A 288,358-nucleotide genomic window follows, 5' to 3' on the forward strand; every position below is an offset into this window, starting at 1 on the left:
ATGTAAAATCAAAGCTCAAAGTCTTTCCCTTAGACTGGCTTCCTGGGCATGTGCAGATTGACATCTGCTTACCTAGAATTCCTCTGGCCATCCTGGGAAGAATTATTAGAGCACTGGCTCCAGCACCACCTCCTCCACGAGCAGCAGTATTGAGTGAATAATACCCTTCGGGCAGCATATTGTTGTGTCCTGCCTGGCAGCTTGAGGAGCGTTGTGTCTGTGGAAAGTGAAGTGTAGAAATGCTGAGCAGTGTCAGCAAGTGTGTGCAATATAATGACTCAAAGCCTTGGGGTAGAGACTGCTACAGATCCCACCTAATTGAAAATCAAGCTACGAGCTTTCATGTTCAGTCATGTGGGATTTAATAAACAAACACGATTCCACAAAACAAGAATAAATGAGTATAACAAGCAATTAATATCTTGCTTTCTTGTAGCTCCTGTAGTTCCTTTAAATGCCTCTTCTGCAGAGCTTAGAAACAGCCCTGTTCTCTGTTCCCTGGTCACACAGTTTGTTTTGGAAGCAAAGACCCCAGGGCAGCCAGCAGGTATCCACCCTGATGGCCCCTACCAAGTCACAACTGCACAAAGCAGCAGGAGTAGTGATAACTGCCTACAACTCATGTCCCATATCCCTCATATCAACAGATATCCCCTTTGCACTTAGCATTTATCCTAAAACATTTTGTATCACTTTGTGAGAAGTCCTTTTGGTTTTGGTTACACTTGCTGTGTGCTTGACAGATATAAACACCAAATTCCTGAATCTGGCAGCAGGAAACAGGAGTACATTTTCAGGGGATGTATGTATTCTCTATGTACGGAATAATCTCTGTGTACTAAGCAGAAGAGATGTATCAGTACATATGTATATGTACATTCAAAATGTTTGGGTATTGTAAACCTGGGGCATACAGAGACACTCCTCATCATACTGCTCACACACGTCCCCCTGTTTGCTTCAAAGAGATGTCTGGAATTTTTAATTTTTAATATAAAAAAAAGTTCTTGAGGGTCATTGGAAGTTTTCTTTAGAAAGTCTTTATGTCATTGTCCAAAGATAATCATCATCTAGTAACATCAGAGAGTTAAAGGGGAGTAATACATGTTGAATCTGCAAAAATTAAGAAATGTGAATCTAAATAACAAACCATTTCAATTTTGTTAAAAAATAAAAAGCATACTCCTTAATACTAGCTGTGTAATTCCAACAGAAACAGGTCTCTGAAAAACAGTTTTTAACCTGAGTTGGTTCAGAGGTTTGATTCTTTCTTAAGTTGTATAAGAGTTTAGTCTTAGAATAGCTAGTTTTTGTGAACTAATGTTCCACAAGATGGTTAGATTAATGTCAAATTACTAGAGAACCCCCAGTTCTGCTTTTTTGTGATACTGTCCTATATTTATTGCAATCCTCTGTGATATGCCAGTTGGCACAATGACTATACCTAATGTATTTGTCTATATTAAGACAGCCTTCTCATAGGTGTAGGTGTGCTATTAGAGAAATGTTATGTCACTAATATAAACACTTCAATTATCAATCTTCACACTAAAAGAAGAGTCCAGAAAATCTAAGTTTTGTTTGTAGAAATTCTCATGCCACACAAAGTCATGGCAAATGTTCATTTACAGAATCACAGAATGGTTGTGTTGGAAGGAACCTCTGGAAATCATGTAACCCAACCTCTCTGCTAAAGCAGGCTCACCTCGAGCAAGTTGCAGGATCCCATGCAGCTGGGCTTTGAGTATCTCCATGCAAGGAGACTCCACAGCCTCTCCAGGCAGTCTGCTCCAGTGCTCTATCACACTCAAACTGAAGAAGTTTCTCCTCATGTTCAGATGGAACTTCCTGGGTTTCAGTTTATTCCACTGTCTCTTGTTGTGTCACTGGGCATCATCTGGGCACCATCTGGTCTCATCTTCTTGACATTTGTCCTTAAGATAATGTATGCGTTGATAAGATCCCCTCTTGGCCATCTCCTCTCCAGGCTAACCAGGCCCAGGTCATACACAGCTCATGTACAGCCTATATTCTTCTTTATTCATGTACAGACTTTGAATAATGTTCTTAAGAACTTTGAAATCTATCAGTGGCACAAACAAATAGCTATATACATTTATAATATAAATGCATCAAACCATCTATATGGTCCTCCCAAACCCCTGAATTTTTAAATATGAAAATTTCATTTTTAAAACACTCTATATTAAATGTTTATATGTGATCAATAGTATATATACAAAATCTCCCTCCTCCCTTTCTTCTGCCTCACTAGATACCACTGCCAGATCTGAAAATCAGAAGTGACCATTCAAAGGACAACAACAAATAGGCTGCCTTGGCAAAATTAATTTATAACAATTCCAGCGTGATGCTTGCTTCAATTTCAATTATGATTACAACTTTTAATGAATCATCACTGAGTTGAAAGTTCAACTCAGAAATTACATTTAAAAATGTAACTTAATTTCTAAATAATCTTGCTGGGAATCCTGCCCCAGGTGCATTTTTGCTCCCAGTAAAGACTGAATACATGCAAAGCTATCCAGTCACTTTTAACTAAACAGCTCAAATACAAATGTTGAAATATCTTTGTTCCAAAGAGGAAAATAATTTTGAAGCGTTAAATATGAATGAGTACAGCCCCTGTATGGGGTTTCATAAGGGCAATACTTGTACATATCTCACATGTAAGCTTTCAGCAATTAAGTTATCAACTTGTTTTAACATCATATATTTTATTTTATTAATACAATTATTTTTTTGTCAACAATTCTCCTTAGTAATTCTCAGGCACTGTTGTGAACTAATGTACTTAAAGGCACCAAAATATAAAATTATATTATCTCTACTCCTTTAACTACTTACCAATGTTACCTGTTGAAAGAAATCAAAATTGCAGTATTTAGCTAAGTGTAATGAACGTGACTTTAATTCAAGTTCGACGCTGGCTAATATAAGTGCATAAATTTCTTCAATTTCTCTCTTTCTTTTTCTCCTTTTATCCCTAGTGTGCCAAATGAAAAAGATCCTGCTTTTAATAAATTCTGTACCAGCTACTAATGCATATTTACAAGCCATGAACCTAATACAGTAGCTTAGTAGCTTTTCAACTAATAATCTGCATTTTTACTTGAGAATCTATTTTAACAGGCCATAGAGCATACTATCTGAAAAATTAGCTGTTTTAATTATTCCTAACATCGTAATAAAGATATATGATCAGCAATCTGTACTTTAATGGTTATAGATTTTAATAATAACAAAATTGTTTTAACATTATGTTAATAAATAATAGTTAAAGCCCTCCAAATCTTGTAGAAGAACCAATAAGAAGGCCATATGCAAGTGGACTCCATTGCGATAATTCCATTCATTCAGTAAAAATCAACTAAAAATAATTCACAAAGCATAAAACACCCCAACCACCTTTCATATGGGCCTACGTGCTTCCAAAATATTCATCTCAGTTTATAAGTTTCCTGTCATTTAGATGAACTACAATCACAATCATAAAGTTATCATGAGCGGAACAAAATGTACACAACAATCACCGCTTAGAGGTATCTTAAAATGTTCACTTATAAATGCACATAATATGTTCATATATTTAGAAAGAGTAGGACTCCTGTGTATCTACATTTTGAAAAAATAAAATCATTGTATGAAACTGATGTCTAAGTTCAATAATTACCAGCAAACAATAATAAAATAACTGGTCAATAAAAAAAAATTTCTTATGCCAGTGATCCTCAAGGTAGAGGTGGGCCTAACTGCACCTTCAGGAGCTTTGCAGCCAACCTCACTGGCATTGTTCACTACTCAGTGGGAGGTTTGGTGAAAAGTTCCATAGGTTAACTGGAAAGATGTAGCTTTCCCACCATATATGTTCTAAATGTTTCTACCCTCTAGTATGTAGTAGGCACTGCATCTGCTGCCACTGCAGAAGTAGTTTACAAATTTCCAAGTGGTAGAAGCAATATTTATACTAATCTTGCTAATCTTGCTTGATAAGTTTTTTTTTTAATTTTATGTCTATTTAATCACAAAACAGGAGAATCACAGAAGGCAACTTATTTATTAGTAAATATGTCTTTTGTATGTCATATGCCTCGAGAACTTACAGGAATACAGGCAAACAGGTTAGGAGAATTTTGAGAAATATTAGGTATTTATGTGAGTAATAAAAGTTAGAACAGGGGACAGGCACTGACTTAGATAATAAGGGTTCAATATCTAAGGCTTACACTCTTCTTGTATAACTTCCAGAAATTAATGTATGTATGTGTCTTAGTTCCTTTCCTATGAAATGGAGATAATTCCTGATGTCAGAAGGGGCTATAGCATAAATTAATTTTGTTAGACAACAAAGCTCTAGAGATCAAGAGTGAAGAAATATTTTGTTATTCTTTGTAAAGTCCAAAGAGGCCAACCAGGCCTAGGAAGCTATTATTTCAAGCACCTTATGTTCACAGGACATGGACAATGTTCAAAAGGATCTAACATATATATGACAAGACCAATAAACAAAGATGAAATGAAAGCAATCGATTTCAGAGTGAACAAATACAATTTAAGGTAGGCAGATTTTAATAGGTGGAGAAATGAATTAAATGATACCTCAGCAACAAGTGCACTAGTGTGCTCTCAGAGCTAGTAACAAAATCTAATAATGTTCTCCCAGGACTCCTATAAACAGAGAGATTGCATTCATATGTTTTCATTCCATTTATTGCTACTGAGTCATGTGGTTTAATTGGTCAGATGAAGGGTAATCATCACTTGGAGAGAGGGGAGGTTTTGTTAAGCAAACCTCAAGTTATGATTTATTTATTTGCTAGTCTTTAAAAGCTGGAATGCCTAGAATAATTGCTCTGTTTAATAACATATGCTTGCCAAGTTGATCTTGCTTTAGAAAGTTTCTCTGTCTCTCATAGTACATGTAGCAGTTATCTGTACTAAAAATAGTACCTTTATAACTAAACTATGAAAATATAGTACACTGAGAGAAAAACATTTCAAAAAATTTACTCCAGCATGTTAAAGAAAAATAATTGTACTTTGATCTGCTTTTGGCCAAGAATGATAAGGATAGAGAACATGTAAACTGCTGCACTGAGTTGTAAAGTACAGGTACACAATGTCTCAGAGAGAAAAGATGGAAGTGAGATGTTCTTTCAAAAAACATTGTACTTATTCCTTTTCAAATCTGTATCCATCATTGGTCATGAAAAGAGACTTCAGTGTTAGCCTCAAGCAGCAAAGAAATTGCTGGCTTTAAAGTTTGAAAATATTGTAAATGTGATATAAAATAGTCCCTTCTTCAAAAGTAGATACCAAGATCAGAGAATTTTTATGTAGAAAAATTTTCAGAAATCTTTCAAATTCCAAAGCTTTTCTTTTCAGGCAGAGGTAAAATGTGGTAGCCTGCACTAATACACTTCAGATGCAAATATTTTAGATCTGAAAGAAATGTAAAAAATTCAAAGATTGTTAATGATTAATAGTCACCAAAGTAGTTTCTCTTAAAGTAACGGGAACTGGGAAGAGAATATTCTTCATGTTTACAATAACATTAAATTTCCGTTTCACTTCAATGAGTAATTTGCAAAGGTGACTCTCAGATGTTAAAGGCAAGAATAATAGGCTTTATGATTTCATAAGAACTAAACAAAGACCAATAACTTTTGATTGAGATTCATTTATATCTTTTTAAAAGATGACACATCAATAAACCACTGTTCAATCTGCAGACCTGTCTTTTGCCTGAGCAATTTCCAGATTTAGGTCTACAGTTTGAGAGTTAAGAGATTTGTGGATTAAAAAAAATACAAAAAATAAAAAGGAAGGGTTCTACATATGTGAAGCAGCTATTTCTTTGAGGCATGTAAACGACAGGCGTAGATAAGTGTCTGTTGGCCAGAACAGCTCCAAGCATTGCTCCTTAAGCTTAACATGCCATGCGCTGTGGAAACTGGAGTTTGACCTTTTGCTCCATCTCTTCTGGGCAAATGTTTTTGCATGATTTAGTAGAATGGTTATTTTTTATGCAGATGACTGTTAGCCATGCTCTAAGAGGCAAAGAGAGATTTCTGGTAGAAATGAGCTCTATCAGCATGGCTGAATAAGCAGAGAGATTCTTCCAGCTATCCTAGTTTTAGGAGACTTGAAAAAAAATCATAAAATGAGATTTATTCAATGCATATTTGTTTTCAATCCTATGGAGTTCCTATAACTACTATTAAAATGGTTAATAAAACCAGGAATAAATCATGTTTGTAGGTGTTGAATAGCTTTAGGAGATTTAGATTCAGCTATGAGAGATTTGCTAGGATCTCTTTGGATCTCTTCTGAAGTTTTCATAGAGAATTTCTTTACTTTCTCACTGTAACTGCTTGAAAGTTTGTGCCACTTTGTGAAAAATCCAGTTTGTATGGGAAAATAAAACCTTAGAAAACTCCAGAGAATCAGCAGTTAAGTCTGTTTAATTACTGTGGCACTTTATTGTGGTATATCAGAGATCTTATAATATCTTATTTTAGTTTTACTCCTCATGAAGATACAGAAAATCAAATCTCACTTTGCCCGTGAGCTTTAGCACTAAGATGTAATTGCCATATACCTACAGATTTTAGAAGTGAGGAGTAGAAGGATTAAGATTACATAATAAAAGCTTCTCTGAGTTTGTGTATATTTTTTATAATGCAACTGAAATTCATATTTATTACCAGTACACCTTTAACTAAATTTCTCCTCTACTGCAAAGAATTACATATTACTACTATTCTAAGCAATAAAGATTCATATAATTTTCAAATTTCTTGCACAAGTGTTATCTCACTTTTAATAGTACAGATGTTATTAATTCAAATTATATTTTTTCTTAGATAGCATAGATGTTCCTGTTTAGTTTATGAAGTTGAATTTATATTCAAACCTTTAATATTACATACCCCAATGAAATGATAATTTTCCAAAAAATACATTCAAAAAGTGACTTTAGAATTAGGCTTTTGAACATGAGCTTCAGCATTTTTGATCTCAAGTAGGCCTATATGCATTTATGACGTATTTCAGCATTTATACAAGGTTGTCAAAGCATATTGCAAAGGAAGATGCTGGGAGATGCGGGCACTGAGGAGGGGAGCCCGTGGAGCCGGGCCGCGCTCCAGCACCGCGGACAGCGCCGGCTGAGGGTAACACTGGCGGCACTTCGCGGGGAAGCCCTCGCAAGTGTGAGTAGCTCTGTATAAAGGAGTATTTCAAGGAAAAAGTTCCTTAAAGTCAAACTAGAGCGCATTTTTTGGTGCCAGCGGGATTTCTAAGGGATTTCAGTCCATGCTTGCACAATAGGTATTTTGAACTATTATTATCACTGCTTGCACTATTTTAGTATTTTGGAGTCCTTTCAGGGTCCGAGATCCCAAAGCAGAGCTTGAACAAGCATGAAAATGGATCATTTTCCTGGGACACTCCAAGGCTTTGGGATAACTGTGATGAGTGTTTTAAGCTGACAAAAATATCCGTCATTACTCAAATGGACTGTCTCTTCAGCTACTCCCTTGTCTTGACAACACTGATTTTTGTGATGAGTTAGATCATGGTTCCCAATTATAAGTACACAGTTTTCATCTAGATCCATTCCTAGTTAACTCTGCACTTTTTTCCTCCCCCAGGCCCCATGTTTTGGTATGATTAAATTTTCCTCCACAGCTGAGAATTGCTGAGCCAACCCCACATGCAGGTGGCTGCTAGCTGTGTGATGTGACAGAGCAGGTGTACGTGATAGAAATAGAAGATAAAAGTAGAAACAGTCAGCTACACAGCATTCCAGTGTAAGGTATCCTTTAGTAACACTAAATCCAACACTGCTATTATAGGAATTGTGGCTAGAGACAACTGGGGTGAGGCAGTCAATTTGTACATTAGTCTTTTACAACTAATAGTATCCAGAATACCAAAGATTAGTTCTAAGATGCTGTAAAATGCAATGGAACCTTGGATTAAAGTAAGTAAAACAGCTCACCCTAAACACTCTTTATTGAGCAATAATGTAATAGTTCTTGCTACATACATTCCTTTTGTCTTACTTAACAACTTTAGTTTTCTTCTGGCTTTCAATAAATATATAAATGTCATTTGTGTTTTGCAGGATCAATAATCAAAGGAAGAAAACCTGCACACTTACTTGCCACTATATCTGTAGTGGGGAGTAGTGCACAAAGAATGATTTATTTCTAAACAGAACGTGCATTAGTACATAGTAAAATAAAGATATCTGGCAGTTCCTTGAGTTTTCTGCAGTTATGTGTATACCGATGTATTCAAATATTTACCTCATTGTAAAAAAAAAAAAAAAAAAAAAAAAGAAAAAAAAGAAAAAATCGTGTTGTGTACTTTAAATGTCAAGGCAGTTGTCAGGAATTGGTAAGCACTGCTCAGTGTTGCCGTTCCTGTAGTTAAAGCTGTGTACTTCGGGGTATCGCGGTGCTCAAGCTGCGCGGGCAGGGTGTGCGGGTCCTGCCAGGAGGTGGAGCCAGCACGGAATCTGCTGCCGCTTCGTTTCCTCCCTCTCCGCTCTCCCCCCTCCTTTTTTTCCCCCACGACCAATTTTCTGATCGATGCTGGGATTCAAGGAGTGAATCTCAGAACAGGAAGCAGGCGAAGAGACTACAGAATACTGCAGAGGCTCCTTTGTTGCTTTTATGGGGAGGTTCTTTATTTCTTTCCTTTTTCATTTCAGTGAAATCAAGAGTTTACAAGCTGCTTTGCCCAGGAACCTGTACCTGCAGTAGAAGGAGCCTCTCATCATCTATCTACAAGTGTATGGATATTTCTTATGCTATGATTTTTAATCCTCCTTTAATCAGGTAAGACAACATTATATTTAATTAGAATGCTAAAAGCCAACAAATTCTAGCTGGTTTTTACCAAGATTCTTCTCTTGTGGTGCCACACCTAGTTTTCAATTAATATTAATAGAGCAAGAGGAGAGGAAATAATAGCCATCTTTGCCACTGCATGGATTTTTCATAGCATTCAATCAGGTCTTAGCACAATAATGAAAAATAATGTTGCTCTTTGCAGCTTTCTGGTCCTGTGTTTTTTAAGCGTGCATGTTCATAATAGGAATTATTTTTGAGTTTGTGGTTTTCATCTTAATTGTGGTAATTTGTTGCTGCTGTTTAAAGGTGGTCATCCACAAGTGTTTTCTTTTTCTGTGGGAGGCTATATTGGTGCTGTATTCTGAATACAAATTTGAATGTCTTTTAAAGCACACAACTGCATCTCTGGGATTGCACAATTTTGATGTGGAGATGTACTGTTGCTTCTTTATAGCATTTTCAGTGTGAGGCTATCTTTACTTCATAAATTCATATATTTTTTTTCTGTGAGGCATAAGAGATTTATAGGATTCTCCCCTCCCTCATCTCCCAAAACAGCCTCTCCCTGATGGAAGACAGAATGGAGGACTTGTCTGTGACTAAACATGGTTTTGCACTGCTGCATATACCATATGAAACACATCTGTTTTATGACTTGTTTTTTATATATAAGAATGAAATTTTTATTTTGAAACTTCATTCCATATTGCATGAGAGAGAAAAAAATATTCCTTTCATTATTTTTTTAGAAGCATGATACCCACTGGGAGAGACAGCAGAATGACTCAGGAGGTGGGAAGCTCATGCAGCACCCCCTGACTCTTCTTTCAAACCTTCTGGTCTTTTTTCTACCTTCTCTTCATTACACCAATAATGGTTTTAGTTGTTAAAAACAACACAGAAATGCCTTGACTTACAAAGTCATAGATCACAGAAGGGTCTCAATAACCAGGCTGGGAAAAATACAGAGACTGTGCAATCAGTTTTTTTTCCCTGTTGCTTTCTATTATAAGGTGGTAAGTAGCACTTCATCAAAATTTTCACACACCTGTGAAAAGGCAAACTTTTTTCTTTTTGTGGTGATTAGTGAAGCAACAGAAAATTGCCTGTTGGGATTTGAATGTTTGATGCTGTGTTGGCTTTAGATGATTCCATAGATACAAGTGAAACATTAAGAAGGTTCACACACATTCTCGCCATCTCTGCAGGTTGCCTGCTTAGCTGCATTTTTCTGATCAATGTTTTCAATATGCATTATCTGGTTATGGCTGAGCCATTGCAATGTCTGAAGGTCTCTTCACTAGATGGTGAAGGTTCCTTCATTATTGAACGGATCTGGAGAAATGATGAATGATCATGTCCAAATGATCTGCTATTTCCTCTGGTGACAAATGCATTAAATAATTATGCTCTCATATGTCTATAGGCCCCACTTCAACAACAAACAGACATGTCAATGGGATGACTCACATTCTCAATATTAGGGAAGCGGATAAATACCTGGCTCTGTTCTCTTGATTTTTAAACTGCACCAATTTTCAAAGAAAAAATATTTGTAATAACAGAAATATTGCAGTGTTCATAAAATGCAGTTAGTAGGTCAAATGGGCATGTAGCTTCAAAGGTAATCTTTAGATGAACTCTTCTGTTTAAAAAAATAAAAAGAAAATCAATTGAGTTATCATAACCCTTAAAGGAAAACATTGAAGCAAAATTCTTACAGATTTTGAATATATTTATTGTGAACATTAGGTCTTGGCACATAAATGGCTGTATCATATCAAAGCCTGACCCAGATATCTTTGACTAGGAATAAAGTTGGATATTTCTGAAGGAGTTCAAGCAAAACTTGACCCTAAGAGAAAGCTATGTTGTGTGAAACTTAAGTATAGGGGCTATTAAAACCTACTTGTTACTTTTGAATACTGAATTACTCTAAATGAAGTGTACTTTGTACTCATGTAAGCATCAGATCTCAACAGCATAGACCAGTGTACCCACCCTGCAGCAAGAGCAAGAACAGCATCAGTTATGCTGCCAGGGCTGCTTCCTTGATTTCATCTCAGACCTGGATGAATAGATTTGTGTGGTCACTACCTGCAGCCCTGCTCCACCCCCAAGAAGCCCTAAAAACTCTCCCACCCAAGGGATGGAGAGAACACTGAAATCTAATATAGTCTATCTGCTTGACTCATACCTGGTAGCAACAAGCGCAACCGTAATCCCGTTATGCTCTCAGCGGGAGCACAAGAAAATATCAAGCAAGATTTTCACTGTGTTGCTTCCAATGTTTTAAGGCCATAGACATGCTCCCACCGGCTTCTCAAAAACCACAGTGGATCCTTTGCAGCTGCAGACCCTGGTCCTGCACTCCCCCTGAGTGGAAGCAGCCTCTTGCCCATCAGAGCCTTCATGTTCCTCTCTCTTTGCCCTCGGTCCCAGCCTGCCAAGCAGGCATCAGGAATCCCAGGGCCTCCTTTCTAGAGGCTTCCTGAAGTCACTAGAATAAATTCATTTCTTGTACCTTCTCTCATTTCATGGACACCCACCATTCTTAGAAATGCTGGGTTAGAAGACATTTCTGCCAATGGTCACTTGTATCTCCTGTTCCTCTGTTACTGTCTTTGAAAGACAAATAATGTACCTCATTTCCTAGAGGTGGGAAGGAGGAGAGGCAAATGATGTTGGGAATTACTAAATGCCTTACAAATTAAAAACAAAAAAAAGCTGAGGAAATAATCATTCTGTACTTAATGCATACTTGGGAAGATATCCTGTAAAGAAGGTTTGGGACCAAAATACTGACAGAAAACAATTTAAAGAAACATTGAATAACTATATTCACACTCTTCAATTCAAATTGCAAGTTTGCAACTTTACCTCTCTTATTTTTGCTTCTGAACCTACCATTGTTTTTTTTTCTGACCCTTACCTCCAACTGAAGTTCAGCTGCTTCCTCTTTCTGCCTCTGACTGGTCTGGGACCAGTAGAAGGGCTTTGCTTCCACTCCAGCTTTCAGTGCTGGGTGCCTCAGAAGTTCTCAGTATTAACTGTGCTGAAGGGGCTGCTAATGTAGAAACACAGCCAACACATGGCAGCTCTCTAAGTATTTATTACAAGCTGTTAAGAAGCTTTTTCTGAGCATATCTAGAAATTATTTTAGAGACATGTTAAATGGCCAGATTTCAATAAATTTAAACAGGAGCAACAAGACTCAAACTCATATTGCCTGAGCAGCCTACCTGATACAATCCAGAATAAATAGATTGTAGCAAAAGCTCTCAAAAAAACTGGCTGGAAATACATTTTAATGTTGCAGTATTATCACCATGCTTATTAAATAAACACAAACCCAGTTTTTAATCTTCCTATTAAAAAACCAACAACATAGATTCATCATTCTTGCCTGTTGTTTTTTAAACTTGTAGGTTAGGGAAATAATACTGTCAAAGTTTTTCCAATAAGCAGACTAAAAATGTATTTTTTCTATTTAATGATGAAGTTTTTGTTATAAGCATTCAGATGGAAAGAGGATAGATGAATCTGCATTGTGAAGTTGATATTTACTTTCTATTTTCATTGAAGGAAATATTTCACCATTTATAGTGCCATTAAAGAAATAAATCAAGTATCAACAATCAATATTTGGCGAAGCTGAAAGCATTATGAAGTGATTCACATAATGGAAACATTAAACAAACAAAACTCTGTCAGGTTGTCCATACTATATGGAAAAAAAAATTAAAAATAAAAAAATAGCAATAACTTATTTTTAGGTCTCTCGAGATGAAGTTCAGTGATTGTTCTATGTGAAATTTTCTTAGGTTTTGTGCAATTGTGATCCTTCTTTCTGCTTGATTCTTTGCTTGGTTTCCGCTGATTTTGGCCAGATGAGTTATTGTTGTAGCTAATGCTAGTTGATCCTCACCATCTTTCTGGAGATCCTCACAGGTGGTTGCCATTATGCATTAAAAATGCAAACGTCCTTCACCAAGGAAGAGGCTTGTGTTCAATAAGATAATGATTGTTCCATGCAGGTTACAGCTACCTTACCTGCACAAACTGATGACAGACAGCATGAGCAGGCACGCATTTTGAGATGATGGATGTCCAGGTTTTGAACGTACAGCAAGGGATTTTCTGATGTGGCCTTGTCATATGAAAGGGGGTGCCTTTGTTTTATGCCATAAGGTGCTGATTGTCTGGTCTTAAATGGAGTTGTAACATACAGCTTTTGAGTAATTCAGATGCCAAACCACCTGCTCTAGCCAAAATATTGGGTAACATTCAAGACTGCAGTAAAAGCAGGGTGGCAGCAGGTCCAGCCAGCCTTTAGCTTAGCACTTTGGTTTCAAAGGCAGCATTTGTGCTGTATGGAACTGTACAAGCCTACCTGATTATTTTGGCCTGTTAACTTCTGGCTCCATCGCTTTCTGGTCACCAATACCGAGCTAACTTAGTTAAAGCTACAATGTTTCCTCATTTACTGCTGTCATTCCTCTCACATCATGATGAATGTTGTTTTAGTTGAATTATTACCAGCAGGCTTTCAGAGTGGGGCAGAAAGAGTCCTCCTATCTGAATGGGAGGTAATTATGCATCATTTTTTTTCGATACCATCTTCACCGTGTCTCACCAAGCTCAGTGTAACTGCAAAATCCTCCACAGACTTTGATCCCAATGTAGTTTTGTTTGATGATAAATGTAAATGACTCACTCTGAAATTAGAAGTCTGACTCAAGTTCTCTAAAGCAATACACTGTGTTCTAGACTCACCCGTTTGTCTCAGTAGGATAACAGATATATTAGGAGCTGGATTCCATACATGTATACAAAATGGAGACAGATACAGGCAAAAAAATTGACAGTCCGTGATCTCAAGAAAAACATTGGCCAGAGTTTCATGGATCATAAACTGTGGGGAGCAAGGTTAGAAAAAAGTGTCCTTTGCCTTTGCACTGGGATTTGCAGTTAACAATCAGTTCCATAAACAGGTGCCAGCACACGGTAAACAAACCATGTGCTTAAAGGCAAGTATATGGCAAATTTCTAGACAAGCACTATAATGAAACAAAGTCTCTGCCCAGGAGAGTTGAAATTTGACAGCCTATTTTTAAGTATGCTAGTTGTATTTTGTGTATAATTAAACATTTGTGCCACAGCCAAATGAGTGGAAAATCCTACTTCTTGGGCCACAAGGCAAGCTTTGTTAGATAAGTCTTCCCTCCTGGAAGTTTCTGGCAAAGTTATTTTAACTGGCACTGTAGCATGCAAGGTTGTATCCAAAGAGTTTAACAGGTGTATTTGTAGAGTGTGTGAGCTCCATGTGTTTTCTCCTTGCTGAAAGTCAATAATGCAACCATGGAAACTACAAGATAAGTACTGACACCAGGCAGGATGAAAAAACCTTCCGTCTGTAGTTGTGTTAACCTGAAAGCAGACATGGGGCAAACACTGCACGATTGTTTGCAGATTGAGGCTTTGGTGATGGCTGCACAAACACCCTGTGCAAATGCGTTCACACAGGTTAGATTTTTCAGTGCAGAACCTGGTTTCCATTTTGTGAAATGGGTAGCACTACAAAAGTGTTGACAGTAAACAGCATCCCAAGTACCACAATAATAGTGCTGAAAAGTTCTCCTAGTGAAGCAATGAGAATATGCTTTGAAAATGCTGGGATGCAGGTTGAGTTCTACTTTCATTTGGCTTCTGGAAAATATTAATAGATGAAATGAAAAGCACCAAATTTTACTCTCAGAAACAACGGGAAGATGGAAACCTTTCAGGAAGTCAATTTTATTAGAAAGAAATAGACAGTACATGCTACTGGGCCACACTTAAAAGAGTCACTTTGCAACAGAATAACATTTTATATCTTGCAGAATTTGCTTTTGTAGTTATGTTGGCTAAACATATGCAACAGTCATAACATTTTCAAGACTTCTTGTTCCAAAATTTTTTATGTTATTTTCAGTAATAGTTAACATTTAAAGTGCTTAATGGCCTTTATGTTTGTGACCATAAAAAGATACTTGTGCTTTTGCCAGATGAAATTTTTGGATCTTTCATGTGAAGCAAAGCTTTGGCCCTCAAAGCTAAGCTGATTTGTCCTACCAGAGAAATCCTATACTTTACTCCAGTAGTATTCTTCAGGGGAAAAAAAAATGAACGTAAGCCTCAGGGAATGATGATGGTGATGATGACCTTTAATGTTATATGGCACACTTGGGTGTTATTACTCATGCTGATATCTTGCTCTTTGGAGTGGCAGAGGCTGGGAACTCTGGAGAAGTGATCTCCATTGCTGGGAAAGGGATTATATAGCTTTTCTCAGTATTGACCTCACTTCCAAATTAATTCATGGATTCACACATTCTCAAAATAATCTGTCCTTAGTGAGAAAGATGAAGGATATGATGCAGAAATGGAGTGAGCTGGTGAGCTGGTATAAATATTGTGAGGATGGGTAAATGGCTGTGGAATTGTGGTAAGAGGAAATATCACATGGGAAACTAGAGAAGAGTGACTGATGGGCAAAACACAGTCAAATGTGGGGTGGGGGAAATAGAAATTTTAGAAGGGTATACAAATTGAGTTTATATGAAAAAAAGTTGAATACATTGCAAAGGAAATATTGACTCGTGTATCCATGTTTCTGTATGGATATAAGCAGCGTGATATGCACAGCTCCTCTGGGAAATCGTCCTTGCAGTGGTACAGCTCCAGGTTGCAGGTGATGCTGTGAGCAAGGAATACTTCTAAGAATTCTTTGGGGAGCTCCTGTATTCCCTCTAATCAGAACCTGTTTTGCTGGCTCAAACATAGTGGGAATGGAAAAACTCTCCTGAGGAAGTTTTCAGCATCTGCTCTGTTGTTTTATTCACACGTACCAACAAATGCAAATTGAGTACATAAAAAACCCCCATACATTTAGGAAATTATTCTGAACTGGAAAAAATTTATCAAACTCCACTGAAAGAATTTCAGTTTCAAATAGTCCAGTTACAATTTGCTGCAGTTTTATTTTAGCCTAGAATTTTGTAGGTTGTCCTCAGCAATCCTTCTTTTCCCCATAGTTATAAAATATTATAATGAGCAAGCCTCCACTCCTTTTTTTTTTTAATAAAGTTACCTTAAAACTGAATCTGCATTTTTTAAAAAAAGAGACTGAACTTTAAAGCTGTTAATTGTTTTCTCCCTCTTATGAAAACAATCAGGAGCTATAAAAAATTAGTTTGGGGCAGATATATGATGTAAGTATTCAGATTTCCATTTCTGGCACATTTCCATACTTCTGTAGCACTTGTTCTTTTCCTAACATCACTACCCAGGAAAGCGATGTCCGAGTATGAAACAAGGCATCCATTTCATTTCAATAGTATGTTGCCATAAGGTAACTTACTAGGGGTTTCTCATGAAGTTGGTGTGTTTCAGCTGAGACTCTTTTTAAATCAGGGGACTGGTATAATAAAAAGTGGGCAGAATATCAGAGTAAGCACTCATAACCATTCCCTCTGATCCTGCACTTATGAATCTGCATTGCTCCCTCAGGCCTTTCAAGTTTCTTGATGCAATAGTGATAGTACCTTCCTGCTCTTACTTAACTGCATGTGTCGGCCATAGGCACATTGTCCCTCAGGATAAATTGATCCATAAAGATGTTTTCATAGCGTTCAGAATATTTTCAGTTTACGTCTTGATATGACAGGTTTTGAGAACACTATAAAAGGCAAACAGAAACTGGGCCTGGCAAACTGTTTCAGGATTTTTTAAATGGCATTTCTATTTAATTGTGGGCCAATTAACTACTCTGTTTCCTTTCAGAGCAAAAAGGAAATCTTCAAAATTTAATAGAGACTTGTTTAATGCTTTTTAATGTTATATATCTGACTGAGCTTTTCATTACCCAGGGAAACAAGCATGCAGGTCACTGGGGAGTAGTGATGATATTTGCTCTCTGCCTTTGCATGGGACATGGAGGGGATGAAGGGGCAGCTCTTAAGCTTTCTAACAGTTCCTGTATGATGGTCTGGGAATCCTATATAACCATTTGGCCGAGTTCTGCACAAATCAACAACCATATTACTCATCATAGGATGTAATTTCATGCTGGTTGGTTTAATTTTTCCCTTTTGGTTGCCAAATTTTGAATATGCATCCAGTCTTATGTGTCTCCCACTGATGACATCTTCATTTAAAATACATAGTTACTCAGCTGTAGAGATGCCTGTAGTGTGAAGCTTTGGACAGTTGGCAGAACTGTAATACATAAAAACCATTAAAATTACAGTAATTAATACATATTGTTCAGTATTACAACAGGAATATACAATTTTCTCCCATCTCTGTCAATGTGTATCAGAATGCAGCCCCCATATATTTTCATATATTATTCTGGTTCCCAAAACACATGTGGTTCTGCTTCTTAAAACACAAAATGGGAGCAATGGTAATAGGCACAAAATAAGTGGCTGATATTTAGTAAGGAGGTGTAGAAGTAAAAGGATCTACTAAATATTTCACACTTAAAAAAATCAGATTAAAAGTATGCTGTGGAACACTGAATTAAGGCTGTCTTTACATTCTAGAAATCATGATTTGTAGCTACTTGTGAAAACAGCAGTTTGAATTGCCTACCATCAGGCAGTACTGAGTACTCATCTCTTGCCCCTTCTAGTCAGTCCTGACAGACAGGCACTTCTAGGGCACAACTTGCCTCATCTTAAGGTAGATATCTGAAACAGGTCAGAAGAATTGCCTTTTACAAGACCTACTTTTCTCCAGAAATATGAAAGGAGTTCAGATTGGCTTAGATGCAGATGCCAATAGACACAGGCATCCAATGCCAGAGAAGGCAAACCCTACTTGTGGCATGGCCAGTTCTCCAAAACAGCACACAGACCTTGAATGAAGGACACAGTTATCATCCTTCCTTTCCCCTTCCCACTAGTCACTTCTCCTGATGCCTGTGCAGCACCAACGAATCAAGGAATTCTCCTCCAAAACGAATCTCACTGCTTTTAAGAGCTCATCCATATTGTATACTACATCAGACAGTGAACATTGCATTACAGTATCTCCTGACAAATGCACTAAAACTAAAGCAGACCTCAGTTCTATGCTGTCATTTCAGTCCTTTTTCCTACAGTAATAGGGACTTTTTATGGGCATGTTCATACACAGTTGTAGGGAGACCATATTGATACACATATGAGTGAGTTATTGAATACATGTTTACACATACTTCACAGAGCTCCTGTCACATTTATAAACTCATTTCCACATTTTTTGTCCATCCTTCCAATTAATTCCAGTCCAGTTATCTCAGGTTTTTATTCCCTCTCTTGCCCATTCATCCCAAGCTTTTTTGCTTTCTCCTATGTCTGCTTTCTCCATTATACTGCTTCCTCCCCCTGCTTCTGCTCCCCAGCCTGGTCTCCTTTGTATTCAAATTGATCAACCTAGATGAACTTTATGATCATAGTAATCTACAAGTCTTTGAATTTTTCACGTCTCTGCAACCAGCCTGCAGGACTACTGCAGCCAATTTTGAGACAGTTGCTTTATCCAGGCAGACAGTTCTTACACGTATCATTTCCCTGGAGGTTTCTTATGCTGCCGGTCTTCAGTCTGAGATATGTCTCCCTTTTCTCCTAAATGCCCCCTTTTCCTTCTGGGTTTTTATGGGTTTTTTTTTCTTGTTTGTTTGGTTTGGTTTCTTTAATAACGAACATAAAAGTGATCTAGAAGAAAAAGATGAAAGCATTCCCACTCCTGGGTCAGCAGAGTCCACAAATACAGACTTCAGTTGAAGGAAAATGCCCTCAGATGGACAATGAAATATAAACAGAAAAATGCATTATCTCTGTAATTCACACTTTGAAATCTCTGCGGTGTTCTTTCAAATAGATGCAAACTAATTTTTCAAAAATTTTCAACTCTAGGCAATTATTATAGATACTAGTCCAAAACAAAAAGTCCCAAACTCAGAATGTGACTTATTCATGCTTTGAAAATTGGTAGCTATAAAATTTTAAGGGTAAATACATATACATGGCCTTTTTCTTAGAAATAGTCTCATTTGAGTTGAAGCTTCCCTCTAAAAATTGGTCTGAGGCAAAAATGTAAAATTTTAGCCCCAGCACTTCAAGTTTAGCATAACTGAGCAAGAGAGGCAGAAGAAAAAATAAAAGGAAAACGGATAGGTCAATGTCAAGTATCTCAGTAATAAACAGCACCATCAGCCCCATCTGCAATTAGCATGAGACATCACAACTTGTAACCAGTAGCTGGCTTGGACCCATCTGCACTCTGTCCCTAAGGATATAGTAAGAGCCGCTACCCATAAACCATCATAAGACTAAAAGAATATTTAAAAGTAAATATGGGACCTCATCTGTGACTTAATTTCCAGAATCAGTGAAACCACTTTGCTTCTAGTTTATTTGAAGTGGCACTTTACTGAAACAAAGCCAGCTCTTCCATTCCAGTGGCAAAGGGAATCTGGTGAGGACCATGAATGAGAAAGGAAGTTGTACTGTGTAGTTGTGATTTTTTGTAGATGTGGTTTTTTGTGCATGTGATTCTATCTCCTTTAGAGACCTTGATGTGTTTCCAGGTGCAGCTACATAGTAGGGGCATGAGTAGTGCTTATGAGGAAACATTTTGTGGCATCCTGCCCTTGAAGGTTGATAGATATCCAGGGAGTTAATGCTTCTTTCAAGCTGCATTAACTCCTGCAGGAGCCCCTTGGCAGCTGGTGCTGTGCAGCTGCAGGGAGCCTGTCAGCGTCAGTACAGTTCCCGGGGGAGAAATTCTCATCTGTTGTCCATGGAGATATTTGTTTCCCCCATGTGGGATGGTCCTCATGCTTTCTGTGCCTATTGTGTTTTGGGTTTGGAAGTTTCTCAACAGGCAGTTTTGTTTGTCACTAGTCAGCTATCTTTGCAAATGCAAGCCTATTTAGAAAATGCTCCGTTCAGATCCAGGTTCTCTTTAATTTGCAAAGTTACAAATAGGACAGGTACACCCTCACGTCCTCTCACATATACAAGTCAAAACTCAGGGGGTTTGCATGTAGCGGATGAGGTTAATTTTTTTATCAAAAATATACCAACAGCTTGAAAAGAGTGGAGATGATGTAAAAACTGTCCCAGCACCCCACTCCCTAGGTCCGTTTCTATGGTTTTAGTCACCGTTTCCTATTTAAAAAAGCCCCACAACACCCGCCCACCCGGAGCAGGGGAATTGGCTGGCTGCAGGCAGTAGGCAGCATGGCTGACTCTGTATCCAATACAGACGGCACGCAAATCTAACTGAAGGAGGGATGGTGGTCCGCCGGTTTCTTCCCGCCCTGATGGTAAAGCCTGAATTTGGCTCCATCGCTGCTCAGCTCGGCTCCAGGGACAGCGGGGAGGGACCTCGCCCGGCGGGGCTCCGCTCTCCCTCGCCGGTGGCTCTGGAGGGCGGGTTCCCCTCAGCAACCCCCCCACTTGTGCCTCTCCTGCCGTTATCCGCCCGAAACACCTGCTCCCTCCCGCCCCTGCTGCAGCTCCCGTGTGACCGGCCGGGCTGAGGCTGCGGGGCAGCTGTTGCCCTGGAGCAGGCCGTGTGGAGGCTTTGCGGGAGTCCCCGGGCCCGCGGGCGGCGGCGCTCCCCCCGCGCAGCGCGGTGCCGCAGCCGCCGGACCGGTTGCCTGGCAACCTCCCCTGGGCGCCGCGCCATTGCGGAGCGCGGCCGCTCCCCGCCGCCTCCCCGGCCGCCTTTTCCCTCGGCCTCGGCGCTTCCAGCGACACCGGGCTGCCCGGCTCCCCTCGCTGTGCCCGCGGCGGGGGCCGAGGCTCGGGGCGGCGGCTCGGTGCCGCACCTGCGGTGCTCGCCGGCGGGCCGGGCTGGGCGGTGGCGCCCGGCGGGCTCCGCCCTGCTCCCCCTGCCGTACTCCCCGGCGTGCTGCCCGCTGCTCCTGGCTCGCCGCAGCGCCCGCCCTGTCGGCGCTGCCGGGTTACAAGGAGAGGGTGGAAATGTTTTGCGTGGACGTGGAGGCTGCTCGCGGCAGCTCATGGCGATGGAGGGCTCGGTCCGTGCCCCTTTGTCCCTGGCTCGAGGGAAGCGTCGCCCGGCTTCCCTGTCGGAGCCTAGCCTGGGCTTACGTAAGCGATAACTGATAAGGCACAGGCTTATTCATAGGTTGTCTTTTCAACAGAATGCAGTAAGAGGCTATAAAAGTGGCATCACAGAGTATTACCCACAATAATTTGTCCCACAATGATTTATGTTGTTCATCCAAAACTTCTAGACAGATGTTTGGGGGATGTTAGAATCTCCCATCTACCTGGTGCAGTGTATCCAGAAGGATATAAATTATATATGAATTTTCTGTAGCCATGCTGTAGTTAAGTTTAATTGGAGATTTCATTCTAAACATCTTTGCATAATGCCCATACTGGGAATGCTAAATTCTGAGTTCTGGTTTGTCAGGGAAGAAATCACAGCATGTTTTATTAACAGCATAAGTAGTCAGCACATTCTCCTGGCATCTGGAAATATCTAGCTCATCCCATACATATGGCACTTCTGTTATCATTACATCTTTGAATTGTATATTCACTCTCCCCACACAAACACACTAAAAATGGATATATCTCTAGCCTGACACACAAGACTCTACTTGTGGGGATAGTTTCTCACTATGTGTATCAGGGCAAAGATTGATTTGAAGAAGAGCCCACTGCAGCTAGATAGCTGAAAGGCTGTAATCACTTAATCAGCTTCATTAGGGATTTGGTGAATACTCTTGCGTTGTCTTCCCACATTGCTGTTTGATTTGGAGACAGTATTTCTCTTTTTGTCAAGGAAAACTTGAACTGTTGTTTTGAACCTTTCTTAAGTCAGCCTTGGTTTTTTCCTGTGGTCAAGGAGCACTGGAGGAGATCATTACAGTATAGCAGAAAGCTTATCTCACTGTAGTAAATAAAAAAGTTAAGAATGGTATTTTCATCAAGTGAAAAATCCAGATTGTCTAATTGTCTAACTAGAAGGAAGGATTTAAGGGCCTCTCATCTGGAAAGACAAGTAGCTTTTTTGTTCGTGCACTGACATTTGATTGAAAAGCAGCAATTTTTCAAAGGCCATTTCTGATAAAATAGGAAAATGGTTTAACTTTAACAAATGCAAGTAATTTCCAATTATTGGTTAACAGTAATTAAAGATAACAAGTAACTGATTTTTACCAATTTTTAAAAAATAATTCTTTCAAGTACATCTTGCCAGAGACCTATGGATAGTTTCCTGAAATAAGTTTTAAAGAGAGTAAAAAAATTGATTTGAAGGACTCCCAAACTTTCCTAGTATGGATCTTTGTATATCCGTTTTCACATTATATGATCCTTGCTGCACATTTTTCTTAAAATGCTGTCCTGATGGCCATGTTGAAAGGAAACAGGTGATCCTGGTCACTTTCTGATCTTGGGAGAGCAATCCTGAGGCTGCTGTAACTCAATGGTAGCCTTAGATTTGCTAGCATTTAGGCATTTTAGTGACTCTTTTTGCCTTTTTATTCTGCTTCTACTGGGTTCTACACCAAGTAAAGGATCTGTGCCAATATTTGTTAGGGCCCTGTTCTGCTCCATTGTTCAGGCTCTGGAGATCCATTCGTTCATTTTCTGGTGCCTTAAGCCTTTTGAGGTTGCACTTAGGTGAAGCACTACGATTTGGTGGACACTGAAGGTAGCCAGCTAGTCCTTTTCACTCTAAAGTGACAGGACATCTCGAGACATTAAGACTCCTAATTCCTTTTCTGAAGTGCGATGCATCAGCTCTTTGATCTTTCTGAAATCTGCCCAGTTATTTACAGTTTTCAGTCAGACTAGTAGGCTGATCTGGCTAAAATGCAGAGGTGCAGAAAAGCTCAGGCCAACACAGTGGGAAATGAGTAGGGTAAGAGTGGGTGGAAATTGCATCTGTCCTTTCTGACAGAACTATCTCATATTGGCTTAAGGTTTCAAGTAACTGCATTTTCAAAGGTGACTTGCTAGTTATACATCCATCTAAAATGTTGGAAAATGTGTAGGAAGCTGTGTTTTTATATGGCTCTTGCAGAGCCATTTGGAAAGATTTGTTTTGAAGGAGCTGTTCAAAGTGCAGTGTTCAGTACATTGATATTGTATGAAGGGACCTCTGTCTCAGCTGTGGCTACTGAACAGACAGTGGAGCATTGTATGAGACACACAAACCTCATGCACAGGAGGACTGATGTTTATTTGCTGTCTAATTTCAGCAGTGAAGCAGTGAAAGCATAAATCTTAGCAGAGGTACTGCACCAGCTCTAAACCTTCCACCTTCCAACAGGGCAATCCCGTGTTACGCAATCTTTCATGCAGTTCCGTGGAGTGCTGACAGCTTCCTTTAGGCCTGGGAAAAAACATGACAGATGAAGCAGCACTAAACAATGAGAAACCTACAATTATTAAGACCCTAAAACAGTGGAGGCCTATTACAAGTTTCTTGATTCTCATTCTGATCAGTTTTGCTACAAAACTCACACTCACTACTGATCTTTTTCCTCTGAGGTCTAGCTTTTCTTAAAGTCCTTGAAAAATTGTCATATGTCTACTCTGTTAATTCTCTTTTTTCACTGGTAAAAAGTTTTGCTAACAAACCCTCTTGCTGCAGTTTAACACAACAACCTGTTTATCTGGATGTTAGATAAAAAAAAAAAACTAATTCCTTTGCTTCCTTGGAAAAGCTTTTTGGACATATAGAGACAGTCATTGTGTCTTAAATTGATCTTTTCAAAGTTAAGACAGAAAGAGCTCAAATCTTGCATCTCCCTGGAAGCTTTCAGGTGTAGGTCTCATGGATCCTACATTTCCTTGGATATTTTATTTCTGTGGTCTGAATTCTTTCCATATTGTCTAAGTATAAAATGTAGAACTTCAATTTCTTCAATCGCATCTCTTTTTGAGCCCATTTTGTTGTTTGTCAGGACATTTTAAATTCTAATACTATCCTCCAGTTTACTTGTAGCCCTCCCAGTTTCATGTCATCTCAAAGCTAGCAAACATGTTTTTCAGTTACCTAGATCACCATGATTAATTTAGTAGTATAGTAAGAATTGTAAGTATCATGGAGGGAAGAGGTGACAGGAGTTCTTTAGATTCAATGTATTCAATTAAATGGATACTATTTACAAGAAGAAAATGCTCCACTTAGGTCTCTTTTGCTCTTTCAATTAAAATACTATTTTATTTTAGAGCATAAAATTAATGGCATTGTGTTTTTAAGATTAAAGGTCTTAAAGTAGTATTAACATATTTTGCAAACTACAGCAAGTATCACAGTAACCTATGCTTTGGTCAAAGTTGCTTGCCACTGTTTTAATTTTGGGACAGATTTTATTTAAAGTTTAATTTATTGTTTCAGCAAAGAAATGGAAATATGCCAATGTAATTTGCTCCTATCACAAAGTTGTAAGATGTTGTCAAAGACTGAGCAAGCTATTATACAGAAAGGACTAGATGAGCTTGATGACTGGTGTTAGTGGAACAAGATGAAATTCAGAACTATAAATGAAAAGTCATGCAATTAGGGACAATCTAATATCGCACAGGGACACACAGCTGGAGAGTAAAAGGATCACAGAACCACAGAGAATGATGGCCAGTTGCCAGTTGTGCATTTTAATGCTTTTCTTTGCCATTGAACAGTTTTTTACACATTTCTGAGGAAAAAACTGGTAATCTGTTTTCCTTCTAATTTTATTAATCAGGATTGTCTGTAAATGAAGGCTCTTGGGACACCAGGAAAAGATTTGGAGGTTTCTCTTGGCTCTATTTTGTCAAAAATCATTCACCCTGATGTAGAGTTTCTTTACATATGACACTGAACACTTCTTCATCTCTACCCTCTCAGTGGGCCTTGTGTTTTACCAGATGAGTAAATGACAAGGTCCATTTCAAGCTTTCACACATGCCACGGTAGAGGGAAGATGGATACCGTCAGTGATAAAATTGTTCATAAAATGTACCCATGGTTGTAGGTGGGAAGCTAGACAGCAGTTGGAATGACTTATTACCAGAATTGCTATTCTTATTTCATGTTTATGTTTTAGGCAATTTTTTTACCATGTTCACACAATAGTTCTTAAACATAGGCTATGTTGGATTGGGTTTTCATTGATATTTTCTATTTGATTTAATAATTTTCCCTTTTATCACTAATAATTTTATCTGTTAAATTTACTATAGCTATGTGTAATATCTAATATATTTTAAGGATTGTTACAAGCTTCTCTAAATGTATTACTGTTGTCTCTTCTTTAGAAGTACGTATATTTTTCTTTTAGACTGCAAAGCTGATATTGCAGTTCCTGTGTAGTCTGTCTCTCCAAAATATTTGTTCATTTTTCCTTACAGCCTAATAAGACTGTAGACCCAAACTTTTAATGCAATGGGATACAATGTTCCCTGGCTATTTCCTTTTTGTCTTCTCTTTTTGCTGTCCTTCCTCACACTGTGCTTGTAGATTGTATAGCAGTGGTGGAATCAAAATGAGACCTCTGGTAATTTTAGACCCTTACAATAAGAAACAAATAATCAGATGCTTTCACTTACTTTACTATTAATGGAAGAATGAGGCACCTTTTCCATATTGTGTGAATTAGCCCAGCTTTTCAGATACTTGTTTTACTGTAACTTTCATACATAAGCAGTTGCCTATACATGCAAACAAATAATCAAAATGTTTTTGTAGTTAGAAGCTCTTCTACTCCTCCTGTGGATCTGTGCTGCCTCATAATCCTCTTATTCTGAGAGTTCAAAACAGCCACAAGTAAACTGTAGTCCTAATTAGAGACAGCCAGGAGTTTTCATCCCAAGCTTCTTAACCAAAAAATTGTTTTCATGGAATTATTTGTAAACTATTTGTTTATTTATTTGAATCATCTGTGAAAATAGAAACCCCTATAGAATGAAACATTTTTCTAAAAACGCTTGTAACATTATTTAATGTATTGTGTAATATTTAAATTAATCAAAACCAAATCAGTACTTTTGATGTGGTTCAATTATAGTTCTCATTTGACACATTTTGTCTTAGTTGCTGAAAATTTCAAAAATCTTATTTTGACCAAGTCAAACTCTTCATTCTGTCACCACGATTACAAAAGGAAAAAATTATCAATATTTTCTCCTCTCTTCACTGTTTTTCAAAGCCACAGTGATATTTCTTCAGCCACTGTATTAATTCCTTCTCCAACATCTCTCACTTTAGATTGACCTTTTGCTTTTTATTAGTTTTCACACCTTTTTTTTTTTCTCCTCTTTGTGGCTGAAGGAAAGGAGACAGCAGAGAGTAAATGACTGCCAGAAGGTCTGAACGTATGGATACAGCAATGTGTCTTGCTTGAAAAGTTTGGAGGAAGGAAGGAGTGTGAAATGTGTGAAAGAAGGAGGGAAGGGCAGAAGGTTGATGGTGAGGCAGGAGAGAGATAAAAACGTTTTATTGGTGCAGCAGGAGGAAAAAGTACGAAAACTGGTAGGCATGGAAAATACAGAGCAAGCAGAAGGGTGGAAAGAAGTAGGATGGTGTTTTGGTGGAGTGAGGCCCAAAGGTGGTGTTTTACTGATTTGCCACAGAGAGTGGCTTACAGTGCTCCCAACCACCTGCTGCAGCAGGGAGCAAGAATAGCTGACTTGTGTCCAGGATCTCTCTGCTGCAGGGAGCACTCAGAAGCGCCCTCCTTCCCTCCCTTTGCTGGCCAATCCGCATTCAGAAAGAATGCCCAGTGAACATATTGTATGCATTTATTTTAGAATATTTGCACTACCTGTAGTTTAAAGTAATCCAGACTGCTGATAATACAGTTTCAGCAATTGCTTAGGTTATACTCTGCCTCTGTGTAACCTCCATTTTTTGATTTTTCTTACTTCGCTATCCCTCCTACTTTCTTTCTTTCACACTTTCACAGTTTTAACAGCTATGGTCACATCAGCAGTAGCTGCTATGTACTCAAAAGAATTTTTGAGAATCTTGAGACTTGACTGGTTATATAAAATCATATATTTTAGTGCAAGAGTCTCAGTTTAAGTAAACGCAAGCATGCAAAAATTCTTTACCATTTCTAAGAATTTATGAGTATATATCAGTACCATCTACTGGCAGTAAGAGTTACAGCACTTAGTAGGCTCACACAGGAAATGCCAGACTTTACTTCAATAACCAGGATCCTTCAGCAGGAAGTTAGGTGTGGTCTGTAAAGGGAGAATTTAAAAAAAAAAAAAAAAAAAAAAAGAAGAAAGGGAAAAAAAAAAAAAAAAAAGGAAAAGGCATGATGGAATTTTAACTGCAGTCTTCCCTGGTGCCATTCCAAACCCACATAACTGCAAGATTCTTCACTGGTAATGAATTTTTAATTGTTTCCTGCAGTATTAAAACAGAATTATGCTTTTTCTTTTTTTTTTTCCCCTTCTGTAATTAGAAATAAAATCTAACAGGATCCTGCTGTAGGACCACTTTCATTTTCCTAGTGAACCTTTCTGCTGCTGGTGGTGAGTGCGGCTTCCAGCAGTAGTTTGGTACAGACCGTCCATGACAGAATGCACCAGGTGCATTTGCCTGCAGTGGAAGAGCATGCTCACAGGGAGACCTGCAGGAGTTGGGATCTGTGTGGATTGTGTAGGTGTAAGTGGCTGTGTGCATATGGTTGAAAAGGAGGAGCAAGCATCATGTTGCAGCTTATTTAACAGCCTTTAAAAATATTAATTTGTTGCGGCTGTGCCGAGGTATGTGTGCTAAGTGAGACAGTAAAATAGGATCAGGCTGATTGTATTCAAACTTTTGTATCATTTTAATCTGATTATTATTTCTGGGTATATTGTCTTACTCAGAATTTGTTATTTTATTGCATTTGCTATATTTTTAATATGCTTACTCAGAAGGATGGTTGAGAAAAATTCTTGTAGGCTGCAGCAGATAGCCTGTTTGCAATTTCAGATCAAAGTATTTGCATTGGGAATATTTTCCACCGTTCTTTTTAACTGAACTGCCTGCCTCTTCTTCATTAAGAAGAGATGACCCTGCGCTTGCTGGTTGAAATTTGTGAAATATATATACAATTGATATGATATCAGATGTAAAAGATCTAAGTGTGGGATGTAATGATTAAGAATCAGTTTTGTTTAATTCAGCAATTCTTCCAGTGCACAGTGTGTTGCCAAGCAGGGGATCTGAATACAGGTGCTTATGCCTGAACATTGTTTCCTGAGCTGGCAGTTCAGCAAAGGCAGCATATTTGTACTCAAAGAGAAGGAGCATCTTGTATTGTTTTCAACTGATCCTTCTGGCCTTACGTGGCAATAGTGGATTCTAAGAGTCATTTCTGGTCCATATAGGTAGAGGGAGGACTGGTCCAAGATATAGCTTTCAGGGTAATAAGGAGCTACCTTGTCTGGAGTCTCACTCAACGCTGAACCAAATACTTCAGAACTGTTGATTCCTCACGCTGAATGTAATGGAAAATATCTCCTACTTTATTCATGGGAATGGATTACCCTTGATAAAGGCAAAAGATGTTATTGTATTGTATGTGACTTTTTTTATCAGCCTGTAGAATTGACAATCTATTGGTGCAAGCACTAAGTGAATTTTAAACTAAATGCTTTAAGAATTGATACCTCTGAGGCAATACTAAGAGGCAAGCTGCAAAGGAAAATGGTTTGTCTTGAAATAAAAACAAATTTAAAAATTCATTTCACAGCAGCCTCGTCTTGGATGATAATTACTGAATTTAACAAGATGTCCCCCACAAAATTCTGTGATGGTATATTACTTTGCATTGTTGGTAGCTGTGTTGTTCTAAATTTTTTCTGTGTTTTTTTTTACTATTTTTTTATTTTATTTTTTTTTAGCACTTTTTTTATGAGAGAGGCTAAACAGTAATTAAGAGGTGCAGGATGAAAAGATGGCACAATCAGTGCTGGTACCACCAGGACCCGACAGCTTCCGCTACTTCACAAGAGAGTCCCTTGCAGCTATTGAACAGCGTATCAATGAAGAGAAAGCTCAAAAATCCAAACAAGAACGCAAAGATGATGATGATGAAGATGGCCCGAAGCCAAACAGTGACTTGGAGGCAGGAAAGACACTGCCATTTATTTACGGAGACATACCTCCAGGAATGGTGTCCGAGCCCTTGGAAGACCTGGACCCATATTATATCAATAAAAAGGTGAGTGTAAAAGTATTTCCATCAGACTTTAAGAAAAATAAATAATAAACAACCCTTCAAAGACATAGTATTTCTATTATTTTTGATCTAGAGCTTCCATATAATAATTCCCCCGACAGCTGATGTGATTGGCAGAAATCTCCACTCTAAGAACAGAAATTAGTAATGCTTGTGGGACCTTATAGATAAGAAGAGATGCACTTTTTTTTTTTAAATAAACCTGGGATTTTATTAAAACCTGTAACTTTCAGTGTTTTACACACAGGAGAACTGAAGTACCAGCACAGGGTTTATCATTAGAATAATTACTAATTGCTATGTTATAGTTGTGAAAGGAGCAGGTCTTCAATATGAAATCTATCTCAAAGGTAGCTACACATCCTCCTACTAGATTTCTTCACTGTTGTGAAAAGTTTAGGTTGCATTCTTATGTCACTGGGAAGGATGGGGAAGTATGTAAAGATAATTTCTCAGGATATGATGATCATCCTGATCCATTTTTACTCTGTAGAGGCATCATATATCCAAATTAGTCTGGGTGAAAAAATTTTCTTATCCAGTTCTATTTTGTACTAGGATTGTTTTCAAAGAGGAGGTGTTCTAAAGAGGGACATAAATAAAGGGGAGGTAGCAATTGCACTTGGAGTGTTGACAGAATGTTACATAATTAAAAAAATTATTTTTGTGGAGATGTTACTTAAAAAAACCCCAACAAAACAACAACAATCCACTTATTTGCTTTGATTTAAAGTAACAACAACTGCTGTGGCCAGCACAAAAGTGTTGAACTTTAGACTAGTGTCCAGATGGCCTTGGGTTTCCTCCAGATTTTCAGTCCCTTTGATTTTGGCATCATACGTATTGCAGTCTCATTATTCTACTAGTAAAGAAGAAATGGGTTTTTTCCCTTTGTTTTCATTTTTTTTTCTCCTGCTTTCTTTTCTTTCCCATGGAAACTAGCTAACTAACAAAAACAAAACCCATGAAAGTGAAGAAACTGCTTCAAAGAAAAATGAAGAAAGATTCCAAGAATTGTTATGATTCAAACTCAGACTAAGAGAAAAAATGCAAATGAAGATATTTCCTGCAGGAATTAGGGGTATGCCTCATCAGTAGTATGTTGAAATAATACCAATATAGGCATACCATGAATAACTAAGCAGAGTAGCTCAAAAAATCGATTGTGCCTTAAATGTTCATTGCAGGATTTCTAAAACTGAATTCATGTATGAAGAATCATGAGTTAAATCTGAAAACAAGGTTTTCAATAGTTATCATGTTTTGCTTCCTTTACTCAAGTGATTTACCCTGTTGAAGTCTGGAAGGCAAATAGAATTTGGGTCAAAGTACCGATTCCTTTCCTTAATTCTTTCCACATTCTGTAGTAGTAAAAATTTAAATTCAATGCCAGAAATCCTAAAGTTAGAGCATGTATCATCATGCTTTGGAAACTAGAAGAGTAATTCTGCAATTAAGTGTGGATGTGAAGTAAAATCCTGCTGAATTGCTTGTTCCTGATTGAGAAATGCATAGCAGTTGTCATGATCTTTCATGACAAGCATTGTGGTTTCCAGTAGGCAAAGCAAGACTTCAAGCTGTATGTTGCAATCATAACTTCTCCTATTATTTTTCTTAGCATTCTTTGCATATTTTGAACATCATGTTTGGGTCAGGCTCCATTTTCATTTTTTAGCATAACTTGATGAGTCAGCATAACACAAATGCTACTTCATCAGAGGTTTGGCAGAGTAAAGGGAACACAAAACATAAGAGCTCTGATTATTAGAAGTCCTGTTTTTATTAACTCCAGGACCAATAGGAAGAGAGTTGAAAAATCTCTAGTAAAGAGCATGTTACAGACTCCAATACAATAAATGATGAAAGTACAGCTTGAGAATCACTAAGTAGGGGAGAACGCAAACATGTTAAGTTTGGAACCACTGATTTTTATAATTTATAATTTATTATTTCAGGCAGAGAGAGGCATTGTGGTTTTTGCTGCTCTATTTGCCACACCTGCTCAGAAAGTAGAGCATAATCTTGACAAATGCTGCCCTCTAATTACAGTTGGGTTAGATCATGGCTGCTGGCACTGTTCCAGGTCTGCATGGTTTATGTGCCCTTTGGGCTTCCTAGGACTGCCACAATGCTATCTAGATCCATTTCCTTTCAAAAGCATGAAAGTCATCCATGTGTAGAAAGAAAACATTATGGAAATAGACAGGACTTTCCTCAGATGTGTGGGAATCAACATAATTAAAAAAAAAAAAAGTACAGGTTTTATTCTTTATCGCTTGGATTTTAAAAGCACTGTTACATTTAAAAATGTTTTTTTATATGTTGATAATATACATGAGTTATTGCTGAAACTGTGGAGAGAGTGAAAATACCTGGATACAGTGAATAGAGTGAATTCTGTATTAGGTGAAAGTAAAGTATGACAAGGAAAATAGATTGGCAGGAACAGAACTATCACAAGCAATAGTTGAAAAGGGGAGTAATACATTGCTCTCAGAGTACAGCAAAAATTGAGTACAGCAAAAATTAGTGTTTTGTTCAAAAATGGTTATTGAACCCTCTTGATTTCCATATTTTCATGATCACTTAAAACTTAGATCACTTTGAGTTACTTTTGTCTTAGTACTTTGATTTGATAATTTAAGCTGGTTATTTGATTTAGAGATTGAAGTTTTAATGGCTCTCATTTTGGTTACAGTTACACACCTCAGTGTATATATTATACAGTACAAAAAGTATGCTAATTCTCCAAATATTGCCTACATTACTTTCATACTTGTCTCTGTTTACAAGCTAGCAATATCAGGATTACTTATGATTTCTTTATCAATGCATTTAAGTGTTCATTTAATTGTATATATAGTAATTTGGCTGGATGCTACAATGTGTGAACTGGACAAGGGGATTGTGTCAATGCAAATAGAGCATATTGAACAAATATGATTAATGATGAAATGAAAATGATTCAGGGTTTGTAACTTGGTATCTTCTAAATGCATGTTTTCATTCTCTTTTTCTTTTTCCAGACCTTTATAGTATTAAATAAAGGGAAGGCAATATTCCGATTCAGTGCCACCTCTGCCCTGTACATGTTAACTCCTTTCAATCCTCTTAGAAAAATAGCTATTAAGATTTTGGTACATTCATATCCTTTTCAAGTGGTTAGTCTAAAACTGTAATGAATGAGATGTTACTTAGTATTTAAATCATTCTCTGGCACATGTCCCAGGATCAATGTGATCGGTAGTGCTTTGTCCCTCTTCTCTCTACTATTTCTGTCTTCTGTTCTTTTTCTCATTCTCCTTTTTCATTTCTGTTCATTGCTGGATCCTGATATAGTAATACCAGAAGCCAGACAACCAGTCATCGTCCTTTACAATTTCTGTATCTTCTTTCTTCCCCCACATAATTTTTCCTTCCCTCTTATTTTTTTCTGTAATCTTCACATCTTTTTTTCATCTTTCCCCTCCTCCACATTTTTCATAAACTGCAGATATATTGCTTGGAATACTTTCAGTTCTTCCCTGACACTGTATATTAAAGTCAAATCTTTGATCCCAGATCTGTGCTTGCATGAGTATTTAGTAAAAATATGGTTTCATTATTCCTTTTCATTTTCTGATTCAGATAACACTTACAGAAAGATAGATTCATAACACAGCTTAGATTTTTTTGTTTTGTTATTCATTCTCAGTCTTGTATGTATCCCACCTGTCTGTTTTATTTCTTGATCATTATTGCATTATACACTTGTAGGCCTATTGATGTTTTAATTTCAGTCTTCAAGAAGGTCATGAGATTTCCAATTGCAGGTAGAGATTTGAAAAGCTAAATTATTATAATTACTTAACTATTATTTTGCCTTTTTCTGTGTTTTAATAGCAGACTATAGTAGGCATCCCACTGGTCTGATCCCAAATACCAATATGAGCCATGAGGTCATTGACTTCAGAAAGCCAGCTTACTTGATAAGGAAAGAATACAAATGTTTGCACACTTGTATTTACAGCAGTCTAACATAAGCACACTGAAAGTAGCTTTGTGTTAGCATTGCATATAGGGATCCTAAGATTATGTAGACTAAATTTTGAAAGGACTTTTTTCAGTCTTGGTATACTGGAAGACTGACAATTACAGTGGTTGGTATCTGTTAGACATTGTTAACAATGCCTAGCCTACAAATGACTTCCAAAACAATCATGATACTACATAGCCTATTTTCAATTTTTTTGCTACAGGTGCCACTACAAATAATTATTTTTCAATTATATGACACTCTTTACCATATTCTGAAGCATTATTATATTGAGTTATGTGGAATAATAAAAGATTGTGGGACTGAGGTAGTGGTGAAGGGCTAGTCACCAAAGTCAGAATTCTAAAACATGTTGTTTAAATTTATGGTAAGGTATATTATAATTATTTTTCCACTAATGAAAGCATAGTGAGAATCTGCAACTCCAAGTGGATATTTCATCAAAAAGGATTTTGAAAGCCTATGTAAAGTACAGACTGGTGAAACACTTGTAACATGGGTTTTTTATATTTAAAAAAATATATTTATTTCTCTTTTGCACTGTTCATAGTGAATTCCATAAAGGAAAGCTGGGTTCTCATAAAGTATTTAAAATATATTCATTGCACAGAAACCCAAAGGATTGTGGAATATAATGCCACAGTTTTTTGACAGCTCAGAAGGCAGAGGTATCATTATCACTTAAAGGTTTTTTTATTAGCATAGACATGCAAAGAAAAGTTTTCGAGGGGAACCTCACAGTGCTTCTCACCCCATTGCATTTGGATTTCTATTTAGGAGCACCACATGAACCTGCAGCTGTTCTCAAACTTGAGCTTTGTCCTCTCTGTAGCTTTAGGTGTTGGTGCCATCATGTGGGCGTTTCATGGTTCATCTGCATGGTTCTCATTTTGATGGTTGTGGGTTTTTTGTGTATTAGAAGAATGTCAGCAGTTCTGAGAATAAAAGGTTGTAGATTTAGAGTGACATGGACCTGTTCTGGAATTCTATTTGGATTTATTTTTTTGAGAATCACATGTGCCTTCCCCTCCCAAAAGCATCTATATTACGAAAGTCATATATGAAATAACAGCAAGAGAATACTTTTCTGACCAAGATTTCCCTATGTTCTCTCCTACTATGTGGCAGCTAGCCTTCAGTGTATCATAGTGATAAGGAAAAATGTTGATACATGCCTAATTTTATGATAAAACATTAAAGTGAATAAAATGTATTTTTCATTTATTTGAATGCATGAAGCAGTTCAGATTTTTCTAGATAATCTAAAAGAAATACTTTTTGTGTTATTCCATGAAATTAGGAGCTAATACTTCAAAGGGTGACATTTCTGTTCAATAAGAAAAAATATTTTAGACTTGGGGTGCTTTTTAAAATACCTCTCAGATTTTCTGATTTTTAGTATATAATTGTTCTCTTGTGGCTATAAAACAGGGAATGAAAGTTTTAACATATTCAGGGCTTTTCCCTGGGTATTAAAAGAGTAGTAGAGGAATAGATAGCTCCTGATAGTGAAAATCTACCAAAGCCGTGTGTTATTTGATACTCTTTTCATGACATTTTCTGGCTTATGTTCCTTAACTCTTAGCCTACATTATTCAGCATGCTTATCATGTGCACTATTTTGACCAACTGCGTATTTATGACCATGAGTAACCCTCCAGACTGGACAAAGAATGTAGAGTAAGTTAAATGGATTTTCTCTGAATAATATCCAATAATCAGAAATAAACTGCTGCAAATTATATTAGGATGGCTTCCCCTGGCAGCAGCTACCTTGTTGGGATATCCTATCAGCAGCTGTTCTGATGCTATTTCCTTTGCTCTAACATGAAATACATATAATTTTGTCATGACAAGTTCTTTAATGTCCTTCCTCTGTTTGCAGTACTAGAAGGAAAATGTAAAAAAAGCTATTCTTATGATCATACAGAAATAGTGGATTATAAATATTTTTTACTGTGTTCTATATCACATCTGTGCAAGAATGCAGAGAAATGCAGTCTTTCATCTCTGTTGCAATAACTGTTACACATAAAGGAATTATCTTATGGATGGCTGTGTTGGTCACTGTGCAGCTTTCTCTTACCAAAACCAGTCTAACAATGGAAAACTTGTATGCAGAATGAGCCATTAAAAAAGTATTGAAATGGTTAGTTAATCATTGGTGCAAAATGATGACTGCTTGGCTAATTGGTCCAATTAGCTTCGAGGTGCCGATACACAATGACAGTTCCAAACTGCAGGCCAAGAACAATGTGAAACACAGTTCTTGGTGCTTCCTTTCTGCTGCCTCTTTCACATTCCCTACTGCTTGGGCTGATCCATACCTGTTTAATATCCAGAAATCAAAACACCATAGGGCTATTAAGGTTTCAACAAAGACATTCTCATTTTGAGTTCAGTGTAAGTCTCTGTGTATTCAGGATGCCTAGCATGTAGTAAATATTTATGATGAAAATTCGTTGCTTGAATATTTCTTCATGTCTGTATATTGTGCCAGTTAGAGTTAGAATGGATATCCTCATCTGTGGAGTAAAGTTCTGCAGGAAATAAATTTTTTAGTAATTGAATGGAAAAAAATTCATATTGGGAAATTGTTTTCAGGCTAGCTCAGTTAGAGTAAGCTTTTTGAGCAGTTTAATTTGAATTCCTTTTCATTAAAGATATAAATTAAACTAAATTTCAGGATGACATTACTTGGACACAGAAGATTGAAATTACTCAGAATGCCAGAATTAAATTACATTTCAACCACATTTTCTGGTCAAAATTTTATTTGCATTCATAAATAATTTTGGTTGTTTTTGCCCTTGTTTGATTCCAGTACTGCATCTCTCTTGCTGAAGGTAAAGTACTGGATATATCTACTCCATAGCACAGTTACAGAGCAATGAAGACTTGAGGGTTGGAACTTGCCAACTTTTGGGAGTAAGCAACATTTCAACATTAAAAAAAAACATTGAAGAAAGGAATTTTTAGCCTGAACGTAACTTCTAAAACCCTAACATAATACATCTGTGTGTTTTGTTATAACATGGATTCAGACTGCTCATAAACATGCACCAATGAAGTAAATGGGAATTTTGCATCTGTCTTATTGCATAGAATGTGAAGTTGGATTTAAGATGTGGGTTATCAGACTTTTAATCCTAATTTAATTCCTCTTTCCTTATGGTATAAATTATGCAGATGTTAAAGTTGGTTGTAACTGCCATTATTTCTTTTGCTACTTAATGAGAAGAAAATCAGAATAAAACAACTAGAGAGAATAAACTGCAAAAATAGCATGATCTATAAACTCTGTCTTGCATATTTTCCTCAGATACACATTCACTGGAATTTATACCTTTGAATCACTTATTAAAATTCTTGCAAGGGGCTTCTGTTTAGAAGATTTTACGTTTCTCCGTGACCCATGGAATTGGCTAGATTTCACTGTCATTACATTTGCGTAAGTCTTCTACTTATTTTTTTTATTAAAAATTCTTTCTGGTAGCATGAGATTAGTGACTAAAAATTGCCTCATATCTTGTCAGCCAGAATATTTGGAGCCTGGACTTCCTGCAGTTTCAATATGTTTCTTCTACTCTTTTACACATTTTAGTATTTCTAGCCAAGCATGTGCTGCGGAGGCCAGCATGGTGTGCCAGCCCATTAGGATTGTGAATGCCGTCACCCTGAACTGTTCATATCCTGTCTCCTTTCTGCATACCAGAATTAAAGGAATCCTTTTGACTTCCTGCTAATAGCTGATCAGATTAGTTTTCAAACATCGAGTCAATGTGATTTATTATGATAAAACTTAATTTAATTTTATGGCCGGAAGTATATTTATAACACAGGCAAAATGTGGTGAACGGTGAAAAGGTCTTGCTCAAAGACCCAAGCAAATAGAATAAAATCTGCCTCAATTCTGAGTAATTGTGATTTAATCCTACAGGTATGTAACAGAATTTGTAAACCTAGGCAATGTTTCAGCTCTTCGAACTTTCAGAGTATTGAGAGCTTTGAAAACTATTTCTGTAATTCCAGGTAAGAAGTAGTTGGTGTCAGGTGTTAGGCCCCTCGTATCTCCAACTGTTATTTGTGTGCTGTCATTGTGTTTGTGTGTGAACTCCCCTATTACAGATATGTGACAGAGTTTGTGGACCTGGGCAATGTCTCAGCGTTGAGAACATTCAGAGTTCTCCGAGCTTTGAAAACAATATCAGTCATTCCAGGTGAGAGCGAGGTTAAACACCGAGGCTGACTTTTGTTCTACAAAGGCTGTACTCACATTTTCAATCATAAGCCTTGTTTGCTACACATTGTCAACATACCAAAAAGCAGGAATCAAGATGTAATTTATTTAAATTGATTCATGCTTGTATTAATTGTATTTTCTTCTCAAAAAAAAAAAATCAGCCTTTGAGTTTAACAAATTCTTGCATGAGATATTTGCAGTAAACAGCCTATGTGATTTGCATCTTATGACATCAAGCTTTCCTTTATATGTTTTAAATATAAGTTAATTTTAAGCTTTCATACTGATGCAAATTTTCTCATTTATTGGAGGCACTTGATATAGCAACTTAATTCAGTTTTAAGTTATGTCAAAAAAAACACCAAACTCTAAAGGATAGCATGGGCCATGCATGGGGTATTGTTCCAAAGATGTCTTTCTTCTCCAAACCATCACCCGTCATATATTGTAACAAGATTATTATGGTATCATTTCAATGTGCACATATAATGTCTTTACAATGGGGTTACATTAATATAGAATACATTGCAAAAGTTCATAAAAGAAAGGTTTGGGCAAGAAGCATCAGCAAAGGCAAACAATGCTATTTTATGTAGGGTTGAGATATAGCATGAATAATAAAATCACTTGTTTTGGCAAAAACAATGTGTTTGGTATTATCTATTTTTTTTATATTTATACTATAAAATAAGTATAAATTTACATATTCTCAATCATCTTTCCAAATAATAGGGCTTTTCTTTAAAATTATTGTGTCACAAATTCCTAGTCTTTTTGCATGATATCTTTATCAGGAAAAAAGTCACATGATTTTTTGTGAGCGTTTATTATCTATTTAACATCATAATAAAAATCTTTTCTCTTTGCAGGCCTGAAGACCATTGTAGGAGCCCTGATTCAGTCTGTGAAGAAGCTCTCAGATGTGATGATCCTGACTGTGTTTTGTCTGAGTGTATTTGCACTGATAGGGCTGCAGCTGTTCATGGGCAACCTGAGGAATAAATGCCTGCAGTGGCCTCCAGACAATTCTACTTTTGAAACAACTGTTATTTCCATCTTTAATAGCTCTATAGGTGAAAATGGAACATTTATTAATGCAACAATGACAATATTTAACTGGGATGAATACATCGAAGACAAAAGTAAGAGTTAATTATATTATCTACTGCATTGATATTCTGGTATTGATTCAGATTAGAGAACATCAGTATCTTTCTCTTGCCTTTAAAAGTGTGTAATATGGCCAAGAGACATAAAAGCACTCATTTCTCTCTAATAAATAAAAGCACTGTCATTATATAATTTAACATTCATAACATTATATTGGGTAGCAAAATATCTTTTTCTTTCACAGAACACGACTTTTAAATTAAAATCACATTGCAGCATAAACCAGAAAATTCCATGCTAGCTTCAAGCCTCTTGAAATAGTGTGACAGTCCTAACATGGGATCTGAAATGTAACAGCTAGGTTAGTGCAAGGTAGTGCCCAGTCTCATAAGCCCACATCTGAACATCAGCTAGCCCAGGAATCCTGCCAGAGCACGTAAGTGTAGAATTAAAGGAATTGTTGTTCCTTCTGGAGTTGGGTGAGTGGCTTTGCCCCACATGCCCTTGCACAACATAGACACTCCTTTAAGAGAATGCCAGTGATTTACCCCAAGATTCTTTCTTGCAAAATAAGAACTGGATTCCAGATTGCTGTCTTTTAAGTTGTTTCTTCTCTTTGAAAAATCAAGAACTGAGCACTTTTTTTTTATTTTGTACCTCATAATACACTATTTCCACCATTTTAGGTAGTTAATGTTACTATTGTGTTAACAAAACATCTTTAAAAATTCAGATAGAATGACTCTGAAATGTTGTTAATCTCTCCCATTTATCTGTTCAGCCTCTTCTATTTATTTTAGTGTTTTTAGTATATTTAATGTATTCATAATTAGGTGTTACAGGTTTTTAATAAAGTCTGTATGTATATTTTAACTGATGACTATATCAATGAAAGTTAGGAAACCTCAGTTAAGAACTAAATGCTTTTAGATCCAAGTCTTATTGCCTCATAATCTTTTAATATACTTATCATCCCAGCATGCTCGAAATATACAAATGTCATGCAGAAATTTTGGATGATAACCTATTCTTAAAGCCATCTGAAGAACAGATTCCATTCCATTCCCCTTTAGTTGTTTCTGGTACTATGTCACACAAATAGAAAGGGTTTTTTTCTAAATATCTGACCTACATTTTCCTAATTTCTGATTGAATATATTACTACATCTGCTCTGGACTAAGATAATCACAGACTACTTTATATTAGTCTTTATACAGTTTAAAAACTCTTATTCTCTGCATTTCTGGTCTTTCCTAAGGCAAGTAATCCTATTTGCCATTTTGCATTTTCTATACCTATTTTCATTTTTTATTCTTTTTTTCAGTCTTTCCAGTTAGTCTGTTTTTTTTTTTTTTTTCTTCTTCTTCTTGTTTTTATTTTGCCTCTTTTTGTTTGCATGGGGGTTTTTTTATGAGATCCTTAAACTGGGTGCTAACTCCTCTAGCAATTACTTCTGATTTTTAACTTTACCTCATTCCATACATGCAACATTCCTGTTAGCACATTTCAAAATTAAGTAATTTTTATATCAGCACTGTATTTGTTGATTCACAAACAGTTTGTATTTTGTGACAGTTACTGCATCTTTTTGTACAGTGGTGGCTGCAGCCACATCCTGATATTTTGTATTTACCTATTTGATTTTGCCCTGTCAAATGTAGCATTTTCCACTTGTCTCTATTGGAATAAATCCAATTGCTTTTGGACTAACTTGTCAATTTGTAAAGGTCATTCTAAATTTCAAATGCCTTTTCTCCTAGCCTTATGTCTTCAGAATACTTGATGCATTATTTTTCTATTGTTTCGTGTCTTGAGTTGGTAATGAAACTTATTAGAAAACCATGTCTGGCATAGATGCCTGGGAGAGGTTCCTTAATGAATTGACATTGTATCACTGGCAATAGCTCTCTAAGAACTTTTTTCAATTGTTTTGTGATATTTCCAGCTAGAACACATTTCCTTTATTTGTATCTGGAAGTGTTATGTAGGACTTGTACCCATGACTGTTCTGTTATAAAGCTGGCAGGAGACAGGAATAGTTTTGTATATGGCATATTTTCTACAAACTCATATTTACTGTTTTTATTGATTTAGCATTATTATTTTTGTATTAAAAGAGTCTTGTTTGTTTTCCAAAGAAGCGGACTGAAAGTGGAGCTGTGCTACAAAAGAATGTGGATTAGGCCCACAGAGGGTTTTGCAAGTTCTGCTTGGAGCCTGTGGGCATTTTTAAACTTCTTTTTAAGTAGGGGTCACTCACAGGCTGTGACTCTGTGGTCACCAGAATGTCTGAAAATTCATTGATTTCTTACATGATATCTGGGACTAGAATTGCAGATATATAAATTATGGACATAATTTCTCTCTCTTTAAAATAAGCAGATTTTATGCTGCCCCTATTGTATACTGGTGGTGACAGAGTAGAAGCAGTCAGTAGGAACTGGTTGCAATTCCCTGCTTGCCTGTTTAGCATTAGCCCTCAGTTAGCTCATGCCAGCTAAGTTAGTCCATGCCAGCTGGCAGTGAATCTCACGGAACCATCTGCTTCCTGAGAACAGCCAGAACATACCTAGTTCTGGCAACTTTAGCTTAATGTGCCACCTGACTGAAAAATCTCCATTAGAGATTCCCATTTTTACTTGTGTTTAAGAATCACAAACTAGGAATTGATGGCAAAATGTGTTTCCTTTTCTGCTACAGAGGAAGAAAAATAAAATAAAAAATAAGAGCGTGTTGGGGGTTTTTAGGCCTTCTGTCACTTTAAATTATTTTTTACCTCATCTTAATAGATAGCCTAAATGTTCAAGTACAGATGTTGTACTTGAATTCAAGTACAAAATTCAAGTACAAATGTTCTGCTACAGAATTTTGTGTATTAGTTTTGTGTAAGGTACCATAAACACCTGGTTTCTCCCCCAGCTGCTCAAATCAAGATCCAATTAGAGATTTCTTGAACATGTTGTGTTACCACAGAATCAATGGGAGTGGAAAAGACCTTTGAGATCATCTAGCCCAACCTCTGACCTAACACCACCTTGTCAACTAGACCATGTCACTGAGTGCCACATCCCGTCTTCTTAAACACCTCCAGGGATGGTGACTCCACCACCTCCCTGGGCAGTCCATTCCAGTGCCCAGCCACCCTTTCTGTGAAGAAATCGTTCCTTATGTCCAACCTAAACTTCCCCTGGCACAGGTTAAGGCTGTGCCCTCTCATCCTGTCCCTGGGTGCCTGGGAGAGGAGACCGACCCCTACCTGGGTACACCCTCCTTCTAGGGAGTTGTAGAGAATGACAAGGCCCCCTGATCCTTCTGTTCTCCAGGCTGAGCACCCCGCGCTCCCTCAGCTGCTCCTCACAGCACTTGTGCTCCACAGCCTTCACCAGCTTCAGTGCCCTTCTCTGGACCTGTTCCAGCACCTCAATGTCCTTTCTAAACTGAGGCGCCCAGAACTGGACACAGTACTTGAGATGTGGCCTCACCGGTGCTGAGCACACAGAAGAAACCTCATCCCTAATAGTTCAAGTTTTTTAAAGGAATACTTGGATAAAATAATATGTAATTGATAATTATAAATGAATAGTACTAAATGTTCTATATCAAAAGGCACGAATGAGGTCCCAGAATTGTTCTCATCCTTTGCTTTATTTTCTTGGTATTTTTTTATTTGCTAGCATACACAATTTGATATTCCCCTTGTATCTTATAATTTGGTTAGATTGCCAAGAATTAACTGCATAACTAACTTTTTGTTTTCTAAAGAAAGGCTAACTTGAAGATTCTGTAGAAAGTAATTTTCCTGTCAAAACAATACTTTCCATGTTTTTTTCATTCCTAACCACTATATATTGCAGTTGAACAGTTTGTTAGCTCTGCTAGTTTCTTTCAAGTGTAAAAGTCTATATAATTGCTCAATTTTCATTAGGCATAAATATTATATTTCTCATCACCTTTTTGATTTTTTTAAAAGGTCATTTCTACTTCTTGGAAGGACAAAATGATGCACTGCTCTGTGGCAATAGCTCAGATGCAGGGTAAGAAAATGATCATCATTTTTCATTAGGCATCAAAGACAAATAATAAGCTACTTAGAATAGCTCAGGTAGTCAACTTTAATATCAACTGTAGAGTTGCAAATTATCAATGTTTTGCATTTGAAGCTATACCTAAATACAACCATCTCTGTGATTTGAATTTACACAGGCACTTCTATCAGCCTCTTGGGCTACTTTTGTAAAGGTAATCACATGAATGATCTGTGCATAAGTGTTGCTGCCAACTTGCTAACAACTGTTTATCAGCCATGCTACTTGGTGTTCTTTTGTCCTGATGGAGATGTGTTATGAAAAATTGTGGGGAAGGGTAGAATACTATTAGTTATATTACTTAGGTATTGAAATATGATTAGGAAGTAGAATTAAAAAGTAAAAATTAATAAGCTATATATTTTTATCTTAGATATGTAGAATGACGTTTTACTTGTTCATAATTTCATTAGCAACTGGTACTCCTGAACAATTTTGTTTTACTGCAGCATATCGTAATATAGAGTAGTTGTTAAAAATAGCATTTCCTCTTCTTTTGTAGTCAATGCCCAGAAGGATATATATGTGTGAAAGCTGGTAGAAACCCCAACTATGGCTACACAAGTTTTGATACATTCAGTTGGGCATTCTTGTCACTGTTTCGATTGATGACTCAGGACTTTTGGGAGAATCTTTACCAGCTGGTGAGGACTTATTAAAATAAACAGCACCATCACCAATACCATTACTACATAGTATTTGCATAGTTATTTTCATTCACTTGTCCCTAAGGCCTTTGGAACAGAAATTGTCTTTAATTTTATATATGTAAACTGTTGTCTAAAACAATAAGGCCCTTATTCGTGATTTAGGTTCCCATGTGCTTCTTAAATACATTATAGGGAATAGCTGTTATTTTATGAAGATGGTTAAGCATTATTGGTTTTTTTACCTAAATGAATACATGAATTTAAGTTGTCAAAGTTTCTTACCCATGCATGATGTAAAGAGATGCTATGTTTAATTGATTTGCAGTCTAGTAAAAATATGTTTTGTTTGAAAAAGTTACACCTTGTCCCTGAACTACAAATATCCTTACTTGAAGGACTGTAATTTTCTCCATTGTAACATTTTGTATAATGCACTATTTTTGTGGCAGTGTAGTTTGAGACTGATGAGACAGGAAGGTAAGATGCTGATCAGTGGCCCCACCTACTGTTAAATTTAAAGGCTGTAATGTAGATGTATAGATTCTTACTGGTATAAGTTCTGAGCTATTCATAATTGGATTTACCTTGACAATTGTAGACACAAAACTTTTTCATATGTATCTAGGATATAATGTTATTTCTATAAGGAAAAATTAACTGAATAATCTTGTGCTAACATAAATCAATCTTATATATCTAAAGTATAACATAGAGATTAACTTATTATACAACAGTAGTTAAAGTCTTTTTAAAGAGTGTATTATCTCTTTTTCTCCAGACACTGCGTGCTGCTGGGAAGACATACATGATATTTTTTGTTTTGGTCATTTTCCTGGGTTCTTTCTACCTAATCAACTTGATCTTGGCTGTGGTTGCCATGGCCTATGAAGAACAGAATCAAGCAACAATGGAAGAAGCAGAGCAGAAAGAGGCAGAATTTCAGCAAATGCTGGAACAACTGAAAAAGCAACAGGAAGAAGCTCAGGTATCCCTGTAAAGTAAAATTTCTTCAGTCCATGCATGACTGTTAACATGTGCTTTAGGTCCGCATATGAGAAAACTTTTATTCCCCTACTTCTAACAATATATTACTTTGCCTCATCAATTTCTTCATATTGTAAACAATCTCTGATGTTTTCCATTGCACTGGTTTTGCTGGTTTGATTGTACCTGTTAATTTTGTGACAAAAATAATAACCAAAAAGCTAAAGCACTGGGTTTTCAAATTGGAGATGGAAATTAACTTTTTATTGGAGCACTTAAAAAGTTGCCCAGAGTGCTTGTGGAGATAATCAAAAGCCATCTGGATATGGTCCTTGGGCAACCTGCTTAAGGTGACCCTGTCTGCTGGAGAGGTGGACATGATGACCTCCAGAGGTTCCTTTGCAACCTCAACCATTCTGTGATTGTCTGAAATGGAGGTGGAGATGTGGAAAAAAGATCCAAAGAGTAATTGTGCTTATATAAGTAACAGAAGCAAAACTATTGTACGTGATGGTGCTTCAGCAATTTTAGTTTTTTTTTCTACTCCCTTCAGCAATATTTGGCTTTTTTCTACTCCCTGCCCATCTCTCACAGCAGAAAGACATAATTTTAAAGAGAGTTGGGAAAAGTGGAGAAACTGAAGAAAACAGTTTGATACAAATATAATGATTACATGCCGCTTTGAAATTACGTTTCATTTTTTGAAGGCTCTCAAATCTTTAATAGAAAAATTTATATGTCTTCTCGGCATGTGGCCTCATAGAGAAGAAGTTGAACTATGTCTTCCATATAGGCACATGACTAAAGGCAGCAGTCAGTGTTTTTTGTTTCATTGATCAATTGCTATGTGTTGGGGGGAATTGGGAGATATTCTTTTTCTTGTTTTTTACCACGCCTTGTAAATAAATGTTAATGAAATGCTCCACATGTGTTGAAAATCAAACAGCAACAAGTATGTAATAGTGGATAGTTTAACACAAATCTCTGATTGTTATTTGCAAAGCTGACATATCAGCATTACACAAGATCTTCAATAGACTAGGGAGTATTCAAAACCCATCAAAATGTTATAAGAAAGTGTTGGTTCCAGTTAACAGGGATTTTACCATTTGTTTGAGCCTTGATTCTTTTTTTTTACATAGTGCTTCAGATGAAAAAATCATTGCAACATATTGCTTCAATCTGAAACAGATGTTTTTTAGCTTGTTTTTTTGACAGCACAGTTTTCCCTTGGGTTACTCTTGCTCTTGGTTTATGGAGCATTGGCAAATTATGGTTCCTGTAGTATTTCACAAATTACACTTCTTATGATATGCTGGGGTTGGTGAAGTGAAACACTGCTTTTATTTCAAAATAATAGTTTCTTTAAGAGTGGCAATAAATTTGAAATAGTGAGCAGGGTATGTATTTGTATAAATGCTGTAAATTGCACATGTGCTTGTGTGTATAGGCGGCGGCAGCAGCTGCAGCAGCTGACTCAAGAGATTATAGTGGAGTAGGTGGAATAGGTGGATTCTCCGAAAGTTCTTCTGAGGCATCAAAGCTGAGCTCAAAGAGTGCTAAAGAGAGAAGGAATAGAAGAAAGAAAAAAAAGCAGAAAGAACAGTCTGAAGGCGAGGAGAAGGATGGGGAAGAATTTCACAAATCGGAATCAGAGGACAGCATCAAAAAGAAAGGTTTCCGATTTTCCATTGAGGGGAATAGATTGACATATGAAAAGAGATTCTCTTCCCCACACCAGGTACCATAGTATTATTACCTCTTAAACACCTTTTTTGTCTACTCATCATATAAAGAAAGCACTGTATAGCAGTTTGGTTAATTCTTGCAAGATACCAGAGATTCATTAATATCCTAAATCAAAGACTAACCAAGTAAAAACTTGCAGCCAAATATGAAATAAGAATTTGAGAGATTTTGGTTTTACTCTGAATTCCTGTGTGAAAAATCAAAATTACATATACTAATTAATAGGAGCTGTATTTCAAGCTTCTTAGTTAAAATGTACCTATCTCCCCACCAAGTTGGATGTATTCAGCATGATGAGTAGCTTCAAAACAGGGTGCATACATACAAAATGTAATGTTTCAAATGAGAAGAATATTAAAATTTGGGATGCTTAATAGAAATTAATGCTCATGTGAAATTTAAGAAATTAATTGATGTGAGACCATTAATTGTGTTATCTTAAAGAAGGTGGAAATGTGTGTGGCAAAGTGTCTCTGCATGTGTTCTCTTACATTGAAACATCAGTGACTCAGAATGCCATCTGCATCTCCCATCCAGACATTTATTTCATTTGATAGTTTTGTAATGTTATCTCCTACAGTTTTCAAAGCTCCTCTTCATTTGCCCACTTCTCACTCTCCCCTTAGCACTGCAAATCCAGATCTCACATACATTCTCTCCTTTTTCCACCCCTTTTTGTGCCTCTATATGCTTCTTCCTTTTATCTCCATCTTCTCGATTTTCCCTGGTCTTCATGACTTGCTTTCTCCCTCTTTTTAGTCATTATTACTAAACTCATTCCTGCCTTTTTAATCCTTTTCTATTTCTGTCTCTAGAAAGTTTGTTTCATCCCTTAATAGGTCATGAGTGTTCGTACTCTCTTCATGTATTGTTTTCTCCAGCCTCCCATTCTCAAAAAAGCTCAGACCTCTTCAAATAGTATTTTCTTACTAAGGACTGTCATCCTTAGACCAGACTGTGGTGGGAATATAATGTTTCTGGCTTTCTATTTCTGCCAATCCTTCCACTCACTTCCTAATGTATTTCCTTTCTCAATAGTAATGTATCCTTCCCTTCCCCCCACCCCACCTCCTTGGTCTGCCACTGTTTTATGTTGTTAGCTGTCTAACTAATCTCTGTGAGGCTTCATTGCTGAATTTAGTTCATGATTCATTCTGTTCCTTATACAAATTTCCACACATGTCAATTGACTTCAACTTCATGTTGAAGATCCATCTGATCCCCTAGGTGCATATTCTTGCCTATCTCTTCATTCAAACTGCAGCCTTATTCAACTGCAGCACAATTCATCCATCTTGTAAGAAATTAAGCATTCCTCATACAAATTCTTGTTCTAACATTTTCATCTCCAAGTTCATTTACAGTTGTTTGACTATGACAGTCTAGAAATCACCTCCCCTCTGGCTTTCCAACCCTAGTTCCTTTTCAGTCTGGATTCTAACCACTAAAAAGAAATTCCACTCACCAGCTTTTAATACCATTTTCCTAGAAAAAACTCAGGCTTATATATAATCTTTGACTTTTTCCTTGGCATTTCATTTTCTTTCAATGTAAATGACCATTTTATTCCTCTTGAAATCTTATTCTTCCTAATATTCATAACTTTTTCTCCTCTCAATTCTCCTGGTTTAGTTGTGCTTTAGGAGATCCTTTTACCCCTTTGACAGTTTTCCAAAGGATTTCCACAAGGCCTTTTGCTAGATCCCTTTTCTCTCTCTTTTCTTTCTTTTTTTTTAAACCCTATTCTGGACCCACAACTGTGAATCATTTTTAACTTGGACCTCTTTACTGCTGTATTCATCAAGAATGTTGTTGCAAAGAGCACTAACCTATCCCATTGCTTTTCTCTAATCTGCTAGTAAACATATTTACCTAAAGATTTTTTTTTAATATCATAAAACATACTGTACCTAAAGTTCCTCCCAACCCACCTTGTCTACTTACAGTAAACAAGTCTCAGCTTTGACTGACCCAAAGCAGCATTCATAACCTCCTGTTAAATTTTCAAACTAGTTTCTTTGAGCTCTTTCTGGTATGCTGCCCTTCATGCTTGGAAGAAGCTCCCATGAGTTTTCACAGAACACTTCATTGCTTTCCTCAAATCCCTCTTTAAAACTCTCTTTTACCATGCTGCCTACAGAAAACTTGACAGGGAAGTGACTTCAGGTGAGCTAAGATGACTGTTTATCATACTCATCAATTTTGCTTCTGTGTATTCCCTTTCTTTTTGTATCCATCTGTTGTGTCACATTTAAATGATAAGTTCTTTGCAGAGTGCCTTTTTGTTCTGCATTTTGCAGTCCCTAATACAATGGGGCTCAGGTACACAAAGATAAGTTGCAGAAGTGAAACAAAGACACTGCTTCATTATGTATCATCTCTGCTGTTCATAGAGATCTTGGGTGAAATCAGGTGCTAATAGTTACCAATGAAGTCAAGGCAATTACTGATATGAATTAAAATTAAGAACATGTATAATTAATTGTAAGGCTAGAGCATTAATTTGACTCTAATACAGGAGATCCTCCAATAGCAGAATATTTACTCCAATGAGTAAACTGATGAAGATTAGCAAACCTATTTATATAAAATTACAAGCAAATTGTTGCATATTCAGGATAGCTAAGACTTTTAAAAAGAAGAAACCTATATTATGGTCTACTTTAATATCTGAAAAGATATGTATGTTTTTTAAACTAGGCAGTATTTGGAAGCTACTTCTGTGTGCAGACTGGGTCACAGAAATTTTGCCTAAAATTTTATTTACTCAGCCTGTCATACTAATGCCAGCCTGGGGTAAAGAGTGTCTAGATATACTTATTCAGTTTGTGAACAGTTGGTAATAACATAGGCAGAAGAGCAGAGGAAAAAATTCTGTCAAGCAGTTTCTTTTACTCTGATTAAACTGAATCCAAAGCAGTAGAATAACTGGTCTTTGTCTGTCACTTATGTGCTCTTTGTTTACTACCCAAAAGGGAGTGTATTAGCGGGGGGACTGTACCAGTTCATTTCTTTGTAGATGACCTTACCCTTTAAGACATTGTGGATTTTTCCTCTGTATGAAAATGTACTTTAAATTCTTTTCATCTGATAATAATTGTTTTTATTTGCCTGCAGTCTTTGCTGAGCATTCGTGGCTCGCTGTTTTCCCCAAGGCGCAACAGCAGAACAAGTCTTTTCAGCTTCAGAGGTCGAGCAAAGGATGTGGGATCAGAAAATGACTTTGCTGATGATGAGCACAGCACTTTTGAAGACAATGAGAGCAGAAGAGATTCTCTCTTTGTTCCTCATAGACACGGAGAACGGCGCAACAGCAACATCAGCCAGGCCAGTAGGTCATCCAGAACAGTCCCTGCACTTCCAGCAAACGGGAAGATGCACAGCACTGTGGACTGCAATGGAGTGGTGTCGTTAGTTGGGGGGCCACCAGCTTTGACATCGCCTACGGGACAGCTTCTGCCAGAGGTGATGATTGATAAAGCAGCCACTGCTAGCAATGTAAGGAAGTCTGCAATAGCTCAGGCATGATGTTCTGTCCCTGTATGATCAGTCACTGTTTCCACAAATTTAGTCACATGGCAACAATGACCTTTCTGACTAAGCTGTGAATGCTCCTCTCTCGTATTTCAGCTATAAGCTAAAGGAGAAATTAAAGTTGTCCAGCTCTCATTAATTAAATATGTGAAAATGCATGCAAACTGATTGGGAATTAACAGAATAACATAGTAAACCATTGAATAAGTTTAGTTTGTGTAGTCTTACACTCATTGATTCATTATGCTTAGACTCAACTGGATGGTTCTGTACTTGTATATCAGAAAGGATATCAAAATGGAAAAAAAATTACATTTACTTAATGGAATATTTTAAATTGGTATTTAGCTTCCTGCTGTCCATACATGAAACTTTTGATGTTACCCTGGTAGTACAACTTACAAGGGTTATCACTGTAATATAGCTAATTTTTCTATGGGTTTTTTCATGTCAGCATTACTAAATATTTTTTCATTTATCTGGAAAATGTGCTAGGAAATTCATAGTTTATTCTAAATTAAGAGTTATCTTAAGAAAATTCACTTATGCTTAGTTCCTTTACTGCTAGCTGTGTGGGCTGTGCATTTTTATGTTTAGAAAAAGACTTCACTGCCTAAATAGAAAGATATTTAGAGCAGAGCTCATTGACAAGCACTGTGAAACATTTTTTAGTCTGAAATCTGCTTTAATATCTCAGCCCTGTTTCAGCAAAATACTTAAAAACATATTCTTCAGGCACAAGAGCAATGTGCTGCAGTGTTTGACTATTTGTTCTCTGCAGAGTCAGGCATGCCTTAGTCTGCTGTGAAGCCTCAGCAGAACTGGAGCATGGTGTGGGACAGCAGTGTTCTAAACCAGTAGAGCTCTACGGTAACTCTCAGTGTTATTAAATGTACCATCAATTAGCTACTTCATCAGTGCTTTATTTTCAGGGCACTACTACGGAAACTGACTTAAGAAAGAGACATTCTAGTTCTTACCACGTTCCTATGGACTACCTAACAGACCCTAGTGCAAGGCAAAGAGCAATGAGTATAGCCAGCATGCTTACAAACACAATGGAAGGTATGTAGCACAGATATTTTTTGTATGACAGTGCCTTAAAAGTGCTATTAAATGTGTGATGCATTAAGTGGTAGTGATGTTTTAAGGCAGCTATTTCAGCCTAGACATGAAGAGATTTCTATATGGAGTTAGGGGAGGGATTTTTTGGTGTTTGTTTTTTTAATTTGGGACTGATAAATTTGGAAAAAGATAAATCTTGCAACATACTGATAGGTTGGAGGTAGAAGTAGCAAGTTTCCAATTTTAAAATGGCTATGTTTCTTGCAGTAGAACAATCCCCTTCTACCAATTCAATAGACTTGCTGTTTTACAAAGGAGGGATCATGTTCTTCTTTCTGTAAGGCTAAATACAATTACTCTGAATCATGGAATTAAGCAATTATTTGTAAGAAAGGTTGAAACATTATGTTGAGGCTTAAATGACTATGCCCAAATAGAAAATTGGAAGGTAATAAAGAGCAGTTGTGCACATGTGGACCTAAATACTTGTCTGACTTCAGGCTTGCTCTAAATGCTTATCTTTCATGAGGATATTTTAAAATCTTTTTTTGAAAGGGACTTTAAATATCATCTAGAGTTCCAATCCTCCTGCCATGGACAGGAGCACCTTTCACTGGAGCTGATTGCTCCAAGCCCCATCCAACCTGTCCTTGAACACATCCAAGGATAGGACATCTACATCTTCCCTGGACAACTTCTGCCAGGGCCTCACCACTCTCACAGTAAAGAATTTTTGCCTACTACCTAATGTAAACCTACCCTCTTTCTGTTTAAAACTGTACACCCTCATCCTCTCACTCCACTCCTAGATAAAGGCTCCCTCTCCATTTTTCCTGCAGGCCCCTTATAAGTGCTGGAAGGCTGCAATAAGGTCTCCTTGGAGCCTTCCCTTCTCTGGATAAGTAACCCCAGGTCTCTCAGCCTGTCTTCATAGGCCATGTGCTCTGGCCCCTGAATATCTTTGTGGCCTCCTCTGAAGCTGCTCTCATGCTGGGAACCCTAGAGCTGAACACAGCACTCCAGCTGGAGGAGGAGAACCCCTTTCCTCAGCCCTCTGGCCATGCTGCTTTTGATGCTGCCCAGGAGGATTTTGGCTCTCTGGGCTGTGACGGACATGGTTGGCTCACACGCAATTTTTCAGCCACCAATAACCCCAAGACTCTGTCTGCTGGGCTGCTTTCAATCCCCTCATCCCCAGCCTTATGGCAGGATTCTAAGACAAATTTCTCTTTTGCATTCTATCTAGCATTAGCTTGTGAATGGTTCTTTTATCTATTGAATCTTTAGTATAGTTGTTTTGGGGATGGATTTTGGTGTGTGGGGTTTTTTTAATAGATTATTTTAAATTTTAATTTCTTTTAACTGAAAGCAGTCTCAGTTTCAAAATATCAATACAATTTACCAACAGTACCTTGGAAAACAGCATTTAGTTTCAAAGAAATATCCAGGTGATTCTGGAATAGAGAAATATATTTGAAATTCTATTTTCATTTTCCTCTCTAGAACTGGAAGAATCCAGACAGAAATGTCCACCATGCTGGTATAAATTTGCTAACACTTGCTTGATTTGGGACTGCTGTACTCCCTGGCTGAAAGTCAAACATATTGTAAATTTGATTGTGATGGACCCATTTGTTGATCTGGCCATTACCATCTGCATCGTCCTGAACACCCTGTTCATGGCCATGGAGCACTACCCGATGACAGAACAGTTTAGTGGTGTGCTTTCAGTAGGAAACCTTGTAAGTCTTTCCTGATGTGCCATGTTTGTAAAATGCATTTTTTTTTAATTCTTTTGTGACTTATGCATATTCATGTAAAAGAAAAAGTTGACTATTTAGAGGTTTGGGATTGTTGAACTTAAATTTAAGTTGTTGACATTTGTAAATTTCACCACTCTTACTTTACAGAATCAAGATCTACTGAGTCAATATATGCGCTTTGATTTTTAAAATCTTCATCTTCTGTCATTGAAGCTCATTAAAGGAGGGTTGTTTTTATTTGATGAATAGTTACAAATCATAAGAACTTTCTGTTCCATTCCCACACCCGTTGTGTTCCTCACTAGCACCTCCTAAGGATCTGGGTGTTCAAGGAATTTTAGAGGGGAAAGACCCAGTAAGCGTGAGAGATGTAAGGAAATGATGAAATGGAATGACAATGTCTTCCACAGGTCATCCTGAAGAAGAACAGTTCTGCTCAACTGTCTGTATAACTTATTTCTTAATAAAATAAGTTTATGATAGGAACAATTATCTTTATTTCTAGAAGTCAAAAGGTGGTCCAAGGGTAAAGATGAGCTCTAAGGAGATAAAAATTAGCATTAAAATCAGATAATATTCTGTGTATTGGCATATGTGCATATTAACAGGCTAGATAAAACCCACATTTTCCCATTCTTTTTATTTGTAGCCCAAACTCTATGTAAGTTTCAAATATTAATTTTATTCCTACCCCAGTGTATGGAAATCTAGAGAAAATGTTCAGATTTAATTTCTTGCTGATAATATAACTTAGCATGTGTTGATAGCATTAGTTTTACTTTTTAAATATTTTCTTCCTAAACTGGAGTAAGAAACTGTATTTTCCTTGCAGGTGTTTACTGGAATTTTCACAGCAGAAATGTTTCTCAAGATAATTGCCATGGATCCTTATTATTATTTCCAAGAGGGCTGGAATATATTTGATGGTTTTATTGTGAGTCTTAGTTTAATGGAACTTGGCCTTGCAAATGTAGAAGGATTATCTGTCCTTCGATCGTTCCGATTGGTAAATATACTATTTAAAATACATTTCTAGATTACATTTTTGTATTTGTACATATATATTTTGTGCGTTTTTCATTTGCAAATTAAATATTTGGCTGAGACAGAAGATCTTTTCAGAACTTACAAAATGCTAAATTGCATATTCACTACATGGCATGTATATATTATATCAAGTTTGTTTTGCATATTATCATAGTAATGTCTATTTCTCCTTCAAGATATTGTCAACATCAATTCTATTCTTGTCAAAAGTATGCTTAAAGGATTAACTTTTCTAAGAGAGATATTTCTTAGAGTCTTCTCCCTAGATGATGGAGTAAAATATTCAAGAGCCACAGAGCTACATGTGACTGAAAATTAGTGAATGGCTTGGTAAATAATAAGTTAATTAATAAAAGTTGATTGACAATTTCAGCTTATAGACTTCCATTACCAATTGCCTTTGTTGGTTGGTTTTACAAGAGAGTAGTGTTAAGATTTTTCATTGTCCAGGGGCTTTTCCTTCCTACCAGGCTTCTCTGTACCATCCTCTGCAAGGGTCTCTCTGCTGTCTGACAGCTTTTCTGCTCAGAAGTCACTACAGCATTTCTGTCTGTTATTAGAGATCTCTTTCATGAACAGGAACTTGAAAAACCTTGGTTTTCTTACACACTAGGCTAGCATGCAATTCAGTGTCCAAACACTCTTCTGAAAAGACCTATACAGTGAGAGACATGAAGCTAGAGTTCCTGGTCATCAAGATCAACTTCTGCCTTAAATTAAAAAAAAAAAATTAACTTGAAATGAAAGTTAAATACATCCCCTTTAAAAAATAAGGGGTTTTAAATAAGTTTTTTCTGGTTATCTGCATAGTATTACATTGTACTTTGCCTGAAGTCTAAAATCTGTCTGGATTGACTTCTCTCTCAGTAGTAGATGCCGGTTTTAGCTCGACATTTATGTCAAGTTGTTTTTATGTCATATTTTCTTTATGAAACAAAATCATCACATGAAATAATATTTAGTTTTATCTTCAGTTTAGTATTCTTCTTTCAATTGTCTGAACAATTGCTGTATCTTTCCAAGAATTTGATTTTTGTCTGTTTTAAGTTGTACTTATTAATATAATTTCCCTTGTTTTTCTCAATGTTGCATGACAAGCTTTGTAAAACACATTACATTTATTTTAAAAGACTGAAAATATGTTGTTAAAGACACTTGCAAGTCACTTTTATGTCTGTAATTAACAACTCTAGCTTGTTTCTCTTTTTAGCAAAGCCATTTCCTCCATCTCACAGCCTGTTAAGTTGAAAGCATCCGGAAGTGACTATACACTTATGGTCCTGTTCAACTGATCACATTTCATATGTGCTCATTTATTTTTAGTAATATTTTCTCAGAGTTTACAGGAGAAAGACTGTTTTGTCCAACTTCTTTAACAAGTAAAACTTCTTTACAAATACCTAAAGTCATCCAAAGAGTCAAAGTCTGAATAGGAGTCTTTGTGATAATTTCAATGTAATTGAAACGAGCATAGAGATATTATTTTTGATTTCTAATCACTTGAATCAGGACTTACCACTGCTGATGTGTAGTATTGTACAAAGAACTTGAATCAGAAATTTTGTAACTAAAACTTGGAACGATTACAAGAGACATGATGCAGACGCATGGTAACTGACATATGCAATGTATAGCGGCAATTTCATTCTCATTAGATAACGAAGAAGTATATACCATTCTTCTGTTTTGCAGCTTCGAGTTTTCAAATTGGCAAAATCTTGGCCAACTCTAAATATGCTGATAAAGATTATTGGCAACTCAGTGGGGGCTCTGGGGAACCTGACCCTGGTGCTGGCCATCATTGTGTTCATTTTCGCTGTGGTTGGGATGCAGCTCTTTGGGAAGAGCTACAAGGAATGCGTCTGCAAGATCTCCAGTGACTGTGAATTGCCTCGCTGGCACATGCACGACTTTTTCCACTCTTTCCTGATTGTATTCCGAGTGCTGTGTGGGGAATGGATAGAAACCATGTGGGACTGCATGGAGGTTGCAGGCCAAACTATGTGCCTTACAGTCTTCATGATGGTCATGGTGATTGGAAACCTAGTGGTAAGTAATCAGTGGGGATTTTTTAAACTCCTAGGACATATCTCTTGTTTTTCATGATTTAGAAATCTAAAATGAAAACTAGAGAAGGACTTCAGGAAATCATGTATTTCACTTGCCCTTTCTGTACACCAGGTTCAAATACCCCTTGGTTATCTATGAAGAATGTTTCTCTAATTTTCTTTAAATCTCAGTAAGTCTATAACCTCTTTAATAAGGGCAGTGCTGAATTGTACTTACAGTTAAGAGTACCTTTTAAAAAGCCATCTAATTCAAATCACCTTTTACAGCCAAGTAAACTAAATTATCTCAATAGTGATGGAAAACTGCTGGTTTTTATGACAACATTTACAATACTTAAAAGCTTACTGTTTCCACTTTCAGTCATTTCTCTGGAAAACAAAACAAGCCTGACTCTTCAATTTTTTTCTCATAAGTGATGATTTGTAAATGGCTTATCCATTTTGCTACTGGCTTCTGAATTCTTCCAAAGCAACATTTTTAATAAAGACACAAGTACTGAATAATGTGGAATAATGATACTTTCATTTCTTACACTAGGGTTTCATTGTAGTACATCCCCAAAAGACACATGAAATTTCTGTACCAACATTGCTTTCCTGATGCAGCTTCTATACCCCTTTCTGCAGTGCTTCCACTTTGCCTATTTTCACACTTTCTTTGTATATACTTTTCATTTTTCTTAACAATCCTTTCCACAACAGTACTTCAGAATTAAACAAAATATTGATTTTGAATAATTTCACTAACTTGCCATAAACCATGATTATGTTATTTTTAGTTCTTTCTCCTTGAGTGCTGGCATCCTTTTTCTTTTTAGTATGATCCACAAATTTTATAAATATGCTTATCCAGAGTCATCACTACCAAGTATCACCAGAGTAATGTGAGTACTGTGGCATAACAGGAAGAACTGCAAATATAATTTAACTGATTGTTGATTAAATTCTTTTTAATCAGTTTTGCACATGGTCTTTCATAATTGCTTGCAATCTAAATTTCTCTTATATGTTTGTAAAATGTCATGCAAGAAAGTCTGAAATAGCTGCTTGAAACTGAGATTAAATAGTTTACTGAAATTGAGGTGTACCACATCTGGGGACTCTATCTCTTAGCTAGTGTTCCTGCCCAGGACCAAGATAGACTCATGTATATTTGCCAAATACAAAATTTTACTATATTCTGAATTAGAGATGGTCACTAGAGCTGTGGTCTGTTGAACTGTAGAGGACTGACATTTGCCTGCATTCCACTGTCCTATGAACACTACAGTGGACACAGCTTGCATAAATCACTGCATTATGTTGTATTCTGCCTTTTTATGTCTTTCTCCATGTTGAGGAGCAGATCTGTACTACTGCAGATTGTGGAGAAGACAGTCAAGGAACAGCTCAGATTTTCACCTGTATTAGTGCAGTTAAATCAGCTAAAAGTGCTTTTGGCAAGATAATAAAATGTTGGGGACAGGGATTATAAACTGAAAAGCATAGCAGGAAGGTGAATAGAAATAAAGCGTTACGTGTGAAATAAAAATTGTCTCATATTGAAAAACTTTTAATGACATATCTTTTATGACTTAAAAATAAGAGTAATTTTTTCCTTATTTTATTTTAGGTACTCAACCTATTTCTGGCCTTGCTGCTGAGCTCATTTAGTTCAGACAACCTTGCTGCTACAGACGATGATAATGAAATGAACAATCTCCAGATTGCTGTGGCAAGGATTCAGAAAGGCATAGATTATGTGAAGAGAAAAGTGCGTGAATTCATCCAAAAAGCCTTTGTTAGAAAACAGAAAGCTTTAGATGAAATCAAACCTCTTGAAGACCTAAACAATAAAAAAGACAGCTGTATTTCCAACCATACAATAGTAGACATAGGTAAAAACCTTGCCTATCTCAAGGACGGGAATGGAACGACCAGTGGCATAGGCAGCAGTGTGGAAAAATATGTTGTTGATGAAAGTGATTACATGTCATTCATAAACAACCCAAGTCTCACCGTGACAGTGCCCATTGCTGTTGGAGAATCAGATTTTGAAAATTTAAACACAGAGGAGTTCAGCAGTGAGTCAGACCTGGAAGAAAGCAAAGAGGTAAGCCTATTTCTAGCTTTTAAATACTCTGATGCTTTTCTTTTTTTTTTTTTTTTTTTTTTTTTTCTAAGTGTTGATTCAAATCTTTCTTTAATTCTTTTACAAAAGCATATACAAACTTGTAATGTTGTTTAAGGAAAATTGATGTAAGGTTGTGAGTTTTGAATGATGGTGATACAATATTGCACTTACAGTAACAATCAAGATACATAAGAAAAGTTTTTAGAAAATTAATATTTTTTTCTATTTTATTTAGTTAAATCCTTAACAAGCAAAGGAACCAGTTTAATAGTCCTGGATAGCAGAAGTCATATGAAGTGTGTCTGGCTGGTGGAAATTTCTCCATGCTTATTTCATTAGAGCAGTTTGTTTTTTAATCTGCTTTTTTAACAGTTCATTCTGATGTTTTAACCTTTTTTATAAAGTGAAAAATGCATCCATATACATCATAGATACATTTGAATACTGGACTAGCATCACTAAACAATGTCAAATAAATCACGTATAATCCAGCTGATGGTTGCAGAACCACTGAAGTGAAGTAATGGCCTTATGGCAAAAAAGTTACAAAGCTTAATATCCTAGTATAAGATCCTTTCATTTGATTACTCATTGTTATTTTCAAAGCTTTAAGATATTTGAATGTGTTACTTACTATGACTAATAAAATGTACCTCTTTCTGGCACAAGGTGGTGCCAAGAGGATAAATCCAATCTAGCACTGAGAGTTATAGAGGATGCCAAGGCATTATTATTGTGTGTATTATTAACCCACTGCTTTGTCCTGCACAACTGAAAGTGGTGGAGGCACATCAGCTCAAGTGGAGTAAGTCTGTGCAATGCTTAATACTGATGCTATTTCATTCAGCATTAGCATGGGTATTTTTGAGCAGTATTGCATGCTGTGGGGTAGATGTAAACTAACATAAAGGCTTTCATTAGTGATTTTTTCTTACTTGAATCTGAGAGTATAAATATGGGTAAGATTCTAGTAATTTTCTGCTGAGATCCTTTTCTGTGCCGACTGCATTACACATTTAGTCATATTTTCTTGTTTCTTATCACAAATGTCTTTATTATTCTTATAATTTTTTTTTTCAGATTGATTGTATTAATACTTATCTTTCTCTTCAAAACCAGTACTTGGGTGCAGAACAAATCAGTTGAAGTTTAACCTTCAGTTGTTCTGCTCTTTATTGCACAAGAGCACTTTGTCAGTAGGAGAGGTGGAGGATGAGCTTTACACAAACCTGTGTGCTGGTGGTTAGCAGGGCTGAGTATGACAATGGTGCATCTCTTACTTCTCTGTATCACTGGATGGTGTGACTGCTGACTGTATTCATTAGCCAAATCTTTCTTTTCTCTCCACAGAAGGACCCTCATTGGGTTCTTCTATAATATGACAGAAATATTGACTTCTTATAGGAAAAGTTTTAAAGCAGATTGTCTCACATTTGAGGCATGAACTCCAGTCATTAAGCTTCCACCATAAAAGAAAGGCTTTCTACACCACCTACCATATTTAAAAGAAAACAGTGTCTTCATTGCATTCTTGGAGGCCCTTAATGCTGTTGTGCTTCAGGAATCGTGAACAGGTGATAAGACAAAGAAATGCATATTAAGTCAGGGATGAGCTAGTGCCAAGCAGCTCCAACTGGCCAAGTTTGAAACTCTGCTGAGTATATTTGGGGCCAAAATTTCTTGCTAATGCAGATGCTGAAGGTGAAAAAATAAAGGGAATTTTTATTTGTTTCAGGAATTTTTAAGAGAGACATAGCATTAAGCAAAGATTGTGAGCATATTTCTCAGAAAAGTGCCTAAAGTTCAAGTAGATTTGAGTCACAGAAGCATGACACAAAAGCATTAAAATCTTAATCCTAGTTCCTACTCTTCACTTGATACTCTTAACTACCATGATTTATGATATAGTGGAGTGTTGGCTTATTAGTCAGATGACCAACACTCTTGTAATGAAAATGTTCCATAGGAAAAGAAGGCATTTTTTAAATTTAAAAATTGACTACAGATGGCTTTTAATAAGGTTTCCTCTTTTTTGCTATGCCATAATGTGCCTTGCATTTCTGGCCTCTCTTGTTTTCTTGTTTATACAACACTGCTGTCGCCAGGTTGATCTGCTAGTCTCTTAACTGCTTACACCACAAATGAAAAAATCTAAGTCAGGAACTGCCATCAAATTGTGTTCAATTAGCAGATTTGCAGATGAAAGGCAGCCGAGGCATCCAGGTGCTATGAGGACACTGTACAGGATAGCCAGATGCTGATGAGTGTGTGTCTGTGTGCTTCTGCTTGCTTCTGTGTCTACAACAAAGTCCATGTATTCACTGTTGTATAGGGCAATAAGCTGAATTCCAACAAAATAATTATTATTTCTTAGCAAGTTTTAATTAAGCGTGTTAATGTTTGGTGAATTCTTTATTATAGCACATGTATCTTTCCAGTAGTTTGATAGAAATGTTGACTAGATTATGCCTTTGTAGAAACAATACATAAAATGTTGTACATACTTAGTAGGTGTGAATTAACAAGGACTTTTCTAGAAAGTTACTGAAACCTAAAATAAATTTAATTATAAAAACATTATGTCCCTAAGGATGTCAGTGGGTGAATACAGTATAATAAGGAAATTAGAGAAAAAATACTAAATAAAACTTTATCATAGAAGTAGGCCATTAATAATTGTGGGAACACTGTGCTGAGTCCATTGTCCTATAAAGGTCTGTGGATCTGAGCTGCAGTACTGCTATTCAGTGTAGAAACTATGAATATATTTTTTTTCCATTTTAGGTTTTAAAGTACTATGAGGATGGTTTATATGGAAAATTTTGTAGTACCTGTATGACTGTATAATAACTAGTTAAAATAATAATAATAGTGGGTAATAATAATTAATTTATGTTAAATGTAACTTATAGGCCAATAATAACTACAAGATATACAATGACAAAATATTTTTCAATGCTTTGAAGAAAATGGGCTCTCCTAATGCTGTTGCAGAGACATTAATAATGTATATTTTACTCTAAGCAATATTCAGTGCAAAAAACCAGAGGTGCTGTGTCCTGAACTTCATTTCCTACCGTTCTTACTTCTCACAGGAGTAGAACCAAGCTGGATCAGTCAAGCGGGCAGCTCTGGTGCCTTTTAGCGAGGCAGAGCATCGTGTCACCAGTTTTACACAGGTTACCTAAGCAAGTTATACATCTCTCTATATCCTATTTAATCACCTTTTAGCCAATATTGACTGGCCTGCATGCTCTTCAGCTATGATCCTGTCCCATTCATTGCAATAAGTACCAACATGCACAGCTGCTCCCTGCTGAGCCACGGGACTCGCATCACAGCATGGGCAGGCAAGAGCGGCAGCCCCAGGATTTCTGTGGTTCTGGTCCTCTCCATAAAACTTTAATAGTATTTTGGAGTGCATGCTATCTACCTCTCCTAATCTTGATGATATAGAATTCAGGATTCTGTGTTTGAAGGGTTTTCTTTTGCTTTGAGGGAAGGCAGGATATGTAACACATATGCCACAATTCTCATCAGAAGCTTATATTTATATATAAGTTCATCCGTAAATTGTGTTGATAATGAAAACCTGCTAGCTGTTTTAGAAAACTTTCATATTATTGTCTTTTAACTTATAATGGAGGTAACCTGCAAACTCATCATAGTCATGTATTTATTTTTCACTTTTTTTTTAGAAGTGCTTTTCTTTAGTACTTGTATAAGCATTTCATTATTTTGGAGATTAATATGCAGTACTTGGAGCACCATTAAGCATGAAATTATTTAATTTCTTCAGTCAAAGCATGTGACCGTAATTTGGTTGAAAGAATTCATACAAAACTGTTATTTGGCTGGTTAAACATTCAGAGATCAGTTCTGCTCTTACTTACACTCACACTTAGGCTTAGAGTTGCAAAGAGAACACTGATTGAAAGATATGGCCCAATTCAATCTTATTATAGCTCTTTAATTTATGGTCAAAAAATTATTACCTCCCCAAATAGATAAAATTGTCTGCCTTGAGAAACTTATTCTCATCTCATCAGTAATAAACAAAGTTTAGCATTCAAGTAAATAAACTACTGAGTTTGGATCAAAATGTGCGGAAGTTCCTCAGCTTCAGTGTGATTTACATTTCACATCTTAAACTATGCCATAATATTTACAACACCACAGTTGCTGCTTTCACTTTTGTAAATCAGTGGAATTAAAACATACTTACTCCAGAGCTTTTCCTCTTATATTTTGTAAAGAATAATTATTCTGATAAGATGTATTTTGATTTAAAAATATTCATTATTTAAAATCCCTTGATACTCTGAAGCATTTAGGCTTTGTATTGTGAATTGGTAACATTGTATTAGCATATTGTGATTCACTGTGGATGATATTAAGTTGTTAATGTTAAAGTTAATGAAATTTTGCTTAATTAATATTTGCAAACAGTTGTTCCCTTACTCTCTTTCAGAAATATCCTTTCACTATTGCTTATATGAATTAAAGAGCCTTTTAAAGTAGGTACTGGTAGGAGAGCTTTTTCCCACTGGAACATATTACCACTGCTACTTAAAATGCTTTTGCTTGCATACAACTTTTTTGCAAATATTTTCATTTAATAAATTCTCATTAATAAATAGATCAAAGGAATTATGAGTATCAATAAAGTCCAGAGTGGACTATAATTTAGAGATACTGGGTTTTTTCAGTTTTTGCAACCAATAATCACCACAAAATTGTTTTGCTTTGATTTACAGTGTTCTGGATTTTTATACTTAGAGAGTTATTCTGCCTTATTTTATAAGCATTAGAAAGAGTGAAATCCAGATTCCACCTGGTTACACCAGTGGAATCACAAAGATATCTACCACTTTGAAGATTTCATAGGTGATATAGCCATACTGAAAAAGACTGGATAGTTTGGATATAATATTGCCATTTATATCATGGAACATTTCAGTTTCATACTGACATCCAGACAGCACTGAGAAAATTAAACCAATTTAATTTCCATTATTTAGCATTTTCACAGGTATTTGGGAGGAAAGGAAATTGAAAGCAAAATCAAAATGTTGGTTTCTCTTGGCGCCATCTTCCTGCTTATGTCTGTCCTGCTCTTTGCTCCTTCAATCCCTTAAATTATGATTTCAACATCTATTAGTGGCATCCTGGCCAATCATGAAATTTCAGCCTTTGTTAAAAATGTTAAGCTAAGAGCTGTCCATCTACTCTCAGATAATCATCTTTGGAACAAACAAAGAAATATTAGAAGTGGCCTGGCTGTAAGTGAAGCAGAATTGTATGAATCTATGCGATGTTGTCAAGGTTCAGAAAGTAATTATGTCAAAAACTTCCTGACCTAATCTTGGCTGCTGCTTTTTGCAATGCTTCTCTGATAGGCAAGCTGCTTTCCTATCTTGAAAGCTAAATTAAAATCTGTATCTCATATTGTTCTGTATTGCTGACTAAAGCATGTCTGGCAAGGCTGTTGGTACATGTGATGTAAAAGATATTTAAATCTCTAGGATAATCAGTATACTGCTGCTTTAGAAACATCTAACTACTTTTGTCCCCTTACTGTTTTCTTCGAAAAGGAGGTAGAGTATGTACATTTTATGGTTTCAGAAAACAGATTTCTCTGAGAATAATTTTCTTAGCATACTATTCAGAAAATTTCTTTCCTCATAACTCTCAAAGAGTGTCTAACGCTTGATCCTGATAAATCTCTTATAATCTGCATGACTGAATCCTTTTGAAATCTAGACTCATGGTATAACAAAAAGCTTAAAATGGACTTACTATTAGATCAAAGCTGATGCTTGGGTTTGGTTATTATCTCGTTTCTATAGGTTCATTTTTAAAAAAAGCTAATGTTAACTAAATAGCCTAAATTCAGTTTTTGTAATGCTGGTAAGCAGAGAGCAATTTACCAGCTACCAAGGTAACTTTCAGATATGTTTAGGTAAAGAAGTGGGATATATGCTACATACCTAACATCTCAGGGTCTGCAGTTGGGGTAGTCTAGCTAGCCAACTGGATTCCATATGTGTGAACGCTGGTAAGTCACAGTAAGTGCCAGAAAAAGTCTTCCTATGTATTAAGGCATGGACAAACATGATAGCAATAACATGATCCATTGCCAGGTCATGTTGTGTTGAATACATAGAAACCAGTAACAAGTCCCTGAGTCAGTTGCTTTATGCCAGAGCATAAGTTTGCTGTGGAAATATGTAAATGTTAATGAAAAGTTTTCCTAGCATACTGAACTTAATTGAGTTGATAAAATCTTGAGATGTTGTATCATAAAATCTTTCTAGCTGTTTCTAATGCATACGAAATTTTATAAATTTTGTACACAATGTCATACAATAAATTCAGTATTAAAAATAACAAAGAAAACTGTAAAAAGAAATTCTACTGTTGAAAATTTCTAGTTTTTGTTCTTTCCCAAATGATACTGAACTTTTACAGACAGAACTTATTGAATAACTTTTTGTAATACTTTTCTTTATATTCTGATCTGGTTGGGGCCGAATTCAGGTATAATAGAGCAGCATGCTAAGGAAATACTCTGTTACATCAGCAGAAGAGTAACTGAGTTCTCAGTGGGATGAGGCATTTAATAGTTGCATTTCAAGTATCAGCTGCTGTTAATTCAATTTAGGATTTTTCTGTTCAGTTTAACTCCTATGATTATTGTTACAGCTCTGTAAATGAAGCATAGCAGATTTTTATTGAGAAGAGACTTGAAAGATACATCTCACCATACACAGTGCCCCAGATAAACTTGTCTTTTTGATGTTCCTGATAATTTGCTATTCTATTGATCATTTTTTACCTTTCTATCTGATATTTGTGATCTCTCCTTATAGTAGCTATATCTAATCTTCCATGCTGAGTTAACTGTTAGTCTTAAGCAATTTCAGTAATAGGAATTCATTACCCTTTTTTGCTCATTAAACTAACTGCATAATATCTGAGTCACTGAACTCTTCATTTTCCTGTAAAAGAATGGACAGTAGGTCTCTCAAACTTATGGTTCAGCCAATTCATAATTTTTGTTTGCTCTGCTACTCCTACAGCATTCTGCTAGAAATGCTCTCCAGATTGGAATGATGCAAGCAACATTTTAAGAAAACACTATGTAATAAAAACAGTCATTTCTCAGTTTTAAAATAATTTACTGTATTGTATTGATAAATGGTAAATTTTAACATAATATGTAATTTTTTTTTAATGTACCTTGCATTTATGGTATTTCTGGCTTTTCCTCAAACTGATGATTGACTTCCACTGATGTTTAAATGCTGTGGTCCTTCCTTGATGACTACAGTATTTATCCCATACTTTCTAGTTTCTCCATTTTAGAGGCAGTATTCCACAATGATCAAACTGCCATGTATTATCTATAATTCAAACATATTGCAATCTGAAATTTGTCAAAAATGATCTGCAGAAATGTGTACATCCATCTCTTTGTACATTGGGCCTGACCTCAACAGATGTTTATACTCATGCAGAAATATGAGATATTAATTTCTCAGCTGGGAAATTCAAAACAGCATAGATGAAATGGGTGTGCAGATAGCACTGAAACTAGGTGCATAATACACCCTCCAATACATGTTTGCATTTGCTCAGCCTTCCTCTGAAATGTGTTCTATAGTGAACCGTGGTACACAAAAATCAAAGTTAAGCTTATGTCAGAATCACAACACAATATATTGTCAGTGTGATTCAATAGAATCAGAATGAGGGAGAAAGAAATAAATCTTCTTTTTGTTTGAAGAACAAACTGAATATTTGTTGCTATGTAAAATTCCATTAAATGTCTCAAGTTAGTTTTTGTATCCACAGACTAATACTGCTTACATTTTCTTTAGAAAAAACTGTATAGAATTTGAAGCTGCTCAGGAATGTTTTAAAGGAATAATGCCTCTAACTTCAGATTTAAGTGTCAGCAAAAATATATATCTTTAATGTTACCATAGAACATCTCTGTCTAATATTAATTCCCTATAGACTCTATTCTAAATCTGCTTACATCATTCCCTTTACAAGATTAGCTACTTATCAATGCAGCCATTTTACTGATGTTATACTCCATATAGTGATAACATTAGAAGAGTCATAGAATGCTGTAATCAAACTACTTTTACTTATTATAGTACTCATATTTGTCTGTTGCCAGCATCATATGATGGTGTAAAAAAATAATTTTTAAGGTTTGGATTATAATATTGATATGATTTATTGATGCAGGATTATTTTATTACAATATTGTTTAAAAGAATTTGTTTTAACTTTAGACATTCAAAATTTTTTGGCCTTTTATAGTAATTAGACATCTATGTGTACTGTACCAAAGTAATAAGTAGTTTCAAAATGCACAATAAATTCAGAAAATGCATTGGCAAGTGAGTATGCAAAATATCAGCTACTGCTCCTAAAGTAATGTGCTGCTCTTTTGGAAATAAAGATAATTAAATTATCCTGTAAAACTCATAATATGTGTTTTCATGTCAATAATAATGAAAACATTATGTTGAAACTTTAGATTTAGCTTTATACAGACTTGCTAGAATAATATTTACTTGAGGCATGAAAATACATCTGTGCAGCTTGCTGTTGGTTTGGTCATGATTTTGGAAATTTATTGGTATTAACACATGCTATCTAAAGTGTAACCTAAAATGCAGCCACATGATTGGAATAATTAAACAGTACAAAATGTGGAAAGCACCCATTCCTAGCTTACTGAAATTTCACTTCAAAATTCTTATGTGTGGCTTAGAATAATACTCTACTAATTTCAGCAATTCCTTGTATGAAAATATCAAAACATTTTCAATAGGGAAAATGCATGTTATGTAGTTTCTAATCTTGTGACCTCACCTGTAGTAGAGCAATTTGGCATTATAGATTGTAGATAAGAAGTTATTTTAGTATCACAGCACTGAATACATACAAAATATTTTGATATACATTTCTAACATAAATTTCTGTTCAAAATAATAAAACTGGAAAAAATAATTATGTGGGGTTTCGTTCACAGAAATTGAATGCATCCAGTTCATCAGAAGGCAGCACAGTTGATATTGGACTACCTCCAGAAGGTGAACAGCCAGAAGCAGAACCAGAAGAAGTTCTAGAGCCAGAAGCTTGTTTTACAGAAGGTAGGCAAAGCAAAATAAAGGCAAGATAAATAGACCTAGTTGTGTAGATTTGTGCAGGATTCTCTTTTTATTCAAAATCAAAAGAAGTTTAGTGATTATAGTTGTAATATCTGATAGTATTAGTAACTCTTTCAGAGTTACTGCCATAGATTTACTGCTCTTGAGTGTTCTCTCTCTTTGGAAGGTATTGCAAAAGATAAATAGATTTAAATTCAAATACTAAACAAAAATGCTCAAAGAGGAATTATAAGGATCTAATGCACCAGCTCTATGATAAGAAATAAGTCAAATTATTAACATTCATTGTGATTGTTTATGAATATTTACTTTATTCTGACATCTTAAAATTTCTTGTCACATTTAGGGTGTGTACGGAGATTCAAATGCTGTCAAGTCAGTGTAGAAGAAGGAAAGGGGAAAATCTGGTGGAATCTTAGGAAAACCTGCTATAAGATTGTTGAACACAACTGGTTTGAGACCTTCATAGTCTTCATGATTCTTCTCAGCAGCGGTGCTCTGGTAAATTAAGTGTGGAACTATTGTGACTATTGTGATTTTAAACAGCAAGCATTTAAAATTACAGTTAATCACATAGCTGCAGGTAACAAATTAGAATTTGATGTCAACTTAGTATATGTTGTAATATAAATATATATCTGCAAGATATAATTAAATGTCTTCACAATTTGCAGTGTCCTATAGGAATGGCAAGGAAAAAATTTGAATTGAAAAAATATACATGATGATAAGGCACGTATCTTTCCCTCAAGTATAACTTCAGCTTTCACTTAATACTTTTCATAAGGCTGGTTCCAAAGAGTATTCATCTTTCAGCTGAGCTGAACAGCAATACAAAAAAATTACTGTAGGACCACTCTTCAAACTTCGTTTTAATTTGTTTCCAGGCATTTGAAGATATCTACATAGAGCAACGTAAAACTATCAAGACCATGCTGGAATATGCTGACAAAGTTTTCACCTATATCTTCATTCTGGAAATGCTTTTAAAATGGGTTGCTTATGGCTTTCAAACCTATTTCACTAATGCATGGTGCTGGCTGGACTTCCTGATTGTTGATGTATGTATTCTTTTTGTATGTCCTGTACGATAGGCTTTAAAAAAAGAATATTATGTTTTCAGGAAAAGATTTCTGTTCTATTCAACAAAAACTCTATTTTAACTGGTGTGGTGGTGTGGTTTATAATTCTGTTCAGAATGGAAAAAAATTTGGATATACTTATTTCTCTAGAAATGTTTTTTTAAAATTCTCTAGTTTTATGAAGTTGTAATTCTTTCTTGAAATTATGCTTTTTCCTATCATTTTTTGATGGTATAGAAAAGATGCTGTTCAGCCTCTTCAGGTTTTTTTGTATATGGAAACAATTTTTCAAACTGTTTCTAATTTCTAATGAATTACTGTAAGTGTCCTGTCACTTACTCTGTGCAAAATGAAAGGAAAATACTGCTTGGAATTGTCAGTTCCATTGTACTATTCAGTACTCTTGCACTTTTCACTGTATCATGGGCGTGACCTCAAAGAGACAGTTCAGAGAACCATAGATAAGCCCCCCTGGAATGGGTTCCCACATGATTTTCCAAAGGCTGCACTACCACGGAGCAGCTACACATTGTCTGAAGGAGACCTAGTGAGAAGTGCATTGTAATTTCAGGTCTACATGCTCAACAATGTATGTAAAGTACTGGGTGGCATAAATGGAAGACTACAGATGTTTGACCACATCGCAGATGTTCATTTCCCTTCCATCCCCAATAGCCTGATTTACCTCTCAGCTCCACAGATGTAATTCCCATGGAATGCAAGTTAAGGGTATATCTTAAACCACCTATTTGTGCATTATGAAAAGCACAAGAATTCTGTAGAAATTGCTTAATATCTCCCTAAAACTACAGTGGAGCTCTTTATTACACAGAGCTTGGAAAATGCTATACTTTGTAAATCCAGAGCAGCATTGCAAATCCTATGATAAGACATGACTATATGCTCATATAGTATTTTATGATTGAGTCTATACCTCTGTAAAATATGTATTGGCTCAATCATCTGATGTGTAAATTGCCACGACCAGTAGAACTTGTGTTTATCAACAAATATTTAATTCTTATTTGATAATCTTTTTAGTTGAGTTTAGTTACTTCTATGACTAGCTTTATTAGCTTATTAGTTTTTCATGTCAACCTTATCTTGGTGCATTTTTTAAAATAACAAAAAATAATATCTGAGGCATTCATTTTAATCTATAGACAGGGGATTGAAATAAAAAAGCCAAAATAACAATTTGGAGATGAAGGAATTGCGAGAGCAGGAAGGATGGAAGGGAAGGGCATTAAATAGACGTAAATAGAAGGTGATATGTTTTATTTTTGATTTATTAGGGTCACTCCTTCCCAATGGCTAATAGAAATACATTTCCAAGGATTATTGATGAAAGATAATTGTATTATTTATTTTACAGCTATTCTAGTTTATTTACTCATCTGCCTGCAGACCAGACCAGCGTTATGCAAGCCAGAATTGATGAAGTGGTTAAAGGAGTCACAGGGAATGTAATGAAGTGTGGATATGCCTAACAGTGAAGCTTCTACCATTGTCTAACAAACAGTTGGTTCTCAGTCTTGATTAGTCCTGTTAAATCTGAACAGCACTGGTAGCTATGGCTGTTGAATAAGATTTTCTGGACACTAGAAACTTACATTTTGACCAAAAGCAAGGTCTGGATGTGGTTTTTGAGAGCATTTACATTCTCATCAAGTCCTGAAGATATCATGGGAAGTCCTGACCTAAATTGTCCATTCCAATTCACCCAGCTTTTGGGTGTTTTGTTTTTGCATGTGACTTCATTTTTGTTTAAATCCCACCAAATGTTGACTGGTTTATGTGACTATAGGAGGCACTTTTATACCATGCTATCAACATGATTTCATCAACAGGTACCTAGAATATCCTTTTATTCTACTTTGTCTGACATAAAATTTTTTCTGCATTATAGAGGGTTTCCTGGAGAAAGAGGTCCAGCCTTGAATCTTCTTGAGAAGTTCAGGGCACACATCATTCCCACCATATGTATCAGAAGGATATAGAGATGAATGAGCAATATTGCCTTTCTGTTTTTGTGTAGGTCTCTTTGGTTAGCTTAACAGCTAATGCCTTGGGCTACTCAGAACTTGGTGCGATTAAATCCCTTAGGACACTAAGAGCTTTGAGACCTCTGAGAGCCTTGTCGCGATTTGAAGGGATGAGGGTAAGACAACGTGAAAGAATCTGAAATAATGCATGCATCCACGGAAACAATGCATGCAGAATAATCAACGACCAATCCATGCAGAAATGCTACACTACCATCCTCTATATTTCACATTTATCACTAACATATAAGCAAAAGGCTTCATCTGCTTATATGAGTTCATGTGTTATTGCACATATTGTTACACTTAATGAGGCTCCTTGGCCTTTCCCCATTTTCATACTTTCATGGAGGGCCCAAGGATTTATCAACTGCATGGATCTATGCAATATTACTGAATTTATCCTATACAAACAAATCCTGCTATAGTCAGAACAGTTTAAAAAAGCTCCAATACTTCCTCTTAAAAGTGTGTGTGCATACATCCATGTATGCATGCACATGTGTATTTTGTACCAGTTTGGGCTATCATACATAATCTATATCCTTTAACATAGTATTGTGTATATATAAATTGGGAAAGTCTTTTAGAACTAAAAGTTTTTAAATTAATTTGTCTGTTAATAAGTAAATTAGCACTATTAAAATACCTTCTATCTTTCATATTAGAAACATTGCATTCTATTTAAGAAAACTTTTCTAGCATATCAGAGGTGGAGCTGGTTTAGTGATTTCTGGTTGCCCGTTGCTTTCCATATTGTTTGTAAAATGTTGAGTATAATCTATAGAGCACTAAGCAGCCTGAAAACATATTAGACTTTTGCTGGTATATTTGAGAAGTTCCTGACCCCAGCTGTTTGTTACCACTCTTATCAGTTACCACAGCTGAGGCCCTCAGCTGCCCAACAGGGCATGTTCAGTGTGTCTCAGGGCAAAGTCAAAGTGGTCAGTTTAAATCACTTCTTTAGTGCACTGAAATGGACAAAGACCTGGTGTACTCAGCCATGACTCAAAAGCTCTAGAAATGTTTCTCTCAAGGGTAGTAGTGAACAACCAGACATGGTAGATATTTCTAGCTCCAGCCACAGGAAGGTGTCTGGCTTACACCTTCAGGGTCCATCTGTCTCTCTTGGACATATTGCCATTGTGGGCATCAGCAGATGCACCTGAACTGGAACCCTCCCACCATAATTAAGAGGGATCCTTGTGTGAGCTCCCTCCTGCGATCACTCTTCTTTGCCACCCCAGGTGATAAGCTGATTAGCTAATTTGTAAATCAACTACAAACCGGTGAGCTTCTGAAGAAAATGTCATGCTCTGTGTGTGTGGAAAGTAAGAGAAGAGACTTCAGTAGAAAAGAAAATGGGCTTTGATGAAATGTTATAAATTCAAACAGGAAATAGCATTTCTTTGCCTCCAAAAAATTTCTGGACTTTTACTAAAACAAATTTGAAAATTTGGGATGTTTATATCAGAGGTAAGGTCTGTCTAAAGTATTACCTCATCGTATTAACTGTAGAGGTTTCTTTTATGACAATGATTAGCAAAACAAAAAACTCAAAATAAAAATATTTCAATTTTTATATAAAATTGCTTAAGTGGCAATTCATTGTGCAAGGAAAAACCCAATAACCTTGTCATGAAGGTTTAGGGGTAATTGTAAATCCCATGACTTCCATGTTGGTGTAAACTTTATCTACACGTTTGATCCTGATCTGCCAACTGTATCTCTTTGTACATTCCCAGATGAGGAGAAGATTTATGAGTTTAGCAAAAAATGCAATAAAAAGTAGTAGATGAAGTTAGATCATTTAAGACTAGAAATGTGACCTATAACTTCATTAGTTAGGCAGTTAACCATTGCAATATTCCAATGGATGTACTGAATTTTGCCTTATTTAAAGTAATTAATTCCAAGTTTAGTGTCTTTAAAGATACAGTAGCTGAAGTTGATGACTTGTATAAGACTACTTTAAGGTCTGATACATGGAAATTCAAGATGTCTGTTCATAACATAATCATTCCATTGGTATTTATCATGTATGAACTGAAAATATGACAATCCGGTACAATGCATGTACTTGCATAGACACTTAAATTGCTTCCATTGAGCACTTCCCTTATACAAGCAAGAAATTCTGTTCAGTACATGTACAGTTTTTAACACACTATGTTTCTCTGTATTTCAACTTGTGCCCATACAAACTAGTAATTAAAAGAAAAAAATTGCCCCTATGAAAAACATTATTTTTTTCCCTGCATCTTCCCACCACTGGCATTGCTAGGAAAGTTATACTTTAATTTGCACTTGGTACTTGCTCTGTCCCAAGCAGTATCACTCACTGCTATATGGTGCTAGGCACTAACACCTTTTTCTCTCAAGCAGAAAACAAGGGGTTTGATGTCTTTCTTGTGCTTCCCTTGCTTTCATTTGCTGTCAGGCCTAGCCCCCTTTCCTCACAGAGTTACTACTGGTGGAACTGGAAGGTGTTGGGATCAGTGTTTCCAGTGATGCTCAACCGTATGTTTTGAGTGTCTTCAAATGATTCGTATCACAAGCTGGTTCTCTGTAGCTTCAGGACTCAGACTAATACCAGAGAAAGTAGGTCAGCTGTAGAAATCCAGCAATTAAGGAAAGAACATGACTGGACCTGCAGCTGCAGCACAAAGAGGAACAGAATTCTTGGGTGTACTGAGACTGAAAGCTTGAGGACAAATGTTTTCACTTCATTAACTATCCCTTTATATCTCAAAAATTGTTCCCGATGATATCATTACATTTAAGAAATCTACTTACATTTTTTGAGAATTGAGATAACTTTCAATCGAAAAACCTAATATATTTGGAAAATATTCCTAAATTGGGGAAAAATGACCTTGCTATTTATTATTGCAGTCAGATTGTTGTAAAAATAAGTGAGTACATGATTTTCCAATTTAAACTAATTCAGCATAGTTATTGGACTGTTCATTTTGCTTAGGTCAAATAATATCCTATGGCCTCCTACAGTCATGTGGTTCAGTGCTGAGTACAAGCTTGTCAACATAAGACAGCACTGTTGAAATAGTCAGAAGAGATTTACCCATCAGTTAGGGAATCCTCTCAACCCAGATGCTGACTTATACAATTCTATATATGAATTTTGCTTATTAATTTATAACAGGTATTGCTAAGGAGATTTTTAGTATGATTAAGAAAATATTCTGATTTGTTTTAAATTTCCCCAACAGAAATAACCACTTATTAAAACATTTGATTTACAATATATGGAAAAAAGGTACAAACAAACAAAAAAGCATGGAAAATTAGGATTCCATGCACCATTCTGTGCTTTTATGATGGAGTTGAAAGCAACTTCATTTGATCCAGTTCCTAAATTTAAATATAACAACAATTTCACTGAAGTCCTATAGGCTCTCATATGTCCAAAGTGTGTATCACCCAAATGAGGTAGTGTTTTGACAGGATTGGGGCCCTGAAAGTACAACAGGGATCTCTTCTTTCCTTCAGCCCAATTCTCCTTTATACTACACATGATGGTGGTTCATCTCCTATCTAATAGTCAAACGGTTTATTTTCTGTTCTGTAAGAGGGCAAGGAATGAAAGCCCATCTACCTGGATCACTAATTTTATAATTCATTGATTCTAGGGATGGTATTAGTTGCAGATATAACTGTAATGCCAAAATACTTCATAGAACTTCATTACATATTTGTATTTCAAACAGAAACAATAAGTTTATTATGCTAGAGGATCTGTCCTAGTACTTACATAATATATACTAAATGAAGTATAAAAAGCCTACCAAAGTAATAGCTAGTGTTTTGAGAAAAAGCAAACTTCTTTGTTTTAAGGATCTGCTTCAGTTGTTTTGGCAAAGTTGGTGGCAAAGTGCTTTATACTTAACCAGATTTATATTCTTAGAATTATTTACAGAGAGACTTAAAATAGGAATTAATTATTTTAGCATCATTGATTCCATCATTAAATTAATAATTCTCATTCATAATGGACCTACTTTCTCCTAAATTTTATTTTCCTCTGTGTTTTGTTTTCATTCTGGCATGTTTTTAATCATTGCTCATCATCACACATGAAATCATTTTCACATTTTTCTTTCCTGAAGACTGATTTTTCTGAAAATTCAGTTGGGAATTAAATCAAATCTCTTTTTCAAGTTTTATCTGCCAGTTGCCTGAACACTAGCAGCTCTGGTGTGTTCAGATACTCAGTAGTTTTCCTGGTTTGAACATTTTCACTGTTAATTCTAAATGTAAACATCCAAAATATCATGCATTCATTACTTGGTTTTATTTTTAAAAATCTTCAAAATTAATTTCAATTAGAAATTTGCTTAGAAATAGATTTGCACTTGCTTGGATTTGTCCAGTAAACATGTAGTATTAAAAATTTGGTTTGTTCAATTCAGTCAGGGATTACAATTATCATGGTTTTGCAGATATACATTAAGTAAATCTATTCTAAAAAGCACTGGTAAATACTTCTTTTTCCTCTTTTTTTTAAAAGTTTGTTTTAATGGTTCTTATTTTACCCATTCTTTAAAGCTAACATTCGCTACTATTTGTATTTTTCCTTCTAACTAAGTTTGGCTTTTTATCTTTTCTCTGTACTGCTTTTCTGACTTGTTACTCTCAACAATTGAGTTGTAACACAGATATTAGAATTATAATTGCATGTTACATGTGAAGCATTTGTAAGATGCTGGCACCTGTGTTCTTACAGTGTCTCTCTTTGGTTTCATTTGTACTCCAGGTTGTGGTGAATGCCCTGTTAGGAGCAATTCCATCTATTATGAATGTGCTTCTTGTTTGCCTTATATTCTGGCTGATATTTAGTATCATGGGAGTAAATCTATTTGCTGGAAAGTTTTACTACTGTGTTAACACTACAACTGATGAGAGATTCGATATCAGCCAAATTAACAACTTCAGTCAGTGTGAGGAGCTCATACAAAACAACGAAACTGCCCGCTGGAAGAATGTGAAGGTCAACTTTGACAATGTAGGCCTTGGTTACCTTTCTCTGCTCCAAGTGGTAAGTCACCAGTCCTTAATTTCTGTTTATCTTTCTGTATCTCGATTGTTTACCTTCAACAGTAAAAAGTTTTTAACTTTTTTTTTTAATTTAGAAATTTTGTCTCTCAATTCTTGGTTTGAATTATGAAGTGTGAGATAAATCCATGACTCTACAGAAGAAGTAACACAAAGCCTAGAGGATATACTGACTATGAGAAAAAAAATGTAATTCAAACATAATAGCCATAGCTGCATTGAATCTGTATCAAGTAAACCTCTAATGCTCATGCACAGAAAAATAACTTCTACACCAGATATTATTCATAATAGACAAAAGAGTTCTTAATGGATGCTGCCCCTCTATAGTCAGATATTGGAATTGGCTTGCAATTCTTGTTCATGAATAAAACATGCAATAGAAAGCAAGAGTGAGCTATTAGGATTTCACTCTGCTGGTTTTCATGAGGAGTGCAAAAGACACTTAGTCTTCAGCTCCTAAAAAATGCTTCTGACAAGGCATTTTCCAGGCACAGTGTGACCTAAACACCTGTGTTCTGTTTGTAGGCTACATTTAAAGGATGGATGGATATCATGTACGCAGCTGTGGATTCTCGTAATGTAAGTATAGTCCCTTGACTCCATTTGTTTTGATTGTATGAGCTCCAAGATTTGAGAATGTAATTTGAACATCTTTCAGAAATTACAGTAAAAATGAAAGAACAAAGAGTTACTATAATTTTGTAGTTAAAGAAAATGGAAATCATGGGAAAAATACAAGAAATGAGGTAAGCAGAGGAGCAGTCCTACAGTATTCCATTTTCTCTATGGTACATTAGAATCAAAATTCCCCAATCCTACAACACACCTGTTGCCATGAAATACCTTCTCCTCCTCTCATTATGCATTGAGCCATTCTTTATATTTGGAAACAGACACCATCACAGAGAGGTTTTTGGGTTTTTTTTTGTAGTACTGATCTTATTTATAGTTAAGACTTTCATTGTGCTCTGCAAGATGCCTGACTGCTTTCTTTAGTGCTTATTTTTAATTAGACCTGTGCATTTTCTTACCCTTTGGCCTGCCCCTTGTTCCCTTGGAGCAAGTTTTCCTCTAGTTCTAAGTAGACAATTGAATAAACTATACTAGTAAAGCTCCATTTCTTTTTCTTTTTTTTTTGTAAGCTGCAGTCTCAGCAGGAGGCTTGCTGTAGTATAGTGAAGGTGCATAGCTATACCAAGAAAATATGCTTAGTCTAAACATGGCTTGGATGCCTCTCTTCCACAATCCTGTGCAGTTTCCTAAGTGCCTGTAGCAGTGAAATGTCCACAAGCAAATATTTTGTATTCACTGTTAAACTAATATGTAGTTTCTATGCCTGTTTTGCAGGTTTTGGATCAGCCCAAGTATGAAGATAACCTGTACATGTATCTTTACTTTGTCATCTTTATCATCTTTGGATCGTTTTTTACCTTGAACCTTTTTATTGGTGTCATCATAGACAATTTCAACCAGCAGAAAAAGAAGATAAGTACTTCATTATTATTCTGAAAAGAACATTAAAAAAATCTTGGTCCACTGATGACAACTTTATTAATATTTTTATGATAAATTAGTTAAAGTGCCACATAGTAAATACATTAAATTATTAAAGCTTATAATTTGGCTTGATGAGGGTTAGATGGACAAATGACAATCTATGACTCTCCATGGTTAGTGAAATACTCAATGTCATCTTTGTAAAGATGTGGATTTGAGACTGAAGGCTTAATTGACTCATAAAAAGGCTAACCACTGAAATAGCCAAATGTAGCTTTAAAAACTCTTTGCTATACTACTCTCATGTCACAAAGCTCAGCAGTATAGATTTCTGAACTTTGATAACAAACATTGTATTATCTTTATTTGTACCCTCTTTAGTCTTTGTGTTTTGTCAACACTTCCTGAAAAGGTATCAGTGTTCCAGCTGCTGAACTCAACACTTTCTGTAGCTTAATACTTAATATAAAAATCATAAAAGACGATTTTTATATCTGTCCTAAATTTTCCCACAGATGAGAATATGATCATTAGTCTTATTTATAAGTAATCAATAAAGATACATGATTGTAACCAGTTTTTGTCTCTCGGGTTTACTTTGGAGGTCAAGATATTTTCATGACAGAGGAACAGAAGAAATACTACAATGCAATGAAGAAATTGGGTTCAAAGAAACCACAAAAGCCTATACCTCGACCAGCAGTAAGAATAGAACTATTTTCTGTAATTTTTACATCTATTTAAAAATTGGATTTTTTCTATTATGCCTTAGGCTGAAATAAGCTGTAAGCAAAAAAAAAAAAAAAAAAAAAAAAAAAAAAGCCTTATTAATCTGAAATACCTTTTTTTTCTTTTTCTTCTGTTATAACAGAACAAATTCCAAGGCATGGTCTTTGATTTTGTAACCAAACAAGCATTTGATATCAGTATCATGATACTTATCTGCCTTAACATGGTCACAATGATGGTAGAAACAGATGATCAAAGTGAAGAAATGGAAAACATTTTATATTGGATTAACCTGGTGTTTATCGTACTTTTCACTGGAGAATTTGTCCTGAAACTGATTTCACTTCGTCATTACTACTTCACTATAGGTTGGAATATTTTTGATTTTGTGGTTGTCATTCTCTCCATAGTAGGTAAGAGCAACTCATTTTTATGAAATGTCTAATTCTGTAAACATAGAAATATTTTTGCCGTGTAAAATCTATTTATATTTTTGTTCAACTTTGTCACTAGAAAGTCTTATCCATAACATAACTAAAAAGTACGGTAAGAATTTTTTAGCAAGAGATTTCATACACTCCTACTTTTTTACTGGTTGAAATTAGATCTATATTCTGAAATCAGTAGAGATTCCTACACATGCATAAAAGGCAATTTTGATATAAACTTACAGTGACAGTTGCAGGTGAAAGAGTTCAGTCATCCAAAATCCAAGAGTAAAATCTGTGTGGGACTATTATGAGGGTAGGATGCCTGCCCCCCAGACAGCAGGGTAAAACCCCTTGCGTACTTCAGTTTTGTTTGATCCTGAGAGGCTTTGTGCCTGAGATAGAGTGAGCAGAGCTGAAGCAGATGTGGTAACAAATAATGACTACACTAACCTTTGCTTTATCTGGAGCAGCAAACTTGAAAGAACTTATGTAAAAATTGTGGGTTTTTAAGTACTCCTTAATATGCAAATCAGTTTTGCTATTTTTGTATCAAAAAAGTTATTTTTCTGCTTTGAGGCACATAATACAATGCTCAATTCTTTTATCCTTCCGTGAATCAAAATAAACCTTTTCATCAGTTTGTTTATGTTTGGAATTTCTGTGTCATTACTAATAAACCTGTGTTCATGTTACTTTTTGTGTGATTAAGAAGTCACAGTTCTCCTAAAATACACATATTTTTTTGAATAACTTAACTTGATTACATGGAATTTCAATTCTAATGTGCATATGATCTTTCTTCAGATTAACTGAGATTATTTTTCTTACAATTAAACAAAAGGGTATTCCTCTAATCTCAGCATTTGCTAATATACATACACTAGTTATCAGTTTGTCCTAAAAAAGTATACCAAACACAAAGGTTTTGTAAAAAAACTGAATGGCTAATCCCTAAAAATCTGTTTAAGTATCCTGCTCTTCTTAAAGTTCTACAATCCTTGTAGAATATATCTTTAGCAGTGGTTTTAAAATGTAATAATACTCTTTACTGATTTAACTTGTTTTTTCCCAGGTATGTTTTTGGCTGAGATGATTGAGAAGTACTTTGTATCTCCCACACTATTCAGAGTCATCCGGCTTGCCAGGATCGGTCGAATCCTGCGCCTCATTAAAGGCGCTAAGGGAATCCGCACTCTGCTTTTTGCTTTGATGATGTCTCTCCCTGCCTTGTTCAACATTGGGCTGCTGCTCTTCCTGGTCATGTTCATCTATGCCATATTTGGCATGTCCAACTTTGCCTACGTCAAGAGGGAAGTTGGGATTGATGACATGTTCAACTTTGAAACGTTTGGCAACAGCATGATCTGCCTGTTCCAGATCACCACGTCCGCTGGCTGGGACGGTTTGCTCGCCCCAATTCTCAACAGTGGGGAGCCAGACTGTGACCCCCATAAAGATCATCCAGGGAGCTCTGTGAAAGGTGACTGTGGCAACCCTTCTGTTGGGATTTTCTTCTTTGTCAGCTACATTATCATATCCTTTCTGGTAGTGGTGAACATGTACATTGCTGTGATTTTGGAGAACTTCAGTGTTGCTACTGAAGAAAGCGCCGAACCCTTGAGCGAGGATGACTTTGAGATGTTCTATGAAGTCTGGGAGAAGTTTGACCCCGATGCAACACAATTCATAGAGTTCAGTAAATTATCAGATTTTGCCGCTTCATTAGATCCACCTCTTCTCATAGCAAAACCCAACAAAGTCCAGCTGATTGCAATGGATCTGCCCATGGTGAGCGGTGACAGAATTCACTGCCTTGACATCTTGTTTGCTTTCACAAAGCGTGTTTTGGGGGAAAGTGGGGAGATGGACGCCCTCAGAATACAGATGGAAGATCGGTTTATGGCAGCCAATCCTTCTAAAGTCTCCTATGAACCAATTACAACCACACTGAAACGAAAGCAGGAGGAGGTGTCTGCTGTCATCATTCAGCGTGCTTACAGACGTCATCTCCTGAGGCAAAAAGTCAAAAAAGTATCATGTATATTTAGTCAGGATAAAGGTAAAGAGGAAGATGATCTGCCCATGAAAGAAGATATGATTATGGATAAACTAAATGAGAACTCCACTCCAGAAAAAACAGATATGACCCCATCGACAACCTCCCCACCTTCTTATGACAGTGTAACAAAGCCAGACAAGGATAAATATGAAAAAGACAAGTCAGAAAAAGAAGATAAAGGTAAAGACAGCAGGGAAAGTAAAAAGTAACATAGAACGCTGTTTGTAATAAACTGTTTACAGCCTGAAAAAGTATGTATTTGTGTCAACAGGACTCCTGTAGGAGGTACATGCCAAACTGTCAGTTTTTACATATATAGATATATATATAATTATATATATATATATAAGGTCAGTGCCTATAGCAAGACAGTGACCCCTCGTCATCAAACTGCAACTCTGTAAAACAGGGTAACATCTTGACAGGAGGTTGTTGTTTTTAGTACCAGCTGACACTGCTGAAGAGATGATAAAATGGCCAACCAGACTGTAGGGACCAGTTAAAAAAATAAGGTGCAAACCTATGAATCTCTGTGTTTAACATGAAACACACAGTACAAAAATTGTATCCACTGTTAGCATTTCAACAGTCACATTTGCCATATTTTTACAAAAATCAGTGTTGGTGAACTTATCATTTTTTAATTCACAGGTTGTTTACTATTATATGTGACTATTTTTGTAAATGGGTTTTATGTTGGGGAAGGGGGTATGAGGACCAGGTGTTCTACTCTCGGATTCTCTATAATGTACAAACAGAAGTGATTTGCATGAAGGCATGCTGCACTTGTAGTTCATGCATGGGAAAACATGACGTCGCACAAAGCAGCAGTCTGACTACTTCCATGTTTCAGGGTGGCTCTGTATGTTGAGGTGCTTAAAAACAGTATCCGTATCTCATCCAGACAAATCTTAATGTGCCTGTAAAGTCCCATAGAGTCTACAATAATAGAACAGATGTTTTATTTTTTCATAAGTCATTTAACAGTAGTTGAACAATCTCTGTATAAAAATTTTACCGAGGGACATAGAGTCCACTTCGAAGTATTCTTCTGCGGAAAAGAGTTTACCTGACCTTGGGAAATTGAGCTTACCAAAAACCTGCAAAACACAAGGATTATGAAGTTGTTCTGCTTCACCCTGCAGTATCATTTAGCCATCTTCTGCTCTCAGCAAGGTTGACATTGTATGTGTTGATTAAAAAAGTACCCTCTATGTAAATAGTTACTTTATCCCGTGGTGCATGTTTGAGCAAACAAATAATGACATGTGCACAATATTTATTGCATCAAATATGTACCACAGTAAGTGTAATTTGCAATCTCTCAACAGCTAATATGAAGTATTCTGTACCATTATAGACAGTTTGGAAGCTATCACTGATGCATGTTTATCTTGCCTTTGCTGCTGTAATTTTACTCCTTCCACTGTTAAGAGTCTAATATGGGAAGCCATAGCTCAGTGGTTAAGTGAAATAAATTGTTCAATTGGTCATCATTCTTTCACGACATCAAGCAATAGTTTGCAGTTATTTAAGAGCTTCTTGCTTTGCATTCTAAAATTTTAAGTGACTACTGTACGGTGCATAGTCAGACTGTACAGGATATGTTGCAAACTGCTTAATCTGTTGAAAACTACATGGATAGAATTTTCTAAGAAAATATAAATACTGTAAAAAATACCATTTTATTTTATTTTTCAGCATTTTGTACATAAAATAAGAAATGAGAATTATCTTCAGGTTGATGTTACTGTCACTTTTATTACTTTCTATCCATAGCACTTTTTAATTCAAGAACTTCACAAAATAAGAAACAAAGGAAAGAATGGGGTAGCTTTAGGTTTCTGCTTTTTTATTAGTACTGTATTTTTGCACACATTTTAATGTGAAATAAGTTTCAAACTGAGTCCAAAATGCACTTGCTTCCAAATAGATATAACTTGTAATTGAAATGTGGTGGGGAGGATTTGTTTAAGATTCTAGCACTGCCTGCATCAGAAGTTTCAAGGTAGTATTTTTATTCATGAAATCTTTACCAGTGTTTGTTTACATAGACTATTCTTATTCTTGTTGATTCATGCTGCACTAGAACTGTTCTAAATATAATATGGGATCCACAATGCTTTTTTTTTTCCACAGGAATTAAATAGCAAACTTGTATAATTGATCACATCAGGACATTTTGTGTTTCTTACACAAGCAAAAATTCGATGTTGACTCCTCCTTTTACAAAAATATTGACTTGTGTGTCGGTGAACTGCATGCAGGAAAATGCTATTACCATAAAGAACAGTAAACCACATTACAGTTGAGCCAAAAGAATAAAGACTTCATTTTTTATTGTATTGAATGGTTTTGTCTGCATTTTTTATTTTCCCACTATAAACTATTGAATATCAAGAGGTGCTATGAAAGTAAAATATAAATATATATAAAATGTTAGAAATAGGTTTGTGAAAAGTAAAAAAATTGAAGCTGTATGCTTTCTGAAAGATCTTAAACACCATTTGAACTTAAACTCTTGAGGTTATTAATCCTATTCAGGATCCCAGGATAACATCTAAGAGCTCATGATGCTTCAATCCCTTTTTCATATCAGGTGTTCTGAGACACCTGAAAAGCCAGATATTAAATAAAGTCTCTAGCTACCAAGGCTGCAATGTATGTATCATTTCAATTATATTCTACATTTGAAGTGAAGAATTAGCTTTGTTATAAAGAAAAAAATATTTATCTCATTATTTTCTAAGTAGAATTTATTATTTTATGATAACACATGAGAGCCAAATTTTTAGGTAGCAATCATATTTGAGTGCTGTTTCTAAGAACTTTTCTCTGTCTTAAATTTAAAGTAATGCCATGAAGGTTACACTGAACAAATTAAAAGCACAAACTCTAATAATCATCATAGATGTGCAGATATGCACTCTACATCAGATCCTCTGAAGAGTATTGGGAAGACCAGATGTCCCCAGGAATGTGAGTGATGTGTAACTGCGAGCTCCGGGTGTGCACCCCAGGAGAAGCACAAATGGAGCAGTCGGACGGTGCATGCCTTTTGTCCCTTCTCTCCACAGTTTTCAACCGCTGATGGTCTGTTGAGGTTGTCCGCCCTAGAAATGAGTATTGCTACTCTCAAGTAGTGAGCACTCAGGCTGCACTGTTTCAGTTAGATTTTTCACATCAGCTGTAAAAACAACTGTCAAGGCAGGGTGTAAGATAGGGAGAGATGAGAGAACCCAAAATCCAAAATGTGTAATTAAAGGACAAGTTTCACGTTGGTTTGGTTGGTTTTGGGGAGGGAAAGGTATTGAAAAAATAGCAGGTACATAAATAATAAATTTGTCTGACTTAGACTGAAAATAATCAGTATGTGTCTGAGAGGGGTTTGAGCTTACCAGAAGACGAGCACAAAGTAAGAAATTATTAAATGCCTGAAACAACAAGCAGAACAACAAGCAGCTGTGGTTGTGCTTGGGTACCCCTCCCTTGTTTGTTTGTTTAGTCAACAGCTCTGCAGCAATACTGGAAACACCTGTGACAGACCCATGGGACACGGGCGATACCCACGCGTGTCCCGCAGCATCCCGCTCGGAGCTGCCCCGGCCCCGCCCGGCTCGGCAGCGCCCGGGCCCGAGCAGCGCCCCAGGGAGGGCGGAGCGGGAGCCGCTGGGGTCACCCCGCCCCGGAGCCGGGGCAGCGCTCTGGCCGCGCTCTCTGCCGGCGATGGAGGGCGGGGGCCCGGCGTCCCTGGCGGCGGCGGCTGCCGGAGCGGGCGCGGGCCCGGCTGGCGAGCCCGGGAGGCGCCCGGCGGCGCTGGGAGCCCGGCGGCTCAGGTGAGGGCCCGCAGGCGCAGTGCGCGTCCGCCAGGCTCAGGCGGCGGCGGAGCGCGGCGCGGCCGCTGCCCGCGCAGGGGCTGGGAGATCCGGGCGAGGAGAGAGGAGAGCAAACCCCGCTGGCATCGGCGCTTGGGAGTCACCCGGAGACAGCGGCTGTCCCCAGAGCGGAGGCGATCTGGATCCTCGCCTGTAAGAGCGCCTGTCTGTCCTGGCGGTTGGCACACCTGACGCGGAAAGGGATGCGAGGTGAGGTGAGGTGGCCTGCGGCTGCCTTGGGTTAGGGCTCCTGGGGTTCTGGCCGTCCCTCGGCGCTGCCGCTGGCCCAGCACGTCCATTCCCAGCCGCGGCCCTCGGCCCGGAGCCCCTCGGGGTGTGTTTGTGAGTGTGTGCGTGTCTGTGTGTGCCTGTCTGTGTCTGTGCGTGCATGTGTGTGTGTGAGTGTGTGCGTGTCTGTGTGTGTGCGTGTGTGTGTCTGTCTGTGTGTGCGTGTGTCTGTCTGTCTGTGTGTGCGTGTGTGTGTCTGTGTGTGTGCGTGTGTGTGTCTGTCTGTGTGTGCGTGTGTGTGTCTGTGTGTGTGTGTGTCTGTGTGTCTGTGTCTGTGTGTGCGTGTGTGTGTCTGTCTGTGTGTGCGTCTGTGTGTCTGCCCCGCCGGGCTCGCTGGGCCGGGGGTGCCGGGCCGGGCCTGGCCTCGCTGCACGGAGGGCACGGACCGGGCTGCGCTGGCCCCCCTGGCCCCGGCACAGCGGAATAAATGGGAAATGTCTCAGGGGATTGATTTCTGTGTAGTCTGTGGTTCTGGATAGATCTGTGGTGCTGCAAGACTGTGCTTGTCCTGTGTGAGAAACTGTGTTCTATATCCACTCAGCACAGCAAACTCGGAAGCGATGATATACCTCCAGTTCGTTCTTTGTCTAAAACATCTTCTGCTCTCAGTAGACAGGAAAACAAACAGTTGTGAGAGGCTAGTAGAGCTAAATAATGAACAGCTCGCTGCAGGCTGCAAAACATGCTCAGTTTCCCATGTTCATTCACACTTAACGGGTAACTATACCCACCATATATTGCAGTGTTCTGAACGAGGATGTTTTACTGGGGAAAGATTGCTGGGGCAAGTCTGCCGCAAAAGACTTCTCATCCACATTACTCACCCTTACTTTATCAGTGGGCAAACTGGAGAATGGATTTTTGCATAGTGTCTGTAGAAAAAACAAAGCTCTAAGGGATTTGTAAATTTCAGTATATTTACCCTGAGAAGTGGCCACGTAAATAAACACCCAGGGACATAGGTGCTGGAGTGACATACCTTAGGGTGATTCCAGAATCACAACTTATGTGCTTTTTAGTCTTGTCAGAACAAGGCAGGCCAAAGAAATCTCTAAAATAGAGGTTTTAAATATTGACTACAAGGAAAGGTCTGCCCTTTTTGTATGTCTGGTCTTATCTGTGGCTATTGTTTCAAGATGTTATTTTCATGTTTATTATTTGAAGAGTAGTTCAGGTTAACTCAACAACATCCCTCACTAGTCACTAAAATTGTCATCATAATTTGTTTTGACAATGCAGTTAAGTGCAACAAAATGAGAAAATGTGGATAGTTTGTGACTAAGCATGCTTTATTTTAAAGTGTTCTTACACTTCATAAAGCTTTTTAGGTGTACTTAGCTTTTACTTTGAAATAAAGAGAGCTTTCTGCAATATGTGGTAGAATTTTGGTTGAACCTTGGGAAATCTGGTTGTATTTTGAGTTAGGTAGTATATATGGAATCGAAAGCAGCTGAATGTAGACTGGTTTCTTCACTCTGTGGGGACCCTTACTTGTGTAATAGTCAAAAAAGTGTTTGCAGCATGCACTGTTACCTTGCTATGAATTTATCTTTGTGATAGGTCTTGTGTCTAGTGTTTAGATTTTTGTCTTTGTGAGGTTGTTCTAATGACAATTTAAAATTATTTCCTGCCTCTGTGATTGCATTGCAATGGCTGTGGAGGGAATAAGCAATAAGCAACTGCAGGAGGTTATAATGTGTTACAACACACATTCACTATTGTAAATTGTTGTATTTTGGAAACAAATGGCCTTGTAGAGACACTGCAGATCGGCAGACAGCCTTGTTTGGCGCTTGTCACACTGGTAGCACAGCTTGCTTTAACCACAGACAGATGTTACTGCCCGGATGTACTACATCAGTCTGTTTGCTCACAGTGAAGGGGGGGAATGGGGCTGAGCTGGGGGTTGCTTTACTTTCTATGGGGGAATCTCCTACAGGTGGTTGATGGTGACTGATGGTTTTGGTTTAACCCCAGCTGGCAGCTAAATGCTGCACAGCTGTTCACTCACTCCAGCAGCAGGATGGGGGAGACAGTCAGAAGGGTAAAAGTGAGGAAACTTGTGGGTTGAGGTAAAGGCAGTTCAGTGGGTAAAGGGAAAGCTGTGCACACAAACAAAGCCAAACAAGGCATCCATCCAGCAGCTCCCATGGGCAGGCCGGTGCTCAGCCACATCCAGGACAGCCAGGGCTGCAGCACACCTAAAGGGGACTTGGGAACAAATACTGTCACTGCAAACACCTCCCCTTCCTCCTTCTTCCCCAGGTTTGTGTGCTGAGCACAGTACCCTACGGTGTGGGGTGTCCCTGTGGTCAGCTGGGGCAGCTGTCCTGGCTGTGCCCCCTCCCAGCTCCTTCTCCTCCCTGTGGGGCTGTGTGAGGGGCAGGAAGGGCTCTGACTGTGTGTGAGCACTGCTCAGCCATGACAAAATCATCCTGGAATTACCAACGCTGTGTCCAGCACAAATCCAAAACACAGCACCATACCAGCTGCTATGAAGAAATTTAACTCTCTCCAAGCCAAGCCCAGCACACTAATTTAGAGAAATGTTGAGCCAGAGAATAAGAAGGTTTGAGTGCTGTAAAGGCCCCAGGCAACTCACTTGATGAGCCATTGGAAACGTCTTACAGTTGTTCATGTACTCTACCTTAGACCCACCAGAGAAATATAGACAAGGTATTGTCAAGAGATCAAAACAACAAAAAGAACTTTATTGGCAACTTTAGAAAATCAAAGAAACTTCGAAAAGGGTTTAATGCAGCATTCAATCAACATAAAGCATTTCTCAAAGCATTAACTTGGCCCATTCAACTTAGCAAACTGTAAACCAATTCAGTTTTAAGTTCTTAAAAATTCCAAGAAGAAGGAATTAGAAGAAGAAAGGAAGGCAGAAAAGATTCAGAAAAGGACACATATCAGTACCGACTCCTGTGGTACTGAGATAAAAATTCCAAGAGGAAGTAGGGTCAAGACATCTGATTGCTTTGTGTTTGGCCTTAAATACGCCTTGGCCTTCCTGGGCCCTTCTCCCAGGTGGGCCTTGTGGTCATTTGGCCACTCAGGAGCTGGGTTAGGAGCCCCAGAGTGGGGTGTGGGGCATTGCTTGCCCTGTGCTGGGCGCTGGCAGCACAGCAGGGCTGGGGTGCAGCAGGCTCCAGGGCAAGGCCCGAGCTGCCCCTGCCCCTCTCACCTGCACTCCTGAGGTCTCTGGACATCATCTCTTCATCTCTCACAGGTATCTCTGGCAGTGAACACATCTGCCTGAGGTGTGTATGAATCTGAAAAAAATAGAACATTTGTGTCACTGGAAAAAGGATTCATCAAATAGATGCAATGTTTAGTGAAGGACTGATACATGCATGTAAAATAATCTAGAAGATTTAATATTTTTATTTTTTGCTGTTTCTAGTATGCATCATTGTAATGTATTACTCTCTTATCCCACAACCCATTTAAGGAAGCATATATTTTTGCTGATTATAAAAACTTGTCAAATGAATAATGCCACACTATTCTGAAAGTAAAATTTTATCTTTTTGAGGTTTTCTCACTGAACTGGTTCACTTTGTTGTAGATTGCTTGACTTCTTGAGTCCAGTTTAAATACTTTTGCAGACATTAATAAACATGCAGGTATCACTGCTCTCCCTCTCCTTCATCCTGTTTGCTCTATGGCTTTGACAGGTAAAAAAGTGAAGCCTGTTGCATTTCCCATTTCCCAGGCAGTGCCCTCTCCATTGGGAATGCCTTCCATTACTCTGAATAGCCTCAGTTACTTGATGATTAGTCCAAGCATTTGGCAAGACCTGCACAGTTCTGTGCCAGGGTGTGCAGGCTAGGTCAAAAAGGAGAGTGGGCATGGCCAAAATGGAGATAGCTGCTCTTATCTGCCCTCCAGGGAGGGGGGTGAAGTGAAGGTAATCCAAACTAATTGGTTTCAGTGATAATACATTCTGTATAATGTGCTGTCTGATAAGCAAGTGTTGTTAGAACAGATAAAAAAGAATGTATTTCCTAATTAATGGTTCTGCAAAGCAATCTGGAGCCATGAGGCAGTCTGCAGATAAGACTTGTACCTAGTTCCCTAGGATTCTTTTTTAATTAGTCATAATGTGATGCTTAAGTAGTTACAATGTTAAAAGGTATTCTAAACATATCCGAGACTGCTTTGGCATGTAAAAGCAGTTTTGCAGGTAACTGTTTTGCAAAACTGTTTTCTTCAGGGTTCTCCCCAACTTCATTGATGTGTCACACATCAGCATATGTGACCTAAAGGTCACATAATTTCAGTGCAGTCCTTATCATGTGGTGTTCTCAGGACGTTTTTATCATACACATATTTGGCAGGAAATAGGTCTAGTGTCTCAGTAAGATTATAATGGGGTACTGAAAGGGTTATGTTTGACAGGATGAGTTCCATGTTATTACATGGATCCTTTGATCAGCCTGTTGGGTTTTTTTATTCACACTTCTGCAAACTGTTTGTGTTCAAGTGGGAACTGCATGACTCTGGGTTTGACACTGCTTTTTCACTTTGCTTTGAAGTGCCAACAGCCTTCTCAAAAGGCATGATGTTCTGTTTTAGTAATCAAGCACTGATTTTTCTTACCTGGTGAGAACAGATACAAAGGGCAAATTGCATGTATACCTCTGAAATATTGGTTTATATAATTGCATTAGAAGTCTTCCTTTATATAGTTTCTTATGCAGTATTTTTTTGTGTTTGCTTTAGTCTTTTGTCTCTTCTGTTTCTGAGATCTGTTTGTCTCTCTACATAAAGTACAGTAAAGTAAATCACTAATGTACACTTTGTACCAAGTATATCTGCAAAGGACACATATGGAAGTAGGTATTTTTGTGCTGGATGTAGTAGATATGAAATACAAAATTACCTCATTTTATATAAGCAGTGTCTGTATTTTAGTGAAAATTTGCAATATATTTGTGGAAGGAGGATTTGGAAGAAAGATTTGAGGCAGCATTTTGTTTTCAGGTTGAAAATACTCAAGCATTTTTTATACAAAACCCTGAACTGTTGGTCATTTCACAGTAGACTTGTTTCTGTTATAGGCTTGCTATGTCACAACTGGCTTCTTTTGCAGTTCCCATGGCAACAAGGATTTTTGAGCTGCCAAGCAGGATACTGCTTTGAGGGAGTATAAATATTCTTTATTACAAAAGAAATTTTGATCATTGAAAGCTGATCAGGCACTCTGTGGTTCCTCCCCAATTGCCCATATGTTTACACCTAAATGTGAATTCTTATTTGACAAGAATACCTGTTCTAATTTTTAACATGGTATAAGAAATTATGAAAAAATTGTCAAGCCTTACTGTGGTGATAGCGTAGAAAACATGTTGTCTTCCAGATACAGTCTCAACAAGCAGGAGAGCACTCTGTATACCTAAAAATTTGTATGTTTATGTATTTGTGAACCTTGTATATGCTTATAAAAACTATTGAGGGTTTAGTTGCTTAGAATTTGCGCTGCTTCTGCTAATGTGTACTTTGGCTTGAACTTGTTTCCAAGATAAAATATTCGTAAAATATTTACTTCTTTAAGAGACTTACACTGTACTTTTTAAATTAAGGATCTCAAAATACTGCACCCAATTCACAAACTAAAATTTGTTAACAATGGCAGTAATTTTGTGTGTTTTTCAGTGTCTGTCCCTCACCTTCTCAGATGGGCAAAAGTGACATGGGGTGTTTGGGGTGTATCCTGAACCAAATAGCTATAGGATAAGCCTTGATAGAGTGACTCTGCTTGGGTCATTTTTTCAAAGTTAGATAGTTTGTCTGTGTTGTTGTTTTTCCTTCTGAGCACTCATTCCAAAATAAGAAGCCAGTTATTCAGATTTGTCAAGTCCCTGCCATAACCCCAAGTTTAGTATGGGTTGTTTTGTTTTGTAACTGGTAAAAAGGAAATGGGAATTACAAAGTTGCTGAAATAATCAACTCAGGTAAAGTAGATAATTTAATGTTGTAAAAGCCTCTGAATAGTACATCTAAGAAATTTATCCTCATAATATGTGGTAATTTAGAGATGCATTAAAAACAAATTTGGAAAGTAAAGGTAGTGGCCAGTGGCCTGCTGGTCTTCATGGTTTGGGCTGGGAGAACTCTCTTTCCCCCTGCCACTATCACCACACACTAATGTGGATTATTATGGAATCATGAAAAGGAAAAAGGACCACTGTGACCTCTGCAACTGGAGCTGCTCATTGAAAGACAAGCAGTTCTGCTGGAAAAGGGTCATACAGGAAAGAGCAACCTACTATTTAGTGATAACTTCATCCAAATATCTATTTGTTAAGGACTTTTCACTACTGCTATCACCTGTGTAGGTTATAGCTGTAACAAAATAACTTGCATATACATGAGAGAAATTGAACCTAGCACCCAGAGCCGAGCATGAATACCCTGGATACACATAATTTTTTTTCAAGTGAAGCTAGAAGTTCTGGAATTACTGATTTTGTTTTTTTCTTCCAACTAACTTCCGTTAAAGTCAATTTAGAGCTAATATTGGAAAAATGCTTACAGGCTGCAGAGGTATACAATTCATAATGCTTTATGTGATTCTGGAACATTCTGTTTGGAAATTCAAGAAACTCATGCTGTGAAAACTGGAATTTGGAACATGAGTCTGAAAAGATTTAGGGAGATGGATAGCATCTGGCAGTGTATTGCATTGCCCCTCCTCCCCTGCCTTCCAACACAACCTCAACTCACTTGTAAGAAAGAGACTGAAGGCTTATTTTGGAATTTGTTTTCTGGCTTGGCTTGTAATACTGGGCAGTGCAGTTTTTCACTGAATAATTTGTCCAGCGCTCCCTAAGAATTCGAGAGAAGAGATAATTGCTACCTTGGGTTTTAGGCTGAAGAAATGCAGAAAGTTTGGGAAAAGGGAACCCTTAAATGCAATCAAAGAATAAGAGCAGTGGAGTAAGAATGTCAGGAACTCTGTTGTTTGTGGTGAGGATGTGAGGCTGGTGATTCTGCATGGAGCCCGATGAATGGATTGAACAGCTAGCTTCTGCATCTCTGCTGAGGCACATTAGGAGTGACAATGTGATGACATAATCACTGACCCCAGATTGTTCTCGGCTATAAATCCTCTGGTTGCAGTCTCCACTGTTTCTCTGCATGTGCCGTTCACGTTTAAGGGCTTTTCAGATCATCTCCAGCACCATCTGCTGCATAATGGAAAGAAAACAATTGTGCTGTGTGTGGAGCCAGCTGACTCCCTGAGTGGATTTGGGGGGTTGCAGAAGCCATCTCGTCTGGAGGAGCTTGTCTGTCTGCTCGTTCCCGCTGCCGTGCTGAGCACTTGTCACTAGGCTGCCATTATGCACGAGAAACAGAACAACGTAGGGACTCGTTTACAGGGACATAGAGGCTTTGAGCTGGTCACATGCTCTGTGTGCCTCTTCATGCTCGGAATAACGCGCGTCCTGGTGTCCCCCCTGTCGGAACTGGGGACACGCTGTGTTTGAAGCACCTTGCGAGGAGGAGTGTGCTGGTAACACTTGTGGTGCAGGGCAGGGAGGAGGTGAGCGCAGGATTCCTTAGCTGCAAGCATTCGCTAGGTGTCAGTGCGTGATTGCAGCCAAATGATGCTCTTGCCGAGTTCTTTGATCGTGGTGCCTCCCTTATGAAGAGGGATTTTAAAGAAAATTCACACTTTTGTTTGCAGAATGCAGTGTGGGTTACATTTAAGGATAACTAATGAAGAAAAGTAATTACTTCTTTTTTGTTAGGAACAGTTTAGTCTTGTTTTTAGAAACAGTCTGATAAAAATGCTGATATTAAAATAAAATTACGACCATGTTTTGTGCTTAATGAAGAAAATTTAAAGACTTAGAGTAGCTCCTGAACTGATCACTATCAGGATTTCTTGTCAGCATCTGATATATTGCTGATGAAACACTCTACTCATACTGTTGCTGATCCTGGGTGTGAGTAGAATTCCTATTAAGATGTAGAAAAAATGTAGTTTTTATAGTGATATATTATCTGTAAAATTAATACATTCAGTTGTTATCAAAACTATTAAAGATAAAGTCTGTAAATGTCAATCAGAGAGGAGGAAAGCCCCGTGAATATAGCTAAAATTGCCTGGTTTTCTGTTCTCTTATCATATTGTATCCCTAGAGAGAAATATAGTGTTTATTAGAATATCTTGAATTGCTTGCATCTCACTATTAGATTTTTAAAAAAAGGTGGACTAAAAAAATTGATTGAAAATCCACTTTTAAAACAGATTTAAATTCATATTTAATTTAGTTTTAGTAATAAATGGTTCAGGAACCCATCTTTTCAACCTCTGTAGATCAGCATTCATCTAAAAGTTTAAATTGTTCCAAAATGGATATTTTTTGTGTTGCCTGTGAAAGTGCTTGGTGAGAACTGTACATTAGTAGGTGAAAATAGCAAAAAGAGTCATTCATGTGATATATGAAAATATTTGAAATGGCTTTCCTGTACCTTCCAGCTTATATGGAACTTTTCCTATTATGTTGTAATCCATAACATTGAGTGGATGATACCCTTTACCCTTTTATACTTAATCTATTTACAGGTGAGGGCTTTTGTAGAACTGTTCCAGGTTACCCTCGGGGAGGTGCCAATGGTCGTGCTAATAGATAAGAGCAGTTGGCTTGGTTACAAAGGCACGGTTTTGACCTGTGCTGTACACTGTCTTTCTGCATATTCAATAGGTAGCAGAGATACTGAAGGGATTGTCTGATGGCCAACCTTCAGTATTTTCCCAATTTGATGTAGCTGTAAAAGCTGTATTTGATAGCTGTGCTATCTTTGATGCCATCTTTGTTTCATCGTACCACCTACCTGTGAGACAAGAACCATCTGATCATCAAGGGCTGATTTCTTCTGCCCCAGAGTCCCTCCAGTTACATAAACACTGCATCTCTCATCATGGGACACAGCTACCTGACTGGACAGATTTTTCAGACAATTTTTGATTGAGTTTGTAAGAGATCTGTAAGGGATACAGTAGAAAGACTGTGGAGACCATTGTCTGCACCTCTCCCTTAGAGACACACTGAATATAAACATTTGTTCTAAATAAAGGAGAGCTTAAATGACTTCTCATTGCATATGACTTTTTGATTTTGTGTCTGAACACTGAAGGAAGCCTGTTCTCCAGCTTCTATCACTCATTAACTTCACCAAAAATCATGTATTCACAATGATGCAAAATAAAGCAGACTCTGTCACTGCTTTGAAAATCCTTCCTAGCCTAAGGCTTAACAGTTTGTGTAAGAAGTGAGGCTTTTTGGTTTTGATGACAACTCTGGGATTCTTCCAGAAGCTGATCTGTCTGAAAAGAGCTCTCTCTGCCCAGTGACAATGTTTTTTGTCTTTCCTTGTTTGACATGTCTTGAGAAAACTGTTTAAATTAGCTCCTGGTTGTTGCTTTTGACTATCCTGTTTTTCACTGCCAACCCTGACCTTCTGTTGGTATGGCTCCTTCAAAGTTTGTGATTCTGCTAAGCATTTTCTTGCAGGCTGCTGCTGCACTGAAGGTGATTAAAAAGGCGTTTGCAAGTCAGGAAATCCATTTGATGTCTCTCTGCAGCTACAACCTTTAAAGTAATGCTTACCCTGTTTTTAACATAGCCAGTAGAACTTGTGTCATCCAGCATTTCACTGGGGCTTCCACCCTGCTGAAATGGGCATCCCAGCACTGTAGGAATTCTGAGCTTTAGAGTACAGTCAGCTGTGTGCAGTGGAAATCCAAAGCACTGATCTCTTTTCTATGGGTGAACTCTTAATGTGATTGGATTTTCTCTTCTACCAGTGATAGCCACATACTGGTGTATTGTAGCTGGGAGCTGTTCCTAAGAAAATGAGAGACTTGGATACTGTTTTTTCTTGGCTGGAAGTGTTGAAATTGACACCTGAATCTTTCAGAGATATAAGGTAATGAACAAGCTATAAAATAATGTTGGGAGGATAGCGCTAAGCAAGGGCTGCCATTTCTCTTCGCTGATATTGGATGAAATGGGGCATAACACTCTAATGCTGGGCCACTCACTTGTGTGTAGGGATCATTTGGCTTTCTTGTTCACAAGATTGATTTGGAAATAGGAGCTAGACTCTTGTTCCCTGCCAAGTGAGTGTTCTATTCTAGAATGCTTTTGCAGATCTGTATGTGAAGACACAGGTCGATTTTTGCAGAACACTGCTTTCTTTGGTGCAGCTGAAGTTCCTGTTACTTGGGGAGTGAGGGCATTTTAATTTATCAGCAGAATTATGTACGTTTTGAATTCTGTCTTAGCTGTGATGGAGTAAAAAGTTAAATAATGACCTTTCATTTTACAAGGAGACAAATTAGGCACACTCTGAATTTCTGAAAAAGCAACTGATCTTTCATATAATTTTCCCCTCCTTTTTTTTTAACAGCTCTGCCATTTACAAGCTTTAAATTTGCTTACTATTAATTCAGTAGCTTAACTTAATGCTCTACTCATCATCTTTTGTGATTAAAGATCTTTAGTCTTTATGTGATGCATAACTTCTTATGTTTGTTTCCTGTACAATGGTGATTTTTCTTTGTTATTACAAACAAACAGGCATGAGAATGGCCCCAAGGAAGTGGTTGTATTGAAAGGCTGGTAGTACTGGTCACTCACTTGTCCTTGTGAACTGGACATGATTTCCTTGGATGCTCTTTCCTTGTCTGTTTTGGTGAGCTGTGCATCAGCAGTAGTGGGAAAAAACACTGAGTACTATCAACAGCAACAGGGCATGGCCTTTCCTAAAAATATACGTGGGGTAAAGGAGGAGCTCCTTCAGTGACTTCTGGAATTAAATTTTTTGTAAGTGTATTTAAAAATGAAGTACTTTTGTTGGTAGAAATGTAAAGCACTGTTAATTTTTTACACCAGAAATGGTTATGAAAAAAAACCTGGTTTGTCTGTATGATGTACTTGAGGACCTGATCCACCATTTGATACCTCTTTTGATCACTGGTTGGCACATGGATACGCAGCATACGGCACAAAATCCAATATCTAATACAGCAAAAATGTGATTTTAGATATTGGTGTAGCCTTGTGACCTCTCTGGTCATCTGTGTGAGCTGACTGTGGGCAGCCCCACAATCCCCAATAAAAGTAAAATGCTAAGGGCTGCTTTTAGTGACCAATGTGAATGAATATGAATATGAGCAATAGGTGAAGCTGAAGATAGGGTAGCTGTAGACTCATTAATGAAGCTGGGCAGGGGAGAGAGAGCTGAAACTTGCTAGGAAAAACCAAATTAGGAGGATTAGGACACTGTGCATGTGGTTGAAACCAGGATGATAATGCTCAGGGCAAAATTTATCTAAATCTTGTTGTTTTTTTATTTTACTCTTGAAAAAATTGAGAGATGCCCACATTTGGGGTAAGCATCAAATGTTTGGAGGAAATGTATTTAGATATTATCCCTGTTCTTAATGTTTTTCCACCTCTCCTGTTTGATTCTAAACTAATTGTGGTATAGCTGCTTAAGCTCATAATATTTGGCTTCATGCATTTATGTTTCTATATATTTTATTAACCTTAAAGGCTTAATCAAGTCAGTGCATTAGTAGAGGAGGAGGAATATAAATAAAAGAAGAAACTCTTGCTTGCAAATAAGCAGAAAAAGAACCGTCATAAATCTTTCAGGTACTCAGCTGTGTTGACTAAGTAAAATCTCATAAGGTGCCTGTGTCATAGCAGTGAAAAGCGGTGTTCCTCCCTGACCCAGCTGTCAGTCTGTCTGTGTTCCTTTCAGAAGGTAGTACCTCCTCCTTTCCCTTACTGTGCTCTGCCACCGTCACTGGAGCAGATATGGCTAAAGGCCAAGGACTTTTATTTATCACTAATAAAAACTGAGTTGTTAAACTTTTTCAGGTTTGTTTCATTTTGCCTTTCAGTCATGAAGTGTAGATTATGGTTCAAGAGGAGCTTGTTTTTGAAGTCTGATGTTTTAGGCTTTTGTATTGTTATTTAGTTATGAGAAGTCAAATCTGGGTTTTAGGAAGCGCTTACCTGACTTAGCTGGTTTGCAAATTAACAAAATTGGAAATAATTTCCATGGTAGAAAGCTGCTTTATAAGATAGTCACAGATGAGTTGATGGAAATCCATTTATACTCTGGTGCAAAAGTTCCTTGCTTACCTTTTGTCTCTTTTTGTGTCATTTGTTATACGACTTTTGCTTTGACTGAAGGCAGATGACTATACTTTTGAGCTGATTGAAGGAGTATAGACTGAATGTTGGTAAGTGGGTGGGAGTCTGAGAAACTTGAAATTTATGTAACTTGCATTCTAAGAGGTTTAAATTAGTCTGCCTTGAATATGTTTTTCAGTTTTGCCTGAGATTTGTTCTCACCTGGCACTATTTTCATGGAGGTTTCTCTGGTGTAGGTTTTCTTAGGGTTTTTTTTTTTTTTGGTTGGTTGGTTTTGTTTTTAATTTTACTTGATTTCACACAAGCTCGCTACACATATTTTAAGAAGAAAGGAACGTTTGTTTTGGTTTTCCTTGGTTTTGTTTATCAAGGAGTAAAGAAAATCTTATTTCTAACGGGTGCTGCAGTACTGTTTGTGTTAAAGCTGGGGCAGGTGTCTTTGGCCTTTAGCAGTGCAGTGGGCAGTGCAGCCCTTCCCCACTTGCCCCACTGATGAAACTTCCCAGTGTGCCCATTCCCGAGGCTCTGGCAGCTGCACTCCCAAGCTGGGAGCAGAGCCCTTCATGGCAGGCGGCCCCAGTGACGGGGCAGGCCCCGCTGGACGCCCAGCACAGCCCCTCACACAGCCAGACCGAGTCTCCTCACCACTTCCACCCCGGCTTGCCCACAGCAGAGCTTCACATGCCCATGAAGCCGGTTATTCCTGGCACAGTAACACAGAAGCAGCTGGAGCTGGTGCCTCTGAGCAGGGACCCCCAGCAAAGGCTTTGTGCCTTCACAGTCCCAGTGTGGAAAAGTCTCGAGTCTCCTCCAGGGGTCTTCAGCTCTTGCTGCCCTCCCTGTGTCCATCCACCTTCCTGGTGTCACCCAACTTCATCTCCTTTCTTATTAAAAAGTTCCTCCTGTGTCTCTCAGTGTCCATTCACCTGGCCAGCATCACCCATCTTTGTGCCTTTTGTCATCCCAAAGTTGGCAGTTCACAGCCTCTTGTCTCTCTCTGGCCTCCCACCCAGAGCTCAATCTGCATCCTCACCTGCAAGCCCAGCATCTCAGTGTAGTTTTTACAGCTCCTTTATAGTTTATTCCTCCTACTGTAACAGGAGGAATATATTCAAGTGCCAAGATCCACTGACCAGTATGATGTGCCTGATGAGAAAGGGCTTGGTTTGTTTCCATTCTGAACTGGAGCACAGTTCAACTCCTTCAGACACAGTACAGTCTTCTAGGTTCTGTTGAAGAATACAAATGTATGAATGCTGTCCTTAATGAATCCTGTTTTTTCCTGAAGCAGTTTTGATTTTCAGAATATAGGGTGATGTATTGACACTGTGCATTGCCCGTAATTATCCAACACCTTTTCCAACCTGACCTGTCTTCAGGCTTCATTGAATGCAGTCAATGGGCGTTGAAGCCAGTATAGCTTGTTATATGGATTCTGCATTTTTACTTTGCTATTTAACTGTGGAGTTGTTTTTATTTTTTGCCAACGACTCACGGAAACTGTATCACACGTATCCTGTTTGATAGCTTCCAACTACTTAAACCTCAGAATATTGGGATTCTGCCGGTATTTCTTAAGACTCGATAATGGCATTTTTCTACCATTTGTGAGAAAGAAACATCAATTTTCCATTTGCTTTCAGTCATAAATCATACATAACTTCATGTCAATGCCAGCAACTTCAAATTGGGGAAACCTTGCCCTGGGTTTCATAATCAAACATCAGTGGGTTTGAAAAAAAAACAGTTTTTTGACTATGCAGGATTTTTCTAGGTAGCTGAGTAGACACCAGTAAGTCATACGAAGTTTATTCATCACTTTCTTTTTTTCCCTCTAATGATGTTTATTTTGCTTGGGGACCATGGTGGCACATTTTGTAACAACAGCAGATATCCTGAGTTGCCACATGGAATTGGCATTGGCTGTGAAATTCATGCAGTCTTGTTGCTACCTTACAAGCCAGGTTCCTTCTGCTTCCAGTGTCATTGCACAGGCATGTGGAATGCTGAGAAACAAGGTGTTACAATGCCTGTCTGCATTCAGGAGATCCAGTAGATCTAATGTGTGGAACATGACATGCCTTCTGGGACCCTGCTAACAGAATTGTGAATAGGGGTCTGATTTCTAGACATGTGTGAGAAATCTGTTTCAACATCCAAGGAGCAATCTTTCACAGGAGGATTTTGCTGTGGAAGACCTGACCTCTTACAACAGGTCAGGTGATAGTTCTTCTGCTGCTGAGCTGGATGGTAACCACTGCTTATCTTAGGCAAATGCTGGAGCCTGCAGTCAGGAGCCTGGTGAACAGACTGGTGACTGTCTCAAAACTCTGCCTGGAGCATTATCTCTAAACATCAAGCTGTGCCTTCATGAAGGATGTTAGAGCTGCTCTCACCCTTGACAGGAGAGATCTACAGTAATTGGTTTCAGTGAAGGACTGTGTGATAAGCTATCATAAAGTTGTGTAACCAGAGTATAGCTGCTGGGATCCAGGGGCTGAGTGTGCCTGTGTGGTGTATGAAGTGGAGATCAAGAGATATTAGTTACCATTAATCAGAGTTCTTTGAGATTTGTACATCTACAAGATCATTTTGCCCTCAGCCATTGCTTACCTTCTCTCCTACTTGGAAAGATTTGCATTTCAGGAGAAACTAAGATGGTGAAGGAGGTGCTGTCCAGTACCACAGCCTGAAGGTTTTTTTAGGAGGGAGGTGATCCTGTTGAACTGTTTCATACAGGGATTTCCAAAAGAAACTTCATTCTTTGTAGAGTCAGAGAAAACAGAAGTAAATATTTTGGTAGCAATACACATAATCAGGGGAAAAAAAACCAAAGGAAGTTGTTGCAGGAATCTGCTTTCTGGTGGAGCTTTCCTTTTTTCCAAAGTAATAGCTCAGGAGAAAAAAAGATAAATGTGTGTTGTATGGAGTATCAAGTATAGGTAAGTGTAAAAAAAGGAGAAATAGCCAAACAAATACAAGTACAAAAAGTAATTCCTTGAGTCACGGCAGGGACTGGGTACAAACCTGGATTGTTTCCATTTCTCCATCTCTGTGTATATGTGGTTAATTAGTCCAATAATGGCCCTTTGGAGCTGGAAAGCATTGCTGAGATTGAGCAGGTGCTGGCTCGGGAAAGGGCCAGTCGGGTCCAGGTGCTCTGCCGGGGAGCAGCCAGGGCAGCAGGTGGCTTGGACGGAGCAGGTGAGAGGGAGGCCGGGGCAGCCCAGCCGTGCGGGGCCGGCTGTGGGCTGGGCCGGGGCCGGCTGGGGAGGCAGCTCGGGGATCCCTCGGGACACGCTCAGGGGGTGCCTGGCCGGGGCCCAGCAGGGCGATGGGAGCACAGCTCCAGCAGGGGCCAGGGCCAGGAGGCTCGACTTGAAGGAAGGGTCCTGGCAAAGGGTGGGCAGGGGCTGCTGCTGCCTTCCTCTGTCAGGGCCACCAGCTGGGCTCTCTGTAGGTTGGGCCTTTGCCCAGGCAACCTAACGCCCCCACCTGCGCAGGAGAATGTCCTCAGCACTCTGCAGAAGTGAATTTCATAGATTTAAAATGCATTTATTATGTAAACGACTTTACTCAATTCTTGATGTGCAAATTGGGGCAAGTTTCACGAGGACTGTCTGATGTTACACAGAAATCCGAGGAAATTGGCAGGGTTAGGTTTGGAGATTGCACAGATCCCACGGCTGGGGAGGCTTGTGTGTGCAGCCCTTGTGGAGTGTGGGGGAAGCAGCAGCTTACTTAAAGCTAATCAGTTTTTGAGGCAGCGCTGTTTGTGTTTTACTTTAGAAACATTGTCTGTCTGTCATATTAAGAGTCACTTCATTCTGTGCCTGTTGTAGAGCTATTGGGGTTTTTGTTGGTCATGGTCATACTCTCCTATTTTCACAGTAGATTTTGCAAGGCATTATGATTGACTTGTTAATACTGCCCATTTTTCTGACTAGCTGTTCTGATGGTGTTTGGGGGATGGCACAGTGCTGCACCTTGCATCTAAATTTAAAAAATGTTTATTAAGTCTAGTTGTGGCACTATAGTTCTGTATGTCAGCACTCAGGCTGGTTGAAAGATGAAGTGTTGGTGCTCAATTCCAAATTTATTTCTGCAGACCAAAAAGAAAATAAATTTGAAGTCTTCTGGCCAATTGCATATCAGAGCTAAATATCTGTTTAGGTGCTCCTCAGTATCCCCTATTCAGTGTTGCTTATCAGGGCCGAATGTCTGTTTAGGTGTCCCTCAGTATTCCCTTTTTTCCCACTAAAGAAAATGGTATTGATTTTTTGGATTTGAAACCTAATAGTTTTTTTAATGCTTGCAGGAAAGGATTTCCATTTCCATAGGAAGAGGTTTTATGTTAAACTGAGGTAATTTGGTTAAAAAGACACCTACTTTACTTGTAAAGACAGAATCTGAATGTTATGCACAGGATCTGCTGGCAGTTTGTTGTGATAAGACTGACAGCTAATTTTTTCAGAAGCTAAATCAGCTATTACTTTGTAGTGAAAGTATGCTAATTGGTATAGTCTTGCTGTCGTTAAAGATCAATAATTCATTGAAGAGAACAGATGCTCGTATTTAAAGGAATTCACAGTTAATTTTATTGGAAAACTATAGCTGAAGATTAAAATTTGTAAACACAAAGGTATTTGTCAGCTTCTGCTGCTTAATGTTTTTCTTTAAAGGGGAAATCCTGGAGTACAAATGCTTTGATATGGCAGTAAATGATATCTTAGCTAAGAAGATTCACGTTTGATTTTGATTTTAAATGTAATTAAACTGTCATAAACTAAATGTGATGCTGTTGTCTTCAACTGAGCTGATACCTACCTGATTTATATAGAGAGGTAGAAAATAAAAATTCTCTGATCTTGGAAAAAAAAATTCAAACTTGATTTAAGAGGCTGCAAAGAGACTGGAGTATATTACAGGCACATTAACTGAAAATTGTTCACCTAGTTATTCTCTGCATTTGAATTCTTATGTAGGTAGAAAGATTTGTGTAAAGTTCATGCAGCACACTGAACATTGGCTACTCTGTTATAAATACAGAAAAATAAATGCACATGTACCAGTTATACAGGTAGAGTTTTATGCAGCTAATATTCAGGATAAAGGTATCTACTAATTATTCTTTTTGGGGTATTTTATAAATGCTGCCTCAAACAGAAGGAAAACATATTTTGTAGGAAATTCCTGGCATCTATCTCTGAATTATTCTGATTTGCATTGAGATTTCAGATCCTTGTTTGTATAAAAGCACCACTGTTATTTTGATAATCACAAGCTTTCCTAAATACACAGCAGCACTCTTCACTGAAGATCTGGATAGCTGAGTCAGTCTCAAAGAATGTATGCAGGCAGTAACTGTGTTCCTACAGCTGTTTGCTTGTTTTTTCCTTACAAAAAGGAGTTGAAAGGGAGAATTCCTATTCAGTAGTGGAGATGAAGGCTTATAAATAGACTTTTTTTTCCTTGTCTTTAAATTTTGTCATTACCTTTTAGTACTGAGTGTCCTCACTGACTACTAAGTAGCTTATTAAAGCTGGTTTTTAGATGTGCTTTTTTGTTGTTTTCTTCATGCTGTTTTCCCATTTTGCTAGCATGCAGATGGGGGTGGGGAGTGGGAAATAAGGGAGAGAGCATGTTCCAGAGGATGCCAGGATGACTTCAGTTATTGGATGGCTGCTGTCTGATGGATGGAAAAAGGGGGAGTAAACCTTTCATTCTGCACTGACAGAGCTGAAACACAGAAACCGGATTTACAGGTAAGGGTGAAAAAAATTCCTGTTATGAATAGCTATTCTTGATCCTTGCCACAACATTTCTTGGGTATAAAAATGCATGTTCAAGCATCTTGCTTTTTTCTCACAAATGACTCTGAAGCAGCTTTTCCCATTATTATTTCTGCTGCCTTGGAGGTTTCAACGGATGTGAGATCCATAAACAGTGAAATCATAGGCATGCCTGATGCTGGCAGCTTTGTCATGTGACAGGACACGCAGTGCATCTCATTGATGCTCAAGTTGCTCAGTAAGCTGTAGGAAGAGAGGTCATTTTGTGTGATGGAAATACTCACTGTTCAAAATACAGTGTATGCTACCAACAGGAAGAGAGTGCTGCAAGATCTAAAAATGCTTCCTTTGAGTTTGCCTGGGAAAATGAACTGCTTCTGAAACTGTCTTATTTAGTGGTGAGCAAACAGTAAGAATGGCTCCTCAGTACTACGAAAGGGATTTTGTAGATTTTTTGCATTATTTTTAGGTTTGGAATGAATGTGGTTGATAACTCAGGTATAAAATTATCTTTGTTGTAAAGGAAAAAAAAGATTCATATTATTATGTGTATGAGACAGATAAATCTTGTAGTACCTACAGCATTTACATCTGAGTTCTAATAAATTGTTGAAATAGCCTGCTTCTGCAGAGTTTGTGTTAACAGCAGCTGTTAGTTCATGCAGTCTGGAGATGGCAAGCAGTGAATAAATTGCTTGGTACAGAAAGTAGATTGGTTTATCAAGTCATATTATATGAGAATATAGGACTAAAGGCAGAAGTCCTAGCCCCACTGAAACAATAGGATATTTTGATATTTGCCTCACTGGGGCAAGGATTTCAATGAGTCAGCTCTCTGTTGACTTGCCTCTACATTTTACATGTAGGAAATAGTTGTTGTACCTGTTTTGCTGGTTTGAAGCAAAAATATTAATTGATGTAAATAAATTGTGATTATAACTTATTTGAGTGTATATATATTTATGAAATATATTTATAAAGCTAAAATGGTGGAATTTAGTTTTAATAGATTTCAGAGATTAAAATCAGTAAATGCATGAATCTATTTTTATTGTATTCACTGAGAGGATTCCCTAAAAGCAGACCGACAATTACTAAAAATTTGTGCCATAAAGAAAAAATGAAACTAGCCAATAGGACTCTTATGAATGCTGAAAAGGACTGGAAGAAGCTTTGTCCACTGTCTACTTACTTATGTACCTTACCATCGGGAGTGGTGTCCTTTCCTCCTAGCTGTTTCTTCAGAAAATGGAGCCTGGTATGTTTGCTAAAAAAATCAGTAATTTGCGGCAAATATCAGTGATTAAAAAAAATTCTCTGTCTTTAGCTTAAGTTTTTTTGTTATATTGGAATGTAAAACTGGTAAATAACACTGACTGAAAAATAGTGGAGTTGTATCCTAACATTTGTTATTTGTAAATAATGGATATGTATCTCAAAGCATAAGCTCAGCTGTTAAATTACAGTCTCAAATCCATGTATTCAAATCACTTTCCCCCCATCAAATGAGAAATCTGACTCAGAAGTGCTCCAGTAACAGAGTAGTTGATGAAAACAGAGATGTAGTTCCACATGTGTTTAAATTATTCTGTCTCCTTGGAAACGCTGCTGCTGCAGATGGATTTGGCTTTTGGTGGCTAAAAATATCTGCCGCTTAATAATGACAGCATGAAAAATACTGAATAAAACTACTGTGCTGTCACTAGTTTTAAAGTTCTCTAATGATTCAGGTATTCTATGTGAACTACAGATTCACATTTTCTGTCCAGCATTCACTGTCAGCTGCTGCCAGCATTCACCAGCTCAGTGGAAATGAGATAAGCTCATTAGCCTTGGTTGGAGACCCTGCTGAGAAGGGAGCATGTGAGTGGGAGGTAGACTAGATGAAGAGTTGGAAAGCAGGTAGAAATTTGGTTAAAAAATTCATGGTGGAGATGCAGGTAAGGTGCTGTATAATATTTGAAGATACAGGCTTATTCCCAGGGAAGTCCATGATAGAAGTATGCTTAAGCACTGACTTCATAAGTTGACAACCTGCAAATGAAAGAATTTTTTTCTTTTATTTATTATATTAGCAAATACTTGCTTATCAGTTGTATGTGCAGGTGACTGAAATACCATGTAAACCATTTAAAGTAAGATATTAAATTACCTTAAGCAAAAACCAAAGCCTATATCACTACAAAACTTGTTACCAAAAAGAAATAGCATTCAATTACTTATCATTGCTAAGCAATTTCATGTTTTAAAGAATTAATTGTTTTCAGTTAAGAATGTGTAACCTGCAGCAGCTGGACTCAGTGATCTTTGTGGGTCCCTTCCAACCTGGGATATTCTATCATACTACATTATTTATTCCAGTTCTTCATTATTTATTCCTTACGCATATCATAACTTGTTTTGTTGTTAGCTGGTATTCAGTATAAATGAAAAATACCATTTTTTTCTGTTTCTGCTTCTTTTCCATTGGGTGACTTCCTGCTTGAGCCTAGAAAACAGAACAAATGACAAACATTTTCATAAATATACCCCTTGTATTCTTTTATTTTGTTAGTATATAGATGATTTATGGTAGCATATGTTAGTCAGTACGCTGATTCATTTTTCATCATTGGAAAGGGCATTTTTCCTGTTATGAAGTACTTAAAGAAAGCATTAAAATATTACGAGGCACTGTGACACATACAAATAATTAATCCTCTTCAAGTTAATACTAAAATCCATTTTTAACTGGCATCACAAGTACCAAAAGTCAGTTAAAGTGAAAGTTGAATACTTGCTTTTGATTGCTTGAAATCACAGAATCAATTAGGTTGGAAAAGATCTCTGAGATCACTGAATCCAACCTATGACCAAACACCACCATGTTAACTAGACTATGGCACTAAGTGTCAAGTCCAGTCTTTCCTTAAACACCTCCCTTTCCAGTCCTCTCCAATATCTAATCACCTTTTCTGTGAAGAAATTCTTCCTCATGTCCAGCTTGAACCTCCCGTGGCCCGGGTTAAGACTGTGACCTGTTGTTCTGTTGCTGCTTGCCTGGGGGAAGAGCCCCTCACCTGGCTGCAGCCTCCTTCCAGTGCATTGGGGGCTGGGAGATCCCTCTGAGCCTCCTCCAGGCTAAACTCCCCCAGCTCCCTCAGCCACTGTCTGCCAGCACCCCAAGCCCTTTCCCACGGGGCCACGTTCCGGCCACTCTGCCCCCAGCCTGGAGCGCTGCATGGGGCTCTTGTGGCCAATTTGTAGGACCCAGCCCTTGGTCATGTTGAGCCTCATGCTCTTGGTCTGGCCCATCCATCCAGCCTGTCCATGTCCCTCCACGGGGTCTTCCTGACCTCCAACAGATCAACACCCTGACCTAACTTTGGAAATTTGCTAGTGGTAGACTCAATCCCCTCATCAAGATCATCAGTAAAGATATTACACAGGGCTGGGCCCAGCACTGATCCCTGAGGGACATCACTCATGGCCGGACACCAGCTGGATGCAGCACCGTTGGCCATCACTCCCTGGGCCCATGCATCCAGACAGTTCTTAACCCAGCAAAATGAATGAGAGGAAAAGATACAGTATCTTTCATTTCTATATGAGATGTCAACATGTTAAGAAAACAGATAATTAGATGGATTATTGAAAATTTTGAGTTTTCTTGAGAATAATTTGTTTTCAACTGAGGCGGACAAACATGAGTTTCTTTAATTTGAAACCTCATTTTCCCGTGTATGTAATTTAAATTCTATGGAGATAATAAGTAATCCAAACCTTATTTGAGGAAGTAAAGGTATGATACATTGCTAGAAGTACATCTTTGCGTTTTATAGTGGTAGCCAAGTTTTGCCAATTTGAATCCTTTGGGTTTTGGATATAGAAGTGGAAGTTCTCATCTGGTAAAAATAGTAATGAGAAAGTTTGTTGCATATTGCCTGTGATGTCTAGGTTGTGAAAGATAGTGATGATAACATGGAGGAAGTACTGTGGCTTTTTTTTTTTTTTTCTGGTTTGGTTTGGCTTTTTTATAGCAAGTTGCAAACAGATGAGCTGAGGATTCTGCCAGGCTAGATTTTTCCAGCAATTTTCAGCATTGCTTGTTCATGTGGGAACAGAATGCTGTGCTGTACAGTTAATACCAGACCACAGGGTGAAGGCAATCTTACCACGTTTCCCACTGGGCAGAAAACCTCCAAAATACCCACTTGTCTTGTTTCTAAGCTCCTAAAGTTAGTACTTTTTTTAAATCTTATCATGTAGAAGTAGTACTATTATTGTCAAAACTTGCAGCCTGAGCAAGGTATGAAATATTTGGTCATTTTTTACCTAAAATTTACATCTACACTTTCTTCTCACCACTGTGCACACATCCCTCAGTACTTAAACATTAAACTGGAAGAGTCTGTTCCTCTATTTTTAGAAGAAAAAAAAAAAAAAAAAAAAAGAAAGAGGAATACCTAGTTCAGAGCAAGTTTTGCAAAATGCTGCAGTATAGTTTTGTGTTACTAGTTTATGCTGCTGCTCTTGGAGTTCAGAGGCTCTGAATTTGGACACATTGAGTGATTTGTGAGTTTGTTTTGTTTTGGTTGGTTGAATTTTTGAAAAGCTATTCAATGTTACATATTTCAGAGTAGAGAATGGCTACCCCCTGTGTCAGGATGCAGAGAACATGGGGCAGAAGAGGAGAGGTGGTGAATTCATGCTCCCTCTCTAGTGGCCTTGATGGTAGTGGTGAAGGGGCAGCCAGGCTGGGTGCTAATGCCGATGTAACAGGGAGCTGAGTGATGTGTGCTGGGGCTGGACAGGTGGGAAGGCCCCTTGGGCATGTGGCAGTCATGGCCATGCTGTACTTTGGCAGCAATACACAAGATTCCCTGCCATGTTGGGCAGTTCCTCTGCAGGTGTGGTGCAAGATTGACATTCCTGAAAGAACAGCATGGAAAATCAGCACTGAAATATGAAAAGGTGGTGCAGTGAGCCAATTAGTATTACTACATGGGATAAACTGGGCAAAATTTACATTAAAAGGCCCTTATTTCCAGCACTCAGGAAGTTGATAGCATTCCAGTCTTCATTATGGAGCTGAACCCTACTGTCATTCTTGCAGCTGGAAGCAGCATGATACAAAGCTGGTGTGCCAAGTACACTGCTGCCAGTCTCAGAACCTCATTCCAGTTGCTGGGAAGGTGCTAAGCAAGCCAAATGTTGTATGTTCTTTTATAAAGAGGTGCAGTAAAGATGTGTTGGCCAGACCTTTGCTGCAAGCAGTCCGGCAATACAGTCAATGCCAAGAGTAGTAAGCCTTCTCTGGGAGCATCCATACAAACCTGAAAATTTCTTCTGGGATACAGGTAGTAATTTCTGTTTTCTTAAAAAAGGATAAAAGGAAATCTTCTGCAGAGATTTTAGGTGAAGGGATTTTAAGTGATGAAATTTCATCATGAAAACTCAAAACCTTGAAGAGAAGTGCCCAATACCAGGTCTTCAGTAGTGTTACCTCAAGACTATGGAAAGGACTTTCACAGTGCTAATAGCATCCTAGATGACTTATGTGGAGGTTAGGCATTATGAACCTGAGTTTTTGACCCAGCTTCAGGATGTCTTTCTCCTGAATCTCCTGTTTTCTGCTGTGGAGGAAAGCTTGCTGTAGCGAGCTTAGAAAATTGTTAAAAATTAAATACAAAAAAAAAAGCTGTCTCAGCTTTTGTGGACAAATCTCATATTGACAGGAACTCCCTCCTTCTGAATTCCTCTGGATCTCTTTCTACCAGGTTGCACCTTCATTGCTGAACACCTGAATGCTAAGGTCCCAGCTTCCTAGTTGAATTAATATGGCTCTTACTGATTTTATTTTGTTCTCTGGGGAGCATGCTGAGAGAAAGTTTAAGAAAACTGGCATAGAACTTTCTTCTGTTGGCTGAGTTTTACAAGCATTTCATTCAACTGTTGCCATCAATTGATGTAGCTAAGAATTAGAAGGCCATTTCACTGCTGCTGTATGCAGGATTCTTGTGTTGGGTAATGAAGAGGGGGATATTTGCATGCTTGGTTCATGTAGAACCACCTGAGATCTTTTGGAAAACTAAAGGAGCCAGATCTATCAGCATCTGTACCGCTTGTAGATATGAGAGGTGAGCATATGTCAGCATCGTTTCTGCATCTTAAATTCATTGCCAGTGGAGCTAGGTGGCATGTGTTAGAGTGTACAACAATGTGTAGGCAGTCTAGAAGATTAGTGGATTAGTACTCAAGTGTGAAATCACGAGTACTGTAAAGTGATGGTATAGAAACCCTGCAAAGAGCAGACTTGGCAGGATTTGGCTTGCAATGCCAGAACGCATTCCTTGGTTGAATTGTGCAGTCTTACCCTGCAGGATTTACTTGGTGCTATGGATTTAGCTAGGCTGAAGCAAATGAGGAGAGAAAGAATTTACCTATTTAATGTTTGTTGATCACTGCTGTAAGCAAAAATATATGAGTTAGATTATACTAATGATATTCGCTGTAGCTATACTGTGTAGTCTCTTAAGTGGAATTAGCTTGCTATGTGTTTGTAAATTTTACAGATTGTAGTACTGAAACTACCAGAGCCTACCTCTGGCAACTGGTGCTTATGATTAGAGCTGCCAAATACAGCAAAACATGTATTGCAAACATTAATTTGAATTCTGAACAGCTGTTTGATTCATGTTCGTGTACCTCTGTTGTTCACTGTTTGCAAGCATTCATGCAAATGGTTTTTTGTCTGCATTAATGCAGTTCCTTATGTGAATAGTCATTTTCACAAGCAAGTAATATTCTTTGTGTGAGTGATGATGTCACTGTAGGTGCTTTTGGGTTTGACTACCCCTCCTCCCAAATTTAAAGCTGTCAGTTACACAAAGAGCAGAATAATTCAGTGCATTGTATGGAGCCAAGCAACCACCTTGATTTGTTCACAACCATCTCTGCTGCTGACATTCATTTAGCAGGTAAGAAAAATGTCTTTTAAAAAATGAAGCTTTGCAGGCTAAGAAAAAGACTTAAATTCAAAAAGAATATTAATCACAACAAATAACCCAAACATCTTGACTTGTGAGCATCAATATTCATGATTTGACTGTGGAATTATTTGCCAAGTCACCCTAGAATGTTATAGTACATGCTGACTGGCCAGTGGGTGGGAGACGTTTGTGATGAGTACTTTGCAGTAATGTTTTATGTGTAACATCTGTTTCCTGCATTTTCCTGTTCAGTTTGCAGTCATTTCCATAGAAGTTTTTTTATGTTCAAAAGTGAATCTGTATTGCTGCTACAGACTTTAGATTTTTTTGTGCTTTCAGTTGATACATTTGAGGAAAATGCAGTGTGATACATAGGACAGTTATTTATTGAATGCCCGCCTTTAATGTTTATTTTTGGGTTTATTTTCAAATAAGAATTTTTATTCAGGTAGATTTTATTTTGAAATGTGATCTGGTCTCAAGAGGAAATTAGTACAAAATAAGGCTTCATAAATAAACCAAAGAAATAAGTAGTTGGATTTCTTATACCCTGTCCCCCAGCCCCCTTCACTCCAATGCCAATGTGTTCTTGAGCTCTTTTTCCTCTTGATTTTTCCATAGCTTTAGTCAATAGCTGATTTCTATAAATCAACTTTTCTCTAAATCAGGAGGATATATAATTTGAATAGGGTTCTGTTTTATTATTTCATATCTTTTGTTAATGGTTACTGCATATGGTACATGCTTGATGTTTATTTCTCCACAGGTCTGCTCCATATTGGTTCAGTGTCCCAGATGATGTGGTATGACGTGTAGACTACAGCACTGAATTTTGGAAAACATTTATTTGAAAATTTTGGTTAATGTGAAAAAAATTGTTGGATTTTTCTTTGTGACTTGTCCTGGTTTTGCCTGGGACGGAGTTCATAATCTTCTCAGTAGCTGGGTCAGTGCTGTGTTTTTCAGATTCAGTATGAAAATGATATTGACAACACCCTGATGATTTGGTAGTTGCTAGGTGGTGCTTGCTTCAAGTCAAGGACTTCTTGGTGTCCTGCCCTCTACCAGTGAGGAGCTGCACAAGGAGCTTGGGGGGCATGGCCAGGGCAGCTGACCCAGGCTGGCCAAAGGGATGTTCTACAGCATAGAATATCATGTCCAGTATATAAACTGTCCATGGGTGTCAGTGAGACACTGAAGATGTGTCACTGACACCCATGAACAATGACACATGGGTCAGCGTATGTTACCACAGTATCATGAGAAAAATTTTTTCCTGGGAGCACAGGAATGCACTGTCACCTGTCCACTCACTCAGTAATCCTAATATCACTCTTTTTAGGCCTTTCACAGGGATTTGGGGATACCTGCTATCTAAAGAAGATATCTAAAGGTCTTCTGCAATGAGATTGTTAACCAAGATTCTCTAAAATTTCTAGCTTTTTTAGGTACTAGAGAAAGTCAAACCAGCCAGGCTTTTTATATTATTTTACTTTCTAGATTCCAGATAGTACTGTGACAGTGTGAAATATATCTCCCACATTTACATGGAATTTTTATCTTCTAGTAATACCATATTGCCTCTGAAATTTTTAAATATCGGGTGCCTGCCAGGTATCTGGCATCGTAGGAAGGCAAAGCCTGTTGCCATGGAGCTTTGAGGACTTGCTTCCCCATCAGCATACCTGCAGCTAGAGAACTGGCTAAATGATCTCATTGTAGGAGTAGTTTCATCAGGATGGAGGAAAACTAGGAAGTGAAGGAGTAACAAATGGATGGGGGTGTTTAGGAGAGATATATTATTCTCACAGCCCATAGCCACCACATGCTTCTGCTGTGTCAAGTTGTCACTTTCTTGAAGAGTCCTTGACTATGTTAGGCAATTGGTGTTTGACCTAGAGCTCATAGCAATGTGTTAGCTTATTTTCCTTGCTTTAGTACTTTTCCCTCTGCTTCAACTTTGTTTTGCCTCGCTGTGGACTAATGCCACACAAGTATGGTGAGAAGGATGGCAGAGGATGATGTATCATGTCGCTGTGCAAGGATTTTTTTGTTATGAAGGATGTATCTACAAATGGGAAAGATTCCAGTGTCTGCTTGTGCCTCTGTTGTGAATTGGAAGGATGCTGCTCCAAATCAACTGTAGCTACTAGACAGCTGTTTAGTAATTGTCTGGAAATGTCTGTTTCTAATTGAACCTTTCAAGCCAACTTTTGTCCTTTTTAACCGAATGGATAAGTTGGACATAGCAGATCTCTTCACCTGTAGCTGACAGTTACTTTTCAGACTCTGAAGGCTGAACATCATTGGTGCCTTAGGGGAAATCCAAGAATAATTGATTGACCATCCATTTGTTTTTCTTAGTCATGTGCTGTTGTATGGTTCCTATAGTCAGACATGGACTTCTGTGTACTGCATTCTATACCTATATACATTTGCTCACTCCATAATATATGTATTACTGAAGTACTTCTGTGTATTGAAGAGTATTGCCATCCTATATAATGGTAGTCTCACATACCCTAAGTGACTTGTGTTAGCAAAATTGTATTGCTCCTTGGTTACATTACCCTTTTGATTTCTCCTATCAGTTAAGGGACTTATTTATAGTTTTGCTTTCTATTCACATATTGAAAATTTTACTCGTATCAGTCTTTGGTGCCTGGTACCATTAGACTTACCTCTAGGGTCTTCTGTTCAAATCAGATTGGACTTGGATTTCTTTGGACTGAAGTTGCTTCAGTTAATTCCCCAATATCTGAATTTACCTATTCAATTGTACTTATGGTACAGGACAAAGGAAAACTCAGTTGAATTCTCTGTCCTGATTCCTTGATTGTGCACTTAGGAAGCCTTTAGTGATATCACTAACTTTGTGGCCTCACTGCTATTAGAAGTTTGACTGTTGCTTATTCTTCCACTGGGATATATCACACACTTTCATAATCACTGGGTTGTGTGTCCCATGCTTATTATGTCCTAGTTCCTGGAAATGTGGGTCTTGCTCAGGTACTGTAGGTTGCCTGTGTAAATAATAATGCTATCAGATAGAGCATGCCTTTGCACTACTGTGCAGATGTGCTTTTTTTCCGAAGTATATTGGCTTATGGAGTGGCATCTGTTTATACAGATGTTATTCTAAAGGGATCTCCTGCTGGTGCATAGTGTCTGCAAACAGCTTTAGACACTCTTTAATCTCTCTCTGTGGTAGCCCAGCTCTTGAGTAATGGTGGCATCTCCTTCCCCTATGTAACATATTCCTGGGGAGACTTGATTACAGAGAGATTAGAATCAACAGATCTCAGGAAAGTGGCAATACCTAAATTTGATCCCAACTACTTTGTCAAACAACCTTCTCAGTAACCTTCCTGGAAGAGATCAGAACAAATATCAGGCAACAGTCACACTAAATATATGTAATGGCTAGCTATGCCTTCTTTGTGTTGTGGTGATACTCAGGTTCTGCAGTATCCCTGTTACCTCCTGTACCTTCTCTTGATCAGCTAGTGATGTAGAACTAACCTATGTCATTTCCAGGAATCCTAAGACCCATTTGTTTTGGTTCATTATACAAATTATCTTAATGAAATGGCTTTGCTGCTGCTAGATTGTGGCACTTGTTGCAAATGTAGGCTATGCTAAAACCAGGCAAATTTAGAGTCCTTTGGTGTAAAAAATATTTGTTTCTCCTACTTGCTGTGAACAGTTGTGGCTGTTGACACTCTCACTATGTGCAGTGACTTTACTGATGCACAAGATACCATTTAGCCCTCCAGTTGCTGTGTGCTTTTACTGGTGGGAGACAGTGTCTGACAAAGGGGCTTTTGTCTGGAAGTCATCTCAGGGTGCGAAATGAGCTCTTGCTCTCTGACTGGCTGTGCACTCATGATGATCACAGATATTAGGTTTGCCTTGCAGTGCAGTTATGACTTATGTTCTTTGGACCTGGAACCTCATGACTCCTGTAGCCACAATTTCAATGGGTGCACACATGGATTTGACTTAGGTCTCGCTTGTATGATAAACTCTTTGTCAGCTCATTTCTCACTCTCTTCTGAGATGTTTGAATGTAAGCATTTTCTTTCTCACACTCCAGCTGCTTCTTTACCCTCTTCTACAGTCAAGCTATAATCCTGTGGATTTGATATTGCAGGCTGTTGCCATGGAAATAATGGTGATTTCACAATTTCAGTGCTGTAAGCACTGCAGGAGACAATGGAAAAGGTGGTTGGCAAGAGATATAGTGAGGATGTGGGGGACAATTCAGAGGAGTTGCCTTTAAACCTATACTTGGGGGGTGATTCTTTATAATTGTGGGGTTTTGGTGTGTGTTTAATTCTTTTATCTCTTTTTCTTTTTTGTAAATGTGTTTCTATTAGAGGTTGGTTCATAAAAATGCATGCCTACGTTTTTGCAAAGGTTATTACAAAGTGCTGCTAAACTCTCCTTTCCATGTCCTCAGAATAAAAGTACGGTGCTTTCTTTGCAGTTTATAGTAATTCATCTTTGGACAAAAGGGCAAAGGTTGAGATCTAAGCAACTTCTGTTTGAGTCATACATTTAGCCTGAAGAAATCCCTTTCAGGAAAACATTTTTTTTCATAAATAGTAAAACAAGCTGAGAACATCATGGTGAGCATATGTATTTAAATCAGTCTGTGTGAATGACTGTATGAAACCCTAATATATTTGTTATTTAATTTTTAGCGTGCTCTGCATGCAAACAAGTTTGGTGCTGAAGATCATCTTATGCAGCATCTGTTCTTAGCATTATGTCAGGATTTCCATCTATACTGAAATATTTCCTCTAAATTAGACACATCCATAAAGGTAGAGTGAAGCTTACTGGAAGAAATAACTATGTTATAAAATGAATTGAATTGGCAGCTTAACAAGCCGAAGGCAAGTGGCATCAGATGAGAATTTTTGATACTAAAAGCTTAAAAGCATCAAACATCAGCCTTTTTTTTCCCCAGCTATTTACAGCAGCATTCCACTGATTAGCATAGTCAGAGAGTAGATAGTATCTGTAACTTTTAACTTAAGATCTTAGAATTAATTTTCAGTCTGCAGTAGGAATTAATCAGTAATGAGGGTGATAGTAACCAATTTTTTAATTAAAGATAGAGAAAAAGTGTTTCAACCTATCAGATGTGTTAAAATTATCTAAAAATTGCTTTGAAAATATTTTGATCTTTTTCTGCTTGGCATTCCATAAATGGAGATACAAAGATCAGCTGTTATATATGAAAGGGAAACAATAAGGAATGTTCAACATGACTCTGGCTTTGTTGGGCAATGTGATTAGGAAGTCAGGTTCTTAAGGGTGGATCTAGTCCTTTGTTGCTTGTGTGAATGGAAATAGTCTACTTGTGTGCCAGTACTCATATCTGAATTTCAAAAATTCTAGGCAAGAAACTTCTGAGGAAATGAAAATGACAAAATGAGCCAGAACTGTTTGTGCAGGGCCTGGCCTGGAAAGATGCAAAGTGTCTCATACAGCTCTCAAATCTAATTGCAGTTGTGAGCATTTGTTAGTACTGGGAATTATATAAATCAGACCTTTAAAATAAATCAAAAGAGAGAAGGTGTTTTTTTCTGAACAATATTTATTAAAAAAACAATTTTTGTCATGTAATGTTTCTTGGTGCCAAGTAAGTTTTTAAGCCTTATATAAAGGTCTGTTTTTGATGAATTACATTGGAGTAATATGCTTGACCTAAATTTGCTGCATAACTGAATATATATGTATATATGTGTAAGATTGGCTGTAGAATTTTCTGCATAGGTAGAATACAGGTAGCATTTACCTTCTGTCTTAAAGTCAGTGTGATGATAAATATACTGATGATAGGTTGTGGGTTTTTTGATTCCTTCTTGGAAAATCTGTTTAAATCTCTTAGTTAAGGAGCCATTTAGCTGCAGGTGGTGGTATCTGACTGATAGGTGAACTCTTTAATGATAGATGAATTGGGAGACCTGCACAGAAGTTGCATGTTTCAGTGCCTCATTGCCTCTGTTCCTGTTACAGGTGCATGGTGACAGCATCGCAGCAATGAGTGGAATTTTAAAGAGGAAGTTTGAAGAAGTTGGTGGAACCTCACCCTGCTCATGTGTGTGGGAATCAGATGATGATGTTTCCAGCAGTGAAAGTGCTGACAGTGGAAGTAATGTCCATCCATCTGCTTCTAATCATTTTACCCGTAAGTACTAAAGGGGTGTGTAAGGCATGATGCTGTCTCACACAAGCTAAGAAGGGTTCACTTGACTTGTTAGAAATACAGTGAAAGCTTTCTGCTGTTTTTTTCTTAAAGTATTTTATCTGTTTTATTGCATTTAAATGCTGGCACTCTGAGGAAGTACTTATTTTTGAAAAAAATAACTATTTCCTCTGGTAATTGTTTCTGTGAAAATTTTGATGTCGGTGTGAGTTTCAGAGGAAGTTCCATGTTTGTGCTCTATCATTCACATCTACTTAGTGTGACGTGTTTTAAGCACATAGGAGAATGTCTTCCATTTTGAGTGATGATTTAGGAGAAGGGGGAATATTGGCAGTAATGTGAAATGAACGTGCCTTTTTCAGAATTAAAGATGGAAGTCTGCATGCATGCGTTCACATGCATATATGCATATATTTATAATGTGAGAAAAACATAACTATGTATGTTATGCTTTTGTGTATGTGCTTTCTCAAGTGACACGTGTACATGTGCTTGTGTTCATATGCATGTACATGTATAGTAATTTGTGCTATGACATACAGACGCCTTGAGGGATATTTTAAATGTAAAATCTGTGACAGAATGCCACAGAACTGAAGAGTGAGAAGCTACAGGGTTTTATACATATTTTTGACTAGGGTCTCAACTATGGTAACAGAAGAAATATATTTGTCTCTGTCCCACTGAGGTTTATGGACTTGTGTGAATCAGGTACTCTTCTAATAAGAACCCTGCAGTAAACAAATAAGTCATGCTGTTCTTTTTAAGGAGATTTGAATTGTGAGGTTTTTTTCCTTTTTCCATGTAAAAAAAGTTTATTATTTCACTCATGGGTTGTTTGCTGGTTATTTTACTGGAATCAGGATTTCACTTTGGTTTTAATTCCTAAACTCATGGTTAGGGAAGTTAACAGGCAAATTTTGCTGTCTCTATCTTAGGTGCAGCTGGAAAGTTTCTCTGTATATATGCCAGTGAAACTTCTGTAGGCTGCTGAAGCATGTTACACACCAAGTATGCTCACCCTCCCATTAAATGTAATCCTTAAGCAGGGTGGGAATGTGGGTGTGGTGTGAGCATCTAAAGTTGTTTAGCAGGTCTGGAAATTCCTAGATGCTATCATGATAAAACAGTTTATTTAAGGCAATTCTAGGAAAGCATAGGGAATCCAAGTACCTGTTTGCTCTCTATTCAAAATATGTGTACCTAGTTATCTGGAAAGAATAAATTAAAGGTTCAGAGGGACAATATGCTGGAGGAAACCAGCTGAAACAAAAATAACTCCCTTAAATTTCTTCATTAAACTTAATTCAAGGCTTCTGAGATGGTTATTTTAAGATCTGAGTACTTCCGCATTGCTGCTGTGTTACTTGTAGTTCAGCTAATCAGTTTGCTCACCTGCAGTGAGGCCAGTCCAGTAATATTCCTGAGTATTATGACTATTTTCTTTTCAGCAGGGTGATCTCTGCTTGAAGGGCATGATGCAGGTGGGATGCTGGCAGCAGAGCATCACTCCCTCCAGTGGCAGTGGGCAGGGACAGAGGAGGTGACCTGCATAGCAGCTGGTCAAAAGGCAGATGCCAGTGCATTTCCTGCTGCCAAAGGGTTTTCATGCCTGTGACTCCAGCAGAACAGATGAGACCTGCATGGAAAGTGTCTGTCTGGGCAGCAGCCAACCCATCCTGGCATCAGCCCTACCCTGCCGCCCAGTCTGGCAGGGAGCAGTGAGGAGGGCTCAGCCTACCTATCTGCCCCTGGGAAGCTGGGGTCAGGCTTTGGACTCTGGCCTTGAGTGGGTCTGAGCATCCCCATCCCCTCCCCACTTTCCTGGCCAGAGAGGATCCTACCTTATCTGTTACGCTTTGTTCTCCTGCTGTCTGGGCGTGGAGCAGGGCAGAGATTAGTGTGTTCAGACCTTTGGCACACACACACACACAGGCACACAATCAGCCATGCGTGCACCCACAGCCACGCTCGTGTGCACACTGCTGCACACCCAGTCCCTGTGCACGTCATCATGGCAAGTGTTTGCGGTAAGGCAGCCCTGTCAGTTAGTAATTATGAAGTGTCAAGTGGTTCCAATAAAAGGCAGGAAGAGCCCTGGAATTGAAGTTGGTATATTCTTGGTTATGGAGAGGGGAAGATTCTTGTAACCTGTTTTAGTCAGGAGTAGAGTTATATTTTACAGTTTCATGTCATAGGGAAAAAGCCTGAGATAATGTTTGGAATGGAGCTGAACTGTCTTGTGTGGGGCAGAGGTCTGCAGATAGAAGTCTTCTTCTGAACAGCATTTGTAAGAGACAAAAACTATTGGCAACATAGATTTTTAAAGTGGTTTGTGTCAGCTTAAAAATACCAAAAATGCGATCTCAGGAATGCTGAGAATATTGACCAAAAGCCCCTCTAGGCTATCTAAGATGTGTGATCAGAGAAATTCAGTTGCCTTACAGCATAAGCTTGCACTGAGTTTTTTGGGAAGACTCTGTTTGCTGTTAATGTAGCCAGTGTGTAGAGCAGGAGCAATAGCAGTAAATGCTATTACTTTCCAGACTCTGAACAGATTATTAAAAACAACAATAATGCCTATTGTTATAATATTCTTTGTTAGATTTGGAAACTTGTAGACTCCCTGGTTAAATTCATAGAAATACCTCCAGTACAAAAACCTGAGCCTGCAGACATTTTCCATTGCTCTGTTGTTATGTCATGACTGACTTCAGTTTTTACAGTTTCTATGACAACTGTGATTTTTTTTTGATTGGTAAAGAATCAAGCACTAAAGGATTTTTTGGAGCTGTGAAGTATTTTTCCATCAAAGGAGAAGAGTGAAAATATCAAGATGCTTTTCACTAATCAGTATTGAAATTGAATTGCTGTCTAAATGTAGATACCTGTTTGTGGCAGGCTCTATATACACTAATTTTTCAAACAGAACAGATGAGAAAATAGCCCTGTTGCAGTTGCTAAATAATTATCTGGAAAATTAATGATAATTTAGGCTTACAATTTAAGGCATTCATATTTTTCAAATCATGTAGGTAGTGACATTCCCAGGTTAACCCTTAGAGAAAGATACTTATCAAGACATGGTTCAAAGCAACACAACTGGATTATTTTCTGAGATTCTTAGGCAATTTTTGTGAGTCATCAGCAAAATGGTACTTGGGAACTAATGATGAAATTGCATTAGGTGGGTGCAGGAAAAGAGGAGATTAACAGAATGCACAGGTGAACAGTTTGTGGTTCCTGGGGAAATACAGAGAGGAGCTAATAATGAGCTCATCAGGGTGGGAAGAGAGCTTGTGGACTATGTCATATGTGAAGGAAAAGAGAAGGAGGTTCCCCAAGATGAGGAGCTTGACAAGCAACAGGGTGTTTTTCAGTAAGAGCAGGAAAGCAGTGGTAACAGATTTTACTTGGTAAATATGTCAGCTTGCAGAAAGGACTACAGATTGGCTGGCTCAAAACTGGGAAAAGGAGGGGGGGCTAATGAACAGAATGAGAACGAGCCAGCTTATCAAGATCAAAGGAATTTAATGCTCCAGGAGTTTGCAAATTCTTAGTCATTGAAAGTGACTCATCCTCTTTCACTACATTGATGTATATGGAACATATATCAAAAACAAATTAGAAAATTACTGGGAAGTGTTGATTTTGATTCTATGGCACATCTGTATCTGTGCTGCATGTATTAGAGAAAAGCACCTTGCACTCAGGACATATGTGTAAGGCCTGGTCTGTATTCAGGAGTGTGCACTGTCAGCAGCTCTGGAACCATCTTTTGCCAGCAATTCTTAGTTCAGAATGATGCTAACACAATGTATGGGATTCTATTTGCTGATCGAATATTGTCTGTGAGATTGGATAAAAATTAAACATGATGGTTAGATACTGTCCTTGATTTGTTCTACAGAATTAAAATTATACCAGATCATATCTTAGCCACTGGTTTTAGACTTTATAGCAGTTGCTCTCTCTAGATGCTATTACAATATGCAAAATAATTTTAATAACTTTACAGTCTCATTTATAAAGTCAAAGAATATGAAGTTTCTTTTTTCTCTCACCAGTGATGCATGTAATTTTAGAAATGCAAAATCATGATTACCATGGCTTTTTTGACAAAGAGGGATGAACACGCCTAAGCTCACAGTTTTTCAAATTATTTCCAAAGTTTGTTTTTTTCCAGCTAACTTCTAGCTTGAGCTAGTCTCAGCTAAAATCCTTCTCTACAGAAATGATAAGATTGGGAAGTAGGTGATTTTTATTTTAGTGAAGACTTGGTCCATGGTCTTTGTCAAATAAGATCAGAATTTTAAAATGTTGTTTCTAAAGGTAAAAAAGCCTGAAGATGTCTTGGGTACTAAAAGTAGCTGTCCCTTTTTCAGGTACAAGGAAGCATTATGACAACATTTGGGTACCAGTGAAAGCTGTGGGTGGCCTGGTACCATTACACTAGCTTCTGTAGGGAAATAATTGGTGAATCAAATCACAAAGAAGGGAAAAATGGATTTTTCTGTTACCAGTTTATAACTATGAATAGATTCATTTTTGTCTGAAAAAAGTTTCATGCTTGCTTTCTCCTGACTGCTGTGTCCTAATGCTCACTTTTATTACCGGTGAGAGTCCCAGTGGCCTTCAGCAGCTTTCTTTGAATTGCTTTATGTGCTCTTACAAAGCAAATGAAGCCTCAGAAAGATTACTGCTATATCCTCTCTCCTCATCTAGTGCCGTGATCAGTACATGTTCTTCATTTCTAATAGTTTAAAATGTTTCCTACTGGTCTGTGTAAAGATGTTTTTAAAGATGTTTTGAAATTTAAAGCCAAGTTAGATTCAGTGATTTGACAGAGTATGTTGTCTTACTGACCAGGTTGGATGGGGGAGACTCTGAGCAGCCTCAGCCTCATCCTCAGAATCCTGCCTGGGGGTGGGAGGTTGGAACTAGATGGTCCTTAAGGCCCCCTCCAAACCAAACCATTCTGTGATTGTCCCTTACAGTGACCTTTGTAACTAATTTCAGGCTGGAGCACCCTCAATACAGGTGCCATTGTGCAGTGTTTTCTCCTTACTGAACATTGCTCCTCTGCTCTTTGCTCTGATTTAGCCAAGCACTAACTTAGCAATAGGGATGACTGAGGGCAGTTAACTCCAACATAACAGCACAGATTCTGTTGGTAGTGGATCTTTCCTCTATCAGTTGATACAGCTGTGGCTTGTATGAACATGCTGAGCTTAAGTCTCTAGCAGTGAGCTGGGAACAGCCTTCTCTGGCATTTGGCTTGGTTGATCTTTTTGTGTTTTTTTTAAAGAGACTAGCAGTTCTGCTTGCAAAGCAGAGTTAACAAGCAGATGAACTTAGTGTTTTGTCTTGGTGCTTCATAATGAAACCATTCTAATGCTTACAAGAAAGATGCAACTGTATTTTATCTCTGTTTGCAGTCTTACCAGACTTTGGTGGTCGAGTTTTGTATTCTGATTTTTCTTATATCATTTGTATTGTACTACAACTTTTGGCTCTACTGGGGACCCGGACCTCCTTAGGATGAAAGCCTGTATCTGTATACAGAAAATACAGACTGATTTTCTCCAGTATAAGACAGTAAATGCATGTAGTTGCTGTCTTATAAACTGCAGGGAGAAATGAATCCATGGAAATTACTGACCCAAGGGCAAAGATTTCATGAATTTTGATTGAAACATTAGGAAAAAAGGAAAGTATTCTGCTTGCTGGAGACTGGATTGACTTCTTCCTTTCTTCTTCCTCTGTACACCAGCCCCATCTCCCATGTGTGTTTTAGTCTCACTGAGATGTCCTGGTGTCCAGGGCAGTCCCCTCATGTGCATTGTGTGTGAAGGTGTATTTAAGGTCCTGATCCTTACAGGAATATAAAGAAATTGAGTCTCAGTCCTCTCCCTCCTACTGTGGTGATGCAGTTGGGAGACTATAAACAAGATATAATTTCTTTGGAATTTGCCAAAACAGTTACATTAATTGTTTGATTCTAAAGCTTTCACGAGCTGTCTCTGTTCCGTAGGGGTTTGTCTGTTTGGCTTCCCAGCCGTCTTGCTGTGGTGTCCTGAGATCATCTACCTGTTCATCTGTCTGTTTTGAGCTTTCAAGAATTAAAGCAAGTGAGGGGATATGATTCTTCATAGATGGTATTCAACAAAATTGATCATCATTATTTTGTTCACTAAATGCGCAGCATTTTTGGTGTTCTGACTCTGTGACTACTGATGCTACCCTACCACAATGTGTTTCTAGTGCTAATAGCATTAAGGCATATGGGCAGCATCCAGGCCTCAAAGTTTATATTTCAGAGTTTTTATAATACACGTAGCAAAAAAAATCTCAAAAAACCCAAAACCAGCAAAAAATCCCACCAAGCAAAAAGAAAAACCCAAACCAACCAAACAAAAAAAAATCAGAGAAACCAAAGAAAAAAAAAAGGAGAGAAGATAAGCAGCTCGTTTAGTCTGAACTTACGTAATAGTGATGTGAAGGTTCTGAAGGGGAAAACCAGTGTTAGCAGTTATCAAGGACATTGGCTTGTAGTCCTGTTATTTCCCAGTTCACTATCAAAGCCAATTAAGACTCTTTTTGTAATGTGGAGTCTTTTGTATTTTACTGAATTCATCATCAACTACGTATGCCCCAGAGTAATAGTGGTGAGAAAGGGAGTTTCACCATCAAAGTGATTGAAGACTCAATGCCTTCATCCCAAGTGAGGCTTCAGCTGTTATTATCCTTGGCTCCTTGTTACATGATTCGTTTTCACTGGGTGCTTGTGTGCAAAACAATAATGTGCCAAGGCATTAACCCCCACTTGGAGTGAAGGTACTGAATATACTGTCACAGGACTTGCTGTGAAGCTTAACTTGATGTTAATGCTTGTTGAATTCCAACTAACTTGTTGAGTTACTGATGTTTAGTGAATTGCTCTGTATAAATATGTTTTGTATTTGCAGCTTATTGTAAAGTTGATTATCTCCATTTTGGAAACTCCAGGCTTTAGATACAGACAAAGAACAGATTTCTAAGTACTGAAAAGTAGGTTTTGTGTGTTGTCAGCTGGTTGAGTATTTTATTTAGACTAGGATATTAGGAGATGCTTTTGAAAATGTTTAAGCAGTGTTATTTGCAACTAAACTAATGTCAATTCCAAACTCTTTCTTGTTTTAATTGAGGTGTGACTGCTAGCAAAGAAAGCAGCCATAGGCAGTGGTCATCTGCAGAGCAATAGTTCAGCAGTGGTTACTATGGCAACCATAGGTGACCTACATTTTACCAAAAAGTGATCGTGTCTTTTTTTAATGGAGCATACCCGTTGACTTCTATTATTATTTTTCATCTTTTACACATTGTTTTACTTAAATAGTATTCTTAGTTTTGAGTGATTAGTGTGAAATGGACATAAAAAGTTTTGGAGAAGAGATACCATTTCATTGTTACACTACTATTTAAAATTAGTAGAAATTTTTACCTTTGTTTTCATGCCCAATTGAATGTTCTTAGGAGGAAGGTACCACTATTTAAGTAGTTACAATTCCATAAAAATAATGTATTATTTTTATGTCCACCAGTGTGTGGTTTATAATGGCTTGCAGTAGAAAGACTTGTTGTGAATTTATCTATTTCACTAACATCACAAGTCAGTAGGCCACGGTATGAATAAAGCTGCCCAAACTTTGGACTTTGAACAAGCATCAAAAAGGCTTTTGGCTGTAGTAAATTCATCTTGTCATTGCCTTTAAGGAAGTGAGAATTTTCTCAAAAAATGAGACTATTCTGCAGACAGACAGAAGAGCAGCTAGGAGAGATGACAAAATGTGACATTTCAGATAAAAAATTGAGTTGGCATTTTAAATATACAGTTCTCACAATGAGACTAACACAGAAGAGGAGGTGCTGGGTCAGAGCATGTGCCCAACAAAGTCATTAAATGTTGTGAATTGTCTAGAATTTTGGCTTGCAGATGAGCCAGGCCTGAATTTTCATAAATTTTTGTTAAAATGGGCTCTTCAAGAAAGGATTTACATTTTTTATTCTATTTTAGTTTTTTCTAATTGGGTTGACTTTGGTAGTGTTTAGGTAAACAAAATGTTCTACTTTGAATTGTTTATTGTGCTTTGTAGTGTGAAGAAATCTTTAGTTTCGCATAAATGAAGGACAAAGAAATTGACAATAGGCTTTTGAGACCAGATTTTATTTTTCATAACTTAATGGATCGCCTGCTAATTACTAAAACCCTGTCACCGCCATGAGAGACTATCATGGCATTTTGTGGAACTACTAAGGGCTGAGGTGAATCTATTCAGATCCATCTTTTGAAGTCCTTCCTCACTGTTCTCATGTGCAATATCATATGTATCTTGCAGCTGATAATGGAACCACCTCCCTGTGTCTCCTATATTTTCCATTTACTCTCTGCCCACGCATCTTTTGTAGCGTGTTTATTGCTTTGAAGTTTATGCAGCCCACTCAGGTTCATCCATACTGCACAGCATGCTTTGCACCAGCACTTCAGTCATGTGTTATTATATTAGCTATAGACTCATTTGTTTGCATAACTCAGAAAAGAAAATGTTTTTTGTTTGTTACCTTCTTTCCTGCTTCAGAAAGCTGGAGTTGGATGCTCTATGTCCATCTGTGTACACTCTGATACATGCAAACAGCAGCAGTAGTTGGCATTTTAAAGTAGTATTGGCAAGAAATATTAATTACTTGTGTGAAACAGCCAGTACTAAATGCTTTTGGGAGTGGATGTAGTTTGCCTTTATGATGCTGAATTTAATTATCACCTACACCTCCTGTATCATGATCAAAAACTTTTTTTCCTCAAATCATTTTGATCTTAAAAATTCTTATGCATCCCTTAAGCAGAATGTCACAATAGCAAGCATTGCAGCCCTGATTCTCAAAACCATGGCTAACACAGTTTGTAAGAGCTGTATGCCCAGAGAACTGAGGCCTGTGCTGAAGGAGGAGGTGAAAATCACCCGAGGTCTAAATGGAGTCTGTACCAAAGCTAAAAACAACTAAGTTAGGATTCCTACATTATTTTAAAGCCAGATCACAAGTGTTGGGGGCAGAATGGAAAGGCACACTGTTGGTTTCACTGTTGGTTTTGTCTGGGTTAGTTACTTTTCTGCACAGCAGCTGGTAGGGGCTGTGTTTTGGGTTGTGCTGAGCACAGGTTGATCACACAGAGAGGTTTTGTTGTTGCTGAGCAGGGCTTGCTCTGAGCCAGGGCCCTTTCTGCTCCTTGCACGGCCGCACTGCAGAGGGGGCTGGGGGTGCCTGGGAGGCACAGCTGGGACAGGGACCCAACTGACCAAAGGGACACGCCACACCTCGTGACATCATGCCCAGCATAGAAAGTGGGGGGGAAAGAGGAAAGGGGGAGGACATCTGGAGTGCTGGCATTTGTCTTCCCAAGTAACCTTTCCCTTGATGGGGTCTTGCTCTCTTGGAGGTGGCTGAGCCTGTGGGAAATGGTGAACAAATTCCTTGTTTTGCTCTGCTTGCATGTGTGGCCTTTGCTTTCCCTGTTAAACCCATGAGTTTTCCAGCTTTTCCCTTTTGATTCTCCTCACAGTCCTGCTGCTGGGGCAGCGGGCGAGTGGCTGCCCAAGGCTTGGCTGCTGGCTGGGGTTAAACCATGGCACAAACAGGCATCTCTGGTGGCAAAGCTGCTGTCCCTGCCTTGTGCCATCAGCCCCTTCTCTCTATATGATGACCACAGTTTTGCAGTATGGATTAACTGTTAGTTTGTTTTTAGTTTTGCTTTTCCAAAAACTATATCCAAAAGCGTATTTTAGAAAGATATCCAACCTCACTTTAAGGACTTCAACAGATGGCAAGTCTGTCACCTGCCATGGTAAGCAGGATTAATGTTTAATTGTCCTTGCAATTACTGAATTTTGCCCTGCTCAGTGAAATACAGGAAGGTTTTCAGACTCCCTGATGTGTCAGAGCAGAAGTACCTCATGTGTACTAGAAATCAAATGTGCATATTGGCTGTATGATCATTTATTTTTTATATATAAATATGCTCTTCTGAATTTTTTCACCCTGATATGGTAACCTGGCTTCATTGCAAACAAACACAATTTTCTCTTTATTTTGTGAGTTTGCACGTGGCATCACATAATTTTTGATAGAAATTCTAAGACTTTGTTGGTATCATTTTAACAGTAATGAGACATGAATTTCATTTTTTAAAGGACAGATTAAGGAAATGTCTACAGACTGAAAACATGATTTCAGAGGTCTAAAAATCTCCTGAGAGAAACTGGCATTCTTTGAGATCACAAGGTCAGTAGTACAGTAGCAGTTATTCATGTGCATATATCTCTACAGTTACACAAGTCCAATTTCATTTTGTACCATTTGATGGTACAAAACATGATGCTTTATTTTACATCACTGCAGGGATTTTGATTAGCACTTTTAGAAGAATGTAAGTTTAAAAAAACCCCCCAGTTTTCTAGCTGCACCTTTGTGTTTAAAAATGCTTAAAATTCATGCTGAAACCTATTGGATCAGCATACATCAGCAACTTCCAGTGAAATTAGATTTATGCAGGTAAAATGTTCCTAACTTATTGTCTGTATTTGTAAATAAATTATTATTGTATATTTACATCCTTTGTCACTTGCTTGCAAAAGTATCTGTTTTTTAAAATTTTGGAGAGGGAAACACCAAGTTATCTGAAGAGGTACTTTCAAGACTTTTGTTTTAATTGTCACATCATGGTGTGATTTATTTTTTCCAGAGACTGGAAGTAAGGGATATGATTTATTCAGCCACAAAGAGCTGGCCAACACATCTCAAGTAGTAAACGTCTTCAGAGAAGTCTGTGTAATCAGTAAAATATTTTAGTAATGCCACAAAGTAACTTTAAATGCTTGGTAGCAAGAAAACTATGATAGCAACTTCTCTTGGTTAACTAATTCATAATTTCATGTAAGCTTTACTGGGATACTGGAAATGGGTATTTATCTTTTATTTGTTTGTTATTAGAATGTTATTTTTAAATGTTGCATATACTGATGAAGAAAAAATCAGAAAGCATGACTGTAGGTAGCCCTTCTTCTGAAGGGTTTGTTTGATTTAGGAGTTAACCATGATGCAGACATCAAACCTGTCTGGTTTTTGTGGTTCTACGTGTGACAATTTGTCATATTGTTCTGATTTGAGATGTGGAGGAAGGATAGGAGTTCCCACCCCCTCCCCACTTCTCCCTCTGGTACTCAAAGTTGGGTTTCTGGTCTGTGTAGGAGATTAGTTGAAAAGGGTTTCTTTTCCTGGGATTTATTTAGTAAAGAACATAAGTAACCTATCTAATACATGAGATAATAGGAGAAATAAAATGATAAAAGAACAGGCATGGTTTCTTTTTTTGCTCACCTTTGTTTTGTGAAGAGCAATTTTGTTCTATGTGCTCTGTAAATGGCAGGTTAACTGCTGTAGCTAATTCACAGAAATAAGCATATTCCAAAACAAGGTCAAGGTGGGAAATTAATAATTTAACCTCATATAGATGAGATTCTTGAATTTCTCTTTCACTACAGGGCAGACAAATGATAGAAATGTAAGATGACAAATTAAATTTTGAAGAAACATGTTTTACCCATATCACATGTAGAGGAAGGAATTGCTAGTGGACTGCAATTCTGCTTTGATTTGGTTTTTTGTTGGGCTTTTCTTTTTGTTTATTTTAAATATCCAAAGGCAAGGTCCTTGTCCACCATTTATCTTTACACCACAATCTCCAGCTAATGACAAAGGGGATAAAAAGATTACCTCCAAAACGAAACAAACAGTCCCCCAAACAAAAAAATGAACCAAAATCCTCCTACAGGTCTTGAAATTACTCTGCATTCACAAGTTCTGAAGAGTGATGAGGATGAAAAATTTACATGTTCAAATCTCAATCCATTGTTTTAAAATGGGCAGAGTGGAGAGACGGTATAAATCACTAATCCAGTTGTGCTAGAACAGCTGCCCAGATACTGCAGCCGTGAAATCTGTGCTAGCAACCTGATTAAGTTGTTTTTTAACCACTGTGTCATCTAACTTAGCTCTGTGTAGTATGAGGGTATCTGGATCCCGTGGCTGCTTTAAGACATTTTAGCTCTTGGGGATGAAGCCTGATGAGAGTTCCTGCACAAATGCAGTGTTTGCAGCCTCTCCAGTGCTGCTGGCTTGGGGCTGGATTGTGCGCTTGGCACAGGAGAGATGTGAGACATAGAGATTTACCAAAGGCTATAAATTTCTGAAGGAGACAATCACCACTATCACAAATGCAACAGTTTTCCCATGTCAGGATCTATAAAACTGCAGGACAGCTGAACAGAGGATGTTTCAGGAACAAATGATGGCATAGTCTTATTTTTAAAAAGGACATAATTTAATTTTATGTGATGGTGCCTGCATTTTAATGCATAGCATAATAAAGCCTGAACCCTTTGGCTGAGGTCAGCCTATCTGCTAGTGTCTTCTTTTAGGAGTAGTTAAGCATATAAAGAAAAAATTCTTCTCTTCCCATAAATACTTTCCAGTGGTTAAATTCAAAAGCTTTTAGTTAGCAATTGCAATATATAGGAGCTTGGATGATTTCTGTGAGTATAAATTCTCTCATAGCACTTTTTTTCCTAGAAATTATAAATACAGAATAAAAAGATAAAAAAAGATGTGTCCTATGTTGCAATTGCTGTAAAATTTATATTGTAGTACTTGAGGTTTGTGTTATAAGTTGTGGCCTGTGGTTTCCTTTCTGAGAGTTTTGCTCAGGTGCCAGTATTAGCTAAAAATAAATATTTACTGAGGATGAAAAAATCCACTATGCAGAGAGCAAAATTAATTTGTAGATTTGTACTTCTTATGATGTAAGCTATAGAAATGCATGACTTGTCCATTTCAGGGCTGGGAGACAGTTTAAAAACCCAAAGTAATTCCACTGGAGAAGGTATGTATTATGTAAAGAATAAACACTTTGATAGTATCTCCACCCTTTTGTCTGGTAAGACACAGATTTTGTTGATAGTTTGATGTAGTGTTTGAAATGCGACAGAGGGAATTCAGAGACTTGCATTCTATCCTCTAGAGTTTCCTTCCTTTGGGAATTTGAAGAATTCATTAAATACATCTGACCAGAGAAGATTAAAGCCCTCTTTCAGCAAGGTGCTTAAGTTGGATTCATGCTTAATCAAAATAATTGTGCTGGGACCATTGGTTTCTAATATTTGTTCTCACTCAAATGGGGCCTTAAAAAATTAACCATGTAAAATGGCAGCAGAATAAGTAGTTAAGGATGCTGATGACCAATTTCCAAAAAGCATACTATTCACAATATTTTAAGAATCTCTTTCTTTCTACCTCTATTTCTTCATCACTATCCCTATTATCCTTTTGATTGTTTGAAAAGCATTATAATTCAGTGGTCTGGTTTAGTACTTAAGTAAGTCCTAGACACATTCTTGTTATTTCTAATCCATCAAGAGTACCCAACAGCTCCTTTATTTTCTTTATACCAGTCTAATGAGGTCAGCAAGGTCAGAAGAAACTAGCAAGAAAGGTCAGAGTGGCTTATGCAAGGGTCCTTTTCTGTAGGCTGATATTCAGCATGCTGGGAATGGGTCTGGCTGTAGTATTTGCAATCTGCAGTGAAATAATGACATGAGCAATTTGACAAGTAGCCTTCATTATCCTTTCCCACAAAATGTATTTCCACAACTAGAGCAATTAGTAGGGATTATCTTTGAGAGGAGAAATAAATGGCTTTTAACTGCTTCATGTGTACTAAAATACTGCTAGATGCTTTAAATTTTTCCCATGTGGGGAATTTATTTTGTCTTTTAAATCCAAGTGTCAGGATATCACCCTATATCAGAAGAAACAGTACTTTCCCATCCACTTACTGATCTAACTTAGAGATAGAATCCTGAAGTTCATATCAGACTTTAATTTCCAGACTTGACACTAAAATTTTCCTTCCCCCCCCCCACCTATTATTGCTGAAAGTGCAAAATACTTTCTTTCTGTAATTGTTTTGACTTGTTTAATGAAACAGGTTCTCTCTAACTGGTGGTCTTGAAGCAAACCCTTTACTTGTAACCACTAAAAGCACAGTTAAGGGATGGGTAACAATAAGATACTAGATTAATTTTTTAAAATGCTATTTAATTTTTCAAATGGAGACACTAGGTATGGAACAGTTAAACTGCTCAAAGTGCCACAGAAATCCTCGTTATAAATGGATTTCCGGATGCAACTGGTCATGCAAACTGATTTCACATCTCTACTGCTAGTCCAACACTAGCAGCTCAGTAGGTTCTTCTTTTTGCAATCCAGAGAAAAGGTCTGAAATACAACCATTAGTTAAAGTATTAATAACACCTGTATACTGAAAATAAGAGTAGTGTAGTGTTTAATAAGTGCTTGGCATCCTATTTGTTACCAGTTTTTTTTTGTACTGCTCAATTGTATGCAGTCTGGCTATGGCTTGAGAGTCCTCATTGGTTACCAATTGTCTAGTAAAAATTCCTCTGCATTATATTTGACATTTATTATGTGGGCATCTCAGCTTTTGGATTTATTTTCTGAAGATTTGACTTAGGCTGGTGACTGGGTTTTGGACTGGGTGTTGGCTAGAGACCATAGTGTTGGATATCACTGGCAGATTCACCTTATTTGTATGCGTGAAACAGAACAATGGATGTGCAGACAGGCAGGAATTTTCATTTCTGGTTCAGGTTGTATTTGACTCAGCTGTCAGCTTGTCTAGTGTTTGAGTTTTGGTATTTCCCACACCCATTGACAGTAGTCTGAGGTCACTGGTATATTTTCACCAAATTCTCTGCTTTTTTGTAGCAGAGTGAAACCTTTTAAATCCTGCACTTCTTGCTCAGTGCACTTTGTGAATTTTGACGCTGCGTTTGCTGGAGGGTTGGGATGCAAGGGAATTCATTTTTATTGCTTTTTCTTTTTTAATGGATAGAGTAATGTTCCTAGCACAAATTGGCCATCAGTGCTACAGTGTGGTATTTCTGGTATTCTCATTCAATTAATTTTTCTCTGTCATTCATTTACTCTACCTTATTTTTAGCACATATTTATTAGATAAAAATATATTTCTTAGATTGTAAAATAAACATTTTGGCCTCATCTTTCACAGTTCATCTTCAAGAATTTACTATATATCATCTTCTGAAATGTGGGTTTGCCTGTGCTTTTTCCCACTCTTGGTTCTTTTATTCTTTTAATTCTTTAATTCAGTTTATTTTTGAAAAGTCACTTTGTTCCTTCCATATCTTACAACTTTCTATAAAATTATATTTTTAGTGGCCTTTTCATTCCCATCTGTACTTTTTCTGGTTAATCTAAAAAAAAGAAAAAGCCTATGTATAATGTCTGTGCTAACAACATATGTATCCTTCTCAGATTTTTACTGTAAGATTGTTTTCCAGTAAGTACTTTGTCTCTCCTCCAACACAGTTGACTGAACTCAGCTATGAAGCAAGAGAAAAATCATATGCAAACTTTTTTGCCATTTCCATCTCAAGATCACAAAATCCTGACCTTAAAAAAGATGCATTCTTGGTGTATTGCTTTATCTCAGTATTTCTTTAAAAGTGATGTTACTTTGACTTGCTGATGCATCTATTTGTATTCCCATTAGCATCACTTTTTAGTGTCATAAATGTGCCTTCTTTATCTCTGCCTCTTGAAACAGAGGCAAGTTTTGGTCTTTTCCTGTCCACTTACCAGTCAGGGTTCACTAATATTGGTAACTTTAAAAATTTTTGAATCCCATGCTGTTTCAAATGTTTTGGAGCAGTTGCTGCAAATGTATTTATTGTTTTTTAAAATCTCTTTTAAAACTTGCCCTAGTCATTATGTGTATATAGTTGTCAGTTGTCGTGCAAAAATAACTGTTACAAGATGACAAGTGGTAACTCTTTGTTTTCTCTGCAATGTCTTTGAATCCTGTGCTGCTTCCTGCTTGACATTTAAGATACTTAGCTTCTAAGATTATATATCAGGCTATATATAGCTTTTAAGGCTGTAAATGCTGTCATTATTGTGGTATACTAATTTAAGGCATCAGGCGAGGTTTGTGGGGAAATTAGCATTTTTTAATTAGATTAGCTTCTACAGCTAGAAAAGTAGGCAGGCTTTTGTGTCTCTGACCCCTTTCTCATGTCCTCAAAGGGTTTGGTTTTCCTACTCATCTCAGTTTGTCTACTTCAAGATACTGCTGTTCTCTACAAACTGCCTGTGTCATTGCTTGGCACACTGAATGTCACGACAAGGCTGGCAGTTGCTGATCTGGGTCTGTTCCTGTGTGATTATCATCATAAAGCAATTTTTGAGTTGTTTGCAATTTTGCAGCTACAGAAAAGAGTAGGAAGATCAGCACAGAGCATGTACCAATTTGCTGTTGTAAGTATGTAGCAAGCTAAATGTGACAGCTTTTCAGGAATTCTCACAGTGCTGGAGATAATAAGAAAAACTGCAGGATACACACTGCACAGTTATGAACTCATTGCCATTGTAAATGACTCAGAATATGTTTCCTGAATGTAAATGGGCCACTCCTGTCTCTCAATCCAAGACATCCAGGGCAGTGAGAATATCTTTTGATCTGAAAAAGTAGAACATTTGGCACGGCAAAGCTTTGTATTTCTTGAAACCTTAAATGACTGAAGTCTGCATTTGCAATCCTGTATCCTAGAGCCTATGTAAGTGGACATAGGGCAGGAGAGCAATTCCAGGCTAGCAGCTAGAACAGTGTTAGTGTCACTGAAATCTGCCCACCCCAGAAGATGGAAAGAGAGAGCCAAGGATCTTGCCTTCCTGCTCTTCAGTCACAAAGCTAGTGAGCTCCCCTATGAGCTTGGAGCTGTTGATGTGGTAGAAGGCTGTTAACAGCAAATGACAGCTGGTGCTGTCAGCTTGCACCTTTGCTGTGACCTGGAAGGTCAAAACAGACACACTGACTACACTATTTCTAAATATCTGACAAGTCTAGTATTATCTCAACGTAATATAGCAGAAATAAACATGGTCCTCATGTTCCTGAAAGGGAAAATATTATGATGGAAACAATATTATCCTCCGTGCCTAAAGATGTTAGGCCAAAAGAATTAATCCTTTTGAGAAGTCACAATCATTGCAGGGATGCCAAAAACCACACTGAGTTGGTAATTGCTTCTTTTCTGCAACACAGGAAACTGTCAGATGATGCAACTTTGTATCAGGTGATATCAGCCATCCCTGCGGTTTTGTCTGTGCCATAAATTGATGATCCTAATGCAAAGTATTTGAATGTAATCCTGGTTGAAAGTCTAATTTATTTTTTAAGATGTTCCCAGGAAAATATGTTGAATAATGATTTTAAAAGGGGGAAAAAAAATTCCTCCTCTGCAAGTGCACCAACACAAGAGGCTGCAGTCTTTAGGGACTGTAGTCTGACATCCTCAACCCTTGGGTATTGTACTGCTGTCAGGGTGATAAGTGTGTCTACTTAATATTGTGAACAAAAAATCTAACTGAAACATTAAGTTTTCCAGCTGGTAGGTTTCAAGCAGTTTAATTAAAAAAAAAAAAAACCATGATGGTATCTGAAATGCTGAAATCTTGAAAGATATCTGAGCTATAAAAATGCTCTAATTAAAGTCATTATTTGGTTCTCTTCCCGTTTAGGTAGAAGTCTTAGATAGAACAGTCACTCCATAACTACTTCTACAAAAGAACTTCCAAACTTGATCATGTTGCAGAAATGTTGATCCTTGCACAATCTCAGGGCATGTAGCTACTACATTTAACCCTTTAAGCTCTTGGAAAATGAGACCAAAAGCACAGTGTTTTGAACTTTGAACATCAGCTGAAAACAGTGTTATCAATTTAAAAATCAGTCCATTTTGGTCTCTGAAGTTATACGAGAGCATCCTGGAACTGTCACTGATTTGCTAATATGAATGTGGATATTTAAATATTGCTATCCATCTTCTTCCTATATGAAAGAAATGCCAGTCAGTGTTCCTTAGAAAGCATATTTCTGAATTGGACTGGCTTATTTTCATAGTAAGGGTTGGAAGGGACCTTAAAGATCATCTAATTCAAAGCCCTCTGCCATGGACAGGGATGTTACCCACTTAGATTGCTCAAAGCCCTATCCAACGTGACCCTGAACACTTCCAAGGTGGGGACATCCACAAGTTCTCTGGGCAGCCTGTTCTAGTGCCTCACTACCCTCTGACTAAAGAATTTCTTCCTAATGTCTAATCTAAATCTCCCCTGTTCTAGTTTAAAACAGTCCCCCTTGCCTTGTCACTATCCAACCATGGGAAAAATGACCCTCTCTCTTTTTCAAAAGCCCCTTTTAAGTACTGGATGGTCACAATGAGATCTTCCTGAAGTCATCTCATCTCAGCCCCAGCTCCCTCAGCCTGTCCTCACAGGAGATATCCTCCAGCCCTCTGATGATCTTTGTGGCTCTTCTCAGGACTGCCCTAACAGGTCTGTGTCTTTTCCTGTGCTGAGGACCCAGAGCTGGCCTCAGTTCCACAGATGGACTCTTCTGACAGTGGAGGAGCAGAATCACCTCTTTGACCTGCTGGCCACCCCTCTTTGGGTGCACTTGGATTTCTGGGCTGTGAAAGCATACTGCTGGCTCATGTACTTTCTGAATCCTTAGAATGTTGCAATGGCATAGTAAAAACATTGCTGTAAAAGTACAGCAGTTCAGCTTTTAACTTGATGGAAATTATATATATATATGCTAGGAAAATTGTTTTGGATGCTAAAGCATATGAAAAGATCTTTCATTTAATTTCTTCAACAGTGATGTTAGGGCAAGTCAAATCATGTTTTTAGGATAGGAGAAGGGAAATTACCTGCAAAAGACTTCTACTTTATTAATGTAGGCTGCTGCCATGGAATATTTGGAGGAGGTGGGTCTGGACAGGAATTGTGTTGCGTTGTGCTGGTAGAGAAAACTCAGCAAAAGCAATAAAGTTCTCATTGCTGTGCTGATGTTATCACTGATGCTGGTAGACTAACAAAGAAGTAAATAAAAATTATTTTCAGGCTCTCCTGCATACACAAGAAATCAATGCTGGCCAAATGGAAATGGACAGAATTATTAGAGTAGAATCAGCTTCTATTCTTTAAAGGTTATTTGAAACAGCAAAAAGTACCTTACAACTCAGAATGCAGTGCTTTTTCAAGCTTTAAATGATTGTGTTGTATGTGGGATGTACAAAGGTGGGAAGAAATGTTGTAGCAGATTCGCTTCCTGTGGAATGAGATCCTAAGCTGATGTTCAGCAATTCTAGGCAGGCACATTTTATTTTAGACTTTAGATATCTTCCTGTCTGTTGAAAAGATTGAAAGTCCACTATGTAGCATTATGTATTTTATTCTAAGTAGTACGTTGAAAATGTCTTGTGCTTTAAGTTGGAATGCTTCATAAACTAACTGCTGTAAAATGTAACAACCTCTTTACATTGCTGCTTAGATATGTCTGTGTTTCTGGTGTATTTTCACATCTGTCTCCACTCAAAATACTTGTTTTTATGATAGATGGGAACAAATTTGAAGATTGTAGCAATAAAAAATACATCTTTCTGTGGAAAACAAAAACTAAAGTGCTTTCTGCTTCACTGTGGAAGCTAAGAAAACAAGGAATGAGGAACTGTTTCTGGTTTAGCAACAGTGGTGCTTTGGGAAGGTCTGTAGATGACTTGTCCAGGAAGGAAAGACAGTCTGCTTCCATCTGGATTTTTTTCCTGTTCCAACTGCATTGACTCAGTAAACTTCTTTTTGGTTCACTATGGTACATAAAATGGAACTTGAAGAACCAAACAGATGCAGACAGAAAATACTAGCTATCATGCTTTCTTCAAATGTCTCCTAATTTATTTTATTTGAAACTTTTTTTGGTCAGCAGCCAAGTGAAATTTTTGAGTTGGAAAATGATACTATGAGAAAAGGTGTGCTTAGTGACCAAGCAAGGAAAAGGGATGGAGTAAGAAGTATTTCAGTTAATTATAAACCAAAAGGCACCTTTGTTTATTCTGCTCATGTCTTACAATTTCTAACCACATCAAGTGCACTGTGCAGTTCTGAATTACTCCCTAACATGGATCGTGTTGGAATGTCTGAGGTGTCATGGAAACTGGATGGAGAAAAGCTGGCTTATGAAGCCATACCAGACAGCACAGGCAATTTCTTTTCAAGTATCTGCTGTCTTCTCTCTTTTTTTTTTTTTTTTCTGAGAGAATGGCCACTTTGCTCTTTCAAATAGAACTTACTTCATTTGGAACGATGGCTGCACCAAGCATTATATTATTTATTTGCTTTGAATATTCACATCATCTAAAGAAACAGCAGTCAAGAGATTCTTTTGCTACTTGGCTATACACCTGTCATTACAGTAGTTTTCCTGCCAAAGTTAGCATTTCTTTGGTTTTGATAGTTAACTATCAGTTTTGAGAAAGATTGTGAAAAGACAAAGAAACTCTGTGTTTATTGTAGAGGAATATTTTTGTTTGTGTACAGTAACTCTTCTAAAGCATAGTATTTTTCAGCACTGTTTTCTGAAAGGAAGTGTGCTCTCCTCTGGGATATCAGCCTAGAAGAGGTTAATTTTATCTTGGAAAAATGTATCTTATGTAAGATGTAGCAAGAATGTATAATTAAAAATAGGGTTTCCAGGACTTGTGCTAAAAATCATTGGGAAGGGATATGCTGTGCTATATGCCACAGTATGTGTAAAGGGAATTAATTTTTACTCTGTGCCAGTTTTTTACCCCGTGATTTAAAAGGCTGCCTCTGGTCAAGCAGATATTAAGAGTCAGAAAAAAAGCAAACTATAGATGGTGTCCTTTAAATTGGCATGGCAGGGTAAGGGTGCCAGAAGCAGGAGTGAAGGACAGCAATGGCAGCCTTACACTGAGGTGCCAGGAGTCACTGTATGGAGTTTGGTGATGGATTGCTAGAGTGGCAGAAATCAGACCAGCTGCTCACAGGCCTGCCCCTCACTTGTAAGCTGCTTTCTCCATCCTGTCTGTTGATCTGAGGATATCACCTTTCAAATAGATTTTGTCTATTTCCATTCATTTCACTAACTAGACTCTTATTTCAAAACATGGTTGTATTTCTTTGTTGAGAATGCCATTTATGAATGAGTAATATTTTCGTATTTATGCAGTTCAGGAACCCAAAGAATGTCATTCCTCCTGTCATGTCAGGCTATGGAAATATGTCAAGCCCTAGTATTTGGAAATGAACAGTCAATGTGACACTGCTTGAAGATTGTTTAGCTGTGATCTAGAGAAAGCTAGACATTTGGGGCCAGGGACAGGAAATTTATTTGATTAAATTACATTTGGTCTAGAAAGAAATATGTAGAATTTATACTTTAGATTATCCTACCCGAGTGTTAGTGACTGTAGCTTTACATTAATTAATATTACACTATTTTCCCTTAGGTGAGCATTTTTAGTCTGTAGAACTTCTGCAATGGCATAATTCCACGGGAAGTTTTCAGCTATGCCTTATCCCGAATTCAATTTAGAGGAGTTTGCATGGGCAAGGTTTATAGATCTTACCAAAGAAGCCACCACAAATCATCTGTTTCCATGCCTGAAAGCCAGAGCTGAGGCATTTAGAGCTGCTGTTGTTGCTGCTGTAGCTCATAAATTACAAGCCATGGCATATGAACCATGTTGTTTGTAAGAGCTGGAGTAGAGCATGCATGGTCCACTGAATACATTTTCTAAATCCTGGACTTCAAATATTTTTTTGTCACTAGAAGACTGTAAAAGTTTCAGCATAACCCTCTGTTTACTTAACTGGTATGGAAGTTAGTACATTTCTGGGGTACTTGAAGAAACCAGACCTCTTGCATTTTATTGCAAGGTACAGGATTCCAACCTTTAGAATAACAAGGCACTGAGTGGTGCATGTTGTCCCTTTTTTGTTTCATGAAATTGAGCAGTGCTCTTCCCAAAAGTTTGATTCTTATGTGATTCATCCAACCATAATACAGGATACTGAACAGCTGATTAAGTTTGATACCCAATGAAGTAAAGTAGTTGTATTAGGTGGAAATAATTTGAAGTTCAAATCATGGACTTAGTCTGGTTTGTGATACATGGCTGATTTTGGGTTATTTTGGGTCTTTGGGTTTTTGTTTGGGGTTTTTTATTTGTTTTTAAATTCTGTCCAAGATACGTATTTCATTGCATATAACCTTTATAAAAGTACTCAAGTCTAAATGCATATAGAGTAGAATAAACCAAGATTTACAAAATCATTACTTATTAATGATGGTGATTACTCAGAGTCCAAATTTCCTTAACCGGTTCACTTTTACTGTAGCTTCTGTGAAATGAGATAGCATAAGAATGTTCCTGTTAATTTTCTTACAAAGTAGATGTGGGATCTGACAGTTTACCCATATTTACAGATTGTCAGAAGGTTCTTGATTTGTTTCCATTTGGATTCACAAAGAACCTTTTATTTAAGAAAAGAGAGCCCTTGCTTACCTTGACTGCCATGGGAGATCCTGAGTGGAAGAGACTGCTAAGCATTCGTATTCTCTTACTGTTGTTTCAAGGGGAGGTGAATTTGGATTCTCCTGAAGAAATCCTGGCTGTTACAGGAGTGGTATCAGGAAGTATTGTCTCATTTGAACCTCTTCCTTCTGTGGAGTGACAAGGGAGGCCTAGGTTTTTGGCTCCTGTGAATCTCTTGGGTGATCTATAATCCCTTTTGTGGTGGCAGAAATGCCCTTCCTCAATAGTATGTCTGGGCAGAAATTCAGCAATGAGGCTGTGACAAAGACTTCCTTCTATTTAGTAACTCTGTGAGAAGAGATGACGGGATGGGATGGAATATAATTTAGCTACCTAAAAATGTCAAGTTATATTTAGGAAATTCAAAATTCCACTATGGAGGACTGAAGCTTCCCTCCCTCCCCCCACCAACCTTGAAGAAGTGATTAACCGAGGGTGCCTCTCAGCATGGAGACTGCTTGCTGCTATTGTCTCCTGCAGAAACAACTCTTTGCTGCTAACTGGTTTAACTGTATCATGTCCTTGAACATGTTTTCCTCTAACCACCTTTCAGGATTTGAGGACTGTTCCATAGTATATAACAACATACAGAGAAAAATGTGACAATAGTACTCTTTTTCTGACCAATTTTTGTTCTTTCCATCTGTCAAACATTTGAGTTTTCTTTTTTCTCCTAGTGCCACTGCAGCAAAAATGCCTGCCTTTTGTTTATGTCTTCCTACATGAGCATTGTGACATCATCAGTGGTATCGCCAGGGGAAAAAGATATGCATAGCTCTAGCTAAACCAGCTGCTCGTTAGCAATCTTTCTAGTCTGCTTTCATTTCTTCTCATTAGTGTACACACAAGAGTGTTTCCTGCCTAAGAGACATGGAAGGTTCTCAGCCACAAAACATCTGCTCAGTCCTTGTCTTTGGATAGATGAAAATGGTAGCACTTCAGAATACACTCACTCTTGATAATGGCATTTTTAAAAAACTGAAATGAATGTGAGAGTGTAGAAGATACTCATTACTGGATTTAGTTGTAGGTAATTCTGAATCCTTTGCTAACCATCTTGTATAATTCAGAGTAATCACAGAGACTGCATATCAACTGTTACAAAACCATAATAATACAAATCGAGCCAAGAACAATAAAGAAATGAGTTTTGTCATTGATTTGCATGACGACACGGTAAGGCGAATGAATCTGTTAGTCATGCTTGTCCCTTCTTCCATGCAAATCAGCAGCAAAACTTCCACTGACTTTGATAGGACCAGAATAATGCCAACCATGAGCTACAAGCTGTCATTTATTCTAATGAGAGAGATCTCAAATAGAATAAGGAGGTATTTCATTTGTGGAATGTTAATGAGAAAACAGTTTCTTTTGCTATCTCATGTTATCAAAATGCTCTGAATTATTCTAGAGATAATTGACTGTTTTGTAGAATAGCTGCATCTTTGCAATGTTAATATTATGGATAATTGTGTGTTCGGTACGAGTTTTCAGGGCGGAGGAGAGATATTCATTTATCATCACTAGCTGTTTGTAGAAAGCTAGCTTTAAATTAGAATACTCAGGGAATTCACTCTGCAGTAGGAATCAAGCTATCTCCAAATATTCCAGCATGGAACCCTGATACTGATAATGGATCAGTGAAAAATATAATTAATATTTATCTTTTTCTGTAAGGACTTTTGTAATTTGAATCTAGATATTCACTTACTCTAATATGAAATACTCAGGTAAATATTAAGTTTTTAAGCATTATAAAATGTTATTTAAACTAATAATTTTTGTTTAAAATAAATAAAAAAACCCAAGTCAACCAACCAAATGCACACATGCACACACACGTAAACAAACCCCCGAGCATCACCAACTATTACCAGGAAGAGATTAGACTTCACTGTATTACATAATTTGTCATTTGGATTTGAGAGTAATCCCTGCCCAAATGGCCAATTCTTATTCACCTGAGTAGCCTCAGTGAAGCCAGCAAAACTCATTTTAAGACCAAAGATTACACGATAATGCCCTTGACCGATGAGACAAATGTAAATTAAGGGGCTGTTTTTTAGGTATAATTTTTCATTTGGAAGCTCGTCCTCCACATAAAGGATAAACACTGGCAGATTAAGTGTTGGCAAAATATTACCTCTTCAGAATATTAATTTCAGTGTGTACTGTGTGCAGAGCGATGCAGACAATGCATGGCTTGTGCCACTCCCCGCAAGAAAAAATTACTTGTAACAAATCTCTTGAATTTCTTCTTGGACCAGCGTTACAGTGGGAATTATAATAATAATTAAAAAAAAAAAGTTCAGGGGATTTCCATAACAACTGCTGTCTTAATGAACTAAAGAAGCCTTAGAATTTGTTATTCCTTCCTCATAGTAGACCTCAGCTGATAAAAATATCCGTAGCCGGTGAAATCAGTGGCATGCCTGGCTTTCTCAGACAAAACTCCCATGTGATCACGCAGGCAGCCTCAGTGAGCCCGAAGCTGCTCAGCAAGCAGTAGGTAATGAGTCTTTGTGCAGAGTGAAGCTCTTGTGGCTGAACAATAAAGCATATGGTACCAGCAATAAAACACAGTGCTGGGAAATTTAAGAAGATTCTGCTGGAAGTGGGAAGACAGTGAATATGTCAAACGTTATAAAATGACGATCAATCTGGTTTGGGTCCTAATTAATAAAAACAGTGCATGGATTGGAAAAACAACAATTTGAACAGGTCAGTTTTCTTATAGATTCTTCACACACTTCAATGTTTTAAATATAAATGGGTTTTTTGCTATTTCTTTATTGTTAATAAAGCCAGGGGTTTTTCATTTTGTACGGCAGGATTGGAAGGATGTACATCAGTCTGATACCAAGCTAAATAAATTGTGTAAGTTCTGTGATCAAATTCATTGTAAAAATGTTTTTACCATTATTCCTATGCAATTCAAACTTCAATTGTGCATGAAAAATGGGATAGCAAGTAAAATTAAATTTATGCTAGATGGATCATTTACCAATATCATAAAATATTTAGTAACAACAATCTATTACTCTGCTATGTATTTGAGACTAATTCTTTCTCAGTAGGAGATCTGTAGTGTTTGTGTTTGGTTAAACATAATGGAACATTAGAGCACATCTTACAGTGCACTTACATGGGTTTTTTTCCTCCACATCCTCCTTGGAAATTTTTGGAACTGGTGTTTTGTCTTATTTTTAATGTAATTGTAGACATTCGGGAGTGATACATTATAACCCTCCGCATGCATTTCACTCTAATGTTAATGCGAAACATGTTATTATTTTTCGAGCAAGTAATTATTTCTCATAGTAGTTCTTGGTTAATTATTCATAATTTTTTTGATTTTTTAAAACTGCTCCTAAAGATTTCTGTGGCCTGTGTTTTTCTTAAAGAGGATAGACATGCAAATTCTTGGTGATTTCCCATAATATAAAAATTAACAATGTAAAAGTTTTATTCCTTAAATCTCTTTACAGTATTGGGTTTGGGGTTTTTTTTCTTTATTTTCTGAATGCTGAAGATCGTAAATTGGATATGCTGATTTTTGTGGAGTATTTTAGCAGGAAGGAGATGGAGCCCTTGAAAAACGATTGGGGAAATGAAGAAACAAAACTCGAAATGTAGAGAACAGTAGCTCTTTTCATGCGCACTTATGATTCCAAGGGCGAAGTGTGCTTTATAACAGCCCGTTTATGCTGTGGCTGTGGCCGTGCGGGCGGCGCAGGGCCCGGCGCGCTGCGCTCGCGGTCCGTCCGTGCCGGTTCGCTTTGTGCGGGCACGGCGGAGCCCGCGCTGCCCGCCCTCGGGAATTAAAGAAAGGGAGAGGGGAAAGGGAGCCCGGGCTGCGGCTGCGGAGCCGGGGGCGGGGGCAGCGGCTCTCCCCGGGAACCGGCGGGCGGGCGGGCGGGCGGCGCTGGCCCGGTCCGGGGCGGGGGGCGCGGGCGCTGCCGCCCGGCGCGGCGGGCCCGGGGCGGGGGGCGGGGGGCCGTGCCCAGCATGCCCCGCGGCGGGGCGGGGCCGGGCCATGCAAATGCAGGGGCGGGGCGGCGGCGCGCGGAGGGCGCGGGCAGGTACGGCGGGCGCGGGCCGGGCGGCGGAGCCGCGGCCGCTCCGGCCCCTCCGCGGCAGCGCGGCCGGACCCGGGAGCGGGCGGGGCCCCGCGGCCTCCGCCGCTGCCTGCGCTGCGGGCGGGGCCGGGACCGCGCGGCCCGCGCGCTTCGGCCGTCGGAAATGTGCTGTGGCTTACAGGGCATCATTTTCCATTGGCACATATTGCTGATACCTAAGCGAAGGTGCTTTGCAGTCCCTGCTTTAAAACGGTTCTCCTTTAAAAGGTAATTTTATATTGCAATCCTGATACAGCTTGGCATCTCAGAACGCAGGCCTGTTCGCGTTTTAGACAATAGATCAGAAAGAATATGTAAAAGTACTTTTTCACCGTACTTATGTGCAGCTATTAATTTATTTTACAGAGAACCCTGGTAATATCGCAGTAACACCTGCAGTATGTACCATGAGATTGGATGCGATAACACTGAACATGTCACTCTATGTTAATTTAAATTGAGAAAATACAGCAATATACAGTCATACAATTATCATATAATTACTATATTCGTCTAAAATGAGTATGGTGGATTTTAAATTTAAATTTAAGAGTTGGTTAGGTACTTACAGTAAGTGCATACAGAGATAAAATTAACAGTGTGCAGTAAAATAACAATAAGCGTCTCTATAGAACAACATTCCCACTGTTACAATGGAATCACAACTTTGAAATACACCTGTCTTGTCTATTTATATGGGAAAGAAACAATAAAACAAACGTTTTTTTTCTGTGGATTAGGCTCTTCATATTCTAAAACATTCCCAGTGTCAAGTTTTTTTAAGAAAGCTTAAAGAACAAATTCCTGAAGCAAAAGGTGTTCTGTGTTGCTACCAAGCTATGGTGATTTTAAGACATACTTTTCTTTACCCCATCTCTAAACTCTATTGAAAGTGTGATTATGTAAACATTTTATGCTGCGATTTGAATGGTGGCTGTTGAGTCTCTTTTAGAATCATAAATAGAACCAAATCTTTATGTACGTATCAGGCATTTGGAAGACAGAGAAGTGATTTTGATCTCTCGTTGTACTGGAGTTTTGTGTTAATTACACTGTCTTAATTTATTTCTGGATCTGAGGAGCCCAAATCTGGTGTGCAATGTTTTGGTTTGAGGATGCAGTGTTTGCTGTATATCTTAGGTTTTGGTCTACATTGTTTACCAGAAAGAGGAATTTGCATTTATTGTGAAATGTCTTGCTTTAGACAGATGCAGTAGTTGACTAAATGAAGTTTAAGTTAAATATAAATTGAAGACTTGTAAGTCATGGTTTAGAGTACACAGTGGCAAATGTTTGGAAACTTAATTCCAAAGCTTAAATATTTTCCCTGAGATAGCAACAAATGATTGTCTCATCTAAAACTTTTGCTTGCTCTTAAAATGTACTTCTAGTAACTGAACCTTGAAGTTTAGAGATGTTTTCCCTTTGAACATGCAGGTGGAAAGTCAGGCTGAAGAAAGGCAGCTGTAATATATTGCTGCATTGGTAAAGATGTCTTAAAGATAAATTTACATGCAGTCTGTCAGTATCTCTTTTTGCTTTTGCTCTGAGCCAGACATGATGCTGAGAAAAAATGGATTATGGATGTGCCCTTTCCTCAATGAAATATCCCCAAACACATCACATCTTTAGAATGCTGATACCACTTGAAGTCCTACCAGTGAGTTTTGATCACTGTTGCTTCATTGCTCTTTTGTAGGCTTTTTTGACCCTGGAACAGGGATTGAGTGTAGATAAAAGACAGATACGACTCATCTACAAATGTACAGAAGATGAAAATATTTACTAGGTTAAAACAGCTCTGAGATAAATAGCATGCCTTTAATTTCTCCATCTCTTCACAGATATGGATACAGTATCATAATGAAACTTGTGATAAATGGGAGATGTGAATAATTGATCCCCCCCCCCAAAAAAAACCCAACAAACTGGAAAATTGTGGCCTTTTTCTTTTCCCACACTTGCATTTAATTCTTTCCTACAGCTCCCCTGTCTCTACACCCACCCTGCAAAAAGAGGTTTGTATTTTTAGCACCTCTTCTTCAGTTTTCCATTACTTCAAATAATTTTTCCACAAAAAATAGGGAAGATGGGAAAAGGAGTAAAAGCTTGTACTGGCATAACAATTTGATGGAAAATTCACTTAATATATGTAACTGGACAACTTAAATATTGTAAAGTTAAGGATAAAAGGAAGAGGAGCTGCTTGACTTTTTTAAGGCTTTTCTATGCTTAAACGCAAAAATACAAGCAAGGATACTTCTTAAAAACTAGCATCCAGATGCATTGGACAATTTGCTTTCAGGCTTTCAGATGAAAAGATCCATGGCTTTTGTTTAGTACTTCATAAATAATTTCATGGAATATGTAACTTGAAGTCCTGATTGATTTTGGGGCTGGTTTGTATCCTGCTCCTTCATAAGCAGCAGGGATTTGCATATTTATTCCATTGTCTAATGTGAAGTAGGAAATGTGGGCTGCAGAGTATGGAGCCTGACCCTCATCAGTCGTTCTGAGCGATACGGGCAGGAACTACAACATCATTTACCGATGGCAGCTTCTCCTCGCCTGCTTGTTGGATTCTGATGAGGAAATGCAAGCAGCGATACCATTATGTAGTGGGAGGCTGCAGAGTAAATAAGCCTCTGTGGTATTTGTAGCTCTCATTAGCATGCTGCCCCTTCATTACATTTATTTATTCAATTCTGGCAAATCATTTCTGTGCACGCCTATACGGAGGCGATATTTTGTCCGTGCTGCCGGGGGGATGGAGGCTGCGGGCCCAGCCCGGGCTGCGGGGCCGCGCTGTGTGTGCGGCGGGGCCGGAGCGGCCCCAGGCCCTGCTGGGCACCCCAGCTCGGGAACACGGCTCCTTCTCTAACACATCTCGGGAACAGGGCTTCCCTCTCCAACACATCTCGGGAACAAGGCTTCCCTCTCCAACACATCTCGGAACAAGGCTTCCCTCTCCAACACATCTCCCCGGGCTGCTGAGAGCGGGGCCGGGCTGTGCCCACGGCCTGTCCCACCCGAGGCGCGCCTGCGGCTGCTCCTCCTGGGATGGTGGAATAGGCTGACATGGTGCTGCTGCAGGAGGAGGTCGGGTGTTTGGAATAGGGATATGATGAACTTCTTAGTGATTTAAAATTTGTTCTTTGTCACTATTGAGCAGAGTCTGCTTTAAATGTATCATGAATGTGTTAACGAGGAAGCTGGATTGCAGATGTTGTTAGTTGCACTTCCTAAGCGATAGCCATCTCTAGTAAATGCCATTTGTGTGGGGGTGATAGGGTAAACAAAAATTTTTGAAAGCCACAAAATGTGTTTGTTAATTGTTTTTAGTGTGGAAATCAAATGGTAGCGCTGCTTACTTCCAACATAGACTGTGACAGCTGAGCAGGCTATTCTCAAGCAAATATTTTGACTTTTAAATATTTTTTTTTAGGGGCAGGAAGGGAAATCCCACGACTCAGGGGGGAATTGATTCCCAGAGTTGCCATTGTTTTGCTGTCTTGTTGTACCAGCATCTTTATGGAAGAATTCACTTTCAGAGTAGCCAGAGGTTTAACTTTGTAGCTTTCAATTAAATTGCTCAGTTGTTTACTATTATGCTTCTCACCTGCTCTTGCTTCTAAACAAACATCTTTCATTAATAAAATGGAAAAGTGGAAATTGCACAGTATTAACCTTTTTGCTCCTTTGGAAAAGACAGAGTGATCAGGGATTTAATAAAGCAAAATACATCAAATAATAAAAGGAACCCACTTCAGGTAGGAAGTGTAAGCCGCATATCTTCACAGCAGTGCTTTCAGGATAGCATAGGGCAGATAATTAATTTTGTCCCTGCAGACTCCCCTGGCTGAAGTGGTGCTGAATGGTCATAAGGTGCTTACAAGTCAGGCAATGAGACGGCAGTGGGCTCACTGCTCAGCTCCTATTCATCATTGTCTCAGTGACAAGAGTGCCTTGGGAATTGCATGGGAACATGCTTGTTATTAGACCTGCAACTCTTCTGTCAGCTTTCTAAGGAAGTTTTCAGCTTTGAATTATAAAGCAAACTGAAAAGAATTCTTAGACATGTTTATTAGTATACAAGTCACTACAGGCATAAACCAAATTTTCTTTAGCATAAAAAAAAGTGAAGAGAGTCAACATTCAATTTTAACACAGCTGGGAATGTAATTTCAGGTCCGTCTTACTGTGGACTGTCATGTTGTGTTAGCACCACAGGCCCTTCCTTTGGGTGCCTTTGTGTTGATTATGTACAGGTGAGTAAGGACCTCTGGGGAATTTTTGCTGGCCACAAATTTGAAATTACTATTGGAAATTTTGCCAGTAATTGAATATATGCTTTTAAAGTAATTTTTGAGGTTTTCAGTTATTGAAAATACAGAGAAGACTACTGGCTTACAGAGAAACGTTTTACTTTATTGATAATGCTTATTTTGTCTCTCTTCATAAATAAAAAGTCTCATTCTATTGACCATGGTCACTAAATCTGAGACTTTGAAATATTAGTGTGACTGATCTTTTTGACTCATTTTGTAAGGAAATTAGGTTTGTGCAGTTATGCTTTCTCTGTGCCTGTCATATTGTTCAATACGTCTTTCATATTTTCCTAATTAGTTTTTTTAACCTGTTAGCTCATATCAGCTGAGCTTGAAGCAGAAGCAGTTAATCTTCTTCAAGTATTGTGCAAATGGGTGGTGAGATGGGAAGGAGAGATTGCTAGTTCACACCAGTAAAAAACAATTTGCACTGTGGCTAAGACTCTGATTATCAAAGTAACCACATAGAGGAAAGCTTAAACACCATGACCCTGGGGAAGAGCATCAGTGAAGCAGCCCTCATACTGTGCCTTGGGTCATCCATCCAGAAGAGACAAATCCATAAATATTAAAGGTCCATTTGTTTCTCAGATTTTTTCTTTTTTTTTTTTTTTCTTTTTTGTAAATTTGAAAATAAATTCTTCTCAGTTTTAGCTGATAGCTGAGTAACTTATTTTTACCTTGTGCCCTTCTTAGAAGATTAGGTCAATTCCTTACATATATGTCAGTGGCAGAGGAAGACTTCACGGTTGTGTTGTATGAGTTCACTGTTTCCTGCATTCAGTATTTTGTTGTGTATGTTAAGGGGTCTTTTTTTGGTGAATTTCCCTCATCAGTGTTTAATTGTGAAACAATATTATTTATAAAATTATCCAGTTTTTAAAAAAATAAATGTATTGTTTTTCAGAGTTGAATAGATACACCATGAACGGTGCAAAGTCAAAAAGCAAATCCTAGAAATAAATAGCAATTTTACATCTTCTATTTTTGTGTAATTTTTTTTCTGGACTTGAATATATACTTAGGACTGTCTTGGGTGTGCATGAAAAATGCAGATTGTAGCATTATATTTTGGTTGTACATTGTCCTTGATCTAGATAGAAAGCTTGAATTATTATAGCCATAAAGCTATTTTTGAAGATAGCAATTTCAAAACATCAGAGCCTTCCAGTAGATATTAATAATTTATATTTTCCAGTACGAATAGTTTTATTGACTTTATTCTCTAGGGAGAAAGATGCACTTAAACATATTTTTACTAATTTTGGCTCTACTTGAGGCCAAGCCTTGAATGAAGTCATGATTTTACTGTCATGCCATGGAGCTACATTCAATTCATTGGTGGCAATTGAATGTTGGCTCCTGCTGACCAATTTTTTTTTTGTTTTTAGGGGCCTGTTTTATTCTTCCTCAGATATTTCTGCTGATGAAAATAATGTGTTTCCTGGTATTTTCCTAGCTGTTTAGTTTCTACCATTTTCTTTCAGCTTTTTAGTAAAAAATAGCAACAGAGTTTTGAGCTACCAAAGAAGCCAGTCTGTAACTTTACACGACTACTAATGGCTATGCCAAATATTTACTTGGAGTCTTTAAAATATGCACAGCACAGATTTTATTAGAGAATTGGGTTAATTATGTTCTTTCTAATGTCAGCATTTATTAAAAAGATAAAAACAAGCTGTTATTGGACATTTTTATGCTTTCGATGTTTAAAAAAAAAAGAGAAGGAGAAAAAGGAAAAAAAAATTAAAAAGCCCATCAGTCAAAAGTCTTTTGATTGGTTCTTTATAAGTCATTTGATGCAAAGAACCAGGATCATACAATAAATTTCAAATGTCTTGTTGCTGAAGTCCAAAGACTATAATCTGACTGTTGAAATATTGGGGCTCCACACTGTTTTTCATGTGTTCCCTCACTGAACCTGGAAACTCCTGGAGCACCCCGATCTGTCAGTGCTGGCATTGGAACAGTAGAAGGTATTCCTGTAGCTGTGCCTTTTTTTGAGTGGATGTGACAAGGCAGAGGCATGAGGTTGGTCAAAATCATCTGCCCAGCTGGAGTTTGAGCGCTGAAGGGAGGAGAGTTGTAACAGTGTCCATTAGGGAACGTGCTGAGCATGTCTATTGTGTAACGCTGCAGCGGCACTGAAACGCAAATGGCTGCTGGCTGAGCACAGGCAGCTCCTCAGGATCACAGGATTTGCTGCATAATAAGCTGAGACCCTTTTTCATGCCACCTCTGTGGTGAATTCTTATTACCAATATTTGTTAAAGCATAGTATATACGTATTTAAATTTTACCAGTGTATGACAAAAGAACACCTATGTTAGAAGAGCAATAAAATTTGCAGTTAAATAAAGAATAATTACTAAATAGCATAATTTTTCTATCTTATGACCCTCTACTGTGTATTTATTTTGATATCCAAAGAAGTGTGTATTTACACTTCCGAGGTGCCTGTTGAATCTAAAGATGTATTTCACAGGGGTGCTGCAAATGGTCTGTGTTAGGGCAGTGTTCTGCTCCACAGATCAGTTCTGCTCAAAAGCTGTGTATATTAGTACAGCTGATCTGCTCTTGCTGATTGTGCTGCCTGTTCAAAGTGAGCTGAGCTAATGCAAAACCACCTCAGCTATATGTTCAGACACATAGCACAGATGAACACCATGAATGGTAACACTCAACTTTGAGGACACCTCTATTTTTGTATACCACCCTCTTTATAACTGGCTCCAGTGATCATGACACAGAGCATGGCTTTGCTATTCCATTTATATTTCTTTTAAATAGTGAAGGAAATTTGAAACTCAGTATTTTTGTCTGAGTCCCACTTCTGTAGGAAAGGAATCTTTTCATAACCTTTTGCTTCAATCTCTTCTCATGATCTTTTCTTTCTTCAGTTTTGCCTCTTTCATTGTGGTGTTACTCGGTTTGTATTACCATTTTCAAAACCCAACTAATGTAGACAATTTTTCATGTTTTTAGGCACATCTTTGACATTTCTCAAAACATCTCTACTAAGAATTTCAAGTCTTTTCAGTAATGTCCTTTGGAGTGAGAATGCTTTTCAACCACTGCAGTTGCAAAATTTTTAACTATTGTTGGTTTTTAACGCAGATAAAACAGTTTATCACTTTCTCCTTTTTAAATATTTTTTGCCAAGTTTAGACATGTGGAACATACATATGTAACTTGTAATGAAGATGAGAGAAAATAGGTAAAAAGTGAGAGAGTGAGAGTAAGCTTTTCATGTTCCCTCTCCAGAAAAAGCCATTTAGAGGTCAGAATAGCCAGCATAATTGATTCCTGCCAGAGGCAGTATGAATTTATATCTTTACCCTTGACTTGACTTTTAGCCTATATTTGTTTAGCCATTTAAATTGTTGTAGCCATTTCTTCCCACCATGCCCTTGGCAGTCTCATTGTTGACACTTTCACTACACTTCCTCTGCATATGAAGTCATAATGCCTGGAAATATTTTTGAAAGAAAGCAGGTAGGCTACAACTACGTACTGTGTAACTCTAATCCCAAGAGTTAAAGCTTTCTCAATTAAAGCAAGCATTGTGTAATATAAGGTGTATTTCCTCACAGGGAAGTTCCGACTAGGTATTGAAATTGTCATTTTGATGTTACGTTAGCTGGGATATGCAAGCGTAATGCTTTAAAGATGTAATTAAAGCTTTTAGAGAGAGAAGTTGATTTTAAGGAGTCCAGAAGATAAATTAAAGGAATTCAGTTGCCTTTTATTGAAGGGGGGAGAAGGGGGAAATTTATGTTCATAAACAGAATTTTGGTAATTAATAAGCTAAACTGTCATTCCCCCAGAGATCCTACTATTTAATACATCTGCTTTGTGTATCAAACATTTCTTTTTGAAGTGTTTAAGAATTGATCAGAATCCCATTGTATTTGAAGACAAGGCAGAATTACAGAGCCAGCAAAGCTGCTCTTTACTGATGCAGAGGTGCAAGGAGGAGTGTGGGGATGGCTGTGAAATTCCCTGTCCTTCCAATGGCTCTTTGAGCAGGAATTGTTTTTCTCTTGTGCTGAGGTTTGGCTGTGGTCATTGAGGACTGCAGGCCTTCTGCTTCTCAGTAAGGTTTCAGGATTAGTCTCTAAGTCACATCCACTTAATGAAGTGCACTTGGAGGTTCGATGCTGGAGAGAAATGTTTTAATCCCCGTGTCCCTATGGTCACCCTTCAGCATGGAGCCGTGCTTGTGCTGTTGGAGCTCCCTGTGCTCCACAGTCACAGTCCGGTGTTTCCTGAAGGGAGATACTCTGACCTTCCCTTTCAAGAGCAGAGCAAAGGTCACTCTTCATCTCAAAACATCATTCTTGTAAAGATCTACTGCTGAATGGGTCTCTTGTTAATTTGCAAAGCAGCACAGCTAAGAAATCTCCCAGGTGCTGGAGAGCAGAGTCTGTTGTGCAGTACCTGCTGCCCCTAAGCTTAGCTTAGTGGAGAGCATCCTAGTCCTTTGTTTAGGTGGAGACCATTTTGCTGTATAGAAAATAATGCCAAGATTCATCGTCCAAAGAGGGTGGGCACAGGTAGCAGCCAAGTACTGTAATTACCAGCCTTAGGGTATATAAACAATTGCTTATGGGTTTGGGTCTGCCCAGCTTTTCTGTCCTTTTTCCTTCTCAACATGCTTTGCACTCATAATAGATTTTCCTTTTGTTCTTGGACTCCTTACTTGGAAGAACACGAAGTTTCAGGCTCCCAGGGAGACCTCAACTGGTTCAGATATGTCAACTGTCTGTAACTTTGGGTATGTGCAGAAATGACTTTATGTTAGGGGAACTTGAAAGTGAGAGCCTGGAAAAGCTTACGTGCCTTTGAAGAAGACAATTTGGTGACAGATTGGCAGAGCCTTCTAGGAAGGGGGTTTTGGTCTGAGGGACGACCAGTGACAAGGACATTGGAGTAATTTCAAAGTTTCTGGTTACTCCAGTGAAAGCAGCTGTTGTTTTCACTGTCAGCAGGCAATAATCAGCCATTTGTATGTCCCTGTGCTCTTGCAGGGGGGACACAGCTGTAGCTGTGAGGTGTCAAAGTATACCTGTTGAGGTGGCACATCACTCCCTCTGTTCTTGTTTTCTAGCCCTAGGAAATATGGCACCAGTTCCAAGAGCAGGCACGTGTTGGCTCTATTGGGGACCAGTGCTCCCTCTACACTATTCCCATGAGCTACACCTTCTGATGGGATTCTGCATCTTGCTGTAGGGATTATTAACGCAGAATTTGAAGAATCTGAATAGTAAACAAGTGCTCAAGTGTTTCAGACCTACGTGGTTTCTTGCTCATTTTCTCTTCCTTGTTCTTGCAGATGAATGCTTTAGTTCCCACATTAAAAGAGGAGTAGTGTCAGCAAGAGGCTGTGTGGCTTTGGGGAGCTCCCCAGGGGCAGGCAGGCTGTGAAGGGTTGCACAGCTGTGAGGTTGGGAGTGTAGGCAGGAACGTTCCAGGTGCTTTCCAGCAGCTGCAGCCATTGGACAGCTGCCCCAGCTTGGGGATGCAGGACTTAATGTGCAGTTCCATTTCTGTCTCCGTTGCTGCTCCCTACCTGCACACCCCCAAATATAAAGGTGTTTCCTAATTCTGTACAGGATCAGCAGATGCCCTCTACCTCCCATGTAATGTAATCCCTGCTGAAATGGAAATACCACTGTAATACAGCAACAAGATGTCAGTGATTCTTTTCAGCTGTCCCCACTTTGTGGGGGGTACCTGTGTAGTCCTGCCTAGTACAGCATGCTGCTGGACACTGCTGCCTTCCTGCTGCTTACTGTCCAAAATATTGCAGAGATAGAAACTGCAGTGATTTCGAAGGGGGTGTGGCTATAGCTTCAGAAGATGTGTTTTGTTGTGGTTTTTTTTCTTCGCACAGAAAACTAATAAGAAACTTGTTGCCTCAGGAGACCAAGTTAAGTGAATTTCTGAGAGGCTGGGCACTGTCATGTAGCAATATTTCAAGTCTCATGCTTAGGGGAAATTGGCTGTAAGGATGAGGAAGCAGAGCTGTGTATCTGCAGTTGTTGTGGCAGGATTTTGCATCCCATTGCTTTCCATTGAAGCATTAAATAGTGACTACTGCTGGAGACAGGATATTAAACTTGGTACAATCTTATGTGTGTTTTTTAGAGCTTTTGATTCTCAAGAAGTGAATGAACTCCCTTATTATAAAACTTCTGTTCTAATCCTTGCAATTTAATAATATCATTAAAATGTTGTATAATGTATATGCAATTTCAAGTTTTGACTTACAAAGGCAAGTTCAAACCTGCTCATAAGTCCCTCCTGCTGTGCTTAGGAGCTGGCAGGCAAAGTTAAAATGCTTTGTCAGCAAAGCAAAACAAGTAATTAGAACTAAACTTCTTTGCACTGGGAAGAAACCACTGTGCTTTTGCCACCTCAACCCATGAATTTCATATAGACAGGTTTCAGTGTTTGTGGAATTATGATCTGGAATTAGTCTCACAGACTCTGTAAGATGGTGCGTCCTACTTTTTCTTTGGGTTATTTTGGTGGGTTTTTTTTAGTGGTGTTTTGGTTTTGTTTTTGTTTTTTGGGTTTTTTTTTTGGGGGGGGGGTTTGGGTTTTTTTTGTTTTACTTTTTCTCTTTTTTTTTTTTTTGTTTGTAGTTTTCATTCTCATATACCCATCTTTATCTTGCCATGACGTCATACCATGCTGAAAGGTCACAATTCTCTTCACACTGTTGCTTTGTTTTTTCCAGAAAAGAAACTGGTGTTGGGGCTTGAAGGGAGCTGTAGAATACATAGGAGACATTGAAACGACTTAGTATGGGGCCAAGTGTGAGCAAAGATAGCAGAGTACCAGCTGCTGAAGGGCTGTGTTGCAGGGTCAGAGCACAGCAGCTGAGACTGCCTCTGTACTAATTGAAAAGATAAGACAGACATGGGCTAGGGACAGCATTCTCTGGTTTCTGCTGCCAAGTGGCAGGACACAGCTCTTGTCCACAATGGTTGGGCTGTCAGGCCTCTGCCAAAACCCAGGTGCCCTCATCCAGCCTGCCTGCTGGGAATGGTTCTGGCACCTGCTTCATCCTGCATAATCCAGGAGAGCAAGAGGTGGCCGGAGCCAAAACCCTGAAATGTGCTAATTGTTAAACATTTTGGCCAGTACTGGAATCTCTGCTTTAACCTTGTCTTCTTTAGTAGCCAGTTAGCCCAGTTTATGCAAACTTCCTCACAGATATACTGGGATTTTAAACACAGAGCCGTGGAAATGTTGGTTGGAAGGGAGTTCTGGAGGGTATTCAGTTCAGCTTCCTGGAAGGAGCAAATGTGGCTGGTCCAGAATTAAGGAATCCTAAAGGTAGTTATAGAGATTTTAATAGTTCTGTTTCATGAGCAGTGTAAATGAATTTTTTATTTTTCTTGCTTTCAGTGGGATTGAGCAGACCCCTTTGTCAAATCCTAAGTGCTGGGTTGTGTGTCCCAGACAAGTACAGTGTGTCATCAATCCCAGACAAAGTTTTTGCCTGGGTAAGTGTTAGGAGCATTTGTCTTTGCAGTGCTGCAGGCAGGATGGTGGCAGCTGTGTGTCCCCTGGGCAGGCTCCAGCTGTTCTTGATCTCTCCTCAGTTAGTTAATTACATGCAATATTTCCACCTCTGCTGTGTCACGGTTTAGGGAGGCACTCCCCAGTTTAGTGTTCCCACAAACTCTCCAAACTCATTCACTCTCCCTCCCCCCCTGCCGTGGCTGGAGAGGAGAATAGGAGGCAAAAAAGGTGAAGATTGTGGGTTCAGATAAGAACAAATTACTGGAAATGAGATAAGGAAATGGACAGTAAAGGCAATGGAAACCCACAACAGATAACACCAGCTCTCTCTGCCTTGGAATTGGAGCCACTTCTACTCCCCAGAAAAGACTCCCTTCCCCTTGCCCCCAGTAATGATGTGAGGTGGTACAGAATAACCTTGTTGTCCTGGCCCTGCCCTCTTTGGACTATTAAAAAAATTAACCCTGTCCTGGCTGGAATCAGGACATGCTGCTAAATTTCTACATGAATACTTAGCTTTATAATATTCTTCTCAACCTCAGGAATATATTAGGCATTTCATTTCTTCATTTTGGTATCACAGAATAATTTAGGTCAGAAAAAAAGATCATTGAATCTAACCATTAACCTGACCAGTCCACCACTAAACAATGTACCCAATGCCACATCTACACATCTTTTAAGTACCTGCAGGGATGGTGACTTCCCTGGGCAGCCCATTCCCACGCTTGACCACCCTTGTGTTGAAGACATCTTTCCCAATACCCAATCTAAACCTCCCTGGCATAGCTTGAGACCATTTCCTCTTGTCCTGTCATTTGTTACCTGGAAGAAGAGGCCAGCCCCCAATTGGCTAAAAAGTCCTTACAGGGAGTTTTGGAGAGTGATGAGGGCCTCCCTGAGTCTCCTTTTCTCCAGACTGAACAGTCCCAGCTCTCTCAGCTGCTCCTCATGTGAGTCACTTTCTAGACCTTCACCACTTCCACTGCCCTTCTTTGGACTCATGTGCAACTTACTGTCATCTGCAACTGACTGAGGGGACGGACACTTGATCCCCTTGTCCACATCACTGATAAAGATATTTAAACAGGACTGGCCTCATCAGAGCCCTGGGAAACACCACTAGTGACCAGCCACCAACTGGATTTAATTCCATTCTCTAGCACTCTCTGGGCCACCCAGCCAGCCAGGTTTTATACCCATCCAAGATGTAAGCCCTCAGTTTCTCCATGGGGATGCTGTGGGAAACATTGTCAAAGGCTTTAGTAAAGTCCAGGTAGACAACATCCCCAGGCTTTGCCTCTGTCACTGAGCAGGTCACCCTGTAATAGGAGGAGATGAGCTTAGTCAAGGGTGACCTGCCTTTCATAGATCTGGTAGCTGGGAGAGGAGAAGGTTTGGGAGGCAGTTGGTGTCTTTAACTGGTTTGGGTAACTTCAGAAATCCAGGTGTTTATTGAGCACAAATTTATATGTGGTCTCTGTGCCTTCACTGTCTTTTACCTGTCTGTAATATTGGAATTATCAGATGAAATTCTTAAAGGCTGGTGTGAACACTGGTTACATCACTTATATTTAGCATTGGGAACTATAGTGTTCAGGATGATTTCTTCTTGATTTCATCCCTGATTGTGAGCTTTCCTTCCTCCTGTGGCAGCCAAAGGAGGGACCAGGTCCGTAATTTTTTTCTTGGTTTGAAATTTCACAGCATAACCTAGAAGAAGATAGGGATGCTGTTGACATAGTGGGGAAAATACTCCCTGAAAGCAATCTGTTACAGATTATTCTAGCGAAATAATCACCTCCATACATGTCAAGTTAGAGTAGGACTTAAAATTTTTTTTTTCTATGGCTTCACTCTCCTAATTAGTCATGTGTAATTTCATATTAAATGATTATTCAAGACTAGAAGTGGCAATTTACTGCTATTTTGAAATAAAAATTACTTTGGAGTTTATGATTGCATATTCTACAGCTGGATGTTTCAGTGCCTCATTGCCTCTGTTCCTGTTACAGGTACATGTGACAGCATTGCAGCAATGAGTGGAATTTTAAAGAGGAAGTTTGAAGAAGTTGATGGCTCCTCACCTTGTTCCTCTGTGAGGGAATCAGATGATGACATTTCCAGCAGTGAAAGTGCTGACAGTGGTGATAGTGTCAATCCATCCACTTCTAATCATTTTACCCGTAAGTACTAACTCTGTGTACCCAAAGAATTATTCCTGTTTCTCAAAATAAAATGAATTTTGTGGTTAGATAAGCATGATGATTTTTAATTAAGCAGATCATGAAACAGTCTCTCCATGATGTTCAGTTTGTGATTTGCTCAAAAATACTTAATAAAATACTATTACATTCTTTTACTTCTTGTCTATTAGTATGTTGTTGTAAAAGTCTGAAGTCTCTTGGAAGCTGCTACCTATTTGCTGTTTGAATTATGTAGCTGTTTGTAGTTAATGTTAGCAATTGTGTTCAAAATAGTTCAAACAGGTACTGTAAGGAAAGTGCTTTAGCTCAGTTTAGTTTCCTTAGCTGAATGTATTGCAGCTGTCAGCTCTCTGTAATACAGTATTGGTGAGAGTTCTTGTCTAAAAACAGTATAAGCTTTCTTTTACTTGGAACTGATGAATGTTGTGTATGGTAGACATTATTTCAATAGTTTCTATTTTTCAGGTACCAGAGGATATTTCTGTACTTTGCAATGGTTTTGTGTACAAATAAGAATTTGGTCTTAAGTTAGCCAAGCTACATTTGCAGCATATCTTTCTGGGAATGATAAATTCACAGTTCATGTTTGCAGTTGATGATACGTGTTTTAGGTGGTTATATTATTTATTAATAGTGAACTGCATCTTCTAAAAAGCAGGGGTTTGCCTCCTTCAACTCTGTTGCATTTAGATCTCCTCTATGGAGTTATTCCTTAAAACTGAGCCAAGGAGTAGGTGAGGCTCCTCATTGCTGCCCGTCCAGAGTGTGTTCCATGTAACTGAGTGGGTGGATGTGCCTAGAAATCACGTTTGTATCATGTGATATGAATGTTATAACTGCACAACCTACCAGATGCTGCTGTTCAGTTTGAGCAGGCATTTGGATGTGTGGGTCTGAATCCCATTTGCTCTGGTAGGGAATGTTCCTGTGCACAGGAGGGACAGGCACAACTTTTGAAACAGATGTACATGGAACACTCTTGAGGTGCTATATGATATTTAAGATGCAGTGCTAGTTGGAGACCTGTTTTATTGAAGTGCCACAAAGGAGTAAGGGACCCAGTAAACCTCTTTGGTAGTATTTAGAAATTTAAATTTAGATTAGTATTTAGAAAATTTTCTTGGGGACAATATTTTCTGCATGCTGCTACTTTAACATTTGCATCTGTTGAAGAAGTTAGTTGATTATTCATTGTAGACTGAAAACAGGCTTTCTGCATCAAACAGTCATTTCCACCCACACAGAAGACCACAATTTTATTGTGAATACATGCACAGGTGATACGATGAAAGGGAACAATTCAGGGGACAAACTTGGAAGTTGTAGTACATGCATGGAACAATAAGCTTTAATTGTAGTTGACATAATAAACAATTTAGTTTAAAGGAACTTCCCTTTCTGTAAGAGAAACGACAGTATTTCAGTGTTATGATTAATGATTTATCTAACTGAGATACTTGTGGCCAGAGTAATAAATGTTTATCTGTATGTGCACTCGCATACATTACATATTACATTAAAAAAATCAAAACATTTGTGTATATCCATTGGTGATACAGAAGTAGAAAGAGCAAGTAGTTTATGTGTGCATTGACCTTTTTTAAAAGTATTGTCTTTAATACAGATGCACCAGCCTAAATTCCAAGAAATCAAATACAGAACCCCTGTATTACTTAAGAGCCATTAAGTGAGATTCACCTGAAAGTTACATGCACATGTAATGTATACTAATGCAACTGTTTAACAGTGTTCATTGGAAGGTGTTTTGTTCATGCTTTAAACTCATTCATCTTCCACAATAAAAGACAAGAGATGAGCTTTTCTAAGCTGAATATTTGAATCTAAATATAAGGTTGAGTTCTGTGAGACTTTTTTCAGTGAGCAGACTGAAAAGAGCCAGTGCAGAAAAAAGGCTGTCAAGATTCCTTGCCTCTGTTACATGCCTGAATACCTCCTTGATGGGGGTTATCTTCCTAAGCTACTTCCTGACATGTTGTACCATTTTCTCTTCTGTTTAGTGGGACACTGGACACTGTCAGATCCTGTGTACTGTCTTTTTTCTGCTCTGTTTTCATATAGGTGAATATGAAGTTGACTATAAACTCTCTTTTATGGATTGGAAAAGGGGGAGAGGGTTGTGTGACCTGTAGTCAGCATCAAGATCTATAAATCAATTATTAAATGGAGAATTAAAAAAAAGCTAACACGGTCCTCCAAGTCTTATTTTTTCTTTCTAATTGATCTGACAAAGAGATAATTCTAAATTGCTTGTAACTACAATCTCTTCAGCACTTTAGGAAGCAGGCATTTTGTATATGAATCCATCTAGCACAGCTGATGCATCTCTGTATTTACACAACCCTTGATACTATATGTATTGGGTGAGATAAACAGGAGCCTAGCAAGAATTCTGCTCAATTAGTCTTACAGTCAGTTTAACCTGCCAGCTAAATGAGGAACACAGCTGCTGTGGATCATTCAGGTGGGGCAGAACTACCAGAAGATAACTTTGTTCTCAGCAATGAACCCTGTAGTGTGATGGCAGAAAACACATGACAGCGATGGCCCTAAGTGCTATTGCTTGTGACTATTACACTGGGATAATTACAGAGTTTCTTTAACAATATATCCATTTAAACAAATAAAGACAGCAACAAGAAGAAATTAATAAATCCCTAGCCTAGGCTGCAGGCAACTGAGTCAGTAAATAAAAATTACAGTCCATAAAGAATAGACAAATTTTACCATTAGCATTTTCTTTATATGGTGTGTGTATTTTTACAGATGTGCACATTTTTAAGTCTCTTAGCAAATGGTGATGGAGTGCCTTCATTACTGCTGGCAGATATAGTCCCTGTTGTGTGTTTCACTTACCTTTCTCAGTCTATTGAAGCAATTTCAGTTTGATTCAGCAGGTCATTAGTCATTGCAGATTTGCTTTAATGGGTGCCAGAGTGTATTGCTGGCTGGTCCACATACCTTTCCCATTTCACAGACCTGCCTTCATATCAGAAAGAAGGATGTTCATCTTCAAGTAGCAGTGCAAGCGTTGCACATTCAGTATTAGCCAGGACTTGAGCATACACAGAATACAGGGCTGGAGCACTCAAAATGCCATTGGAGCTCCTTTCAATTGCCCTGTTCAGTTCTGGCACCCCACTGCTGTGTTTCATCTGCTCCACAGCAAGCTGAAAAGCCTGGAATTGCTGTTAGGATGTCAGTACAACACTCTGACCATTCCTGTATTATGTGCACTGAGGAACATTGCAGCTCAGCCATTGGGGAATATTCAATACCCTTCCAAGGAAGGGTAATGGAGCTCATGAAGGGTCTGGAACATAAATCCTATGAGGAGCAGCTGAGGGAGTTGTGGGTGTTCAGTGGAGAAGAGGAGGCTCAAGGGAGACCTTATTGCTCTCTACAGTTCCATGAAAGGTTGTCGCAAGGTGGGAAGTCTCTTCTCACAGACAAGGGGAAATGACCTCAAAGTGTGCCAGGGGAGGTTTAGGTTGGATATTAGGAAAAGTTGCTTTGCTGTAAGAGAAGTTAAGCATTGGAACAGGCTCCCCAGGGAAGTGGAGAAATCGCCTTCCCTGGAAGTATTCAGAAAACAAGTAGACATGGCACTTCATTAGACACTTAAAGGGGCATGGTGGTATTCAGTCTAAAATAATTTGATGATCTTGGAGTTCTTTTCCAACATTAATAATTTGATGAATCTGTGATTCTCCCTGCTTTGGTGAAGTACCTACCTCTAAATGCTTGGTGGGTTTTTTTCTGATACAGAAGAATACCTGTATTTAACTTACAGAATTGTGTGCAATTGAAAGACCTGTGGCGACCTTGTGAAGTCCTGTCTTTTGCACTTTGGTGCTGGTAATAACTCCCCATAGCACATTAATCACAGATGCATTTCTTAAGAAACAGAAGGAGCTGCTGCTTTCCTCTGCCATTTCAATTTCAGTGTCCTGTAGCTGAAACTTCTCTTCCTTGCCTGCAGAGATGGCCTGCAGCAGCTTCTCTGATAAGGTGATTATCACCAACAGGAGGTGCTGCCATCACACAGTCTGGTTGATGTCCTCCATCAGTTCTCTATTGCCATTAACATTATCACTGTCGTGAACAGGGTTATCCATAATCACAGGTCCTGCCATTCCACTAATTAGGGTACTGTCTTTAGAGTACTTTTGGATCTACTTTGGTTCATTTGGAATTGACACTGAGGGCTCTGAGAAAGCTCTTTGGTCTCTAAGTGCTCTTGCCATCTTTTGATCTTGCAGTTAAATATAATGAGGAATTTGAAAACACAAAAGTACATCCCTGTTACAGTTCCTTCAATGTTCCCTGTAAAGCATTGTCTGAATTTTGTAGAGCTGCTAACTTACTGAGATTGCCTTACATATGTGCCCATGAATAATGTAAAAGAAGGCATGAAATCCTTAGGAAGGTGTAGCTTCTTCTGAATTATCTTCATAGAGGGATAAGTTTTATTTGGTGTAAGGTCAATAGCACAAGACTTGACATGAGCTTTGAACTTAAGCTGCATGTTTAATTGCTGGTTAATGATAGAAACTTCAACTCTGAATGAGGTAGAAGTGGTGGTGCTGGTTTACTATGGGAAAACATGTGTAACTAAATGCAGGCATTTCTTTTTTCATAGCATTTTGCAGTTATTCATGTTGCCAGCAACCAGGCTTGGAATTTCCTCGTTAATGAGGAATATGTTTTTATTGCTATTTGTTGACTCATGTTATGAAATGCTAACAGGTTGAGAGGTTCTTGTATTTGATTTTAAAATCAGTCAGTTCATCTGAGCATTAAAAAGCAAGAGATGAAAATAAATTCAGTGAAATGTAGTGCAGTGTCTTAGTTCAGACTCACACAGAATGACAGGACAGGGTATACCACGACAGCATCTCTTCATCTGGAATAAGGAATACTGTGGTGAGAAGTGTTAAAAATTGAAAAGAGAGGTTATAAAGCAGGTTCCCACTAGTTTTTGGAATGATTTGTGCAACTAATTATGTTTCCGTATTTTTAAGTAAGTTGTCTGTTTTAAATTAGTGCACTTTGTGCACAATACAACCAGAGATCGTTTTTGCATTACATGATGTTTTTGTTGGCTTAGAAAACATCAAACAAAATAAGTGTTGTCAGAAGATGCTCATGATAGGTCCATAAAATATGGTTGTAAATGCAAAGTGTCAGTCAGCTGAATGGGTAGCTGTGTTTACATGAAATGGCCATTCACAGAAGCCACAGGTGGGATGGGACGAAGGATTGCCTGTCCTGTCATAGGAGAGCTCAGCCAATGCAATTGTTATGCATGGGTGTTCCTGCAGGGATCCCTGGTAGCACTGCCCTCCTCACAAAGCTGGGGCCAAGGTCAGCAATAATCACCTATGGAACAGCAGCTGGCATTTAGAGGAAATGGTGAGGCAGAGAGCGCTTAACCATCTCCACTCCTCCCCACAGGCTGATGATATTTGCAGAATGGAGACTAGTGTGATGTATGTCACAGAAAAGCACTCTGGAGCTGAGCGTGCTGAGGAAGTAAACTTGGATCTTTCACTGAAATTTTAGTGGTCAGGTTCCAGCTTCTAGTATGTATCCTAACAATTAAACATTTCTGCAAGATTTCCAACCAAACACTTGACAGTGAGGTAAAGTGCTTAAAATACAAATTAATCCCTCTCTATTCACGTCAGACTTGTCTGTGAGCTAGTAATTTTCAAAAACCTTTTCAAATGTGACTTAAATCTGGCATTAGGCAAGCCTTCCCATGCAGCTCCTCCTGTGAGGTGAATTTAGCTTTGCTTTTACCCTAAAAGAAGCTACTAGAAGGATAGAGCAGTGAAGTGCTCTCGGTAGGTGGTGGTGTTCCACAGCATTGTCCCTCTTCTCTCAAATTTCCTCTAATTTACAACTGAGTATGCAGTTCCCTTCTAGACTTTGAGATTCAGATTTCTTCTAGAAAATAGCTCCCCTGTTCCTAGGACTACATGTTTCTTTTGGAGGGCGCATTTATGTCATTTTATATTTCCTCCTAATGTAGATTTCCAGCATTTAGGAAAAGTGTTTTATCATTCAGGGTTGGAAACTTGTAAATTGAATTGAAAGAGTATGGAGACTCTTAAAAAATACCTTTTGGAAGGGAATGGGATAGAAGGAGAGGTAAGAGAAAGAGGTAGAAGCAATTTCTGGAGACAACCTTTTCCTAAATTTTGTTTTCTGTGAGGGTTGGGAAGCAAGCTGGCTTTTATAAGCAGCATTCTGACCTGGATTACCAGGAGGGATTAGGCTTTGCTTGTCTGTGGTGTTAGCCTTGATGAAACACTGCATGGAAAGTCATGGAGCAGGTGGAAAATGGTACTAATTCTTCTTGCCATAATGGTTTGTATGACACTGAGTATGTAAAAAGCAGACAAATTGGTAGTAGAGTGTAAGAAATGTAGCATTTCCACTGGTCTAAGATAGAGTTTCAATCCAAAAGGCTGCTTCACACTGTTTTTTCCAGCCTTTTGAAATTTCACGTGCCTAAGATATTTCTGCACTGGTGACAATGCATTGCTTTGCCCTCATTGATGCAGGAGTGTGAGTAATCTGCTGGGGAGCCATATGGTTCACATTTATTTTAATGTGTCTTTGACATCAGGAGAATAGCTGAGACAGCAGAAGAAAGTGCTTATGTCTTGGAGTTCAGCCAGAACTGAGATCATTTAAGTTTTGTAATCAAAGAACTACCAGTTTTCTGGGTAAAAAATGTTAGAAAAACATGATGAGCTTAAAATGTCATTCCTATCAGGATTGTATAAAAATAGGAAGCAGATTTTGCATTTGATGGATGAGCACAGCTTCAGTGGGTGCTTTTCTTAGGGAGAGGATTGGATTCTGTTTCAGCCACTAAACATGCAGAAGGAAGGGCTGCATCTTCCATAGGTTTCTCACTGCTGTAGCTCCAGTGCCCAGCTGGGAAAATGAGGATGTTGACAGGCAAATGGATAGTGCTGATGCATAGTGCCTTGGACATATGAGAGCAAGTCAGGAAAGCTTTGCTCCAGTCTGCCAGCATGTTACTGCTCTTGCTTTCCTATTGCATTAGTTATAATTTATCCATATACAAATGAAACTTGGGTGATTCTTTTAAGCATAGGTTGGACTGCTAGTGGAAATACTGATTTTCCCCTTTAGAAAGGGGAAAATTTTTTCATGGGATTTGGGAGTTGGATGGGCCAATGATGACATCTGTTACCAAGATACAAGAAAGAAATGATGACTGAGTATAATAAAACCTGATTTTTTCAGATTTTCAGTAAATGTTGCTAGGTGTATATTCATGCTTTCTAACAGATCAGAACATACATATTTTGTGTATTCTTCTGATCTGTCTTGAGTTAAACAGTGCCCTTAGCAGTGATTCCAGCAGATTTAACATACTGTGTAAGGTACAGGGCATGCAAAATAACAAATGCCCCAGACTCTTGATAAGGTGGTAATTCTGTTTAGGTTGGTTTGAGGCAAAGGGTTTGAATCAGTTATAGAGCACTTTGTCCCTGACATTGAAAAATGTTCAACATTTCCATTCAATATGTAATAGTATTTTTGAGCTCACATCAAGGCAGCCCTCTGCTCAGGGATTTTTAGGAAGTGTAATAGAGCAGGAACACAGTGCTTTGTAGTGCTGACTGTGCTTCTTTCCGTGTCCTTGGTAGTTGAGGTGGTCACAATTCTCATGCATCCTCGCTGACATTCTAATCTGTGCTTTTGACTAATCAAATACAATCCTGTAAACTCCTGCAGCTCTTGCCAGATCTATTCTTGTAAACAAAATTCACATAAATATGAATATATTCTAACTCCTCCTGACAGCAGCATTCAGGAGATGGCTGTGGAGTTCTTCACAGGGCCTTAACTCTGCCCTTTAATGAGCTCTACCAAAAGATAGGGTGTGTTCCAGAAGAAGTAATCCCGTGTATTCTGAGGGCTCTGAATGTTTACACACGTGTTTAATTACAGACTGTTGTATAATTTGTCTGACTCAGAATTACAATGTTAATAAATAACAGCACAAACTTTAGTGGCATTTACAACATGCATGTCAGCTCTCACATTGTCTTCATATCTGTCTTCAATCTAGTGCTGAATTTACAGTGCCAGTGACACTGAAGTTACCGTGTGTCAACATTTTCATGAAGTTCATCTCAATTCTGACAGTTTTAATCGGTGATATATCAAAAGAACCCCACAAACAAACAACTTTGATGGTGTGGCATTGACAATTCAATTACTGAAACTGATAAGAACTATAAAAAATTGAAGATATGCATTAAGGGGTTGTTTAAGTCAGCCCATGACATCTGCAGTCTTAACTGAGAGATTGCTGACCGAAGTACTAGGCATAAATGTATGGCAGTGCATGAAATTCATGTTCTGAATTTTGATGCACACACATGGGCAAAAATGCACATAGTGTAAAAGCTCATTCATGGTATGTAGTTTTTATCAGAGATGACTTTTTTTTTTTTTTTTTCATCTGGAAGTAACTAGATCACATACTCTTCTGCTTAGCTTCATTTAGCTATTGATGTTAGCATGTAGTGTGTGAATAAAACCTAAGAGTCATTATTTATGTTTAGCCATTAGTATGAAAGTAGTATCTGTAACATGAAGAGATTGAGACTTGAAAAAACAGAAGTGCTTTCATTGCAGCATTTGTCATTCCTGCCAGTAAAGCAGCCCTGTCAGGAGTTCCAGAGCAAAGATCTAAACCAGATTACAATCAACACAGACCTTGTGTCATAGATACTCAGCTTTACAGATGAGAATTCAAAGGTTTGTGCGATTCTCTAACTTGTGAAATTTACAGGTGCAGTTACCTTCAATTTCTTCATGAAATGTATGTGTATCTTTTTTTTTTTCAAGAGCAACTTTCCTTTTCTTTCTTTGAGTATTTTGCAATAGTTTTATTTCTCATTTCATTTGTGACTGGTTCATTTATTTGGCAAAGAAACTGCCTGCCTTTCAGTAGCTGCCAGTATTTCTTCTGAAATAGAGGCATCATCCAGTTGAGATCCAAATGACATTGATACTGATATCAGAAATTGGATGCACCCCAGAATGGTTTAGATACCTCATTCAGCAGAAAAAGAGTTTTTTAATATGCACTTTCTTTTGTATTAGAGCTTATTGGCAGTGCAGGTTCTGATTTAGTGTATTTGCTTTTATGATACATTGAGAGAGAATGTCTCAGCATGAAAATTACCCCATCTTACAAATGCTCAGAAATTGTTTTTATTAAAGACAGTTTTGTTTTGGAACTGTGGTATGTATGAAAAAGAACAACACATTAAAACCATATTTAATATCATGCAAAATTGACACATCTCTATCAACTAGTCTGCTAATGAAATACCCTCTTCCCTCACTAAAGGCTTCCTATAAATATTTTTGACAAGTTCTGTTGATAGGAGATTTGCCTTAACTTGGATGCAAGTTAAACATGCTTGATGTAACAGAATTTCTTTTGATTTCCCTTTGTACATGCTACACCTTTTTTTTTGTAACACACTTTACTAGCATCATGTGAGTAACAGGACCTGATCATATTTATCTGTTTTATATTTATAATCCAGCACACCTGCAGGAGGTCTGTTACTTATATAGCAAACCATATACTTTACCATACTTTTAGCAGCTTATTAGTATTTAGGAGAAGTAATCCTGTTTCAGTGAGCCACAAAGTTCAGTGATAATGTCTGCAGGACACACTGTCTGTAATTAGGATACAGAACTTTATTTTCTAATGTACTTGGTTTCCCCACAGTTTGGTAGATGATTCTGGGTGTTTTGACAGTTTTACTTCATGTAGAAGTTTGTGGATTTATGTTTGTGGTGATTAACATTTCACAGCCAGTAATAGAGGCTGAACTGTGTTTTACCTGTGACAAGAAACCAGACCTGTTACTAAAACAGACCTGAAGGCCAAGTGGGTCCCATCTCTAGAAATGGTGGAATTCTAGATTATCAGTCTACATCTTGTTGTTCTTACTGCTTTTATAGAGTGATTCCAAGCAATTCAAGAGTGGTCAGGCACCCTTTAAATCATTTTACTGCCTGAATTCTGGCAATGAGGCCTCTCATTCATACCTGCACACACCTGCAGTTGTTGCCTGTAAGCTGCAAAGCAATGACCTACAAGCTGCATTCTCACCAACCTGTTGCTATTTTGCAACAAATCAAATAAATTGGACTGCTCATCTTAAAAATCGAGGAGTGTCCCTTACCTTTCTCTAAGGTTTGTGTGTCTTTTTTTATTTCTGTAAAGGCATGCAGCTATTATCAGTGAGAAGCACTAGATCAGTATCATGGGAAGGAGCTGCCAAGTGTCTGTAGAATCAAAAGAAGAAGAATATTTAATTGTTAAAATCTGGCACTTTTTTAAAACATGTTTCATATGTTACTGCATACGTTTACTAAAAAACCTGAGCACAGGTATAATGGAATCAGAAGAGAGTTAAGAAAATACTAGATTTAATTTTTTGTAAAAATTCTACACATTAGACTACATACACACACGTATTCAGAGGATAGCAGCAGAAAGATGGATGAAGGTAAGGAAAAACAAAGTGGGTCTGACTGCTAGTCAGAATTATTTCTGTATCAGTCAGTGGTGATGATGATAGTATGAATTTTTGAGACAGTATGAAATACTAAACATACTGCTTTTATAGTTTCTCCAGCATCAATTTCTCACAAATTAGGTAATTGGATATTCTAATCTTTTTTGTTAGCATGAGCCTGTGCTGTAGTGATGTGGACCTCTCCTGCCTTGTCCAACTCTGTTGGCAGGGGTTGGAGGAGGTGCAAGTCATTGGATCACCATCGGTGTGGTGACACTGAAGGAAGTTTCTTTTGCTGGGATTTGGTTGCTTTCTTGGCAAAAGGATTAAACATTTTTATGATGTGATGGGAAAGAAAAACTTTCATGGCCAAGTATTTCTCTTCTGAAGTAGACAATGGTGTTCATGAGTGTAACAGCTTGTAGTGGCTTCTATTTCTGACATTACCTTCTTGTCCTTCTCACCTGGGTATACGGAGTCTGTGTAGTCAGGTATTGTCACGTGTGCAGTTCCTTTGTCTGAACACAGCCTGACTGCAGGTCACCATTCTCCCTGAAATCTGCCTCTGTTCCAGCGTCTTCAATCCTGAAGAGGGAGAAGCGCAAGAGAGCCAAGAATGTGCACTTCAACTGTGTCACTGTGTACTACTTCACCAGAAGGCAAGGCTTCACCAGCGTCCCCAGCCAGGGCGGGAGCACGCTGGGAATGTCCACGCGGCACAACAGCGTGCGCCAGTACACCCTGGGCGAGTTTGCCATGGAGCAGGAGAGGCTCCACCGGGAGATGCTGAGAGAGCACCTGAGGGAGGAAAAACTCAATTCTCTCAAGTTAAAGGTAAAGCCTGTCTAAGACTTCTGTCTCTGCCCTCGTTTAACTGAACAGTGTCAGAGCTATAGGGGCCCAAGGTGTGTGTGTTAAACAAAACAATCACCTTCTATGAGCTCCATTTTCAGTTGGAAATAGATGTTTTCCTGGAGTTTTCTCATTTTACTGAAGATGCATTTTTGTTTGATTATACCAAGTGCTCTTGTAGTTGTCATTGCTGTGTTCCTCCAAGTGCTTACAGGGAGGTTGTTCTTCACTCCGTTTTCTGCAGAGAGGGGTGGGAGTCAGCCTTGAACAAGGTGTCCAGCAGAAATCTGGAAGTGCCAGGAAGAGAATGAGTCTTCTAATTTCTGGTTTTTTGTGTCATGGATTGCATTGCTGTATTTTTGACTCTTTTTCAGATGAATTCTGTAATTAAAAGTGAACAATATTTAGAATTGTAACTGAGCTTTTTTCAGTCTCCTAACTGTTTGGGGTTTTTTCATAACTAAATAGATTCTTAAATAAATTCATAAGGTCATAAAATTTGAACTGTCATAGAACAAACATAAAACCACTCAGGATGAAGGTGAATCACTGACAGATATTTGGACAGGTTGGAAACCAAAGGCTAGTAGAGTGCTAGTGACTTATCCCTTGATAGAGGTTATACTTGTAACATCTCACATCACAGGATTTTCAGAGCATCAAGTGTGAATTGTGCTGTGTAACTGATGACGAGCTGTAGATCCCTTGGCTGACTTCCAGGAATCAGCTCAAAGAGAGGAATCCCAGTGGAGTGAGGAAAGAATAGTCAAGCACACAAATATTTCAGTTTTCTTTCCTTAGTAAGAAAATAAATCCAGAAAAATCACAGATCTTATTTACCTTGAAAGAGAAGATGAGGCCTTTTAGCCTTTATGCACTGGAGCTTGGCTCTTCATCCTTTCCTAATCCTGCTCTTGGCTGGGATGCATCTCCTTTCTTAATTAGCTCCTTTCATTTCCACCCAGTCTGTTTTGGGGACACAGACCATACTTACTGCTTATTTTCCAAATACATGTTTTTCCATCTTCCCAGCCACTTGTTTGAGTGGATGATTATTAAGAGTGTTAAGTTTCTGCAAAAGCTCTTCATAAATATTCAGTGAATAAGGAGAGCCTTATTTGCATTCCTTATTTTTGTCTTACTGGTGTTAAATTTTTTACTAGAGTGAAATATTCCTGTTCATCTGGAGCATGTATAAAAACATTGGCAACAAAAATCTTCCTGTTTAACTAGTCCATTAACCTCAGTTTAGTTGTATCCCTGATTATGTGCTTGGGTTAAAAAGAAAAAAAAAGAAAATTTCAAACATGAAAAAAAATCCAGGACTTGCTGAATCAGTGAAGTCACTGTAAAGTACTGAGCATGTTTTGTTTGCTTAAGAAAACAGAGACTTCCTGACTTTTCATTAGAGAGATGGAAGAGCTGCTTGGTCATTCACATGGTTTCTAAATGAATAAAAAAGGAAATGTGGCATTCTAAGGTGACAGTGTTAGCAGTTATGTCAGCAAAACTATTATTCATTTAATGAAAATGTGCTAATCACAATTTGCATTAAAAAATGACATCACAGAAAAATAAAGAAAATGGAGTAGAATGAAGTTTAGTCAGAGGTTTTTCTATTTGAAAACCATGATGTAAATAGAAAGCAACATTTCTGCTGGGGTTTTTAATTTCAGTTTCTCTGGGATTTTTTTTTTTTGAATTGCATGAAAATATACAAATTGGTGGGTAGAAATTATTTGCTCCTGTAGAGCCTGTTAAAAAAATATAAAAATACAGGAATACATTGAGATTGAGTTTCCATAATATTAGATACTGTTTTTGTTGCTAAAAGCAAAAGTCCAAATAAGAAACATCTCTAAGTAAAAGCAGGTAAAGGCTGTGAAATCATCTTCAAGTCACTTTGGCTGTTTAGCACCAGCACTTTGATGAAAACACTGCTGACAGGAGCATAAACACTTATTACCAGCAGAGTGTGAAAATTCTGGATGTAAAAGCCATCTTATGAAATGAAAGGTACAAGATAATCATTTGAGAAAGCATGAGTAAGCACAAAAAATTGCCTAAGAGAGTCCTTATCGCCTACTTATAATGTCTCCTGAAATTAACATTATTAGCAAGAGGCCAGTGGTGTTAAGGCTGCCTGGTCTGTGGACACAGTAGGTTCCCTTTGTGGGAAGTTGTAAGGAATAACTTCCAACTAGGGCAAGGCAGAGATGTCCATCCTGCATTTTTCCTGTTTTACGGAGTGGGACTCAATTTCACCCAAAGGCTTCACATACTTGTTGGCCTCTGTTCTGTAGTCATGACATTACCTTTGGATTTGTGAAGAAATTTACCCATCTACTATCAAGTTTCATTCAGATGAGCAATATTAGGACAATCAAGAGAGCTTAATGTTCCCCTGAAGTTCTGGAAAATGTATTTGGTAGTTTTTTATAATCTTCCTCCCTCTGTAGTTGCCCAGTTACTTTTTTGAGAAATGTTAGACTCTTTGCTTTTATTAATTCATTTGTTCCTTTTGTGGCAAAATGGAGGAAAAAAAAAAGTTGGAGGCAACAAGAAGGAAATTATCCTGCAAAGGAGTCAGGAGCTGAGGTGCTTTGAAAAGGCAAACTGCTGTCTGGTGGGACACGTTGGATGTTCCAGCCTGCAGGGTGCACGAGGCATTCAGCACATCCCTGCAGGCCAGTCCCTGATGCTCCACTGCTGTGCAGCAAAGCAGTCAAGGTTTGCAGGAGGAGGAGAAATACGTGTCAGGATTGGAATGGTTCTGTAGGTGCCTTTGTGTGCTGGCCAGTTACAGCATTCACCTCAGGGGTAAGAGCCCTAAAAGATAATTTTTATTAAACAGTAATTGAATAAAATAGTAAATTAATTACAGGAGCAGGGATTAGAATTTTTCTCCCTCCACAGTTTCAAACTTAGATTAAATAACAGTGATCTGCTTAAGGAATGGTTTGAGCCTTGTGTATATAAAACTAGAGAAATCAGATTTCTTAGGTAGGTCATTCCCCTGTTGTATATTAAACAAACAAAGAAGTCAAACATAAATACACTCTTCTTAGTGCTACCTTGCTAATGTAAAATGAAAAGATATAACCAAGAATGCCATTCTGGACTGAAATATTCAGACTGAGTTGTGTGTATGGTGAGGTATTAGCTTCGGGCAGCTAATTCAAGACGCATTTAATCCCTGTGTGGATTTACCTCTCTCTCTGTAGAATGTACAGGAAAAAGGATGACTTATAATGTTGCTTTTCCTACTTTACTGAACTAATATGTTGAAATACCTGGTGTAAATAATCTCCCCATTGTCCCAGGGCCAGGCAGAACTGTTTAGGGAGCTATTACCTCCTCTTTTACCAGTGTAATGTGAAATTAAGAAAGTGGAGTAGTACATAAAATATACCATTTTACAAACCTGTGATGCATCATGATCTGAGCCTGTGTCAGTGGTATCATTGCTATCTCAAAAGGTGTATTTAAGAATTTCAGAGAGCTCAGAGACAGAAATCAATTAAGGTCTCAAAAATTATCTTTTGAAACAATACAGAAAAGACTAGATTTCAAAATGGCATGAGATCTAGCAGCTAATGGCAAACATTAAACTTAGGTAAATAAAGAACAGATAATTTCTTACCTTCATTACAAACTTGGTATTAAAAATGTGGTTTTAATTCGTATTCTAAATGTGAAAGAAATGCCTGGACACCCTAACTGTGATCATTTTGTGGAACTTCCTGGCAGTCATGCAGCATTTTTACATACAGCTTTTTGTTGATTGATAATGCATTTCACGTAGTGCCATCTATGACATGACGTACGTGTGAGTGTCATTTAAGGACTTCCTTAATTGTTCTGTGCAACAGATGACCAAGAATGGTACAGTGGAATCAGAGGAAGCCAATACACTGACTCTGGATGACATTTCTGATGATGATATTGATCTGGACAACACTGAAGTAGATGAGTACTTCTTTCTCCAACCCCTGCCCACAAAAAAGCGGCGGGCGCTGCTGCGAGCCTCTGGAGTGAAGAAGATCGACGTGGAGGAGAAGCACGAGCTGCGAGCCATCCGCCTGTCCAGGGAGGACTGTGGCTGTGACTGCCGCGTCTTCTGTGACCCAGAAACTTGCACCTGCAGTCTTGCAGGCATAAAATGTCAGGTAAATGTCTACATTATTGTCATCATTTAATCATGTGGGGAGGGGGAAGGTTGTGTGTCCATGCACATGTGTGTACTTTCGGTTCTTGAAGTTATAACTATTGGAAATTAAGTATTAGGCAGTAACACTTGTGGATGTCCAACCTGTTTATTAATGCCCTGTTTTAAGGCTATATAGTGGGCAATCAGTACAATCTCCCAAAATATCTTCAGTATGATTTTAGGCACATACATGGCTTAGGGGATTTTTTTGTTCTTACACAAGTATTCTGCTCCTCACACTCCTTTTAGGCCTTTATCTAAATAGGCAGATGCAGACAGCAGAAGAATAAGTAGCCTGCAGATTTCAGAAGGGATATTACCTTTTATTTTAGAAACAGTTAGCAGACGCTCCAAATGTGAATTATAGTCCAAACTCTGTGGGAAACAGTAAATGACATTCTGCGATGCTGTCCTTTATGTAACATGCATGATACTTAAAGTCTGAGCATGATAAATTTGCATGTGGGCAGTAAAAAGGTATCTGCTAATATAGCAGGTTTTTCCTCTGCAGAACTGAAGAGGAACATTTGCATAGTGTCAGCTGTACGTGTCCCACAATGTTCCCTAAAAGATATTTCTGCTAGTTCTGCTGAATTGCTGTATTGCAGCTGAGTTTGCTTCCTGAATGCATTTTTCACCATCTCATAAAGCCAAGCTAAACTTTCTCTGCTATGTAAAATAATATAGTCTCTTTTCTGTTCCTGTTTTCATCTCCACATGTGGGGAAGATGTACTGGATTGTGTCGTGTGGTTCTCCTGTGCATATTTGATGTTTAGGTGTTACAGTGCAGGTGAAAGTCACAGACCTTAGGCTGTCTAATCAAACTTGCCAACGCATGGATTTAAAATTTTAAGATATTAAGTGTAGAAGTTCTGCGCCTGGTCAGTTGACCTTAAAATATTACATATAGAATTGACTGGATTACCTTTGAAAATGCACTTGAGTTTTTGTTCCTGTTTTCTGAGATCAGGTGTCCCCATTGGTAATTTATAAAGGTTTCTGTACATCATTCATTTTGTTTCAATGGTTGTCTAGATTCCATGATTTTTACCAAATTTTAAGGTGTTTCTGGAAACACTTTTACCTGGATTTGAGCACAAAATGAGGTAAAGCTATAGCAGATCAAGAAATTGAAAAGCTACCTATTTTTGTTCCACTGTGTAATACTTTTACCTATGGAAAAGAATCAATTTTCCCTTGTCTGCAATAGTGGAGCATGTCCAGGCCCCTTACTGTTCTCTCAGTACTGCTAAACTCCAGGGCTGACTCCCTGAGTGGTTGTTAGCTTTGACTTATTCTACCAGCATTTCTCAAGGTGAATCCCACTTCACCTTTGTATTTCTCTAGGCTGTCTAGGCTCTGTCATCTCACCAGGGTTTTGCTTCCTCCTGTTAATGTGTGTTCTCTTTTTTAAAAGGTGGATCGTATGTCTTTTCCGTGTGGTTGCACTAAGGAAGGGTGTAGCAATACAGCAGGTAGAATCGAATTTAACCCTATCCGTGTTCGGACTCACTTTTTGCACACGATAATGAAACTTGAATTGGAGAAAAATAGAGAGCAGCAAGTTCCAGCACTCAATGGCTGTCACACTGAGATAAGTGCACACAGTAGCTCCATGAGTCCAGGACCCCATCCAGTCGAATATTCGATTGCAGAAAATTTTGAGATTGAAACCGAACCCCCGGCTACAGTTATGCATTCCCAGTCAGCTGAGGACTTGGACTGCCCAGGGGAAGAGGAGGAAGAGGAAGATGGGAGTAGCTTTTGTAGTGGAGTTACAGACTCTAGTACACAGAGTTTAGCCCCTAGTGAATCAGATGATGATGAAGAGGAAGAGGAAGATGAGGAGGAAGATGAGGAGGAAGAAAAAGCAGATGATTTTGTAGAAAGTATGAGCTCCCATGCTGATATGGTGCCTCTTCCTTCTGTCCTTTGCTACTCTGATGGAACTGCTGTGCATGAAAACCACTCTAAAAATGCCTCATACTATACTAACTCTTCAACTCTGTATTACCAAATAGAGAACCACGTTGCTGGCACTGCTAACCAGATTGGTGAGACTTACTCAGAAAGGGATGCTGTCAAGAACGGTAGTCTTTCTCTGGTGCCTTACAACATGACTTCAGAACAGTTTGTTGACTACACACGGCCATCAGAGGAAACTTACAGCAGCCCTCATTACCCTTCTGCAAACCCCTCAGTGATTGTTTGCTGCTCATCTTCGGAAGGGGATGGCAGCGCTCCCTGTAACAGTTTGTACACTGAGCATAGGCCGAGTCACCCGCCAGTGGAATTTCACTCATACTTGAAAGGTCCTTCTCAAGATGGCTTTGTCTCAGCTTTGAATGGTGACAGTAACGTGCAGGAACACCCTGCTGAGAATTCACTAAACCTCCCAGAGAAGAGCAGACTGCACGAAGAGTGCATCAAATCACCAGTGGTAGAGACGGTGCCTGTTTAAAATTAAATTATTCTAGGACTGACTTCCTGTGTTAAAATTCACTCCCATTGGATTTTCCTAGAAACTTACTTTTTTAAGAGGTAGACAATGCTTGGACTATAATCAATGTTCCAGACACATTTTGTTTTTTCAAGCTACACTGGCAGTGGTATTGCACAAAACCAGTTAATGTAAAGATTTAAATAAAAATAATCAAGCCCTTTTTTTGATAAAAATAAACAGATAAGTAAAAAACACACCCAACATATTTCAAAGTAGCCTACCTATGAACGTATGTGAAACCTGCCAAGCTATCTGAATCAAAACTTCATGTTTTTGACTGTCGGGCCTGTGCAAGATTGTTAAAAATGATACTTTGAAATAATCATGTTTAGAGTCCTAATTTTCAACATATCTGAAAAGATGGTAAGTTTAATGTAAAAATAACTACTGTACAAAAAAAAAAGTTTTAATTGTTCTGTACTGTTTGTATTTTATTTATGGTAGTTTAAGGTTCATGTTTTGATAAAAAATGAACAGCATGTTCATTTGAGCAGAAGATCCATAGTTACTTATGAAGAGCATGGCCACTTTTCATCTGGAGTACCTTGTATTCTTCCTTATTTTTTCCTAATACTATTTCTGATAAATCATCTTGAAACACATTTTTAGAGTGTACTATTTTTCTCTTTTTCTGTTCTTGACAAACAGAAGAGTCAGAAAGGGGGCATTTACATCTTCTAGAATAGAGAAAGGTAGACAATCCTCCATTTAAAACTAAAATCATGGCATTGCAGAACTAGCACCCCCTCCCCAAAGAAGAATGATCTTGTCTGTAATGGCAGAGCAGTAGCTTAGGCTCACAGAGCGCCTTCAGCCCAGGTTCAGACCCTCACGCACTTTGTGCCACTCTGCAGTTCTGTACGAGCTGCGGGGACTGTGACCCTCTTGGAGAAATGCCATAGCTCCACACCCTGAGGCAGTGTAAGCTCCTGAAATTCACTGTAACCAAACCTCTGCGTTTCTCCCAAGCCAGTTTATGAATATGTCAGTATGCAGTTTATAAAAGCAGAGCCTTACTGATCAAAGTTTAAATAAAGCATGGGAAAAAATGTGGAAGTGTCTAGATTGCCTAAATTTTTATGATATACAGGACTGGCTTTTGTGAACTTCTGATTGTATCTCAAATTTAGTACCATTTGGTCTTATTAGGAAACAGTACGTTCAGTGAGTAAAAAATAGCTTCAGAAATTTTGTATCTGCAAAAGTCTGCAAGCAAAAGAACATGTGCATCATATGGATATCCATTACATTGTGATCCAGTTGTTTTTAAATGGAATGGGAATGAAACTATCTTTAATTTATTAAACAACCTTGCTTTTGTTTAGAAAAGGAGGCATAGGAATCCGCTTTTCTCTGCGCTGGTAATTCTGCACTGCCTTATTTTGATTTCAAAATCTATTTCAGCATTTTTGTTCTTCTAATACTGAGATTTCATTTATTATACATCAAATAGTTGAAATGTAGGCCTGTCTTGTTTGTCAAAATACAGATCAGCATCTGAGTTTTTATCTGTGTCAAATCTAGGTGGTTAACAGTGTGCATGTAAACACAGTGTAAATTTTCTCTCTGTAACAGTGATTCTTCTGGTTAGAAGCTCTTTAAAACATCATGTACAGTACTCCAGTAGAAGAACTGCCAATGTAAAATATGCTTTTCAAAAAAAGAGCTAACTTAATTGTTTTTATATGAAATCTGGGCAAAGTGATTCCTCGTATTTATGCTAAATTAGCAAAATATTTTTACTCCGTGTAGTAGCTGGAAAGATTTTTTTATTTACTTGTTTCCACAAGAAGTCCTACATGTTTTATATGAACTGCATTGAAAAGTCTAGTTCTCTAGGGACTGGATTCCAAACTTGCAACGTATTCCATCTCCTGGGAGAGCGCACTCATGCTGGTTATCTGGCTCAGCACTTCCACAGCCTCTGTTCCTCCAGTCACAGACCACTCTAGGCTCTTTCTCTAAGGCTCAGTAGCCAGGTAAGTGCCTGTGTTCTCCAATGCCATACAGCAAATACCCGTGATTTTTAAAGAGAAATGTGCTAGTCCTTAAAGTTCTGCACTTAAGAATAAATTATTCTGTTCGAGATATTCTAAGGGCAAATGTAACAAGTCTCTGTATATATAGGGGTCTTGCTTTAACAGCAGGCTTAAATTAGGCACTCCCTTAACACCAGCAGCAAAAGCACAAATCTCTTCTGCTTGAGCTGGGACACTAGATGAGGATCAGTAGCAGCTCTTTAACTTCAGAGTGTGTTGGAGAACCACACACTTTACTGGGGTATTTCTCTCAGGGGAAAGTTAAATTAGATCTTTTGCTTTGTTATTCGTGCCCTTACTGAGCAATAAGAAATTATTTTCTTGGCCCCTGTGCTTTCACATGAAAACTATCTTTAATAATATCAGCAAGCACAGTAAGTGATCAACTTTATAAAATACTTCTCAGCTAGCTTTAAATCTTGAGGTGATGGTTATTTACGATTTCCATTGGCACAGATTTCTGATCTAGAGTAGGATGTAGGATGTAGAAATCAGGTGAGAGTCAAGTTTCCCATCACTTGTTTAAACTTTGATTTATTTTTTAGAACAAAAAAGCATACTCTTCATTTAAGGAGAAGCAGGCTTAAGTCATGGGATGGCAAATATTTTTGTGTTATTTTCTGGGCTAGTATATACACATATTAACATGCTGTGTCTCATTTCCCAGCTGGTTAAAATTCATGTTGATAACCAGTCCTTTCATTTCGGGTAGGCTGTTTTTGTGTGATAAAAGTATTATGTTACTAAATGATGTCCAGCAGTATTTGCTTCTGTATCAACACAGTGTATTATTGTGAAAATATCTGTATTACTGATAGTCTTTATCAGCTCCATTTCCAAGATATCTGGCTACTGGTAAACACTCGTAAGGAGCCCAGTATATATTAGTGATTATATTGTATTGTTCACAAAAATGAGTCATAACAAAGGCATTTCCCTCTCTTGAAACAAACTGGAATTTTCACAGAGACCATTACTGGAACAGCACCAAAAAGCAAATGGCCTTTTGCCTATAAGGTGAACTTCACCTCTCTTGGAAGAAGGTGCATTGTTAAATATATATAAAGCTTTAATTGATGTTAGACATGAAATTAGAATTTTGTTGGCACTATTACAGCAATTGCAGTTGTTGCTTAAGAGCTATGACTCATGTCCATTGAAACATCCTTAAAATTAAAAGCTGGTCAGGAGGAGCTTCTAATATTCTTTGTTGAGCTGTATGCCACTTAGATCAGAAAATTCTAGATTTGTAAAGCTTTACCATCTTTCATTTGCATAAGTTCCTGCTAGTGAATCATAATTGGAGTTGACATCTGTTTATTTTAAGGCCATTGGTCCCACTCCATAGTAACTATCACTTGCTATAGATAAGGTTCAGCTGCTCCCCTGCTCTGTTAACAGTGGGATCCTGCCTTTGGTCCAAGTGCTGCAGGACTCCTGTGTGGTATCAGTGGTGCTGTTACTCACTGGATTGCTGACTGATCCCAGGCCAGATCTGGTTTCTGACCTGATCTGGCTGTTTTATTTCAGTAAATCTGCTAATAAACTGATCATGTTGCTTTCCCTGCCTCCCAGGCAATACCTTCACAAAACACAGCTGCTTTGTTAAAGATTGTACACATATATTTGTATGCAAAACTGAGCATGTATAAAAGGTTTTATTAGTTCAGGTGTTCCTGACAGAAATGTGCTACACTGGATAGAGAGTACTGGGCTCAGACAGAGGAGACTCTGCCTTTGTCCTGTTGTGTCATCATGTTCTCTGTGCTCTAGTCAGTAATCTACTTGGAGATACTGTGATAAAACATAATTCTGTAGTATAGAACAGGTAAAAAACCATTTTATTCTCATGTTTTGGCATCATAACTGAATTTTTGTACTGCAGACAATGCCATTTTCCAAATTAAGCCCAGCCCAGCTCAGAAGTGACCAGAAATTTTTCATGAACATGAAAAACAGCTGAAATGAGCTCTCCTTTCCTTAGACTGGATTAATGAGCAGAAGTTAACAAGTAAATTTCACAGTGAAAAATTAGAATAAAAATTGTGTTGAATATACAACATCTGCCTGTCTAGTGCTTAACATTTGAGCAGCAAGATTGTAGTTTTCCTGCAACACCATACTTGGCAGCAACAAGCAGTCTTGCTCCTCTGCATGTTGTCTTCTTTTGCCAGCTGAATTGTCTCAGTTGAAAGTCCGTGTCTAGGCTGCTCCTGTAGCAATGCAGGTGTTCCTACTCAAACATAAAGCAAGACGGACCCATGACACCCTTTTAAAAGGCATTTGTTAAATAAGGGCACTGTTACAGCTCGTGAGTTTTATAAACCAGTGTTCATTGTGGCAGTTGTTTTAAGTCCTGAAACAATCAGGAACAGAAGAGGATGCTGTGGAAAATCCTAAAGCACTTGGGGATGTTTTGCTTTCCCGCTGAGACTAAAGAGTAATTCTGTCATCTGCTTTATTACGGTTGCAGGACAGTTGATGTAAAATACCTTGAAAATCTAGAATTAACTCAGAGAATATATTCTATAGAATTTATTTCTAAAATACTAAATGTGATTACTATTTTTTTAAAATGGTAGAAAGCTGTTATTTTCAAAACAGAGTCTAGTTCACTTACGTGTTCCTTGGTATGAGAAATCTCATAATTTGCCTTTTCAGTGTTTCAAAGTTTTTTTTAATATTCCTAATTTTGCTATTCTCTGTAATCATTGTCCATGTGCAAATTATTGTCCATTTTCTCCAAGAAGTGTCAAATCCAAAGTACAAATACTGTGAAGTGATGAAGTGCAATGTAGTTTTAAAGATGTCTGAGTGAACACATGCTTGAGTTCTTCACAAGTTTTTCCTTTTCACTGTCTCTTCCCTCCCCTAAATCCAAGGCACCTTTTAATTTTATGGCTAACAAGAGTATAGTTTCCACTTAAGGAGGAAAGTTGTAACATCTTTGAGGACTTTTCTGCTACCCTAATAGCTGATTTTACTTTATATGAACATCCACTTTATGAAACACTTGTTTTGCAGCCTTAGTAATTTCTTTTTAGTTCCTTCCTCCCTTTTGGTGTTTGAGAGGTCTGTTGTACAGTAAGACTTTTCATTAAAATCAAGCAAAAGGGCAACTCTGCTGTCCTTTGTGCTGAGAATGAGGTCTTGAAAAGCCAGGCTGGGTGGGGTTTTGAACAACGTGATCCAGTGGCTGGCACTAGATGGTCTTTCAGATCCCTTCCTGACCAGGGCATTCCTTGATTCTAGAGTTAAAATACTTGTTGCCCTACTGCTGTCTAAGGTTGGCAGACACCCACCCCTCAGGAAGTCCCACTGACTGGAGAACCATATTCTTGGTGCTGTGTTGCACCTTCTCAATTGAGATCATAGTCCTTCATCCAAGGCTTGGGGTGGAACAAAAAAAAAAGTCAAAAGGTAGATTTTGTACTTTATTAACACAATTATTTTAATATGGAGCTTAGCAATGACACTTCTCTTTCATGATTGAATGTCCAACAGACCCAAGTAAAACAAAGTTTGCCTCTCATGTACGTTCTTCTCTAAGTTCACTTTTCCAACACACCATGAAGATGGGATTGGCTTTTCTTGATAGGGAAAATGGTGGAAGATACAAATGTGCATCAGTGTTCTAATAAAAGGATCAAGATAATCCTTTGTCTTCAAACACTTGAGTGAGTGCAGGGAGGATAGAAAGAACAATTTAGAGGGGAAAAAAATGAAGGCAAGAGACAGATTGATAAGGATTATTTTTCCTTTTTTCCTATTAAAGGAAAAATAAAGTATATTAGGAAAAAACCAACAGAAGGAAAAAGGTGAATTACGATCTCTTCAGAGCAAGGATGGTAAAGTATATGGACATTCACTACAAGCTTGCCCATGTTAGATTGAAATATTGTTTCTGTAATTTGATATATTGTAACCAAACATGAACTCAGTGGAAATAGGAACTGGCATTTTTTCCAGACCAGAGTTATACAGGTGGCCATTAAATAAAAGACTTATCCAAATCCATGGGGTAAAAAAGTGAAAAAGCAGCACCCTAGAAGCATTGCTACTATGTCACTCTTTGCTGATGGCAGTTTCAAAGACAAGTTCAAATTCATCTTAGTTAACTCTGCTCCCAGGCAGCTGTTCTTATATACCCAGTTTCTCAGCTAGCAAGAGGTGCTGAAAGCAAAGACAAAATGTCCTTTTATCAGCATTTCATCTTGGCATTTTCAAATGAGGCTTAACATTATGGCAGGTCATTATTTTAGGTTTCTCCATCTTAAACTTCTAAAATACATTCTTAAGAATGAAATTTTGGGTTGGATTTTGGATGAAGGTTAACCTTGCTGGGGTAATGGGGGGGATCACTGTAAAGAACCATTTGTGAGTCTCAGATATAGATTCAGCACCAGTTTTCAGCTTCTTGAAAAGATCATGATGGGCACTGGCAGCTGGTTCTCTTAAAACCAGAAGCAAGCATGCTGGTTTTTTCCAAGCCATTTCACACAAATACCACTACTTCAGGTCTCACATGCCCATGTAAACAAGACACAATAACTGGGCACTTCTCTTAACTGACTTGATTGTAGGCACTTCTATGGAAATATGTCTGAAGTGTAGTTTGTGAAATATGTTTAAAATGTGTTTGATGTCAAATAAGCGCTAGACATTTAACAGTGCAAAAATAGTCAAAACCTGTAGATTACAAAACTGTTCCTAAGATCCTCAGCCTGTAATATTGTCATAGTAAAGTTGATCTTTTAAGTTCCATTGCATTCTGGTGTAATAAACTTTTACAAATAAAATTATTAATACAAATGTACTTGTTAATACCTATTAACATAAAACATGACAGCTGGTTCTTTTGATTTGTTTCAGTCTCCAACTAACAGAAATTTTGTAAAAAACACATTGCCTTTTATATGTTTAAAGTGTTTTGTTTTAACAGACTGTATTAACATTCACACTGTCTAGTCCATCCCTGTCTTTTAGCAGGTTCATCTCTCTCTGTATACATACATATATATATTTCCCTACAAGAATATAAAATTGCTTTTGAAATTTTTGTTGGCAAGTGGTAAATAGTACATACACCATGGCATAAACTCAAAAGCACTTAAGTTGATTGTCTTTTAGACAGGTAATCCATTAAAATGGGACTAGTAAAAATGTATAATTGCAGCCATTAGTTTAAAATTTCTACATTACTTCTAACATTACTAATTTCTGAGAAAAGTAATTGTTACGTACTTAACATTTTCCATTACAGATGATCTTGCATACTAAAATTATGGAGGTCTCAACAGTTAAGCAAGATATTTATTTGGACTGCTGCTTTTAAACTGTTTGAAGAAGCAAAGGGAAAGAAAGTTCATCTTAAAATCTGTATATGGAAATAATTTTAAGCTTCGTGAACTACACATTTCCTTAATTTCCTTTTTTTAAACAAGTTGTAACATCAAAGATGCCAAAGGGTAATATAAGCTACAATAATATTCAACAGAACTTAACCTAGATCTTATGTTGTAATTATTTATTCAAATTAACTGTATTCTTCTGTATTTATATTTTCCGTATTTATTATGAATGATATGAAATTTGATGTATTTATTGTGGCTTATTACTGCAGTGTATATATTACAAAAATGAGCATTTTTAAGTCTTAATATTAGTTTCTTTGTTAATTAGTGGCACTTGTATCAGCTGTATTTTTATTATATATTGTACAATATATATTGTCCATTTGTTTGCAATGAAGTAAACCAGGTTTCTACGTTACATCCTGGCTGCCAGTGCATTGTGCGTCTCATTTCTGCTCTGCAGTCACTGGAGAGCCTCTCTCAGCTGAGAGCTGGCATCAGTGCTGCACCTCCTCCCTGACACCTGCAGGGCCTCCAAAGGCACTCTGTGAAATTTCAACCATTTCTCCCATTCCTGATAGTCTGATAGCATAAGGAGAAGCAGTTTGTGTGGACTTTCTGTGTGTGTGTTCTTTTGTTTCTAAATATTTGTATGCCAATTAAATTAAATAAACAGAAATGCCTGCTTAGGTATATCCATTTGCCCTTTAATGATACTACTGCCTACAATTTTCTGTGGCCAGGGAAATACTGTACCTGATTCATAATAAGGGAATGAAACAATTGTTTTCAACAGCTGTTGGAATAAAATTTTGCAACAGCTCTCTCTGGTGGACAATTTGCAGTAATTTTACACATCAGATCATTTCAATGGCAGCATTCAAAGAATACTGCTAAATTTCTGGACAACTTTATTTTGAAAATTGATGATCAACATAGCTTCATTAAGAAAATAACTAACAATCAGCACAGTCTCTGCTATCTTTTTATTCTGATATTTATTCAAACTGTGATGCATATTTATAAAAAATAAGTTGTCCTTAAATTTGCTTATATAATATATTACATATAGCTAAATTGTTTGTATTAAAAAAAACAAACCTATAAAGATGAGAGGTTGTGCTCTAGATTATAAGAAAGTTCTCACAGGAATTAGGGTATCCCTTGGTTGTAGTCCATTGGGAGTCCCATATTTGCTATTAGACTGCTTTTGGCATTGCTGTGAACTGTGGCTGAAAGGGCTGCTCCAGGGCTTGCTAAGCCATACTGATCCAATCAAACATAAAACATCTTTCAACACTGGTTCTAATTCAAGATCCCAGGATGCCCCTTCAGCAGTAGGAAGATTTAACTCTTAAGGTTCCTTGTAGGTTGATCTGTTAATAGTACTCCCGTTATTCTATACTCATCCTAAAGCAGCAATTACTCCCACAAGTGATAAAAATAAAAAATCCTCAGGTATGGTGGGCTGGCAAATTCCCACTGCAGTGAAAGGTGTCATAACCAAGTGGAGCCACAAGCAGCCAGTAGGGACCTCTTGTTCACAGGCAGGGCACCCAGAGCCACAGGTCCTGAAGTCCCAAAAGGTTTAGGACCTGCTTTATCCTGTTGGGAGCGTGGCTCAGCTGGCCTGGCCTGAAGTCAAGCCTTCTTCAGCACTTGGATTACTCCCTGGATGTGTAAGAGAGCAGTGAGATGGAGGTTAACACTGATGCCAGCTGTTCTAGTAACCTTCAGCAGTTCATATACCCATCTGATGGAAGTACCAATTTTTACATGCTGTGTATGGAATACCATTCACCTTTGTCACCTTCATAGGGGCAGAGACAGGCATTATAACCTTACTGAAACTGGCTTAAAAAACACCAAAAGACATAAAAGACCCAGAGAATCCCCCTGCAACAAACTGCTGTTCAGCAAGCCTTTCTAATTATTTAAAACTTTTAGCCACTTTCAAGAGAACATTATCAACAGCCAGAAGATGATGCTGCTTTTTTATTAGCTAAAAAAAAATCCCCAAAATCCAACTTCGTAAACCTCTAGTCATATTTACAGATCTCTTATTGCTCTCCTAGTATTATATGATGCCTATGTATGTATGTACACACACAAATATCAGGAAGTGTAATAGTCACTGTGACCTAAAAGTTAGTTTCACATCTTCAAACAGAACAGAACAAAAAAAGTAATTTAAAATTTTCCTCTGCTTACAGATCTGCTTCCCTCTTTTCTGGCAGGTTGTAGAGAGTCCAAGTAAGACAACTACTGTACTAGGTACAGCAAAATACAGACTAAGATGTCTCAGTTTAAGGAACTATGATACTAATCCAAAATACTAATATGTATTTTGTACTAGTGACCTATGTTAGACCAGAAAAGAAGTCTCCAAAAATGAAAGGAAAATCTTTAAAAGACCATTTTTAAATCACAGAATTAATTTCCCTTTCTATATCTAGAAGTAAATACAAAATATAATAACTAGGTGAATTGCTATACCTAATCTCTGCGAAAAAACCCTACATATATTGCTACACCTGCAGGAAACCCAAAATATACAAAGTGGAGCTTCTCTACATTGCTTAGGAAGAAGTTCCTACTTCCAAGTGCAACAGAACACTCGTTTCCTTGCAATTGAAATTCTACCCTTGTTTGAAATGTTAGCTATTAAAAAAACCCCAAACAAATGGCAAAAACCCAACTGATAAATGAGCAGCTAAATGATGTTTCATATGTGCACATCCCAATATGACAAGCTTCTAAGAGAAACAGGTTGCATGAAGAAATGATCCTTTACTGATATTAAAAATAATGCATTTTCTCTATAACATGAACTGAGAACTAAAAGAACAAGTACATTTAAACTGGTATGCTCAATACCTTGTCTTCTAGAACAGGTTCCTTGGACACTGAGTTTCCATTCCATACCCAAGTTCAGCACAACACAGTTGCTCTCTGTGTAATCTCCCATCCTCCATTCATATTCAACAATTTTATCACTGACCTGTGTTACATTCTTCCTCAATTCCCCCATTTTATCAAATGTGTGTACTGGCCTTCAAATATTGGTTTGATCTGCAGAAGTAATAATGCTTTGCATTCCATTACCAAATTAAAATATTCATCAGAGGACGCAGGGAGATCTTTGTGCAGTGTTGTTCTACACAACCTTCCAGTTTTGGTGGCATAAATAACCCTTCCTGGTACAGTCTTTTCAACAATTTCTGTTCACTCTGTATCAAGTTATTTTAAGTTGTACAGCTTTAATTTCCTGGGATACTCTCAGCAGGTTGTCCAAAAGCCTTACAAAAGCTGAGACACAACTCAAAGGCATTATCAATCCTGAAAAATAAATTAGCATTAAAGCTTCTGGCAAATTGTCATTGGTCCTTGCTTATATACTTTTTTGTCTTTTAGATGACTTAGAAGTACTGAAAAGAATTTTACTTGCTTTTATTCAGAAATGGAACTAGGTACCATTAAATTACAAACAGGCTCTCTCCCCACCACAGAAGTAAAAAAAAAACTCCACATCATTATCCATTCATCCGCCAGACTTAAGTTAACATTTATCTGTAATGATATTACTTACTTACTACAACAAAAGAACAGATTTATTATTAGTGTATTTTTGTCCTATTTGGCTTTTAATACCCACTCCTTCAAATTTATTCTCAGCTTTATATTTGATCATGCAGCCAAATACTTTTGTCTTCACTTTATAAATTAAAAAAAAATATTATATATTTGATGATGCTATATTCTTTTCTATAATTAGCAGAATAGTTAGGAAGGCCAAGGTCTCACTCAGACTGATAAATCTGAGATCAGTCCTTTGTAACAGGGAAAACAAACAAGAAAAAAAATTAATATGCAAGTGTTGGCACAAGAAATTACATATGGATAGCATTAGAAACCTCTGAGGTAAATATTGCATAAAACACTAGAAGGTAGGGGCAGAAGTTTACTAGATAACATGTAATTTACAAACAGTAATGAACAGAATGCTGAAAAAAATGTGTGAATGTTAAGCAGCTCAGCAGCCTACCACAATAAAACTTTATAATAATTTTTTAAGTGCATGAAATATAAAAAAACCTATACAATAAGTTTTGGCTAAACAAAAGATTAGTATCAAAATAAGCAGATTTTCCATTAAAATAATCATAAATACATATTTTAGTGAAATTACATTTTTCTTCTAAAAAACAACTGACTTCCTAGAAGCTGAGCACAATGTGGTATCCTATTTGGCTTTGACCTGATGGTCTAATTTTTTAAGTGAAGAAACTAAAAAAATATTGAGAAAGTTTTACTAAGTAAATTATAATAAAAAATAAAGTCAGCCATTTGAGCATAAAAACATACATATAAAGTGTATTGGGTTTTAGACAGCAGACAATAATTTCTCACAACACTACAGAGAAAATTAGTCTTCTTCAGAAGTACTTACAGTATGTCAAAAAAACCCCACATATGGCCCCTAAGGTAAGAGAACGAACAGGATCCATAAATCAGTGGTCAACATATAAAGTCTTATCATAGAAATATTGTAAACAAAATATAACCAGGATCCCAATGATCTTTGGTATACCAGAGTCCCAGGGAATCTCTTATGACACATTTTATATCCAGCTTAAGAGGGAAAAGAAACTGTTTAAACATTTTGCATTTAAACGATCACAAAAAAATCCAGTATATGCATATGATCACAGTTCAGAATGGTTCTTTTCTTTTAATAAAATGCTTGTGGCCTGTAATATCAAATATTAATCATTCTGGCCAAAGATCCACTTCTGGAAGGGGTCGAATGGATTACAGGATGCCAAACTCGGATGCTCTCCATTCCCTGTAAGGCACATATGTAGTGCTTCATTGTACAGAGTTTGATCCTAAAGTGAGGAAAAAAAGGAAGAAAAGTGAACAAACAATGAACATGCTAGTTCCCCCCACAGTTCTTCCCCCAAGCTGGGTGCTAAAGAGTAAACTCATACAGGTGATGTAGAGGGGGCTAGAAAATACATAGGTAGGATGTAAGTGCCAACTTGCTTTGTTAGGAAAATTTTGTAAAATATTTTAAGAGCATCTGAACATACAGATGTACAAAATATACAAAGCATCTGAATTGACTTCTAGGTGGATGTCTAGGTGTCTAGACAAACACACTAAAAGGATATCAACTGTTTTTTAAGTGACATTCCTACTAGTGACATAAGTTTTGATCTTCAACTGACAAGCTGAAATTATGTCCATTTTCCTGCCAAAACTAAACTTACATATTTTTGGCTTCAGAGTTTTTGCTTGTTGGCGTTTTTGCTTTTATTGAAAATCCCAAATTAACTAATAGAAATGCCATTTCACTGCACAGGATATGTACCTTCTGGTGCAGCCACTGCTCCTCCCCAACAGCAAAGGTTTTCTGGCCTTTGTAAGAGCACTCTCGAAGCTGCACAGGTCCCTTGGAAGCATGCAGACAAAGCTCCTTCTGAATGTTATGGCGAATTTCGCGGTGTGCAGAATATTCAAAGTACTATTTAAATAATTTTAAAAGAAAATTTTGGTAAACAAACACAAAGAAAAGTATTAAATTAAATTAAATTAAGCCTTTCAAAGTCCCATACACAAAGTAATAAATTTCTTTCCTTATTCAAAAATTTGAGACTACAGAATAATTCCTCTGATTTGTAGCACAGACACTTCAAAAGTGTTTACAAAATGAAAAGCAGTTTTTAGTAGTAATGCAATACTAATTTATACTTGTATGTCTAAATAGGAAATAAGATTTGCTGCATGTATACTATGATGTAAAACCTTACTCCCACACAGACCATATGTAATCCAGAGACAAACTGAAGAGTTTAAGATAACTTAAATGTTGGCATTTTTAGACTAAAAATCTGTATTCACTTCTGTTGCTAGAGCTAGATTTTGGTTTTTCTTAGAGCAACCAAAAAGAAAAGTTGCCACATGAAACAATGCTGTTGCTGTATACCAACTTTTGCTGCTTGATCTAAACAATAAATGTGAACAATAGGATGCTGTTATAGCCTCTTGTGAAGTAACCATTACAAAACTATAAGCATATATTTTGTGAGAGTCATTTTACTATGATTTCCTGACAGCAGACTACTTCTAAGGTTCAGCTATAATTCTGATCCTAACAGGGATTTACTTCTAAAAGTTACAGATAGAGCTGTTTTTCTACCCCTTCAGCCCTAACCTAACATCAGGTCTCTTGCTTTTCCCCCACATTTGCCAGCAGAGTCCCTAACATTACATCTCACTGCTACTGCTTCTTGCCTCTGGATGTCAGCCACCTTCATCATATCTTTCCTTTGAATATTAAGGCCAGGCTCAGTTACCCCCCTTGGCTTTCCATTTTCCAGTGGTCAGCAATCATCTCCTCACTACCTTGGAAGCCATGGGAACAGCACTGAGGAACAAGCAGACTCTAGGACCAACATTAGTCCTCAAAACAGGTAGTGAAGGAGTGACCTGCTTGGTCATTTAGCTCTCAGACATAGTAATTTACTCTTTATCTGGTAATCTGACTTAATCTGTCCTTTTATTTTTGGAATTTCAACATCTCTGCAAGCCCTGAAAATAATGACTTGAAAGCTATGTTTAGAACTTTATTAATTCTGGATACTGAGATGGGCATGCTTCCAGCCTCCAGTATTCTAACAAGGAAGAATAATACACAACTGATACACAATTCTGAAAACTAGGTTCTCTTATATTCCCATTTCAAATATATGGATGAAGATAACAGCATGGGAAATACCAGCCTATACTGCTGAAAGTCTGATAAAGAATAGAGGAAACTGAAAACAGAGCATTGTAATGAGAAGGGTTAAGTAAGCAAATATGCATCTCTTAAGCATTATCAGCAAAATCAGTTCTCTGAAGGCTGGCATTTAAAGGGATTCAGACTGTTATTTTGTTATTTTGTAGCAGGAGGGAAAACAAAAAACATAACACTTGAAAGAATAGAATTTTAGTATAGCCCAAGATAGCTTAAGAGAACAATAGAAACATACAGCAGATCTCTTAATACAATGTCTTTCTACAGTGTTCATAAATTACTGTGACAATGTGAAAAGGCTAATAGTATTAATACACAATCAAATAAAACCCCAAATTCAATCCTGTAAGAAGCTAACATAATAGGGTAGTTCTTAATCTAGACAGCATGCCATGTCTCACAAAAAATGATTAGGAAGAAAGTATCACCTGACTAGGATTATGTGTCTCAATTTTCACAGTGCCATCAATGGATGTCTTTTAAGATTGAAAAAAAATTATTAACACCCTCCCTCGCATAAGATAGCAATTACATTTTAATAAAAACTTTTAGACCTTTGCTGACCTTTAATTATTAAGGATCACTTTTAAAAGCAACAGAGAAGTATGCATTTCTGGGCAGGGAAGGAGATGTTTTTTTTTGATAGTATTACAGTAATGATGGAATGATTCAATATCTGACATCTATGGCAAGATATATTGTAGAAGGAACAGAGCACCATGGCTGCCTCCAAGAGCTATGGACCCAAGAGAGCTCCTCTTGAACAAATGGAATCATATTATTCACTTGCATTAGCCAGCACAGGATGGGCCACTTGGACCTCACACTGTGAGGCTGCAAGCGTGCCAGGGAAGGTGCTCAGGCCTGGACACTTGGTCTCCCAGAGGCCGGATTCCAACCAACATCTTCCTTGACACTGCGAGTCCTGGTGACAGAGAAAGAAGCAATAGGAGGAAGCATAAGGAAAGGAAGAATTAAGAAGACAACACTTATAAGACAGGAGTAAGGGTGGCATGAAAAGGTTTTGCACAGAAAAGAGAAGGCAAGTGAAGCAGTGCAAGTGTGTTTGAAATCTGAATTTGTATATTGAAGTTAAAACATTAGAAACAGGACATGACATGAAGAGTGGTATGAAATTTTTCTTTAAATATCTATATAGGAATTAACTGTTAAAATAAAGGAAAAAAGAGACAAGGAGAGAGAAATTGCATATTAAAAATTAGTCAATTTCTCTAAAATTAATTTAAAGTTTTTATATGGAAAAGCTACAACAGAAGAAAGAACAAAAATCAGGTATTAAATATTTTACCTGGTTTCCTCCAAGTCCATGACAAGAATACATAATCAGCGGTTTGCCACCATGGTTATTTTCACCAACATCCAGACACATGCGGTTACCTATATTTTTTAACTGAACAAAGAGAGTTGTCAGGATAAAAAAGCTCAGTGGAGTGACAGAAACTCAAACTGTCTCAGTCAGAGACAAAAGTCGCCTTTAGTTTAACAAGAATTACAGCTGTTTGTTCATTTTTACTTTCTGCTATACTCAAATCTAAAAATCCTGTTTCCTCGGGTAATCTTTTCTAACTAAAAGCCTAGTAACTACAGTCACACATGGAGTTATTTATGTGCCCGCTCTGTACAATGTTACTGTGATTAAAATCACAGGTTGAACAGATACACATAAAATATTTAAAACAGGAGGAAGGGAAAGTTTTATTTGTAAATACACACTAAAAATTCACATTCACCTCAAGCTAAGAGCTATTACTTTATTTTAGCAATGCAATGTCTAAAGTCATTGGCAGGGAAAATGACTTTTGACATAAATGAAAAATGAAAATGACGCAGCTATTGACAAAGCTATACAAGGGATGCAGAAGAGATTCTTTGTCCAGAGTAGTGACAGAAAACCCCAGAGCAGTTAAACATAGCTAACGTCTAAAAGCTATGGCTAAGGTAGTGCGAGAAATTAGCAAACTTCCTGGACTATGAGGAATATAGGAAATATATGCAATTAAACTTACATATCCAGAAAACAAAGGATTCAGGTCTGGCACATATGCTTCTGGATAAATATTAGTGAGGTACCAGGTAAAATTTTTACACTGCAGGCGCTGCCTTAAAGCAAGTCTTTTTGATATATCTCCAAATGTTTTCTGTTAGAGGAAAGGAGGTAAAGAAGGATGGAATATAAATATATTAACATTCATTTTGCACATATAAAGCTATGATATTCTGTGTATTACTAGGCAAGTTTTAAGCTTCATTTGTTGATTTTTTTCTTGTTAATGCTGTACTACTATAGTTACTGCTGTCTTTCAGTGTCATAACACCACTGACATCCTGCCTGCACCATTTCAAAGCACTTGCAAGAAAAATACATTGCAAGATGGAAAACATAGAAGTATCTTTAGTCCCAAGAAAGTTTTAACAGAGTGCCATGAAGTGGGAAAGTGCAAGTAAGAACATACTGATTACAGCCATAAAGCCATCTGATCTCACTAAAAGTGTAAGCTGAAACAACAAACTGGATTAATAAAATAATTAGCATAATATCCAGTACAATGTAGAATCTCCCAAACAAAATTCAGTTGTTTAGGTGCTGGACATGCCTAGGAAATGTAACACCTTCAGTGATACAACAGTCACAAAAATTTATCACATTAAAGGGGAGAGACAACTTCTAAAAGAAAACTAGATTCTAGCTGGGCAGAAAACTTACAAAATAAATAACCCAACATCCAACCTCAACCCCAAATATTTATTTACTTGAAAATAACTAACTTTTTAAGCAGATAGAGACAGGATGGTTATCCATCATCAAGTAACTTTTATTCTGCTGCTAAAGAACCACAAAACCTGCTTTTTCAGTAAGAATACGAAGCAACTTGAAACTAACAAGACATTTTTCTCACTCCAGAAAATAAATTAGTTTACATTGTCTACACCATTAGTTTCTCTCACGTTCTTCTGGTAGTTCCTGTACCTGCACAATGCAAACAACCCAGGAGAATGCATGAAAAAAACCACTAATAAAAAAACCTCACCATACAAAACCAACATTCATCACCCAAACGCTTTAGGTTTTTTTCATGCTTGTTGGGGCTGCAGCATTACGCAAACTAAACAGTCTTTTCATTAAAATATCTAGAATCCTTACATACTTTGTCAATAAATAACTTTTGCTCACCAAAACTTTCACCGCAGCAAGTGTGATTTCTAATACCACCACCACCACCTACTTGTTTCACAATTTTTGCTGCCTCTGTGTTTCTTCGGTAAAATATTTCTTTATATTCATCCATCCACACTTCTGCAAGGCGAACTTGGTTACGTGTGATCACCTGAGTACCTTTTGGGAAAGTATGGGGACTCTTGCTGCGAAAGACATGGCCAACAACAGAGCAAGGCATGATCTCCAACTGTCCACCACACTGCCATACCTAATAATAACATTTAGTGTGTAAGTACACTGCAATTAGAATTCAGGGAGTGGAAAAAAATGAAAAAAATTCAGTAATACTATTGTTTGCCAGAACACATCATCAAATCACTACCAAGAGTACATATATCAGGCATACCGTCAGTGAATTTCCTAATCATATAAGCTCTGGAAACACACATTTCAGATAGCAACCCTAAAAGCATTTTAAAAAAATTAAAAGCAGTTTATTGAGCATGTTTGTATTTCATTTAATAGGTAATTAGTAATTCAATTTTCCTTGTCCTAGTTGGCTGATTGAGCAGAGGAATCAGTATCTAATACTAATTTATTCTCAAATCCCCTGTACACTGTCAGCATAGAGGCAATGGCTAATTACGGAGCTAAACTTACTCTGAAAGACATTTCTATATTTTCACCTCCCCATATTTCCATTTCTTCATCATAGCTTCCAATGTGTTCAAAGTACTCTTTTGATATTGAAAAGAGACCTCCAGCAAAAGTAGGTGTTCTGCAAAAACAAAATTTTACCGAGAAAGAACAGTTTTTTAAATTTAGATGTAAAATCATGGTGCAACTGTTCTAGGAATTTTCTATGCACTTGTTAGTATTTCACTACAGTGTGCACATTCTGGGCATAGATAATACTTCTAGCACTTAAATATGTTCACACATATTTAATTCTCATTTGACAGCTTATTGCCATTTATTAAGAACTTGTTCACGCTAAAAACTGCTGGCATAAAAGAAGGTGTCAAGAAAACAAACAAATGTTCTCTGTGTGGAGGAAATCGAGCACAAGTACAACTCCTACAGACCAGTAACCTGTCTGTGGACTAAGCAGGTACAATTATCATCAAATCACTACTGTATCAGCCTGGTATTTGGGTGCTCTGACCCTTTTTGTCATTCTTTCAAGTAAAGTGAAGGAGGCGACAGAATCATTGTTCTGTCTCTGAAAATAACTGTGTATATCCTCTTCTGCACCTCCCTCCTAGGAATATAGGTAATTTCCACTGTATATAGAAGTAGTAATGCAGAGCAATTACTATCTTGATGAGGCTACATTTTTATGAATGCTTTAAAATGTGGTTCACAAAGACAGTATTACAAAAAATATCTAAGATGCTAAGATGTCTGATTAGACTCATCAGAAGAACTAATTTATTTACAAACTATTGTTCATAAGATAAAGTATGTGAAGACAGAAGGATTTAAACAGTATTCAAATTAAATTTACCTAATTGGATAGGTTTCATCCTTTCTTCTTTTATTCTCATGTTTAGGAAGAGACTCCCATCCAAATGACAAACTCCAATCAAAATTTCCTCTGTTGTGGCTATGCCCATAAGGAGATGGTTTACTGAATTCAAAGGTATTGAGATCGATAGAAGCAATGTCAGGGCTTACAACAGCAACAGGATTCTCAGCTATTCTTGCCAATAATGGCTCTAACCAGCCATAAAAGCATTCACCTGTGGAGAAAATGGGAACACTGAATTTTTGCTTGGCTATAAAGTAGTACACATTTCAACAGGTCCAGCAAGCCAATATGGACTATTTTTAATTTCAATAAAATGAAATAGCGATAGAAAAAATGATATATTGCTAACATTTATAATTAATAAAAAGTCTGCAACATTGAACTAAAGACAACAGCATTATAAACCTGACCTGACATATGTACAGGTTACACTTACAGTGAGCATCCAGGAAGGTGAGGGTCTCTCCTGTTGCTACTGAAGCTCCCAACAACCGTGCAGTGATCAGACCTTTTCTTTCCTTCTGACGGACTACTTTAACTATCTGAAACTGTTTCACATATTCTTCTAGTTTATCATGCAGGTATTCTAGAAAGAGAAATCACTGTCAGGATATTCAGTGTATACACATGCCACTGCCCAAAATGTTACACTATTAAGTGAACAAGACAAACAACTCACAATTACCCCAGAAATTATCTCAACATCAAAGCCATAAAAGTTCCTATCTGCTGAAGGTTATTTTTAGGGGCTGAGTATTTTGGGGGTAGGGGTGTAGGAAGAGGTAACCAGCAGAGAACAGGAGATAGAACATTAAAATAATTCTGAACAAGAAAGGACAAGCTAGTACATCTCTGCTGCAGTGTTAACCATCTGAATACCAATTCCATTTTCATAGTAAATGGATCTCATACTTACATTATCTACAGCTCATACAAATTCTTTCCTTAATGATGGCACATTTGCACAGTTTTGAAAGGCTATGGTATTTACAACAGCAACAGAAGCCACATAAAAACCAATTTAAATGTTCAGATTTTGAGAAAGAAACCCGCATCTCTAATGAAACATCCCACATCACTTTTTATTCTGCCCATCCTAAGTATTAAACTGTACTAGTGAACATGCTTCACATCCAAGTGTTTCAATAGACTCAATACAGACGTGCAAAAAAGTGTAAATACATTAGTACAAGTATGTAGAAACACGTTCATCTTAAGCTAAGCATGCAAAGTTTTCTGAGCTTGCATTTGTGTTTACACTAAGAATATACAGAATTAATTTTGAGACTCAGATTTACTGTTGAAGATTAGGTTGCCATCAAATAATTTTGCATTCTAATAAAGACACTATCCTTCATATTACTGAATTTTATTTGCCTAGAGACAACCACTGTGATAAAATGCAAATTTCTACAAGTCTGGGCCAATTTATACTTGGATGTAAATTGCAATTGGTTTGAAACAAAAATTACAAAGCTACTTGTCATGCAAGCAGTTATGCAGGTAAATCAGAATTGGAAAAAACAAAAATTGGGTTTTAGTTGTTTTTTTTTTGAGCACAGGAATTTCATATTTAACTACCTTATAGGAAAAATGGTGGGGGAGGGCTATTTTATATTAAAAAAAAAAAGAAAGAAAGAAACAAAACCATTTAGAATACTGTTATACATGTCAATAGTGGTAAAGAGACCTTAGCCAATTTATCTGCAATCATAACCTTTTCAATTAAAAACAAAAGTACCATCTACACTGGCATCATCCACCAAAATAATCTCTTTCAGCAGGATGGCAGGGGATGTGTACATCACACTGTGCACAGTTCTGAGCAGAGTTGACCATGCCTCATTATGGAAAACGATGACAATGCTTGTGGTTGGCAACGGCGGGCAGCGCTTAAACTTTTGTTCAATACATCTACAAATTAGAAAGTGTCAGGGGTTACAAAATGGACAACAATATTTTACTCAAACTCTTCAACTTTTCTTTCCAGCACAAAACTTTGTAATGATGGACATTAAATAGTCCTACTTTTCTGCTTTCTATCCTAGCTTTGGAGTGCAAAGGTAGGTACTTCAACTGAAGCAGCTGTTCAGAATATTTTTTTAATATCATGACTGAGAATTGAACAACTTAGTTTTGCTTCTGTCTCACACACATTTCAGTATATTTCATATAATATCCAGGCCTTCTTCAGGAAAAAATATTATTTTATTGAGAACAGCAGGTACTGACTGAGCTAACTCAAAAGTCACTATTACTGCTGAAACCTAAGAATACAAAGAAGAATATTTATTAGAAAAAAATCAGAGTTTGTAAGGAAAATATAACCTATCTAATTCAAATTTCAAAGCTCTGTAGAAGTGTTATGTAAGGCTTAGGGCAGCATGTCCCATTCAAGGGATACACTTTAAACCCACAGTTTTTCAAGGCTGACATATCCTAAACATAACTTTAGATCCAATGGCAAGTCAAGATGACAATGCTGCATTCATAAGTTGCACACTCAATGTTTATGGCCTGTCAGCTTTGGGGCCTGGAGGACACCCCAAGGCAATAACCAGAGTCACTGCCTCACAAACACACAAGCAAAGCCTCCCCAGTTATGCTCTAGGACAGGTTAAGGTGAGCTGCACTGTGTGTACCAGCAGCAGCTCAGTAAGCTCAGCCACTTCTGGCACAGATGCCTGACAACATTTCATCTGGCACTGACAGAGACTGCCCATAACTAAAATCCACTCTCCTCAAGCCCTACAGTCTACATTTAAAAAATTCTTCAATAAATACCACAAGATTGCTGCTGAGATCTTCCATTCCCTTGCTCAACAGTTTACAAATCCGAATTTATTAAATTATGCCTAAATTCCTAATTTATTAAATTAAATGATGTAGTTTTATTAACACTGAATGCTAAAAAAATGGGGGAGTGGTGTTTTAATTGGAAAAGTGTTGAAACCACATTTTTAGTTTTATTCTAAGTAAAACTAAGCAGGCTTCCCAAAAGTTACTCAGAAATTTTAGCCTTAAAGGCAAAATCAGAACACCTTATTTAAATATGGTTACTTTGAATTCAAAACCATGAAAGAAGTGAGCTTTCTAAACATTCTTGGCTTTGGCACTGTGGATCACTATGTACAGCCAATCATTATGTATAGCTAGGAGACTTTCCTAAACTACCACCTACTGCTGAACTCAAATCACTTTGCAGCCTGCATTTCTGAGAAGTTTTTCAACTATCAGGACATACACACTTCAACTTACTCAGGAGGTCGAGTGTCTGGTCCAAGATCTCGGTGTAAAGAAATCCTATCACTTGCAAATGCATTAAAACAGTGTTTCTCTTCTCCAGCCTGTTTTTCTTTCTGTTCTTCTGAACTCAGGTTGATGGTTTTAAACGCTTTGCCAGAAGCTCCAGGAGCATTAGGATCTTGAAGAGGCCGATCCAGAAAGGGCTTCAGTTCCACTGGAGTATAGTGCCCTGGCAAGCAGTGTCTCTCTCCAGGAACCTTAGTTTGCCTAATGGGTGCTTTTATCTGCATTTTGGGCTTTGCACCTTTGATATTGTTCATAGCATTTAACACAAGACCTAATACGTGACTTTTCTTTCCAACAACTGGCTCAATCCCTGCTTCATCCTTAAAATCTTGAACACCCACTTCTCTTTGTAATAAAAATAAAAATACCAGAAAGACAAATACAATAATGCTAAACTTCCAAAGTTTCCAGTGAAAAAATGTCTTAAATAGTTTAGGTGTCTTTTTCAAGGCCATTCTAGTTTTAAAAATTTTCACACAACAGAAGTTTCTGTGAGTGTTGTTCTTCAAATATGTCGCAGCATTTCTTGAAATTATAACACCTGTAAATTAAAACAAACAGTATTAATTTAGATGTCATTAGTATATTCAACTATGTAAAGCCATAAAAAATTAATGGGAAGGAATTAATTCACAACTCCCAAAAGTCAAATGTTATGCAAGCTACATCACTTAAAGATGCATCAAACCTATCTATAAAATACCCATAATGCTCTTTCCCTGCTTTTTGCTTTGGGTTTTATTTGTTAAATACATATAGATGAACCTGAAATCAGGCATACCATCAAGAATAAAACAGTATTTCTACATAGTGCCACTACTTCAAGTTTATTTTCTTCCAAGTAGTTTGTTTAAAATTAGAATAAAGTCTTATAGAGCAAGGAATTTTAGTTAAATGATGGGACAGAAGAAGAACAGGGGGCATCAATACATTAGTTCAAGCTGCATGTCAGAAAGAGCCATGCGGAAAGTGAACTAAAATATAGGAAAGACTTTTCAATCAACTTATTTCAACAATTTTCATTATTTTTTTCACAGACAAGTAATTATTCACTTTCTTTCAAAGATGAAATTATGAAAGACATTTGAAGACTACCAAAATCCAAGTGATTTGAAATAAATTCTCTCTGCCAAACTGGCAGTTTACAAGGGGATACCTTCTGCCATCAGCTTGAATAGCTGGAATAGCTATTCAGGGAATAGCTTCATTTTTGTCTAAATTGCATGTATGTGAAACAAGAAAAGAAATAAACAGCATCTAGCTAAAAGCCACACTTCCCACTTGCTAACTACTCACCGCAAATTGCAAAAAACTACTTTTCTATTTATTCCTCTGAAAAACAAGTAGCTCTTAACTGAAGTAATATATACTCAGGAACAGACACAAGTCAGAGAAAACAAAAACCCTCACCCCTTACCTGCTTTTCTTCCAAGAATCAGCAGGAGAAACTAAGCATCTAGATTTCTTCACATTATACTGTTTTTCAAAGTTTATGTCAGCTTAATAAACCCATACATTCAAACTACAGTGTTTTTACCATGAAGTTATTGTTAAAAGAATGCAGAGGGGAAGCACATTAGATCATACTAAAAGGTACCACAACCATGCTTCTCAACTCACAGAATTTCAAAAAATCCAAACCAAACAAACCAGTCCACTTCTGTGTCACGCATTATTTTCCCATTTTTCCTTACTGATGAAACATTTGAACTACAACACTGATACCTTTATATGGAACACTACACATAAAAACTATCTTCCCAATGAAAGGATTGCAACCAAATTACCAAACTACCAGACTGAAAAATGTCTTGTTTTCTCACAGTGTCTGGTGGGTTGATCTTGACTGGCTGCCAGACACCAACCCAGCCACTCTCTTGCTTTCCATCCTCAGCATGACAGTGGGGACAAAATAAGATGGAAAATCACATGGGCTGAGCTAAGGACACTGTGATCACTTAGTAGTTACTGTCACAGAGAAAACAGACTTGTAATGATGAATTTGAATTTACTGCCAATTTAAAATAAAGTAGGATGGTGAGAAACAAAGGCTCAAGCAACCTCCCCTGGCTCAGCTTCACTCCTTCATTCGCAATTCTTCTCTCTCCTTTCTGCCTAGTGGCCAGAAGGAATGAATAATAAGGGCTGTGGTTAGCTTGTAAGAGTTGAGCACTCCTCCCTCTGCACACTTCCCCTGCTCCAGCACAGGTTCTCTCCATGCAGTACATTACTTCAGCATAAACTGCTCCAGCATGGGCCACGCACGGGTCACAGCTCCTGCCAGGACCTTGCTCCTGCATGGGCCCTCCATGGGCTGCAGAGAAATTCCTCACTACAGTGTGCTCCATGAGCTGCAGGGGGAATATCTGCTCCAGTGCCTGGAATACCTCCTCCCCTCCTTCTTCACTGACCTTGGGTTCTGCAGAGTTTCACATTTTTCTCACTCCTCTTTCTCACAGCTGCTGTGCAGTATTTTTTTACCCTTTCCTAAATACCTCATCACAGAGGCACCACCTGCTACACTGGGTGGCTCAGCTTTGGCCAACAGTGGGTCTGTTCTACAGCTGGCTGGAACCAGCTGTGTCCAGCCCTGGATGAGACTGGAGGTGGGGGGCAGCCCCATGTCTCTTAGCACAGAGGCCACCTGTGCAGCCATCCTCACCTTGTCATGGAAATGCACTACACAAGGTAAAACACCAACTGTATGTACAGATCAGCACCCAGCATTGCAGGGACTCTGCAGGTTGCTAACCAGGAATGATTTCCTAACACCATCAAAAAGAAAATCACATTACTGTTTCACAGTATACCATGTACAAGCACATAAGATACTAGTAAATCTGAAAACTTAGAAATCAATAAGCAATATATCTTCCTCAAATGGAAAGAAAACATCTTCATATATATACCTCTATCTATCAAATACATGATGCCATAAGAGGCATTAGAAACAGGAGACATGTGGAGAATGCTGCCACAACACTCGTATGAAATGTGTCTGTCCCTAGAAATGAACCTTCCCTGGAGTTAGGTGGGTTGTGGAAGACAGCAACACAACTTAACCCTTTCAATATGGAGTAGTACACTCTACCAGCAAGCCACACACAGAAACAAGTGCAAGGGATGTTTCTGTAAGAAAGGATCAAGTGACAGTCCCGGAATATTATGTGCAGGAAACACCAGGTGGACAGAGGCTTGACTGCCACAAGCATGCAGCAAAATCTTTTGATATAGACAAATGCTGAGTGTAGTTTTGTTGACAAAATATCTGATAGGGATATTGCTTGCAATAAGAGAAGAGTTCTTTGTTACACAAAAGAGTAGCAGTTTCCAGAACAGAAGCTGCATTGTCCCAAGAACTTTTGCCATGAAGGCTGTATTTTACTTAGGGTTTTTACCAGGATAATTTTGTAGTCAGAAATACAATCTTTATTCCCCACAAATGCCTCTCACATTTTCATGGCATAGCAATGTGTCAGCACACATAGACCAAGCTACTATTCAATCCTCCAGGACATGATGAAGAAATATGTGGCATGATTAAACTCCCTGAGGTGACTGTTTAGCAAAGTGTTTAATCTTCTATTCATTACTGTTATTTTCACTAATAGTAGTCTGGATTCTTACGGCACTTTGAAATAACTAGCCCTAAACATCTGAAGTTGGATTTTTATTTTTTTGGGGAGAAGAAAATAACCAGAAAACTAAAATGTACTACTAAATTCTTCTAAAAGTGCCAAAAAGCAGCTGCCACGCTGCTTCAAACCACATCACATGGGCAGTGTGAGAATTCAATGCAGTCTATGTTACACTATGCCACCCACTGGTTCTGATGTCAGACTGTCTGCAAAAACTCTCACAAGAAAGCCTTGCTAATGTAGCCAACAAGTAGAAAACTCTGATTTTTTTTTAGCTTGATCTTAACAACACTGTAGAGAATAATCTTTTATAAAAAAGTAAAAGTATCATTAACCCAAGTCAGCAGAAATTCTTTCCAGTCATGCAAGACAAAATTCATTGGGGTTAGTATCAAAGATATACTTCACCTCAGTGTTTTTTAAAAAAGTATTTTAAAATCTACTTTTCTTCTATCTGAATGTTAAACAGGTTTCAAATGTTTCCTGACAATATTGCTTACAGAACATAAAAATCTAAAAGAATAGATAAAAATACTAAAACCCAAACAAAAAAACCCTAAAAATGAGAAACAATGGTTCAGAATTATTCTAATCAAAACCACTTAACTAGATAACTTGGCTTCAACCTGATTGAATTCCTCTATAACTGGAGAAGCACAGTCTCAGAAAAAGTTTGCCTATTTCTCCTTGTTATCAAAGCATACAATCCCTTCCTCAAACCTTAAGAGTCCCCTTAATCAGAAGGTGGGTGTGAATAAAAACACTGAGCAAATACTATAGGGAAAAAACCAAACAAACTTGACAATGGCGATCAACTGCTCTCACCAAATTAGTGAAAGGCTGAGAAAGATATTCAGGATACTTTAACTGTAAGAAGTGCTACTTCCCCTACTGGCATTTCTGAATATAAAATTCTGAACAGGGCTTTTTGTTTTCTTTGTGTATCAATGTAGGTGCTACTAGAACTTTAGTTACTGAAATAATCAATTTGGTAAATGATATTTTCATCTTCTACCTCTATGGAAATTGATGCCTTTTTCGTTGGCAAATAATTAAAAAAATCACTGAACAAAACTGTTTGCACTTCCTAGAAGTTCCTCTCAGAGGAACATCCAATCACATAAGCGCCTTTGGTGACAGACTAAGAAACATCCAATTCAGAGTGAACCCTTCATAAAGGTCTAGCTTATTATGGAACATGAAGATTCTTCACAGAATAAAAACCATTCACAAGCACTTCAGAAATTTGGGATAATTAAGTTGCTTAAGTTTAGCAAACTGTGCTACTGTTTATGATAATATTAGCTCATGATTTAAATAAAGGAACAAATGATCACATGAAATGTACAGAAGTTAAAGACTAAAGACATGAAAATGAGAAACAGAATCAGCTGTTCAGTTTCTATCTCCACACTTGCTTATCTGTTTCAGTCAGTTCCTACTGAATGCACTCCTAATAGGGTACACATACCTAAAAGGAATTCACAAACCCTAGGTGCTGTTCCTCCAGGTACATTCTTTGAAGCTCAGTCAGTAGAAATGTGGCTCTATTCCTGAAAAAAAGTTGTTGGAGGAATTCTGCATGTGCTCAGCTCCTGAGCCTTCATTTTAGAAACATTAAGAGCACAGGTTATTCTAGCAAATACTGGATGTAACCTGCCTCATTGATTATGACAGAGAAAGGAGAAGCTGTACCTCTGGAGGAGATACTGAAGAAGTTCTGAGGAACAGCAGCACAGAACGGCTTGCTGAAACAAACTTGGTCAAGTATTTCCTTCAGCAGTTTCATTTAGATAAAAAAATACATGAGGAAAAACCCCAAACAAACCATCACCAAACCTCCTTCTATGCATTCTGATGGAAGGGCTTCCAACTCAATCTGTCATGTGCCCTTTCAAAATCAGTGCTACTACCACTTTCCTACAGCCCAGCACTGCATGTGACAGGCAGAGACAGACAGCTCCCTCTGACAACTGATGGCACAGTAAAAATACACAGGAACCATTATTATAAAAATATTTATGGCTTATTTTTACAGATCTGGGACATGTAAATGACACACACTTATCGCAAATTTAAATTTCACTCAACTCTGTATTTTCCCTTTCTCCTTGATCAAATTGTTTTGGGCCTTGTTAAAATTATTTTAGATTGTCCCTAAAGACACCATGATGAAAAATGAGCATGATAGCAGCTGTAAAGTGCTGTTTTAAATTAGAAGGATTACTGTCTCATTTTCATTTAAGCACCAGAAGATAATGTCTGGACCATAACTAGAGGACTTTTGTTTGTTTTCCTGATTGTAGCAACATTTCTAAGATAACAAAAACACCCAAGTATCAAGTGCAGGTCGTAAAATCACAGTTTTCTAACTGGCCTTAAACTTTTGTTGAAGTGATAAGCATAAAGCAAAGAAAGTTTCCTCATGGGAGATTTACTGGGTTACTGACTGCTAAAGTAAGCTTTGTGGGAAGCTTCCATAGCTGTCTTCACTTTCCTCCTCTTCCCACTTCAGTGTCTCTTTCCCAGACACATTTCACTGCTGAATCGTGTTAGTCCACTGTAGTTAGTCACTGATGCTAAAATTTAATTGCTGAATCACTGTCAGTGGTTATGTGATATGATCTCTGTAAGCAGAACTATTTCCTATGGTACATGATCTCAGTGAGTCTTAGGGAAAATCAGGCAAGAGTAATACAGTAAGTGAATAAATCCATGCTTTACATGACAGAAAAAAATCTAGCACTTTATAATTTAGAAACTTGAGGCACTCTCAGATCTTGAAGAGGACAGGCACAACAATGAGCAGATTAGGAGAAGAAACTCATGTTGAACATGACTCTGTACACTGATTCCAAAAGAGAGAAAACCTTGGACTAAGTAACAGCTCTTTGAACAGGCAAACCAGGCAGCAAACATGGCAAAGCAAAAAATTATCTCAAAGCAACACAGTGTCACCTGGAACCACAGACACTGGGGAAATGTCACAGAGAGGGCAATTATACCTTGTTCCTATTTTGACAGGGCTCAAGAAATCCGGGCTGCTTCTGGTATCACCCCACCCCAAAAAAGGGACAAGTTAAGCAGCAATAGCAGTTAAGAGGAGGAGGAAAACTGGTCCTCTGCTCCTTCCCACAGTGCAACAAAAATAGCAATTCAGGCTCTTCGTAACTAACTTAATTTTTACTTTGCTCTGTTATTGAGAAGCCTCAAGATGACAGCAGCAGATGCCAAACTGCCCAGGCCATTGAGCAAACCTGGCTAAAAAAGGAAACCAAACCCTGTAAGTTGGCTGCTTTGCCTCAGGCTTTAAGTCTGGCAGCTCAGAAGTGCCTTTAGTCAAGACTGAATTGATCAATAGAATTGATAATCTTTTAAACAAAGGTCTTTTTGTTACAGAAGACTAACATATACGACACTACCGAGATGCATACGTATTTGTATTTCCAGTCAGATTTTTTATTTAACCAACTAAAATTTTTATGAACAAATTCTTCTTTGTAAGGAATATTTTGCACCAAGTTTAAAAAAATTTAAAATTCATGACACAGAGGTTATTAAATTTAAAGTACACTTCTTCTGTCAGTTTCCAGACCTAAGCAAACATTGTCTAAGTATAGTCACCTGCTGTGCAGAAGACTAACACACTGCCGGAGGGGACAGACAATGCGGTAACTCTTTAAAAGCCCTCGGAGCAGAATGAAATAGCCCAGAGTTATCTGGCAGTGTACACAACTGGTACCACCCTGCCGCCCCGAATCAATGCGGTACTGTGGGCAAAGCCTTGGGCGGGATCCGTACGTGGCAGACACCTCCCTCGGTCAATACCTTCGGTTTGGACAGTGCATCCGGCCGGCACTTCCCGGAGCCCCGTGTCCGCATAGGCAGCCCGGGCTCCTCGCCCGCTGCGCGTTCCCCCGGAGCGGAGCTCGCAGGGCTGGGCTGGCCCGGCCCCGGGCAGGCCCCCGGCGGCCTCGCTGGCACCGAGGGCACCGCGCGTGGGGCGTGCGCGCCAAGCGCCGCCTGAGGGGGACCCCCCGGGCAGCCCCGGCCCAGGGCAGCCGCGGCCCCGCGCCCCCCCCAGGACCGCCCCCGGACCTCACGGCTCCTGCCCGCCTGCCGAGCCCCGCCGGGCGCGCCCGCACCCGCACGGGCTGCGGCGAGCGGAGGAGAAGCGGCACCGGACGCTGCCCCGCCGCCGACCACAGCCCTTGGAGAGGCCAAGGAGGAGCGGAACCGCGCGGTGCCTCCCGAGGCTCCCCCACTCACCTCGTCCGGCGGGAGGACGGCGAAGGCGCTGCCGAGCGAGCGGCACCGCAGCCCCGGGAGGCCGGAGCCGGGCGGGCTCTGCGGCTTCCGCCCCGCGCCCGCCAGGTGCGCGCGGCCGGCTCCGCGCCTGCGCCCGCGCGCCCGCGCCCCGCCCTCACCTGGCGCCCAGGTGCGCGAGGCGGCCCCGGGGGCGCGCCCGGCGAGCCCATCCCGGCACGCGGGGCCGGCGGTGCGCGCTCCCGGCAGCGCCGCGGGGCTCGCTCCGACCAGGCAAGGGACACCCTGTGCCAGGCGGGACTGACCCAGCGCTCCCGGCGCTGGGAAACGACACACGATCCCTCTGAGGGTGAGATCACAGGCCGCGAGAAGGGATAGCACACTGGGCGCTCTCTCTTCACGATGCAGTTTCCCAGAGAGATAAGTACAAAATCGCTTTTCCACAGAAGCATGGTTTGATGTGGGGGAGAAAAAACCCAAAGTAATATTTGCGCTCCCATAACAGAGTGTAGAGTCCCCTGCTTTGTACACTCAATAATAGCAGCACAATCACCGTCTCACTCCAGCACTTCACAACTTCTTTCTATGAGCTGCAGAACCGCAGGTATCTAAACACACTCAGCAAGCACTAGCAGAGTTGGCAGTAGTTGTACTGATTTGTGTCAAAGCAGTGCCAAAAATGGTGATGCCAGTTCTTTTAGGAATTAGTATTGCCCAGGAACACTTTAATAGAGATTCAGACTAAAATCTCTCACAATTCACAGGTTCTGTTATTTCTAGATAAAATCCTTCCTTACAACTTTGACAGCTGACGCCTAAACTGTGCTAAGCACTACAGCACCTGAGACAGGCATAGCCAGCGGTCAACCTTTGTAGCACAAAATTCTAGTAAGGCAAATTTCTAGAGTGAACTTTAAAAATATCTGCTGTTTGCCAAAATAAAGCCTGCACTAAAGGGCATACTGACTCCTTAAATAACCCAGACACCCAATCCCAACCATCAAAAGCAGTGTCAAACAAAACCCCAACTCAGAACAAGACAGACCATTCACACAGCTTCTCTTTTAGCAAGCACCACGTCACATAATTAGCAACAACTTTTAGCAGAGACAGAAGCATGAGATTTTTGCAGTAATGGTCCAATTCTTTACATTTTATGGCAGGTCAATGTTGCAAAACCAAAGAGTTCTAATTTCATTGAAAGACAAAGCAAGATGTAAAACCCCAGAGCAAATGAAGCTAGATAGCAAAACCACTGTTAACATCTTTGAGAAGTGGCATAGTCATAAGCTGATGGAAAAATACTTGCTAGCGAAATATTTTCTTATTTTCCTCTTTTCCCCCTGTTCAGCACTGTATATGGAACCCATTAAAGAGTTATCATCATCTTCTGAGGAGCCAGAATCCACTGCCACTGAGACTTTCCTGAAATGTCACCTTTCAAAGAAAATCTTCAGCAAATTGTCTAACATTATAAGCTCTGTTTCAAGTATGTTTATAAAACTACTCACTCATTTAATGAATAAAAAGATTAAATTTTAGGTTACTAAACCAGAGCTGCCTGATTTTAGGAAGTCTTCAGCCTTTCTAAAAATTGCTATAGCCATATTTGAGAAATTATTTGCAAGTGTCAAACCTAGTCCAGAAATGGGAAAAAAAAACCCCTTCAAATTTCTTCCACTCTATTTTTGTTAAGAATCTTACTAGTTTGGTTACTTTTAGCTATTTATACTAATAATTTTTGCCTAATGATACTTCCTAGACCATCTTTTTAGCATTCTACAAATCTAAAAAATGCTTACAAATTAAACCAGGAAATGGTATTTAGCACAAGGTTACCAAAAATAATTTTATTTCCTTTAGAAGATATTCTAGGCATTCTGTACCTGCAGATGAAAAGGGGGACAAGAGAGAAGAGGAAGAGACACCTATGGCTTATGTTGCTATAGCTACCAGATGCTTAGATTTTCAGTTCCAGTGAATGAATCAATAGAACCCACAGCTTCACTCTCCTCTTTTATTCATCAAAGGCAGAAGTGGAAGATGGGTTGCTAAGCAACATCACACTGAAGAGTGCAGGGCTTTGAAATTAGCATTACTGACTCCCCTCCATCCCAGAAGTCTGTTCCATTCAAATCCACTTATTAAGGAGCTAAAACACCCCACCAAACTACCAGAACATGCATTTTTAAAGTAAGAAACAGTACAAGCAGATAGGTATGACACCAAACCATTTCTTCTGCAGATAAAGTAAAAAAAAAAAAAAAAAAAAAAAAGCGCAGGAAAACTTGAACTGGCTTACATAAACCAAAAAGATATTATATTAAAGCAAGATTTTTTCTGAAAGACTACTTAGACCCTTTCTAAAAAATGTTTAAATTCAAAAGCATATCTCATTTGTACTCCTATTTTAAAAACCTCAGATATAAAAAGACACCAGTGCCTAGATGGCTAATGGGAATTCAGAAATCCTACCTGCACGGGGTATACATAAAACTTGTCACCAAATTTGAAGTCTCAGTTCAATTTCTATCAACTAATTTCTGTATCTTACCATTGTCATGACTTAATCTGTCACACCTTATGAAAGGCTAATGTCCATCTTATGAGAAAAGCAAATCAGATGCAGGTGTCTTGAAGTTTCTGAAAACATCTTGTACCTGTTTTTACTCTGAACTTCAGCTAAATGTTATTCCTATGCTATCCAGGAAGTAACAACACATGGATCTTGCATGAATAAGGCTGTGTACAAAGAAAAGTTGTTTTACTAGAAGCTGCCTCAGTACTTATTCTTTTAATAGTGAAACCGCCCCCCCAATGTTATAACCTATTTATAACATACTGACCCCCCACAGCCCACCTGTCAGAGTTCCCCCCTTCTCAGCATTCTCCAGATATTTCCATTTTCCTCATTCCACTCCAATACCATCAGTTTTTCCCTAGAACACTAAATCTTCCTCCTCTGAGCTCTGTCATGCTGCAAACTTACAGGAAAGAAGCAGGGGGCAGTCATGTACAGACTGACTGATAGTGCTCAAACAGAAAGGACAAAGCCACATTCTAAGTTTCAAGGACCCCTAGGGAAGAAGAGGCCACTTATTTAGGTCTCTTCTCCCTTCTAATATCCAGACAAATCTTGCAGAAGCGTTATAGTCCTGAGACACATCTATTCATTTCAGTTTAGCTGACCAACAGCTCCAAAGTCACTGGAATGCAGGACCTAGCAACCACCAGCAGGCAGCATCATTGTCTAAGTGATGCACCTCAATGCATTCAGAAAACAAGGCTAAAAATTCCCCAAGACACAGCACCCAGTTATTGATAAGCAAGATTAGATACAACAGCAAACAGGCTCCCTTTGGTAGCCTTAACATTGAGTTGTCCTAAAAAGAAACCCAAAAAATCAAACTGAAAGTAACTCTACACAATGTCAACAGGAAAAGCCAAAAACTTGCTTACAAAATATATAAACTTAATGACTACCATTAAGAATTCCCTTTTCTTAACAATGCACCTCTAGTAGGTAAGACAGGTTGTTGTTTTAGTGTTGCTTCAAATAAACACAACAAAATATGGAGTTTTTATAATGCCAACACTTTGTTATGATAACACTTTACAAAACACATATGGGAGTGGTATTCTATCCTGAATAAGAAAAAATATAATTTCTTTCAAAGTTGCAGATTTTTCATAAATATAATCCAGATCTCTAATATAGTTAAATTCATCATATCCACAGTATTTTTTGCTGATGTGGTCTCTGTCACTGCAGTATTTCATTCATAGTTTCCAAAGTCTGGTTAACTCCATGAGTCATGAAAAACAAATTCAGTTTCTTAGAGATGCTCGGGCCTTGTCCAGTATCTCCTTCCTGATCTTCGGATAGTTTGGATGCACTTTAAGGACCTGTTAAAAGACAATACAATCCAAAAGTTCTGAGTTGGTAATCCCCCTCATCACTGAGCTGATGCATTTTAAAACTAAAATAACAACAAGTTTGTTTTAAGAACACACAAATATTTAATTGTGGATAGAGACCACCACACATGCAAGTGAAAACCACCTCTATCAAAGACACTGCTTCATTTCCACTGTTCTTTCAGCTTGGTGCAGAAGGCATGGGGGTCATAGGCTAAAGCCTCTGGATGACTTGAAATGCATGAATCAGAAGGCACCTCTGGAGACATTTCTGAGGTTTTAAGCATTCTTTCTCTGCGATGATGAACTGCCTTTATGTTTTCATTCCCCTGGACCTTTCTTAGCATATTTTACCTACTTCATCTTCTCCCCTTCAATTCCCTCTCCTCTCTTACCCTTCCATTCATTTTGCCCATCCTAATTATCTTTATTTCTCCCAAACAGAGCAAATTTATTTTATTATTAATATGAATAATTATTAATTAATAACATTGCTTCTACTTCTTTTATAGTAGCCCTTCCTCTTACTCTGTATTCGCTCTGCTTATGTTTGGACCATACAAAGTTAAGACCTCAAATTACTTTCCAACAGTGTTTTCTGATATTAATATTTGTTTTGATCAATTTTTTCATCTATATTCTGTATGGATTCACCAAGTTGCAACAGCACAGCCAAAAGAAGGCAGTGCCATTTGAATATCCCTTCACGTATGACAGCCAGTCACTTTCATTTATCTGCTTCCATGGAGCTCAAGACAGAGCAATTATGAAGAGGATATTTAAATTTTTAGACAGGGCACTTTTCCAACATTAAGCTATGTATTTTAGAAATGTAAACTCAACGAAAAAGAAGGGTCATTATGTAAAGAATGTTGCTACAGGAGAGAGAGTAATTAACACAAACACAAGTTCTACCTTATGGCAAACATCAATTGCATCAACATATCTCTTCCCTTTCAGGTAATTGAAAGCCAGCCTGTAGCCTGTAATTAAAGAGGTGAGGGGAGAGGGGGGAGAGGAAAAGCAACAATTTCAGTTTCTGTGTTGAATAATAAAAATATCACATTTAAATTTATTTTGGATCACCATGTGTTTCTAAAGTTTTTTTTTTCCTACTGTTGACTCACATAAGCCTGGTAATGATCAAAATTTCTACTGAAAGTCACTTCAAGTAGTAAATAAAAGTCCTTTACACACTGATAGCTATGTCTGAATCAAAAGGAGACATTATTCTGGGGAGCATGTGCTACTAGACAGAATACATAATGGCTGCGTTCTTTCAATTACCATGGTATCCCACAGAGTTTCTCACTGTGGCCTGCAATACACTGTCCCTCTGTAAAGGTAATTACATTATTAAAGGAAAAAAGGGAAAAAAAAAAAAGGGACAACGAACTAGGGAATTAAAATGCTATTCAGTAGCAGTGTCAGCAGACCACTGATATAAAAAGTCACATGGAATAGCTAAGTTGCACAGCAACATGCCAGGCTGGTACTTGCAACCTAAGAGGTAAAACTCAAGCACATCAGCCTGGACAGAGACTAGGCCTGAGAAAAAAAAACATTATAAGCATGCAATTTCCAAAATTTGAAATTTTAAATATTTCATTTTTTAACTTATCCTCGCTGGCAAATACAGGATCTGATACCAGTTTTTATGGCTTTACTTGCCAAATGGAAATTTGCTGCTTTAACCATTTTTATTCTACTGCATGATAATCCTCAGAATGCTGTAATGCAAAACTAGAAACAAATGCACAAAGTACCTTCAATATCATACTCTCTTTTGTATGCAGGATAATTTGACAGTTTAATTTCACTAAGGAACTCTCCTATCTAGACATCAAAAGGTTTTGTACTTTGTTGAATTACCACTCTCCAGAGCATTTCAATATAAAAAAATGAAAAGTCTTGATCTATGTTCTGTACAAACTTAAGAAATTACAACTCTTTACTACTGAAACATCTTTCTAATACATTTAATTTGATTAACAACTGCAATATTTTAGCAAAAACCACCATGGCTCAGTCTACAACAGCAGGAATATCTAGGAAAAATCACTGCCCCCAAACTCAGACATATAAAGGTTTTTCCATTTAACCTATAGTCAGATTTCTATCAGTTATTTTTATTTCTGTTTTGATATAAGCCTTCCTCTGGTTTGACCCTCCCAATTTTTTGACTCAGTACAGATGACTCACAACATACTCAGTTTTGGTAACCCATCCAAAAAACCACAGGGGACAAAGAGAGAGCACAGATGAAAGACTAGAGGTTGTATGTATTTCCAAGGGGCAATAAACACATCCCAAAACCACTGGCCTTGGAACCTAAGGACAGATTCTAGGTGTTAAGTAAGAAAATTTAATTTAATCCTATGTATCCTTTTCACAAAGCGTTTCCTACATTGAAACTGTCTTAATATGTGACGATTTAGTACAAATTTCAATTTATTATTGAAATTGAAACTTGACTAGTGCCTCAAGTTTTCAGTTTGCCATCTTTTTTTAAATAGATATATTTAAAGACACTTAATATAAATTTTTTTAAATCCTCACTCATGTACATAAAACCTGATCCATATAGATAATTTGGACAAAAAATGAAATACAGAAATCAGTGACTTGCCACCATCATATAATATATATAATTATAAAAGACTATCTACTACAAACAGTATATAGTCGATTACTATAAATACATTATTAAAGTTAAAGCTGTACATACAGAGACAGTTGTTCAGTCAACTGAAACTGTTTCAGATCTAACCTTGTACTACAACAGTAAGCAGAAACTTCTGAAGCATCATAAAGCTGCTACCTCTTGCCATGAGGGCTCTTTCCATGTTCAGTACACCTTTAAACATTTGTGGTTTTATGTGAGGAAAACCAGTGATACTTTATTTCTATAGAAAATTAAAAGCAGTCTTTCCAGTAAAAGGCAGTTGTTTCATTCCTACCATAGTACCCAAAATCATACTTTATAGCTTGTATATACGTGCCTACTGTTGGATTCGTCTGGTTTCCATATTTCCAGGCCATCTCATAATTTATTGCTGCATCCTTATATGCCTGTTCCTTTTCCATTATGTATCCCATGTATTCATAAGCCTTGCAGCATGACTGCAAAATACAAATATTCATTCAAAATTTTATTTAAGTAAGCTTGCATATAGTAATACTGACAAATTAATTGCTAAAACACTCCAAATCCATACAACTGGAAAATAAAAGTAACACTTGTTCTCACTTTGATGACACAATAGTCTTAATTTAAAGTATCTGTGTTATAAATGAGTTTTACAGAATTATGCTCTACTCCAGATCAAAGTTCATCAGAGAGACCACTGCAATGACTCTACAAAAACAGCTATCTCTCTCAGTTAATAATAACCCCACACAGCTGCATTTCAAGTCTAGTGTTGTACCTTCCACAAACATTATTTGGATTTTTTTCTTAAGAAAGTATGTTCATAGCTTTGTTTTGGAAATGGTTTAACATTATAATTTTCCAATTAAAGCTTAAAGAGTCAAAAGTAACCTAAAAAGAAAAATCAACCATTAAGTATTTAATTTCTTATTAATCCAAGGAGTAAGTCACCAAGCATCTGAAAAGCAGGTTCTAAAAATCTATCAAGCATTCGTTGAAAATACTAGCCTTGCTTATATTATACACACATATAAATCCATCTAACTCCATAATAAAACTTAATATAAAAGATACAGTAATTCATGCAGAAATCTTACATTTAGCTCATAAAGCAGGAAAACAATTTATAAAAAACTTAACTACTGCATGCCCTTACCATGAACAGTTTATATTATCATGCTGCCAATACGTATAACATTTTCAAGAGAAAAACACAGGCAACTTTTTTACAAAGACAATGCAAAACAATACTGATATATAAATTACTTTCCATCTTGAAATTTACTACTTGCAGTTAGGCTTTCAAAATCTACTGATTAAAAACTTTCAAATCACAGCATAGTGGGATCAGCATGGGAATGCTTGAAAGTTGAGAATAAAAATATATTTCCCCTCTCAATTGTAATAAACAAACCAAAAAGTTCAAAATCAAGAGGAGCAATCAGTAAGAAGCCTCAATTTCACAGAAACAGTCTGCTCACTGGCATCTTACTAACCAATCCTAAGTCTTTCAAAAACAACAAAAAAAAATCCTTATTAAATTACACTAGGCTTTTATGAAATTTTCACTCAACATATTTACTTAAATTGTATATGTATGTCATTCAATTCTGTTAAACCAACAGAAAAACTAACAAACCACAATAACATGTTTTCTCAGTCCAATCAAGTCTTCCAATTGGAGCCTACCACATAAAATATTGTCCTGTTGATTGACAAGATATGTCAAGATGTAAACCACTCAACATCTCTTTGTATAGCACAATTCCTGCTTACCAGCTTTGCATGCAACTTGGAGAGAAGTCCCTCTCTTTCCTGTGCTGCTTTGCAGGGAGCCAGATATGCACACTTCTAATCTGCCATCCTCCTTGCTAAAAGCAGAGCCTGTTTATCTAAGTCACTCATGAGCCTCAAACATTTTAGAAGAAAATAAATTACTTGGTAGGCTATGTTTTACACTTGGTAATTTCTACAACAAAGCAGCATTCATGGGATACACCTCCTCAACAAACCATCTATTTCAAGATAAGCCTTGTTTTGGGAGATGACTCATGTTTATCCTTCACCTGTAGGGATTTTGAAATGGAACACACCCTATTTTAAAGAGGCCTCTGCAGAAGTACATAATAGCACTATACCAAGAACTGTGGTAGCTGTCAGTTTTATGTTCAAAAATCAAGTGTTCAAAAAACATCTCTCAGAAGCTGCTAAAACATGATTGAATAATGAACCTTACCTTTTATACCATTGAATTAATAAAAAAAGTATAAGCACTGTGTCCTTTTCTAAACCAAATCTGTGCTCTATAAACAGTACCCTGAACCTGCAGCACAGTGTGTATGGAACACCAGTCTACTGGACTGCCTTACATGAAGGGAAGTCAAGATATAAAAACATGATCATCTTTTTGCTGATCAAAATGAAAAATAAGCAGAAGCTAAGATCTGTGCTTATTCCCATAGTCAAAGCAGGGTATTGTGCAGTTTGCCTGCTCAGGAACCCTGAGGTAAACAACATGAGACCTTATCCCCTGATAATCTACCAGACAGTATTGCCATGGAAAAAGATTAATACCAGCATTAAAAAAATAATCCTGCACTGTAAAAGGCTTATGAACACAAATGTTTAGAAACATAAGGTATGAATATAGTATGTCAGTAAATGGAGCAAGTCTCCAAAATTTACACAGCCACATCTTTCTTCATCAGTTTTGTGAGACTGTAGAATGCATCTCTGACATTTCATAAACAATCCAAGCTTTATGAGTCCCCTCAGCTGAAACTTGTGGAAGTTGCTACAGAACACGAACAAAAATGACTAAGCAGCAGAAAGGTTCTAAGGTTACTTTCAATGTGCACTGACTTACCCTGTTATGACGAAGGCACCGTTTTAGAAGCTCACCTGCCATATCATATTTGGCAGATTGAATGTATATATCTGCAAGCAGAAGCCAACTCTTTTCAAAGTCCTCTGCATCAATGGGATTCCAGCTCATTTTTGCAATCCGTTTTAACTGATTTCTGGCTCGTGGAGTCTGTTTCAAGATCATGTAGGCTGTGGCCATTCCCAAAAGTGCTGGTATATGATCCTTCTGCAGTAAAAAGTACAATGAATGCTTGATGCTTTTTCAAATTTTGATTGTAATTTTTTTTTAAGTAAGACTTTCATCAGGTATCTAAAAACTAAACTAAAAGCTAAATCTCAGAGTGCCTAACCTTACAGACATGTTTTGCACCTAGTGCAAAACAATTATTTCTGTAATCATGATAATCACCGGGCACAAGAAATGCTAAAAAAATCCAGACATTTCATCTCACAAGAAAAAAAATCAGATACCACTAAGAGCTATACTTTTTATATACAAATAAACATCTCAGATAAAATCTGGAGTCAACAGGAAGTTACAATAAAAGTGGTATTTTTCACTTGCAGAGGTGCCTGTCAAATATTAGCGAAAGGGACTCTGATTCCTCTTATTAGGTGTGCAGCTCTTAAAAATTTGATGTCTAAACTGCGTGCATCCCAGCTTTATATAAACAAATAGGATTCTTAAAAGCCACCATTCTAGGCAAGAGCCTCAAAAGCAAGCAGTAAGAACTCCTGGCACAAATGCAATTTTTGACTTCCGTAGTAAAGGATGAGAATGGGGGTCACATCTTGCAACTGCAACTCCTACATGCAGAGAGTAGTTGTATCAGGAGGTAACTCAAATGCTTCCTTCTCCTTCTCAGTGCTCCTGACTCACTGTTGGTATTCTGCCTTTACACTTCTTTCTAAGGTTGTGCTGTAAATACACTTGTCATAGTGCATAGAAAAAAAAAAGAAACACCTTTTTCAAATTTTATATAAAATTTTTGACAGGAGAATAATCCTTAGAGCAAATAGCACTAACACGTGGCACTGCTGCTGAATGTCAATTGCGAGACTGGTTTAAAAAAAATGTAGCAAGTATGAAAGGGAAGAGTGAGGAAATGAGACAGGTTACTAACCTCAGTCTCAACTATTTCTGAGAAAGTGCTCAGTGCTTGTTCAGCGCTTGATTTTTGTCTGGTTGCCATGAGACAATGATTCTCCATGATTCGCAGCTGAATGTGACCCTGAATGGTTTGAGGCTTGAGCTCCTTCAGCAGGTTTCCTGCTGTTCTTACAGCCAACTGCACAGACTCCTGCTTCTCTGTTGAATTACTATTATCAGAAAAAAAATGTTCATAGAAGCTTAAATTTTTAATACACACCAAACTAATTAACAAGTTAGAAATGCTTCTCTGCTAAAGACATGCCATTTTTGTAGAAAAATGGCTCTGGTATACAGGCATTCTAGATTGGTTCTCTTCAACAACAGAAATGACAACCCAACAAGCTGATTGTAACACTGCCAATGACCACCATTCAGAGAAAATCTACATTTTCTGCTTGAGACTCACTTATTACAGTATAGAATGGTCTCTCACAATAACAGAAAATACTGAAAGCATGAGATGATCTTAAAGTTCTAGCAATTTAAATTAACACACATTGTGAAGGGGCAGCAGAAGAAGGAGATGACAGAATAGCCCAAGCAATATTTATTTAATTTCCCTACCCCATGTCAGTATCGAGATTTTCAAAGACTTCTCCACCCACAGTCTCATTATCTGGGTTCAAACAAATTTCAATCATGTTGTAGATTGCATTCTGTCCCCACTCGCTGTCCTTCCGAGCTTTATTAAAATGCCGCAGTGCATCGTTCGGTTCACCTGTGTACCTACACGGATAATTAAAATATTTAAAGCGGGGCAAGTAAAATTGTCTGCTCCAAATTCCACCCAAATCCCAGTAAACCCAAGTATTTAAAAACAGATGACCTATTTGCACACACTGATATTGCAAGGTTTGGAGAGCACGCATACTATTGCAAGGATCTTGTTTTCGCAAACTAAAAATAGTCTGACAAGTTATAAAATGTGAAGATAAATTCTTATAAATTATGAAGATAAACAGAATTACATTATTGAACCTGGAAGAACATACTGAGATATTCAGAGAAACTGAGAATTCCCTTAAATCCTGACATCTAATTAAATCAACATAGCACCTTTAAATGACAATGAATGACAAGAAAATTAATTTAAACCTATACTTCATAATCAAATAAATCTTTTCTTAATAATAATTGCAAGTACCAAAGATACAGTCCTTTGCAGTAGTGAAATCCAGGTTCAAGCTTTGTTCGGGAAGAATGTTTTTCAGCCATTAAAAGAAATCTTGGGACTTCTTCTAATTTCCCGGCTCTTCTTAACAGATCAATTAAGCGAGAGAGGGTGGCATAATTATCTAAATATACAAATAATTAGCAGATTGTAATTCTATTTATTTGCTATATGAATAAGATAAGAAATAATGAGCCTGCCTAATTTTTTCACATATAAAAATTTAATACATAAGGCACATTTACACAGTAAGCTCAGATACAAGAATGAAGATGTCAAGTGATACTTGTAATATCTTTATACAGATTTTATAGAAGTATATCCGTCCCTCACTTTCGAAAGCACTCAAAACCATTTGCTGCACTCTTGTGACTTCTTTTAAAGTCCACTAGAAAGCTTTACATTCATTACAGTAAAATTTTAATAGATTTTAGTAGCTTTCTCTCTGGTCCTGACCTGAAAATTGCTAAAAAAAAAAACAACTTACTGCTGTCCAAGACAAGTTTCCTTTATTAGTCTTCAAATAAAATATTACCTTTGTGCTCATGCACTTGACACTTTTAATACAAAAGAAAGTGCTTTACAGTGAAGAAGTAAATAACATCCTATTTGTATTTGGCTTAAGGTAAACTATGCACATTACATTGCAGCAAAGTAAATTACTGTATCTACAAGAAATATTTTTTATCATATTCCCTTAAACCACCTTTATGTTTTTATACATGATAATGGTCTTTGGTTTTAGTATCCATTACATTATAAATAAAACATTTCTTTTTAATCAAAGAGTTTTTATTCAGCTATTTATTCATCTCTTTCATTAGAACTATATATCAAAACAAATTAAAAGTATCACTGCTAAACATTCACCTGGCTTGCGTTCCAGGAGCTGCTGGAAATGAAAAACAGCTTGCTCATAATCTTGCTTCCTGAACATGAGATCTGCCATCATCTACAGCATTGAACAATTTTAGAGAAAACAAAACAAGATATTATAAATTGTGAAACCGTTAAACAAAAGTTACAAATAATTGTCTTGGTTTAGGGTAGATTTGGGAGGAAACACTAATGAACTGTGGTTATGTGGAGAGCTAAAACTATAGCTTTAAAGTGTTGCAGGAGCTGCACAAGAAGCAAAATCACTTGGGCTTTTTATTACTTTCTGGAAAACAAACACAGTATATAACACACATGGGTAATAATGAACCAAGTACATGAACACCTTTTCACATAAGGTGAAAATTAAAAGTTAATTAAGTAGTCTGCCATATCCTTAAAATATGGGGTTTTTACCATTGTATAGTTTTACTCCTAATTTTATTTCTAGTAACTGCAGATTATGCACATGGAAAGCAAAGTTAGTTTACAGTTAGAGAAAAAGAAAGATGATAGCTCACTTCAGCAGGGAAGGTAAAATGAGTTCTTTAATTTCAGTTTCTCTCCAGTAAAGCTAATATAGAGTAGGTTTAATAACATATTTCAAGAGTGCCATTACTTTTGTTCATGCACCATACTAGAACAAATTTCAGATGTTAGACTGCTATAAGAAAACAAATTATTCCCATCTTAAAATAACATTGCTCCTAGTGTGTTACATCAAAAGTTGCTTAGTCTATTGAGATGTCTTTTAGGCCAAGAAGTATACATGTCCTAGACAAGAACCAGCAGCTATGATTAAAACTTGTTAAGTAGAAATATGAGTAACTAAGGTTGAATGAAACTAATGAAACTATAAAATTACCTTAAATAAATAGTTCTCTTATTCTAGCACGTTAAAAAAATTGTTTTCATATTACACTGCTGGAAAAGTAGCTTCTTCCTTGAGTATTAGCCAATTATCCATAGAACATGCATTGAGCCATACTTTCTCCAATCTTACTACAACACTTTTTCCTTTACTTCTAAAGACTCATTTTATATTGAAGTAGAACAATGGCTATGACTGCTAGAAACTTCATGATGAAACACCAGCTGCTATAAACAGAAAAACATCTTGTTGCCATGGATTTTTCACTTTTTTTTTTTGAAATCACAAAGCTGTAGGCTCTTTTAAAAGTAGTGCTTTATGGATATATCATATTGCAGGCACACAAACATCAAAAAGCATTGATGCAGCATTACTATAACAGCACATACCATCGTTGCTGCTTCATTATCTTGGTCATTCTTCAGCAGTAGGGAACACTGATGTTGACAGGCATCAGTATCATCTTGTGCAAGATATAAACGTGCAAGTTCCAACATTGCCTGTATATTAAAATATTTAACTGCATGTAATTCAAAGATGAAAAAAGCTGGTTCAGTTCTGAGTATCAACCTGATATTACAGGGGTCCAGGGAAAAACTGTATCTCCACTAAAGAGAGAGCCTTTTCTGTCGTTTCCTGTGGGCTCCTGGTCAATTAATGCAATCCATTTTCATTCCCTCACCTTTTAAAAGAAACAAAACTTTTCTTCTCATGAGGGATATTCTACAGGAACATTGAAAACAGGGCTGCTCGGATAGTGTTGCTCTGAAAACACCAGTATTTTGGTATGAATAATGTTCTTGGAAAAATATAAGTGAAAGTAGTTTTAAACATATTGAAAAAAACCAAATACCTCATCAACATTCACCAGCTAATTCTGGAGTACAAGTAAGTTTCAGAGGAGACTATTTTCTTATTTGCATTTCCAACCTACGACATCAAGACTCTGTGTGAATCCAGAGAGTAAATATTGACTAACTAAAACGTACACCAGCATACATTCTTAAAGCTGAAGTCCCATCATAGACTACTCTGAATAAAATGCCACAGAAAACTTTATAAATACAAGTTACCACAGATGTAATCAAGTTTCTATTGAAGTAAACAGAAGCTTTGTTCACAAAGCAAAATTGGCAGTAGATAAACTGTAAGTCACTCCTACTTAAAAACTGTTTTGATTTTGTTTCCAAAAGGGAGACACTTATAATTGCATCATAATTCCTTTACTAGTTACACTTGTGAAAGGCACTTCTGAATCAGAATAGTGTTTTGAACATCCTGTTCAGAACATGCAGGCTTCTAGCACAGTTTTTAAACTGTTTTCTTCCTACTTCCTGTTCTGTTCACACTCAAACATATACCATGTAATTCTGAAACAGGAAGGCAGGTGGGTAAGCGCTGAAATGCTACAGGGAATGCATGCATGTCAGAACTTTAACTATGAAAGCTTTCTTTAAGCTGCTGCTCTTATGTGCACAACTCAGTGGAATACCAAAAGGCAGTCTTGGAGTCAAGGAATACTTCCTGCAGGAAGCAAAAAATAAACTGGAGTTCTACACTTGAATCTAGTGAGTGGAAGTGGTCTCTAAATTTTCAACTCCACTACAAACAATATTATGAACTTATGTGCATGATGCAATCTGCAATACCCTTCAAGTCTCCTTCAGGAAACTGCATTGCCTCTTACCTGAGCAAGGAAACAAAGGGAGGGTACTACCTACCACATTTCACTGTGTAAAACAAAACCACACAACTCCCCTGTGACATGGACTGCAATCTGTTCACATTTACCTGGATAAATGCAGTATTTCAATCCATTTGGCTAAAATACAGGAGATTTTGTTCTAACAAAACAAGGTACAGATAGTATCAAAGGAATTTCCAATATTTCAATATATAATTTTAAGGAAAGTAAACTCTGAAGGTGCCAAGAGACAGATGGACTTTTAACAGCTCAAAATAATATTTTGTAATCTAAAAGAATTCAATTCTAATCTTGCAATGCTTTTAAAAATGAAGAAAAGAAAACAAGTTCAAATCTACTGAAACTATAAAAATACATTGGAAAACTCCTTTATACTAGTTGTGGGTAACAAAATATTTTGCTTTTGTTACTCAACATGTAGGCAGGGAGTTAGTCATGAGAAACTCACACTTATTTTCTAAGATGTCACTGTATTCTGTGCTGCTAGCAAAGTAGGATTAAAGCAAAAATCTTCAGTAATATCTAACAGATATTTAGTACAGATGCCTACATCTTGTAACAATGTGAATCTCTTAGAAGTATGATTTTAGCAAGAACTGAAGGGAAATCCTATGCTGGTATTTCAGTACTGGTATGAAAGACAAAGTAAGGCTTTGATACTGACAAAAAAGCCACAGCTGTACCTGTACCATGACAGGGAGTCTCCTTGCTCTTAATGGGGAAATCACCATTGTAAGGATGTTTTTATTCCCCTCCCAATTTATTTTTCTTCTCCACATCATTCTTAGAAGATGTCTCAAATACACCGAAGTTACAGCTTTAAGAAGAACATGGATTCTTGGAACCACAACACGAGTTCAAATATTAAACTAAGTGATGTATTTAGCAGCTTGTGCACGTGACAGCTGTTCAATAACAAGCATCAAAATAAGAAGTGTTCACATATGCCTAAGGATATAACATCATTATGATAGCATATCATGGCAGATGAACAAAAATTGTATTTATTGATTTTTAATCTAGAAAAAAACCTCACTAAAGATAACACTTCATCTTTGTGCTCATTATAATTATAAATTTCTTAAGACTTCTGCTTCTCCCTCTCTTATCTCCAAAGCCCAGGGTTACAAAATTATAAGAAGGAAGAGAAGGATAAAAATAAATCTGAGTTTACCTTTATTTATCAACCTGTGGGAAAGAGACTGTGCAGAGAAGCGAGAAGCAGTACAATAACCCTGCTCAAGATCAGCAACATTTTGTGACTAAAATCAGAATTCTACCAAGCCCAGATAAAAGCAGACACAGAAAAGACAGAAATTGCCTGTATTGACCAAAATCACTGGGAGCTCATTTCAGAGGACAAGCACCAAGCAAGGTTGTTTCAATCTCCATCATTACTGGTACCTGAAGACAGGCTCACTGCGAGTGCATGCAGACACCACTTGAGTCAGGAGTTCTTGAAACAGACAGAAGTTAGCAGTGCATGCATCTATTCTATCATGATAAGCAAAGAAGGGGAGAAAGTTCAAGGTTCTATGTATATCATGAAACAGAAATAATTGCAAATTATTCTATTCTGTGGATAAGTGGAAAAATGTTTTGCTATAACTAAAAACTGAATAGAAAAACAATGCAAAATAGCCAGAGGGAGAACTGACCTTGTTATTGGTTTCACAGTGAACAAGGGCTTCTTTGTAAAATTTAATTGCTTTTTCATAGTTTCGCTGGGCTGTTGAATGTTTTGCAATCTCAGCAGAAATCTCAGCTGCTAACTGTTTCTGAGCAGGAACTGCATCCAGCTGCTCTACTTGAGCCCGTTTCAGCACTCTGCCTTGTAACTCCCGAGCCTGGGGTGGGGAAAGCAGGGAGCAGTCAAGAATTGTCAAAGGAATTAATTTCATTTATCTACTATAAAACAGTTTACTTGTCTTTTTTTTTTAACAGAAGGAAGCATTAATACTGTTCTGGTTCTTACAGCCCTGCCATTTTGCCTAGCAGGAAATTAGAACTAAAGCCCAAAATAACATCTGGGGAGAACTTCCAGCATCTCTCTGAAAACCAAGGGAAGAGACCTGTTTAAGACATTTAAGTTAGTCCTGCTGAAATCAAAATGTAGGTGTTTTTGTGTAAATGAACGTGGCATCAAAAGGAAAGAGAATTCCAAAGAGAATGAATGGGTACAAGGAAAGACAGTTTTGAGGGCAGAAGAAAAAACATCAAAAGAACCCCAAAAGGACAGAAAGTTTTCTGAAACGTGACATAGTGAGAAACCTGGAAGAAATAAAGAAGTAAAGAAGAGAGTAAGAAAAGGAGACTGCTTAGGCAGAATTTTACTGAAAGAGAAGTGGGGGAAAAAAGTCAACTTTGAGAAAGAAATAAGTACATTTTAAGTAAAAAACAAGTAAGAATTTAACAAAGAAATCTAACCAATGTTGGTATTTAAACCCTCACATACAATTACCTTTCCAACCAATCTGCAGACTTTTCTTGCTGATCAGAAGATGCTACCAAGGTTTACCATTGCTGTCACCTTCACTTTCACAGAGTGGAAGTGTACTACAACAGAAATTACTCACCACATCTCTTGCTAAACCTTTTTGTTGAGAAAGCATTTTCTAAGGGATTCAAGCTCTAGCATCCAACTTTATTCTTTCAAGCCTCAGTCTGAGGGATAATATTGAACTGCAGAATGAACAGATCTTATTACTGCTATTTAATACCAATACTGCTGTTCAGCAATACAACAAAACAACAGGTAGCCATTGAAAGCTGTTCCATTCCACTCTGTGAATGATTTTCACTGCTGAGCTAAAGATATGCCATCTAGCTGCCCTCATGGCCAATTTAATTTTCACCTGATATGCTAAAACTATGCTCCACACACAAATGAAGGCAAAGTAAGACTGCATTCTGATCTAAAATTCAGATAACATTGCTTGCAAAAAAGCTCAGACTGTGTAACACCTTTTGTACTTTACATTTCACAGCAGTCACTGGTGCTTTATCCCCAGCATACATTCATTTTCCACATTCACATGGATATTATGGTTCGAACATGGCACAAAAGTGAAACCAGAGGTAAACATGAGGATATTGCAAGTTTCACAGGTATTTTTGATTTTCCTCATTACCTGCTGTAATGAAACTAGAGCTCTGTCAATCCTCTCCATTTTGCTGTAAATTTTTGCCAGAAGTACCTGGTAACGTACATCTTCCATCAAAGAAGACAATTCATTAACTGTAAGAATGACATTAAACAAACATTATTCTTGAAGGAGCTGATCCCAGTAAAGTCAAAGGAAATAGAAACTCATCACATCCTCCAGTAAAGAGCTTACATGAAAAATTCACGGCTCCATCTTACTAATTTAGAATTGTGATCTGACTTGGTGCGTTGCGGGTGGGCAGAGTATGTTGATAAGTAAACAGGGTAAACTTTACAGACTACAAACAAAGTGAGATTTAAGGCCAAAGATACTGAAAGATGCAAACAGAATAAAAAAAAAATTGATGTCTGGTCTATTAGCATTTTCAGAGACATGACAGAAAATATTTTGATGTAAGCAGACAGGAAATAAAGCCATTCCTGACATTTCTTGTCTAAATCCTCTTAAAATTCAACAAAAAATGTCCAAATTGATATAATGTGATACTCTAGATGTAAAAAGGATGAGACTCTTCAATGAAATTTCTTGCCAGACCTCAAACTATGCATCTTTTGCTAGAGTCTGGAATAGACATGAATTCAATAAAATAAATATTACAGTATCTACTTAAAAGCAGCAGGCTGCTTTTGAATAATGGTTAAAATAAATATGCATCAATTACTATTTGAGGAATTCAAGCCTTCCCTGGCTTAAATTTATTTTACTCTACTGCCAACGCAGTATCTTGAGCACAGTTCCACATTAAAATGCAGACACCACCAAAAATTTTATCTTTATTAAAATTAAGGAGTTTCTAGAGCTATATTCTATCAGAAAACTGGTCTTTGAGGGCTGTAATTGTGACAGGCTATTTTACATCAGACATTAGAATGTGTAACTTAGACTATGTAAGATCATTCCCTTCAGTTTATTTCCTATCATTCATTTTCTTCCATAAAGGATATTCTAGCATTTCCATAAAAACTTATTACATCATTCAATAATATTCCGAATCAGCCAAAACACTTTTCCTAAACATTTTCCTCTCAAAGAATGTGTATTTATCAAAACAATAAAAAAGACATTAAAAAAAATTGCTTCATTTTAAGACAGAAGATAAGATTTTAAAGTACATAGGTCAAACTGTATTTAGTGCTAATTATTTTTCCACACTAGGAAAATCAAGCTGTCTTGAGCATGACTATTAAATTAGCCAGATCCTCAATGGCTTAACTAGGACAGGAATACAATGTTAAATCAGAGGACTTTTTCAGTAAGAAGTAGGTAAGATGGAAAACCAACATGCCCCTACAAAGCATGAAAGTGACATAGTGACATAAGAAAACCTTCTAGAATGGACTACTAATAATACTGCTTCTCTATTCAGACAGCCACAAAGGTAAATAAATGTAATTAAACCTCGGGAAAAAAGTGCCCATAAACTCATTTACTCCTTAGAGTCATGCAGAAAACACAAATAACAGTTGAAAAAATTGTATGTTTTCCTGTGAATTAATAACAGTCCTACCAGGGTCATGATCTAAAGCTTGCTGAAGTATTTTTTCTGCCTGTTCATACTGCTTCAGTTTCATTAAAAGCTCAGCCAAATCATAGCAAAGGAAGTTCTGTTGACCACTTCTCACTGCAGCCTCATAGTAACTGATTGCCTTGAAAAAAGAAGCAAAAATTTGTGTATAATTTAAAGACGACAACCTTGTTACCTAGGTATTCAATGACATGTTGCTTTACTTTTTTTTCAATGGAGAAGTAATAAAACACAGGTTTCAGGGCAGGCCCAAACCCACTGCAAGTCACCAGAACTACAATTCAACAGATTAGAATCCACTAATGTGTGGATCTACCAACTGTGCCTTTGGCCAGATGATCTGAAGGGAATTTAAGAACTTACTTTCAGGACAAAATATCTATTTTAGCACTCTGAAATGTAGTATTTTTACCCAAGCAAAGCCCACATGCCGAAACAGTACTCAACTAACCTAACACATTAATTATAGAATACCTTTGAGTAGTTATGTGTTTTGATTAGGGCTTTTCCAATTTTACTTGCTAAAGATGGATCTTTCGGATTTTTCTTCAAGGCCTGCTCGTAGGCTTCTATGGCTTCATCAGGCTGTAACAGTAAAATATAAACACATGTAAGTCAAAGATTAAGATAAAAGGAGTATGAAGAAAACAAAATCTGGTACAGCTCCAGGAACTCCAGTACTGATTCATAAGCTACAATACTTCTGAGAGAAGAGGCAGTGATGCTCTAAAAAACATTTCCTCCTTGACTTTCAGCCAGTAAGCTTTTATAAGAAATGTATTTTCAACAGTTTTAAATTTAAACAGCTACTCATAGTCAATATTTATTGTTTTATATCCTAAAGCAGTTTCTGTTTGACAAATATCAATCAATAAAAATCAGCATGCCACAATGTTTCAACTAGACAAAGTCAACAAACTACACAAATATTCCATTCATCTCTAGCAAGCACTCACCTCTTGAATATTCATGTATGCATCACCAAGAAGAAGAAAAGTATGAGCACTTGGCAGTTTTTCTACTAGGTCACTGGAAACAGAAGACAAAACATAGATTAGTATATAACATGTCAATACTGGTATCTAAACCAGAGAAGGGCACAAAAATTTTATCCTCTGCAGATTTTAGTTTTTTATTTCTTAAAATAAACCCCAAAAAATCTGAAATATCTTTTCAAAATAAGACTTCTAATTACTGTTTTAAAAGTTACTACATTTGCTCAAATGAGTTCATGCCACTAAACATTTATTTCTTGCAGTAGGAAGAAAAAATGAGTTCACCATGATATCAGTAAACATCTAGACAACTATGCATAGCACAAACTTTTACCTATAGCAGGCAGCATACAACTTCTTATCTTTCCTATACTGAAGATAAATATCTGCCATTTTTTCTTTAGCTTGTACAAAGTAAGGCTGTTCAGGTGTAATATTTCGGAGCATAGTCAAGGCATGTTTCACATCTCCTTGAGCAATTGCCAGATCTGCGTTTGCAATCACAACCCTTAGCTCCTCGGGTGTTCCAGAAAATTCATTCATGGCATCTTGGATGACTATAGCAGCTTCATGCTGCAAATAATAAAAATAATAGAATTAATTTCATTCCTGTCATTGAACAGCCAAAAATAAAGACACTATTAGCATTTATGGGTATTATGCAAACCAATCAAAAAAACCCACAAACCATAATATCCACTTGTTTCACCATAGTATTTCTGATCTTTTTAAATAAAACTCCTGTGATATGGACTACTAAAGTAAGTTTTAGTACAGAAAATTACATTTGTGTTGCATATAAACAAGTACATACTCAAAGTTCAGCTAGAGAATGCATTTAGCACCTTGCTCCAACAGGTCCTGCTTTGAGCAGGCTGGCCTCCAAACCACAGGACAGTATGGCTTCTCTTACATTCTTATACATAGGTAGTGTTCTATTGCTTATCCAGACACAGCTGATAGTAGGGCTGCTGCTACACAAAGATAGGGACATGATCCAAAACTACTGCTAAATAGCATTCTGACAACAAAACAGGGATCTACATCCCAGCAAATGAACATCAACAGTATGAAATGGTTTTTGGAGTCTCAAAATTGAACACCCGTGAACAGTTTGTTTTTCTTTGCTCTGTACAATTTAAGGTACTGAAGTTCTCAAATCAGATATTCACATGCTGGAAGTTTTACTAAGCAAATCCTCTTGGTAAAAGAAGTGTTTTTCTATTCTGAACTAATAGAATTGGGAATGGGTAGAGGGAATTGTTTTCAGGTGTGTTTTGTATTTTAGCAGGTTTGCCATCTTACCGGTTCTCCATTCAGGCGATGAGCTTCTACCAACTCTAGGAACACAGACACACGATCACTTGCATCAATTTCAATACTTTTTCCTTTTGTTTTTGAGGAAGCTATAGGTTTTCTCATTCCAGGCAAATTCCTTGCCATCTGTAAGGTTTTAATAGCTTCTGATATTTCTCCCACTTTCTTTTGGGTTTGGGCCTTAATTAAGTGATACGTAGGATGTTCTCTCACCTTAAAAAAGAACAAGATAAAGAGTTGCCAAATTTTACTTGATGTAAAGTATTCAAACCCCTTGCAAGATTGTTTTAATATTGACTTTGGAAAGAAACTTTGGTTTCTTTTTTTCCTCCAAATATACACAAATTCAATTTCAGAAATTTACTAACAAAATTATAAGAATTGTGAAGAGTACGTAAACTAGTAATTCAGTAAGTTTTTTAAGTACAAAGAAACTATTACAAGGGATGAGACTTTGGGACAGAACAACATTAATCACTGCTTTATTTTAAACTAGACTAAGTTTTAAGGTATTCTTCCACACTGTCTGCATGCACACTTCACCAGGCTATTAATTAGAGGAAATAAACAATCATTATTTGGCACAAGTCCTGCGTGCCGTTCTTCACCTTCCTAAAATATACTTCACATGAAACAAAAAGTCTGTAAGAGAAATACAGCTCTGTGAAATGGCAAGAACCTCAATTAGGCAGCTAATTAGATATAAATCTTCAGCTTTCATGTATCAATTGGAGAAAGGAACTAAGATGGGACATGCTTGCAAAGAACAGCTTCCAGCTAAGTGGTCTCAAGACACTTGGGCACAACTCAGACCTAATGAGTGGGGTGTGTATGTGCGTGTGTACTGTGTTCCCAACTCTCTGCTAATCCTACATGAGGTCAACAAATCAAAAATCCCATACTGTAATGTGTAAGACCCATGAGATGTGAGGTGTTAGTTTTGTCTTCATGGTCATTTATTTGATAAATATTCAGATATCACACTCATATAAACATGTAGATATTAAATTCGTAGCAGAAGAATTATAAAAAGTTCAGTTGAAAATTATTATATACAAAAACATAAAACTTCAGATGACTGGCTGAATAAAATTGTTTCATTCTTTTGTTACACTTACCTCAAAATTATGGCTTAGACAAAGTTCCAGGGACTGAGAACATAGCTTGATATTGTTTTGAGCCAAATACACCTGGGCCATCAGTAAATGTGCCTCTGCATAAGAGGGGTTCCTTTCCAGACAGTAATATAAATTACTATGGGCTGCTTCAATATCCCCTAGGAAGTGGGGAAAGGAAGGGAAAGTGAAAAAGCAGTTTATATATATATATATATATGTTATATACATAGCATTTTTATTTGCCTTGGTTTTTTTAATAAGTATCACCATCCAGTGAATAAGCTCATATACAAAGCATCCTAAAGTTATGACATGAAATCAAAAGCAGGTCAAAGGTATGGTATTTTCTCATTGCTCCCTCTGTAAATCATTCAATAAATTAACTTTCTGGGAAACGGTAGATAAAAAAAATACTTATTTAAAGGACTGTAAAATTAAGATACTCTCATATAAAAGGCAAAGAAATGAACAGCAAATGTTCTTCACTTAATTGTTATATAGTATTTTGCAGTGAAAGAAAAATATTCATTATTATTTACAGGTGTGAAATTAATTTTTTATATTCAATAAACTAAGGAGGTAGTTAACTACCTATTCATATAACTATTACCTGACAAGTACTTCACTTTTGCAAATAAAAAGACAGCTTGTTGAAGACCAGGCACAGTTTTTACAACAGTTTCAAGAACGGAAGCACAGTGCTTGAGAAGTGGCGAAGGAGACTGCCCAGGACCTGCAGGCTAGGAGCAAAAACACCAAGTAATAAAAAAAGAACGCCAACAAGCTAACAAAAACCAGCATTTGAGTCAACAGGGTTTAGATTTACATTTCTTTTTAAGTCTGAACTTCACTTTCAACTCCAATGAGCATTAGCAAAGCCTTGCTATTTCCTTCAGCTGTTGCTGAGAAGAAATATAAAAAACATTTGAAATTTAATGGGGCAACTTCTTGATATCAGCAGGAACACAAGACAGCCTCAGACTTCAAGGACAATGAAACACTTCAGACCTGACATACACAGAAGAGTCAGGCCAGAATCATTTGGTTACACATTCTGAATTACCAGGCCAACTCATCCAACACAGCATTACTATGAATTAAATTTCAACAAAGCTGAAGTTGGAACAAATGATGAGAAGGCTGAGAAGAAAAGGTTCTGCTCCTGTCATGCCTACCCTCATCCCACACCACAGAACATATTCATACTGCTACCAACAAACTGAAAATAGAAGCTGAAAAACAGCTGCTCCCATGCAAACTGCCAGTACAATATGCCATGTTTTAATTGCTCTTTATCAGAAATATTATTCCTGTCCCTCTATTACTTTAGCTAATTGCTGGTTTATACATAAAAAAAGGAAAAGGTAACCTAAGCATCATTCTGTTCACAAATAGTATTTTCACAGGACCCAAAACCAAAATGGAAGCCTCCACCACCTAGCTAACCCCACACTTTCAAACACCTGTGGGTCCTTTTTTTGCAATAAAGAGATAAAGGAAACTTCAGCAAAAGCCTATCTTTTCTTCTGAAAACCTTTCTATGGACAAAAATTCAGAAAAGCAGTTTTAATTCCAAATTAAAAACCATCATTGCTGTTCAGTATTTCTGGAACATATCCCAGGGAAATCTTCAGATAAGAGCAAAACCTCACAGAGTGTCACTTCCTATCAAGGCCATCTGTGACATGAAAATGTCACTGCTACTGATGTTTTAGACTTTCAAATATTGTCATTTTCTTATAGATGGTGAGACAGCTCACCACAATGGAAAACTACTTGTTTTCCTGTTAAGATTATAAAACTCTACATAAATATATTTATGGAAAGGTTCTATAATTAGGCTAGAAATAATGACAGGGTAACAGAAGTCAGCTCCCAGCTACTTCAGAAGAATACTCTGTTTAAGGAAGACACTATTTAAAGAAACTTTTAATGTGTTTCTTCTGCTTTAAAGATGTCAGGTCCCCATTCAATTTATTAAGTTCTACATGCCTTTGTTGCTAAAACTAGAGCACACAAATTCAGCCACAGAAAAATTAAGCCACCTAAGTAAGTGAGATTTTTCACTGGAATAAAAATATAAAGAGGCAGTATTCCACTGATTTTTACCAACATGCAAAAGAAAGAATTTACATCTATTGAAAAAATATCCTAAGCCAACAAAAATACTTCATGGACAGGGTGGTCAGTGTGAACAACCTAGTTTCATAATGTGATAGCTCTATTCACTGTGTCATTACAGTTTCCTAAGAGATACTAAGACAGTGCAACTACACACACAGAATGCATTAAATAAATATCCCAAGTTTCCTCAGATGTCATTACTGCCACTTGCTCACATCACAAAATGCCTATTTTTATCATTACTTTGACTAAAAAGTGGTGTAATATCCCAAAACATATTCTTACTTCAAATAAATTCACATTTTAAAAGGGAAAATTTTCTGTATTTTTGCTTCATGATTAACTGTTCTCAAAATGAAAAATTCCCATTCTTAGACAGATAAAATATAGAGGTGCTTACCTGTGCTGGACAAAAATTAAGATATTCTCTAATAATTTCTAGCAAGAAATCAGGGTTTAGTTTTTCAAAATACTCCACACCAAGAGGAAATCCATGCAAAGATGAAAAGTGAGTATCCAGAACATCATTCAATAAAGCAAAAATGTCTTCTTGTCTCTTCTGTTTTTTCATAGCTAGGACTGCATGCAGGAAAGATAATTCCTACAGAAAAGAAAAAACAAACACAAACCCTCAAACATTCTGCATATTCCAGATACATTCATCTGTTACCCATACAATACTACATAATTATTAATGTTAGCCACTTCTTCTTTATATTTAGGGATACTCTAAGACATTTAGCATGTTGTAAAGGACACTTGATGATTATTCTATCAATTCATTCCTTTAATTTGTGCAAGAACCTTTACATTTGTCTGATCAAAAAATCCTGCAAATAATTAATATTTGTCCCTCCCTGACATATCAAAATTATGTTCAGAGAAGAAACACATCTAGAAAGTGATGTTTTTGCTCTGCAAGCAAACAGCCTGGTTGCCAAGTTAAACAACACACTGACTTAAATAGAAAGAAAAACTGAAAGACTTAACAGTACTCCATTAAGAATGCTCTACTCAAGTGACTGTAATATAGAAGGTGTAACAGAAGGCCACAGTTCAGACTGTAATCAAAGTATCTCAGTAAAGAAAGATGCTTCCTACCCCAGATTTCCCAATGGACTGCTGAATTTCATTAAGAAACTCCAACTGATGCTCTGCATCTTCTAACTGCCCTTGCATTAGCTGGCAACGGATAATTCCTGCAACACATGGAAAAACTTTATTGCCAATTCATCTTCCTGGTCAAGCACATGCTTCCCTTTTCCAGAACTAACTTTTCCTCTCCTCAGTCTTTTCATAAAGCAGTGACAGGAAAAGAAAGAATGGATCAAGACTTATGGTAATGCAAATTTTACATACTCAGAAAAACCTAGGGTAGGTGATACATGATTGACACATTAATATGCTATATAGCAGTTTGAAATGGTAAATCTTCAACTGGTTCTAGACTAAGCAGAAACACAATAAAGTCTGGCTTCTAAATTCAGAACAAGTACAAGAAGGAAAACAACCTCAAGCACACACACAAACCATTCCTGCAATCTAAATTTTTAATACTGTTTAAGGCCATGGCACAGTCAAAGAGGAAAATAATACAGGGAAAAATCTGACAGGCAAATATGACATACTTACTCTCCATTTTCTTGGTACATATGAGACTTACTATAGAGTGGGAGTGTTTTGGATGCAACACATATCTAAAGTATAATGCTTTGACTTGATTATGTTTTTCAAGCTAATTTGGACAAAACAAGGACATGGGGCAGCTTGTTCCATCATGCCATTGATTTTCTTATTTTTGAGACATATTCAGTAAGGAGACACTGTTGCCACAAGGAAGAAAGCACACAACGAATCTGAGAAAACAACGCAGTGCTCCTGTTCTAACAGCTCTGGATTTTCCTAGTACCAGTAATAGGAAAATTTCACCAAAAAACACTGTTTAGTAAAAACCAAAAGGAAGTGTAAGACCTTACCAGTTAGTGCAGAAACACTCGTTTCATCAAGTGTCATAGCAGTCTTGTACCATTTTTGAGCTTCTTTCACTTTCCCTTGTAAAATCATTTGGTAGCCAAGTTCAGTAGCAAATTCTGCATTGTCAGATGCCAAATCAAATGCTCTTTGTACTAAGGTCTGTGTGTGCTGAAGGATGAGCTGGTTCCGGCCACACTAATGGTAAGAACAATCTTTGAGCCTTAAGCTTTTCTTAGTTTTTGGATTCAATTAGACAAAGACACTGAATATAGCCAGAGCAGTAGAGACAACATCATCTCATGTAAGAATAAATTAGCCTGCAGTAATTCTATGAAAACTGTGACATTAATGTGGGATGGATTCAAACATAAATATACAATACCATACAATAACTAATAGTTGCTTTGAGTGATTCTTTATAGCAACTTTTGATAAATACAGAGATTAAAGAAACCTTCACTTTCAAGTTACATGGTTAACCTTGTCAGTTTTGTACAGTAAGAAGATGGCTGGTAAGCATTTGAGTGTATTCTCACTATTTCTCACTTAACAGCAAGGAGTAAAAGCATTTTTGGAATGAGATGGCTTAAACACTGTAATTCATGCTGAATATAAGACTTGAAAATTGTGGTTACCTAGGCTACATGAGTTAATCTATTTCAATTGTCCACAATTTTCTACTTTTTAGCAGATATTTAATATCTGCCTACCAAAAAATAGAAGAAAACCAGGATATATAGACAGCTGGATGCTGCTTAAGGAAAAAAAAAAATAGCATACTTACTGTTCTACTGAAAGCTAAAGCCATTTTACAGAATAGCTCAGAATTACGTGGTTCTAATCTTTCCAGGGCTTTAATCAGGTCTCCCAGTCTTGCTGAAGCCTTGAAAAAAAAAAAAAAAGGAATAATATAATAAGTAATAGAAAGAATTAAAAAGTTAGGACAATCAAACAGTTTTCACTATAAACTGCTCACATTTTTACTATGCGCTAATATATTGAAATGTAAATTCTGAGGTTTTCAGGCTCAGTTAGACTTGAGAATTCCTATGCAAATACTTTGGAATAGTAAAGTGACAATAAAGCATACCATGTGTCCTTTATCCATGCTCTAAAAAGGTGAAAGGCTTGGGCTAAGTCTGGTATAACAGAGGAGTCTCACAAAGCAAGATAGTCTGAGGAACTTGATCTGTGAATCCTGTCTGGGCTTCAGTGTGATACAGACACACATGCTCAAAAGTAAAGCACTTCCAAGTGCTCAGACTTTTAATGTAAGTTCCTCATAACACCGAAGGGGATTTTTTGGACATACAATAATAGGGTACTCAGAGTTTTTTAATACGAAATGTGTAAATCTAACAAGCTTTGAAAATTTTCCCTAGACATGGCTCTTAGTTACATGTGACATTTTATTCCAGAATCTTTAGTTAACACTCTACTATGTCCAGCAAGGCTCCTTCCTGGATGCCTTCAACTAGAGACAGCAATTCTTACTACTTCTTTGTATTTCCCATGACTGTGCACAAGACTTAAATTTGATTGTAAGGAGTCTAATGACTGAGTTCTTTGCAATAACTAAAATGTGTTAAGCAACATAAATACCTTTTCTTCTACAACTTGAAAATACCTACATCACAATGAAAACACTTTCTTTTTTGCTTTCTTTCCACCTAAATTTTACCAGTTTTTGCATGATGAGAAAAAATACAGAATGAATTTTTGGTGAAAATTTAGATCAGCTATTTTAGAACTTCTTGAAAAATGGCACAAGTGCTGTACATACAAAATACATGTGCATAGCCCTGTGCAAGAAAAGGGATCTTGGGAATAGAAGGAAAAATAGCATAGAATGCTTAGAGCTGAAAAAACCCCACAATAATTGTGAAAAAATTGTGAACAAAACACTGGTGTAAAAACTATGACCTGTTTGCAAAAATCTATCACTACAAGACCTCATAATTTCCCTTATGTCAATTAATAAAATATTTTAAAATAATGAAAGGCTTACAACAACTTATGAATTTATCAAAAGAGCATTTATACAAAAAACATCACTTTGATGACTCAAATCAACATGATTCAGTCAGGTATCCAGATCAGATTTCTGTTTGGCTTGACACCTGTTCTCTGGAAAGATGCAGGTTAAAAATAATCTTTTCCTTTGCATCCAGAAAACCCCCCAGCAATAACCTAGAGTAGCCACTCAAATGAGAACAGTGAATGAATATATCTCCTGCAGATTAGCGCAGCACAGGACCAGCCAGAGTGTATGAGGAGAACACATAAAGAGGACAGCCTTTGTAGGGACTAGATGCCACCTGCATTATGTTGTGCTCACCATTCTGCTCATAAAAAAACTCACCTCAGATATATTTCCTCCCCTGCATAGATGATGCAGGGCCTCCATTCTTATGGCTTCTAAATTGAGAGGATCTTTCTGCAATAATCTAAAACCAAACAAAAGGTGAATGTAAAGAAACCAAACCAAACACTTGCTCAATCATCTATTTTATCTGAAAACAGGAATAGGAAAACTTGTATTTTACAGTGATTTTAGATCCTGTATCTCAACTGAAAGCACAGCTCTTATTTCATGCCTATCTCAAGAAAGATCCTCTTCCATCCAGAATGGATTCACATATTGATGTATCATCCTCACAGAATTGCAAGGCTGGTTTCTAATAAAACTTTATTTACTGGAAATTTATTTTAAAAAAACTGATGCAACTAATGCAGATTCATTAACAATGAATGGAAACCTATCTACTTTTGTTTCAAAGTGTCCTTTGGGTGTAAACATGGCAAGAAGAGAACTTAGTGATGTGCTACTTCATACTCAACCTATGTGCTGTTTCAATTGTCTGCTCCCAGTCCTGCAAGGCAAGTTGTAGCTTCATTTTCTTTATGAAAGCAGGAATGAAGTTTGGGAAGTTTGCAATTATCTGGTTCACAATATCCAGAGCTCCTGAGTAATTCTGTCGGACCTCAAAATACTGTGCCTAATGGGAGGAAGACAAGCCATATCAAGAGCCTGTACTCACACAGGTGAGAAGATTCAGAAATTCTTTCATACAGAAACCAGGAAAAAGAGCTAGAGAGAAAGAGCTCTTTCCTGAAGTAATAGTTTTACCTGAGTATCAACCACAACTAGACATATTGCAACAATCAAATAGCAAAGGCCGATATGTAAAGCCTGGTGTGTGCTAAGTGCTCTGTAACAAAGGTAACTGCAATACTGGCAACATACTAGTCATTGTAAGCAAGAAAAAGACAGGTGTAGCTGAAGAGTAAAACTGCTTCATTAGGTTTGAAGTACCTTTGTATAAGGTATCCCACAATTTTAGGATATTCAACACAACCCACTGATGAACATTTTTTCAAGCTCTGAGGCACGTACCATGCAAAAACCCACTCTCAGCAGGTAACTACTGTTGTTGCCAGATTTAACAATTTTCTAACTACAATGCAATTTACAAGGTATTCCAAACAAAAAATTTTCAGAAATAAAAAATCAGAGGTTTCAAATTAATTCCAGTAGAAATAAATTTAGGATTTAAACCCCATTTTACTTTGAGGCTTTGAATTTACTTACCAGATTCCAGGTGACTGTACGTGTGCTGTTTTATTTCATATTTTTAAGACAGAAATTATGCAAGCACAGATTTTTAATTTTTAAGCCCTAGAGAGATTCATGTCTGTCTAAACCCTAATTACTAAGTAACTACATTTGATATATACTCTTAATTTAATTCAGTGGTCCACATGCAGCCAAGCACACACACCTAACCAAATACCATTGTGCACAATCTCCTGAACTTCAGTCTTCTAATACTCATTGAAGAATTTTTTCTGCATTTAGCTTTGGAATACTAAACAAACATCATGTTAATGAGTAACAATATCTGTGGTGTGTAAAGAAAACAATTCATGCCACTCCTTTAATGAAATATAATCATTGATGATTACATGAACACAAATGAACACACAAAATTGACTAATGACAGCTTAAAAAGAGTGTTGACAATATTCAAAAAATTACACTACAGTGTTTAAATATTGCCTTTTGGCACACAGTAATTCTGTAATGTGCACAGGTGTCCCTATGCAAAAAGGAAGGAACTACACACTTTTACATTTTCAAGTGACTTGAAACTCATTTTATACCTATAAATAGAAACGTTTTTTCATGTGCATAGCAAAACCATAACAACAGTACACATTCAGATTGACTGAATTTAACTATACCTTTCTTTTCACACTGGTGTCTAAAGGACCTGAAAGTACCTACAGGGTCTGAGCTGTATCTCTGTTCCTTGGACCAGCTCATTATGCACTACTCTTATCAGCATCTCTCCAATCTACAAGACTAAGATGACATTTAGGAGGAGTTAAAATAGTGAAGTAAACTTACTTTACCAAGCAGTGCAAAAACATCATTGCCTTCCTGCAGTGCTTCATCAAAGTATTTCAGAGCTTTTTTAATGTGAGTTTCTTTCCCACAGGTGAGATCAAGCCATGCCTTCAAAATTAACCCCTGTTAACAAAATACGAATTGGAATTCTTTGCTAAATAGGTAATAGAAAATTACACTAGATACAATAAGCAGAAATAACCTAAATAGAGGACTTACAGTATCTATTTTTAACTGCTTCAGAGGCATAACCAGTCTTTAGCATAACCTAACACTTGGATAATTTATTCCAAAGTTAAATTAACCAAACAGTATATTCACTGACAGAATTAGAAAAAAACACCAATGGCACCTAACAAGTCTAACACGCTCAGCAGCCAGAACAAAACCTCACCAACATTCACATTAGATCTCATTAGACAGAATATTTTCTGCAAACACTTCAGCATAACGTTTTCTTAAGATTTTGTTTATGTGAAACACTAAGAAACATAACAGTGCTGCAAAAAGGGAGAAACTTGAGGTTTTTCTTCTACTTTCTGATTTAAAAGAAAATCTTTTTGTGCAAGGCAAAACTCTTGACGTTTTTCAAATCTTCTAAAGTATTATTAGAAAGAACACCTAAACAATTAAAAGGCAAAATGTGTCTTTTTGCTGCAGAACTTACTACTTATAATAAATGAAATTTATTTCTCTTACGTGTTCCAAACATTAACTGTAACTTAACTAAATAAAATCTATTTTGAAGTGTATTTAAAAGTCAAAGGTTAATAGAAGAGCCATATTTTGTAATTGCTAACAATCAGGGTCCTGATTTTGTTATGCAATGGAGACAGAACTTTATATACTCCAGCATGTTTTTAAAGAAAGGCAGGTGTTGTACTTCCAGACAAGGAATACATAAACTATCTTATCAAAACAAGTCTACTAAACAAATCATATTTCACCAAGTTAAAGACTCTGAACCACCTCCCAAAAAATCAGATGTAAACATTTAAACATAATTTCATATTACCAAACTAGAAAAAGAGCTAATCATAAGTGAACTTCTAAAAAAAAATTCTAAATATTTAAATACTAATGTACTCTTTTTTCTATGCACGTGTCTGTAAAAAATTAAATTAATTACTTTGAATATTTTAAAGTACTTCAGCTGGAAATATTTCACACTAAATAACATATCCAAACAATATTTCGTAAGAATAAAAACAAGCAAACAAAATCAAACTACTATTGTTTCAATAAGCAAAGTCATACATACTGCTATTTTACCAAAATGACCTATCTTAGTCTTTTTAGGAACTACCATACTATTATTATTATTATTATTATTGCTTTATGATGTCCTTAATTATTTCTTAATTAACATAAGTTATTTCTACATTAGTATAAATTAGCCAATAAATTAGTTCTTATTTAAATCATACTTTCAGAAACTAATATTTAGAAGAATAGTTGCAGATTTCTAACTCTTGTAATAGATCAAACATAAAACTAAAAATTACAAATTGAACAATGTACTGAACCATACAGAATTTTTGTTTGATCCATCAAACCATCAAACATTTTTGTTTGATATTACTGTAAAATAATGTATTCAATGTTGACAACTCTGTCTCAAAGATCTTTAACTACAAAAAATAAGCCAAATATTTTATGTTTCTCTCCTTGAACTGAAGCTGATACCTCCTTTACAAAAATAACATAGTAGGTTTCCAGAAACCTCTTTAGAGACTTAAGATTTTAATTAATTGTAATGTCTGTATATAAGTGCCAAAGACAATGCCATATATACCACTTATTTCAGTGAAACCCTAGGCAAATTCTGTTTTTAACAACAGCTAACAATTTATATCCCCAATCCTCTGGGTATTTTTGAGCCTTCAGATCCAGATGTCTCCCTCTAGTGAGACTATCATGCTTATTTTTTTGCTAGGAATTATGTGGCTTGGTAGCAAGTAGCAATACTGGCTTAAGTGCACATTATTTCCATTTACACATTTATTTTCATTTATTAAGCCATTATTATTTACTAACTGAAAATTAATATTAGTTAACAAAAAAAAAATCATGGGAATTTACTCAGCTGCATCAAATGAATTTATGACAGTTAAGAAGGAAAGTACTAGAACACAAAAAATAGTTCAGGATAACCTCCAAACAGCATTAATGCCACAAGTCTAGCTTCAGAGAATGCACTGTCGTAATAAACATTTACATTACAGAAAGGCAAGAACCAGTTACCTCTTTACCACCACCAGAAACTCTGATCATTCTATCAATGTATTCCCGGGCCTTGTCCTCACGACCGAGGTGCCACAGGAACAGGCCAGCGTGGTACAGAGCCTGCTGTCCCGCGGCCTTGCGCTGCTCCTTCAGCCTCGCGTCCAGCTCCACAATAGCGTCTCGATCTGAAAGGGTTTTGTTCACAGCTCTTGCTGACAGCCTCTCACATATCATAAAAGAACAGCATGTAAGCCAGGGGCTTCCAGAGCAACGCTGTTTCTGTACTGCAAATTGATAAACATGCAGACAGCCCCACGCAATCAGTAATATTGAGCAGGTGCAGATGGAAAAGGCAGAAGAGTTCCCAACAACACAGTGGGCAAGTCCCAGATGACTGGTGGCTAGCCAACCTGAGGTCCATCTAGAAGGGCAGCAAGGAAGATCTGGGAAACTACAGGCCTATAAAACTGACCCTGGTGTCAGGGAAGGTCATGGGTCAGGTTACAGAGTGCCATCGCACAGCAACACCCAGGGGACCAGGACACCCAGGGGACCAGGACACCCAGGGGATCAGACCTACAGGACACCCAGGGGATCAGGACACCCAGGGGACCAGGACACCCAGGGGACCAGACCTACAGGACACCCAGGGGATCAGACCCAGCCAGGCACTGGGAAAGGCAGAAGCTGCCCGGCCAACCTGATCTGCTGCTGTGACAATGGTGACACACCTAATGAATGAGGGAAAGGCTCTCACTCTCAGAGTCTTGAGATCCACGATAATTTTGCTGTCCTGCAATATTAATCCTCAGGGACTTGCATAAGAGTAATGCCATTAGTTAGAGCTGTTTCACATTAAATTATTTAACAAGCTCTCAGTAGCACCTATAAACCTCCATAGTGAGAAAGATACTGCAGCAATAATTTAACAACCACTCAATGTACCTGATAAACCAGCTCTTATTTTGAGAATGTAATTCCTAACAAAATTGTTACAGCTTTTAGACTGGAGAAAGGAATGCCAAAACTCAGAAAATTATTTTCTCCATTTATATGGTCAGAATAATTTAAAAGATAGAAATGGCATGGCTTTAAAGACTTTTCAAGTTGACTGAAAACTACAAATATCAGACATGAGTGAACAACAATCACAAGAAGCTTGATTCAATTTTTTTTCCTTCAAAGATTCTTCATCACAGTGGATAAGTAAGATTTTGTGTGTGGGTCTGTTTTATTTTAACATTCACTCTTATGCTTCAGAGTTTAGTGGTTTGGTATTTTGTCTACAATCCTGGTAAGCATCACTCAATTCAGTACTAGATCCTACGTCAAATGCAAAGCCAGAGTAAACCTTTTTAACTTAGGCAGAATTAGCCTGCAACCCTCAGGCCTTCACACAGAGCTGTCTAAAACATGAACCAGAATGTCTTAATAGGCATACCTGGATTAGGGCTCTTTTTATGGGCATAAATCAGAGCCATCATTGTACAAAGTGACACCTCTGGTTTGTTTTTAATAGACTCCAGCTGTCGAATACTTTCTTGGACATCACCTAGTTTAAAAAAAGCACAGAATAAGCTATCACACTTTTCAAGACAAAGAATATAATCATCAAATATCAGTCTGACTTAAATTTTCACTTCTATTTTTTTCTTCCATGCTTTTGTTTGTTATGCATACACCCAATTTCACTTGTTTGTGCAAGTCTTTCAAACAGACACAGGAAAGAAAAGAGCATCTCAATGCAAAGAACTTGAATTATGCCAACTAATTCTGTGCTAATTCTGCCAACTGTCAGAAAGATGAAAATCCTATTTCTTGTTTTAGACAGGGCATTGAGCAGCTCTTTTTGCTCTTGTTTCTTTATATAACCAGTATTTTTACCTTATTTGTGTGACTGTTTTAACACTAGCAAAATAGCCAGTATCTTGAAAAATCTAAGAGTTTGGGAATAGACACACTCCCTCAAAACCAGCACACCTTCCTAGACTCGTCTCAGCCCTCCCCACGTTCAATTACTTGTCAATATTTCTGACATCCTTGGAATATACATGGTGCTAAATAAACTTCTCAGAACAGTATAATTTACTCAGAGATCCCACCCATTAGGTATTAGCTGTCAGTTTCCCTGAGACAGAGGATCAACAAAACTAACACAGCTGCTTTGAAGGGAAGAGTTGTTAGCTGGGAGACACTAGTGAGTTTCCAAACAAACGCAATGTGACTTTGGGCAGGGCTCAAATTCCCTCCAAGGAACCCATTTACCTAACCCATGGTCATGAAACCATTAAAAAGAAAAATATTTGTTATTTCTTACTTTGATACGATGCTATCTAGATCACTTTCATTCACTCTGCGGAGGAGCGGTGACAGATGCTAACACACGGGTAATTCACTCAACACGGCACACATTCAGACTACCCAACAGCGCTTTTCCCCGCCCAGCGGACTAAGGGCTGAGCTTTGGGATGCTTTGGGAAGCCCAGCGTTCCGGGAGGCGCGGCGCGCCCCGTTACCTGCCCTCAGCGCGCCGTAGGCCCGGTAGAAGAGGAGCACGGGCTCCGCGCCCAGCCGTGCCAGCGCCTCGTCCGCCGCGGCCCGGGCGTGCTGGAACAGCCCCTCCTGGCAGTAGTAATTGAGCAGCGCCTGCGGGGAAGCGGCCGCGGGTCACCGGTGCCAACGCTTCGCCCCGGGACGGCCCCGGGCACGCCGCGCCCACCGCCCCGTCCCGGCCGCCCGCAGTCCCGCCCGGCACCCCCGGCCGCTCCCATCCCTCCCTCCTTCCCAGCCGCTCCCTCCGCCGGGCCGGTACGGCGGTGGCGCCCACCTGCTGCACCTCGGCGTCCATGGTCGCTACCCGACGCCACTGCGGGGGGGCTCCGGAAGGGTGAGGGCGGCGCCCTGCCATTGGCTTGGGTGGGAAGGAGGCGGGAGAGACACGGGAAGAGAAACTCCTGGAAGGCGGCGGGCGGGAGCCGCGGGCCGAGCCCGAGCAGCGCCAGCGGGCGGGAGGGAGGGAGGGAGGGAGGGAGGCTGCCGGCCGGCGCCGTGGCGCCCCCTGGCGGCGCGCAGGCGGCCGTGCCTCGGGAGCGCTCGCAGCCGGGATGGCGAACGGGCGCTTTGGGGATGTGTTTGTGTCCTTGCTTTTCGTGGCTGAACGTACGAGTAAGCGGCTCACATTCCATACGTTCCATAGTGTAACTGAGCACTTCAAGTTACGTGGCACATCTCTTAGAAATACAATAGCGATAAGGTGAAATCAGAAACACCCACTCTACGTTTCATTCCTCCTGGAGAATTAGACTTGCAAGACAAGTAAAATTAGGGTTTTCCTCTGGAAGTGAAACACCCTCAGCCATAATTTCTAGACGCCAGAAAGAGAGGATGCTAAAGAGCATTCCAAAGGAATGGGAGCACAGTCTGTCCACCAGGAAAGCCGGCAGTGATGCCACCAGGGACAAGGAGCGGAACCCAACCTGTGCGGAGTTTGTAGGAGAGGCTTGGCTTGGTTCTTCTGGCAGAGGGTGCTCAGAGTGGCCTTTCCTAGCAAGTCCATCACACGTGCAGTTCCTTTGTCACAAGTTCTCATCCTGTCAGGAAGGTATCACAAACTCTCATTCCATCAGGAAGGTGCCAAAGAAGCACTATGCGATGAGCATTCTTGCCTTTCCTTGTTGGCCAAGACAATCCTCTGTTTTTCCTGCTGTGTTTAAGCTCTGCTTGTTTTGTTTTGAAGCACCATTTAGGATTCTATAATGTTTAAAATCTATTAGAGGTATGAGAAACAAATTGGGAGTTTTACATACTTTTAAAGGAAACCATTTAAGCCATATCCTGTCCACATATTAATCTGAAAATACTTACCTTTTCATTTTGATACTTAGATATTTTGAATCAAAGCTATAGACCTCTTTTTTCATAATGTATTTCACAACAATTTTACAGAGAAAAATTTCCCTCTCTTGAAAAATTTTTGATGAATTTCAGGGAAAATGCTATGAAATTTTATTTCTGCATTAGCCACTAAGCAAGCATACAGACTACAGCAGCTCATCAACTGGTTTCATGTGGAGTTCAGTACTCATCTGTGATTGTTTTCATTGTAAGTTGTAGGAAAATGCAATATAAAATTATGTAAACATGTGAAATGAATATTTTGAGAAATTCACTGAAGCAATTGATAAAGAATAAGGAACAGGCCCACTTTCCAGATACATTTGGTTTTCCCCTGTTGGTATCCGGTTGCTTCTGGGAATGGGGTGCTTCCAGAGTGATTTTTAAAATTCCTGAGGAAAAGACCAATGATGTATTCATTCCAACACCATTTCACCATTTCATCTTTTTCAGAAATGCACTCACCTGTGAGATGCTCTGTAGCCTGTTTGTGAACAGCACCCAGCAAGAATAAACTGGCTCTCAACCCAAGCTGGGGAATGTCGTGGATCTAGTCCTATTTTCTGTCCTCATTTTGTCTTTGTAAACTCTTGAACGCTCAGTTCTCATTCCTGTGAGTGCTCAGAGCCTCCTGGGACACACTGAGGGCAGCTCTGGAATGGGTGGCTGTGCACCCACTGCATGGAGCTGCTGCATGGACTCACTCAGGGCAGAGCCACCGATACATGCAGGAGCATCGTGCTCACTGTCTAACACACTTCAAGTGATAAACTCCTAATTAGGGACTAACAAAGTAAGAAATTCCTAATTAGTGACTAACAAGCAAATCCCAGGGATTTTCTTACATGGAAGAACAGTATAGCTGCTGTAGAGGTTTTCAGTATCCTCTCATTCTGCGGTTTAAAAGCATCCCCTTCTTTATGTTAATATCAGACAATAAACACAAAAGGAACATACAATAAAAAATGTAGTCTTTATTATTTTGACGCATTATTAATGATCGTTAGCATCAGTTAGGGTAATAGCATTTTCCTGCATGCAGTTCACTAATACAGATTTAGCCAATAATTTTAATAAAAGTAATCTATATTTAATTTTCCTGTGTAAGAAACATAAAATGTCCTGATGGATTGGATTATACAATTTTGCTACTTTCTCTTTGTGAAAAAATATTGTGGACCCTAGATAATATTTAGAACTGTTCTAGTGCAGCATGAATGAAAAAAAAATCTGTGAGTAAACATGAGAAAAGATTCAGGATTCTCTGAAAGAAAGGTTGTATCTGAAAACTTATGATGCAGGCACTGCTTAGACATTCAATTTGAAGTTTAGACCATTTTCCCATCTGCAAAAATAAAAAAACAACTTAGCTTTTTAGAAGCAAATTATGAACTTATTTTGCAGAAATTATTTATATGTTGGCAAATACTGTAAAAAGTAAGATCCTACAATTATTCATTCACTTAGTTATGTCTTGTTCTCTGGAGTTCTTCTGTGAAAAAGTGCTATGGATTGAAAGTAACAAAAATGTTGTGACATTAACCTGAAGATAAAATTCAGTTCTTGTTTTATGTACATAATGCTGAAAAATAAAATAAAATGATTTTTACAGTATTTATATTTGCTTATAAAATCCTAACATTATTTTCAACAGGTTTAGTAGTTTTCAACATCTGTACAGTTTGGATATACACTATATGCCTTTCACTGAAAATTCAGAAATGTAAAACAAATAAGCTCCTAAACAGCTGCAAAATATTGCTCAATGGTATGGAGGAATGAGGTCTTTTTGAGTAGTTTATTTCATTTAGCTCTGATGTATGGCTTCCCATGTTTCAGAATCCTGGACAGTCAAAGGAATAGCAGCATAGGCAATATAAACATGCACTGATTGCATCCAAACTATCTATAATGGTAGATAATACATTATTTTACCTGTTGAATGCTTGCACACTACACTTATTGTGGTACATATTTGATGCAATAAATGTGCTAAAGTCATTATCTGTTTGCTCAAACATGCACCACAGGTTAAAAATTATTTACATAGCAGAGGGCTTTTCATTAACGTGTACAACATCAACCTTACTGAGAGCTGAAGATGGCTAAACAATACTGCAGGATAAAGCAGAACAACTTTATAGAGGGCTCTTTTTGATCAATTTGGTGGGCTGAGGCAGATTCATTTGGTATTCATATGCAGAAAGACATTTGACAAAGACAAAATCTGTGACTCCAGACCTAGGAAGAAGTTTGCACGTTCTGAAACTTAATGGTCTGTGCAAAAAGTAAACCATATTTACTATTTTTGTGAGTTGTAGAGGACTTTACAGGCATACTAAGACTTGTTTGAACATGAAACAACATGAATACATTAATTAAGCACCTCAAAGTCTGTTATTCCTTTCCAGAAACACTGTGCTAAAAAAATCTGTTGTTCTTTGTGACTTAATGTTATTTTCATGCATGATCTATAAGTGCAGCATGCCTTCATGCAAATAATTTCTGTGTGTATATTAGTTGTATAATAGAACACCTGGCCCTTGTACCTGTAAAGGTGTACTTAATTCCCTTCCCCAACAGAAGCCCCATTTACAAAAATAGTCACATATAATAAACAACATATGAATAAAAACAAGATGAATCCACCAACACAGATTTTGTAAAAATATGAAGTATGTGGCAGTTGAAATGCAAACAGTGGATAGAGTTACCATATTGTTTTATGCTAAACACACAAATACTTGGTTTCACACCCCTTTAACTGGTCCCTACAGTCTGTGTAGCCATTTTTCTCTCCTCTTCAGCAGTGTCAGCTGGTAGTGAGAACAGTAACCTCCTGTCAAGGTTGTTTCTTCTTATCACAGTCACAGTCACTGACAAGGGGTCACTGTCTTTTAATAGGCACTGACCTTTAATGTACAGTATATTTGTAAAAATTGTCAGTTTGGCATAGACCTCCTTCAGGAGTCCTGTTGACACAAACACAAGATCCTTACAGGCTATGAACTACTTTGCACATATATGATTTTTCTCACTATTTGCTCTTATTTCTGACCATCTTTATCTTCCTTTTCATGCTTTTCTTTGACTGGCCTTACTACACGATCATAAGAAGGCGGACAAACTGCTGTTGATGCGGTTATGTCTGTTTTCTCTGTAAATGAGTTTTCATGTAATTTGTCAATAAGGATTTCATCCTTCATACCCTGACCAGCCCCACCTTCAGTTTTATTTTTGTTGTAGATAAAGGAAGCTTGTTTTACTGTTCGTTTTAAGAGGTGACGTCTGTAAGCACGCTGAATGATGACAGCAGACACTTCCTCCTGTTTTCTTTTTAATGTAGTTGTAATTGGTTCATAGGAAGCTTTAGAAGGATTGGATGCCATAAACCGATCTTCCATCTGTATTCTGAGGGCGTCCATCTCCCCACTTTCCCCCAAAACACGCTTTGTGAAAGCAAACAAGATGTCAAGGCAGTGAATTCTGTCACCGCTCACCATGGGCAGATCCATTGCAATCAGCTGGACTTTGTTGGGTTTGGGTAGATGAAGAGGAGGCTCAAGTGCTGCTGCAAAATCAGACAATTTCTCAAATTCCATGAATTGCGTTGCATCAGGATCAAACTTCTCCCAGACTTCATAGAACATCTCAAAGTCATCCTCGCTCAAGGGTTCAGCGCTTTCTTCAGTAGCAACACCGAAGTTCTCCAAAATCACAGCAATGTACATGTTCACCACTACCAGAAAGGATATGATAATGTAGCTGACAAAGAAGAAAATCCCAACAGAAGGGTTGCCACAGTCACCTTTCACAGAGCTCCCTGGATGAGCCTTGTTGGGGTCACAGTCTGGCTCCCCACTGTTGAGAATTGGGGCGAGCAAACCGTCCCAGCCAGCGGACGTGGTGATCTGGAACAGGCAGATCATGCTGTTGCCAAACGTTTCAAAGTTGAACATGTCATCAATCCCAGCTTCTCTCTTGACATAGGCAAAGTTGGACATGCCAAATATGGCATAGATGAACATGACCAGGAAGAGCAGCAGCCCAATGTTGAACAAGGCAGGGAGAGACATCATCAAAGCAAAAAGCAGAGTGCGGATTCCCTTAGCGCCTTTAATGAGGCGCAGGATTCGACCGATCCTGGCAAGCCGGATGACTCTGAATAGTGTGGGAGATACAAAGTACTTCTCAATCATCTCAGCCAAAAACATTCCTAAAAAAGAAAAAAAGAAAAGAAAACCAAAGTACATTACCGCTTAATCTCCATATCACAACAGAAATTTAGAAGCACAGTTTTAAAATTGGCATTTTTGTGTAGCAATTAACAATTTTCTGTAGATTATACTGGCATAATTTCTGTTTTAGCAGTTATACTTAATATTTGCAGGTGCAATAAATGTTGGATGATTATAACAGTTTTGATGGTTGGTTTAGCTAAATTACAAATTAAAATGTAAAGTTGAATGACTTGGCTGTAAATCTTGCGATGGCAAAAGCTCACCACATAGCTCTGTTCAAGTAAAAGTTCACCTCCTGTTCATTTTACCTTCCTTTTAGTTTAATTAACAAGACTTACCTACTATAGAGAGAATGACAACCACAAAATCAAAAATGTTCCAGCCTATAGTGAAGTAGTAATGGCGAAGTGAAATTAATTTCAGAACACATTCTCCAGTGAAAAGGACAATGAACACGAGGTTTATCCAGTATAAAATATTTTCCATTTCTTCGCTCTGGTCATCAGTTTCTACCATCATGGTAACCATGTTAAGACAAATAAGAATCATGATGCTGATGTCAAATACTTGCTGTGTCACAAAATCAAAGACCATTCCTTGGAATTTATTCTGAGGAAGAAAGAAAAAAGAAACATCCAATACAAACTGTAATTTATTTATTTTTCCTGTTAGAAGAAAGTAGAAAACCACATGCGGGAAGGCTTATAAGACTTTAATAAAATTGTAACTAGTGTACACTAGTTGCTAATTGAGTACTCAAATACAACAACTTAGTTTGGCCTGCTGTGTTGCATATTCATATATAAAATAGTTGTAAGTGAAAAATGAAAAATATTTTTTTGTTTTATTTTTGTTTTCCATTTCTGCTGACTAATGCCCTGGTTACTGACAACTTTCAATTGGCATATTTCTACTCTCCCTGTATCAATAAAACTCCTTGTAAATAGCTGTTCATCTGATGTGTATAAATAATTTTACCCCTGGTCTTGGTATAGGTTTTTGTGGTTTTTTGGATCCCAGCTTTTTCATAGCATTGTAGTATTTCTTCTGCTCTTCTGTCATAAATATGTCTTGACCTCCAAAGTAAAAACATAAAATCAGAAATGGTTATAATCACATTTATATGCAGTGCTGAAAAAACTGAGTGATTCAAAAATCAAGGAGATTAAATTGGGAAAAATCTCTTAGCTATCAAATGCATCTGTCTACAATCTAAGCATTTAGTCTAGAAATCTGGACATCCATTACTGTATCGCTCAAAACAAGAAAAAAATGCAAGCAACATTTTTTTACACTTATTTTCCCGGGAACTCCAAGATAACATTTCTATTACCTCTTTTCTTTTATAGTAAGAGATACAGTAAAGAGTATTTGAGATAAGTTCAGATATTCTGGGCTGCTCAATACTGTCACTTCTGAACTGTGATTGTAGTGAAACAAAGGAAAAAGACAAAGTCAGGTTGTCAGTATAGAAATGAGCTTTAGCTATCTCTAGTTTAGCAATCACATTAGCATTGGGGCCCCGAAGTCTTTAAGGTTCTTGAGAAGATGGATTATCAGACTTTGGAGAAACTTTGCTGAAGATTGAAGATTGGTACTATTAACAGCAAAATGCTCTCTTAAATCTTTTATTTTGATTAGTTCTTTGTTCTGTTTAGCAAAAGCATGAACCTGCCTTTGAAGTCTGACAGTGAAGATAAAGAAGGAATTATGGGTCTTTCATATTTCTAATCAAAATCCATAGTAACCTTGTGTTAGAGACAGCTTGAATGAAAATCTATGAGACTTCCCATACCTCTTGAAGAAAATTTTTCCTAGATAAGAGATACTTGCAGACACCTAATTCCAGGAATGCCAATGCACACATAGGACTGGATACAGCCCCTTGTGGATGACTGTGTGGGAAGCTTGAAGATGTGGGAATGCATGGACCATAAGCTGGACAGGCTCCCTGACCTTTTACCTCTACATTTCTGCATGTACAGCATCCAGAAACCTTGTTTAGTATTTCTCATTATTAACATAAACCCAAAGAAAGTGATGCAGGCCAGTTAAGTAAAAATAAACTTGTAATTCATAGCTGCTTTGGTCCTTGAGCTTTCATTGCTTTATCGATTTACAGAAAATAATTTTAAAGGCATTCCCTACTCAGACAATCTGTACCAGTGAGATTATCTACATCTGCACTGTCAAAGGATAAATAAAAAAGGTCCTGAAATAGTTACAAACCACTCCTGCTCTATAGAGTTTCAGATTTTTCAGTGCCACAAAGTAGAACTTGAATACTTGGGATCATTAAAACATCATCTTTAATTGCATGATGCAATTATTTTTCAGCTAGCTTTTTTTGTGTGTGTGTGCTCAGAGAATAACTAAAAACAAGAAGGAAAAAACTCCAAGAAATTATGAGTGCTTTAATCTAGGGACCTAATTAAGGGCTTGGATCATGCAGGAAGACTTCATGAAATTTAGTCATGAAAAAGAAGATGACTTGAGGAAGACTAAACTGGGAATTGACAAAAGAAGAATCTGTCCCATTCACTAAATGAAAAATCTTATGACTTTAACGAATACTGCAGGTATGATTTTGTCATAACATACTGCAGCTTTTTCAATTTTGAACAAGCTGTGTGGGTACTTTCCATATATTATGCACCTGCAAAATTGCATTATTTTAGAATATCTTTAGAAGAGAAATAACACAATACTTATCTTCTTTTTTTGCTGATTGAAGTTGTCAATAATGACACCAATGAACAAATTCAGGGTGAAAAAAGACCCGAAAATTATAAAGATGACAAAATACAAGTACATATACAAGTTGTCTTCATACTTGGGTTGATCTAACACCTAAAGGGAAAAAAAAGAGAAATATGATTCCTAAGAGTTCATGTGAAAATTTCAACCAAAAAAGTGGCAACCTTGCACAAAGTGCCACCAATATTTTGTATTTGGACAATATTCCTATCACCTATATTAATATATTTTTTTTCTATTCTACCTCTTGCTGATAGCACCTGGTAGTTTGCATTCAGTTGCCCACATTTTGTTTCCACGAATCTCATACTCATTTTTCATTCTATTGTATGGATACAATTGCTTGTTTAGGACTTGTAGATAGACCTCAGGGAAAAAAAGATAATTTAAAATATTTGCAGTACTTACATCTCTTGAGTCAATAGCTGCATACATAATATCCATCCAGCCTTTAAATGTAGCCTGTAAATAGTACACACCTATTTAAGCATTCTAAAGACAATTCATTTAATAATTTCCAGCAACTCAGTACAGCACCAGGAATAATTAGTAGCATTAGATTTCCAAAGTGTTTTGCTTCTTGGTTTTGTATTCAGCTGCTCATCGGATATACTGCTGTGTATCCCATTACTTTGTATTAGATATGAACATTTTAAACAGTAAGCATGATTAATTTATTTCTAATTTCTAATTAACAAAAATTATAGAAGGTGTTTTAGTTCATCAAATGATGTCAACTGCAAGAGCTATGTACAGCTGGGTGTAGAGCCTTATGTAACTGAGTTGCCACCAGTTAAGACTAATATGTAGTTCCTCCATCCCAAGTCAGAAAGGTGGCAACAAAATGGAACTAAAAATTTGATCATCTCAAAAAAGGTATTTTTCTGTAATCAGACTATACATTGAAAGATTTTACCTAGTTTAGTAATTCTATGCTCTCAAATATAATATATTTGTGCTTTACAGAGCCTAGATGTCTCATACATTCTGAGATAAAGTAATAGGAAGTATTTCATGTGCACTGAATATTTAATATGCCTCATAAATGATGGCATTTATTGAAATTTTGGAGGTATTTCCTCTGCCCAAATTCTGTAAATTTTTATATTTGACCGTGAGGTGTAGATTGCTTCATGAGAATGTTTGAAACAGAAAGTAATTTACTCTTTTGTGGCAATTAGTTCCCTTTTAGATGTCCCTTTAAGGCAACATCTCCAAGTAGAAGGATACAATTGCAGGATACAATCAGGAATGGAACACTCATCCATGTTTTTTACTGTATCACCATCATTTTCAGGTTTCATTTCTAATGGAAGTTTCAAAAACCCTTTTTTTTATGCAGAACATGGAGCAGTTTGGCATCATCCTAAAGTGAACTTAAAATGAGAAGAAATTGTTCTCTCAAAGGAAAGGTCCTTTACACTTTTGGAACAGTGGAATACTGAAAAGAGCATGATTCTACTTAGATGAGAATCCAATGTACAGCAACTTTCACATCTTGGCGTCATCACGGAAAATACAAAGATCAGGCAATTAACAGTATGATGGTGAAATCAAAATGTAGTGTCAAAGGACCAATAAATCAAGAATAAATCTGAAACAAGTAGCAGTCAGCTGAAGGATTTAAAGTCCTTGCGGAATATCTGGACTGCAAGGGATAGGTAGATAAGGAGGTAGATAAGGTCTATTTATGTAATTACTAATACATGCTTAACTTGTTCTCTAAGGCTTTTAATGGTGAATACACCACAACCTTATAAAAAGCATGTATTCTGGCACTTCCTTTTATTATTTCCTAATGCTTACATCCTTCTGTTGCCATTTAAGACTCACTTGTCATAGCCATTACATATCTGGAGAACTCCAGGAATCACCTTCATGCAGCATTTCTTACTTTTTGCAAATTGATTGTGGCTGTCCTTCTTTTTTAGGTAGTGATCACTGTTCCTTCAATCTTCCCATGCAACTCCTGTTTTCCAGAACTCTGATCACTCTCCTTATTTTGCTCTGAGCTCTGTTGCACTAGTTAATCTTTTGCAATGGCAACCAAAACAGGATTCAGTATTCCATCTAACAAGGTCTAAATAGGGCAAGATGATTACATCATGTCTTACAGTGCTACTTTTGCTTCTGTCCTGGTAAACTATTTATATTTTTTGGAATATCATGACTTGAAATGAGCACTTCAGTCTGAAAGACCATGTGAAAATAATGGGCAGACTTTTACTTCAGAAAGATGATGCGAATGATGGAGTGGCACTTGTGCAAAATGTGTGCTGCTGCCTCAGATTCAGACCATGATGATCTTTGCATATCATTCTCCAGGCAAAACAGAATAATTTTTGATTTTTTTGCAAACGTATTACTGTAGCCTAGACTAAACAGAGTCAATGAAAAAAGATAGACTAATTTTAAAACATTAAGCTTCACCATCACCACTAAAGTACTGCACTATAAACAAACAGTACCTTTTAACAAGTGATAGGAAATAAAGCAGAATAGAGCTCAGCTGAACTGAGCTATATTATTATTATTGGTTTTGTTGTTGTTGTTAAAAAGGAAACTTGAAAAGAGTGTGGGGTGGAAAAGTAGAAATATAAGATACTGCTATCTTATGATTTCCAAAATGAGGTTCATAAAACTCTAAGATATTAAACATTTTGAAGAAATTAAGAAAGAGGGTCAAGATATCCCATTCAGTGAAAGCATTTTTCTACTGTAGATGCATAGACCTGCTTATATTTATCTGCAATGTCTTCTCTTTAAGAGAAATAAAGTATCATTTGTGTATTTTTGTATCCTGAAAGAAAATGACACAGAAAATGACCAAGAGATCAAATTATTAGTTTCCATTTTGCATATTCCCATATAAAATATATTGTATATTCTCAGTGACACTAAATCAGGAGTAATTAATTGATTTCAAAGATTACAGCAGTATAACTGAAGTCAGCATCTGTTCCAAAGACTTTTTTTTTCTGCCAAGGAGATTTCAATGACACACATTCAAATGCAGATTCAAATGTAGTTATAAAAAACAACAAAACAAAAATCCTCCATCTCCTTCACTACTAGTAAAACGTTATAGATTTTTTTTCCTCTGATAAATAATTTCTTATGAAGTTGTAAGTCATGCTGGAGTTTTACCACTCAATTTCTTTACCAGAAAAAATCACCACGAAGATTCACGTTCCCATTTGGAGATACAATAGCATCTTGCTTTTAAAATACTAACCTGTTGGAACTTTGAAAGTACCCTAAAGTTTAGGTCTTAGAATTCAGCTTCTGATTTTTTTTTACCATACACTTCAAGAGATGTGTTGGCTTACTGATATTAGTAGCAGTAGAGTATAATATTGTGCTTTGTGGCTCGTTTGCCACATTTTATCCTGGTGACCAGGATAAAAGCAGGCCTCTGGGAGATTTACTTACCAAGGAATCCAAATACTACGTTCAAATAAAAAGGCATAAGGCCATAAAATTATCAGGGCAGATGCCACATCATTTTGTGTACACCAACCTCTTCCTCTTCACTCTGTGGTGCATGACAATTGTGAAGATAATTTCTCCAGCAGATCTGTCTCTGCTTTGATGCTTCTCTTTAGGGACAGAGAAATACTCAAGCAAGTTCAGACCAAGAAATGAAAAAAAGAATCTTGAAGATCTACATAAAACAATATGATCTATGCTATATTATAGAAGAAAAATAATCTTACATAAGAAATGTGGACTTATATGACTGATGGCATGAATAATTCTACTCCAACTTCAAACTATGTAAGAATTCTGGAAAACAGAATTCTTTGTTTGATCAACAAAGTCCATAAAACTTGGTTTTATCAATGACATGTATTGTTAGGCTGTATTTTTGGGCAGAAAGAATTATAACATTGCTATAATACTAAAGATTTTCCACACAAAGATTTTCTTTCCACGAAAGAAAAAAAACCCAGGAAATGTCAATGAAAAATTAGGTAATGTTCTTTTCCTCATTCAAGAAAGTCATTCACCAGCACTGCTGAGTAAACTCAAGAAAGAGCTTGTTAGAGGATTCCTTTTGCTTAAAGTCACTATGACACATTTGCATTTTTTGAGCCCAGAATACTTCTTTCTGAAATTATCTCTCTGCTTTTGAGTGTTTCTGTGTGAAATAGATGTTTCTTTTCCATATCACTCTTAAAAAAAAAGGTTTCTGTGATGAACAGACTCATATACAGCAAGAGACATTAAAAAAAAGTTTCACAGTTTTTCATTTTTGTCTTTCCCAGAATAATAAGGCCCTCAGTGCCTTGGTTTGAAGTTCTTTTGGCTTGTTTTCATTTTGATTTTTTGGCTTAAAAATGTTTTTAAGTTCCATTAGCATTCACTCCAATTTGTGATACAGATAGTAAGGTTATGGTTCTTGTAACCCAGAAAAGCTGGAGGGATTTACAGCATTCTTTGGATGACTCAAAGGGCATGAGCCAGAGGGCAGAATGGAGAATAGAAATAATGAAGAATAAGAGGAAGCTTTCTGTATTTATTTTCTAGCCTCCTGGCCTTGTATCAGTTATTCATGCACTGATACTTTTCACAGAAATTGTTTTAGAAAAATGACATTGACCTCCCTGGGGTTATTTCTCGGGTCCAGCACTACTAACAGTCTGTGCCTGAGGTTGTTGAGGTGCAGAACCAAATGAATTCAGTAGAAAGGCCATTAATGCTCACTTTAGGCAAACAGAAAGCATATCCACTTGCAACCATGGTTTTATAATCAGATTTTTCAGACTCAGTATATAATGTTAGGCCAACTGCTAAATGTTCAATAGCTTTATCTTTGTTTCTGACACAGCAATGTGTACCTCTAACTGAGTCATATTTTAGCATTTTGTCTTCTTTCTATTGCTGCAAGCTGTTTAGGAAGGACAGGAATATCTAGGGCTATGATATACCTATTCAAGTCTCATGTTTGTTTTGACATGATGGCTTTGGAGGCCTGTTCTAGAGTTCGATCCAAAGTACTTTATATATCAAATAGAAAATCACCTTATCAATCTTTTTTGATTGAGAAAGCAATGTAAGAATCTCAAACAGTTATGAATTGTGGCCTTGTTTTCTTGAAGGTGAAAAAACATGGATTCTTTACACTTCAATACATTAAATGAAAGTCAAGCTGATACTATTCTTTCTCAGTCTTAGGGATCTTATGATTTCATAACTGCAAAATCACTCCTACGGGCTTACTTACCAAACCCTAAAAGATGCAGGGATGATGTTTTGTTCAGTGACAGAAATGCCCCTGTTTTTTTCTGCTACGTCACACAAAAAGTTCTCGATGACTTTACAAGCATTTTAGCAATACAGAAAAATTAAGTGCTGTTGTCATGGACATTCTACTCACACAAAAAATCCTCCATCATTATGTGGGGGTCTCATGCTCTTGTAAGATCTCTACATTGTAGATACTGCACAAACTAACATGCTTGTCCTCCATGAGAGCTAGGTCTTTCTGTGGTAGGTCTAGATGAATTTTTCCTTTGGAATTGTGGGAATGAGTGGCAAATTTCTCCTCATTTGCCTCCCAAAAAATCCAATAATTTAAGAATCTAAGCCTTCATGTAAGCAAATATTTGTGTCTTTTCAATAAATAGAAGATGAAATAATCTATGCGTAGCCAGGATACTGAAACCTGGAGTAATGACTTGTGTCCCAGAGTAGAATAGGTTACTACTAGAAGGAGAGTTGCAAGCTACTTGGAAAGAGTTCTGTTGATGTCTTGTTTCTCCTCAACACCTGTAATGAAGCATTCTGACTCCCTGGGTGAGTAGACTTCATAAAGAAGGCAAAGAAAGTAAGTACTTAAAGTCTTCAGTTATCAAAATCAAATTGTATTCAGTTCAGTATTTTATTTCTTTAATACTATTGATCCCTCTCCACTCTTTCATGATGTGACAGTAAAGTGAGGAATCATAATGAAATTTAAATGGACAGACTTATCAGTCTCACAGGTAAGATGCTGTATTATCTGGGAGAGGCAGTTCCCATTGCTCAGAACTACTGTTTTAGACCTTGTGCAGGACAATGTCCATACCACTGCTTCATTTTAATGATTTGTCTTACTGAAATTTTGTATAAACAACATAAAATCTGGAAACTTATTTAAAAACAACAAAAATTAAACATAAGATACTGCAGATTTAGATAGTAACCTCAAAAAAAAAAGCATAGAAATTGCTGAAGGTACACAACATAGGTAAAAGTCCAGCATTTTCTTGATTAAAGCTGGGTGAGATTGGTAGCTGCTTCACAATACACACATAGACAGTGTTGTGCCTTCAAATTTTTTATATTGAAGGCATAATCTTCTACTACCTCTCTGCATATATTTTCTTTCTTCTTCCCTCAGATTTTGCTAAATAAACTCTATGAGGTCCTTTTGCACAGAAGTATCATGAAAATATTTCATAGATTATAGTACCAAGTGCTATTTTTCTTTTCTTATTTCTCTTCTGAATGAGGAATTGCTTTTTAGATTAGATCTGCCCTGGTGGCAGCCACAAACCTGAGATGAGATTTGTTACCTGGAATTCTTTGTGACTTAATCACACCTATGGAGATTTTTTTCCCCAGCAACGGGAAAACTTAAAATGTTTAGATACCTGAATATCATTCCAGGTAATTCTAGAAACTTTAAAAGTTAGAAGCGGTTAAAGGACTAAGGGAGTCATAAATAGGAAGTTATTTCATTAGATGTCCTGAGGATTCTTTATTCATCATAGTAGACTCTACTTGCTGCTTATGATGAAAAAAGTAATCAATTACCCATGTAGCAGAACTACTAAGTCACAGATAAAAATCATCAGGTAAATGTTTTGTCTCTTTGTTGCTAGAATTGCTTTTCACTACTGCTTATAAACAGGAAAAGGTAGATAAAGAGTGATCACTTACTACTTGAAGTAAAGAAAGATACCCAAATCCTACATTATCAAAGTTTACTTTCACGTTTTTCCATCGGGCACTTTGATTGTTTTTTATGAGTTCCTCGCACTGACTAAAATTGTTGATTTGGTCGACTTCAAACCTTTCATCAGTTGTGGTGTTAACACAGTAGTAGAACTTCCCAGCAAACAGATTTACTCCCATGATGCTGAAAATTAGCCAGAATATAAGACAAACGAGAAGCACGTTCATGATGGATGGAATTGCTCCTAAAAGGGCATTCACAACCACCTAGTACACAAATACAGGGGGAAAGAGAAAAGAGTATAAGCATATTTACAGCAATACATTTTTGTATACTGTTTCACCATTCCTTAATAAATGCTTATTCAGAAACTAATACTATAAAATTTAAAGCAGCATATTAATAACTGTAGCATTGCACCATTCCTTTAAATTATTAACATTAGTACATGTAATGAAAAGAAAATAAGTGAGATAATGAAAATAATTAATAGAAAAACAAAAGAGAACATTCGGCAGTAGTAACATGATGCCTGACACTGACTTGTTCTACATAAAAAAAGGTGCTAAATGAAAAATGTAGACATAATAAAGTTCTAAAAATGAATAAAATTATAGCTTAAAAATGTTTAAAGCAAAATGGCGACTTGTAGATTTGATCAACATAGTTTTGAAATTTAAGCTGGAAATACAAATGCCATGAATCTAGAAACTAAGCTCTACATAAAAGAATTATGCGCGAATTAAAGACATCACTTTATTGCCTTATTGTTCCATGCAAGATTATAACAAAGATTAATTTCTTTGTATACGAAAGCAAGACAGGTTTGCAATATGTGTCTACTTGAATCAACATAATTTATTTCAAGCTCCAGTCTTGTTGTTTCATTAATTAAGTTAGCAATACCCTTCATTTATCTAAAAAAGGATATAATTAGGGCTTCTGATTTTGCATTTTGAATTACTTTTGGGGGGATTACTTTCTCAGATATTTGCAGGCAAGATGTCAATATATCTTTTGTAGTAAAAAGGTGCATTTTTCTGATATATACAGAAATTAATCACATGTGTCTGTCAGACCTATCAAAACTTTTGTGATGAGCAATTATTTTTCCTTAAGTATCCAATTCCAGCTTCTCATTTACAAGTTATATTTTATTTAAAAGTTTACACTTTTTTTCTTTTTTCTTCTGTAAACTTTTGGGACCTGGTAGGAATGTAAAATATGAAGTAGGGTTCTGACTTTCAGTAATCTAAGTTCTGCAGCAAGGCAGGAAAGGATTGGCATGGATATTGGAGCACATTAAGTTGTCTTAGTCCATCTCTGTTCCCTGCAATATTGATGCATTCTCCCCACCACCAACATAGTTGTGAGCAACCTCAGAACTGCTCAGTCTTACTACCTGTATTTCACAGCCTCTAGAAGGTCTTTGTAAGAGGAATATTGTGGTTGTGTTATTTGTCACTCAGCACCCTCCTCCCCTTTTCCTCCCAAATTATAGGGCCAGCAATTAGGACCTGTTTAGAGATCTTGGGTAGAAAGGTTGTTTTCAGGGCATATTTTCTTTTCAATTAGAATGTTCTCCTCCATTGCCAGACAGTAGAAATGGGATCTTTCTGTAGCAGAATAATCCTTTTCTTCTATAAAACCACTATTTTATTTTTTAAATGTAACACTTTCTTATTTTTTTTATATTGCTTGTATTTTTGGTGATGAAAAGATCCCACTAATAAATCTGTTGCTATTTAGCTGCATGGAATTGAGAACAACATAAAAATTAGAAATGGAATTAGAAATTCTGAAATTTGTTCCAAGTCTGACCTGATCTATGACACTGCACTATTCTATTGCTGCTTTGAAATTCTAGGCCAGCTAGTGTTTGTCTTTTTTTCCCCTACTCATAAAAATGTTCCAGATGTGTTACACTGATTGAATTCCTCTGTTTAGTCTTGATGAAAAACCTGAAAATAAAGATGTCAAGAAAGAAAGATGGGGATTTAGTTCTGCAACTCAAATGAATTAAGGTTACCTCTGCTCACACAAAGAATGGTTTTGCAAAAATTGAGTGCCTGTAGCAGTTACCTTTATAACAACCCTGACATCCATTGAACCAAAGCACAGATCCAGAACAGGCAGCAGAATAATAACAGCAACAATAACTGTTACAACAATTATGAAGTGATAATAGTTGTAGTAAAAAGGATTTCTGCAAAATGCATCAGTGCATCTTGCACTTGATAATCTTTAGATGAACAGGTAATGCAGTCTCACCACTGAGACTATGGAAAGATCAGCCACATCTTCTTGGATAAAAAGAGAACAGCTTCCAGCAACTGTTCCAACAATGCTTCCAACAACTTAATTCATACAGGTCACTGAAAACCCATCAAATGGTAATAATTTTTGGTCACTACTGACCTGGCCTGGATGCGAACTGGTGACCTAGAGATGAAAGGCTCTGTATCCTATTACCAACCCCTTGAGCTATCCAGTCCCCCTGGAAGGTTTTTTAAGAAAAGAAGAAAAGAAAATTAAAACTTTTAGAAGTTGTTTTGTGTTTGCATTTTTTTTCTGTTTGATTTTTCTTCCTCAACAGTGTTGAGCCTTACCGCTATCATATTTATAATGTAAAACTGTATTGCTACTCATTGGTCAGATGCTTGGCTGACTGTAAAGTTCTCCTTAGCAAGAGGTCTTTAATTTCTTCAACACATACAGTTGGACGTAATTGCCTTAACAGTGTTTTTCTGTTTTACTTTTTTTTTTAATATTTGCTTTGGGAATTAGCTGAGGTATCTTCAGGATAACCAGGACATTAACTTAATATATATCCAAGAGTGCACCCATACATACACAGACAACACACATAAGTTACAGCAAATGGACAGAAGAAAGGGAGAACCAATTGAAAAGAAAGGGAGAACCAATTGAAAAGTAAACTGAATGCAGAAAAGGGGTCAATTAGCATTTCTTAATGAGTTAATTTAGCAAATAAAAATTGCCATTCTCATCTTGTTGGAAAGAGTCTGTAGAAGGTTAAAAGAATGTTGGCAACTACAGCTTTTATTTTTTGTTTGGTCTTTAAATCTAGATCAAATATGCATGATTCAAAATGTATTTTTTCTTTTAAAAGGGGCTGTTCTCTCAGGCCTATTTTCTGTTATTTTTTGATACAGAATATAGTGCCAGTGAATTGGAAAAAGACGTTTGCATAGCTGTTTCTTTGGTTTCATAAATTACCTATGCATTTCCTCAAGGCTGGGATGTTGCTGGTCAGGCTGACTCCAGTGAGAAAAGCTGCAAAAGCCCAAGTTCATTCTGCTTGTTCACCTTCCTATAGCTTCAGGTAGGTGGAACAGCAATAAGAACAAGTGAGAAGCAACATCTTATTCCTAAAAAGACAAAGGAGCTCTAGACTATTTTACATTTCAGTCAACATTCATCCAGGGAGAAAAAAAATATCATTGTGGGAAATCATGTCTCCTCTAGAATAAAGCAGTATCTCATATACATATATACAATTTTTCACGTTTGAATTTACGTAACATCTTCCAGTATCAGATTAATATATAAGAGAATTACTGCAATACTAATTTTATGTCCTATCTTTAGTAATCCAAGCATTTTTCATGGCTGCTGTTTGTATCTTCTTTTGAAAAACTCTCCAAAGAAAACAGTACAAACCGGACAAAAAAATCAGTTTTGCTGTCAGAACTGTTCATATATATGTAGAATGAGGATTGTACAAAACACCAGCTTATCCCTGCTGTATGAACAGAATATAAGGAAGCTTTACTAGATTGACCCCTGCTGTGGGAGACATAGCTGAACACACAGTGAGATATACATGTATTCTAGTTGCCAGGGGAAAGTATTTTCCATGGATCCTGACACCTCAGCTGCCACAGACTTTCCAGGAATTCCTACATTGGAGCTGAGTAATGGATATATCAGAGCCTCCTGAAATCTGTAAACAAACAAGGAAAAATCTTTAGTAGTCCATATCCACTTTTCCCATGACTTTTGCAGATTCTGTGAAAAAGATCCTAACTCTCATCCTGGTGCAAACGAGGAGGAAGCTACCATCTTTGGGATGAAAAGGGAGATGACAGGAATATGTGGGGAACATTTTTCTACTCAAAATTAAGAAGTAATTTATTTTCCTCCACTTGGAAGGTATCAACTTTGTAATTTTATGCTTAAATAGGAAAAGTTCCCAAAGAGCTGCCCGAGAGAACATTTGCAGTGAGAGATGGAGAAGTGAGCAGTGTTTGGATTCTTGGTGCAGCACACAGGTAAGACTGCTGGAATGGCAGGAGGTACACCATGAGTGGACACAGATGTAGGCACAGGGGACAACGGGATCTGCATCTACCACGTGCTCACAGTGAAGGACCTCGAGGACAACACACAAGGAAGTCAAGAAGACTCTGAAACCACAATGACTTCACCAAGTGGGTATCAAGTAACAGACAAGTGTATTCTCTCAAACTGTGGAAGAGCTGAGGCAAGGGAAGAAAGGACATAGTAACTGTATGTAAACATACAATAACTATCCCAGGCAGGGGATCAAAAGAGCATCTGAGGCAAACCATGAAGAAACCCCACCCCTTAATCAAAAAGATTAACTATCTGATGCTGTAATAATGGCTTTCTGCTCTCCCTAGTACTGTAAAATTGATGATGGAAACTGCTTTTTTCTGAAATTAGAGGAGCCTCTTCTACAAATCATAACACAGCAGAAGGTCAGTAGGATTGGAGGAAATGCTTATGGGGCTTAATTTAGGAGCAGCTGAGTCAGTTGAAGATGTTTGTCACAAAAGGAATGGAGGTAGTGGACCTGAGGGGCAGCAGACAGAATAAAATCATGGCCCAGTGCTGAGGATTAAGAGTGACCCTCAGCAGAGGCTCTGGGATTTCTGCCGCGGTTGTTTAGTGTGAGGTTTGGAGGTGCCCATGAAGGAAGATAACTGGCAATGCAGTACAGGAAAAATATTCCCACATAAGATACCCTGTCTCATCTGAGTGCATACGTGGGTTTGGATTGAAGATGGCTGTTGGGAGGGAAAGGTTAAACTGGAAGATTTGGTGAGGAGGGAATAGTTTCTCTCAAAGTGAACTTGCAACTGCGAATGCTAAGCATGTCAGTGCGGGAAAATTCCATTTATTATGCCTAGTGTTGTTTATCCTCTGCCTGTTTTGAGAAGCGAATTCCTGTGTAGACACAATACACTCTCACAGACATGCTTGAGCCTCCTCTGGGAGACAGAGAGCTCAATAAAGCCCAGCCTTGTGATAAACTGTGCATGCACAAAGCCCTTTCATACACTGGGGGAGGCTGTGGGCCCAGCTGTCCCCACAGGATGAAGTAACCCTAAGGGACCTTGTGTCCCATGTGTCTCTGCCTCCCAGCATTGCTGGCAAGGGAATGAAATAAATTTACTCTCTGTATCTGAGCTGCGTTCTGCTGGTTGCCCTGGCTACCTGTGGATTCACACTATGGCTATCAAAGGATTAAAGTTCTTTATAGTGAAAGGATAAAGTATACGTACTTTTCCACAGCACTGTTGGAGATGGAAATCTTATTCACAGATAATAATGAAAATTTATCCCATTTTATCAATGCTTATATCAAGTGATAAACATCTGTGATACTGCAGTCTAGCAGATGAGGACGGAACAGGAAAGGAAGAAAGAGAGAGAGGGAATTGAGAGAGAAATTGCAATAATTCTTTTACCTCAAAACTAGAAATTCTGTCATTGAATAGCTTGGAGTGGTACTCTGGGAAGAAGCATGCTGCATGTGCTGGGTGATCAGCTATGAACTGGCTGTAGAGGCAACAGTAAATGAAAATTGGGTGTACCTGTGAGAGAAACTGCAACCTACTTGACATGATCCAAGCACTCGTTACGGAGGAATGAGGAGAAATTTTAGACTTTAGGAACCTAAAAATGTAGAATAATCTAAGTAATTAAAACTTGCTCATTTTCAATTAATTACTCCTATTTTGTCTCAATGGATTTTTGCAAGAAACTAATTTTCATAAGTTTGTCCCACAAATGAAAATCAGAGTGGTACACCATGCACCATGTTGATAGGAATGTATGATCTATATTCCACTAACTACATGCTATTGTTCCAGTATTTACCTGACAGCAAAATAAACCAAAAATGAAAACAAAAATCCCAACCCAAAAAATCCCAACCCCAAACAAAAAGCCCCACCAAAATGAAAATCAAAGGCCTCCACCCCCCAGATGAAAAAATTTAAACCCTAACACTCCTAAAACTGCTTCTATTAAGTAAGAATTTCCCTTAACCCAACTTAAAGCTGTTGTCCTGTTGCCATTTTTGCACATCTGAGAAAAGTCTGGCTCTGTCTCTTACCTGTCTCTAATCTTCCAACCCAAATTACAGGCAATCAATGGATTTTGCCATTAATAGGCATAGAATAAAAAAACTAGTTTCTGCTTTTGCTTCACAGTTTGCCCTAATTCCATGTGTGTTCATATATTTTATTTTTAATGACATTACCTAGGATTATGCAAGGTCAGAATTAAGTAATATTTTGAAAAATGTTTAGAAAAGTTTAAGAAATTTGAAAATATAAAAACTTCCTTATTTTCGCATATAAACTAATGCTTATCTTTAAGTCATGATCACTAAAAATTAGAAAACCAAAAGTTTGGAGAAGTAAATTATTGTGGAGGCCCTGGGGATACAAATTATGAGGGACTATTCTATTTTTTAAATCAATTTTTAAAAAGTAAAAAATAGGAAGGAAACAATGAATTTTGTCAGTGTTAGGCATGAGAAGCACGTTGTGTGAACCAATTGAAAAAAATTATTTATGACAGTGTCTTCAATTTTTTGAGTAAAAGGAAGACTGTATTGGGAATATACAGTGAAGATTATTAGAAAAGTAGCATTTAAAGCAATGACTGTAAAAGAAGTTGGACTTAACTGAGAGTGTGCAAAGTCAGGCAGGTGGAAAGGACCAAAGAGAGCTGTCAAGGAGTTACAAGTAAATCTTAGTCTGAACAATAATGAGCAAATAAAGCTGAAGTAAGAGATAAAAGGTCTCAAGGGATAAGAAAATCACTCCCTGAACAAGACAATTGCTTATTTTCCACTTTTCTGTAACTGTTACTGTACAAGTGCACCTGACTGGAGAATGCTTCTCATAGTGAATTTTGTCTTCAAGGAAAGGAAAATACTTTCTCAAACAATGCACCACTATTTTTATAACACTTGGTGCTGGAGAAATTTCACACTATTGGGTGGTGAGTTTATATCTTGGAATGCCACAATTGTTAGCAGAGAGGTTCAACTAGGTGATTCTGAAGTTCTGTTCTAGCTTCAATAAAAAAAATTTAACTTGTTTAAAGTAGCAACACTAGCATTTGTTATTCACGTAACAGTCTCTTAAAAGCAAGCTACACTGTTGGACTTAACAGAAGATGAGGTTCTGGAGCAGCCTGATTCTGTTTCTCACCAGAAACGAAGTATGCAAAAAGTACTTTTGAAGACAATATAGAAAAAAAGACATAAATTTATATAATGTTTTATAAAATAAAATAATTATCTGCCAAGCAATAAATTACTCCATTAGTTTGAGAAAACTTGGTAAATATTGTAAAGAGACATGAGCATGAAAACAGAGCAGTTATCTGATGTGGGAATAGTATTTTTGTATTTCACTACATGCAGTAAAAAAACCCCAACTACTTGCCCTCCTTGTTCCATTAATGAAATGTTGTCAACTTTTACATGCTCTGTAATATTTTCAATTAAAATGCAAACTATATTATGTATCCCATTCAAAATTTTTAAAAATTTTGATCCTAACAGTAAGGGTTTTCTGTAAGATGCAACAACTACAAAACTGGAAAAAATGGTATAATTTTCAATTACATAAAGTAACTCTTCAAAAGTTCTCTTCTTATTGTAGAATTACAGTCTGAAAAATACTAAGATGTTTCCTGTATGATCGGTGAACACGTATATAGACAGATTTCAAAGTTTGTAAATGTTTAACTTGCCTTTCAGGAGACACAAAACATCTAATAGACTCTTCTCAAAACTCAAAATTAATGAATAAGATCAGTCCTCAAAAAGTCCTTCCAAGTGCACGATGTTTAGATCAAAAAAATATATTCCTCTATTTTTTAGAGAAATTTGCAGAAATTATTCACTCACTTCCTTGAGAGTAAATACATAATTCTTAAGTGTGAGATGAGATGCTAAATTTACACTGAACATGGTTGCTACTGATGCATCATTTACAGTGCAGCTATAGAAACCCCTGCATTAGTGACACCCTCCTGCAGTTTGTGCTTGCAAGGCTGGTAGTTCTAACTAATTTGCTAACGATTCTAGTGAATGCAAAATTTTTATATCACTCACATGTCTCCTGCAGGACATTATAAACCTCAAGAAAGATAAAACTCTTACTGGAATTTTATAAAAAAATTATGAAAACTAGTTTCCAACAACGGCCAAAGAAGACTGAATTCAGATTCCAAGAAGGGGTTTTATATGTTATATGTTGTGTGTATACACTTGGAGTGATTTACTTATTGTAACATATAGGGTGTTTTTAATTACACAAAAATCTTAAATTGCAATTATATAAATATCTGTAGTTGTGACTATTCAGATCACAGTATTTTGGAGTGTATTTAATGTATTAAGAGTAATATTCAAACATTTCTTTAGGTTATTTTGAGTATATTCGGTATAAATTGGGTAACAGAGTAAAGCATAGACATTCCAAAACAATATAAAAGCCAGATTCAAAATTTTAAAGAAAGCCAATTTTTATCTCAGTTAAAAAACAACTAAAAATCTTGAAATAGCTGAAAGAAATACCCATTTGCTCATTTTCTTGTTTTTTCTTTAACCCTGAAATGTCAAAGAGTTATTTCCAAAAATTTAAAGCAATTGAGAAGCAGTGGAGGATGAATATATAGAATCTACTTGTACTGGGATTTGCAGATGAGGTTGTCTCTCCTCCTAACCCTTAGTTTACAATGTAGTGATTAGTCAGACTGTACTCATTAAGGGTAGAAAAGGGGGAAATACTGTACCCACAATAGAGGTAAGGGGAGGAACCAGTGGTCCACCCCATCCAAGCTGAAACGTATCCTATATGAAATAGAAATATATAGCCTGTTATTAGTTGTGAATCTGTAATGACAGACACTTGATGCTATGTTTTATAACTCAATTAAATGAGAAATGTTTCTTTCATACTAGTGAAGTTTTGAGTACTCTTGAAAATGCCTCATTGCCACTTTCCTGGTAAAGGAATCTAAGGAATAGCCATTGAATTTTAGAGGAGATTTAAGATACCAAATACTCTAATTTAGATTTTAAAAGTTATGAAATTGGACTGGAAATTTGAAATACAGTAAATGTTTAAAGCCATCAGCCAGAAATATGCATAAGGCATGCAAAACTGAAAGTGCAAGTGGATTTCAGATTGTTTGCTGCCTTCTACTATTTCTCTAATAAATCAAGCACGGCATGACATGCTTTATTTTGTGAAGTTAGACACAAATGCATGCTTTATTGTCACTTAATTCTCTAACTCAGCAAAGCAAATGTACTCCATATTCTACATTTTCAAGTAGCATACCAATTCAGAACTAGCGCAAAAGCATTAAACTGCAAGTACTAAAAAGCTAAACAAAAAGCAATGGGTATATTCAAATCTCAGTTTGCAGCTACTTCTGCTTAGTACATACACTAATTGAGATGAGAATATAAACCCTAAGACAGAAATTTAAATTAAATTAAAGCAATCCTTTACTTTGCCTTCCAGCATCTGGGTGGAGTTGGTTTTGAGATTCAATATAGAAAGTATTAAAATTTCTCAAAATTCAGTGTACTATACTATACTATACTCTACTATTTAGTATTCTATACAAAATTCAGCAGATATTCTAAATGCCTTTAATATGGCAAAATTCACTTCTGTGCTTAAGGCAAGCACAAGCTATGGACTGCCTGTACCCTATTTTGCTGCAAGTGATTCATGTTATCTTATACTCACTTTGGAAAGAGAATTATGAAATAGCACAATTATAAAATTAATTGTAACTAAAGAGTATAGATGAAGACTTCTAAGAATGTAACTTAAAATCTGAAGTGTGTTTCATGTTTAGGCATAACAGAATAATCATTAGTATATACTGACTGTATAAAATGCTGCACTTCTCCATTCATCAGAATGAACAACTTATTTAAGAGAAACTTTGATTGAATTAAATTAGTTGAGTACTTGGCAAATTGTTTTACAAAATGATGCAGAGTTTCTTATATCCACAGCCTCTTGTGGAATACTTCAGATATTTTACATTTTCAGTGCAAAATTTGCACAGTTTTGAAGATGGGTAAACATTAAAATTTAAATACATGCTGAATAAAAACTCTGTTTTATCACAGCTCATTGTAGGTATGAGTAACGTAAGAAATCCAAGAGGGCTGTTTTATCTTTGCTTTCTGCAGACAGAAAAAGAATCTCTTTTTATGAACTCTTTATGAAATTAACTTGGTTTCTGAGAAGACTTCAATTTGACTATAGTCTTATGAGCTGGTCAATTATTCATCATTTGAATCTTTTTACTGTTCGTGAGTCATTCATAAAGTAATGCCAACAACTGTCAGTGAGCTGTTTGGAATGCTTGCCAAGTGATTTGGAAAAAAACCACTATTTCAGAAGTGCAAGGAGTTACCATAAGGCCTCTGTATATTTGGCCAGTCAAATCTGCCAAGTGACTGGAATCAGGCACTTCATTGACTGTCATTAATATTGGAGGACAGAGCTGAAGCCTATTTGCTTCTCCAAGCTTCTCTGTGATTCCTAACCAGTAAATTGCTCATGAATTATTCATGTTGTGTAGCTGAAATTCTATCATATGATTGGGCTCCTGGCAGAGTTTCATAGTTATTCAGCAAGCAGTAGGGGAAAGCAGTAAATAGAATTCAAATAACAGGTATCTTAATAACAGCTTCTTTATGCATGAATATCCTAAATCTTGTAAGTGGAAAATTTACTAAGGCAATCATGTAAAGATACAGAAAAATGAATAAAACATTTGGCAATCAATTTTAACATCTTTTTAGAAATGGTCTTTTCTTCCAATGTCATTTTAATAGCTGCATTTTTTTTCCTCCCTGCATATTATCTGTACTGGTCTCCCAGTCCTCCTGCAGCTGACCAGAACATCATTAAAAACATAAAGCTGACAGCAGTTTCCCAACATTTCTCTGCACAAAACCACACACATTTATCTGAATGTTCATGAACAGTATGTACAAAGAAAGACAAAGAGAAAATGGCTAAATCAAATAGTTGCATATTCTGTGGTACTTGACCAGCTCTTACCCTGCTGAATATCACTTCATGAGTTTCATATAAGGAGAAAACTGTTACAAGTCAATTTGCTGCATGAAGCTGAAGTTTATTAATTCAGTAATCATTGCTTAGCAATGTATTTTCTGCTGCATTCTGAAGTGAAGATAGATAATCTGCTGAATACAATTTCAGGAAAAGAATTTGAAGCCTCAGTTTGACTTCATTAATCTTAGATTTTTTTCTAAAGATTTTGCATTGTTTCCTCTTATGTTTCCATGACACAGGAAAAAGCATTCTCTTAAAGCATATTTCATTGACATGCATATAGAGTTAGTTTGTATTCAGTGGCTTTAAGGAACAGAAGGTATAAACAAATGAAAAAATAAGTCAAAATGCCTTCTTGAGTGAGATGAATAATAAGCAGGGCCTCTAAATTACTCAGAGTAACAAGAAATAACTTTATATACATTGTATTGAATATTGAATAGCGATTAGTTGAAATAAAAGAAGCATTTACCTGACAAAAAGAATAACTTCATAGAGGAATCAAATAACTTGATTTGCTTTTTAAGTCAGCCAAACTCAGAAATAGATTTAAACCACTAATAGATATGAATGTATCTGTAGTATCATCTGATGAAATTGAATGGGGTTAGATTAAAGGGAGTTTATAGAATATAATGAAAAATGAAGAAGTTCAATTTCTAGGAGAAAATATCTTTTTTAACTAATGCTAATGATTCCTGTATAAATATTTTGATATATCTGTCAGTAAATAAATCAATACAATTGTGTTACGTTTTATTTATTATTAGCACTCTGCTAAGTGAGTTCATAGTTGGCAATTTCAAAGACTCATATGAAAAACTCCTGAGATTGGCTAGAAAGTAAAGTAACCTTAATGAATATAAGTTCTATGTGATAACTGCATATGGATTTAGGTGAATGGATGAAGCTTTTTGCTTATCTGTTAGTAAAAGATATGCGATAAAAGATAGTGCAGCCTCTCTGCATGGACTTGTCATTCCTTGTTGTGCATGCATGTATTCTTTAGATGCATGCATAGTTTCAGACACTTTCATGTGTTCTTACCCTCATGCCTTCAAATCGTGACAAAGCTCTTAGAGGTCTCAAAGCTCTTAGTGTCCTAAGGGACTTAATGGCACCAAGTTCAGAGTAACCCAATGCATTTGCTGTTAAGCTAACCAAAGAGACCTATATGAAAACAGGAAAGTAAAAATTATTATTATTATTATTATCACTACTTTACATACCATAGATGTGAGATATACACTTCGTTAGAAGAGTCTAATTTTGGATCACTTTCTTCAGGAATAGGGAGTCTTTCAAGTTAAAAAAGAAGAAGAAGAAGAAAGAAGCAATATGAAAGGTGAATAGATAAACAAACAAAAATATCATAACTAAAATCTGGAAACATTAGTACTTCTGAATTTCATCCTTTGCTACTGATCTGAGGACATTTAAAACCACAAAACCTGAATTATATTAATCTCTCCTTTTCACCAATTTAGGTATTGGTCTTATTTTTTCTTTGTTTTACAATACTGTTGGGATCAGTAATTGTGGTTGATAATGCCATTTGATTGCTCACAACTGAAAAGGAAGTGATTGGAGTTTATATTGAACTACATGTGGATCACAGAACAACATTGCTCCTCTGAAAATTGGTAAAAAGGACTATTTTTGTTATAGGCAGTTTTACTGACAAATCCTTTTGCCTGACTGCTGAAATTCTGAGCTTTACAAGTTGAAATTAACCTGGAATATGCTGTTTCTACAACCTTAGAAGGACGGTTCCATTGGTGGAAGAATTTGACAGGCCTTTAAATATTCCATGTCCCTACATTACCTCAGTGCAAAATACCACATTCTCCACATTTGCTATGGCTCCTGTCCAAAACATTACTTTTTGTTTGTTTCCCATTTCCCCTAAATGTTCCCTCATTATGCTGTTCTAATTTCTTAACTATTTATTGGGCCAAAAATAGCATAATGTTCTCATATACTCTTTCATTATAAAGAACAATGTGTCAGGTAAAGAGAATTCTAGGACTGTGCTCATACTTAAAAACAAGCATTATATGTGCATTTTTTAGCTTTTAAAAGTTAATAGCTTTTCTGAACTTTTCAGCAGCTCTAGCAACCACAAAACTTGGTTCTTTTGAAATCTAAATTTCTTTTTTCCAGCACATTCATTGTATTACTGAAAACTTTCAAGTTGCCATAATCTAAAGGAAAATTAAAGAAAATGCCCACATGTGTAAATCCAGCATTTTTCAGGAACTAATTCAGACACTTTAATATGTACTACACCTTCACATGATGTATTAACATTTTCACATTCACAAGATGGCTGTTTGGGATAGTATGATTTAAATAAGGTCAAATATTAGAGAAAATTAGTTTAAAAATGAACAGCTGCTTCTGTTTGCATGTTTGTTCAAGCTTTTTTGTTGGAGGCGTCACTTAGGTACCCATTTTGAGAATTTCATTACTAAAAAGCAAAGTGTTTTCTGAGAGAGGGTACTTTCTTTGTATGAAACATGACTATCTGTAGCTGTATATGTGGAGTTGAATCCTCAATATATTTAAACTACAATGCACACAAATAAAAAATGTTGTAAACACCCATTTAAGAAAAAAAGAAAAAAGTGAAGAAAATTAATTGTTCTGATGCTCCAAGGCAGGATGACCTCTTTCAACGGCAGTGTTGGGATAAAGCCCCTAGCTGCCTGGGGGCTCCATGCAAGGTCCTTCTGTTCAGCAAGAGGATTCCAGTCTCTCTTAACATAGCAAGGCAGTGCTGCAAGCATGAAGTGAAAGACCGAGAAACAGGGAATTTTTCCAGCTGCCTTACTTTTCAAATTGAAAAGTAAACTAGTTGGCATTAATAGATATTATCGCTGCAAAGAAAGTAAGTTAAAAAATTACCAGATAAATAGAAAAGTGTCACTAGGAAATGCACTACGTACATCGACAATCAGGAAGTCCAGCCAGCACCAGGCATTAGTAAAATATGTTTGGTAGCCATAGGCCACCCACTTCAGCAGCATTTCCAGAATGAAGATGTAAGTGAAGACCTTGTCAGCATATTCCAGCATGGTCTTGATAGTTTTACGTTGTTCAATGTATATGTCTTCAAAAGCCTGTGAGTATAAACATTCAAGGATATGTTATTTTTTGTTACTGCACATGCTTCAGGTTGTAGCACAACAAACCAAAAAGGCAACAAAAAATGGCAATAATATTCAAGAAATGGCAAGGATATGTCATTTTTATCTAATGCTTCTTTTTCTGGTAACTCAGAATATATCTGGTTTTTCCCTATGGAAATATATTTTCCAGCTCTCAGGAGGAAGAAGCAGATATTACACAGCAACCACTACACTGGTCAGAGATTTTTTAAAGTGTGTTTATTTATTTATTGCTGATAGTGAATTATTCTTCTCAGATCATATTGCATATTGACAAATAGAATTGATTCTGCCAAGTGTTGTGCCTGAACTGAATTCTATGAAATCATCTGGCTTGTATGTAGGTAGACCCAACTACAAAATCCAGGGCCTTAGCTGTAAAATTTGGAGGACAATGACAATACAAGTTACCTTTTGTTTTTTAAGTCCTCTGGCTTCCTGAACATTTTAAGTTATAAATCTTAAAGTAAGTTCTTCCTTTCTTAAAAAAAATATCTCTCTTAAATCAATTACCTTCTTTATTATTCACATTTTATTAAATACATAACATTTCTGAGCTCCTTGCAATGTTATTTACACTTTTTGTGTTCTCATTTTTAGGCAATTGAAAAAACAAATAGCTCCTGCTTTTCATTATTTTTTTCCCCTTTAATTGCTTTCAAATTTCAATTCTGATATTATTTCTTATGAGACTGACTGATTTTATCAAGCTGAAAGAACTGGAATGATCTGCTAGCTTGCAAAGATTTGGATTTTTTTTTATATTAACATTCATTTTTACTCAGCCTGCTTTTGAACCACTTGACATCTGTCAGTTCAAGTAATTGGTGTTTGTATATCAGACATCAAGCTAAGGTCTGTGTAATTCTGGTTGCTTGCATCGGGCACTGTGGAAGCTGACACTCCTGTACTCACTAAAACTGGGAAGTCAGCACTTGTGATTTCCTGTGGGCGGGTGGGGGATGCCAGAGGCAGGGAGATGTCTGCGCCCTGCCCTGCCCTGCCCGCTGCATTTCCTGCCCCTGGTGACAGTGACACCTGTCTGGAGCGTGGCCTTGGGGTGAATAAGGGATGCAGAGCTGGTGGGTACAAAGAGATCTCTTCACTGCCACAAAGGACTTCAAAGGGAGAGCAGAGTCTCACATCTCCAGAGGCTTGGGCTAATCCATGGTCTTTGAAACGCTTGCACAAAATGAAGGTTCTTTGCATGACACACCTTAGGCTCACAAGCACAAGGTACTAACATTGTGGGATCTTTTCTCAAACTTCCTCTAAATACAGTTATAGAAATTCACCTTTTTCAGATCTCCTTCCACTACTTTTCTCATGTCAATTTCTTATCACTGAAGATTTTCTCCACTTAATTTTATGGACCAAAATTCAATGGTGTAAACTTGATCTTTTTTTGTTACTTGGAGGATTTTATATGACAGGGAAGGTGTCACATGGCGTTGCATAAAAGTTGTTTTTCTGATGGTTGTGTCAATATTGTTCCAAACAAAAGCAGAATAATTATTACAGATGTAGCTGAAACTAGTGATAGATATTATCATAAACTGCTAACAGTATTAACAGTATTTTAAAGTGTTGGCAGTGGTCTAATGAGCTTATAATATAATTTTGAAAAGCAATTTGGTTTATTATGTAGGAAGTTAAGTAATTTGCCAAAGGGTAATTAAATCTGTGATGGTAGATGATAGATATGCTGTGCATTATCTTACAGAAAATAGTTTGCCTAAGAAATATCACCTCAGTGTATTTATACAGGCTCACTTTAATTTAAAAATTCATCTATAATTTCTTTATTCTTCGTCATTATTTGTATTTTTTAAAAGACATATTATTGTTAGGGTTTATTTAATTTATTATTACAGATTTTTCTTATGGTTGGCTTCCCTTCATTCTGCCCTTGCATGATTGTTAGAGCAAGTTCATGTTTTTTGCAGATGTCCCTTCAGTCTACATAAGTATGAGTCAGGAGAAGCTGAATTGTAAGTCTAAATAATCAACTCTGATTCTTAGAAAGGAATCAAAAAACCCCACACAGTCTTATCTTTTTTTAGTGTTCAAACACACAGCATTTATAGGACTAGATAAGCCAGCCCTGGCCCTTGCAAGGTGTTTTGAACTGTTTGTGCTATTATAGTTCCAAACACTCAACAGTGACAGTCCTTTTCCCTGAGCTACAGCAGTAAACAGCAGAGAAAGGAGGGAGCACACTCAAATAAGAAAGTTTACATGTTCTCTTCTTCACATGGGGTTTCTCTCTGCCTGAGGCATATCCCTGCCACTTCCAGCAATGGAGGTAGGCTCTCTAATCACTGATGTCTGTTCCTTTTTCTACGTGTTGTTCAGAAGAGACTGTTTTTGCTGTTTTTCCCAAGACCTGAATAAAATTTAGTCCTACCATTTGAAGGCATGGAATTGTGTTAAGTTAAAGCAGTGTTAGAAGAGACAATTTCAAGGAGTTTTCTGCCAACATGAAAACATTCCATCCATGTTTTACTTACCAGAGCTCCACTACTGAGGAGAATCATAAAGACAATGAAAGTCTCAAACCAGTTGTGTTCAACAATCCTGAAGCAGGTTTTTCTAAGGTTCCACCACTGCTTTCCTCTCCCTTCTTCTATACTTACTTGACAGCACTTGAACCTTCTTACACAGCCTTTAGAACATTGCATGTAATGAGAGGGGAAATAAAGGAGAGATTTTGTTGAGTTGCATTAATTTTGGTTATGTATTCTGTTAATGATACAATGCTATCTTTACTGTGTTATTTAGTAAAAAACTAATAGATTTTCACCTAGATAACCTTCTTTTTCCTCAAAGAAAAAACCAAAAAACATTGAGACTATTTGAATTGTCAATTAAATGAACAAGTGAGAAGAATGCATTTCTCATTTATCAAGAAGTGATCAATACAGTGCACACAAAAAGATAAAAGTCCATCAATCACAAAGCCAAATTACAAAATACAAAATAAGAGTCAAAATATACAAATTCATCCAAATGTCAGGTAGGTTGATGCAGTAAGACATGGGCTAATGATATTAAACTGTACCTTCTTTTGTTCAGGATACTCAATTCAGACAATGTTGCATTCATTGCATGAAAAATTCTAAGCCTCTTGTCTGAGTTCTGAGTTTTTCAGTACTAGCTAATTTCTCTTATCTTGTGCCCCTAATTTATTTTACTCTTTTATGATTTAGCTGCTGAATTTTATGTAGAAAAATACTAGTAATAAATAATGGTATTTTCCATGACAAATCCTCGACTGTTACAGTACTACCTCTTACAAGTTCAATGTAAATTTCTAAAGAATGATGTGATATCATGTCCAGAAGTAATCTAACCTGACAATAGCATTTATTCTCCAATGCATAAATCTAACTTTTGTTTACTGATACCAGAAATGGCGTTTGTATCCTTATATTACTGTTTTAAAAAATATTTCTTTCTCCACCTCCTTCACATGCACACATCCATAAGGGCTCTCCCAAGGAAATGTCATTGGAAAAACATTTATGACCAGATTAGGGTTTTATTGCATTGTGGGCCAATAGAAGGAAGAATGAAAGATGAAGGAGTCCACCAGGTTAGACTGTTCTTTTTCCAGGTGGCACACAAGGCTCTTCTTTCTCCTTTTGCCAATTTTTAGAAGATTCATTTAGCATTTTTCACAAAACCATCTAGTTGGAGTTTTCATTTATCATTAAACAGCTATTGTAGTAATGTATACTTTATAAAGCACTTAGGTATCTATGAAGAATATTTTTAAAGTGTGTTTACTGTTACTAAACTCTGAAAGTACACTATCATACTAAACAAAACTTTCAATACCATGTTTTTTCTTATTTTACAAATTGAGATACATTTCCAATAAAATGTTTTCTTAACTGTTTATCCAATACATAGCATAATTGTGGTATCAGTTTCCATGTACTATATTATGGAGTAAAAGTACTACTGCTAATAATCAGAGCTTAAACACTAACAAAAGGAAAACATGATTCATAAATCTTAATACTTAACTTACATAGAAAATAGTTCTGTAATTCTATTAATAATTATTACTACTGTTTTTCTCCTAGATACCTTCTGTGAAGCAGGCCTCTGGCTCCTGGGCTTCCTCAGGTTCAGCTTCTGGTTGTTCTTCTGCAGGAAGTCCAATATCAACTGTGCTGCCTTCAGATGAACTAGATGAATTTAACTTCTGTAAAGGAAAGAAGCATCACAGATGAACAGTAAATAATTTAAAGGCAAATACTATTTGATTCTGGAATATGTAAATTAGACAATGCATTTGAATGTTCTAGAATGCAACATAAGTTAATTGTTGGCAAACATCTGAGAAATTTATACAGTCTGATTTTCCTCCTGTAGTGTATCAATCTATTAAGTAGAAGGTGTATCAGTAACAGATCAGACTTCAAATAGAATTGTGCTTTAAACTGAATAATATGGGTAATGCTAAATCTGAGAAGATTTATGACCACAACAAGCCAAGTCATAATGATCTCTTGACCTACACAGAAATAATGAAGTTTTAAAAAATATACAGGAATTTGTAGTGTCTACTGAAAATCAGGTAAGAGGCTAAAAATAACTACAGAAATGAGGTGGGAGCTCAAAGGAACGAGGAGAAAAAGCAGAGAAGGCCATACTTCAGGGGTTAGTCAATCCAGATTAAAATTGCTGAAAGTTCAGCTCAGAGTGAGGCAGAATCCATATACAATAAGGCTGAGGTAGTTTAAGGCCATAAAAAATTCAGACTGTGTTTTATCAACAAATTTTCAACAACATGATGACATAAAGAGACTGAGGCATAGGTTGGAAATCAAATTTTTAATAAAAGGGGAAAAAAAGAATGCACTTAAGCTAATTCTTATCCTAAAAATCCAAAAACTTGTAACATGTAATGTTCAGCTGGAACCTGGTTGCAATCTGTGTCTTTGGCATTGTGGCTAAAACATGGGCGAAATTGTGAAGGAAATATACTTAAATATGTATGGCTAAACAAAATAATGAAACAACTGCAATAGAGGTCACTGAGTCGAACTATGAACTCAGCACTGCCAAGACTACCGATAATCCATGTCCCCAGGTGCCACATCTTTTAAATACCTTCAGGTATGACAATTCAGCCACTTCCTTGGGCAGCCTATTTCAGTGCTCGACAGTCCTGTAAGGGAAGACATTTTCCCCAAAATCCAACCTAAACCTCCCCTAGTGCAAATTGAGGCCATTTCCTCATCCTGTCTCTTCTTATTTGGGGAAAGAGCCTGACCCCCGCCTCGCTACAGCCTCTGCCCAGGTTCATGAGTGCTGGGTGGCAGCAGCCCTTTGGCTACTGAGGACAAAAAACTCCCCAAACACTAACAATTATTAAAGCAGTGGTAGCAATTAATCAGAAGTGTCACAGTTTCAATGGGATAAAAGGTAACCCTATTCCTACAGGTAGCAGCCCATCAGCAGAGAGCTTTCCTAAGCTTTCCTAAACTGAGTTTGTGTCTAAACAGGATCAATTCTCCCCTGATCACTCATAAACCAGCTGGTGTCTTTCTATTTGACTGTCTGCTCTGTGATGGGTTGGAAGACTGGACAGCATGAAGGCAGTTGTGGAGAGCAGATGATATGTCATTCTTTTATTCTAAAGGATCTTTTTTAAATGTTTTATTTTGAAATTCTTCCTGCTGGGGGTGGATCATAATGTGCTGAAAGAAATTTTAAGAACCTTTATTTTAGCAGTGGTTCATAAGCATAAGTCAAATTAATTATAGACATTTTAGCTAATATTTAACAGGAAATAATTATTAATGCTGCAGATATTAATTAGGAAGCAGGAACAACACTGTCTCTGAAATAAGTTGCTGTGGGGAGAGGTTGTTTTGTACACGTCTCCTTTCTTGAAGGAAGATCCAAAAATTGCACTTAGCTTAACAACAAGTTTTTGCTCAGAGCACTAGAGGGCTCTTACACACACTGAAAGGATAGTGATAAAAAATTCAGCTACCCTAAAATTTGGTGTCTGAAGCACTGGTAGCAATACAGCAGTGGGACAGAATGATGAGCTATTCTGTAAAAACAAATTGCATTGCAACCAAAATGGGAACTACCTGGTTAAGGCTGAGGTTTCTCAAGCGAGAAAATTAATGTTGTTAAGTGTCTGAAAAGGCAATTTTCTAATTTGACTAAAATGGCAACAAAATAAGTCATTGAGGGTGTAGCTGTTTTGCAAATTCTGTCATCGAATCAATTTAAATTATTTTGCTAAAATAGCCACATACAAAAAATTATGTAATGGAACAGTTATAGCTTTAATATGCTTTTTAAAATTACAGTTCTCAAAAAGGCTTTATATCAATAGTCTGCTTTAGCATTCCTTTAGCAACAGTAGATGTTTTCATCTGTTGGTACTTTTCAATTTTACCAACCAAGTGAATTTGAAGTATATGGGAGAGTCTATGGTTAAGACTTCTTTTTATGGGAATCTAGGTGTAGAAGAGCTGACAGTTTAAAAAAAGAATTCATATCTCTAAAGGAGTTACATAAACTCTTTATATGTTTTCTGTTTTATGTATGCTTTTTCAAGGGGCAGAGAGAAGATGTATCACACTCCTCCTGGGACCCTTTTCACAGAAGGCAAACAAAAATTTCTGGTGGAATAACACTGGGGCAAAGGCACTGTCCCCTACAAGTTGTTATAACTACCATGTAGACCATGCATAGTTTTTATGGATTAGTTCAGTCTTCCATTACATGGCCTCTTATCCCCTCTAGGAAGCTTTAATTTTTTAACTCTTTCTCACACTTCTGTTCATCAAGAATGAAGTCCTCCTTATACACTCATTTATGCCTATCTACAAAGAAATGTCAAGATAAATGATTAAGAATGGAATGCACTGGCTTATGAGAAGTAAAAAAACCCCTAATCAAACAAAATTCCACATAGCAAAGACACTCAAAAGATCAGAGAGAATGCAAAAAATATCTAAATACCTCTTTGCTTTCTTCCAGGTCTGATTCACTACTAAATTCTTCTGTGTTTAGATTTTCAAAGTCGGATTCACCCACAGCAATGGGCACTGTCACAGTGAGGCTTGGGTTGTTTATGAATGACATGTAATCACTCTCATCAATTATGTATTTTTCCACACTGCTGCCTGTGCCTATACCACTGGTGGTTCCATTTGCATCTTTAATATAGTCATGGTCCTTGCTTAGTTCCACGGTTGTATGGTTAGAAATACAGCTATTTTTGTTGTTTAAATCTTCAAGTGGCTTGATTTCATCTAAAGCTTTCTGTTTTTTAACAAAGGCTTTTTGGATGAATTCTCGTGCTTTTCTCTTCACATAATCTATGCCTTTCTGCATTCTTGCCACAGCAATCTGGAGATTGTTCATTTCATTATCATCATCTGTCACAGCAAGGTTGTCTGCACTAAATGAGCTCAAGAGCAAGGCCAAAAATAGGTTCAGTACCTGCAGAAAGATTTAAAAAAAAATGTTATAGACTTTATTTTTAAAAATGACATTTATTTTATTTTAAAAAGTCCTATTATTGACATCAAAGACTAAAATCCCAATAACTCACCATAACCAAAAGAGTACCATCAAAAATTTTTCTCTTCTCCATAAAAACCAAGTTTATTTCACTTAGCTTAGGTCCTGCTCACTATTCAAAAATATTTGTACAACTGACTAATATCCATAAATGTGTCTTGATTTCCTCATAGTATGTAAATATTTTGGTGTCAAAACTTATAATCTAAAAATGGAGCTATCAGACTTGCTGTTTGGTATCATTGAAAAATTTAATTTAGCCCATCTCACAACAGAAATTGGATTATTCAGGTGACTAATCATTTGGTATAAATAATAAAAAAATCCACAGCAAATTGTTTCTAAAGAACCCACATACTAAAATTATTTGGAGCACAAAATATTTTCAAAGGGCCAAAAGAGAAATTAGTCATATTCTTAAGTAACTGCTCTGACATTCTTAGGATTTTGACATGGCAGAATATTTTGTTCTCTATCCAAAAAAGCTCTTAAGCTTAACTTTAAGCATTTCTTGAAACCACCTGCTTAAGTGCTTTGTTGAAGCAGAGCCAGAGCACTTAGTTCACTTCAGGACTGAGACCACTCTCCTGCCAAATCATTTTTTGTTAACACTTTGATTACTTACCACTAGGTTTCCAATCACCATGACCATCATGAAGACTGTAAGGCACATGGCTTGGCCTGCAACCTCCATGCAGTCCCACATGGTTTCTATCCATTCCCCACACAGCACTCGGAATACAATCAGGAAAGAGTGGAAGAAATCTTGCATGTGCCAGCGAGGGAGCACACAGTCACTTGCAATTTTGCAGACGCATTCCTTGTAGTTTTTCCCAAAGAGCTGCATCCCAACCACAGCGAAAATGAACACAATGATGGCCAGCACCAGGGTCAGATTCCCCAGAGCTCCCACGGAATTACCAATGATTTTTATCAACATATTTAGTGTTGGCCAGGATTTTGCCAATTTGAAAACTCGTAACTGGAAGGAAAGAAAAATACTGTTAGGAGAACCAGAAAGATGCAAGGGTATTTTGAAGTTAATTTGTGGAAGGATATTGCTGCAAAATATGCCTTTGGTTGGATTGTTCAAAGGGTATCATCTTGTCTAAAAGCATGAAGATGGACATTTCCTTCAAGAAAAATTTGTAAAATTGTGATTTGATATTCTCAAAGCATAGCTTTTACTGGAGGCCAAAGTAGCTACTGATTTGAACATAAAATCTATGGCTCATGGGTTAAAATATTCTGGACAACTTTTCAACCAGTGTTTGTAGAGATCTGTTCCTGTGATGCCAATCAGAGCATAACACCTGTATTGAGTCAATTTATGTCTGCATAGTGGGATGTTTAAAGTGCGCATATACAATGGATACATTGGGATTAGGCCCAGGGCACCCACTGCTATCTGTTTGGATCTCTAACAATTTCCACTGAAGACTGTAAGGTACCACAATTAGTAAGGATTTGTGTTAATGAAACTGTCCTCAGGATCAATGTCATGTCAAAGATCAAGCAAAATTTTTAAGACAAAAATAAAATTATTTTCATGAAGCCACATTGAAAAATCAGTACAATTGAAGTATATTTACCAATCTGAATGACCGAAGAACAGATAGTCCTTCCACATCTGCAAGACCAAGTTCAACCAAGCTAAGGGTTACAATAAAGCCATCAAAAATATTCCAGCCTTCCTGGAAATAATAGTAAGGATCCATTGCAATTATCTTGAGAAACATTTCTGCTGTGAAGATTCCAGTGAAGACCTGAGTTCAAAGGGCAGTTTGTTATTACAAGGTGAAACAATACTCTGGTTCTAGTTTAATTCAAGCTATGTCTTCTCCAAAAGCAATACTTAAAAATAGCTATATTTACTGTAGTGATTTATTATGCCCACCTTCCCTTAACAAGTGTCAGAAAATCAGGTAATTTTTCTATTAATTAAACTTTATGCTGAGCAAATTACATAAACTTCTGTTTTATAACACCTAAAATCCAATTTCAACTTTCTCTGGGTATGGACTTTCTCATGTGCAGTACAAACAATGTCCCAAATTTGATTTTCAGAACATAAACCAGAATGCTTTCCAAGAAATTATATGGTATTGCTCTTTCTTGGTATAAAAATTATAAATTAGGCTAAATCTAAGACTAAAGGGAGGCAGCTTCTTGCCTGCTATGACCTGCCCATAGTTCAGTTCAACAGAGCTCTGATTATTTATGCCAGATGAATAAATGGTATATTATAATGTACCTCAGTTGATACAGCAACTGAGATACATTATGATGTGCTGAGGTACAACAATTTCCTGAAGCTGAGTAAATTCCACCTGGATGTGCCCAGAAGTAGCAGCAAAGTTGGTTGGCTCAGACACTTCAATGTCAGGAATAAAAGAGTATTTAAGAATGCATTTTAAACAAAGTGCTGCTGGTAGTGGTTTCTCATCATGAGTTTATATGCTGAATGATGTAGGAATTATGTTTAAGACATACCAAAGTATAACCCTGAGTAGCTCTGAGAGAAGTCTTGGGAGAATTTCTTCTAGGATAGGAATGTACTAAAGTCACTAAAGTTAAAAACTGCTTGAGCCCTGCTCTGACAGGTTTTTTTTTTTTTTGTTTTATTTTTTTTTTTTTTTCTGGTTTTGATAACCCATTTTTCAGCAAGCTGAAAAGAAAATAGGACAGCTAAAGAGAATAATCTAAGTGGGATAATCAGGAGACAGGAAAGAAGTCTGACTTGCTCTGCCTAGGAACACCAACACTCAAGATAGATTGTTACAGTCTTTAAATACCCTCTAGATACCAACACCACAGAGGAAGAGGTTACCAATTTTTAAGATGCAGGATTGGAACCCCTGAGAAAGACATAGGAATGATACAGTTTGAAATGCTGCCAGGTTCCTAACAATCAGAACAGCACAAGAAGCTTTAAAGTGGAGCTACTGGAGCAGGCAAGCTCTGAGATCCTCTCTATTGCAGAAGGGAGCCTAAAACTGGAAGAATGTGGTGCTTATAGACAGGTTCTTGCACACTCCCTTTGCAGTCAGAGGTACACCAAGATTTATATGGAATTTTCTTGGTTGGAAAACAAACTTATAAAATGCTACAAGATTTTACATTTTATTAGAAAACAGAGGTTCAACATTTCCTTTATATTAAGTATATGAAAATCAACTGTACAATTTTCTATTAATTCTCTCCCTTAAATTCTAGAGTTATTTACATGATCTATTTGTTCCTCATTACAAAACAAGGATTATTAAAAATCAAATTATAAGAAATCAATTCTTAAAGAAGGAGATAGAAGTATCTGCAGCTACAGTCCTACTTTACGTGATCAAACCTGTCAGTTCAAAAGCAGGAGAGCTACAAAAAGTTAACTCATGAAATCTTGAATAATTTATCTTTTTGAAGCAGAGAGAAAGGGAGAAAATACAGCTGACAACCTGAGGAAAATACATCTTACTAATTATCAGAGGATAAAAACAATAAAAAATAGGAGAGGAAAAAATACTGTGGGATATTTTTTTATATAAAACATAGGAAGAAAACAATCCACTTATCCATATAAAAAGGGTTTTGCACAAGAAAATTCTAGAAATGCTTTTAGAGGGATATTTTATCTATTGTAAGTTTCTGCTGAGGAAACAGCAATTAAAAACACATTCATAATTTAAAGATTTGTATTGTATTGATTGAGAAATTAACACTGCATTTATTTGCATAGTGTCTGTTTCAGGAAACAATGCATTTCCTGGTTTAGTAGCTACACAAATCAAACTCTGCTTAAGATGGACTTTACTTAATGTAGCATTGGAGCCAATTTTTAAATTTTTAATTTGATTTTGCAGAATACAGCAGTATATTGATTTTACAGTATCCTAAGCTACATGAGTCAGGGTTGACAGTCAGATTTCCAAAAATGCTCTGATACTTATATCTGATGGCCAGTAAATATCCAAAAGGTGTTAAAACCTTTTCTTTCACTTATTGCAGGCACATTTCGTTCCAAATCATGAATGTAAAACCACAACAAACTTACCAGATTTCCAACTGCAAGTACATTTTCGAATTCTTGGGTCATTGGATAATGCTCCATAGCCATAAAGAGTGTATTTAAAACAATGCAAATTGTAATGGCCAGGTCAACAAATGGGTCCATTACCACTAAGTTGACGATATGCTTAACTTTTAACCAATGTGGACTGCAGTCCCAGATCAAGAAAATATTTGCAAATTTATACCAACATGGTGGGCATTTCTGTCTCGATTCTTCAAGTTCTGTGGGGAAAAGAAAGTTTATATTTGTAACTACGTGATTTCTCTAACATTCCTCATTCAAATATGAATCATACCAGTCAAGTTTTCAGTCTGCAGTGGTACTGATCAACCTCCTTTAAACCCCCATTCCACAGGGCTTTTAAGGAATTTAAAAATTCCTATTGAATATATTTGCTATGTTCAAAGTTTATCTGTCAAGCACAACTTCTTTGTATTACAATCACTATGCCCATCAGCATCAATTCATGCATTGGTTTGTATTTTGCATTTAATTTTTCCTTGATTACACTTCAGCTTGTTTCTCCCACCTACTGTTCAAGTATGTAAATATTTTTATTCTGAAGTTTGTACCATTTAAGTGAAAATGATTATTCCAAATTCAAGGAAAAAAAACCATTTTGATCACCTGGAGTAGCTTTGCAGAATGACTGAACAAATATAACTGCAAAAATGCTTATATATTTTAACAAGAGTTGCATATGTTTGAAAAACGTTCAATGTTTTGTTTGGTGTCCAATAATACATTTTTAATTACTATGCATAAGTACCCATTCAGTTATGACCATGCACATGAGTTAGATGGTGACTCAACAATGAGATAAAATGCTTCCTTATATAATAACTTTAATGCTTAGTTATGTAATAACCCTAGTAAATACAGAGCTTTGATTTTACTAATAAATATGTCAGTTTGTTGGATGTTATCTGTACTTAAGCTATTTTAAATCTGTTTTCGAGTTGCAACTCAAACTTTTAGAAATCTATGGGAAAAACAGTATTAAATATTAAGCTATGCATAGCACACACCTTCCACAGTGTTTGTGAGGATGCTCGCAATACTCATGGCTCTTTCTCTTAAAGCTGGATCTTCCAGGAAGTCCATAGAAACGTGAAAAGAACCTGATATTCTCTTCCTCATTTCTGGTTCTGTCGTGGTGCCCTATACAGAGAATGACAGTAGATGAGACCACGTTGAAGAAACAACCAGATAAGCAAACACGACATAAGCCTGTTAGTAATGTCTTAGCTTGGACACGTGCTCCGTGCACTTCATATTTTATCATGTCGGACTTTTATTACTTTTTACTTCCATGTAAATAATTCTAGAATTCCATTAGGTCACAAGTACCTACGGTTCAAGATTGACAGAGAGTTTATTTACTCAATTTTTGCATTTTTTTCTTTAAGATATGAAAAGTCTTAAAACATTTAAGCAAATTTAAACAAGTGGAAAAGGGTTGAGTTCAAAATATTGCACAAAATTTCCCAAACTGTAATTTTTTTTCCTTGCTTCTGCTGACAGGATATTCTGGGGTTTGCAACATAATAGTCTTTTCTCCTAATCGAACTGTGGCAAGTAAGAAAAGTCTGACTTCCTCATGCTTCCTCATGCTAGTATTTTTTAGCAGTCTGAGTGGACAAATTTGAACTAAACAAGAAATTTTTTGGAGACATTTTCTCTTACCTTTGTATGGTAAGAGAATGGCAGCAATATGTGCTGCCAATATGTTCACACAGCCATTTGCATTTTTAGAAATATGTATTGAACTTTGATCTTCCAATGAACTACTTGTTGTCTATTCTACAGTACTCCACCAAAAATGGATGGAAAATATATAGGAATGAGAAATAAATGGTAGAAAGGAATTGACAACTTCCTTACATTTTTAACCAGGCTGATAAGGAAGAGTGATATCAAAATTAACGAATAATGCTAATTTTGATAGTGGTAATACAGTATCATATTGATTGCAGTTATATAACATTTTTGTGTAATATTTTCCATTGTATATCAACTACGATAGCTAAATGGACCTTTAGATCAGCTAAAGGAAAGTATGGCACAGTAATACAGTGAAGCATAGCATTTTTATGAATGTGTAAGTTATTATTCTATGACTTGGAAACTGTGACTTGCATTTGTTAGTTATGTGAATTTTTGTAAGTTAATGCTTAGCTTGCAAACCTATCTTAGTTGTTTTAATTACTAAGAGTTTACAAGATGCAGGAGCATTCATAGCTTGACCAACCAGGAAGCATTGCCAAGGGTTCCATTCTGTAGAAAACACTGGCTGGTGCAGTAAGAAAAGGCCACCATGCCTGAGCTATTTAAAACTTTCTTACATTGTCATCAGTAGCTGGTTTATCTATTATCACCTCTGGCAGAAGCTGTCCAACAGGCGATGTAGGAACAGATGGTCCACCAACCAGGGAAACCACCCCATTGCAATCCACGGTGCTGTGCATCTTCCCATTCACTGGAAACACTGCCAGCATCCTGGAGGACCTACTGGCCTGGCTGATGTTGCTGTTGCGCCGTTCTCCGTGCCTGCGCAGCACAAAGAGAGAATCTCTTCTGCTGTCGTTGTCTTCAAAAGTGCTGTGCTCATCATCAGCAAAGTCATTTTCTGACCCTACATCCTTTGCTCGACCTCTGAAGCTGAAAAGACTTGTTCTGCTGTTGCGCCTTGGGGAAAACAGCGAGCCACGAATGCTCAGCAAAGACTGCAGGCAAATAAAATATGTGATTGTTAGCTGAAATCCTCCACCTAACACTATTAGGTTTCTTTTTTTCTTAAATAGCAGTACCAAAGCTACAGGCTGCTGTCAAATTTTTGCATGTATTTCATTAGGCATATATTTTGCAGATAGAAGTATCACTGTTCAGGGATACTTAAGACAAAACCAGTGCTGAACACGCCTTTTTCAGTTGAAGTTGCCAAATACATTAGTTGCATAATTCCCACTGAGAAAAAAAGGAAGTCAATACATGCACTCTGTTTCATGTATGAGGCATCTTGCCCATAGTGAACAAACATTGACTCAAACATCATTGAAACGAGAAAAATGTGAGGCTATCATAACAGAAAAATACAGTAGCATTTTAACAGGTAATATATAACCATGCTAAAAGGAACCCTACATAATCAGGGAATATTTTATTATTATTTTAAATAATCCCATTAAAAAAACAGAGATATGAGGTTACATTTAATTCTGAGGGGTTTTTTTACAAGGCAATCTAGCAGCTAGAGCACTTCCTCTCAAGCCCTAGCAACAGTAATATAAAGTATCAGTATTTCCTTTGTTTATGCAATAGAATCATATTACTGTACTTTAGGAAGACTAAAAGAGTTTTGCAACAGCCTATGATGCTTTAAATACATGTTTTTACTAAAAAAACCCAAAACTATAGGCAATACCTGATGTGGAGAAGAATACTTCTTTTCATATGTCAGTCTATTGCCTTCAATAGACAATCGGAAACCTTTCCTTCTTATGCTGTCTTCTGATTCAGACTTGTGAAATTCATCTTCATCTTTTTCCTCTCCTCCAGACTGTTCTTTCTGCTTCCTTTTTTTCCTTCTATTTCTCCTCTCTTTTGCACTCTTTGAGCTCAATTTTGATGCGTCTGAGGAGCTTTCTGAGAGCCCTCCTGCTTCTCCTCCAGCACTGGGCTCCCTGGACTCTGCAGATGCTGTTACTGCTGCTGCTGCCACTGCTGCTGCCTGCCATGATGCAGAAGGAATTGAGCAAACCATGATCTAATGTTTTCCTTTCTTTAATTTACTTATATGTAATTTCTACTGCAAAAGTCCCAGTTCCCTTTCTGTAGGGTATCCTTTCCCTAGGTTTTTCTTCTAATTATTATTAACCAGTTGACTCAAGATATATGTTGGTCATAGACTTCTCCCATCCTTCATGAGTAAATTTTAAATGAAGAAATCTACCAGACTGCATTAATGGCCCTAGACTAGAAAAACATAGTGAATATCCTAGACCCAGTTTTGAATATTCCTTCTTGATGGCCGAATCATTCACAATATCCTTCTTTTGTGCAGAATAGAAAACCTCTGAGCTAACTCAGTCATGGAAAGACCAACAGGGTGCTTTATATTTCCAGTTTTGGAAAGCAGAAGTTGACTATCTCTAGTAAACTCACTTCCTTACAGTCCTGCATTACTACACCATAAATGATACCTGTGCTGCTTCTTGTTGCTTCTTCAGTTGTTCCAGCATCTGCTGAAATTCTGCCTCCTTCTGCTCTGCTTCTTCCAAGGTTGCCTGGTTCTGTTCTTCATAGGCCATGGCCACCACAGCCAGGATCAGGTTTATCAGATAGAAAGAGCCCAGAAAAATCACCAGAACAAAAAATATCATGTATGTCTTCCCAGCAGCACGAAGAGTCTGGAAATAATAATACATTTATAAGCAAGTATATGTTAACAGTTCTGTTTTTCATACTGTTAAAATTCAAATAGACTCTGGTCCTTTTGCATCACTGATACAAACATATTTGATCTATTTTTCATTAAAAAAATTTCTCACCAATTGATAAAGGTTCTCCCAGAAGTCCTGAGTCATTAGCCGAAACAGTGACAAGAAAGCCCAGCTGAAGGTGTCAAAACTTGTGTAGCCATAATTGGGGTTTCTGCCAGCTTTCACACAGGTATATCCTTCTGGGCACTGCCTACAAAGACAAACTGGACATTACCTATTTAATAATATTTTAATATTATCACCTGGATGTTAGTATACTCATTTGTGCAGCCAGAACTGCAAAATAATATGTTTTGCCAGGTTTTGTCATCAGATATTGTTCTTTCTTTACTTTTCAACCAGGCAGGAGCTACACTGATACTAAATTACTCCTTCATCATTCAAGCATTCAGTTTACCTGAGCAGTTCACTGAGCTCTGATCAAGAATACAGACCTTAAGCCCAGTATAAAAGCCTTCCTTATGTGAAAGGATGTGGTCACTCAAAATAAGCCCCACTCGAACTGCACATCTAGGGAACGTGGATCTAATTTCTACACAGTGCAATAATATGATGAAATTCGTTCTTACCCAGCGTCAGAGCTATTTCCACAAAGCAGAGCATCATTTTGCCCTTCCAGAAAATAAAAATGACCTGTTCAAAAAGAATTTAAAAAATTATAAAATTCAAACCATAGCCATTATCTCTAAAAGTTTTAAGGTGGTTTCTGACCCAATTTTAAACAAGCAGTGCTATTTTCTCAGCTGGACAACAGTTTTAGAGTAAATGGCATTATGAATTTCACTAAGCACTACCACTCACAGCACTCACTGTTAAAATGCCAAAATTTACTAAAAATTCTGTCAAATGCTTCTGGATGTGGATTCTCCCTTCTGTCTGATCACTCAGCTAAAGAATCCTTTTCTAAATAATGTACAGTTGTTTATTAGAATAATTACAATCTATCTAAAAATATGTTTTCAGAATTTCTTCAAAACTTCCTGATCAGTATTTCCAGTGGGTTCAGTTTGTTGCTCACGAGCACTTGTGACAGTTATCAAACATGTAAACCCTGCAAAATCCCACCCAGCTGCCAGTGGCTCTGATGGCCATGGGTGTGCACACACTGCAGTTGTGGCTCACTGTCTGTATGAAGGCCCTGGCAGACACCTAAATTTAACTCAGACATAATTACTGGTGCAGCCACAACTTTTTAAGTAAGATTTAAGGAGTACATGACAAAATTATTGAACAACTTAGTAAAATAAATTGGTTAAGTTCCACCAAATCCCCCTGTAACCAATCATCCCAATATCTGTACAGTAACGCCATAGTTAAAAGATATTTTAGATGGTTTAAATACCAAAGACATTGACCTATCTCTTCTTAGAAGAACAAAGAAATCAGAAAAACTTTGTGCTTATTAAGATTCATCTTGACTGTATCATTGAGAAGTGTTTTTCTTTTCCCCTTCAAAGCTGATACCTAGTCTTGATTGCTAAAGTCTTGATTTTTGGAAGAATTATCATAGGACAAGCTTCTCCTGTAATAACAATCTCCCATTTGGACACAGGCAGAAGGATGTTGTTTATACAGGGCCTGACCATGTGTCCCATTTCTGATGGAATCCAAAATATTGCCTTAGGTTGTCTGTAAGGACAGG

General features: G+C 37.4%; 5 protein-coding genes across 21 annotated transcripts in view; 2 read left to right on the forward strand and 3 right to left on the reverse strand.

Moving 5' to 3' along the window:
• The first annotated feature begins 8,565 nt into the window (after positions 1-8,565).
• On the forward strand, positions 8,566-82,034 carry SCN2A (sodium voltage-gated channel alpha subunit 2). 4 transcript variants are annotated; one of them, XM_063162024.1, is made up of 27 exons: positions 8,566-8,870; positions 28,790-29,109; positions 32,154-32,271; positions 34,753-34,843; positions 36,486-36,614; positions 37,104-37,195; positions 38,276-38,548; positions 42,488-42,551; positions 43,105-43,246; positions 44,031-44,237; positions 45,687-45,977; positions 49,103-49,483; positions 50,452-50,584; positions 52,088-52,326; positions 53,180-53,353; positions 55,087-55,443; positions 57,076-57,555; positions 66,632-66,752; positions 67,117-67,271; positions 67,658-67,831; positions 69,891-70,013; positions 74,672-74,953; positions 75,499-75,552; positions 76,321-76,458; positions 77,068-77,172; positions 77,342-77,612; positions 78,703-82,034. In XM_063162024.1, exons 2-27 carry the CDS (start codon positions 28,843-28,845, stop codon positions 79,896-79,898), a joined length of 6,057 nt encoding a protein of 2,018 aa, XP_063018094.1. In that variant the 5' UTR covers positions 8,566-8,870; positions 28,790-28,842; the 3' UTR covers positions 79,899-82,034. The 4 variants fall into 4 exon arrangements, with proteins under 4 accessions (XP_063018094.1, XP_063018096.1, XP_063018095.1 ...); XM_063162026.1 differs by having other exon boundaries at positions 49,103-49,450; XM_063162025.1 differs by lacking the exon at positions 37,104-37,195 and adding an exon at positions 37,292-37,383 and having other exon boundaries at positions 49,103-49,450.
• A 1,538-nt stretch (positions 82,035-83,572) lies between these two features.
• On the forward strand, positions 83,573-181,807 carry CSRNP3 (cysteine and serine rich nuclear protein 3). 7 transcript variants are annotated; one of them, XR_010028560.1, is made up of 7 exons: positions 101,702-101,805; positions 114,834-115,005; positions 155,613-155,783; positions 166,998-167,257; positions 171,148-171,444; positions 172,904-175,968; positions 181,292-181,807. XR_010028560.1 is itself a non-coding variant. In XM_063162028.1 (6 exons), exons 2-6 carry the CDS (start codon positions 114,858-114,860, stop codon positions 173,945-173,947), a joined length of 1,920 nt encoding a protein of 639 aa, XP_063018098.1. In that variant the 5' UTR covers positions 83,573-83,774; positions 114,834-114,857; the 3' UTR covers positions 173,948-181,807. The 7 variants fall into 7 exon arrangements, 6 of the variants coding, with proteins under 6 accessions (XP_063018098.1, XP_063018097.1, XP_063018099.1 ...); XM_063162028.1 differs by lacking the exon at positions 101,702-101,805 and adding an exon at positions 83,573-83,774 and having other exon boundaries at positions 172,904-181,807; XM_063162027.1 differs by having other exon boundaries at positions 172,904-181,807.
• Positions 181,808-184,152: 2,345 nt separating this feature from the next.
• GALNT3 (polypeptide N-acetylgalactosaminyltransferase 3) lies at positions 184,153-204,179 on the reverse strand. Of its 2 annotated transcripts, XM_063162033.1 has the most exons (11): positions 204,113-204,179; positions 196,152-196,746; positions 194,635-194,807; positions 193,330-193,479; positions 192,870-193,104; positions 192,023-192,140; positions 191,430-191,630; positions 190,212-190,343; positions 189,494-189,595; positions 186,757-186,909; positions 184,153-186,271 (listed from the first exon to the last, which is right to left on the reverse strand). In XM_063162033.1, exons 2-11 carry the CDS (start codon positions 196,658-196,660, stop codon positions 186,149-186,151), a joined length of 1,896 nt encoding a protein of 631 aa, XP_063018103.1. In that variant the 5' UTR covers positions 196,661-196,746; positions 204,113-204,179; the 3' UTR covers positions 184,153-186,148. The 2 variants fall into 2 exon arrangements, with proteins under 2 accessions (XP_063018103.1, XP_063018104.1); XM_063162034.1 differs by lacking the exons at positions 184,153-186,271; positions 186,757-186,909 and adding an exon at positions 186,934-189,109.
• A 3,503-nt stretch (positions 204,180-207,682) lies between these two features.
• On the reverse strand, positions 207,683-241,151 carry TTC21B (tetratricopeptide repeat domain 21B). 2 transcript variants are annotated; one of them, XM_063162035.1, is made up of 29 exons: positions 241,003-241,151; positions 240,692-240,821; positions 239,617-239,727; positions 238,194-238,360; positions 235,950-236,072; positions 234,380-234,537; positions 233,901-233,985; positions 232,323-232,421; positions 231,541-231,733; positions 230,666-230,763; positions 229,965-230,165; positions 228,051-228,180; positions 227,441-227,598; positions 226,311-226,535; positions 225,340-225,578; positions 224,967-225,039; positions 224,485-224,595; positions 223,993-224,131; positions 222,450-222,556; positions 220,977-221,165; positions 218,003-218,113; positions 216,737-216,818; positions 215,840-215,990; positions 215,260-215,421; positions 214,667-214,862; positions 213,544-213,768; positions 211,030-211,150; positions 208,943-209,010; positions 207,683-208,015 (listed from the first exon to the last, which is right to left on the reverse strand). In XM_063162035.1, exons 1-29 carry the CDS (start codon positions 241,081-241,083, stop codon positions 207,938-207,940), a joined length of 4,011 nt encoding a protein of 1,336 aa, XP_063018105.1. In that variant the 5' UTR covers positions 241,084-241,151; the 3' UTR covers positions 207,683-207,937. The 2 variants fall into 2 exon arrangements, with proteins under 2 accessions (XP_063018105.1, XP_063018106.1); XM_063162036.1 differs by lacking the exon at positions 241,003-241,151 and having other exon boundaries at positions 238,194-238,397; positions 240,692-240,779.
• Positions 241,152-243,023: 1,872 nt separating this feature from the next.
• Positions 243,024-288,358, reverse strand: part of LOC134421301 (sodium channel protein type 1 subunit alpha) — an 88,374-nt gene continuing 43,039 nt past the window's right edge. For 2 of the 6 annotated variants that reach the window (XM_063162037.1, XM_063162038.1), the window contains 20 exons: positions 287,286-287,349; positions 286,765-286,906; positions 286,417-286,623; positions 285,639-285,944; positions 284,560-284,940; positions 283,243-283,375; positions 282,197-282,435; positions 279,744-279,917; positions 278,777-279,133; positions 277,588-278,070; positions 274,684-274,801; positions 273,099-273,253; positions 270,367-270,540; positions 268,466-268,588; positions 255,995-256,276; positions 249,476-249,529; positions 249,023-249,160; positions 247,289-247,393; positions 246,649-246,919; positions 243,024-246,285 (listed from right to left, as the gene is read on the reverse strand). In XM_063162037.1, the coding sequence (XP_063018107.1) occupies positions 245,117-246,285; positions 246,649-246,919; positions 247,289-247,393; positions 249,023-249,160; positions 249,476-249,529; positions 255,995-256,276; positions 268,466-268,588; positions 270,367-270,540; positions 273,099-273,253; positions 274,684-274,801; positions 277,588-278,070; positions 278,777-279,133; positions 279,744-279,917; positions 282,197-282,435; positions 283,243-283,375; positions 284,560-284,940; positions 285,639-285,944; positions 286,417-286,623; positions 286,765-286,906; positions 287,286-287,349 (5,075 nt within the window). In that variant the 3' untranslated portion in view covers positions 243,024-245,116. The remainder of the gene's footprint in view (positions 246,286-246,648; positions 246,920-247,288; positions 247,394-249,022; positions 249,161-249,475; positions 249,530-255,994; positions 256,277-268,465; positions 268,589-270,366; positions 270,541-273,098; positions 273,254-274,683; positions 274,802-277,587; positions 278,071-278,776; positions 279,134-279,743; positions 279,918-282,196; positions 282,436-283,242; positions 283,376-284,559; positions 284,941-285,638; positions 285,945-286,416; positions 286,624-286,764; positions 286,907-287,285; positions 287,350-288,358) is intronic. The other 4 variants (XM_063162041.1, XM_063162039.1, XM_063162042.1 and 1 more) reach the window with 3 other exon arrangements.

The sequence above is a fragment of the Melospiza melodia genome, chromosome 8 (genome assembly GCF_035770615.1).
Source record: "Melospiza melodia melodia isolate bMelMel2 chromosome 8, bMelMel2.pri, whole genome shotgun sequence".
NCBI classification, from domain to species: domain Eukaryota; kingdom Metazoa; phylum Chordata; class Aves; order Passeriformes; family Passerellidae; genus Melospiza; species Melospiza melodia.

Coding starts and splice junctions, on each gene's coding strand:
- GALNT3 (XM_063162033.1), bottom strand. CDS start 196,660: ATGGCCTTGAAAAAGACACCTAAACTATTTAAGACATTTTTTCACTGG. Junction 194,808..196,151: donor CCAGACACTCGACCTCCTGA/GTAAGTTGAAGT, acceptor TCTAATTTGTAG/ATGTATTGAACAAAAGTTTA. Junction 191,631..192,022: donor ATATAGAAATGTCTTTCAGA/GTAAGTTTAGCT, acceptor TGTTATTATTAG/GTATGGCAGTGTGGTGGACA.
- CSRNP3 (XM_063162027.1), top strand. CDS start 101,737: ATGGAAAAAGGGGGAGTAAACCTTTCATTCTGCACTGACAGAGCTGAA. Junction 115,006..155,612: donor TGCTTCTAATCATTTTACCC/GTAAGTACTAAA, acceptor TTCCTGTTACAG/GTACATGTGACAGCATTGCA. Junction 171,445..172,903: donor TTGCAGGCATAAAATGTCAG/GTAAATGTCTAC, acceptor CTTTTTTAAAAG/GTGGATCGTATGTCTTTTCC.
- TTC21B (XM_063162035.1), bottom strand. CDS start 241,083: ATGGCAGGGCGCCGCCCTCACCCTTCCGGAGCCCCCCCGCAGTGGCGT. Junction 239,728..240,691: donor CTACGGCGCGCTGAGGGCAG/GTAACGGGGCGC, acceptor TTTTTAAACTAG/GTGATGTCCAAGAAAGTATT. Junction 230,166..230,665: donor AGTCCATTGGGAAATCTGGG/GTAGGAAGCATC, acceptor TCTTTTCTGTAG/GAATTATCTTTCCTGCATGC.
- SCN2A (XM_063162024.1), top strand. CDS start 28,843: ATGGCACAATCAGTGCTGGTACCACCAGGACCCGACAGCTTCCGCTAC. Junction 44,238..45,686: donor AGCAACAGGAAGAAGCTCAG/GTATCCCTGTAA, acceptor TTGTGTGTATAG/GCGGCGGCAGCAGCTGCAGC. Junction 77,613..78,702: donor TGTCATTCTCTCCATAGTAG/GTAAGAGCAACT, acceptor GTTTTTTCCCAG/GTATGTTTTTGGCTGAGATG.